This window comes from Molossus molossus, unplaced genomic scaffold (genome assembly GCF_014108415.1).
Source record: "Molossus molossus isolate mMolMol1 unplaced genomic scaffold, mMolMol1.p scaffold_m16_p_12, whole genome shotgun sequence".
Taxonomy (NCBI): Eukaryota; Metazoa; Chordata; class Mammalia; order Chiroptera; family Molossidae; genus Molossus; species Molossus molossus.
Genome location: NW_023425347.1, coordinates 93,970,207 through 94,232,625, shown reverse-complemented (window position 1 = coordinate 94,232,625; position 262,419 = coordinate 93,970,207). Strand labels below are relative to the sequence as shown.

At 51.4% G+C, this 262,419-nt stretch overlaps 8 protein-coding genes and 1 long non-coding RNA gene across 25 annotated transcripts; 4 read left to right on the top strand and 5 right to left on the bottom strand.

The window, feature by feature from the left end:
- Window positions 1–6,685: 6,685 nt before the first annotated feature.
- SZRD1 (SUZ RNA binding domain containing 1) lies at window positions 6,686–33,209 on the top strand. Of its 5 annotated transcripts, none has more exons than XM_036256532.1 (4): window positions 6,686–6,905; window positions 27,518–27,567; window positions 29,335–29,586; window positions 30,848–33,209. In XM_036256532.1, the coding sequence occupies exons 1-4, from the start codon at window positions 6,855–6,857 to the stop codon at window positions 30,948–30,950; spliced, it is 456 nt and encodes a 151-aa protein (XP_036112425.1). In that variant the 5' UTR covers window positions 6,686–6,854; the 3' UTR covers window positions 30,951–33,209. The 5 variants fall into 5 exon arrangements, with proteins under 5 accessions (XP_036112425.1, XP_036112424.1, XP_036112428.1 ...); XM_036256531.1 differs by having other exon boundaries at window positions 29,332–29,586; XM_036256535.1 differs by lacking the exon at window positions 27,518–27,567 and having other exon boundaries at window positions 6,690–6,905.
- Window positions 33,210–34,744: 1,535 nt separating this feature from the next.
- SPATA21 (spermatogenesis associated 21) lies at window positions 34,745–68,359 on the bottom strand. The gene is made up of 13 exons (XM_036257009.1): window positions 68,252–68,359; window positions 66,746–66,897; window positions 64,625–64,841; window positions 60,456–60,736; window positions 60,014–60,062; window positions 55,070–55,521; window positions 54,597–54,685; window positions 51,941–52,078; window positions 49,758–49,829; window positions 49,526–49,643; window positions 36,344–36,519; window positions 35,328–35,505; window positions 34,745–34,802 (listed from the first exon to the last, which is right to left on the bottom strand). The coding sequence occupies exons 1-13, from the start codon at window positions 68,357–68,359 to the stop codon at window positions 34,745–34,747; spliced, it is 2,088 nt and encodes a 695-aa protein (XP_036112902.1).
- On the top strand, window positions 42,108–44,444 carry LOC118626954. Its single transcript, XR_004958982.1, has 3 exons — window positions 42,108–42,218; window positions 43,990–44,260; window positions 44,357–44,444. It is a non-coding gene; the product is annotated as an uncharacterized LOC118626954 (long non-coding RNA).
- An 11,564-nt stretch (window positions 68,360–79,923) lies between the features above and the next one.
- Window positions 79,924–93,180, top strand: NECAP2 (NECAP endocytosis associated 2). The gene is made up of 8 exons (XM_036255987.1): window positions 79,924–80,054; window positions 82,456–82,556; window positions 85,086–85,190; window positions 85,276–85,357; window positions 86,298–86,406; window positions 88,751–88,928; window positions 92,095–92,197; window positions 92,999–93,180. Exons 1-8 carry the CDS (start codon window positions 79,963–79,965, stop codon window positions 93,045–93,047), a joined length of 819 nt encoding a protein of 272 aa, XP_036111880.1. The 5' UTR covers window positions 79,924–79,962; the 3' UTR covers window positions 93,048–93,180.
- A 13,985-nt stretch (window positions 93,181–107,165) lies between these two features.
- CROCC (ciliary rootlet coiled-coil, rootletin) lies at window positions 107,166–146,282 on the top strand. Of its 7 annotated transcripts, none has more exons than XM_036255633.1 (37): window positions 107,166–107,293; window positions 107,817–107,958; window positions 109,155–109,297; window positions 114,210–114,395; window positions 114,491–114,574; window positions 114,643–114,704; window positions 114,787–114,952; window positions 115,778–115,884; window positions 118,585–118,821; window positions 119,258–119,354; window positions 120,004–120,087; window positions 120,466–120,699; window positions 121,327–121,526; window positions 122,641–122,823; window positions 123,925–124,069; window positions 124,735–124,881; window positions 125,283–125,513; window positions 126,431–126,624; window positions 126,901–127,028; window positions 128,113–128,282; window positions 129,856–130,035; window positions 130,664–130,798; window positions 131,130–131,273; window positions 131,703–131,941; window positions 132,423–132,582; window positions 134,646–134,813; window positions 136,012–136,384; window positions 139,662–139,831; window positions 139,941–140,061; window positions 140,310–140,500; window positions 141,578–141,793; window positions 142,453–142,677; window positions 143,107–143,256; window positions 143,609–143,809; window positions 144,014–144,145; window positions 144,834–145,010; window positions 145,697–146,282. In XM_036255633.1, the coding sequence occupies exons 1-37, from the start codon at window positions 107,234–107,236 to the stop codon at window positions 145,781–145,783; spliced, it is 6,069 nt and encodes a 2,022-aa protein (XP_036111526.1). In that variant the 5' UTR covers window positions 107,166–107,233; the 3' UTR covers window positions 145,784–146,282. The 7 variants fall into 7 exon arrangements, with proteins under 7 accessions (XP_036111526.1, XP_036111528.1, XP_036111527.1 ...); XM_036255635.1 differs by having other exon boundaries at window positions 109,155–109,309; window positions 140,337–140,500; XM_036255634.1 differs by having other exon boundaries at window positions 109,155–109,309; window positions 144,834–144,989.
- Window positions 146,283–147,330: 1,048 nt separating this feature from the next.
- MFAP2 (microfibril associated protein 2) lies at window positions 147,331–152,778 on the bottom strand. Of its 3 annotated transcripts, none has more exons than XM_036256945.1 (9): window positions 152,736–152,778; window positions 150,493–150,567; window positions 149,419–149,508; window positions 149,217–149,243; window positions 149,055–149,141; window positions 148,896–148,940; window positions 148,153–148,240; window positions 147,936–148,009; window positions 147,331–147,760 (listed from the first exon to the last, which is right to left on the bottom strand). In XM_036256945.1, the coding sequence occupies exons 2-9, from the start codon at window positions 150,527–150,529 to the stop codon at window positions 147,657–147,659; spliced, it is 552 nt and encodes a 183-aa protein (XP_036112838.1). In that variant the 5' UTR covers window positions 150,530–150,567; window positions 152,736–152,778; the 3' UTR covers window positions 147,331–147,656. The 3 variants fall into 3 exon arrangements, with proteins under 3 accessions (XP_036112838.1, XP_036112841.1, XP_036112839.1); XM_036256948.1 differs by having other exon boundaries at window positions 149,419–149,505; XM_036256946.1 differs by lacking the exon at window positions 152,736–152,778 and adding an exon at window positions 151,143–151,164.
- Window positions 152,779–156,673: 3,895 nt separating this feature from the next.
- ATP13A2 (ATPase cation transporting 13A2) lies at window positions 156,674–175,269 on the bottom strand. 5 transcript variants are annotated; one of them, XM_036256351.1, is made up of 29 exons: window positions 175,207–175,269; window positions 169,905–169,999; window positions 169,615–169,797; window positions 169,000–169,058; window positions 168,705–168,831; window positions 168,400–168,476; window positions 167,176–167,253; window positions 166,905–166,974; window positions 165,948–166,082; window positions 165,781–165,847; window positions 165,568–165,699; window positions 164,839–164,994; window positions 163,844–163,954; window positions 163,715–163,761; window positions 163,439–163,627; window positions 162,249–162,455; window positions 161,660–161,755; window positions 161,417–161,576; window positions 161,178–161,298; window positions 160,943–161,067; window positions 159,568–159,728; window positions 159,322–159,438; window positions 159,135–159,214; window positions 158,690–158,842; window positions 158,511–158,607; window positions 157,628–157,851; window positions 157,399–157,550; window positions 157,104–157,273; window positions 156,674–157,022 (listed from the first exon to the last, which is right to left on the bottom strand). In XM_036256351.1, the coding sequence occupies exons 1-29, from the start codon at window positions 175,214–175,216 to the stop codon at window positions 156,888–156,890; spliced, it is 3,534 nt and encodes a 1,177-aa protein (XP_036112244.1). In that variant the 5' UTR covers window positions 175,217–175,269; the 3' UTR covers window positions 156,674–156,887. The 5 variants fall into 5 exon arrangements, with proteins under 5 accessions (XP_036112244.1, XP_036112246.1, XP_036112245.1 ...); XM_036256353.1 differs by having other exon boundaries at window positions 157,104–157,199; XM_036256352.1 differs by having other exon boundaries at window positions 162,249–162,401.
- A 7,771-nt stretch (window positions 175,270–183,040) lies between these two features.
- SDHB (succinate dehydrogenase complex iron sulfur subunit B) lies at window positions 183,041–203,549 on the bottom strand. Its single transcript, XM_036256901.1, has 8 exons — window positions 203,331–203,549; window positions 195,556–195,683; window positions 192,369–192,454; window positions 188,987–189,123; window positions 188,286–188,402; window positions 185,082–185,183; window positions 183,742–183,864; window positions 183,041–183,221 (listed from the first exon to the last, which is right to left on the bottom strand). Exons 1-8 carry the CDS (start codon window positions 203,400–203,402, stop codon window positions 183,144–183,146), a joined length of 843 nt encoding a protein of 280 aa, XP_036112794.1. The 5' UTR covers window positions 203,403–203,549; the 3' UTR covers window positions 183,041–183,143.
- A 13,122-nt stretch (window positions 203,550–216,671) lies between these two features.
- LOC118626480 (protein-arginine deiminase type-2) lies at window positions 216,672–260,878 on the bottom strand. The gene is made up of 16 exons (XM_036256234.1): window positions 260,728–260,878; window positions 248,586–248,769; window positions 247,618–247,690; window positions 240,681–240,742; window positions 238,428–238,545; window positions 237,580–237,705; window positions 231,105–231,283; window positions 229,885–229,988; window positions 228,811–228,922; window positions 228,159–228,266; window positions 225,097–225,248; window positions 223,191–223,335; window positions 222,427–222,520; window positions 220,463–220,548; window positions 218,283–218,411; window positions 216,672–217,415 (listed from the first exon to the last, which is right to left on the bottom strand). The coding sequence occupies exons 1-16, from the start codon at window positions 260,817–260,819 to the stop codon at window positions 217,182–217,184; spliced, it is 1,998 nt and encodes a 665-aa protein (XP_036112127.1). The 5' UTR covers window positions 260,820–260,878; the 3' UTR covers window positions 216,672–217,181.
- Between the last annotated feature and the right edge of the window lie 1,541 nt (window positions 260,879–262,419).

Here is a 262,419-nt window from a genome sequence, read left to right as displayed (position 1 = left end):
CTGGGATTCTGTGGGTGGCAACCAGTGGTCATGTCTCTCTCACATGGATGTTTCTCTCTCTTTCTTCCTCCCTCTCCCTCCCGCTCTATCTGAAGATAAATGCAAAAGTGTTCTCGGGTGAGGATAAAAATATATATATATAGTATGTCATTAAAAGTTGTCACAAAATTTGTGACCAATCCCACCACCCACAATGTAGAGCTCAATGTTAGAAACACTGGACCAGCTATTAAGTGCTTCCTTATAAAAATGTTGGTTCCAGGGCCCATCTTAGACCTTGCCTCAGACTTTTTCTAAAGCTCCCTAGAGATTCTGATCCCAGTTAGGTTTGGAACTGCTGGATCATGTTAAACAGGTTCCAATACAGAACCACTCCACCTTGAATCTCCTAGCTCAAACACAGCAGAGATTTTGGTCTGTTTTGTTCATGACTTTATCACCTAATATAGAGACTGGCATACAGTAGGGACTCACTAAATATTTGATGAATGAAAGAATGAACTGGGAATTTGGCAATTAAGAGGGCAGGCACATGAGCACGCACACGCACACACACACACACATCTCAAATACCCGTTCTATAGCTCAACTCTTGTGCTTGTACATTTTCTCTACCACATCAGAAACAGAGAAGATGAAAAAAAGACCATGTCTCTCTCCCCATTCACCTGTGATCCTTTGTTTCTCACTTTCCAATGGGAATCTGGGTGGCTAAGTTACTAAATTTCTAAGTCAGGGGCTTCTACACAGTCTCTGTAGTGTATTCTGGCTTCCCCCAACTTTCTAATGAATGGCTAATTAGCATGAAAAAGATTGTCTTTAGTGAAACAGACCTCTCCAAAGTTTTCAACAGCTCTTCAAAGATTACAAAGGGAACCCTGAATGAGTAGCTTAGTTGGTTAGAGAATAGTCCCCACATACCCAGAGGTTGTGGGTTTGATCCCCAGTCAGGGCACTTGTGAGAATCAACCAATGAGTGCATAAATCATTGGAACAAATTGGTGTTTTTTCTCCCTCCCTTACTTTTTTGCTCTCTATCTCAAATGAATGAATAAATAAAACTGAAAAAAATATATATATTATAAAGGGAATTCAAGATCCTAGAACAGAGGTCTGCAAGCATTTTCTGTAACAGCCAGAGTGTAAATGGCTTATGGTCTCTGTTGAAACTTCAAGTTTCTCCTCATAGTTTAAAAGCAGTCATAGAGCCCTGGCCAGTTTGGCTCAGCGGTTAGAGCATTGGCCTGCGGTCCAGAGAGACCCGGGTTCGGTTCCCACTAAGGGCATGTACCTCGGTTGCAGGTTGTCCCGGCCCTGGTTGGGTTGTGTGGGTGGCAACCAGTCGATGTGTCCCTTTCACGTCGATGTTTCTCTCTCTCCTTCCCACTCTATCTGAACAAAATATGGAAAAATGTCCTCGGGTGAGGATTAAAAAATAAATAAATGAAAAAAATAAATAAATAAAAGTAGTCATAGATAATATGTAAACAAATAGGTGTGGCTATATTCTAATAACACTTTATTTGTGGACACTAAAGCGTGAATTTCACATAATTGTCATGTATTAGGGTAAGCTCCAAGGTTAGGCCAGGCTACGAAGGTAGGCTATGCTCCAAGGCTAGGCTACTATGAAAGGTAGACAATAAACAAGTAAATAAGCCACATAAAATTATAAATTGTGCCCAGCCAGTATGGCTCACTGGTTGAGTATCGACCCAAGCACCAAGAGGTTGCCAGTTCGATTCCCAGTCAGGGCACATGCCCAGGTTGTGGCCTGATCCCCAGTGGGGGGCATGCAGGAGGCAGCTAATCAATACTCTTTCTCATAGATGTTTCTTTCTCTCTCTCAAATCAGTAAAGAAAAAAATTATAAATTGTGATAAGCATAAAAGTACTATTATTAAAGAAAAATTAATGTCACAGTTGATGTTTAATTATGCATTCATATGTGCCAAACACTGCTAAGCAGTTGCCATTACTTTGCAGATGCTAAAACTGAGGCACAGAAGGATTAAGTAGCTCAACCCACATCACAAATAGGGTTTGAACCCAGGTGGTCTCACTCCAAAGTTTATGCTCTTAAATTCTATACAATGTTGCTTCTGACAAACAGGAGGAGATAAGATTTAAGTCAGTTTATATATGGTGTAGAATATCAGGAGGAAAACTGAATATTACCTACTATGCAGTGAAGATCTGGAGGCAGAAAGGGTATGTTATGAACATATGTTTTATAATAATCTTTCTGCAGGATGAAGGCCTATTGGGACATAATTGGAAAGGAGGAGACAAGGGAGGAGGCTAGGATGAAAGGGGTGGCTGTCATTTCACTAAAAACTATAAACCAAAAGTTTTCCTCCAGAGTTCATCCCAATAATAAATTACTGAAATTCACTTCTTATTTATGTACTTATTTAGGATAAGTAAGCTATGCACACAGAATAACATTCAAAAAGGTACAAAAGATTAATAACAGAAATTAAGACCTGTCTGGTGTGGCTCAGCTGGCTGAGCATCATCACATGCCCCAAAGGGTCATCTGTTCAATTCCCAGTCAGGACACATGCCCAGGTCACAGGTTTGATCCCCAGTTGAGGTGCATGTAGGAGGCAGCTGATGGATGTGTGTATCTCTCTCTCTCTTCCTCTCTCTAAAAAAAAAAAAAAAAAATCAGTAAAACATTTTATTTATTATTACTGTTAAATATTGGGGGTTTTTTTTAGAGCGAGGGAGGGAAAAGGAGAAAGAGAAAATGATTGATAGGTTGCCTCCTGCATGCCCCCTTCCCCGGGATCAAGCCTAAAACCTGGGTATGTACCCTGACCAGGAATCGAACTGTCAACTTTTTAGTGCACAGGATGACGCCCAACCAACCAAGCCACGCTGGTCAAGGCAATAAAAAAACATATCTAAAAAAAAAAAAAATTAAGTCCATTCTTCCAGTCCCCTACCTACCTGGTAAACATTTTTCCTCTACTGAGGTGACTACTGTTACAAGGTCCTGATATCTTTCCAGACATGCATACACAAGCACACATATTACACATATCAATAAATAAACCTAAAGTAGCAGCAAACTATACACAATGCTCTGCACCTTGCTTTTTTCTTTTTTAACTATAGTCCTTCAAGTTCACTTGATGTCAACATATTTAGAACCATCTAAGTTTTGTTAACAAATTACATTCTATTCCTTTGTATGGAGATATTATATATCTTTAAAACAAATCTTCTAGTGATGGACATTTAATTTGTTTCCATTCTGTTGTTATTATAAACAAAGTAGCAATGAATACACTTGTACTTTTGTTATGCATATAAGCAAATGTATCTACAGAAAAATTTACTAGCCCTGGCCGGTTTGGCTCAGCGGTTAGAGCTTCAGCCTGCGGTCCAGAGAGACCCAGGTTTGGCTCCCGCTAAGGGCATGTGCCTCAGTTGCAGTTTGTCCCCAACCCTGGTTGGGTCATGTGGGAGGCAGCCACTCGATGTGTCCCTTTCACATCGATGTTTCTCTCTCTCTCTCTCTTCCTCTCTCTCCCTCCCACTCTATCTGAACAAAGAATGGAAAAATGTCCTCAGGTGAGGATTAAAAAAAAGAAAGAAAGAAAAATTTACTAGAAATGCCATTACTGGGTCAAAAGGCACATGCATTTTAAATATTGGTAAGTTGCCATTTATTTTTTAACACACTGTCCACATAGCCTTAGTTTATACATCACATGGAAACTGTTCTCAGTATGGGCTTTTCTCTTACATTCCCATCACATATCAGAGTGTTTTATGTGGTATATCTGTTCTGAGTGCAAGTCTCTAATTTCCAAACATGAATGATGTATCACACACATTTCATAAGAAAAAGAAGCCCATGCTTTAGGTCTTTGCCACTGTCACAATTGGGGGGGGGGCTTCCCCTCTCAGAAAGAAACCACCACTTCCTCAATTTTGAAGCTTATTTAGTCCCATTCCCTCATTCTACAGAAGAAGAAGGGACTTTCCCAAGGTCACAGGGGGCCTATATGATTAATTAGGGTTGTCCTCTAGATTGCTCATTTGGTGAAATAAAGGCTATTTCCTTTGTAGCATCCTCAGATCATCTCCAAGATCTCTTATCTTTCTGGTCTCCTAGAAAATTCAGTCCCAGGAATGTCCAACTGTTAAGGCTCATTGCCAAATATAACAAAATTGTAAGAAACTATCTCCCTCTGCTGGTAACATTCTATAAGGACAAACACCGAAAACTGCGAGTCAGCTACATTTAGGAAAGACTAATCATGCCTCAAGAGTGAGACTTAAGTGACATCTGATAGACAGTTTCCACCACCTTGTCTTCACCAAGGTTCGATCAGGATAATTCACTTAAAATAATGGTTTATAGGAGAATGTATTCAAAGTAAATATAGTTCCAGAGAGTGAAAAAAAACAAGTCCTTTATCTTTGGGGAAGTTGGTCAGGCTGTTAATAGTATTAGTTGTATTTTAGACCAAGAATTTGAGCTGCTAGTGGAATATACATGCGGAGATGCCAATAAGAAGTCTGTATCAATCAGAAACATCAGGTCATTTCAGGGCTGGAAATCAAATTTGGGATTCTTCAGAATGCTATTTTAGAGACAGGAAATCGTGAAACCAGAGAATTAGTAAGCATGTCACTTTAACTTCTAACTGAAGACTAGTAACATTTAACACATGACTGCACTTTATAATAATAATAATCATTAAGAATACAAATTGCAAAATTTCACAACAGGAAGCTGTTCCTTCAGAAAGATTAATAACATGCTAAAAACATATCCCAATTCAGATAATTTTATTATAACAGCCAAATGCAACACAGCTGAATGGCATGTTTTTAACACTGAGAGGCCCACAAAAATATATCAGTGAGTATAAATACATATGATACTGGCCTTTCCCCCTGCTGTTGTGATTTGAGAAAGAAAGCATGATGCCCTGGCCAGTTTGGCTCAGCGGTAGAGCGTTGGCCCATGGACCAGAGTTGAGGGTGTAATTCCGATCAAGGGCACGTACCTTGATTGCAATTCGTTCCCAGCCCTGGTTGGGTCATGCGGGAAGCAGCCAGTTGAAGTGTCCCTCTCATGTCAATGTTTCTCTCTTTCCCCCTTTCTATCCCTCTCTCTCTCCCTCCCACTCTATCTGAAGATAGATAGAAAAATATCCTCAGGTAAGTATTAGAAAAAAAAGAAAGCACGATCACAGATGTGAGAATTATAAATCTTACGGCAGACAAGACACTTCCATAATAACAGTAGGCAGCCTTTAGAACTCTTACTATGGGTCAAGCACTATTTTAAGCTTTTCAGCATCATAACTCGTTAACCCTAAATCTATTTCTCAAGAAGCTACTACTACTATGATCTTTTTAAAAAAATACTTGGGACCCTGCCCAGTTTGGCTCAGCGGTTGAGCATCAGCCTGCGGACCAGAGAGTCCCGGGTTTGGTTTCCACTAGGGGCATGTACCACCAAAAAAAAAACAACAATAACTTGGGGAAACCAAGGCACATAAACCTTAAATAACTTGTATAAGACCACACAGCTGTTCAAGTTGGAAGTGTTCAAAGTTGAACTTTAATATCCAAGGTCTCCACTTCTATACTGGAGAAAAACAAATCAAAACACTGTTTAGGAAGATTAATAAATTCGTTTTTAAAGTAATGTTAATGTACATATCTGGCATTAAAGGCTCAGAAGAACTTTAGTAGTTGTGGTTGTCTAGCTCAGATAGAACATTACCAACTAATAGTAATGTTTCTACCTCGTGGTAGAAGATGTAATTGTTACCAGATGCTTGAAATACTGCTTTATGAGCAGGAAATACTGTAATAATTTTCACCTTATCAGATAGAAATAATAAAATGTTTTATGCATTAGTAAATGTTTTTCATTCTTTGTTGAGGTATAAAAATATTTTCAGCCCTGGAGGGTGTGCTCAGTGGTTAGAGCGTCAGCCCATATACCAAAGGGTCTGCCAGGTTCTTGGGTTGCAGGTTCAATCCCCCACCCCAGTGGTGGGAGGCAGCCAATTGATGTGTCTCTCTCACATGTATGTTTCTCTGTCTCTTTCTCTCTTTCTCCACCCCCTTGCTTGGTTCCTTCCTTCCACTCTCTCTAAAAATCAATGGAAAAAATATCCTTTGGTGAGGATTAACAACAACAGCCCCGGCCGGCTTGGCTCAGGGATTAGAGCTTCGGCACGTGGACCAGAGAGTACTGGGTTTGGTTCCTACTAAGGGCACGCACCCCAGTTGCAGTTTATCGCTGCGGGAGTTGGGGTAGTGTGGGTGGCAGCCATTCCATGTGTCTCACATCGATGTTTCTCTCTCTCTTCTTCCGTCTCTCCCTCCCACTCTATCTGAAGATAAATGCAAAAATGTCCTCAGGTGAGGATAAAAAAATATAGACAGATAGATGTTTTTGTCCTTGGGTGAGGATAAAAAAATATAGACAGATAGATGTTTTTCAAACTTTTGAAAAAACCACCTGCACTTTATAAAAACTGCGAATCACTTTAAAACTTTTTTCCCAGTAGTTGCCTGCCCTTAGAAAAGATGGTTCCAAAGATCACATTCCCATACTCAAACAACGATTCACAAGGACTTCCATTCAGCAAAACGCGTCGCCCTTAAGAAAAATGGCAACACCCTAATTTCCCCGCCCTCTTCCAAGATGGTTTCCCCAACAATCTTGGGCCCTAGCCGGGCGCCTTTTCCGGCCTTGGCAGGGGGCGGGGTCCATTGAGTAAAGAGCCTTGCGTGCCGGCGCCCGCGACGGGGGCACGTATCAGGGCGCAGGCGCAGGGAGGGGGTTGGGAGGAGGGAGAGCGGCGAGTAAGATGGAAGATGAGGAGGTCGCTGAGAGCTGGGAGGAGGCGGCAGACAGCGGGGTAAGGAGGAGCCGCCGCCCCGGGGCTGGGCCGGGCGGGACCTGGCGTGAGGGAAGCCTCCAGGGAGTGGGTCTGAGGATAGTTATCCCCAAGGAAAGGCCCCACACGCCGGGCAGGAGATGGTGGAGAGGCCCCCGGTCTCTTGAGTGCTGTGAAGGCCTCTTAAAGGGGCCGCGTTCCATTTCTCCCTCCACCTTTGCCCGGTGCGCCTCCTTTCATCGCCCGATATGCGCGTCACCCGGGGTGCCCACCCGCCACCCAAGGCCTCTTTTCATGACCCCCGCGCCCGCTCGTTCGCCCCGGGCCCCTTTGACCCTTCCTTTCCCGTCGGACTCTCTCGCCCGAGGCACCATTTTAAAGTTCATGTGCTGTGAGGAGGAGCGACGCACCGTGTGTGTCGTGGGGGGCGGGCAGGAGTGGTCGGTGCGCAGACCCAGGCGGCATGCCGGGCTCCGGATAAGGGCAGGAAGGGAAACAGTCGTCTCTGGGCGCCTATTAAAATCCTCCACCGCTTTGCGCTGTCTGCCGCGGTGGGCGAGTGTGGGTTGTCTTTTTTTTCTTTCAGTTTTACTCCGAGAGCCCGTTGCTGGCCGGTCTCCCCGGGGACCCAGCCAGAAAGACCGTCAGCCCAGCGGGCAGCCCTTCTCCCCGGGGATCTCCAATGATCTGAGCCCGGAGGGAGGATCTCGGAGTGTGCTCGCCGGGGTTGAGAGGGGAGGGGTGCGATATACAGGATAAAGTAGCCGCATTCCAGGGAGAGGAGGGGGAAATGGACTGTTCGTCTTGCTTTGGGGAGTTTTCATTTGCCTCCAGAAGCTGTAGGAAAAGAGTTCGTCCCAAGCCGAACAGCCTATTCGATTAGTTTCGTGATTAATTTGGGTTTTTCAGAGTTTGTGGTTTCGACGGTGACCCTTGTGCAGATGGGGCGATGTCTTTTTGGTCTCTCCATGTTTGTGTCTGTTAAAGTGCTGGCTCGAGTGACATCTGCCTTAAAGGTTTAATTGTTGAGAGTAGGGTGCGGAGAGCCCAGTTGTACAGGGGCTGGGTTTTCTTCTCCAAGCCCCTTTCAGGGTGCTTGTCAACTCTGGAAGAGGCCAAGAAATTGACCCTGGCATCAGTGGGTGTATTTCTATAGGAATGTTGAAACTTGGCTTCCAAGTTGTTTCTGGTGGTTCAGCATTTCTCTCAGGTGTTTGTTTTTCCTCTTAGCATGATTGAGGATTTGAAGAATTAATTCGTTCAAAAGTTCCTGTGGGCCGACCATTTTCCTTAGATTTTGTCTTGAGTTAGGAGAGCAGTTGAAAGATTTTATAGGGAGCAACAGGTGTCATCTAGGTATTATTCAATCAACAAACATTTTTGAGTGTCTGCTATGTGCTAGGCAGTGTGTGTGCTGAGCAGTGACTTTGTGGCAGAGAATGCAAAATTTCCAGTAGAGGCGTCTGTTGCCTACCACTAATATGAGTGAATCATTTAGACACCCCCATGCCCGCCCTCTGCAAAAAAACTTGGCCTACATTTTTTACGTGACTCAAATGATAAATTTCTTGAACAACTTAACCTTTCTTTGTTTTTCCTCACCTATTTTGAAGGGACATGAATTTCTCATATTATGGAAATAAGAAAATGGAAAACAAAAATGAGTGTAGGATTCATCAGAGGTTTGGGATCATTTTAGTTTTTCAGAATGGGTAAGTTGTTTAGAGATTAGCCAGCCCAGTACTGCATTTTATAGCTAAATAAACCCCAGAGATGTAAGGTTTAACTTAGAAATTTCTGATGATTGTCCAGTATTTTTTCTACTATCCTTTACTTTAGTAAAACACTTTAAAAGTTCTAGGTACAGAGATGGAATCCAAACCTTGCATCATTGAGCAGTAACTGCCAAAGTGCAAGATCCCTTATATTATATTTAATTGAGACACTGAAATAGTCTGTAAAGGCACTATCCCTTTTCTTTTTCTTTTTTATTTAATTTATTGATTTTAGAGAGAGAGAAAAACAACAACATCGATTTATTGCTCCACTTATTTATGCATTCATTGGTTGATTTTTGTATGTGCCCTGACCGGAGATCACTCCCACAACCTTGGCCTGTGGGGATGATGCTTTAACCAACTGAGCTACTATACCAGGGCCCATTATCCTCCTTTTATTTTATTAAATTTTTTTTCTTTATTGTTTTTAGAGAGAGAGGAAGGGAGAGAGAGAGAAACATCGATGAGAGAGAACATCGATTGGCCACTTCCTGCATGCCCCCACTGGGGATTGGGCCCACAATCTGGGCATGTGCCCTGACGGAAATTGAACCAGTGACCTCTTGGTGCATGGGTCGATGCTCAACCACTGAGCCACACTGGCCCGACTATCCTCCTTTTACAAACAAGTAAACTGAATTTAAGGAGTAACCTGTCTTGCTCAAGGTCACACAGGCCATGAGTGGGGAAGAGCTGGTTTTGTCTCTAGCATTTTGCTGCCTCCCTTTACCTGGGGACCCGTGGAAGACTTAGGAGTTGGGCATTAACTTTCATTTTTAAATTTTGTTTATTGATTTTAGAGAGAGGAAGGAAGAGGGAGAGAGAGATAAAAACATCAATGAGAGAGGACATTGGGGCCACCTCCTGCATGCCCCCCACTGGGGATTGTGCCCACAACCTGGGCATATGCCCTGACCAGAAATTGAACTGGTGACCTATTGTTGTATGGGTCAGTGCTCAACTACTGAGCCACACCAGCCAGGCTAACTTTCATTTTTAATATGTTTACCTCAGGCTTATATTGAAGGCTCTCTTGAATTTGAAAATTCATAAAGGGTCTTGTAAATATGCACTTTTGAAGGAAAGGAGCCAAGGATACGGGGTGAAGATCTGTGTCCACATCACTAGGAATTCAACTGGCTGTACATGTCTTTCAGATGTAGCCAGTTGCATGTTTAATTCGTAGCTTCAGGCCCTGGCTGATTAGGCTCAGCGGTTAGAGTCTCTACCTGTAGACCAAAGGGTTGAGGACTCGATTCTTGGGCAAGGGCATGCAACTGGGTTGCAGGTTTGATCCCTGGCCAGCCCCGGTAGTACAGGAGGCATTCGATGTGTCTTTCTCACATCGATGTTTCTCTCTCCTCCTTTCTCCCTCCCTCACTTTCACTCTATCTATAAAACCAATAAAAAAATATTCTCAAGTGAGGATTAACAAAACAAAAAACAAAATAATAAGTTTTAACTTCAGGTTACCCTACCTTCCAACCAATGTATGGTAATAAGCATTAAGTTACATCCCCCTTGAAAACAAAACAAAGCAAAACCTGAGTCCTGGCCAGAGTGGTTCACTTGGTTGGGCATGATCCCAGGCACTGAAAGGTTGCAGATTAGAATCCTGATCAGGGCACATGCCCTGGTTTCGGCTTGATCCCCAGCAAGGGGCATGCAGGAGGCAGCTGATCAATGTTCTACTCTCACATCGATGTTTCTCTCCTTTTCTCTACCTCTCAGTCTAAAAATCAATTAAAAAACAAAACAAAACCCAAATGGCAAGAAGGCTAACAAATGGGGGGAGAGAGAGAAAGAGAAACATCTATTGGTTGCCTCCCATGCCAACTGAGGATCAAACTGGCAACCTTTTGGTGTGCAAGACAAGGCTCCAACCAACTGAGCCACCCAGTTAGGGCTGTTGACTAATTTTTTTTTTGGTACATGTCCCTAGTGGGAACTGAACCTGGGACTCTCTGGTCCACAGGCCGATGCTCCAACCGCTGAGCCAAACCAGCCAGGGCTGTTGACTAATTCTTAAAGTGAACATTCAAACTTTATGTAATCCGAGGCAGTTACAACCTTTGAAAGTAGAGGCTTTTGGTGATCCCTGTCCTTCACAAAAAAATGTTGACATCACGCTAGAATCTTTCTCTTATTTGTCAGTACATCTGAGGTCATTGTTTCCTGCATATCTTCAGAATACTCAGTACAGTCCTATTGTGTCATTCTGGGAAGACTGACTTTGAGAAGCACCTCAAATAATCTGTAAATAGGCAAGTTTTTTTGCTTTTAGTTAGTATGGTGAATGCTTATCTAATATGTAATTGTCCCTTTACCTGTTTCCCCATGGAGTTACATACCAGTCAAAGAAAAATTTGAGAAATATAACTTGCCCTGGCCGGTTTGGCTCAGCGGTTAGAGCGTCGGCCTGCGGTCCAGAGAGACCCGGGTTCGGTTCCCGCTAAGGTCACGTACCTCGTTTGCAGTTTGTCCCCGGCCCTGGTCTGTTGTGCGGGTGGCAGCCACTCGATGTGTCCCTTTCACGTCAATGTTTCTCTCTCTCTCTCTCTCTGTTCCTCTCTCTCCCTCCCACTCTACCTGAACAAAAAATGGAAAAATGTCCTCGGGTGAGGATAAAAAAAAAAAAAGAGAGAGAGAGAAATATAACTTATATTTCACCAAGGAAATTCTTCTTTAAAAAATATACTGCCTTTGCCCTGGCCGGTTTTGCCCAGTGGTTAGAGCATCGGCCTGCGGTCCAGAGAGACCCAAGTTCGGTTCCCGCTAAGGACACGTACCTTGGTCGCAGTTTGTCCCCAGCCCTGGTTGAGTTGTGCAGGAGGCAGCCACTCAGTGTGTCCCTTTCATGTCGATGTTTCTCTTTCTCGCTTTCTCTCCCTCTCTTTCCCTCCCACTCTATTTGAACGAAAAATGGAAAAATGTCCTCGGGTGAGGATAAAAAAAAAAAGTGTGTGTGTGTAATGAAATAAAAATATGAAATTGGGGGAAATGAAAATATGAAATTGAGTTAATGTTATTCAAATTCTAAATTGTGTCCTTTGTCTTAAGCACATCTCAAGGGACAAATAGAGCATTTTGTAATTGGAAGACATCTTTGTGCCTTCCCTTCGCCCCCCCAATCATATCAACAGTTTGCTCAGTTTCTATTGGTTTGAGGCTTTGTATTCTTTAGTTGTTTCCTAGTCCATCTTGTTGGTAATGAGCTAACCCAGTCCTAGGGGAAGGCAAATAGTACATAAATGAAATTGGACTGGTAGTTAGTATAAAGCATTGGCAACCCTTCTAATTTCTTTGCATCTCAAAAGTTGCCTTTTATTCTTTTTCACAAGGGCAAGTCATGTAGCAATTGGAAGATAATGCATCTTAAGTAAGTTAAAGGATGACCAGTCTTTTGGGCTAAGAATTAAAATTTACTGTCAGCCTTCATTGAGCCACTCATCTGAATATTACCTCATCAATGATGGTGGGTGGTGTATACGCCTATAGAGAAGTGTTAGTAAACATTGAATACTTACTGTGTACCAGGCATTTGGACACAGTCCGTTGGAGGAGTCAGATAGGTAAGACAGCACTTTCTTGAAAGAGGCATAGATGGGGTACCATGGCTGGGATCAGAGACACTTGCAGAGAAGGTGATGCCTAAATTAAGATTCAAAAAACCAGTTGAATTAAGCAGTAGTAAGTTTGAGAGGGACAGATAGAGTGTAGAGCCAATGCCCACATGGGCAAGGAGATAGTGAGAGAAAAGAGTCCAGCATTGGGAGAGCTACAGTGTTTTCTTCTGGCTGGAGGGTAGGGGGTTGGCAGGACTAAGTGGAGAGAGACAAGGCCAAAGAGGTGTGCAGGGGCCAGATTGGGAAGGACCTCTTTGTACTTGGTTATGGGGAGTTGAAGTTTTTTCCTGAAAACAGAGGAAAGCTTTGAAGGCTTTTTTTTTTTTTGGTAAAGCAGAGTAGTGATATCATTAGATTTTAATTTAGGAGATAAGAACTTTGATTTACTTCTCTTTCTCTGGGGAGAGGCCATTCTCCCTGAAACGTGGCTGCAACCTCTCTTAGGAATCTTGAGCACTACCTGTAACAGCTGTCATTATGGAATGTGTACAGTGGCTGTGGGTAGTGGACAAATGACAGTTATTTCAGGACTACTTGGTGCTGATTTTTTAAAAGATATCTGTTTTTACTGAAATTTTTTTAGAGAGAGAGGAAGGGAGAGGGAAATAGAAACATCGATGTGAGAGAGAAGCACCGGTTGGCTGCATCCTGCATGGCCCCTACTGGGTATCAAGCCCACAGCCTGGGCTTGTGCCCTGACTGGAAATCGAAGTGGGACCTCTCAGTCCATGGGCCGATGCTCAATCCACTGAGCCACACTGGCGGGACAAGTGCTGATTTCTTTATGTCTGTCTTTATAGTAAAGAAGGCATGTAAGATTTGTGGTATCAGAAAGCACAAATCCTGAAGGAACCATTTCTAAGCTATTTCTGGTCCTTTGGGGAAGATTGAGTGCTAGGGACTGCAGAATCCTTAGAGGAGGCTTTCTATAAAGCAGTTAGACATGATTGTGCTAAGCAGTCTGTCCCTGAAACTCTGGGAAAAGATGTTTTACTGTGGCTTCAAAGAAAAGAGGATAATGAACTTTTCATTAGTAACTTCTCAGCTCTTTTCATTGAGGCAGCAAAAGGGGGCTGGGTAGTCCCCAGCATGCTCTGACTGTTCAAGAGAGCTGCCATAGTTGCTGTGGGTTGGACATTTGGGCAATCACAGGCCTTCTTGCTTTTCCTTCCATAATAGGAGAGAACTTAGTGTATTGTTGTAAAACTTGTGGTAAGATTTTGTCAGGACAACTACAGACATGCTGGTTTCCTAGGAGAAGATTGAGTTTAGCTACTTATATCTGTGGCCACAGTATAGAATGAAATGATTTTTTAAAAAGTAGTAACCTTGCCCTGGCCAGATTAGCTCAGCGGTTGGAGCATTGGCTTGAGGACCAGAGAGTCCCGGGTTCAGTTCCCGCTAGGGGCACATACCAAAATAAATGAATGAATGAATGAATGAATGACCAACCAACCATAGAGATTTCTCTTCCCAAGTGTTTCTAACTCTGCTAACCTCTGCCAAGCATGTTTCCCTTTAACATCCAGTTCTAGGCAGGATGTTGATGGAAAGATAAAGGTTAAAAACAACCACCACAGCCCTGGCTGGTTTGGCTCAGCAGTTGGAGCATCGGCCTGCGGACCAGAGTCCGGGGTTTGGTGCGGGTTCCGTGCCCGCTAGGGGCACGTACAAAACAAAACAAAACAAAACAAAACAAAACCCAACCACCACAAATGTTGCTAATTGCCACAATTAGCAACAAATCCCAGTAGTGGTCCTTGTGTAGAAGGTAAAGAATCTTATCACTGAGGGTAGGACATTTCAAAAAGTTCCTCACTCTTCTCTTCCCCACTCCCAAGACTCTTTCCCTTACAAAATGATCACAGGAAATAAGTCATTCTTTTCTAAAAAGAATAATAAGTATGTACTGTTAAAATTGCATCCTTCAGGGGCATGATCCTTAGATGTACAGGGCAGTTATGACTCGAGCCTGGAAAAGTCAGGACTGCCATCACTCTTCACTGACCTAGAGGGCCAAATTCCCATCCCTCATGCTCTGGCCTTGTTGGCTTAAAAAGCATTTGTGACCCTCCAGCTGTCAGTTGCTTCTGCTACCTAGTCATATATCTCACTGATAACGGACACTGTCCTTATACCTGCAATCTCCCAAATTCTACAGGCCGGCCCTTTTTTAGATAGCATCTCGAGGGCTCACTATAGGCCAAGTAGAATGCATTTTTACATTCATTATTCCAGTCAGTCTCAGCCTAATGGGGTGTAGAGTTTAGGAGAGGAAATCACATGATATATTCCAACCCTGATTGTTGGCATCAGTCAGGGACCTTTTTGGATAGTTTTGTTTATTTGTTTGTTTTTAGAGAGTGTCTTGCTTTATTCTCATGTACTCTGGCATAAAATCATAAGAAATCAGGGGCTGCTTCAGAAATAGGCTTATATTCATTTATCTCAGTGTGATGAATAAGAAGAATTACAATTGAGCAAAATTCTTAGCCATCTGGACAGTTTGTTTATCTTTGCTTCTCAGCAGATAATTAACTAGTTAAGTGCTTTAGTATGCTTAGTTGCTAGTTCCTTTGAAGTATTGTTATTTGTTTTTCCTAGAATTGACCCCTCCCCCCTTCTGTAGCCTGGCTGGCTGATGAGCTGATAAATTTTGTGTCTCTTGAGGAACTTGAACTCAAGAGATAATAGGACAATGCTGCTGTTAGTTGTAATACTAAGAACAGTGACTGTAAGTGAGATGCTGGTTGAAGTCTTGATCATAGATGGGAGATAATTATTAACATCTGGCTGGTAGAAAGAAACAATATAATTTTTGCTTAGATCTCTTGAGATGATTTAACTCCTCAGCTATCTTAGGATCTCTGTATCTGTAGTTGCATATTGGCAGCCCTTGGGTATTGGACCTAAAGAGTTTGGCGACTGCACTTTGTTTTTTAAATATTGAATACCTTTACCTGGGTCACAGTTGCTCTCTTCTCCACAGCACACCCCTCCCCCCCACTATCTGTTACCTATAGTATTCTGTTCTGGGGGCATTGTTTGCTGCCCCTGTTGAGTGCCTTTGATGACTGTGCCCATGGGTGTTTGAATAAAACCTGGGGGTGGGGAGAAGGTATGGTGACTTTGTTCCATCCCCCAAAGTCTGTATGTCTGTTTCCTTTGCGAGATGAGCCTTGCTGTCTTCATTATACAAAAGGTAGCAAGAAAGGATAAGTCACCTCTGCCGGTCAGTAACCCACTTTCTCCATCCATGGCAATAGAAATCAGATGACTAGGCTCAGGGTGCAAGTGTCAGGTCTCATAGTTGGACAAATCACTCAGCTTCATTTATTCATTTGTAAAATTGGATTAATCTGCCTTGCCTGGTGTTGAGAGTTTTTTGTTTTTGTTTTGTTTTGTTTTGTACGTGCCCCTAGCGGGAACCGAACCAGGGACTCTCTGGTCCGCAGGCCGAAGCTCTAACCGCTGAGCCAAACTGGCCAGTGCTGGTGTTGAGAGTTAAATAAAGCCTCATGTAAAAGCAGATGTTGGAGCCGAGAGTGCTGCTGCCCTGAGTGTGAGGGACATTGTTCCCTTGCTCTCCAGCCACTGACAGTCTGGCCCCTGTTCAGTTAGGGTACAAAGTTCTAAAGATTGGCTAAGGGGTCTCCTTCATGCTCTGCTGAGGACTAATATACTGTTTCCTTCAAGAGTTGAATTACTTAATGTGTGACAACCAAAAAGGGGAAAACAGTAATAAACTTAAAGAAAGGGTAACCCCATTAGACTTTACCCTCTGTTTTATTCTAAGGGTAGGGTTCACCACCCATTACTCCCATCCCTGCCTGCACTTCTTTAAGGTCAGGTTGGCTGTATGTATTCCCTCCCCCCCATGGAGACTCTTTGAAGAGGCACTCAAAGCAGAACAATACATTGTCTCAAAATGGCAGTTACAGAGTTTCTAAGGCCCTCTAATCTGGATATATCCAAATTGCTAGGCTTGTTTTCTGCTGAAGAATTACTTTCTTGCGGCTAATTTGGTTTTTAAAGGATCATTATGGTTGCTGTGTGTAAAATAAACTGTAGGGACAAGAGTGGAACCACAGAGACTGAATAGGGTGCTATTGTAAGTGCCTGTTCAAAGGCTGTTGGTAATTTGGACCAGGGTGGTCACAGCAGCAAAAAGTGTTGAGAAAATTCAGGATGCATTTTGAAAGTAGAACCAAGATCTGATGTGGAGTGTGAAAGAGGCATCAAAGATGATGGACTCCAAAGGCTTTTGACTGAGCTGCTAGAAGACTGGAATCACTGAGATGGGGTGGGCAGAGGGAATGTGAGAAGAGCAGGCTTGGGTGAGTGGGTGAAATCAAGAGTTTGGTTTGGGACATGATAGGTTGAGGTACCTTTTAAAATCCAATTGGGAATGTTGAGTTGGCAGTTGCATATCAATGTTTATAAAGCTGTAGAAGTGGATGAGATCACTTAGTAAGTCAACATAGCTATAGAAGTGGAGAGGTGCAAACTTTCCAACCTTAAGAGATCAGGAGAGGAAAAGGAACCTATCCTCTTGTAGGAGAAATAAATTGTGACGCAGTGTGAGAAGGAACAACCATGGAGTTGGAAGGAGACTAGGACAGTGGTGTTTGGGAGGCCAAGTAAAGAAATGCTTGGTGGTGGTGGTGGGGGGGGGGAATCAGGAGGATGGTGTAAAAGGGGGGAAAGGAGAAACATCTGTAACAAAGATAAATTAATTAAAATAAAAAAAAATGCTTTGAGGGAGGATCATTGAGAATTGCTGAATGCTGCTGAGAGATTGAGTAAAATGAAGATTTGGAATTTACCATTGACTTTGGCAGCAAGGTCATGGTGACCTTGACAAGAACAGTTTCAGTGGAATAGTGGGACTCAGAGAGCTAGATTGAAGTGAGGTGGTGAATGTAAGGCTTGAGCCAAACATGGCACTGGGTCATTGTTTTTGTTGGTTGGCTAGTTGCTGTTATGCCAGCATTACAAGTAAGATTCATCAGAATAGGTTTTTCACATCAATAAACAACATGCCCTGCCCTGGTCAGTGTGGCTTAGTTGGTTAGGCATCATCCTGAGCACTGGTGGGGTTGGGGGGTTGCACATGCCCAGGTTGCTGGATCCCAGGTAGGGAGTATGCAGGAGGCTGCTAATCAATGTTTCACTCTCACATTGAAGTCTCTCTCTCTCTTTCTCTCTCCCTTCTCTCTCTAAACATCAATTTTTAAAAATATATTTAAAACAAAACAAGACAAAACATGCCTTTGGGTCCTTAAGGTGCTCAGTTGCTAGTTGCTGAAAGATTAAATGTATAGCAGATGTAGCTCTATACATCTTAGTTTAGATCTAGAGCAGTGTTGTCCAACAGAAGTACTATGTGAGCCATATATCTAATTAAACTTTTTCTGGAAGCCACGTTTAAAAAGTATGAAGAGCCCTGGCCAGTTTGGCTCAGCGGTTAGAGCCTTGGCCTGCGGTCCAGAGAGACCCGGGTTCGGTTCCCACAAAGGGGACAAACTGCAACGTACCTCGGTTGCAGTTTGTCCCCGGCCCTGGTTGGTTGTGTGGGTGGCAGCCACTCGATGTGTCCCTTTCACATTGATGTTTCTCTCTCTCTCCCTCCCATTCTATCTGAACAAAAAATGGAAAAATGTGCTCGGGTGAGGATAAAAAAACAAAAACAAAAAGTGTGAAGAGCCCAGCCAGTGTGGCTCATGGTTGAGCATTGACCAATGCATTGAGAAGTCTCTGGTTTGCCCTGACCAGTTTTGCTCAGTGGTTAGAGTGTTGGCTCGCAGTCCAGAGAGACCCGGGTTCAGTTCCTGCTAGGGGCACGTACCTTGATTGCAGTTTGTCCCCGGCCCTGGCTGGGTCATGTAGGTGGCAATCACTCGATGTGTCCCTTTCACGTCGATGTCTCTCTCTCTCTCTCCTTCCCACTCTATCTGAACAAAAAATGGAAAAATGTCCGTCCTCAGGTGAGGATCAAAAAAAAAAAGTCTCTGGTTTGATTCCCGGTCAGGGCACATACCAGGGTTGTGGGTTTGATCCCTGGTTGGGGGGGCGTGCAGGAGACATCTGATCGATGTTGATGCTTCTCTCTCTCACCGATGTTTCTTTCTTTTAAAAATATTTTCCTGGCCCTGGCCAGTTTGGGTCAGCGGTTAGAGCGTTAGTCTGCGGTCCACAGAGACCCGGATTCGGTTCCCGCGAAGGGCATGTACCTTGGCTGCAGTTTGTCCCCGGCCCTGGTTGGGTCTTGCGAGTGGCGGCCACTTGATGTGTCCCTTTCACATTGATGTTTCTCTCTCTTCCTCTCCCTCCCGCTCTATCTGAATAAGAAATGGAAAAATGTCCTCGGGTGAGGATTAAAATTAAATAATTAAATAAATAAATAAATAAAAATATTTTCTCGCCCGGCTGGTGTGGCTCAGTGGTTGAGTGTTGACCCATGCACTAAGAGGTCGCTGGTTCAATTCCCAGTCAGGGCACATGCCCAGGTTGTGGGCCAAAACCCCAGTGGGGGGCATGCAGGAGGCAGCCAATCAGTGTTCTCTCTCATCAATGTTTCTGTCTTCTTTCTTCTCTCTCTAAAATCAATAAAGAAAAAAAAAATAAATAAATATTTTCCTTTTTTGCCCTAGCCAGTTTGGCTCAGCGGTTAGAGCATCAGCCTGTGGACCAGAAAGTCCCGGGTTCCTGCTAGTGCACGTACCTCAGTTGCGGTTTGTCCCTGGTCCCGGCTGGGTTTGTGTGGGTGGCAGCCACTCGAGGTGTCTCTCTCACATTGATGTTTCATTCTCTCTTCCTCCCTCTCTCCCTCCTGCTCTATCTAAAGATAAATGCAAAAATGTCCTTGGGTGAAGATTAAAAAAAAAATTCCTTTTTTTTAATAATATGTTTTTATTGACTTTTTTTTTTTTAAAGAGAGAGAGAAACATCGATGTGAGAAAGATACATCGATTGGCTACCTCCAACCCCCCCCTACTGGGGATTGAACCCACAACCTTGGCATGTGCCCTGACCAGGAATCTAACTGGGACTCTCAGTCCATGGGACGACGCTCAATTCACTGAGCCATATCAGCCAGGGTCTCATCAGTATTTCTGTCTCTCTCTCCCTCTCCCTCTCTAAAAAAAATCAATAAAAACCTTAAAAAAAAATATTTATATATATATATACACACACACACACACACACACACACATATATACATATATATAAAGAAACAGGTGAAATTAATTATAATTTTTCAATTATAGTTGACAGTATGACTTTCTGTTAACTTCAGGTGTACAGCATAGTGATTAGACATTGATATAGTTTATGAAGTGATCCCCCATTAAGTCTAGTACCCACCTGGCACCATACATAATTAATAGAATATTATTGATTAATTCCCTATGCTATACTTTATATCCCCATGATTATTTTATGTTTAACCAATTTGTACTACTAAATCCCTTCACCTTTTTCATTCAGTCCCCAGCCTCCCTAATTTTAATATTTTTAGTTAACCTAATATATCCAAAATGGTATGGCAACATGTAATAAATATTGAAAATATGTTAATAAACTATTTTACAGTCTTTTGTACTAAGTCTGGGCAATCTGTGCATCTGGTACTTATAGCACATCTCAGTTTGGACAGGCACGTGTCAAGTGCTCGCCAGCTATATATATGCCATTGCCACTGTACTGGGTGGTATAGCTGGAGAGTGTGCCCAAAGGATTTCCTTTTCCTGGGCAGGTGCAGAGAGAACTAGAAAGCTGTAGTGGACTTGGGAAAGAAAGCAGGATGTGGTTTTTCCTTACAAACAAGAATTGTTTTGTCTTTACCACATACCACCCCAAAGCCCTTCATGGTTTTCTGGTGCCCCTGACTTAATCAAATTTGTATCTTGCTGGCCATAGGAATTACAGTGATACCTCGGTTCTCGAACACCTCGGTTTTCGACCAAATGGAGATTCGAGAAACTTTTGTCTCGGAATCCGAACAAATATTTGGAACTCGAACTTCTGAGATGAGCCGAGTTGAGCCGAATGGCGTTCCTTCGGCCCAGCGCGCCTTGCTTGCGTCATCAGTGTGAGTGCAGAGAGAGAGTCACGCTTTGTGGAGTCACGCTTTCCTATTGGTTTCATTGCTTCGGTTCTCGAACAATTCGGTTCTCGACCGTCCTCCTGGAACGAATTATGTTCGAGAACCGAGGTATCACTGTACAACTAATTTTCTGTAGCAACTTTTTGAATAGTATTGATACTAACTAGTAAAGATTATTGCTGACAGCAGCTAAAGTATTCTCAGATGGTTTTCTAGACCTAGATTCACTGTAGGATAACTTTCTGATTTGAATCTCTTTGTTTAGGAAGTATTTTATTTTGAGTCCCCTGTTTTCTTCTCTTTTTCCTTCTTCTATTCCTGTTTTCATCCTCTTCCTCCCCAGCTTTTTTTAAAATGCCCATTTTTTCTCTTTTTGAAATTCTTGTCCTTCAAGTCCCTGCAGCTTTCCCTGACTTGTCATAGCAGGATTGCTCCCTCCATTCTTCTATCCAGAACACTGTTCATGCAACTAATATAGCAACTTTGATTCAGTATCTATCTCCTCATCAGCAAGGATGACCTTATTTGCCTCTAGGTCTCTAGCATCTAGCAATTCCACTTTATAGTAGGTCTCCCATAAATGCTGTCTGCAACATTTTCTGTCACAGTGAAGCAAAAGGAAAATGGCTTTTGAGATACATTAACAAAGTATAGACTTCCTTAAAGAGGGAATTTTATAACTATATCCTGTGCCCTCCAGTAGCCCACTTAATTAAAGAGGAGTGTTTTTTTCTTGCTGTGGGAGTAACAGAGAAAGGAGGAATATTTTGTAGGAAATGGAACCTTCAAACAAACTAACTCGATTCTACATTAAAAAGGCAGTTGATGAATTCATGACCTAGGTGTGCCTCCATAGATCTCTCAGCTTATGAATTCTTCTTTTGATTTACCCAATCATGTTTGCTCAGGAGTTGAGTTAATTCTTTGAACCTGATGGTGATCTTGAAGCATCATTATAGAATCAAACCTGGAGTGATGTGACTGGGTGCTTCCCTCCCTGGAGTTAGCCAGGGGAGGTAGAATAAGCAGGAGCACTGGAGATGGCCAGCCCTATCTGTCAGGACACTGTCATAACACTGATGTAGAGAAACAAGGCAGGGATGAAACATAGAATTAAACGAATCAGTATGAAAGTTGTTTGAAAAGTCTCTATGGATTGTACATCTGGACTTGAAAATAGCCAGTGATGCCCTTTAAATGTACAGAGACCTTTGTATCTGGTAGTTTTAGACCAACTTTTGCAGGTTCTGTGAATTCTTTTGCTTTATTTCTAAGTGAAATTGGGGCCCTTATGGGAGGAGCCTGAATCCCATCCAGATGTGCATATGGGAGACATGGGCACCTTGCTGGGGAGACTGAACTCTTGTCAGGAGAATGGATACTGTCTCTATGGTGGAGTTTAGAGCCAGAGTGTTGGAAATTATTTCCACATTTTCCCACTGCTTCACAGGATCTCCTCTTTGATTTTTTTTTCTAAAATGATGGCATTGTGTTGATCAGAACCTGTCAGGCTCTGGTGCTGAGAGGAATCCTTGTTCTCCTCTGAGTTCCTGTCTCTTCTTCAGAACAGCCCCTACTTCCCTAGATGTGTGCTTCCCAATTTGGGAGAGCTGGGCAAGGCCAGATGAGCCTGTGGTTCACAGAGAGCACAAGACCATTTACCATTGCTTGAGTTTGAGAGGAAAATCAGAAAATGTCATCTTCTGACATGCAAACTGACAAAGGGGGGCAAATTATCTGAGAAGAGTAACACAGTAACTGTTGCTGATAAAAAGAGGTTATTTTCTGACTCAGTGGCTGCCTCCCAGACTTCCATTTACTACGAGATGACTTGGATTCTTAGGAGTTTGTTAGTTGCATTCGTGACCAGAGGATTCTGGTTATCTGAGAGGGAGGGTTACAGTGGTAGAGCAGGACATTTCTCTCCTTTGGCACCAGTGGGGAGGCCCTGGGGCACAGGCAGCAGCAGGTTAAGCTCCCACTCCCACCACCATAGTGTAATAGGTGCAGATTTGGGTTTGTTCACTCTCTCTCTTGTGAATTTGGCTAGTTTGAATCGGTCCCCCAGGGCTTCATCACTCCTGGGTGAACTGAAAAAATCTGTTTCTTGAACGTTGAGGTCTGGACAGAAGAGCTGTAATGGTGCTGTGCTTGCTGTACTTTGCACCAAGGCCTTTTTATTTCTCTCTGCCTTTCTTGGTCTCCTCTCCCCTTCTCACCTTTTTTCCTTCCTCATCCACCTCTTGCTGTTACAGGAATGACCCTGTCATTGTAATCTGCCTGCTTTTGCAGATATATTCCTATCCTCCTTTGTTCCTTTTGAAGATTGTGGCAGTTATAAATTAGGCTATTTGAGGTGTCCCCACCCTGCTCTTCCCCTCATATGCTTCCATCCCCTAACTTTCTGCCAGAGACTCACACAAGCATCATCACTGCAAGGTTAAGGGCATCAGCAGCCAGTGAAGCTGTGCTTCTTCCTCAGATGAGTTGAATTTGCAGATGTTGACATCTGATTTCATTCACCTTGTGGTTGTGGCCTCTCCTTTACCTCCCACATGGGACCAGCCTGTCCAAAACCATCTTGCTCCCCACTGTGGTTCTTCATCCTGCCTCCTCTCTTTCCTTCTGGTTTCACTTCTCTAAGATCAAGAAGTGTGTAACTTATTTTTGTAGAGGTATAGTCCCACAGGGCAAGTGGTACCTGTGCTTGGTAACAACAGATCTTTTCTTTTTTAAATTTATTTGATTAATTAATTAATTTTTGTTACAGATGTTTCTCCCCCCCCCCACACTGATTCCCCCTACCCCTCCCTCCCTGCCCTGTCCCCAGCTTTGTTGTCCATGTCCATTGTTCATGCATACATGCATATAAGTTCTCTGGTTTATCTCTCCCCTACCACCCCCTCTTCTGGGGATTGTCAGTCTGTACCCCACTTCCACATCTCTGGGACTACCCCGTTCCTCAGACTGTTATGGTCATTATATTCCACAAATAAGTACATATTGGTCTGACTGGTGCCAGATGAACTTCTTGGTCCTCTTCTTGACAATCTTGGGTTTCACAAGGGGTCCGAGCGCAGCCATAGTGCTGAGTAGAAGATTGCTGCCAACTCCCCAGATCTTTTCTTTAGCGTTTGACCCAAAGAAAGGAAACCACCTCACTTATCAGAGCACAGACCATTATTTTCTTGAGTCTGCTCAGTGCCACTTGGCAAAAAATAAAAGGCTTCCCAGGAAAAGCCACAGGAAATCAAACATTTTTAGCACCTTGCCTCTGGTGTGCTTATGCTCTAACACTTGCCTTGTGTCCTGTGACCCTCAGAGCAGAGTCAGCGAGTGATGAGCTATGGGTTTCTTTCACTAGCCATGGAGGTTGGGCTTCTAACACAGGAGGAGCCTTGGACCTTGGGCCAGGGCTCCGTGCATCCCTGTAAAAAGAGAAGGTGGGGGGAAGGGGCAGGGAGGGAAGGGGGAGGGGGGAACCACTGGGGGAAAAAAGGAGAATCATTTGTAACAAAAATTAATCAATAAAAAAAAATAATAATAATAATAAAAAAAAAAAAGAGAAGGTGCCCTTACATGACAGGATTCCTTGTTGTTGCCCACATCTAGATGCTTTCTCACAGAACATTGAGGACTGTTTAATTCCATTTGACTGTTAGATGTTCAGAGGAGACGGATATTCTCCTTGTAGTGTACCCTGTAGGAAAGTTTCAACTTGGTCCAGCTCTTCAGAGAATGAGTCCGAGAGCAGATTGATTGCAAATCCTTGTCCAAATAGAGAATGGACTGACTCATGATACCTGGATAGACTCCAGAGCGAGATGCAGTGCCATCTCCAGCTGCTGGCAGAGCGCTCCCTCTCCTGCTTGGACGGTCTGAACACGCCGTGTCCAGTGGCATCTGGAGATGACCAGCGTCAGCTTTCCACTGAAGCTGTTGGGCTTATACCCCACTCTCTAATCTGATGAAAGATTTCCTCCTCAGCTGTGATAAGCTGTCCTGTCTGATGTAATAGAGTTTGATGAGTGTATTAGTTTTGGGAGTGCCAGGGGGCAGTGAAGAATTCAGGGGAGAGGAGGGAGAGAGGACCAGTGGCCTTGCCAGCATTTCCCAGGGGTTTGAGCATATCTGAGTATGCGGCAGCACAGCGTAGGGTCTCCAGAGGCTTAGTTCTGGGCTGCTTCTACGATGTACTCATCTGATCTTGGGTAAGTTCCTTAACGTCCCTGAGCCACATTACCCTCATCTGACAGAGAAAAATCAAAGACACCTTGTCTATCAAACAGAGTTGATGTGGGCAGAAAATGAGTGTTTAGGAAAGTGTATGTTAACCATAAAGCATTATTTTGACATAAGGCATATTTTTAAAGCCAGTAGTTTTATATTACATGCCAAGTATGCTAGTCATTTTCTAGTTTGGGGACAGAAGCACATTTACTCAGACATGGTCCATATGCCCTCTTGAAGGGCTTTTCTCCACTCAGGCTCCATTTCCGGACCGGGCAGATTTCCTGTCTTCCCTAAAGCCCTGGAGAAAAGGAAGCAATTTGCTCTCCTGAGAGGAAACTTGGATGAGACCCCTCAAATTCATCTAATGAAGTGGATATTTTACCACAATTTAAAAAAAAAATCAACTAATGTATTAATTAGGCCCATTTGTCTTATTTGGCCCTCACAGTGATATGAAAGAAAGAGTTCACGTAATAAAGTTGAAAAACTTAGAGCTTTCCCATAAAAATCTTTAATTAGGTTTTTCCTAAGATAGCAGGACACGTGCTCTTTGGTCCCTTTGTAGCCCTTTCCCCACGGTGCTCACTGCATATGGAGTTTGGTCACTTGCCTGGCCTATGGAGGCATTTGGGATTGACCCTGTTTGAAGGGATCTAAATCCCACAGATGATAAACTTTGCATTTTTGATGGAGGAACTTGAATAGGCAGTCTCGTTTTTAGATTGGAGCAAAATGATACATTGTGGAATTTTAAAACCGTAAGTTACTTGTGGAAAGCCTTGAAACGCCCTTAAAAGGTAATGGACATTAGACTAACATGAGACAGAGTATTTACTCAGGAAGTGACACTGGTATTAATAAATAAATAAAAACCTTAGGGAAATTACAGTTCTGACAGATTATGCTATGGGCATAGATTTTCTTTGAGTGTCTGTAACAGTTTACAGAAAACATCCAGGTCATTCCCTGACTCTAGGTACCCATTTTCCATTCTGTTGTTAAAACAGTCATTGGGTGCCAACTTGTGTTACAAATTTGAGTAAGAGGTTTTATTCTAGACGCAGGGGTGGGGAACGTCCGGCCTGAGGGCCCTATCAGGCCTGCGAAATTAATACCAGCTAACATCACATGCCTCACCAAATTAGCCTGACCAAATATAGCAGTCTAATTTTTAAGTTGATAATTTTATATGGCCCATGAATGGTATTATACATATCCAAATGGCCCTTGGCAGAAAAAAGGTTCCTCACCCCTCTGAGGTTTCCTAGCCAGAGAATTCATGGTGCTCTCAGAATGTAGTCTGTTGTGCTTGCCTAAATACATTTTGAATCTTTCATAAAATAAAATATTTTAAACATAACTCAGCACCAATCAGAATGAGTATCATCTGACTGGATTTAAGTCTAGGTTCATAGTGTTCTTAGGAGACAAAAATAAGGACACTGTAAAGATAAAAAGCAAAAGAGAAACACATGTTCTAGGGAATACTAACCAAAAGAAAACTGACACCACTTTATTAATATTAAAAAATAGATTTTTTAATTGATTTTTTTTTTAGACACACACACACATCGATTTTTTGGTTCCACTTATTTATGCATTCATTGGTTGATTCTTGTATGTGCCCTGACCAAGGATCAAACCTGCAACCTTAACATACCAGGTTGATGGTCTAACCAACTGAGCTGGCCTGCCAGGTCCTAAACAATGGATTTTAAGGCAAATAACGATTACTTAACAGTATCCTTGGCCTCTATCTAATAGATGCTAGTAGTACCTCCCTTCAGTAGTGACAACCAAAAATGTCTCCAGACATTGCCAAATGTCCCCTGGTGGGAAAAATCAACCCAGGTTAAGAACCATTGTTACAAATCTTCTCTCCAGAGAAATACATACTTTTGCATACAATTTCTCCCCTCTCCATTATCTAGATGGTCTTGCCCTCACCAAGGATGGTTGAACTGGGGCGCTTTTGTAAGAAAAAGCAGTGGGATAGCCGTGGAGCCCGGACATGTGGTCTGTGCTCTTTCCACAGCTTCCCCTTGTCTAGTGTATGGACTTGCGCATGAGTGTGTGCATGGAGTTCCTGGGACTGAGGGCCTGAGGGCTGAGACTGCCATTAGTTCCGCAGACTTTGGACTTCTGTTTTGTTCTAGGCTTTTTGCTAGGTGCTAATTACAGAGAGTTCATCAAATCCATGACAGTAAAAAAAAAGAAAATAAAAAAAAAAAGATTATAAAATGTGATACATGTGGTCATGAAGGAGTGAAAAAGGGAGAGTTTATCTCTAGGGAGCAGGTGATTAACTATATGGGATCAGAGAAGACTCCACAAAGGAGAGGTGGACAGCCAGGCTGGGTTTTACAGGATAAATGGGAGTTTGCAAGGGGGAGGACACTGCAAGCAGGTGGGCCAGCACCCTAGGTTCTGGGTGTTAGTAAGAGCTCAGTGGTATAAAACAGGAACAAAAGATAAAAGGTATGGATGAGGTGTGCTTAGGAACTTGGACTTGATCGGGCAAGTAGTTGAAGTATTTTAAGTGGGGAAGTGACACAATCAGATTTGTGTTTAGAATGTTGATTTGATTGGCTCTATGAAGGACAGCTGGTAGTCCAGGAGACTAGTAGGAGGCTATACAAAGAACCCAGATGAATGATGAGGTCTAGCACTATCACCGCGGCTGTTGGGATGGAGGGAGATGAACTCGCAGGGAGTCAGGTCCCCAAACCCCAGAGTTTAGTAAAGGGAGGTTCATATCCAATACCTCGAAGGACACAGTCATATTTCTGGCCAGAGAAGACACTACCCTTAGCTCTTAAAATAAAGACATAAGTTTTTATTTGAGAGAGATTTTTTCCACTTTTTATATACATTTTTTTCCTCTAGGAAATAGACAGACGGTTGGAAAAAAAACTGAAGATCACACAAAAGGAGAGGTAAGGCTGCTGTCTGGTCTGAGGGCTGGGCAGTCAGTGGTGTTCTCCAGCTGGCTGTTAGGGTTAGCAGGTCAGGCTCCTGGGCAGTGAATCCTTCCCTCAAGGACATGGTGGCTTGCGGTTTGGGGATTGAGGCTGGAGTGTTGCACTTGCCTCCTACCTGGAGTGGGCACCCTGTGTAAGGTAGTTTGATGGAAGTGGGGAGGTGACAAGTCAGAAGACTTGGGTTTTAGGCCTGGCTCTGCTCCCAATTGCTCTGATGTTTGGGACAAGTGGTTCCCCCCATCTGGACATCAGTTTTTTTTCTCTGTAATAAAAGGAGGTTGGACAGATGATTTCACTGGGCCTTCTGTGACTTGGTGGCTTAGGGCATTATGGGGGTATCCTGGAAGAAAAGTCTCAGAAATTCTTAGACCTTGAAGGATAGCTTTATTCCCCACCTACAAAGCAGAGAAAGTGGGTTTCCAAAGCAGGAGAAAGTTGACTTCAGCAGTCTGTCTTTGGGCTTAGGTAACCTGTCAGCTTCCCTCAGGAGCAAGTGACAGGAAGGAGGAAGAGAAGGCCTCTCTGGACTTGCCTAATAGGCTACACAGACATTCCTCAGGGAACTCTGGGGTGTCCTGCTTGCCCAATAGCTTTCCTGGCTCCCTTCCTCTTTGATCAGATTGCTAGCTCCTTGTCTGTCTGCTCATCTCAGCATCTACACTAACACCTGGTACAGTACCCTTGCCGTTGCCATCCCTGTCCCGCTCAGGACTAGTTTTAGTTCCCCTGACAGCACCTGGGTTCCTCCAGTGCCTACCCCTCCTGACATCCAGGGATCTGTAAACAGCCCCCTATGGGCTCTTTTGTCCTGAAGAGAAGCTAGTTGACTGCTCTGGGAGGGTCTTTGTGGCTGTTAAGGGGTGGTCATTCCTGCTTGGATCCTTTTTCTCCTGTGGCTTTTGTTTCTTTTCCTTCCTATGTTGTTTTCCACCTCTCCTTGTGGACACATCGCCTGATGTGCACATCCACCAGCCTTGGACAATGCTTCTCCTTTGAGCACTGCCAAGCACTGTTTCTAGGATCGTCCTTCACCCCAACCCCGCCGCGTCCAGCATACCAGAGAGCCCTGGTGAGGGAGGTGTCTCTGCTCAGAAGCTCTTCTGAAGAGGTGATCCAGTTGTTTGGTGTAGCTTGTCTTTGGGAGACACAGATCACTTACCAGAAGGCTGAGGCAGTTTGGTAAATCCTGTCTTGGTGCCAGGCAGGGATGGCGGAGCGGGCTCCTTGGTAGTCTTTGGTTTGAGCACTCGTGGTGGAAGACCTTGCTGGGAGTAAACACTTTGTTGACCCCCAAGCTAAGGGGCTCCCACCACACCAACCTGTTACACTCTGATCTGTGTAGGGAAGCTGGGATTTTAAAGGAAGTCATTGGATTCTGGACATGAAATGTTTTGCCACAGGGGCCAAATAGTGTTTGATGTGATTGTGATGAACATGGGAGTAGAAGTCCCAGAAAATGAGATGGTGTTCCAGCCCCCTTTGCCTGGGGTTAGGTCTGAGGAGCAGACCTGTGGACTGTGTGAGCTTATGGTAAGGTTGCTCTTTTGAGAAACCCTTCTTGAGGAGTGAGAATTCTGCTAATCTGGTCAGAGACCAGAGAGTAATGAATAGAAATAGGAGGTGTAGGAGGAGGAAAGTGATGAAGGGTGGGTGTGGGACATGGATGGGGTCTCTTCAGTCAAGGGTAGGAGTTGTGAAGCTGTGTTTGCTCTTTGTCAGCAGGAAATCCAAATCTCCTCCCAAAGTGCCCATTGTGATTCAGGACGATAGCCTTCCCACCGGCCCCCCCCCACAGATCCGCATCCTCAAGAGGCCCACCAGCAACGGTGTGGTCAGCAGCCCCAACTCCACCAGCAGGCCAGCCCTTCCTGTCAAGTCCCTAGCACAGCGGGAGGCAGAGTACGCAGAAGCCCGGAAGCGGATCCTGGGCAGCGCCAGCCCTGAGGAGGAACAAGAGAAACCCATCCTCGACAGGTGAGTGTAGCTGACAGGGCTGACTGTTGTCTGTCCCATCAGGCCACCTTGAGGAGGAGGTGGGAGAGGAGGAGGAGAGTAGCCTGGCTGCACGTAGAGTAGTGAGAAGCAGGCCGAATCAGGGTTGGGACCATTGCAGCTCCAGCTGTCCGCCTGGCCTACTGGGCCAGTTCATTGTGCTGCACCAGCCAATGCACTTTTCTGGAAGATTTGAGGAGGTCCTGGTTTGCTGGAAGACACCAGGGGGCAGTGTGGCATGGAAATTTAAAGGTGTGGACTTAGAATCTGCTAGATAAGAGTTGAAGCCCACCCCTGCCACTTCTACTTAATTTAGAGCTGCTTAACTTCTCTGTGTCTTCATAGACTAATCTGAAAAATGGAATAATGATAGTACCTGTCTCATCAAGTTGTGGTGCAATTAAATGAGCGCAGGTTTCTGGGAACCCTGCCTGACACAATGGAAAGTGCCCAGTTCAGTGTGTAAATGTTATCTTCTGGTTCTCATAATAGCCCACTGATGTTTTTGTGAATTTTATAAATTCTTTTTTATTCCTGGTATTTTTATCTCCACAGTTCTAGAGGTTGTGTTTAAATTTGTCACCTTCTGATAGAGCAGTATTGGTTCAAACAACCTCTTTCTATCTTTGAGAGACCTGCTTGGGCTTGATATTCTGGCACTTGAACTAATCTGTGTACCTTCTTTCTATCCCTTTATTATTTTGTGAGTTCTTCATTATCTCTCCTCTAACCATTCACTTGGCAGAGAAGAAAAAGTCCATTTCCTTTAGTCTTCCGTAGTAATAGGAGTCAACCATTCACCACATGATTTGGAGAGGAGCAGGAGGGAAGCAATGGCAGGTGCTGAGCCACTTTACTGAGCTCTGGGTTAGGAGTCTTACCTTGGCCCAACACTCTGCAAAGTCTATGCTCATGGTTCTGCGAACGATATGCTGTCCGTGGTCACTGCCTCTGGGCAGCTTGGGTCCTTGAGGCCCCCCTGCCTCCAGATGAATGATGGTGAGCCAGACGAGGGGAAGAGTGCTGCAGGTACTAGAGGTGGACATGGGCCATCCGACACATATAGGAGCTTTCTATCCTGGAGGTGCTCTAAGTCTGCTTGCCAAAGAAGCAGGCTCAGGGAGCCAGAGTTGGCTGATAGCCACTGTGACTTCTGTCCCAGCTACAAGGGTGGTTAGTTTTAAGATTTGGGGACCTCTTTGAAATATTTTTTCAAGCCTCCCTCTGATCTTCTTCCCTTCAGGCCAACCAGGATCTCCCAACCTGAAGACAGCAGGCAGCCCAATAATGTGATCAGGCAGCCTTTGGGTCCTGATGGGTCACAAGGCTTCAAACAGCGCAGATAAATGTGGGCAAGAAAGAATGCCACCGCTGCCGCCATCACCACCTCCTGGGTCGTCCGCCACGGGTTGCACTGCCATGGCAGACAGCTGGACTTGAGCAGAGGGAAGGACCTGATTTACTTGCACTGTGATCCCCTTTGCTCCGCCCACTGTGACCTTGAACCCCATGCACTGTGACCTCCTCCTTTCCCCCCCTTCCCACTGTGATTGGCATGTCTACAAGGGCTGTCCCAAGTCAATGGAAAGGGAAAGGGTGGGGGTTAGGGGACTTAAGAGTAGAGAGTCAGACAGTGCCACTTGGCCACTTGGGGTAAAGCCAGTGCCAGCAATAACAGTTTATCATGCTCATTAATTTGGGACTTCAAAACAAATGAGAACTCCTGTCCACCCACCCCCAAGTGCATGTCTTCATCACTTAAAAGCAAGTTCCATTTGAAAAATATCCTTTCTTTTTTTTTTCCTTCCTATTTTTGTTTGTTTATACAGATATCTGATTTGCAAGAAAAAGTGCATGGGAGGGGTTTTAGCAGTTTAATGAATTTTTAATTAAGAAAGGGTAGTTTGTTAGTCTACTTAAAAATGTTTCTGGGAAATTCACTAGGAACATTAACCAATAGGTTTTTGGTGAGCTTAGCTTCTGTATTCCTACTGCCGCCCAGAAAAGGGGCAGGGCTCTGTAGCCCCCAGGACAGATGAGCACCCCATGCCTATACCTCCCTCCCCACAGCTAAGTCCCAGAGCATCATGGCCCTACCTGGAGACTGGGCTAGTTCTATAGGCTCAGAGAGCCTGGGGAGGGTTCAACCCCACCTCTAGTATTTTGGGAGATAGGGAAAGTGGACAGACTTTCCCTTCCCATTCCCCTCAGGGTGGTTCCCTACCAGCCAGGCTTGCTACTTCTGGAAGAAAGCGGGGAGTGAGACTGCACTCCTGAGCTTGGAAGTAAATGATGCGAGGCTTGCTCAGTATGTTGCTGGCAGCACAAGGAAAGCTAGGAGAGTCTGGCTCCAGGTATCAGCCTCCTGCCTAGTGTGGTTAGAAGGTGTCTGTGGAGTGCCATCTCTATTGATGGCATCAACTTGGTAATTATACCTGGTACATTTCCTTTGTGAAATCACTACCTTGAAAGCAGACCATTCTGAACACATATGGGAAAAGACAAGCTGTGCATTGCAAAGATTGGTGATGACAGACTGGTTCCCCCATAGATCTAGGCTTCCCTTCACCCTTTTTTCCAGAGCAAGAGCCTGGAATGAAAGCAGTTTCCTCTCTGTCCCTGGAGTCTAGAGATTTGCTTTGGCTCCTGGAGGTGGAAGAGACTAAGAGGGCAGCTGCCTAGAGCAGCTCTGTGTGTGTACAATCTGGCTCCTCTCAGGCTTTCTCTGGTCTCTTCTGTTGCACTGCGCCTTATTCCTCAGCCAGCCAGCCAGCCAGCCAGCCAGCCCCCCCACTCAGTGGATGAGTTTTGGAGTGGTGGGTGTGACGTTTTTGTGATTAGGGCAGCTTGTGGTGGCCAAGGTGGCAAGCTAAGTTTTGGAGGCTCACTCCACCTTTAGTTCATCTAGCTCTTGGCCTTGCCCTGTGGGAATGTAGGCCAGGCTCAGCAAGCCATGTGCCACTACATATTCCCCTTTGAAGGAAGGGCCAGCTGCCAGTTGAATCAGCAACTAGACCATAGCACAGTCTTGTGACCTGTGTGGAGCCAGGAGATTGTCTGTGAGCAGAGCTGGAACAGAGAGCTTCAGTCAGGAACCTACAGGGTGTTGAATTGGGCCCATAGACTATTGTGATGGGGAATTACCTTCAGGCGTGGGCAAGGGAAACGGTTGGCTGTTGTCTTTATAGTTCCACTGCCCTGCCAGGTTTCCTCATTCTAAATGTAGTGTCCATCCCTCATGTAATAGTGGTTTCTGGCCCAAAATGAGATTGTCCTTTCAGTTGGAGAAGGGTATAGAGGTAGGCCAGGTGGAAAGGCCAGAAGTGCTGATTGCCCAGCCACTGGGACAACCTGTTCTTGCCTCCCCCTCCCCTAATGGAGCCAGAGGGAAGACTAGCTGATGGGTGTCTGTGGACTGAAGATATAGTAGGGACTGGTGCTCCCACCTCCCTCTGGCCAAAGATGGGGCTCTGCCCGCTGTGTGCCTGTCACCACCCACTAGTAGTCATATCCTTGGCTTCCCAGATGGAGAGGCAGCAAATTTTTTTTAAAAAGAAATGAAAACAGGAAACTATTGTGTTGGGGGAGGTGGGAGGGGAGACGGGAGAACGGTTTGGTGTGCGTGTGTGCGTGTGTGTGCGTGTGTGTCTGTCAGGTGTGGGTTGTTTTTTTTTTTTTTGGTAGTTGTCTGTAACTTTTCCTGAAGTGCATTTTTTTTTTTAAACTTTTTTAAGTAAGCTGCAGGCTTTGGCTTAGAAAACCCCCGGTGGGTCGGGGGCAGAGACCTGAGGCTGCTGCCCCTTTATCTGCCTTCATGGTACTGTCCCCTTCCCCCAGCTCCTTCCTGACCCCATGAGCCAGGCCTCCGACCTTCCAGCTAACTGCTTCCCATGAGCCACTACTCTTGTCAGCCTATAACCAAAGGAGCTGGGGGTCTGGGCCTGGTGACCAACCCTTCTCAGCCCACTCAATCAGGGTGCTCCCCACCTGCAGGCAGGAGGCAACACCCTATCTGCTACCATCAGCCCCTTCCAGAGCCCACTGCCCCACCCTGCCCTGTCCAGCCCAGCCATACCCTGCTCTGCCCCATCTGGGGATGCTCTGCTCAGGGATGGGCTGGTAGGGCTGCCCCAGCTTCCCTGCTAAGCAGAGACTGTGGAAACCTCTGGGGTCCTATTTTCTGGCATGTGATTCCAAGGGTGCACATGGGCCCTTTGGGTGTCTGAACAGAAGGGCATGGGAGGGAGGGCCGCACCCCTGCAGTCCTGCTCTGCTGGTCTAGCGGGCAGCTGCCCACCCCACCCCGCACCGCGGGCTCCTGAGTCGGCAGATTAAGCATTTTATAAATTGTATTTTAAATACATGTTTTAAACTTGTCAGAGCCTTGTCCTCATTTCAGTCCCTGGCCTCCTAACTTCTTGCTGTGGCTGCTTATTTAACCACTGGGAGCTACCTCTGCTCAGTCCCAGGGAGGGGCTCTTTCTCTTTGTTAGAGAAGTAGGCCTGGGGTGGTGTGTATGTTGGGGGGCAAGGACTCACACCCTTAGGCTCCAAGGGAAGGGGACCCGTAGGTCCTGGGGCTCTGTTGGTAAGAGCATAGATGAGGCCCTTCCTGCTCTTCCAGGGGGTCTGCCCCTTTCACGGGTCAGGATCTCTCCCAGGTATTTCCCTTATGTTCACCACTCCCTTTGAGCAAGTAGAGAGAATTCCTGCCCTTGTGTGGCTCCTAGTCCAAAAGGAAAAACTCCTCTGAGAAGAAGCCCAGCTTAGTTCTTTGAGAGTGCTCAGAAGATCAGACTGCACCCAGGGCCACCTCTAGCCAGAACTCTGACCCTGGGCAGGGTTTTGAGGTATATCTTGTTTCAGGGGTTCCCAAACCTAAGGGAGGCTGGGCCCTGTGCTCTGAGAGCCCAGTGGAGGGGTAAAAACCCAAGTGGAGGGGTCTTCCCTGGCACCAGGATCTCAAGGAAGCAGGTGAGTGCCCAGAGGGCAGGGGCCCCAGCACCAGGCACAAAGGCTGAGGTTCTTGGTGTTTATTGGCTTACCAAGCCACAAAAGCAAAATCCAGCAGTGGTCCCTGCCTGATGACCTGTCTGTCTGCAGGTCCTGAACAGCTGTCCAGTGTCAGGACTCTGCAGGGTCAGTGGTTTCGAGCCGGCACAGAGCTTGGCCACTTTCGGCTGTCAGAGCTGTGTTCCCTAGGGAGAGAGGTGGGAGAGAAGGGTGGGAGGAAACGAGGAATTGCCCTGTGCCCAAGGGGAGAGGAATCCTCCTTCGGGAAGCTAGCGGTCGGGCTCTGGGGCCTGATTCCAAGTCCAGTGTTCTTTTATCCCCAGATTGCTGCAGGGGAAGCTTTCTTCTACCCAGATGCTAAGTCTGTTTTCTGCTACTCCTAACATGGAACCAGACTTGGGCAAAGGACTTGAGTGTTAAAACTCCTGATGAGAAAGGCAGGTAGTGCCAGCCTAAGAGAAAGACGGCATGTACCACTGAGTCCTGGGCACAGGAAGTCTTAAGTAAGTACCCTGATTATGAATAGTCTACTTGGTGCAAAATCCTTCAACAAAGGTTAGTTCCCCCCCTTCTCCTCTTTCTTCCTTGGAACAACAGTCTCCTGGGCATCATTTCTCAGAAGGATGGATTCTCAGGTTATAGGCCAAGGGCCTAGTAAGGAAGGTAGGTGGATGGGTTTGGGCTGGGGCCCCTACCTTTTGGGCACTCACCTGCTTCCTTGCGATCCTGATTGTAAGAAGAGGCTATGGATGTCAGAGCTCGGGCTGGTGGGGGTGCACTGGTACAGCATGTAGTGGCTGCTATGCTTCCGGCTGACCATCTTCTTGTCCAGCTTTGGGCAGAGTGGGATGCAGGGCACTTGGGCGTAGGGGCTCTGCAGATTGGCAGCTGGCGAGGGAGGAGGAGGCAGGAGAGGGAGATGTTTGAGAATACACCCAACCTTGGGAGGCAGGCAGGCCCAAGTGAAATCCTGGGTTTGCCACATAATGAGCTGGGTGGATTTGGGCAAATTAGTTCTCCAAACCTCTATATGAGCTGGAGATGATAGTAGTACCCACCTCACAGTGGATGAGGATCAAAGGGATAGTATGTGCAAAGCACTTAGCTAAATGCTGAGCACAGCCTATAGGCTAGTAACAGCTTTAAAAAGATGTCTTTTGTGATAGGTCCTGGCAGAGTCTGGCAGGCACACTCTAGACTCTGGAAAGCTTAGACCATCACTTGTCACACAGTAGGAATCTAATGTATGGTAACTACTATCACCTCACCCAGTGAAAAGAGCACAGGTTTTGGAGTCAGATCTGGGTATAAACTCTCTGACATGCTGGCTGTGGGGCCCGGGGCAAGTTCCTTAAACTTACCCAGTTTCAGTTATCTGTAAAGTGGGGTATATATGTGATTATGGGGATTAAATTGTAGTAAATCTGCAAAGGCCTAGCACAGTGAGTGACTACAGTGGTCCCTCAATCAGTGATGAGTTGTGAGTGCTGATAACCCTCCATTCTCTGTCCTGGCTCTTGAGACCAACCTGTGGTCAGGGCTAAGGCCCTGGGAGGAGTCCATGCGGAAGGCCTTTGTCAGAGGGCTGGAGATGGGGCATTGATTATCAGCCATTGACTGATGGACACAGTTAGCCCTGAAGGGGAAAACCATGTCTCTCAGCTTGGTTCTGGCTTAGCTGTGTCCAGGGAAAGAGCAGAGTCCCCACTGTGCCCAGGGCCCTCACCATAGTTCTGCTGCTTCAGCCGGCTCAGGATCCTGAGGACCCTTCGTTCTGGGACTTCCAAGGTGTCTGCCTGCTGTGGGTTGTAGGAAAGCTTCTTCCGGGACCGCAGCTGGCCTATGGCCGATTCCATCTCTCGAGCCTTATAGGTACCTTCCTTCAGCTTCTTCTGGTAATAGCTGGGGATGCAGTGCCCACAAAGCTCAGCTTGGCCGTGTTTAATTCACCCTCTTCTTCCCTCACTCTTCCTGGGTGCCTGTTCTGTCTGGCCAGCTCTGGAGCAGGGACACTGGCCCGGGAGTTGGGAGACCTGGGTTTTAGTCCCAGTTCTGCCATTAACTTCCTGTGACCATGAGCAAGTCATTGCTCTGCTTTAAGCCCCAGTCACAGTCACCCCTATGTAAAATGGGGGAAATGGTTATCTCATCTCTGTCACTGCAAGTCACTTGACTTCTCTGAGCTTCAGGTGTCCCCTGGGTGAAATGGATCAAAAAGTCCACCTTATAGGTTAAATAACAATGCCCGTCAAGCACTCAGCAAAGTATGTTGCCCATGGAAAGAGCTTGGTAATGTTACCTTTGATTTCTGTCACTGATATTTTTACTTAGTTGTTCAAGTGTTTTATAAGCCAGATGTGCAATTAACTCCTCGTCTTCCAGATCTCAGCTTAAGGGCTATCTCCTCCAGAATTTCTCTCCGCCCACAGACTAGCTAGGCTCCCAGCCGGCTAGGCTTCCAATAACCTGTACTTATTCCATCGTAACCCACAGCCCACTTTATTTTAACGCATCACTACTTGCCTTTTCTCCACTAGACTGCAGCACCAGTCATTCATTCAACAAATATTCATGGAGTGTTTAGTGTGTACTGGCCACTCATTTAAGTATTTGGGAAAGAATGGTACAGGGTATTTATTCATACAGGGTCCCTTATCATAGTCTCTCGGCCCATCCTTTCACTCTGTCCACTGCCACAGCAACCACTTCCACAAGGGCTTCCACCAGCTTTGCTCAGGCACAAGCTGACATGGTCTCGCCTAAGGCTTGAGCCCCTTGCTTCCTGACCCAAGCTTCTCTGATCCATGTGAAGCCCAGAAATGCAGGGGAATTAAACACTCGTAGGGGGCCCCCTTTGACCAAAGGAGCCAGCAGCTGAAGTATACAGGCTTCTTTCTCTTTCTTCCTCCGAGTTCTGATCCACCATTCATAGTCTCTTCAAGAAGATCCTCTGGGTGGTTGACTCAGTAGCACATCCTTGTACTGGCTCCTCCTCCTCTGCTGTTCATGTCCCTTCCCCACTCCCATTCCCCGGAATAACTTTCTAAGTCAGCTACCTAGGCACATTTCTAGTGGGAGAGGTAGACCATAAACAAATAAAACATACCATGTCAATAGTCATGGGTGCTCTAAGGCAAAAGCAAAGCTAGGTAGGGGGTAGTGGTGAGGGGCTATTTTGTTCACACCTGTCATCAAAAGTCTTGGAGGTGATGGCATTTGAGCAGAATGAAGGGGAGGGGGAGTAAGCCAAATGGATATCTGGAGGGAGTGATGTGTGAGAAGACCAGGAGGTTGCAAAGAGCTTGTTGACCTCTAGGAATAGCAAGGAGGCCAGAGTGGCTAGAGCCTAGTGTGTGAGGGCAGCAAGGTGGCAGAGCCAGACAACCTGGCCTTTGTAGGCAGTGGTGTTGGGAAACTCTTAGGGCTTAAGCTGATGGATGGTTCTGCTAGGGCCTTTGCCTATTCTTGGGATCTGGAATTTTTGGGGTTTGTTGGGCTTCATACACAGAAAGTAGAAAATAAGAGCCTCACATAGAGGTTGGATCTAGACCCCCTATATAAAACTAGGACCTAAAAAGGCAATGCACTGAGTATAAAGATGGACTAGAAAATAACTTCACCCACAGGGGCCAGTAGACATGAGCAGTGTGTGCACAACTTTCTCAGCCACAATTTTAAAGGAAATTGCTTGCTTCCCACCTCCTCTCTTTCCCCTTCCTGTGAGCTTGAATTCAGGTGTGTTGCTGGTAACTAGGCTTAGGATTGACCTAGGGAATGGTGGAACATTAAGTTGGAAAGAAACTGGGTGTTTGGGGGGACTTTGTCGTCCTGCCTGCTTCTTCCAGACTGTTAATATAAGAGAGGAATAAACTATCTTGTTTGAACTCTAGTACATTGGGTCTATTCCTTAACTAAGACACCTAGAATTCTATACCCAGCTAACCTATTCAGTAAGTTTGAGGGTAAAAAATACTTCTACAGACTTAAAAAAAAAAAAATCTCAAAATTTTCACCTCCCACACATCCTTTCTCAAGAAGCTACTGAAGAACGAACATTCTTCAAAAATAAAGGGCATAGTTCTGGCCGGTTTGGCTCAGTGGAGCATCGGCTTATAGACTGAAGGGCTGTGGGTTTGATTCTCAGTCAAGGGCACATACCTGGGTTGCAGGTTCAACCCCCAGCCCCATTTGGGGTCATGCAGGAGGCAACCAATCGATATGTCTCTCTCACATCAATGTTTCTCTCCCCCTCTCCCTCCCCCCTACCTTCCAGTCTTCCTAAAAATAAATGGAAAAATATCCTCAGGTGAGGATTAAAAACAACAACATAAAAGGGCATTAAAAAAAGAAAAGAAAAGGAAGATACACATACAGAACACAGGATCTAACACAGGAGAGAGGCGAAGATAAAGGGAGATCAACAATGGCAGTGCAACTGCCACGTAGGATAGTTTAGATTTGCTCTCTATAGCTTAAACGACAGAATTTTGAGGACTGGCATTTCTATACTTGTTGAATTACTACTGACTTTCTAACCCCAAAAAGCTACTTGGAAAACATGCTCCTCTTTAGGAAACAAACAAGAAAGAGTAAGATATCCAGCAAACAGAATCCTCATTAGAGGAAAGGAAGAAAGAATTCTAGGATAACAACACACTCCCAAAGTAGTCATTCTGCAGTAGGCCTATAAAGATATTAATTCTAAACAAAAAGAATGGAGTTATTTAGAACATGCCCCCATCTAAGATAAACACTAGGAAGATTCAGAAATTATCAATGAATACAAAACAAACAAACAAAAAAAGGCATTAGCCCATTTTAGGAAATAAAAAAAAAAGGAAATGAAATCATAGTATATAAAATGCACAGCTATGAACAGTTGCATAACCATAATAATAAAAACCCCACATATTTAGTAAAAAATGATGAATATATTGGAATGGGAAGGGGGAAGCTAAGGGGATAGTGTATTAGCTAAATCCTTACATCATAGGAAGACATTAGATACTAGTCTAAAAATTACTAACCAAAATATAGTAGTATATGCATATTTTTTTTAAAGTGAGGAGGGAGCCCAGCTGGTGTGGCTCAGTGGATTGAGCATCATCCACTGGACTGAAAGGTCCTAGTTCCATTCACAGTCAGGGCACATGCCTTGGTTTCGGACTCAATCCCCAGTTGGGGGCGTGCAGGAGGCAGCCAATGGATGTTTCTTTCTCACATTAATGTTTCTATCTCCTTCCCTCTCTAAAAAAAAAATCAATAAAAACTTTTTTTTTAATCCTCACCCAAGGATATTTTTTCATTTAGCTTCAGATAGAGCGGGGGGGGGGGGGGGACATTGATGTGAGAAAAGACACATCAATTGGTTGCTCTAACCACTGAACAAACCGGCCAAGGCCAATAAAAACATTTTTAAAAAATGTTTTAGAAGTAAGGGGAGTCAAAAGTGCTTGCCATTGGAAGGAAGACTTCAAGGAGTGGGAAGTGTGTCATATCCGTTGAATGCTAAGCAAAAGGAAATTGGTATAGCCATATTCATATTTTAAAAACTAGAAAGGACAGAAAGCATTACTAGAGACTAAATGATCACTATATAATGATAAAATGTTCAATTCATCAGGGAATATAAAATTCTAAACATGAAATAAATGTAAAGCAAAACCTGATATAACTACAAGGAGAAAGAATTTCATCATCACAATAATGTTAATAAATAACTATTCCACTCTGCCATTGTAGCATCAAAGAATCCATAGATGATATGTAAATGAATGGGTGTGGCTGTGCTCTGATGAAAGTTTATAAAAGCAGAGCAGGCTATATGTGGCCTGCAGCTCAGTTTGCCAGCCCCTGCCTACTATAGACCTTCTCTGAGACTCAAATCCACAGGAGAAACAGCATTTGAAGTTGTCTTCCCAGGTTAGAGGACTTATGAAAAACCTGGACTTTTCACAATTATACCCTAATAAAGTAAAAAATTAAGCCTACACAAATTCATGATGATCAGCTGCCTACAAGAACAAAAATGAACACTTACCAAAGTGTTTCTAAACCATATCACCCAAAATGTCCAGGATGTAATAAAAAATCATGAGACCTGTAAACAAACAGGAAAATGTGACTCATAGTAAGGGGGATGGGGGGGACTCATAAAAAACAACCCTGAGCCCTGGCCAGTTTGGCTCAGCAGTAGAGTGTCGGCCTGCGGACCAGAGAGACCTGGGTTCGGTTCCCGCTAAGGGCATGTGCCTCGGCTGCAGTTGGTCCCCGGTCCTGGTTGGTCGTGTGGGTGTTGGCCACTTGATGTGTCCCTTTCACGTCGATGTTTCTCTCTCTCTCTCTCTCTCCCCCACTCTATCTGAACAAAAAATGGAAAAATGTCCTCGGGTGAGGATCAAAACAAAACAAAACAAAAAAACAACCCTGAAATTGCCCAGATGTTGGATTTAGACAACAGCATTTAAGGAGCTATTAAAAATATGTTCAGATAATTGAAAGAAAATGTGATATTAATGAATGAACAGAAACAAACTATAAACATGAAACAAATGGAAATTCAAGAACAGAAAAGTATAACTAAAATGAAAAAGTCATTGAATGGGGTTAACAGCAGATTAAAGATAGCAGAAAAAGGAATTAGTAAACTTGAGGATAAATAGAAATCATCCAATTTGAAGAATAAGGGGGAAAAAAAAGATGAACAGAATTCTGTGTCTGGCCATGATGGAGCAACTAATACTGAACTTGTCTTAATGCTATAAATAATTAGATACATGAACAAAATATATGAAACTCTTGTCAGATATTGGACAACAAGTAGCACAAGATTGTGATCCCTGAGAGGAGAGAAATCAATGAGGTGAGCCTTATGATCTCCCTAGAATTTTTTCTGGAGGTACTTTGTGGACCGCAGTGCGGGAAGTAGTAAACCAGAACGGAGTTTAGGAAGATGGGATTAGTGTATCAAAATACCAAAGACACTGCAGCTATGCAGAGTTACAAAATATGCATGGGGTACTCTAATGTGTGAACCACCATTTCAGACTGCTCTTTCTAAGACGCAGCCGCCCTCGAGAGTCAGTCCCTGCCTTGCTTTCTCTCACCTTCATGTAATATTCCTTCCATCCCCTCCTTAATTTCAAATGCATAAATTGTTATTCTGCAGAGTGTGAGATCTTGCTCCCTGGTACATATAATCAGTTTGGCTCAAATAAATTCTTACAAAAATTCTCTAGTTTGGATGTTCTTATGTCAACATAAAAGCACTAGAAACTGTATAAAATTCCTAGATATCTGATATGACTTGGTATAATGTTATCAGTCATAATTCCAGTTATCTTAAAATGCTGTATATCACAAAAATAATCAAATAACCCTGTTAATTGCATATAAGTGAATTCTCATCAGATCTTTAACCATGGCCATTTTCAGTCTTTTCTAATTCACAGTTACTGTTTTATTCTGATTCCTCTCTGAAAGCTTTTGCAATCAACTAAAGGTAAAAATACTTCATCTTCAAGGACATTTATGCAAAAGACTCTGATGAGTACTCTGGATTATAGGTCTGTGATAACTTTAACATCATACCACTGAACTGGGTAAGAATTTCCAGAATTCTGATGAAAAAAGTGATGGAGTCCTAAAACTGCTAACTCAAGATAAGCAGAACAAAAATCAGTTATAACAGTTTGGTCAAATTATACCTTTGTAAACAATATTAAAACAACATTTTCTTACCTGATCCCTCTAAAATTCAAAACTCGAATACTTTTATTTTCATAAGTATTTTCTTTTCTTTATTGATTTTTTTTTAAAGCGAGAAGAAGGGAGAGGGAGAGAGAGATAGAAACATCCATAAGAGAGACTATCATTTGGCCACCTCTCGCATGTCCCCCACTGGGGATCAGGCCACAACCTGGGCATGTGCCCTGACCGGAAATCAAACTGGCGACCTCTTGGTGCATGGGTCGATGTTCAACCACTGAGCCACACTGGCCGGGCTTCCATAAGTATTTTTATTTTCATATCAATGTAGTTACTTACATCAATTTAATAAGAATCTATTCTCCTTGTTACAGGATATAATTTAAAATATTGATTATGTTACCAAGACTTTGACACTAATGTCATATTTGAAAATGATAAATATAGGTCAAATATGAACAGACAGTTTAAAGGACTAAAGTTGACTTTATGGAGACACTGCTTAGAAAGCCCTCTTAAGCCTGGCTGGTGTGGCTCAGTGATTGGGCATTGATCCATGTACCAAGAGGTTGCCGGTTCAATTCCCGGTCAGGGCATATGCCCAGGTTTTGGGCCAGATCCTCAGTGGGGGGCGTTCAGGAGGCAGCCAGTCTGTGTTCTCTCTCATCGATTTTTCTCTCTCTCTCTCCCTCTCTCTGTAAAATCAGTAATAATTAAGAAAGAAAGAAAGCCCTCTTAAGATACTGGCCTGGTACCTGAATATCAGAGTTCCAGGTCTTACGGTGTGCAACATAGTGATTCAGTATTTGTATTCCTTACAATGTGATCACCACAATAAGTCTAGTAACCGTCTGTCACCATGCAAAGTTATTACGATAATATTGACTATTTTCCCTATGTTGTACATTACATCCTGTTTTGTTTTGTTTTTTAATCACTGGAGGTTTGTACCTTTTTTTTTATTTTTAATCCTCACCTGAGGACTTTTTTTTTTTTTTCATTTATCTTCAGATAGAGTGGGAGGGAGAGAGGGAGAAAGAGAGAGAGAGAAACATCAACGTGAGAGAGACACATCGAGTGGTTGCCACTTGCATGACCCCAGCCAGGGCCGGGAACAAACTGCAACCGAGGTACGTGCCCTTAGCAGGAACCAGACCTGGGACTTTCTGGCCTGTGGGCCAACGCTCTAACCGCTGAGCCAAACCGGCCAGGGCAGGTTTGGACCTCTTATTTTCTTCACACTTTTTTCCCAGAGGGGAGCTCTGGCAATGCTCATGGCAAGTTTCTGCCTTGACTCCGTAGCCTCGAGAGGCTTTGAAAAGTCCAATCTGAGATTCCTCATGAAAAGTTGCAGCAAAAACAGACCTTAAAAGAGCCTATATGATCAATCACTGTTTTTGCTACACTTATAAAGTCAAACCAAGTTTAATGAGACTAGACTTATTTTTACAAACAAATTACTCTCTGATTACCTTTGATAAAATTGGAGGTGACTATAGAAGAAAAAAATTCTATGTTTCAATAAAAACAATAACACGTTTGTGAGTTGTTGAACGGTGCCATGTTCACTGACTTTGAGCTGCTTGTCCCCTTTATAAACTGACTTCTGCCATTTTATACACTTTGTCAGTAATTAACATTTCCGATTTTTCTCCCACCCTGCAGACTTGGCAACGTGCTAAAAACTAGGACTGCCTCTTTCTCAAAGCCCTACAAGCTAAAGCTGAATGAAAATATAAACTTTGCCCCAAAATATCACAACCGATCATATATAGACAATCTTTGTGCCTGCAGCTGTATGGGCCACTCTAAAATTCACTGGACTACTCAGTCACTCTGTGCCATCACCAAAGACATTCCAGCTGCAAGCCAGGAACTTGATCAGATTGCCACAGCCCGTCCTCACTCTACCATCTAAAGATGCTTTGAGCCCCAGGTATAAAAATCTTGTTGACCCACTGCCCTCTAGACTCAAAAACTGAGCCTACAGTTTGCACTCACCATTAACCTCTGTTTCTCTTTTGTCTCAAAGAAATGGCCCTCATGAAATGCCTGATTACTCACACAGGCCTCACTTGGGTGGTGCCCGGCTCCCATATACACCAACGCCTCGGCAGGTGAGCCACAAGTCTAACTGAACTGACCTGTTCTCAGGACTAACGAGAGAATGATCCACTGAAATATGGGACAGTGTGCTCAGATTTGTCCTTTCCTGCTTGTTCCCATCTATATTTTCCTCCCCCTCTAGCAGAGCTTTTAACTCGAATTTCTCTCCACAGCCGCCAGCTAAACTTTTAATATGTGAAACTGCTAAGTTTCAGATGGCGGGGACAAAGGAGTTCAGGACATGTCACCCCCAAAATAGGCTACTTTGGTGTATTGATTATTTTGAGTTAAAATAATAATCACTTGAAAAACAGCAGATGAAAAAAGGGCACACTGACCTTCCTTTTTCTTTCTGAAAGCCGGAGAAAATAGTTCTGCCCTCCCCGTGCCAAGAGGAAGGAACATTCTTGTCACAAGAGACAGGGAGTCTTGGCTAAGAGAACTCTGTGCAAACAGACCTTGTTAACATAGTTTGCTTTCCTTTGCTCTGCCCATACATTTTAGTGACTTTTCCACAGTTGTCCTTTGTTCAACTGAGTATATAAGCACGTAGTTCTAGTCACTTCTTGGAGTCTTTATTGTTCTTATGAGGGTGCCCAGGTATGTGTAAATAAAATTCATATGCTTTTCTCCTGTTAATCTGTCTCCTGCCAGTCTCAATGGGTAATTCTAGGAGGGTAAAGGGTGAAGGAAGGTTGGTTATTTTCCCCAAAATGAAGTGAGCCCATCACTTCGATAAAAACTGACACAGCATTTTTGTTGCTGTTGATAAAATCAAAACTTTCACATAAAAGTTAGAGTTTTGGAAAACTTGGACCCATTATCACAAGCATCTACAATGCTCATACACAGCACAGTTTATAGCAGCAGAAATTAATGAACTTTAGCCATTCATGATACTTCTAGTACTTCAAGACTTTCCTGATATTAGTGGTAATGGTAATAATTAAACATATAATATCTATATAATTATAATGAGATATATCAACATTTGGAAGATACACAGTATTTTCCAAATGACCAATGCATGTTACAGAAGCATTCATGGGGAAAGATCCATTCAAACTACAAGGCAGACCAATAGATTTTTATTTAAAAGAGTCCAAAACTTCATTGCTGTGCTTTCAGATTCCATATTGCAAGCAACCTTTAAGACACTGCCACTTGTCAAATTTGGTATAGTATCAAAGAAAAATGTACACATGATATGTGGTTATTAAATGCAAATACTACTGAAACGCTCCCTCTCCAATTACATATATGTGTGAGGCCAGATTTATTTGCATATTTCAAACAAAACAACGTATTGCAACTGATTGAATGCAGAAGCAGATATGAGAATTCCACCCTCTTCTTTTATGCCAGACATTAAGAGATTTGCAATATTATAAAACTGTGTCATTCTTCTCATCTATTTTGTTTTGTTTTGGAAAATAGTTATTTTTTTATGAAAATTTTTTTAAATGTTTTTTATGTTAACATGTAATGGAGTTATTGTTAAATAAATGAATAGGTATTTTTAAAATGTCTCAGTTTAAGTTCAAATATAGAAAATATTGACAGAGTTTCCTTGGTGTCCTCAATCATTTTTAAGAGTGTAAAGGGATCGTGAGACCAAAACATATGAAAACTCTTGCTCTGGAGAAACTCTTGCCTGTGTGTCCCAGGACACATAAACAGATATTCAGACTGTTTCTGCCATAGTTGGAAACCAAACATAGTCCTAACCTCTGTCTGCAGAACGAACAAATATATTGTGATATAGCCATACTGCCTAACAGTAAGTAGCAGTGAAAATGATGATGATCTACAGCTCTGCACAAGAACATGAATGAATCACAAAAGCATGACATTGAGGAGAGCCTGGGCCGGGTAGCTCAGTTGGTTAGAGCATCGTCCAGATACGCCATGGTTGTGGGTTTGATCCCTGGTCAGAGCACAGACACGAATCAGCCAATGAGTGCATAAATAAGTGGAACAACAAATGTTTCTCCCCCCACCCCCCCCGCCTCTCTCTCTGAAGTCAATTAAAAAAGAAAACATTGCCCTGGCCAGTTTGGCTCAGCGGTTAGAGCGTCGGCCTGCGGTCCGGAGAGACCCGGGTTCGGTTCCCGCTAAGGGCACGTACTTCGGTTGCAGTTTGTCCCCGGCCCTGGTTGGTCGTGCGGGTGGCAGCCACTCGATGTGTCCCTTCACGTCGATGTTTCTCTCTCTCTCTCCCTTCCTCTCTCTCCCTCCCACTCTATCTGTACAAAAAAATGGAAAAAATATCCTCGGGTGAGGATTAAAAAAAAAAAAAAAAAAAAAGAAAACATTGAGAAAAAGCAGGTAACAGAAGACGTACAGTATGAGTCCACGCATATAAAATTAAAAAATATTCAGGAATACAAACAAATGTGAGTTTAAAATTTTTTTTTAAATCCTCACTCGAGGACACTTTTGCATTTATCTTCAGATAGAGAGAGAGAAAGAGAGAGAGAAACATCAATGTGAGAGAGACACATCGATTGGTTGCCACCCATACAACCCCAACCGGGGCTGGGGACTAACCGCAACCGAGGTACATGCCCTTAGCAGGACTCTCTGGTCCGCGGGCTGACGCTCTAACTGCTGAGCCAAATCGGCCAGGGCAACAAATGTGAGTTTTAAAAAAGCGCTCCACTATATACCCACCAGAATGAATGAAGTGAAGACTGACTACCGAAATTGCATAAGACATGGAGCAACTGGAACTCTCTCAAGTAAAAACACTTATTCTTTAACCTAATAATTCTACTTCTGGGTATTTATCCAAGAAAATAAAAATATATGTCCACAAGAAGACTTGCACAAAAATGATAAAAGCAGCTTTGTTTATTATAACCCCAAACTGGGAGCAGCCCAGAATCCATCAATAAAAGAAGGGATGAACGAACTGTGGTCCACTCATACAGCAAAGGACTATCGATGCCCACAACAGCGTGGGTGAATCTCAGAACAATTGTGCCAAGTAAGAGAAACTAGGCAGAAAAGACTACATACTGTATGTTTCCACTTATATGAAGTCACAACACAGGCAAAACCAATCTGTGATGGAAAAAATTCGAGGAGGGCTTGCCTCTGGAGCGGTGGGTTCAGGGACCAACAGGGAAGGGTCATGAGGGCATTTCTGCAATGATGGTAAACTTCTATAAGTCTTGAGAGGGGTTCAGGTTATTGGGGTGTGGGCATCTATTGAGACACACAGTGATGATTTCTGCATTTCACTGAAGGCAAATTACACCTCGAAACAAAAAGCTCTGAGCAAATATTGACCTTTAGTTAATGTTATGTATACTGAAGCATTTGCAGTGATTCTCAACCTGTGGGTCACGACCCCTTTGGGGGGGTCAAACGACCCTTTTACAGGGGTTGCCTAAGACATAACAGTAGTAAAATTACAGTTATGAAGTAGCAACGAAAATAATTTTATGTTGGGGGTCAGTCACCACAACATGAGGAACTGTATTAAAGGGTTGTGGTATTAGGAAGGTTGAGAACCACTGATTTAGAGGGAAATGACTAATTTATTTTGAGATGAAAAAAAAAAACAACCCATATGGCCTGGCCAGTGTGGCTTAGTGAACTGAGAGGTCCCAGTTCCATTCCCTGTCAGGGCACATGCCCAGGTTGCAGGCTCATCCCCAGTAGGGGGCGTGCAGGAGGCGGCCGATCCTTGTTTCTCACATTGATGTTTTTATCTCTCGCTCCCTCCTCTCTCTCTAAAAAAATCAATAAAGACATATTTAAAAAAGAACCCCAGTATGGACTGATGAATACATGGAGGGGTGGATCGATAGAAGGTAAAACAAGTGTGGCAAACAGCAGTGGTAGAACCGAGATGGTGGGTGTCTGTGTTGTTCACTGTACAATTCTTTTAACTTGGCTGTATGTTTGACATTTTCAGTAAACAATGAGGGGAAAAATAAGCAGGGACTTTTTAAAACAAAAAGCAAGGGAATAATGGTTAGTTTGTTTTTGGGGGGAAAGTTTTGTGATTGGGGTGGGGCACGTGGGAGCTTCAAGGTTATTGGAAATAATCTACTTTTAAACTGGGGAAATGATTTATTGCTTTTAAGTAGATACATTAATGTTCTTCAGTGTTACAGATATTTAGAGCGAGGTGTAGCTGCTGGGAGGAGCGTAGTTCTCGTCTTTGGGGGTGCTAGGTTGATGTTGCTGGAGCAGTCTGCAGTCACTCTCCCCTCCCCCACCCCGTGTAAAAAAGGTCTGATCTGTGGTAGGAAAAAAACAATGCAACTTACTGAGCGGCAGGGACAAGCCTCTGTGATAGACAGGCCTCCTGGGCATTCTGCCCTCACCCTTTGCTTCTAGCTCTCCATGATGTTGTTGTGTGTAGCCATCTCTCCCCCAGTGAAACCACTAACCACCCATTGGCCCACCCTGGAAACAAAGGGAGGCTTCCATCTCTGTTTCTGGCCCCCGGCAGGCTCCATCACATCCATTCCTATATAGGCACTGTACGAAAAATTTCTCTCGCTGCTGAGGTTGCTAAACTAAGAGGGTATGAGTATGGGACGCCACTTGCCATCCTTCCCACTCTGGGAAGAGCCTGGCTGAGCTCGAAGCCAATGCAAAGAGATGAGCAGGAGAGCGAAAACCACCTTAATGGCCTAGCCGGTGTGGCTCAGTGGTTGAGCATCGACCCAGGGACCAAGAGGCTGCGGGTTCGATTTTCCAGCCAGGGCACATACCTGGACTGTGGGCTCAGTCCCCAGTATGTGGTGTGCAGGAAGCAACCAATCAGTGTTTCTCTCTCACATTGATGTTTCTCTCTCTCTCTCTAAATAATCAATAAAACATATTTTTTAAAAAACATAAAGCAAACAAACAAAAACGCCGCAATGGTATCTGGTCTCCTGGACCCATCCATTCCTGAGGCCCTGAGCAGTCATGTGAGCCAATACATTCTTCTTTTACTTAAGCCAGTTTTATTTGGGTTTCTTTCACTTGTTACTAAGAGGCTTCTAACTATCAAAAGTCCTCAGCTGCCAAAACGCTAGGTGCTATTTCTGTGTCCCCAGCCCTCCTCCTCCCAACAGCCAACCCTGCTTACTTGGTGATCTCCTCTAAGGCTGCCTCAGGTAAGGCGAGCATCTCCACCAGCAGGGACAGGATCTCAAAGAGCAGAGTGTGGGGATTTGGGGGAGCCATGTCCGTCTGGACATTCTGTTCTGGGGACATGGGATGGTGGTTGCCATTACCATTTGGTAGCCCTGGGTGCTCCCCACCCCAATCCACCTGTTCCCTCCCCTGGCTCTGACTGCCCTGGGTTCATCCCTGCTCACCCACGGAGCAGAAGAAGCGCTTGGTGTCTGTCATTACAGCCAAGAAGTCTTTGAAGCCCACACGACCATCTCCTGTGGAGGCCAGAAGAATATGGGGTGGGCAGGGGCCTTCCAGAGCAGGTCCCGGCATTGCGACCCAGGCGTGATCGTTATTATTTACTCATTGGGTTTGATCATAAAAGTAATGTATTGTCAATACAGAAAGCATGGTGCACACAGGAAAGTAAAAGGCGAAAATTAAAATCTGGGTTAGAATCTTCTGTAATTTGAGTCCTAGAGGCAGTATTCTGGGTTCATATCCCAGGTCCACCACTTACTATTCATGTGACCTTAGCACCACTAAACCTAGTGTTCCCATCTATAGGGTGAGGGTAACCATAATACCCATTTCATGGGAGATAAAATGAGGAGGCAAAGGGCTTAGAACAGCCCATGCACATGATACATGCTCACTAAATGTCAGCAACTATTATTACTGTGGCCTAGTCACTGCCTGAGAATACATATGTACACACAGATTTCCACTTTGGCCTTCAGGGCCCTGCTACACCTGTCTGTTCAACCTGTCTCCAACTCATCTAGTGCCAAGTTCCTCCGGCACTAACCTGCTCTCCTAACGGGCCACGTTCTCTATTCAGAATCTTTGAACATGCTGCTTCCTCCTAGAGTTTTCTCCACCACCCTCCAACTCCTTCACTTAATACTTGCCCTTGACCATCCCTCAGAGAAGTCAGACCATCCCAGGTCAGATCCCCATCAAACACTCATAAAAACCTCTGTACTTCAACCACATACTCAAGAGATCTGGAATTTAATGGAGGTTCTGGGAGGCAGCAACTGGGCCTGTTTTGTTCTGCACTGTGTCCTCCTGGCTTAAGACAGGTAGGTCTTAGCAAATGTTCTCTGAACTACCTGACAAATGAGTGAATATCTCTAATTCTTAAAACCACCCTCTGAGGGTGCTCAGTACTCTTATCCCCATGTCACCGATGAGGCCTGAGGCCGAGGGTCATGTTCGAGCAGAGCTGGGGTCAATTCCTGGCTTGTGTGTGAAGATTCGCATTTGTGCAGTGATGGAGGAAGCAGTGGTCAGGAGCCCAGGCCCTCAGCCCCACTGCCCTTCATGCCCTGTGTCTAGCCAGCCAAACCATGTGTAATACTAGCAGCTAATGTTTCTGGACACATTCTGTGCACCAGATGTTTGCTCAATGCTTTGCCTGGATTATCCCACTAAATAGTTTCAGCTGCACAGTGAGATGGGTACTGCCATCAGCTTCATTGTACAGATGGGGAAACTGAGGGTTGGTGAACTTCAGTGACTCATCCAAGGCCATACAGTTGGTAACATGAGTGACCAAGACACAAGGGGAATGTTGATGCAGCACACACGAGAGCCTAAAAGGAAGGGATCTCAGATCACGTACATCGTGGGGTCAGGAGGCAGGTCTTGGTCATCTCCGAGTCACCAGAACCTAGCACTAAGCAGTTGCTCAGAGAGTATTAACTCAGGGCTAGGACAAGCTATATAATTTGTGAGGTCCAGTGCAAAATGAAAATGCAGGAAACATTATTAAGAATTTTCTAGACTGGCCCTGACCAGGTAACTCGGGTGCTTAGAGTGTGGTCCCAATATGCCAAGGTTGTGGGTTCAATCCCCAGTCAGGGCACATACAAGAATCAACCAATGGCCCTGGCTGGTTTGACTCAGTGGTTAGAGCGTCGGCCTGCGGACCAATGAATCGCGGGTTCGATTCTGGCCAAGGGCACCTACCTCGGTTGCAATTCATCCCTGGCCCTGGTTGGGATTGTGTGGGAGGCAGCCATTCGATGTCCCTTTCATGTCGATGTCTGTCTGTCTGTCTGTCTTTCTCTTTCTCTCTCTCTCTTGTCCTCTCTCTCCCTCCCACTCTATCTGAACAAAAAAATGGAAAAATGTCCTCAGGTGAGAATAAAAAAAAGAACTAATGAATGCATGAATGGTGGAACAACAAACCAATGTTCCTCTCTCTCTCCCTCTCTCCCTTCCTTTCTCTAAAATCAATAAATAAAAATTAAAAGAAAATTCTAGACTGCAACAGCAGAGCATTAAACCAAGGGCCCTTTAAACACAGAGTCCAGTGCACCATCTCACTGCCTGTGAGGCTGGCCCAGCCTGGGACTCAGAGCGAAGCCCCCTCACTCACCATCAATGTCCGCGCTCATCAGGGCATCCTCCATCTGGGCTGGTGTCAGGGAGATGCCCACAAGGAGCAGGACGTTCTCCAGGCTGCGTGCATCCACCTCACCATGGCCATTGAAGATCTCAAAGTAACTGTGGAAGGCTGGGGCGGGCAGGGCAGTTACATGAGGGGAGGACATTTCTTGTTTCCATCATTCATCTCATCTCCAGCTACCCTCTTGCCCAGTGTTCGCTCCTAGCACGGCTGGGTGGAGGGACAAAGGAGCTAAAAGCATGAAAGTGGAGGCTATGGTCCCACTGACTTCCTCCACTCTCTATACAAGGTCAGGCCGAGGGCTCAGCTGGTGCGGCAGAAGCTAAGCCAACTAGCAACCTTCACTTTGCACCAGGAGTACCCCTCTACGTGCCAGGCTCTGTGCTAAGCTGTTTATAGCCATGATCTCATTCAATTCTCACGACAACCTTATAAGAGTAGAATGCTTGTTCCTTTTATAAAGTTGGGGAAACGGGCTCAGAGTTTAGGTGGCCAAACAGGTCTTTCTGACTCTCAGTCTGCACCTTGAATTTGGTGCTCTGTGGTCCCTTGTCTGCATAGACATGGCTTCTAGGATAGCTGCAGTTGTCTGGACCTGAGCAGAGGACCAGGAAGGATGCCAAGAAAGCCCCAGAGCAGTGCCAGTTGGTACCGAAGCCATGTCCTGGTCATAACATGTGGTGTCTGGTTTCTCAGCCCACAGCAAAATGCGGCTTAGAATCAGCAGAGCTAATGAGATGACTGGCTCTGGGGTGCTGTTATGGGCTGAATTGTGTTCCCCTTCCCCAAATGCGTATGTTGAAGCTTTAACCCCCAGTGCTTTAGAATATGGCTGTATTTGTAGACAGGGACTCTTTTTTTTTTTTTTTTTTTTTAAATGTTTTTATTGATTTTTAGAGAGAGGAGGGAGAGAGAGAGGAAAAAACATCAATGTGAGAAACATCAATCAGCTGCCTCCTGCACGCCTCCTACTGGGGATCGAGCCGGCAACCCGGGCATGTGCCCTGACCAGGAATCAAACCTGGACTTCTCAGTCCATGGGATGATGCTCAATCCACTGAGCCACACTAGCCGGGCTGGAGGGAGGGTCTTTAAAGAGGTGCTTAAGCTAAAAGGAGGCCACTAGGGTTGGCCCTAATCCAATCTAACTGGTGTCCTTATAAGAGGAGGAAATTTGGACACACAAAGAGACACCAGGAATGTGTTCACACACTGGAAAGACCATGTGGGGACACAGGGAGAAGGTGGCCTCCTGCAAGCCAGGGAGAGAGACCTCAGGACGAACCAAACCTGCCGACACCTTGATCTGAGACTTCAGCCTCCAGAGCTATGAGAAAATACATTTTAAGCCCCCCAGTTTGTGGTACTTGGTTAGGGCAGACCAAGCAAACTGGGGCAGTTGCCATGGGCAAGTCATTCCCCTTCTCTTGAGCCTCGATTTTCTTATCTATAAGATGGGCATAACAGTGCCCCCTCCAAGAGCGGCTGCATTAATTCAGTGCCTGGCACCTAACAGACTCTCTCAGTCTGTAAGCCTCTGATACACAGAACTGAAATGTGGGGAGGAGATGGGGCTAGGACTTGGGTTGTGGTGATGTGCTGTGAGCAGCCAAACTGAAAAAGGAAGAAACAGAACAACTCTCAGAAGCAAATCCCATCATCCGAGATGTATGCCAGTTTGGACCCCCAGAGCAGCGTAGCCAGCTCTTTCCTCACCAGCTAGGGCTGAGGGTTGTGCTGGGAACCCTGGTCTCCAAGCCAACGAGGCATGTTGTCCATGAACTCTACTCAAGGCGGGGCAGAGCGCGCTATACTCACTCGGTAAAGCCCATCCAACAACGGCTACAGGGCTTTAATGCTGGAAGGAGTAGCTTGAAGGATGGGGTCAGAGGGAGCCAGAGGGCACATTCGGAAAAGGCGGAAGAAGGGGCTACTGTGGCCAGAGGCCCCAGACTTTGGGGAGGAGTGAAGGGTGGAGAATGATGCACACCCCCTCTTTCAGGGCCAGGGCGAGATGGGGCCAGGCTGGCCGTGTGCACGGACTGCCGAGCAGGCCGTCGCCGGAGCCCATGGAAAGTAGCGACCACTCCCCCTCGCAGTTTGGGTAAGTGGAGTCACAGAGCCCAGCCCCAAGGACGACGGAGAGCAAAGAGCACAGGGCCTCACCCAGGGTAGGTGTTCCGAACTTTTACATTTTGGGGTGGGGGCGGGAGGGGGCGGAACCGGACCGGTGGAGGGCAGGCGGGGCCCTGGAGCCCTGCCTCTGATCCAGGCTGCTTCTACAGAGGACCGAGAGCGGGCTCGGGTGGGGAGCGGTAGAAATGGCTCTGAAACCTACAACTTGCTTCTATCACTCAGCGAGGTGACTGTGGACTGGAGAAGCATGCTGGACCCCAAGCAAGAGGACCCGGCATGAGTTCTGGCCCCCCACCCAGCAGTGTGTGAGCTTGAGCCAACCTCCTACCCTGAACAGCCCCCAGCCAGGTAGTCCCCTGGGTCCACGACACGGGGCTGGGGTGGGCACAGGGCAACCGTCTGATCTGTAAACCACCCCCTACCGCAGGTCTGTGAACCCCAAAAGACTGAGGGTCCTGCCAACCTGAGGGCTTCCCTGGCCAGGCCTCACCTTCCTCCTGCTTCAGGGTGAGGTGCTCCTCGGCCCGCTCCTCCCAGTTCTGATACAGGTTCAGGAGGCAGCGTTCTTCCAGCTGCAGCCTGCAGGACACAAGTGCCCAAGGTGCCCAGGAGCTCCTGCCACGGCTGCACCCAAAGCTCGGGGAGGCCCGGGGAGCGGGGGCACGGATGCGCATGGGCAGGGCCCTGGGGAAGGCTTCGAGAGGTCAGGCGAGGCTGAGTGACCCAGAGCAGGAACGAGGCAGAGGTGGGGGACACGAGAAAAGACGCCGTTGTGGGGAGTTAAGAGAAAAAGGGTCAAGATGGGAAAGGAGACCTAGATATGGGGGCACAGAACTGGCGGAGAGGATGGAATGAGGAGAAATGGAGAGCAGGACACAAGAGGAAACAGACAGGGGGCAGTGACAGGGACAAGGGTCTGGGAGACAGTCTGATCCTGGACACCCTTTTTGGGGTGGCTCCTACCGTGTCTTGGGGTGGCTCAGGCCTCTCTCGCCGCTCTGGTTCCAGAGTACTGTCTTTCTCCAGCCCCGGTCCGGGGCGGGCACTGGCAGGACGGTGACAGGTACAGAGGCTGGGGCAGGGACTCCCACAGGGGCAGGGATTGGCCCAGGGGCCGGTGACCGGGCCCAGGGTGGAGTCATGGCAGGGGCCGAGGCAGGGGTCTGAGGCAGGCTTGAGACTGAGGTGCCAACTGGGGCTGAGATGGGCACAGGGGTCAGGGTCCTGGGGTACTTCCGGTTTGGCAGGGCCCGGACCTTAGTGGCCCTCCGATGCATGGCCTCCTCTTCCTCCACCTCCAGCAAGCACTTTATGAAGCCCTGACAGGTGTTCCCAAGGTTCTGGGTCACTGTGGGCCCCTGAGGCTGCTTCAGGGCACAGTCCAGCTCCCTTCTCTCTTCAGTGTCCCTCACCTCCTGGGGACAGGACAGAGGGAGGGAATCGTGGCCTCCAGCCAGCCAGACTGTCTCACAGTTCCTTCATGCCACCCACTCTCCAGGGACCCTCACACTGCTCCTTCCTCTCGGCTTCTGGAGGCCGTCCCCCAAACCTCACGTGCACCCCACTAGGCTCCCACCCCGTGTGCTCCCCTGCACTTGACTTGGGCGCTGCCACCTCCCAGCTCTCAGCTGTGGTCCTGAGTTACTCGGGGTCCCACCGCTCATTTGTTTCCCTCACTGCAGTCAGCACGGCGGCCTGACCAGAGGTACGCTTCCTCAGAGCAGGGCCCTTGCTACCTCTTTTTTTTTTTTCAATCCTCACCCAAGGATATTTTTTCCATTGATTTTCTTTTTTAGACAGTGGAAAGGAGAGAAGGAGGAAGGGAGGGAGAGAGAGAAATATCAATTGGTTGCCTCCTACATGTGTCCCAACTGGGGTCAGGAATCGAATCCACAACCCATTGGTGTGTGGGACGATGCTCTAACCACTGAGCAACGCTGGCCAGGGCTTGGCCACCTCTTTTATGCGTATCTACCTAGCACTCAGCATATGGTAGGCACTCGGTACATTCCCACTCACCGGTCAGCAGTCTTGCATCTGTCCCTCCCATTACAGGGATGGCTGTGCTTAGTCCACCTCCAACCAGGCCGTGGCCAGCAGGCTCCAGCCCAGCCTTTTCTCCCTAAGATGCAGCTGTAGCCACACACCCTCTTCCCAAGGCATCAGTTCTACCTCCCCACCAGACCGCTCCCATCAGCATGTAAGCACGCCATGTCATCTTCCTTCTTTACATTTTTTTCTTTATTGATTTTAGAGAGGGAGGAAGGGAGAGGCAGAGAGAGATAGAAACATCGATGAGAGAGAACATCGATTGGCTGCTTCCTACATGCCCCCACTGGGGATCGGGCCCTCAACCTGGGCATGTGTCCTGACCGGATATTAAACTGGTGATCTCTTTTTTTTTTTTTTTTAATCCTTACCCGAGGACATTTTTGCATTTATCTTCAGACAGAGTGGGAGGGAGAAAGGGGGGGAAGAGAGAGAGAGAGAGAAACATGGATGTGAAAGAGACACATCGACGGGTTGCCACCCACACAACCCCAACCAGGGCCGGGGACAAACTGCAACCAAGGTACATGCCCCTAGCGGGAACCGAACCCGGGTCTCTCTGGTCTGTGGGCCAACACTCTAACCGCTGAGCCAAACCGGCCAGGGCTCATCTTCCTTCTTTAAAAGAAAAATACTCACCTGACATTGCAAACCCCTCCCACTACTTCCCGGTTCTCCGCTCTTCTTTTAGAGCAAAAGTCCTTGAAAGACTTGACTGTCCTCCATCTCCACTGTCGTCCTGTCTCCAATCAGGCCTCTGCCCACCACTCCCCAGAGCTGTTTTTGCAAGGCCACGGTCAGGTCTCTGCGCTCCCCGGAGTCCAGCCCTCAGCAGTGATGGCCACAGAGGACCGGCTTTCCTCTCTGGGCTCCACTCTCACTGGCTGCTCCTCCCTGGCCTCCTGTGGCTCTTCCTCGCTCTTGCATTTCTAAATTCTGTGTGTGGGGACCCAGGGATTTGTCCTCAGACTCCTGCCCGTGCTGTGTTCGCTCTCTCCTAGAGGTTATCTCCATTTTTCTGACATTTGCGTCTCTAATCCTGACTCCTCTGTCCTCCCTAACTCCAGATGTCCTCCTTGACATTTCTTCTTGGGTGTCTGGAACATGACCAAAGCAGCCCTTTAGGTTCCTCCCATCTGTTCCTTCCCCAACGTCATCACCTCGGTCAAGGACACCACCTGTTGCTTGGGCCCCAGACCTGGAGGCTTCTTTGATTCTTCTTTCTCCTACTTTTCCACCATGCAGCCCATCAGCAAGTCCTGCTCGTACATCCCCAGTCTCTGCTGCGACCACCCGGCTCAGATCATACCATCTCTTGTCCAGTGCATTGCCACTGTCTCTGCCCCTGACCCCACCCACGTCCATTATCCACCCAGCTGCTACATCAGTGTTTCCAAATTACATCTGCTCATCTCATTCTCTTGCCTAAAACTCTTCAATGACTTAGTGTAGAATTAGAATTCATTCCAGCCCTGGCCGGTTTGGCTCAGCAGTTAGAGCATCAGCCCACGAACCAATGAGTTGCAGGTTTGATTCCTGTCAAGGGCATGTACCTTGGCTGCAGTTTGTCCCCGGCCCTGGTTGGGGTCATGTGGGAGGCAGCCACTTGATGTGTCCCTTTCACGTCAATGTTTCTCCCTCCCTCCCTCCCTCCCTCCCTCCCTCCCTCCCTCACACTGTATCTGAACAAAAATGGAAAAATGTCCTCGGGTGAGGATAAAAAAAAAAAAAGAATTCATTCCAAACCCTCACCCTGGACTTTAAGGCTCTGGGTAATCTGCCACCACCGTGCCTCTGGCTTCAGTCCCATCCTCTCCCACCCTAGCTTCCTTCCCCAACTCTGGCCTTCCTGCTGGACTTGACCTTGATGAGCTCATGTCCATCCAGGCCTTGCCACTGCTGCTGGCTCTGCCCAGAATGTTCTCTCAGGTCTGCGCATGGCTTCGTCCTTTCTGTCACTTGGGCCTCGACTCAAATGTTGCCTTCTGGACTGCTGAGCACTCCATCAGAGAATCCGTCATCCCCTCCAAAGCCTCCCCTTGTCCCGCCTGACCTGCATCACTGCTGTCTACAGAGAAACTAGTTATTGGTTCACGTGACAGTGGTCTCTGCCCCAGCTAGATTATAAGCTCCATCCAACTGGCCTGGAGTGGTCAGTGTCATGACTGGCGCATCGTCCTCAGTAAATGTGTGTTCACCAGGCTCTGATTATGCCCCTGTTCTCAGTGCCACCTGAGAAGCGACCTAATGTGAAAAGAGCCCCTAGCACAGAGTGATTGTAGTTGAGAATTCTGCAGCCCAGTAGGGAGACCCTACTTTCCCCTGCCAGACGCCTTTGATTGTTTTCCTGAATTAAGGGTAAATGCTCAATTTCTCTCAGGCACCAAACCAACAAACTTCAAAAGCAGTTCTGGAACTTCTACCACTGTGGTGATGGAGGTCACAGGTCGGGGCCCCAGGTGGCAGCCATGAGCTCAGTCTGTCATCCCTTTTCCCATGGCCCTCCGGGCTGCCAAAGTCCAGGGCCTGTGGCCCCATCTCAGATCCAGATTCTGAGCCCCAGGAGGGTAGGGGTCTGTCTCAGAACCTCCTCGGTTATTCCAGAACCCAGCACTGAGCTTGGCTCCTGGCAGGCGCTCAGCTTAAGAGAAGGATGATGCCGAGGTCCCAGCATCTCTCCTTGATGCTTTTCAGCACCTGCACGTCTGGATTCCTCCCTCTGCCTTCCCTGACTCACCTGACACCACAGGTCTGCACACGCTGCTGGACTGACCTCTGTGTAGTTCCTCTTCTGCCAGTGCCCTGCTACTCCTGAGACTACAGTGACCTATGACCTTCAGATCATCGTCCATCCACCCATACAACTCATACTTACAGTCAGTAACTGGAGGGGCGTATGGGCCAAGGGAGGTGTTTGTATTTGGTTTGTAATATTGTAGATACTGACCCATGTTTGTGTGCTGATGGGACTGATCCCGTAGACATGGAGAAATTTATCATAAGGGAGAGAGGGGATAAAGGATGGGATCTAATGAATAAGTGCGGAACCAGCAGTTGATGGGGGCAGGGACCTGTCTTTATGGCTCCTGTTGTAACCAAATGAAGGCAGGGCGGGTGGAGTAACCTGAGGCTTCTCCCCTTTCAATGACGCACGAAGCCAGATCAGCCCAGATGCATGGCATGTACAGTGCTGTTATGAAATGACATCCTGGAGCGGAGGGGGAGGGTGGCCTGGCCGGGGAACAGCAGAGGATGGCCAGGAGCTTCTGACATCAGTGGTCATTACTGGAGAGTGAAACTCATCAACAGGACCCGGTTGTTCTCCAGTCGTGTTGAACTCATGTGCAGGCGGAGGGTAAGCGGGAGGCTGGGTTTAGCCAGGGTTAGGGTTTGGCCAGTGAATAGAGCAGAGAGAGGCCGGGGCAGGTGATGACTGTGCATTCACAGGCTGCCCAGTCAAATAAAAAAAACTAGGAAGTGGCAGAGCTGGTGGAGGGGGGTTGGGAGCCTCCCAGAGGATCAGGGAAGCTTTGGGTTGTATGCTGTGATCGAGAACAAATGGGTGGAAAAAATCCATGCTGGTGTGAAAAAAGCCACGACATGACCAGGGGTGAACCCAAGGGCTCCAGAGTGCAAGAGCATCCTTGACCCTCACCCAAGACCACACACATGCACACACATATGCATATCTGCGAACACATATGTACATGCATGCACATGCGTGTACATACAAAACACACAGGCACACACTCATACTTTCCCCAGTTTGACTCCCAATATTGTCCCATTTCTGCCTCTGTCCCCTTTCTCCTCAGGATCCCCCCCACCTCTCCCCATCCCCACTCTGGATCTACTTACTGGTGGAGGAACAGGCCCTGGTGCTGGATTGGTCTCCACAGCCTTGACCCTAAACAAAGGAGAAAGCCCCATGGGGGAGGGGCTCAGCTCAAGGCTTGTCCCTTGCACCCACCTTCTCTCAGCCCCCAGGACACTCGAGTCCACCACCCCAGCCTCCTCACCCTGGCCTTTTCATCTCAGAGGGGCTCCTCATCCCCTCGCACCCCCATGTGGGGCTGGCCCTTAAAGAGCAGGCCCATGGAACAAAGAATTCTGTTGTTGCAGCTATCATACAGATGGGGAAACTGAGGTCTAGAGAGGAATGACATGCCCAGGGTCCTCCATCAGGTCAGGAGTAGATGATATAGATATATTATCTATATCACCTCACCTGTAACTCAGCAGAAAAGCGATCTAGTTGGGTCAGGGAGTGGGGTGGGGGTGACGTCAGAGGATGGCTTACCCTTCTTGGGGTGTGTAAGGTCCTGGCGTGGATGGCAGGAAGGACTTGTCAGTCTTTTCCTCTGGAGTTGTTGTGGGCAGTAGGGGCATTGCTTCCTGGGAACGGTCTTTATCTCCCCCTGGGCCAGGCCCTGGCAGGGCACCCTGTGGCCTAATGTGTGAGGTGCCTGCCTCCTTGGGGGGCTTGTCTTCCATGTGCTGTCCACAACTGTCCAGGGTGAAGGAAGGCTCTGTTGTCTGCACTATATCTGACTCATTTGCTGCCTGGTGACCTGGGGTGGGCTGATGCTCCGGGTGCTGCTGATGACAAGGACAGCAAAATGGGGAGCCCCATCCTGGCTCCCCAGTGAACCGCAGCACTCTCCTGGAGACCAGCTATCACGCAAGCATCATCTTACTGGGCAAGCCCAGCACCGCTAGGAGTTAGCACAGGCTGGCTGCCCCATCCTCAGGGATGAGGACGTTGAGGCCCAGTGGAGGCGTGCAGGCCTTAATAATCCTGCTTCTCTGTGGAGGCAGAATGGGAGCCAGGGACAGTGAGATGATCCTCTGTAAATGGGATTTCCCAGGGGCTATTTCAAAGAATAAGAATCTTTCATGGCACACCCTAAAATGATTTTTACACTAACTGATTTCAAGACTTACTTTAAAGCTATTATAATTAAGATAGTGTGGTGTTGGGAATACAATTTAGGTTGCTACCTGGATCTGTGTCTCCTGGGATGCAGCTCCTTTCGCTCAAATAAATGCTATATCTATATCTATATCTATATCTATATCTATATCTATATCTATATCTATATCTATATCTATATCTATATCATCTATATCTATATCCATATCCATATCTATATCATCTATATCTATATCTTTATCTATATCATCTATATCTATATCTATATTATCTATATCTATATCTATATCATCTATATCTATATCATCTATATCTATATCTATATATCTATATCTGTGTGTGTGTGTATTCTTTTTTAATCCTTACCCAAGGATAGTCTTCCATTTATTTATTTATTTTTTCAGATAGAGTGTGGAGGGAGGGAGGGAAAGACAAAGAAACATCAATGTGAGAGAGACACATCAACTGGTTGCCTCCCCCACGACCTGGACCAGGGCCAGGGATCAAATCCACAACTGAGCCACGCGCCTTTGACCGGGAATCAAACCCATGATGCTCTAACTGCTGAGACAAACCAGGCCATATGCCTTTTATATTTAAAAAAAGACAATGTGGCCTGGCCGGTGTGGCTCAGTGGTTGTGTCGACTCATGTACCAAGAGGTCGCTGGTTCAATTCCCAGTCAGGGCACATGCCCAGATTGTGGGCCCAATCGCCTGGGGGTCATGCAGGAGGCAGTCAATCGATGTTTCTATCTCTCTCTCTCTCCCTCTCCCTCTTTCTTCCTTTCTCTCTAAAATCAATAAAGAAAAAAATAAAATAAAAAATTTAAAAGACAGTGTAGTGTTGGAATAAGGATGGATAAATATATGAATGGAACAAAATGGAAAGTTGGGAAATAGACTCATACTTACGAGGTCAACTGTCAACTGATTTTCAACAAAGGTGAAAATTCAGCAGAAAAGGTGCCGGAATGGTGCATTCGGCAAATGGTGCTGGAATGACTACACAGCCATGTGCAAAAAAAGAACCTCGAGCCAAATTCACCACTTACCAAATCAGCTCAAGACGGATCATTAACCTAAGTGGTAAACCTAAAACTATAAAACTTATTGAAGAAAACATAGGACAAAATCCTATGTGACCGTGGGTAAGTAAAGATCTCGAAGAAAGAACACCAAAAACACCAGCCATAAAGAAAAAATAGATAAATTAATCCACCAAAATTAAGAACTTCTGTTCCTTGAAAGTCACTGTTAAAAAGAATGGAGCCCTGGCCGGTGTGGCTCAGTTGGTCCCGTGCACCAAAGGGTCGTAGGTTCAATTTCCAGTTAGGGTACATACCCTGGTTGTGGGTTCAATCCCCAGTCAGATCATGTACAGGAGGCAACCAACTGATATTTCCCTCTCACATTGATGTTTTTCTCTCTCTCCCTATTCCTTCCTCTCTCTAAAATCAATTTAAAAATAAGTAAAAAGAATGGAAAAGACAGCTCACAGATTGGGAGAAAACCATTGTGAATTACATACATGATAGAGGATTTGTATTCAGAATATATAAGCACTCTTGAAGCTCGCCCTGGCCGGTTTTGCTCAGCAGTTAGAGCATCAGCCTATAGACCAATGAGTCACGGGTTCGATTCCGGTCAAGGGCATGTTCCTCAGTTGCAATTCGTCCCCGGCCCTGATTGGGGTCGTGCGGGAGAGAACCAGTCAATGTGTCCCTCTCATGTTGATGTTTCTCTCTCTCTCCCTCCCACTCTATCTGAACAAAAATGGAAAAATATCCTCGGGTAAGGATTAAAAAATAATAAGAAAAAGAACTCTCAAAGCTCAATAATAAGAATTCTGACAACCCACTTTTTTTTTTTATCCTCACCCGAGGCCACTTTTTCATTCTTTGTTCAGATAGAGCAGGAGGGAGAGAGAGAGAGAGAGAAACATCGATGTGAAAGGGACACATCGAGTGGCTGCCACCCGCACGACCAACCAGGGCCGGGGACAAACTGCAACCGAGGTACATGCCCTTAGTGGGAACCGAACCCGGGTCTCTCCAGACCGCAGGCCGACGCCCTAACCGCTGAGCCAAACCAGCCAGGGCAACCCACTTTTTTTTAAAAGGGCAGAAAGTGAAAAGACAATCCATAGAGTGGAAGAAAAAATTAATAAGTCATATATCTGATCAGAGTCTAGCATCCAGAATATATAAAAGATGCTAACAATTCAACAAAGTGACCAATCCAATTAAAATAATTGGCAAAGCATTTCTTTTTTTTTTTTTATCCTCACCTGAGGACATTTTTTTTTTCATTTAACTTCAGATAGAGCAGGAAAGAGAGAGAGAAACATTGACGTGAGAGAGACACATCGAGTGATTGCCACCCACACAACCCCAACCAGGGCCAGGGACAAATTGCAACCGAGGTACACACCCTTAGCAGGAACCGAACCTGGGTCTCTCTGGACCGCAGGCTGATGCTCTAACCGCTGAGCCAATCCAGCCAGGGCTGGCAGTTTCTTAATAAGTTCAACATACATATACAATACGATCCATTCCATGTATTTGCCTCAGTGAAATGAACAGGCCATGTGGACATGAATGTTTCATTGGTAATAGCCAAAAAGTGGGAACAAACTAAATGTCCATCAATGGACACTTGGGATGAAGAAACTGTGATACATCCATACAGTGGAATGTTACTCAGCAACAAAAAGAATCAAGTATCGATCCACACAATAACACAGATTATCTCCAAATAATCTCCAAATACTCTTGCTGAGTCAAAGAAGCCAAACAGAAAGAATGAATACCGAATGCTTCCATTTATGTTCAATTCTAGGAAACACCAACAAATCTATAGCTATAGAACACAGGTCAGTGAATGCCTGGGAATGGCGGTAGCAGGGGGCAGTGGATGACAAAGGGGCATGAAGAAACTTTTTGGGGGTGATGGATATGATTATTTTCTTGATTGTGATGGTTTCGTGGGTATATATATATACATATATTCTAGAACATCAAATTGTACATTTAAAGTATGTGCAAGTATATGTCAATTATACCTCACTGAAGCTGTTTAAAAACACAAAATCTTAAAATAAACACAAGTAGAAAGAGGTATTTTGACGTCAAATAAGTTTGGAAACGGCACCATACTCTAACCATCTCTTACAAGGTCCCACAAGGCTAAGACAGCTTCTAGGATAGCCTGGCATGAAGAAACCTGTTTGAGCTTTGTTAAACCCAGCATGTCCCACTTTTAATTGTATGCAGAACCCCGCCTACCTGCTTCCTACCTCCAGCACCCATTAACTTACCACAGGGCCACCCTGGAAACAAGTCTTAAAGGCTTGCTGTGGACAATCAAGACCATCCAGAATATATCAGTGACCCACACAGACTGTGTGCTTGACCTCTCCAGGGCACAGAGAGAAGCAGACACAATGCACCAGAATAGGGGTGGGGATGGGGGCTCTTTTATCTCCCTATGGGTCAGTCATTCCGTGCCTTCCTGCCCAGTTCTCTGCAGACATTACCTGACGCCTCTTGGGGGCCTGATCCTCCACTGTGCCTGGGTTCTGATGTCTCTCTTGCAGGTCCTCGATCTTCCCCGAGCCCTGCTGCTGCAGCCCTTCAGATGCTGCAGGGACCCGGGAAGGCAGCACTCCCAGCTCATTGCCTGGCTTGACCTGGTCCTGGCCTACTTGCAGCTCCTCAGGCCCTTCCTGGGGGGCCCAAGATGACAGCTTCTCCCTGGGAGCACAAAGGGACACCTCAGCTCCTGGACTGGGGCATAGTTTTATATTCTCATTCTTTGTAGTTCCCAGAGCACCGGTGCAGGACCAGTCATACCATAGGTGCATACTTAATGCCTGGGAGAAAAAATGAAGGACTGACATGAATTCCCCAAAGCATAAACACTTTGAGGTCAATGTCTAGGGAAGTGAGGGCTTAATATTCTTATTATTTATTATTTTTAAGAAAAATCAGAGAGAACTGGAAGTCAGAGAGGTTGAGAGATGGGATGGAGCCTAGGGTCATAAAGCTAAAGTTGAAAGCTCAGGATTTGAATCTGTGTCAATGGATGTCACTTTAATACCCCAGAGTGGTTCCTCCAGGCTTCTTCCTATGGATATACATACACGTTTGTAATGAGGATTTATTTAATTACCGTCTTCAGATAACTGCATAATCTTACATAATTGAAATTATATTGCAGTCTGGCCAGTGTGGTTCAGTGGACTGAGCATTGTCCCATGGACTGAGAGGTCCCGGTTTGATTCCCGGTCAGGGCACACACCCGGGTTGCGGGATTGATCCCCAGTAGGAGGTGTGCAGGAGGCAGCCAATGGATGTTTCTCTCTCACATTGATGATTCTCTCTCTCTCTCCCTAAAAAAAAAATCAATAAAAACATATTAAGCCCTGGCCGGTTTGGCTCAGCAGTTAGAGCATCGGCCTGTGGACCAATGAGTTGCAGGCTTGATTCTGGTCAAGGGCACGTACCTTGGTTGCGATCTGTCCCCGGCCCTGGTTGGGGTTGTGTGAGAGGCAACCAGTCAATGTGTCCCTCTCACGTTGACGTTTCTCTCTTTCTCCCTCTCTCTTCCTCCTTCCCACTCTATCTGAAGATAATTAGAAAAATATCCTCAGGTGAGAATTAAAAAAAAAAAAGCATTAAAAAAATTATATTGCATCTACAGCTTTCAGTTGTTTTTCATTTAACATTATGTCAATTTCCCCCATGACAAAAATCTTTCATAAACATGCCTTTTAATGAAAGCCTAAAACTCCCATCTTTTATATATAATCATAATTTACTTAACTGTTCCTCTATTTGGGGCATTTAGGGTACATGGGCCATTTCCAACCTTTTAGTGTTTAAAATTATGTGGCCATGAAAATTTTTCTGCATAAAAGTTTGCCCAAATCTCCAGTGCTTTCCTTAAGGCACATTTCTGGAAATGGCGGAACGCATAGATGGTTATGTGTCAGTTTAAACAAATTGCCAAGTTGTTTAAGCAGATATGTTGAAATTATTTATATTTCTGCCAGCATGGTGTACAGTGTATGTCTCAGGAGACTCAAACCTGATTTTGATGGAGTCCCCTAACTTTTCATGTACAAGAGATATTTTAGAAGTTTTTGGTTATAATCAAATTTAAACAATAAGATAAGCAGGCTTTTCTGTTTCTGTTTCCCAAGTCTTTCACTTTGCCTTTCTCTAGCTCCCTCTTGACTTTCTCTTTTTAAAAAGAATATATTCTCATTGCAGACAAATTTAAAATATATATACAATATTTATAAAATAACAATAATTCCATGGAAACGTATGTTTCTGTGCCTCTCGGCCTCTCTTTTGTTCATTCTTCTATTAATTCAGTGAATACATATTTATTGAGCATCTACTATGCACCAGGCACAGCCCCCGAGGAATTTGAGGCTGAACAAAACATATCAGAAGCTTGTGGTCCAATAGGGGGCTCAGACAAAGGCTAACCAAATATTTAGTGTGATTTGTGCAATGAAGGAGAAGTTCAGGTTCTGTGACTGGGAAGGTCCACCTTGGTCTGGGAGTACTCCCTCCTCTCTCTCCCCACTCCAGGTGGATCACAGAGGCTTCTCCCAGATCCGCTCTCTGGGAAGCCCCCAGCTCACCCTGGGTCTGCCAGATGATCCTGTTCTTGGGTCCTGAGCTCCGGAGGCCCCTTCTCAGATGCTTCTCTGTGTCCAGGCCTCTTCTCTGGCCTTTCTGAGGCCGGTGAGGGCTCCTTCCCACTGCCCATTTCTGTAGCATCTGGAAACACGGCCTGGAACAAAGATGCTTTTGCTGCCAGCTCTTTCTGGAGGGATACCCCCCACTCCCTGGGCGTCATCCTGGCCTCACAGACAGGGAGAATCTGGACGTACCCGAGGGGTGTGTTGGAGAGAGGCAGGGAGGAGACAAGAGGCAAGGAGAGAGGCTGGGGTTCACAGCCAGCCCAGCTGATAGGTGGTTGGTCAGCACTCATGGCTCTGACATAAACCTGGGGTCCAGGGTAGTACCTGAGCCAAGGGTCTCCTGCTGAGGATGGCTTGACAGAGAACCCCGGGGGACTTGAAGACCTTAGGAGGTCCAAGAGAGGCTGTCACAGTTTCCACTATTTCAGAGCTCAGGCTTAGGATGCGGGCTGGGGAGGGGCATGGACGGAAGCCTCCGGCAGTAGTCAGGAGAATAAAGGTTATAAGGAAATTGGAGGTCACAGAGGCACCTAGTGAATAACTAGGCTATTGTAGTTTTGCTCCTGCAGCATCTCTGATAACAGAAGCCAGCATTCCTTTTATGGGAACTTTCCTTCTCTCTCTCTCTTTTTATCCTCACCCAGGGACATTTTTCCATTTTTGTTCAGATAGAGTGGGAGGGAGGGAGGAAGGGAGGAAGAGAGAGAGAGAGAAAGAGAGAGAGAGAGAAACATCGACGTGAAAGGGACACATCGAGTGGATGTCTCCCACACAACCCCAACCGGAGCCGGGGAAAAACTGCAACCAAGGTACGTGCCTTAGCAGGAACCGAACCCGGGTCTCTCTGGACCGCAGGCCGACGCTCTAACCGCTGAGCCAAACTGGCCAGGGCACCTTTCCTTCTCTACTCCGCCAGTGGGGCTCAGTGGAGCCAACTATGGGCTGAGTACCACCTCTGGCTCCATTATACCGAGATCCAGGCCACTTTGCCCTGCCATGGTGATTGGTTCAGAGATAAGCACATGAACATAATCTGGGCCAATGACAGTGATACCAGACTCTGTTCAGCGATTGCAAAGAAGCTCTCTTCTCATTGGGGATGCTAAGTCATAAGATGTAAGTTAGGAAGATGCAAGCCTGGAGTGGTCAGGGCAATCCTTGTCATCTTGCAGGGAGAGCCTGCCTAGGAGTGGCACAGAGGAAGGCGGGGCCAAGAGACACTCGTTTAGCACCTTGATCCAACCATACCTGAAGTCTACTGGTAGATTTGTCAGTTACCCAGGCTGATGTGTTCTCCTTCCTGGATACTCCAGCTTGAATTGGGTTTTGCGTCACTTATAACTGAGTCTTAATTAAAACAGTTGGAGAGGAAGCCTGGGCAAGGGAAGGGAACAGTGATGTCCTTGGAGTGGAGAGGTCAGAAAATGAGGTACAAATCCTTACCTGGTTCATTCCTAATACTGCAGGCTCAACACCAGCACTCTTTCTGACAGTTTTTAGGCCAGGACTTGGCTGGGCCCCTAGAGACTTGATCCTACCCTCTGTGTACATCTGGGCGTTTCTGTTGTCCACTGTGCCAAGGTTAACAAGGGTACCACAAGGGAAACAATTAAACTTCTGCCAAGCCCATTATCTAACCACGTCTCCAGCAGTCTACATAGAGCCTATAAGAGAGGGATCCTGGCTCAGGGGAAGAGGCAGGGCCAGGCCTGGAACTGGAGGGGTACACAGCAAAACCAGAACTAACCACATGCAACTCACCCACCTATCTTTCCTAATTCTCATCATGAATCTGAGGGAAAGGAGGTTCTAGGAAGCAAATGACTTGTCCAAGGTCCAACACTGACTAGGTCAAAGAGCAGTAATTGAACTATGGCCTGTTGGATCCCCAAGCCTGTGCACTTTCTCCTACAGCAGCATTTCCTAATGGGTATTCTTTTGAATATGAGTTGCACAAGGTATACTACAAGAAAAGGTTCTTGCAGGCCAAATGTGTTGGAGTGTGCTGAGTTAAAATTAAACAGGCTCTGTCCTGCAGGACTTCTCTGAGCCTTTAATATACTAGCACACATTTTAAAGAGCACCCAAGAACATCACGGTTGCTGCTGCTATAGATGAAAATTCCAAGTACTTGGAACTAAGGAACAGGAGTTGGGGACATCTGTCTGTGGGGGACCCTAAGGTCTCCAATGGCAATATGTAGTTCATCAAAGCACCCCCACCTGGCCCTGGACACATCCCTTTCTAAAGCTATTCTGAGTGTCTCTCCATCTAACTTCATCTTCTACCATACCGCTCTCCCCTACACAAACATTCTGCTTCCATCTGGGCAGACTCCTGAGATCCTAATGCCCCAGACCCCCAGCCTCTGTGCCCACCTCCTACTTCTCTGTCTCTCCAACACCCCCACCCCATTCTTCAAGCTCCCACCTGTTTGCCGGGCTTCTGACCACCTCAGCCCTCTCTCCAGCCTCTGAATTCCTTTGAGGCAACATCAACACCATTTCTATGTGTATATCACGGACCCCTTTTCACAGTTCACTAGATTCCAGGGGTTAAATCCTACCCCCAGTGAGACCATGTGACCTTGAAACTCTTGAGGGGATTCTTCTACTTTAAATCACGGCAGGCCAGCCAATATCCATGGAGGAACCTTCTATTTGCTGGCCATGTTTGCAAATGATATTTTCCTAACTACACTGTGAGGTCAGTGGGTTCTAGATAAGGAAACCGAGACTCAGAGTAGCCCAGGGTCTTGTCCAATACCAATGGCTGGCCTCAGAGCATCTGGATTCAAACCCAGGCCCACGTGACTCCAAGACTTATCCCACCATGTTATCTTGCCTCAAAGGCTTACGCCCAGGCAATCAACAGTTGCTTAAAGGACAGGAGCCCAGGCCCTGCTAGGCACAGTACCAGGCCCTGAAGATATACTAGGTGTGCTGGTGGCTTGCACATTTTTTACCAGAGGCATGGGGAGAAGCCCCTCAGAGCTGCTGACCAAAATCCCCCCTCCCTCCTCCTTTCCTCCCAACCTTGTCTGCCCTCCAGTCCTTCCTCTGATTAGGCTTGCACCCCACACAGTGCAAACAAGACCTCCCATCCCAGGCGACCCCGCACCCCAGGTGGCAGCTCCAGTATCCCAAAGGCCCTAGGCTCTCACTCCGCATGAAGAAGTCAGCACTGTGACCAAATCCCTCCGTCTTCCCTTGGAACTCCTGCCTCTCTACCATTAGAGTTCCCAAGATTCCTGCCCAAGGGGTGGATGGCCCATCTGGGGAAAACCTCCCCCCCAGGCTCTTCAAACACGCCCCCCATTGTTTACTCACCTCAGAAAGGGTAGTCTCGGCCTCGGAATTCTCAGGCCCCAATATTCCACAAGCTAATGTTTTAAGTGGGCAGAGGCTCCAGAAGGCGTCCAGTCCCCTCTTGTCCCTATCGGGAGCTTAGAAAGTGAGAATCTGGACAAGAAGGGGAAGCCCCCAACCCTAGCAGAAAGGCATGAGATCTGAGGACAGAATTGAGGGAGGCTGGATGGCAAATACAGATTGTGACTCCATTCAGGGCACTTGGTGCCTTTTTTAAAAAAGCTATATTGAGTCCAAGCGGGTTTTGCTCAGCGGTTAGAACGTCAGCCTGCGGACCAGAGAGACCCGGGTTCGGTTCCCGCTAAGGGCACATACCTAGGTTGCAGTTTGTACCCGGCTCTGGTTGGGGTCGTGTGGGTGGCAGCCACTCGATGATTCTCTCTCTTCCTCCCTCTCCCTCCAGCTCTATCTGAAGATAAATGCAAATAACAAACAAACAAACAAACAACAACAAAAAACCAAACAAACAAAAAACCAAACCAAACAAAAAACAGCTATATTGCCCAGCCGGTGTGGCTCAGTGGTTGAGCGTCAACCCATGCAAAAAGGTCGCTGGTTCGATTCCCAGTCAGGGCACATGCCCAGGTTGTGGGCCAAATCCCCAGTAGGGGGCATGCAGTGGGCGGCCAGTTGATGTTCTCTCTCATCGATGTTTCTATCTCTCTCTCTCTAATTAATAAAGAAAAAAACTTTAAAAAAAACCCAGCTATATTGAGATTTAATTCACATACTATACAACTCACTCATTTAAAGTGTACAGTTCAGCCCTGGCCGGTTTGGCTCAGCGATTAGAGCGTCAGCCTGCGGTTCAGAGAGACCCGGGTTCAGTTCCCGCTAAGGGCATGTACCTTGGCTGCAGTTTGTCCCCGGCCCCGGTTGGGTCGTGTGGGTGGCGGCCACTCGATGTGTCCCTTTCACATCGATGTTTCTCTCTCTTCCTCTCTCTCCTTCCCGCTCTATCTGAGTGAAAAATGGAAAAATGTCCTCAGGTGAGGATTAAAAAAATAAAAAAATAAAAAATAAATAAAGTGTACAGTTCAGCCCTGGCCGGTTTGGCTCAGCAGTTAGAGCATTGGCCTATGGTCTAGAGAGACCCAGGTTCGGTTCCTGCTAAGGGCGCGTACCTCGGTTGTGGTTTGTCCCCAGCCCTGGTTGGGTTGTGTGGATGGCAGCCACTCGATGTGTCTCTCTCACGTCAATGTTTCTCTCTCTCTCTGCCTCCCACTCTATCTGAGCAAAAAAAATGAAAAAATGTCCTCGGGTGAGGATAAAAAAAAAAAAAAAGTGTACAGTTCAGTGAACTTTAGTATATTCACAGAATTGTGCAATCATCATCCTTGGGACACTTTTGTCACCCCAAAAAGAAAGCCCACATCCCTTACCTCAACCAAGCCATCACCTCAACCCTCGCACTCCACCCCCACCACAATAAGTCTAGTAAACCATCTGTCATCATAAGAAATTATTACAGTAACATTGACTATTCTCCCTCTGCTGTACATTACATCCATACAACTTTTTTTTAAATAACTGGATGTTTGTATCTCCTATTTCCCTTCACCCTTTTCACCCATTCCCCCCACCCCCTTCTCTGGCAACCATCAGTTTGTTCTCTGTATCTATGAATCTGTTTCTGTTTTGTTGTTTTCACTTGTTTTGTTTTTTAGATTCCATAGAGCGACTTTGTTCGTTTTCAATATCATTTTGGTATCGAGTACCCTTTTATAAGTGTTTTCCCCATCTGAGAATTGGGGGAACTTCTCTTAAAAATGTCTATGACGGTAGGGAAATACAACAGAGGTTGTATAAGTGACCTATAATGTGTATTTCTAGAGGCCACCAAGGAAAGCTGCTCACATCAAACCCCCACCTTGGCCCTGTACCTACCAAAAAGCAGCCGGAAGAATCACAGCGAGATTTTACACCCCTGCGCACCTCCTCACACGTGGGATGGGCTCTGTCGGAGCCTACACTGCCTGTTGGGCTGAACTGAATTCATTTGGTAAACACTGTAGTTAGCCTGTGGGTGGATGGTAGGTCGTTATTCTCAGCAGCAGAGGTTTAGGGACACATTTCAGGAATGTCTCGCCATATGTTTGGGGTTTGAGAACAGGCAAGGGACGCTCTAACCTCCTCCAACCAGAGGAAGTGCGGTTTCCCTGGGCTTGTTAGTGTCAGTGGCCTCCATTACACAATGAGGATAACAATCCTTGCACTGCCTACCTCACAGGGATTATTGTGTCAAGATAACCTCTTCCAGAGCCTTCCTTGACTGCCCCCAGGCTGAATGGTCTCTTCTCTGTCCCCTCAGCCCCCTGAGAGTTTCCCCATCCTAGCACTTTCCATTCAGCATTGCAGTTGAATTTTCCTCTGTCTCCTCTGGTCTTTGAGTTCCATGAAGGCAAAAGCAGGGGGAGCCACAGAGATGAAGCATCTGGTAGGTGCTCAATGTTCGTCTTTGTTACACTGAACCGAACGGAAAGTGCTCTGAACACACTGTAAGATCTGGCTACCTCTGGCACAGTGATCATTCTCTTAGCGGTTCATGAGAGGAAGGTTTCCTGCCTGTTGCAGCCACATGGCAAGGCCCCAAACAGTCACCGTGGGCCACCTTCACATGCCTTGGCTTCGGGAGTGGAAGTGATGGAACTTGGTTCTGATGGTCGTCATTGTCCCAAAGTTCAGCTCTTAAGAGCTGAACCTAGTCCTGGCTGGTTTGGCTCAGCACTTAGAGCATCGGCTCGCAGACCGGAGAGTCCTGGATTCGGTTCCCGCTAAGGGCACGTACTTTGGTTGCAGTTTCTCCCCAGCCCTGATTGGGGTCGTTTGGGTGGTTGCCAGTTGATGTGTTGCTCTCACACTGATGTTTCTCTCTCTCTCTTCCTCCCTCTATCCCTTCCGTTCTATCTGAAGATAAATGCAAAAGTGTCCTCGGGTGAGGATTGAAAAAAAAAGAGAGAGCTGGACCTAGATGTTCTCACAGTTGGAAGTTTCTCTGACTCACTGGGTCCAGGTGCTTTACTGCTGGGATCTCCTATTGTTCCCTGTGTTGTCTGGCACACACTGGTGCAAGGAGCTGGAGTATGAAAGAGAAAACATGGTGGCCCAGTCCCAAATTGTCACTTGGCTTTGGGATGCAGCCATCTGAATACATACATATGTGCACACTCATATACTCATTCAATCACTAAGCACTTACTCTGAGCCAGGCCTTGAATACAGTGGTCCACAGGTAACATGCACAGGGTTCTATATCCAAGAAGCTCACAGTCTAGTGGAAAAGCAGATGTCAACAGGATGGTGAGAATGGGAAGGGATAAGATTGTCCATGTAGGAGTGTGCCCTCCTCTCCCCTCCCATAGTTCTCCCCCTCCCCATTTTAAGGGGAGCTCTGTCGTTGCTACTCCAGGACATTAAGAAAATGAGAAAATGAGAGACAGCCCAGCCAGTGTGGTTCAGTGGTTGAGCATCAACCCATGCACCAAGAGGTCACTGGTTCCATTCCAGGTCAGGGCCCAGGCCCAGGTTGTGGTTCAAGTCCCCAGTGGGGGACATGCAGGGTGTGGCTAGTCAATATTCTCTCTCATTAGTCTTTCTTTCTCTCTCTCCCTTCCTCTCTCTCTAAAAATCAATAAAGAAAAAAAAAGTTTTTTTTTAAAGAAAATGAGAGGCAGGACCAAAGAACTAGAAGGAAGAAATCTCATTGTCTGTGTCATTTCTCGATTTCTTCTTTGCTGTGGAGAATCAGGGTAATGAGCAAATTTAAAATTAGAAGTCAGTTCACACAAAGAAAAGTTAACTTCACACCCTCCAGGATGGCTGGTATCAAAGAAAATGGAAAATAACAAGTTTTGGCGAGGATGAGGAAAATGGAAACCATTGTTCGCTGCTGGTGGGAATGTAAAATGGTGCAGACTCTATGGAAAAGAGTTTGGCGGTTTCTCAAAAAGCTACACATAGAAATACCATATGGCCCAGCAAGTCCACTTCTAGATATATACTCAAGAGAACTGAAAACAAGGACTCAAACAGGTATTTGTACACCAATGTTCACAGCAGTGTTATTCACAGTAGTCAAGGTGGAAACAACCCAAATGTCCATCAACAGGTGAATGGATAAACAAAATGTGGTGTATCCATACAAGGGAATACCATTCAGACGTTAAAAGGAATGAAATTTGATATATGCTATGGCATGGATGAACTTTGAAAACATTACACAAAGTGAAATGTGCCAGGCACAAAGGACAAATACTGTAGGTTTCCACTTATATGAGGTATCTAGTTTTATTTTTTTAAACTTATCTTTATTGCTGAATGTATTACAGATGTTCCTCCTTTTTCTCCTATTGACCCCCTCCTCCCCACTCCTGCCCCGTCCTGCCTTTCCCCACACTGTTGTCTGTGTCCATTGGTTATGCATATAAGTTCTTTGGTTTATGTCTTGCCACCCCCCACCTCCCTTTCCTTTGAGGTTTGTCAGTATAACAACTAATTTGGACTTCTTAATCTCTTCACCTTTTTCACCCATTCCCCCAACCCCCCTCCCATCTGGCAACCAACAAAATGTTCTCTGTATCTATGAGAATGTTTCTGTTCTGCCCGTTCATTTGTTTGTAGATTCAATTGTCAATAGATACGTATTCATTGCCATTTTGTTTGTTTGTATATTTTATCTTTTTCTTCAAGAAGACCCTTCAACATTTCATATAATAATGGTTTGGTGGTGATGAACTCCTTTAACTTTTTCTTGTCTGGGAAAGTCTTTATATGGCCATTGATTCTAAATGACAGCTTTGCAGGATAGAGTAATCTTGGTTGTAGGTTCTTGTTTTTCATCACTCTGATATTCCTTGCCACTCCTTTCTGGCCTGCAAAGTTTCTTTTGAGAAGTCAGCTGACAGTCTTATGGGAACTCCCTTGTAGGTAACTAACTGCTTTTCTCTTGCTGCTTTTAAGATTCCCTCTTTGTCTTGAACCTTTTGCATTTTGATGATGACGTGTCTTGGTGTGGGCCTCTTGGGGTTCATCTTGTTTGGGGCCCTTTGTGCTTCCCGGACTTGTATGTCTGTTTCCTTCACCAAGTTAGAGAAGTTTTCTGTGATTATTGTTTCAAACAGGTTTTCTATTTCTTGTTCTCTCTCTTCTCCTTCTGGTACCCCCAAGATGCAAATGTTGGTACGTTTGAAGTTCTCCCAGAGGCTCCTTACACTATCCTCATTTTTTTGGATTCTTTTTTCTTTTTGCTGTTCTGATTGGGTGATTTTGCTTCCTTATATTCCAAATTAATGGTTTGCTTCTTGGCTTTGCCTACTCTACTATTGAATCTGTGTCAATTATTCTTTATTTCAGTTAGTGCCTCCTTCATTTCTGACTGTGCATCCTTCATTTCTGACTAGTCCTTTTTTATGTTCTTGAGGCCCTCACTAAGTTCACTGAGGTTCTCACTAAGTTCATTGAGCATCCTTATAAGCAGTGTTTTGAACTCAGCATCTGTTAGGTTGCTTATCTCCATTTCGCTTAGTTCTTTTCCTGGAGTTTTGTTCTGTTCTTTCATTTGGGACATGTTTTTTTGTCTCCTCATTTTGGCTGCCTCCCTATGTTTGTCTCTATGTATTAGGTAGAGTTGCTATGTCTCCTGTACTTCCTAGGGTGGCCTGTTGTAGTAGGTGTCCTGTAGGGTCCAGTGGCACAGCCTTCCTGATCACCTAGCTGGGCCCTTGAGGTGCACCCCTCATGTGGACTTTACACCCTTCTGTTGTAATTGAGTCTTGATCGCTGTTGGCACATCAATGAGAGGGTTTTACACAGGCTGATCAGCTGCAAGGACTGGCTATACCCACTATCCACTGACCTCTGACTACCTTGGAGGATCAGCTGTGTAGGGGCCCACCACACAGAGCAAGACTGACTTCAGCAGGGCTCTGGTACCCAGTGAGTCCATTACTTGAGTGTGTCACTTGTGGAGGTTGTTTGGTGGTGGTGCTTCACAGTGTTCTAAAGTTGTCCACTGGGTGTGCTGGCTCTGAGGCAAGGTCAGCCACTGCCTGTGTTCTACCCGGGGCCACCAGGTATAAGCTACAAAGTGATCTGCAGATGGCTGCTTCTTGTGCTGGGCTTGGAGGTGCCCAGGAAAAGCCAAGTTGTGACTCAAGGCTGGCTGCTTCTAGTGCCAGGGCTGGGGCTACTTAACGAGAGGTATGGGGCTAGCTGAAACCAGATGTTGCTTGTTTGAAAGAATTTAGGAAAACCTGAAGCAAGATCCAAGACAGGCCAATCCTATGGTAAAGCAACTGGCAACAGCTTGGGTGGGCCTGAAAGTTGGATGGGGCGGGGCATCAGGGAATCACCAGTGTGAGCCAAGTTGCTGGAGTCCCAGATATGGCAGCTGTCTGCTGCCCCAGGGAAGGGCTCACCAAAGGAACAAAGGCCTCTGACAACACATCTATTCAGGAGAAAGCTACTTCTCCAGCCCTCTCCCCAATGCCAAACAACTCAGTTCTTACCTATATGTCTCTGGTGTCTTTCGAGCTGCCTCCCCCATGCTGGAGCCTGGAAGGTGCAAGTTGGAGTAAGTCCTTGCGCGGGCCCTTTAAGAAATTGCCTGGGGCTCCAGCAGCCTCATCCTCCCTTAGCCTCAGTTCCCACTGGTTTTTCCAGCCAGAAGTTATGGGGACTTCTCTTCCTGGCACTGGAACCCTGAGTGGGGCGCCTGGTGTGGGACGGGGACCCCTCAGTCCTCAGGGAGGACCTTCCCAGCTGAGGTATGCTTCTAACTTTTTTCCACCACACGTGGGTGTGGGACTCCGCCCCTCCTACCAGTCTGGATGTGGCTGCTTCTTTAATTTCATAGTTGTAGGACTTGCACTCAGCTTGATTTCAGGCAGTTTTGAATGATGGTTGTTCTGTAGTGTAGTTGTAACTCTGATGTGGTTGTGGGAGGACTCGATGCCACGTTCACCTACGCCGCCATCTTGACCGGAAGTCTGCTCTAATGAGGTATCTAAAATGGGTAAAATCACAAAGTAGAACAGAGGTATAGAGGTTATCAGGGGCTGGAAGAAGTGGGAAATGGGTATAGAGTTTCTGATTGGGATGATGAAAAGTTCTGGAAATAGTGGTGATAGTTATACAATGTTGTGGATGTACTTTCACTGAATTGTACACTTAAAATGGTCAAAATGGTAACATTTGTTATATATATTTTACCACAATAAAAATTTTTAAGAGGCTAGATCGTGCCTATAACAAAGAGCTTATACAGAGTGAGTAGAGGGAGGAGAAGGTGCGAAGGGGTGGAGAAAGTTTGGGAGTATTCAGTGAATCAGAGATTCGGGATCAGCTATACTCCACATTGGACCTGGCACATTGTAAGCACTCAATAAATATTTGTGGAATGAATGAGAGAATGGCAGAGGAGGAGAAGGGATTTTGAGAATCTGACTGTAGTTAGACCTTGTACCTCCTATAACATTCTGTGAGCAATCCAAGTTAAGACTGGGATTCTTTTTTTTTTTTTATCCTCACCCAAGGACATTTTTAAGGACATTTTTCCATTTTTTGTTCAGATAGAGTGGGAGGGAGAGAGAGGAAGAGAGAGAGAAACATCAATGTGAAAGGGACACATCAAGTGGCTGCCACCGGACGGCCGACCAGGGCCGGGGACAAACTGCAACCGAGGTACGCGCCCTTAGTGGGAACTGAACCTGGGTCTCTCTGGACCGCAGGCCGACGCTCTAACCGCTGAGCCAAACCAGCCAGGGCAAGACTGGGATTCTTTTTTAATTACTTATGGTAACCTTAAAAGTAAAACAGCCAGTTATTTTTACCAGCAAAAAATGGGTTTAACTCTGGCCAGTTTGGCTTAACGGTTAGTGTCAGCCCTAGAACCAAAGGGTCTCAGATTCAATTCTGGACAAGGGCACATACCTGGGTTGTACTTCAATCTCTGGCCAATTGGGGTCCTTTGGGAGGCAGCCAATCTATGTGTCTCTCTCACATCAATGCCTCTCTCTGTCTGTCCCTCCCTCCCTTCCACTCTCTGAAAAAATCAATGGAAAAATATCCTTGGGTGAGGATTAAGAACAACAACAAAAAAGAGTTTATTTAGGACAAACATGCTACAGCAAAAAACTATAGGCAAGCCAGGCCAGTGTGGCTCAGTGGCTGAGCGTCAACCCATGCACCAACAGGTCGTCGGTTCCATTCCTGGTCAGGGCACATGCCCAGGTTGTGGGCCAAATCCCCAGGGTGGGGGGCATGCAGGAGGTGGCCAATCAATGTTCTGTCTCATGGATGTTTCTATCTCCCTCTCCCTTTCCCTTCCTCTCTCTCTAAAAATCAATAAAGAAAAAAAAATTAAAAAACAAACAAAAACTATAGGCAAGTCCAGCAAACAAGATAAGAATCTTACTTTCCAGGAAAAAAAGGAGGAAGTTGCTTTGACAGAAAGTCCAATAGAGGAAAGTGAGCGTTTAGGTGATGATGGCTTCTCATTGGCTCGATTGCAAGGGTTACCATCGGCTGGCTTGTTGCTAGGCAAGGAGAAAAATCTTCCTTCCCCTACTGAGAGAGTAGAGACCTTTGTTGGGAATGCAAGGTAGTTTTTTCCTGTTGCGATCCATAATTGAGGTGGAACGGCAGTGCATGAGAGCCTCTTCTTCTGGCTTCCTGTTACGCAAAGAGCTGAGGTGCGAGAAAACCGCAGGATATTGTTTGTGGATTCCAAAGGAATAACTCCGAGGACTGGCTGCGAAAGACATGGGCTTAATTAGAATTTATGTGCGTACGACTGCCGGCGGACCAATAAAATTTCCCGTGAAGTCCCCATTCAGCCAGCAGACAGGCCACACCTGGGGCAGCCAGAGGGTGCTATTGTTTTACTGCAACCCAGGCTTTCCCAGTACAAGGTTTTACAGAGCACAGAAAACAAAGCAAAACAGGGCACGGGGCGGGGGACATGTACGCAAGCTGTGTAAGAGCAAAACACTAGCTGTTTACAATCCAGGCTCACACCTAGAAGCGGTTTCTCTCTGGCCTTCCTTTGACTGAAGCTGGCCAGGCTCCCAAGGTCTCCCGTCCACTCACTGATGGCCTTCACTCCATTCCCACAGGGCGGGAGGGGGAGTTGGAGCATGGGAAGAAGCTCCTGTCCCCATTTACCATGCACTGCCTGGCTCTGCTTTAAATGGAGTTTCTTTATTCAGTGTCAGACTTATTTTACTAAACTGTTCTTCTTTGCATACAAATCTGTGGAGTCTAGGCCACGGCAGGCCCTGGGCACATGGGGGGTTAGGATAAGGGTGGCCCGGTAGGGGCATCCCATTGAGCACGGTAGGTCAGGTAAGGATTTCTCTAGGAGAGGCCTCAGTCCAGCGACGAGGGGGAGGAGGCGGCGGCCAAGGCTGAGAGTTTCGGGGGAGCTGTGTAAGTCGCTACAGCTTTGAATCTCAGCCAACTGGGCCCGAGGTAAGTGTTGAGACAATAAGGATGACCCCAAACCGGACAACGGTGGAGTCTGTATTGACGTTTTCTCTGCGTCCCAGGAGGCCTTGTGGGAGGGGAAGTCCCCAGAGAACCCCGGCTCGGCTCCAGCGCACTTCGGGTCCCCCCGCCGCAGGTCGTGAGCCAGGGCTTCCAGCAGAGGACGCGCGATGAGACGCTGAGGACGGCGAGCCGCCGCTCTAGCCTGACCCCGCTCTAGCCTGACTTGGGTCATAGAGTCGCGCCGCTTCCGGCCTCCGGGTAGGGAAGGAGCCGGAAGTCTGGTGGGCAGTGGGCGTCGAGATGGAGGAGGCCGAGTACGAGTCGGTGCTGTGTGTCAAGCCGGAGGTCCACGTCTACCGCATCCCGCCGAGGGCCACCAACCGTGGCTACAGGTGACCGCCCCCCGCCGGGCCAGGCTAACCCCGACAACCCCTTCCCCGCCGCCCGACACGCCCACAGTGGGAGCGGAGGACAGCCCCGGCCAGTTTAGGGACAAGGGGGGATGTTTGGGTGATGCTGCGGCCTCCGAGGGCTGGTGGCCAGAGCCGGGAAGGGAGCCCAGGCTTTCGGCCGTCTCGGACCGACGCACGGGGCTCCCAGTGGCGGGGCTGGCGTTAAAGCCTTGTCTCGCGCTTGGGGACTCGGTGGGCTTCCAGGGGCCCTAAAAGTGGTCGGGAGTAGTGGTGTCGCAAACCTTTTTCTCCAAAGTTAACTGATGGCCTTGAAGGGATCCTTTTAAAGCCCTAAGGGGGAGGGGACCTGTCACTGGCGGAAATCCCAGAGGGGAAGGAAGGGAGCCCAGTACTGGCCAAAAGGACCCCTCCCGGTCCAGCTCCCTTGGCGTGAACTTCAGGCTTTCTCGCAGCCGGTGGCGGTTGGGAGGAATCCGTCCGCACTCCACTGGTGAAATGTCCCTGAGACGAATGAACATAACATTTAGTATCTGGAAGGGAACTGCCCCACGGGAAGGGTTTGGGGTGGGGGTGGGAGGTTGAAAGGGACTTCTTTCACTGTATACCTTTTTGTACTGTTTGCATTGTGTTACCATGTGTATATATTACCAATCAAAAGAAGAAAAAATATTAAAAAGACAAAAAGATGTACCTGATACAGACAACCTGGCCTATGGCTATTTTGTGCCACTGGTGGGGGGGTGTTCTTGAAGGCAATGTTTGTTCAAGTTACTTGCAAATACAGAAGTCAGGATTGTCAGCACAGCAAGAAGGATGGAATGCTGGCAGGTCTGGCTTCTTGTTAACTTCCAATTGTGTCCACACAGGCTCATAGCTGATTTGGTAGTGAACAGATATTTTATGGACCACCTATTACACCCATGACATAATTTAAAAATAGAATGAAAGCAACAATAGTAACTAACAAAAACACATTTGCTTTCTATCATCAAACTGGAGATGATGGGCCACCAAATCGGGTGGTCATCGACCTCTCTCCCCTTCAGGAGGATAGGTTTGGCCCCTTTTGGACCCCCAGAAAAGGAGGATATCAAGTGTCAGCGCTGGTTGATTTGGCACAAAGGAAACTGTCGGCCCTTGCACTTCAACTTCAGAGCTCTGGGAGCATGAATCTAAGGCCTGTTGCGCCCAGTAAGAGGAACTGAAACTGAGTCTGCTGACTTGTGAATGGAGAGCCTGCATTTGTGTGGCCTTCCAGACAACCTGTGTCCGCACTTTTAAGTCCTGGCATATGCTTAGGGACTTCCAAGGAAAATGTGGAATTACCCAAGGTTCTTGCTATTTGGGGATTTTGCTGAGCTGCTTCTTAGAATTAAAATATGAACTTGCGCCCAGCCAGTGTGGCTTAATGGTTGAATGTCGACCTATGCACCAAGAGGTCGCAGGTTCGGTTCCCAGTCAGGGCACATGCCTGGGTGGTGAGCTCAATCTCCAGTGGAGGGTTGTTTGGGAGGTGGCCTGTCAGTGTTGATGCTTCTCTCTCCTCGATGTTTCTACCTCTCTCTCCCTCTCCCCTCCTCTCTCTCTCTTAAAAAAAAAAAGAAAAAAAAAAAAAGAATCAATAAAAACATTTAAAAAATTAAAATGTGACCTTGCTGCTTTATAAGAGCCAAAAGAGGCCATTGCAATAGATCCATGGTTTCCTGCATTTCTTTGTGCCTAGGATGCCTTTGAGAACATGTTTCAACACCCATTCACTTTTCTCAAGAAACATGATGTGTGCTCTTGCTCTCCTTTTCTCTACTAATGATTGCTTCCTTCTCTGCTCCTCCAAGTTGGTCTCAGTAATCCCAAGTGGTCACTCTGACCACTACTGCCTAGCAGTGTCCTAAACAAACCTGCCTCAGAGCTACTTCCTCTACAGAAAGAAAACTGGAGTCTTACTGGAGAGAAGATCTCTATAATCTGGGGCTGGGGTCAGCAAACTACGACCCACTGCATTTTTGTACAGCTCACAAGCTAAGACTGGTTTTTACATTTTTAAAAGGTTGGGGGAATTTTTAAAGACTATTTCATGATGTGAAAATTATATGAAATTCAGATTTCGATGTTTACCAAGTTTCACCGAAATACAGCCACACTCAGACCATTCGGTTACAACCCTTAAAGCAACAGTATGCTTATGTACTGTGTATGACTGTTCTCACTGTTAAGTGGCAGAGCGAATAGTTGTGACAGAGATTGTGACACTTTTTAGAGAAAGCTTGCCAACCTCTGGTCCAGAGCAAGCAGCTCATGTGCCCTACCCCTCCCCACCTGCAGCATTGGAATAATGGAGTGGGAGCCTCTGCCAGAGACTCAGTGGTTTTTGTCCCCTTAGGGCTGCGGAGTGGCAGCTGGACCAGCCATCATGGAGTGGCCGGCTGCGGATCACTGCAAAAGGGCAGGTGGCCTACATCAAGCTGGAGGACAGGACCTCAGGTAAAGGCAAGGGAGGCCTGCTTGGGGCTGAGGTGCCATGCCTCACATTCTGTTTGGCCCACAGCCTGGGCCTGATCAGGCCACTCGGGTCATGGGAACCTGTACTAGAAATTGAAGACCCCAGTGTACCTTTAAGCCTTCTCCATTTTCCCACCTTTAGTTGTAGTAACCACTGTTCATAAATACTAAAGGGAGTATTTCTTGCCAAGTACCTGTTCTTTTTGGGGGTCCTTAAGAAAATATTTTGGAGCCCAAGGAGAGGAGACCTACAGGTTGGTCCAAGCCCCAGCGGTTGCCTTGAGACAAACTGAGTGAAGACACCCAGCCCTCGGGCTGCTGAGCGCCGGCTCTCAGGAATTCTGTTTATCAGCTAAATGGTAACTCCCCAGGCTGACCACACCTACCAACAGAAAGAGCTAAAAACTGCCTCCTTAGCTCTTTCTGTGGTGAGAGAACGAGCCAAGCTGGACGGTGTTGGGGTCAGCTGGCAAATGTCACTTTAGGGGAAATCTCTGGAAGTCCTGTGCCACCAGTGCCTCTGGGTGGGCTGTGGAGGGCAGCACGGCCTACAATAGCCCAGCCCCCAGAGCAGGGTTCGAGGGCCCGCTGGATGAAGTGCCTTGGCATTCGGTCATCTATTTTTCTAATATGTAGAAATTTTCCTTTGTGGAGTGGAACAAAGTGCAAAGATTCCTAGGCAAATGAATGCTCCGAACTGTGTCATTGGTGTCTGAGCTGGGGGGCCTTGGGGGAGACCCAGGACCTCTGAAGCCTTGGCCTCCTTTTTGTTGAAATAGGGATTCCTACTTCACCAAGTGGTTGGAAACCCATCCAATTGCTTTGTGAACTGCAAGGTGACCCAAAGCATTGATTTGTTCTGGAGCAAATCATTGGGGTTGTCAGGGTAAATATTGTCTGCAGAGGAGTTAGAAGAGACAGCTGCCATGGCTAGGTCAGAAAACTCTGGCTCTGAGATTCTCTGGGATGCCCCAGAAGGTATCACAAGGGAATGGCAACACCTATTCTCCGGGGCCCTTGGGAACTGACTTTAATGTGACCCCCTAGTGTAATAGCCACTGCTCAGGGCTGAGCCACAACCAGGATGCTCTTAGCTTGGGATCATGCCCATTGGATCAGTTTGACTCTCACTTTGCAATCACTCTAGGCCAGGATTCCCAGTCTCAGCGCTAGTGACATTTGGGGCCAGGTGAGTGTTGCAGGCTATCAAGTCAAATTTAAGATGTTTACTAACATCCCTGGCCCTACCTACTAGATGCCAGTAGTCTCTCTATCCCCCAAGTTGTGACAACTAAAAATGTCTCCAGACATTGGCAGATGTCCCTTAGGGAAGCAGGGAGTAAAAGCATCCCTGATCGAAAACCATTGCTCCAGGTTGAAGACATCCAGATGAGTCCCAGATCCCCAAGTACCAAACTAGAGGAGCAAAGAAAGTAACAAGAACCTATGGACTCTAGGTCGACTGATTCTTTTTTTTTCTTTTTTTTTTCTTTATCCTCAACCGAGGACATTTTACCATTTTTTGTACAGATAGAGTGGGAGGGAGAGAGAAGAAGGGAGAGAGAGTGAGAAACGTCGACGTGAAGGGACACATCGAGTGGCTGCCACCCACATGACCAACCAGGGCCGGGGACAAACTGCAACCGAAGTACGTGCCCTTAGCGGGAACCGAACCCGGGTCTCTCCGGACCGCAGGCTGACGCTCTAACCGCTGAGCCAAACTGGCCAGGGCTAGGTCGACTGATTCTGATTCAGCTCAACCTTGGTTGCAGTCATCTCTAAACCACAGGTTTCAGTAGAAAATATTTGGTTAAGTGCTTAAAGCACCAACAAAGATCAGCACACGGGGAATTGATGCCAGTCATCAATGCTCACAAAGGGTGTGTGTTGCACGCCCCCTGGAGAGCCCTAGTTGAAAAGGGGCTGTGTTTGACAAGGGCCCTTTAAAAAACTGATCACTGTTGGTTTGTCTCTGAGATTAAATCAGCCTGCTTCAGATTCTTCTATGGGTGCAAAAACGTTTCTCCCTCCTCTCAACTGGGTTCACCGGCTCCTCTACATTCTTGCCTCAGTACCAGGTCTTTTCTGAAGGTATGATATGCCTGGACCAGGCCCGCTTGCTCCAGGGCTCTCGGGGTGCAGGCAGGTCATGCAAGTAGGTGAGACAGATGATTCGAATGGATGGCCAGCACCTCCAGCCCATTGTTCTCATGTGGGTATGGAGGCCCAGCATTTTTACAGCTTTTGGTTTTAAGAGAAGCCAGAAATTGGATTATTTTATGTATAATTTGATTTTAAAGTGTTTGGCAGATAAATGAAAAATATTAAAACTAAGCCACTTGTGACTTAAACCTTTTGTTGGTTATATTCCTGTCTTTCCATCAGCCAAAATGGATTTGATTTGAATCCCAGAGTAAGGTTTGCCTGTCTCCCTCACAGGAAAAAGACCCCAGTAGTATAGAAACCTCAGGCTGGAGTGGGCTCAGAGCTCACCCTAACTTGTGCTTTCAGGGGAGCTCTTTGCTCAGGCCCCAGTGGATCAGTTTCCTGGCACAGCTGTGGAGAGCGTGACGGATTCCAGCAGGTACTTCGTTATCCGCATCGAAGATGGAAATGGTACGCAAGGGTCCTGGTGCCTCCTCCTCGCAAGAAAGGTTTCTCTGCCTCTGCAAAGTGGGATTGATCATGTGTTGTCCTCTAGGACGACGGGCGTTTATTGGACTTGGCTTTGGGGACCGAGGTGATGCCTTTGACTTCAATGTTGCATTGCAGGATCATTTCAAGTGAGTGGTTCTGCACACACTTGCTCGTGCCTCCTCCTTTCTTTCCTTGGACAGAATGATTTCCCAGGTTAGGATACCCACGTGGTGGTGTGTGGTTTGTCTTCCAGCAGAAGGGACAGGACGGCCTCTCTGCATTCTGCCAGGCCTCCCCTCTGCTTCGAAGTCAGTCCTTTTCCTGGGGTCCATCTCTGCCACCCCAATCATCTGGCTCGGACTTTGAGGGGTCACCTTTCTTCCCTTACCAGCCCCAGAGCAGCCGGAGTCCTTGTCAGGCTCCTGTGGCTTTCTGGGCCTGTTCCTGTGATATAAGTGGTGCTTGGATTCCCAGGGCACCCACAGATGCCCTGGTGGTCCTTTGGCTGGAAAGACTGCTCCCTGCCATCTGCAGGCCTCCACCCTGGCTTCTAGCAGATGGGGAATGTGTGGCCGCTCACATGGAGGCCTCTCTGGTTCTTCCACGTGCTGGTGCCCTTGCCCCGGGTGGTTACTGGATGGGTGTTTTATGGAAGGTGGGGGACCTTTGTGTTGCTGTCTCTTTCCTGGCATCTGTCTCGTCTCACCACCTACTTTATGAGCCCTGAGGTGCGGGGTACGGGTGGAGTCCTTACCTTAGTTCGCATGCCAAGCGCTGGGAAGTAGAGGGCCAAGTTCTCTAATGAAGACCCCTACATAGGTGGTCTCATTGAATTTTCACAGCAGGCTTTAAGACATATAGACTGGTCAACTCATTTTGCTGATGTGGAAACTGATATGCGTGCTGCTACTTAAATATCACAGGCGGGATTTGAATTCAGGCCTAACTCCCAGTCCTGCTCCTGCAGCACCTGCAGCACCTGCTGCAATAAGAGCCTCGTCCTGAACTGATGGCAAGTAGTAGTAAAGTGAGTGTGTGAATGCAGGGCAGATGGACTCTTCCACACTTTTGTCTTCCTCTCCCCAGGTGGGTGAAACAGCAGTGCGAATTTGCAAAACAAGCCCAGAACCCAGACCAAGGCCCCAAATTGGACCTAGGCCTCAAGGAGGGCCAGACCATCAAGCTCAACATTGCGGTGAGTCCCACCCTTCCTGTGTTGGCTATGATCAGATGCTACCTGTGGCCACCACACCAAGCCCAGCCCAGAGCCCATTGCTTTTTCTCACAATTCAGTTCCATCAGTTCAGCAGATGTTTACTGAGCAGCTGCCTGGTGCCAGGTACTACACGGCAGGTGAATGAGAGGGCTCTGCTGTCCTCTCAGAGTTGAGCTGAGGTGGACAAGTCCAGATGTGATTACAACATGGCAGGAGAGGCTCTGTGACCTAGGGATGTCCTCAGTGCCATGAGTTCCTAGAAGAAAGGCATGTAGTCCAGAGTTAGGTGACTCAAGGAAGGCTTCCTGGAAGAAGCGACCTGTAAAAAAGGGAGCAAAGGTCAAGGGTGGCTCAGGCAGAGGGAACAGCATGTGCAAAGCCTTTGAGTCACTTGTTGCCAGAGTGGCGATTTTATCCTGGCTGTTAGGGTGGGGGTTGGTGTGCCTATTCCAACTGCGTCTTGGCCTTGCACCTTGAGTTAAGGAAGCTTTGGGGGTGCTGTGGTCAGGAAGGCATCAAGATGGGCACAGGGAGTCATGGGCACCGTCTGCTGGTAATATCCTGGCTCCCTGTGTCTTTGCCCTGAGTTGTCCTGCATCTGGCTTTTCCCCCTTAGTTGCTGTTGAGAAGAGGGAAAGATTGAACTGGCTAGGTTGCCAAGACTTGGCCATGATCTTCTATAGGGTTGGAGTTGGAATGATTTGGGAGAACCAAGGATCAAATGGATTTGATTTTGAAGAAACTTTTTGTAACCCTAAAATAATGCTCTTTCTTTTTACTTACTATCTCTTTCTGCTTCATGCTAGTGATGATTTGGGACCTTGAAGTTGGCCATCTGAAAATGCCAACTTAAGAGAAAATGCAGGTCAAATCCAGTGGACTGGTTGGGATGTGAGTCTTTCTCTTGCTGGGAGGAAACTAACCTTTACTGAGCAGCTGTATGCCAGGTAGTGTTTTCAGGCACTTTCTTATATGAATTAAACATTCTCCCTTTTACAGGCCAGGAAATTGAGGCTTGGAGAGGTTACAGGACTTGCTCAGGGTCGTAAAGCTAGAAACAGTTTGAGCTCTGTAAGGGCTTTTGACTTGGGGCAGTGGTCCTTGCATTTGATGAAGCTTTTCCTCTCCTGCTGATCCAGGTCGTCTTCATCTTTGTAACTCATGCCAGTTTCTGGCTCATGCTTGGTTCTCAGGTTTTTGTTTTTTGTTTTAAATGTTTTATCGAGTATGATACGCATACAGAAAAGTGCACAAATGATAAATACAAGACTCGGTGAATTTTTTTTTTTTATCCTCACCCAAGGATATTTTTACATTTATCTTCAGACAGAGTGGGAGGGGGAGATAAGGGGATGAACTGCAACCGAGGCACGTGCCCCTGGCCGGAATCGAACCCGGGATTCCCCAGTCCATAGGCCAATGCTCCAACTGCTGAGCCAAATCAGCCAGGGTACTCAGTGAATTTTTAAAAACTGAATTTACCCACACAGACCAGCCCCCAGATCAAGAAGCAGGTTATCAGCACCTGGAAGCCCCTGTCTGCCCCCCCCTGGTAGCTACCTACCTCGAGTAACCACTGTCCTGACTGAAGACCTTGATTTTGTTTTCAACTTCTATTAATTCAGTCATACACTGTACTCTTTTGTGTGTGACTTCTCTCTTTCACTGATGCCGTATTTGTGAGAGCCTCCACACTGTTGCACGTGGTTTGTTCATTCTCATTGTGGCATGTCCCGTTGTGAGAATGTGCCCAGTGATTGACCCATTTGACTGATGGTGGACATTTGGGTAGTTTCCAGTTTGGGGCTTACAAGTAGCACTGCTGAGAGGGTTCGAGTGCATGTCTTTCGGTGCACAGATTGTGCTTTGCTGTTGGGGCTGTACCTGGGAGGGGAATTACAGGGCCATCAGTTCAGATGTCCAGCTTTACACAGTTTTTCAAAGGCATTTCCCCACCTGCCACTTCATGGGCAGTGTGTGCGTGTCCTGGTTGCTCCGTGCCCTCGTCAGCACTTGATGTTCTATGTTTTAGCCATTCCAGTGGGTATGTAATGGTGTATCATGGTAGGTTTGATTTGCCTTTCCCTGATGATTAATCAATTGGAGTGCTGGGTTTTAAAATGAAACGTGTTTGTGATAGCTTTAGAATTGTGACACATTGTGTACATCTCGTAACAATGAAGGCGCTGGATGGGTCTTGACCATCTGTTGGTTATATACATGTCTGGGACCTGGGGGTCACCTTGGCCCTCCTTGTGGGGTGTTTTGATAGCAGTTGGGCTGCAGCAGAACTGACTGGCTCACATTCCTCTCCTCTCTTTAGAACATGAAGAAGAAGGAAGGAGCAGCTGGGACTTCCCGAGCCCGGCCTGCCAGCACAGGAGGACTGAGCCTACTGCCCCCGCCCCCAGGGGGGAAATCCTCCACCCTGATTCCTCCCCCTGGGGAACGGTTGTCTGTAGGGGGGTCCCTCATCCAGCCAACAGGTGCTTCCGGTTCAGGTCAGTGCTTGGGGATGACTGTACTTGTTGCTAAATCTGTCCCTGTGAGTTCCTCTTCCCAGCCAGCTGGGGCCCATGGCTTTCCCTCCTTTGCTCGTTGATCTGTCATTTAGTATCTGTATGTGACCAACTGGAAGGTGAGCACAGCAAAGCTGATCCTGCCACACTGGGTAAAGGGTTCCTCTGCTCCCCTGATACCACCACTTCCCCTTCAGGGCATCTGTCCTCCTGATGGGCAGGGACTTCAGCTCATTTGTTGTCATCACGTGGGTTCCTGGTTCTCAGAGGCTGCTCAGTGGGTATTGAGTGAGTGGGTGATGGAGACAGTCTGTGCTCATAGGGCACTCATATCTAGTAGGAGGCAGGAATCATGGGCACAGAGACTGGAGACCAGACTCACTACTAGCATCAAGATCGGGGGAGGCTTCACCCTGATTCCTCCCCCTGGGGGTGGCATTGAACTGGGCCCTAAGGAAGGAGATTGGAGCAGGGAACACTTGGGATTCCAGATGGAGAGAAGACTGAATAGGGCTCAGACTTTTTTTTTTTAAATCATCACCCGAGGACATTTTTCCATTTTTTGTTCAGGTAAAGTGGGAGGAAGAGAGAGAAACATCGACGTGAGAGGGACACATTGAGTGGTTGCCACCCACACAACCCCAACCAGGGCCAGGGACAACTGCAACCAAGGTACATGCCCTTAGCGGGAACCGAACCCGGGTCTCTCCGGACCACAGGCTGATGCTCTAACTGCTGAGCCAAACCTTTTAAACACCTGGCAGGGCTCAGACTTTTAAACACCTGGTGTATTGAGGGAGACGGATGCAGCATAAAAATTCAAGGTGAGTGGGGAGAAATTAAATTGGAGATTCAGTTTGGAGCAACCCTTCGGTAAGGCCATCAGGGTGCTGATAAGCTGAGAGGCAGCTCCCCCAGCAGGCTGTGTGGTGCTTGTTCCGGGATGTAAGGAATGCTTTCTGGAGACCCTGAATTCCAGAAGTTAGTAGCTAGTGCTGGCCTCCCCACTCTGCCTTCCCAGCCCAGCTTGATGCCCCTGGCCTGCCCCAGGCTGGGTGATTGTTACCAGCCTACTTTCTCCACACAGTGCTCACCAGCTTGGGGACAAGATCCAGGCAGGAAGCTTGCTTTCTTTCCATTTCAGGCTTGTGGACATTGGCTCCCCTAACTGGAGGTCAGGCTCCACACTTCAGCCCTGTGGGGAACACCCAGGCCCAGGGGAGTGGCTGGCGCCTCTGCCCCAGGAATTATTCTTTTTTTTTTTTAAATTTTTTTATTTTCAATCCTCACCCGAGGACATTTTCCCATTTTTTGTTCAGATAGAGTGGGAGCGAGAGAGGGACAGAGAGAGAAACATCGACATGAAAGGGACACATCGAGTGGCTGCCACCCGCACGACCCAACCAGGGTCGGGGACAAACTGCAACTGAGGTACGCGCCCTTAGCGGGAACCGAACCCGGGTCTCTCTGGACCACAGTCCAATGTTTTAACTGCTGAGCCAAACCGGCCAGGGCCCAGGAATTACTCTTTCAGCGTTGGTCCTCAGTGAGGTCACAGGACACCTGCCTGGGCATTGGTTGGGGCAAGGCCAGGAATCTGTGTTCTTAATGTTATTTGTGTGCACATTAAGGTGTGAGAGCCAGTCTTAGGCTTTCCCTTGGTTGCTGGTACATTTTTTTTTTTTTGATATCTTGTTCAGATAGAGTGGGAGGGAGAGAGAGAGAGAGAGAAACATCGACGTGAAAGCGACACATCGAGTGGTTGCCACCCACACGACCCAACCAGGGCCGGGGACAAACTGCAACCAAGGTACGTGCCCTTAGCGGGAACCGAACCCGGGTCTCTCCGGACCGCAGGCCGACGCTCCAACCGCTGAGCCAAACCGGCCAGGGCATGCTGGTACATTTTTAACAGATAATATGGATAACCTGCTGTGTACCAGGTAACATTTTAGACCCTGGGGATACTAACACCAAGTCCCTGCTCTCAGGGGCTTATGTGCTAACGTGAAAGAAAGGCAGTTAGCATGTCTACAAATTAAACGGATAATAAGAGTCATGACTAGCTGACATACATTGAGCGTTTCCTGTATGCTCCAAAACCAGCCTGGCTGAGTTCAAAGTCTAGCAGACCAGTAGTGTGACGGTTAGAAAAGTGCCTCTTCTCTCTGCTTCAGCTTTCTCATCTGTAGGGTGGGGTAGAAATGATGCCAGCAGCATAGGTCTCTTGTAGGGCTCAAGTGTGATAATCAATGTATAGCCTTATGAACATCGTAAGGGCTCACGTTTGTTAGCTCTCATTAATATTGTCATCACTGTCGTCATTATGTGCTGGGCCTGTTCTGAGCATTCAGTATAAATTGTTTAATCCTCAGACATGCCTGTGAAGTAGTCACTGTTCTTGTCGCCATTTTAGACATAAGGCAGCTGAGAGTTAGTGACTTGCATAAAGTCACCCAGCTGGTCCTGGTGTCTTCCCCCAGGCACTGTGGCGAGGTTCTGTTGAGATAAGGGCACTTGAGGGCTTGAGTTTTATCTGGTCTCCCAGCCCAGAGCAGATTAGAAGTAACACACTGGTGGGAAGGCAGGGGATGGCAGGCCCAGGGACAGTGGGACTTCGGAAGGGATGGTTGGCAGCACTGTCCAGGGAGGTGCCCGAAAGCACAAAAGCAGGCACTGAGGCCGCGTCATGCCACCCACCTCAGTGAAGAGGTGCGCAGAGAGCCGCTTCTGTGGCCCCTTTTCTGGACGGCTCTCCCGGCCCCTGCCAGTCTGGCTCCCAGGACTTAGCCCACGCCTGACACGGAATTTTCTTAGCTGGGTGATCCCGACACCGGACTGAGGGCGTTATATGAAGATGGCCTTGCCGTTTGGGCGGGCATTTCCCATTCAAGGATCCAGGGCAGGAGATGGTACATTTTAAACAGCTTTTCAACATAAACCGTTAAAAACAGTGTCGCCTTCAGATATGCATGATAGATGACGTTTGACCCGCCCTCCCTGGCACCTTTCTGCTCCACCTTGTATGTGGCAGCTGGGGGGTGGTTTGTTGCCCGAAAGCAGACCTAAAATTAGGAGGCTGATTTCAGGATCACTGAGACAACCAAAAAGATCTCTGCCCCTGTCTCCTTCTCTTCCTACCCATCAGACTCGGGGACATCAGTAGGAGGCGCCACTGTGTCCTGGCCGCAGTCCACACCTGCCACTACTGCCACAGCCGACATCTGGGGAGACTTCACAAAATCCACAGGGTGAGGACAGTCACACTCTGTGTGTTGGGACTCGGGCCAGGGCTGATTCTCTGAAAACCTGGGATTGCTCCAAGTGCCGTCCTCCTGAAGTTCGGAGCAGCAGCTCTGACTCGGACATTTTCGGGCGGGACACAGCCCCAGAGCACCTGCTTGGATCTCTCTGTGAAGGCTTTTTGTTGCTCTCCATGCTGGGTGGCCTGGGGCCGGCCACCTTGTGCAACTCTTTCTGGTCTTTAAACTACCTCATCGAGTGCTTTGCCTTGTCCCTGGTGCTTCTTTCTCCCACCTCCTGCCCCCAGCTACTCCAGAATACTGGACTGAGAGTTAACCTGGGTTCCAGCCTTGGCCCATCCTTATGGACCTCTGAGGCAAGGTCCCTTGCCTTCTCTGACCCCATAAATGTCAAGCCTTTACCTGGGGTCAGGGTGAAAAGATGCTAAAATCCTACCACACCATTGTTTATATGGACAGGCTCTAGGACAGGAACAAGCACACATTTTCTGTGAAGGAACAGATAGCGGATAGCTTAGATAGACTTTGCAGGCCATGTGTTCCACTCTTCCGGCCCCATAGCAGCCATAGACAGTATGCAAATGAATGGGTATGGCTGTGTACAAATAAAACTTTATAAAATAAAGGGGGTTAGATTTGGTCCCTGAGCTATAGTTTACTGACCTCTGCTCTAGAATATCCAGGGATTGGCTTCTTGGAGCTCTTTTTGTCCAGAGAGAATCCGCCTTTGATCTGTTTTGTATTTTCAAACATCTAATCCCTCCCACCCCTCCCTGTCTTCCCTTTCAGGGCGACTTCCAGCCAGGCTCAGCCAGGCACAGGCTGGGTGCAGTTCTGACCGGAGCACGGCGCCTCTTATCCTCACACAGCTTCTGGGAAGGAACTGCCTCACCTGGGCCACGGGAAGGGGGACGAAGCACTCCTGGCCAGCCTCTCTTTGGAGCATGACTCTCCTGTCCTCCTTGCCGACTCCCTTGACAGACCGAGCATATTAGACAGTAAATCGTCACACCATGTCGCCCTGTTTCCTGGGACTCGTGTGCAACCAGAACGCAGGAGAAGAAAAGCTCCAGGATCCCCATCCCTGTCTGTCCTCTTGACGTGAGAGACACTCCGCGGCTTCTCCTGTCACGATGACCTGTAATAAACACAAGCCCCCCAAAGCAAGAGAAGGGCTTGAGTGTGCTGCCTAGATTCACATCAGCCCTTCTCAGGGATTGCAGGTGTCCCGGGCTCACTCCGCACCGGGCGCTTCTGCACCCCATTGGCCGCAGCCCTTCCCTCGAGGCACCTTCGGAGCAGGGCTTCCTTCTGATTTCCAGCCGGTCTCTAGGCTGCAGCTGGAGCAGACAATCAGAAGGGAAACGGAGTATTAACCACCTTTCTAAAAATTTTAATATCTGCTTTGCTCATGTGCTGACCTGCACTAACTTGTTATCTTTGCAAAAGGACCGTTCCTGCAGTGTGCCCCAGCAAGAGCCTCTGCAGGCCTCCCGCGGGCCGCCCCGGGCTGCTCTGGGCTGCGGGCGGCGGCGTTCCTCCGCCAAGTGGCCTGGTTCCCGTGGCTTGCAGGCCAGGGGGCAGTGCAGGGCTGAGGCGGTGCTGGGAGCCAGGTAGAGCATTTGGGCAGGAAAGTGGAAGATGTTCTTGGAGGTCCCTGGGGGTTCAGCCTTCCTGTGCTCTGGCAGCTCCGTGGGTTCACGGGCCCGCCGTACAGTTCCTGGTGGACTGGAGTTTTCTTGGTTTCTGAAGGGCCTTGTTGCAGACAAGCTTTTACTTCCTTTTCTCCATGGACTGGACTGGACAAGGGCTCTGACTGAACTCTAGGGTGGCCTATATTGCTGGTTTATAAGAAACAGTTTTATCTGAGCACACCTCTAAAACTGCTTTTATCAACATACTTTACCTCTTAATTGAAAGATTTCTTTTTTGAAGGGTCAAGATAATGAACTGAAAAAAGTATTGGCCGTTTTGTGGGACCAGATTTCTAAGATAAAAAAATAAATATTTTTACTTCTCAATGTATGTCAAAGACAAATGTGTTTTTGGCAGCATGGCCCCTAATCCTTCCAGGATGCTACAGCTAACTCAACAACCACTTCTCACCACTGGTCATGTGTATTACTTATTTATTTAGGAGGGGAGAGAAACATCACTGTGAGAAACATCGATCAGCTGCCTCCTGCATACCCCTTACTGGGAGTCGAACCCACAACCTGGGCATGTGCCCTGACCGGGAATTGAACCAGGACCTCTCAGTCCATGGGACAATGCCCAGTCCACAGCCACACCAGCCGGGCATGTGAACAGATTTAAAGTCTGGCCAGGGTGTCAGATTGGCCAAAATGAGAGCATTTGTTCCTGTTGCCCTAAGGTGACCAGTAGCTTCTCTCCTGGGCATCTAGAAAAGTAGTCTTTTGCCATCCTGGGACACTCTGGTCTCCTTGCCTTCTAATGCGGGAAGGGGCCCTGCCCCAAGACCTCCCTAAATACTAACGGTATACAGGTACATGGAAGCCAAAAAATAAAATTGTAAAAGGCCACAGCATTTCTGCCTGCGGGTTCTGTAAGAAAGGTGTAGCTTTTATTTTTGATTATGGAAATAGCCACTCATATAGGAGGACGAGGAAAATTAGAATTGAGAATCCTCGTGCCTGTTGAGTAAGGATAAGGAACTTGCATGAAAGGAGTCTCAGGAGGAGAAAGTCTTTGTCCATTTCCCATTACTTCCCATCTTTCTAAGTGCTTGGAGGCTGAGAATGAGGAAGTTTAGACCTAGAGGAACCCTTTCTTCACTAGAAGTATGTACCACCGAAGGTGAGCACTGGAGTTCTGGAGGCAGAGCTGGGCTTTGGGTCTAGGCTGTCTCCTGGTTAGATGTGTGACCATCCCTTAACCAGAGTGTCACTCAGATGAGGCAGATAAAGTGCTAGCAGGTGCCCATACCATAATGTGATCTTAAATCACCTTTACATAGAATCAGGTAACATACCCAGTACCATTACTCTTGATGGTGGTGATGAGGCAGCTGAGGGGAAACAGTTATCAAGAAGCAAACCTTGCCCGGCTGGTGTGGCTCAGTGGTTGAGCCTTGACCCATGAACCAAGAGGTCACCGATTCGATTCCCGGTCATAGCACACACCCAGGTTGTGGGCCCAATTCCCAGTGGGGGGCTTGCAGGAGGTGGCCAGTCAATGTTCTCATTGATGTTTCTATCTCTCCCTCTTCCTCTCAAATCAATAAAGAATCAATCAATCAATCAATCAAACCTGAAAAGCACCTTAAGGAGTATGTGGGGGGCAAGGGACAGTGTGGGGCTCTCCATCACCAAATGGAATCCCAAACGAAAAAAAGTGCTGCTACCAGACCAGGATCCTCAGGAAACACCCCCAACCAAATCCAGCATTTCTTCTGTGATACTCCTGATGGCAGTTTCCAAGTCTGTGAGCGCGATTGGCTAAAATGGTGCTAGGAGGTGGCATTGGTTTGAGGGTTATAAGGCCTGAACTATTCTCTTTATGGTGGGAAGATTTGGATACGATGGCAGACAGAAGTGTCCCCCACCATCCCCACCTCCTGGTGTTCACACCCTTGTGTAATCTTTGAGTGTAAGCTAGACCTGGGACTTCTAACCAATAGAATAAGGCGAAGATGACAAGATAATTGCCTCCATGACTACATAAGATTGCAACATCCGTCTTTGTCAGCAACACTTGACTTGGCTGTTCTTTAAAGAAGCCAGCTGCCATTTTGTGTGAGCAGCCTAGTTCTCTGGCCTGCAGGCCGACGCTTTGACCGCTGAGCCAAACAGGCCTGGGTGAGCATCCTAGTTCTAAGGTCAAGGTGACAAGAACAGGCCAACAGCCAACCAGAAGCTGAAGCTCTTAGTCCAGCTGTGGGCAAGGAACTGAACGCTGCCCAAACCACGTGAGTTTGAAACTGATCTTTCCCCACTCGATCCTTCAGATGAGCCCCAACATCTTGATTGCAACTGTGCAGTGAATCCAGCTGAGCTGTGCCCAGTATCAAGCCATAGAAACAGATAGAAAATGAGTTGTCTTGGCTGCTAAATGTGTGATAATACTGTTCTGCAGCAGTAAGTAACTGATAATGAGAGGTGAGTGAAGGGCATAGGAGGTAGAAGTCAGTGTGAGAAAGGGATCTGGACAGATTTAGTGGCTGTATGGCCTTGGGGGGGGGGGGGTCACTTAACATGCTCACTTGGGCCTTCCTTTCCCCTTTATGTTGATAGTAGCTGTTATGTTATGCTGACTCTTTGCGAGGCCCTGTTCTGTGCACTTAACATAAACTCATTTCATCATCCCAACAGCCCTGCGAGGTAGGTACTCATCCCAATTTTACAAATGATGAGACTGAGAAACAGTGAGATTATATAATTTTCCCAAAGTCATATCTAAGTGGCAGAGGGTGGGATTGGAACCCAGGCCATCTGGCTCCAGCACCTATGCTGCTAATCACATTGATTTACTTGAGTGGTGCTGCCCACAGGGCTGGCACATTGGATCTGCTTAATACATGGAAGTTCCGATTCCCTCCACATGGATTAAGAAAGCCATAATAGCCCGGCCGGTGTGGCTCAGTGGTTGAGCGTCGACCCATGCACCAAGAGGTCGCTGGTTTGAGTACTGATCAGGGCACATGCTCCGGTTGTGGGCCTGATCCTCAGTGGGGGACATACAGGAGGCGGCCAATCATTCTCTCTCATTGATATTTCTATCTCTCCTCCCTTTCTCTCTCTCTAAAATCAATAAAGAAAAAAAAATTTAAAAGAAATCCATAATATGGCAAGTATTGAATGATAGGCCAAGGGGGGCTTTATTCCACGGGTCAGTGATTTTTAACTTTGTCATATTATTGTACACATAAACTAATTACTACATCTGCAATACTTTCAACAACAACAACAACAAAAAATTCTGCGGCACACTGCCCTGGCCGGGTAGCTCAGTTGGTTGGAGTGTCATCCCAAAACACCAAGGTTGCAGATTCAATCTCCAGTCAGGGCACATACAAGAATCAACCAATGAATATATACAGAAGTAGAGCAACAAATCAATGTTTCATTCTCTCTCTCTAAAAACCAATCAATAAAACGAAATTCTAGGACACACCAAAAAATACACTGTGTGCCAATCTGACAAAAATAAAATAGGTATGATTTTGATTCATTCACACCAGATGGCTATTGTGTTAGCTGTTGTCATTTTTTATTTGACAGTCTAAGGGGAAAGAGGTCAGTGCCCCTAAATAGTCAGGTATTGCATGTTTCAAAAATTCTGGCAGCACACCAGTTGCAAATCACTGCCCTAGGTGATTGGAAGCCACTGAAGTGCATCATGGGCACACAGCAGGTGCTTAATAGCTGTTGACTGAGCTGGAAGTGACAGGAGGATACCATGCTCTGTGGGCAGAAGGCCAGTTGTTCCTCACTGCAGCTCAAGAGTGCAGACAGATACGTCAATGTTTTCTTCCTAATTACTGATGTAACGTAGGTATGAAAACAGAAAAATGCACAGACTATTAACAATCATCTGTAATGTCCTAGCAAAAGACTGGAAATAGCCTGTATGTTGACATTCGTTTTCTACTGCTGTGTAGCCGTCACCCCTGAACTCAGAAGCTTAAAACAACACATTATTGTCTCTCGGTTTCTGTAGGCCCAGAAGCTGGGTGCAGCTCAGCTGGGTGCTCTGTCTCCCCATGTCTCAGAGGCTGCAGTCAAGGTTTGAGCTGACTGAGGGGTCCATTCCTCGATGGCTGTTGGACAGAGGTCACTCAGTTTCTTGCCACGTGGCCTCTCCGTAATTCACAACTTGGCAGTGAGCTGCATCAAAGTGAGCAAGCGAGAGTACCAGCAAGACGGCCGTCATAGTCTTAATCCGAGGCAGGACATCCCATCACCTCGGCTAGATTCTACTGGGAAGAAGCAAGTCTCAGGTCCCACCCACACTTGGAGGGGAGGGGATGACACAAGGGTATACATACCAGGAGACCGGATCATCCAGGGTCATCTTAGATGTCTACTTATGTATTAGTTTCTTAGGGCTGACACAGTAAATTACCACACACTGGGCAGCTTAAAACAACAGAAATGTATTCTCTCCCAGCTCTGGAGGCCAGAAGTCTGAAATCAAGACGTCAGCAAGGGCCATGCTCCTCCCAAAGGCTCGTCCAGCTTTGGTGGCCCCAAGTATTCCTCGGCTTAGCTCCAATCTCTGCCTCTGTCTCCACATGGCCTTCTCTGTGTCTCTGTGTGTCCTCTCCTCTTCTTGTAAGGACACCTTGCATTGGATTTAGGGCCCACCCCTGAATTCAGGTGGAACCTAAAAGATTTCTTCGCAAAATCCTAACTAATTACATCTGCAAAGGTCCGTTTTCCAAATGAGGTCACGTTCCCAGGTATTGAGGGTTAGGATTTGAACATATCTTTTGTGGGGACACCATATGACTTACTACGGTCCACCTGCTACAATGTCCATTAGCAAGGGATGAGTTATTTAGAGAGAAATTTAGGTACATCGTACAGTGGAATATTAGATCCCTGGGGGAAACAAAAAAATGAAAAGGCTCTTTATATGTTGATAAGGAATGGTTGCTAAACTATATCTAGGACAGGCAGCAAGGTACAGAATAAAGTGTAGATACAATATGCTCTCTTTTGCATAAAAATGGGAGGAGAAAAGTACCTTATGTCCATAAAATATCTCTGGGTGATTAGGAGACAGGGATGGGAGAGATACTTCTTCTTTCTATATTGTATTAATTCAAACCATGTAAATGTACCTACCATCTTTCAAAGAATGAAAGAAAATCTATAAGGTCATCTGTGCCCTGGACGGTTCTGCTCAGTGGTTAGAGCGGTAAGAGAGTCTGCCTGTGGACCAAAGGGTCGGTTGCAGGTTCAATTCCTGGTCAAGGGCACGTACCTGCGTTGCAGGTTTGATCCCCAGCCCGGACGGGTAGTGTGGGAGGCAGCTGATCAACGTTTCCCTCTCACATCGATGTTTCTATCTCTCTCCCTTCCTCTCTCTCTAAAAAAATCAATAAAAGTATATTAAATAAATAAATATACAATTTTAGTGTCTTATCTTTTCTCCATATCTGTATATAAGAAATATTTTATTTTTCTTTTACAAATATGAGCTTGTTCTGTCCCAGTGTTCTGAAACCTTAAGACATCTCTTGTAACCATTTCTCCAGTCACTGAATGTCCTCTGCAATGACTTCACAGTATTCCATTAAATGAACAGCCCAGGACTTATATGTGAAAATGCCCCACTGCCAGACACTTCAGTCTTTCTGATTTTGTGCTGTTAAAGCTAGACATTATAGAAAGACTTTGCAAGTTAGCCTGAAGATATCCATCGAATGCAATGAACTGGAGCGCCCAAACTCTCAGCCTCCTGGTTAATGGGGACTGATGGTGGGCAGAGTCCAACCTGGTTTAGCATGGGATTAGGCAGGCGCTTGGCCCTAGCAACCTGGGGGAGGTAACTCTGTCACTTGTTTCCCAGTTACCTGAGTTGCGGATTTAGAACCTCTGCAGTGAGCAGGTGAGCACCCAGCACAGCTCCCTTCTGGAGGTTCTGATGGTTGGTCCTGGGCTTGCTGGACTGGGCACCACCTAGTTATGGGGCAGGCTGACTGGCAGCAGCAGCCCTGGGGATTTAAATGACCATAGGGCAGGCTGAGCTGAGCCGCTGAATCAGCAGGGGACCCAGCCTCAGCACAGAGAAAGGAGCCAGAGGCCTCCTGAGGACACTGGTGAAAATATCTGCCTCCCTGCTGGAGGTTCCCTGGGCTTCAGAGGTAAGAGGGTCAAGGAGAGAGGAGCTGTGTCTGCTGCCCTCCCCAAACCGCACGTGATACAGCATGATGTATAAGGAAGAGCATGGCTTGGCAGCCACTGGACCTCCTGTTGTGTGTCCTTGGGCAAGTGACCACCTCTCAGTCTCTTCTCACCTGTAAGATGGAAAGAATCCTGGAACCTCCTTTGCAGCCTAGGTCTTGCTTCACAGAAGTGTGCAGAGGGACTGAGGACAGAATGGGAAAATATAAGAGGAAGCAGCCAACACAGTGTGGTACAGGGCCAGTCCAGGCTGCCTGTGAGGTGCAGGGACTATTTACCAAGGAAGACCTGTAGGAGAAGGGCTGGGTAGCCTCAGGCATCAGGCAGGTCTCCCGGAGGGAAGGGCCAGAATGGATTCCCGGTGCTACGAAGAACACTCTGGAATGAGGGCTCTGCGGGGACAGACAGGGTCAGAAGTGGACTGGTGAGGTCACTAGCCCGTCAGGGCTTGGGTAGGGACCCAGCAGGTCTGGGAACACCAAACAGGGTGACACAGACCTGGACCATGCTGGGGCACCTGGAGGCCGGTGGAGCTTACTGGTAGAGGTCAGTCAGCCCTTCCTAGGCTGGGCCAGGAACACCTCAGGGAAACTGTGCCCTTCCCCTCCTAACGTCGCACCCCTGCACCCCTCCGTACCCCAAGTCCCAGGGCTTGACCACATCCCCCTTGAGGAGCAGCTGTCAGGCCTGGCCCAGGCCACAGCTTCGCCTGCACCATCCCTAGGTCACAGAGCCCAAAGGGCACATTGGCAGTCCCCAGTGCGGTTTCTCACGTAAAAAGCAAGCTCCTCTTTGACAAAGATGAACTCCCACTCACCCCCTCCCACAATGGGGAAAGGCAGAACCATCGGCCACACGCCTGCTACGCTTCTTTCTGGGTATTTACTGTTTCCAAATATAAAATCATAAAACTCAACATGCTTTTTCAAACAAAGCACACCCCTCCCTCAGCCCTAGAGATTCAGACCAACCTACCACTTTGAAATGGATGATTTGCTTTCAAAAACAGAGGAAGGGTTACCCTGGCTGGTTTGGCTCAGCGGTTAGAGCGTCAGCCTGCAGTCCAGAGAGACCTAGGTTCGGTTCCTACTAGGGGCATGTACCTCTGTTGCAGTTTGTCCCCCGCCATGGTTGGTCGTATGAGTGGCAGCCACTCAATGTGTCCCTTTCACGTCGATGTTTCTCTCTCTCTTCCTCTCTCTCCCTCCCACTCTATCTGAACGAAAAATAGAAAAAAAATGTCCTTGGGTGAGGATTAAAAAAACAAAACAAAAAAAACCTCAGACTTTAAAAAAAAAACCCACAAAAAACAGAGGGAGGCAAGTGGAGCCTAATGTATCCTTACAATAGAAATGACATCAATGTTCAGTTCTCCAACACAAGGTTTCCGCTTCGGTTTTATACCATCCCAGTTGGGGGAGGCCCATGAGCTTGTAAGAAGGAATGGACAGCAGATGGGGTTCCACCATTTCACAAACTGAGGCCAGAGGACCTTATCTAGGGTTGCTGGACAATCAGGAAAACAAAGACATTCTCCCTACAGGTCAAGTCATGAAAGCCTCGGTATTGCTACACCGGCTCCGAGGAGGTAGGCGGGAATGTTCCCTCAGGCTGGTTGGGCAATGGATTGAGGCCAGAGCTTAGTTGAAGGCCTTTTAAGGCCAGAAAGCAGGAGCCGAGTCCGCAATAGGACTATGCAGGGGCTCGGGGTTCCGATTCTGCTCTGCCACCTTGCAGCTGCGAGACCTTGCACGACTTGCTTAATCTGCAGTTTCCCGTTTGTGCAAAAGGAGCTAATAATCCCCGTTTGCTGGGTCGTCCGAAGCAGTAAATGCGATGAAGAAGAGCCCTCAACCAGGGCCCGTCCGACGTAAACGTTCTATAGACAGACGCGCAGCACGCCTACCGCGGCCCCGCCCCGCCCCGCCCCGGGGCGTGCCCTTCGCTCTGGGGACGCGGGGAGGTGGGCGGGTCGCGAGCGGGCCCCGCCCCCCGGCCCCGCCCGGCCGGACCCGCTCAGACACCGCGGCAGCGGCGGCGGCCGCGACGCGCGAAGGTAGGAGGCCGACGTTGCGCGCTCCCGCGGGCCGGAGTCTCGGGCACGCGGGGTGCGCTCCGGCGAGAGGAGGCGGCGGGCCGCGCGGGCGGGGTGCGAGGCTGACGTTGCCGCGCGCCGAGGGCGGGAAGGCGAGCGCGCGCAGGGGCGGGCTTGAGCCGCGTCCCGAGCCCTGGAGGCGCTCGCTGTACCCCCGCCGCTGCCCGGTCCGGCTGCCGGAGCGCGCGCCCGCGGGCTCTGCGGACATCCTGCCGCGTCCTGTTCCAGCCCTGCCCGGTCTCGCGGGCCGGGGTGGGCGGGAAGAGGCAGGGGCCTGCTCGGGCTCAGCGGCCTGCAGGCGCCCAACGAGCACCCCTCCGCTCCGGGCTTCTCCTCGCGCTACGGGGCAGAGCTGCGGTAGGAGCCCCTTCCCAGGGGTCGCCAGACACAGCAGATCCCTTCCTGCGGCTTCCTGTGGGCCGGGCACCTGTGGGATGTCATTTCACCTTCAGTGCAACCCTAGGAATCAAACGTGCTCCACTTTAGGGATGAGGAAATTGAGGCCCAGAGCGGGCAATTGTGTGGCCCGAAATGGCACAGCCTGTGCGGGGATTTGGGCCCTCCTCTCCGTGGGCTTCTCAGTGCCAGTCTCTGTGTGGTCATTTTGCACTGGCTCCCTCCCGCGATTTTTATGCAGACCCAAGAGGGCAGTGCTCCGGGCCGATTTCCGACCCTCGGGTGGTCAGTATTCCCAGCTCCCGTTGAAGCCAGGACTTGTCTGGACGAATGGGACACTGCGGGAGGGTTCCGTGAGAGTACCTTCTGTCAGTTCTCCACAGAGATTTCCTGTTTTCCTTAGCTTAGCTCACAGCAGGTGCTTAATAAATAAACCAGGAGCAGACCAGAGGTTAAGGTAGACTGGGTTCCTCAGCCAGGAGCAAGGTTCAGGAAAGACCTCGGGAGGCAGAACCCCCAGATCCTGGGGGTTTCTCTGACTCAGCTCTTCCTCTCTGGCCTTTCTCTCAAGCCCTGGGGATGGGCACCCCTCCTGGAGACCAGGCACCCCTCCCCCCAGGAGTCCTGTATGGGAGGCACTGCTCAGATTTTGCCCTGAACTGGGATGCAGCAGGTGCTGGATATGCACGGAAGTGCTTTCCAGATCCTAGGCTGTGGGCAACATCACCTGTGGCCAAGACTTGCCACGTGTGATCCTGCCAAAGCCCAGGGGATTGTTTCTTTTGCATTTTTTTCATTTCGTTCCCTATATTGTTATTTGTCTCTTAGCATTCATTTGCTCCCTCAGCAGCTGTTCAAGGAGCTTTGGGCCTTAGGCACTGTGGAAACTGCCGTGAATGAGGCCAGTTTGGTCCCTGCCCCTGGAGAAAGCAGACAACATATGTACTGGTGAAAACAGTGAATGACCACTGGCAGGGACTGCTTTAGCTGGGAGGTCAGGGTTTGCTCTCTCAGGTGACATTTTTGAGCCAACATTTGGTTGACAAGCAGGATTCAGCCATGAAAGGAAGGGGGAAGAGCATTCCAGGCAGTGTAAAGGCCCTGAGGTGGGAGCCTGTCTGGTGTGTTTGAGAATCAAGAAAGCCCCCCAGGGCTGGAGTGGGACTAGCCAGGGGGAGAGAGGGAGATGATATCGGAAAGGCCAGATCAGGCAGGCCTTGTTTGCTGTGGCAGGACTGTGAATTTTATTTTGAGTGTGATAGGAGGCATTTGGATTGGAGGAGGGGGGTTGAGCAGAAGTGGGAATGTGATCTCGACTTGTGAGAATAGACTAGGGGACAAGAGGGCAAGCAGGGAGATCTGTGAGGAGCCATCTCAGCGGTCTAAGCAAGAGATGGCTTATATAATACACACCAGAGACCTAGGCTGGTGCCTGGCACATAGCAAGCACTACACATGATAGGTAACCATTGCCGCTTTTGTTTAGAACTTTGGAACCACGCATGCCTGGGTCTTACCTGTTGTTCCAGCCCTTCACGGATGGGTGACTTTGAGCAAGTTTTTTAACTTCACTGAGCCTTAGTGTTGTCATCTGTAAAGTGGGCAGAACAGGATCACATCACAGGCCTGCCAAGAAGGTTAAAACAGATAAGGTATAGATGCAAAATTTTGGGCTCAGGGCCTGGCTCACGGTTGGCTCAGTATTTTTGTTATAATTTCTAGTCAGCAATTGGAGAATAAAGAAGGGGTAAGTGGGCAAGAGCAGCTGGTATGTGTGAAACTCATAGTAATCTTTGAGGAACTTTTTGGCTAGCTCCTGCCTCTAGACCTGCAAATAAGGGCTGAGGGTCTACTGTGTACCAGGCACAAGGTTCTAATTTGGGTACTGGAAAGACAATAATACTAGTGATAGTAACGATAACACGGATCATAGCCAACATTTATCCAGTGGTGTGTAGTGATTAAGATAATACTAGCTGATAGTGAAACCCCAAAAATCTCTAAAAGAAATCTCTAACAAGTTTATTTCTTGTTCATGAAAAGTCCTGTTGGTTGTTTGGCAGGTAGCTTTCTACATGATGACCCAGACCCCTTCCAGCTTGTGGCTCTGGAGGTTTTGTTTTGTTTTAATATGTTTTTATTGATTTTAGAGCAAGAGGAAGGGAGAAACATCTATTGGCTGGCTCCTGCATGCCCCCTACTGGGGATCGAGCGGCAACCCAGGCATGTGCCCTGACTGGAATTGAACCAGCAACCTCTCAGTGCACAGGATAACACTCGACCAACTGAGCCACACCCGCCAGGGCCATCCTGGGAGGTTTCTTTGGGCTCATGATTGGCTCAGTATTTTTGTTATAATTTCTAGTCAGCAATTGGAGAATAAAGAAGGGATAAGTGGCAAGAGCAGCTGGTATGTCTGTAGTGGCACACATTCTTTCTGCCCTAATTATACTGGTCAGAGCTTGATCACATGGCCATGTCCGAACTACAATCAAGTCTGGGAATGGCTGATAGTCATTATCCTAAGAAGAACGGGAAATGTTTTTTGGTGAATACCATATTGAGGCACACAGCTAAGCATGAACCATCTTATTTAATCCCCATGATAGAAACGGGCACTGTTAATATCCCCTTTTGCAGATAAGGAAACTGAGGCTCAGAGAGTCAAAGTCACTGGCTCAGGGTCTTGCATCTGGGGGGAAGCATAGCCAAGATTGGCATCCCGACAGTCAGACAGTGAAGCGAAAACATCCAGCCCTCTCCTATGAGGAATTCCATCCTTGTTTTGAGAATTGGGTGAAGCCACAAGCGTTGGAGAAGTGTACACACACACAAGGTTTAGATGTGACTTCTTAGGGTTTATAGAACCCAGTAGGACTCTAGAGGAGAACTTTGTGGACAGAGCCAAGGGTTGGCATCACCAGTGCCCAGGGGTTCGGCACCCTGCTCTTTTCCTCCCATCCCTTAGGGCACTGGCTAGAGGAAGGTGCCGAATAATTCAGTTCAGTTCACCAAGCACATCAGGGGCCCCCTCTCTGCCAAGCTGGGCAAGCAAGGTGGAGATCCTGGCCTAGATGTGTTTGTGGCCCACCTGCTGCTCTGGTTATGGGTGTGCAGCCTGTAGAAGTGTTTCTTGGGGCTGTCAAGAGGGGGGGAAAAAGGGAGTCCCAGGTTTTGTAGTGGCAACACTCTGCCTGTGGCAGGATTTAGTTTTGCCTAAATCCGACCTTGGTTGCCATGGCAACTTGGTGGCACTTATCTTTTTGGCCTGGTGTGCCCTGTCCTCTGGTTTTCCATCTGCAGAACAGATTTCCTAGTTGGAGTGAGGGGTCCAGGCTGGACTGCTGTGCAGTTAGGCAGCACCTGCTGTATTCCTGGGTCTGACCCGGATGCAGTGGCAGAGGCTTGGCGTGCAGACACCTGGGCCTTGCCCCGGGGCACTACTGGGAGGCTACCTGGCCTAAGAGGAATGAGTTACGGGCTTACCACCTTGAATAAGTAAGAGCCCCACCTCCCTGAGCCTTGATTTTCTCATCTGGAAATGGGTTGAGAAGAGGATTTAATGAGATAAAGCGAATATGCCTCCGATGGGACACGGCACTTGGAGCAGAGGGCGCCCTGAGACAGGGGGGGGGGGGGCCTAGATGTAGCAGGAGCCCGGACCTTTATGTGACCGCAGATCGGACCCTGACTCCGGAGCAGTGAGCCTAACCTACAGGCCGAACAGCCTCCTTGCCACAGGGAGAGAACAGTGGGAGGTGGTGGGTGGGTGGCTGAGCCCCAGAGCCTTGGGGTACAGGGGCTGGACATTTCAGGTTTCTAAATGAACAAAGTCATGCTCACTGAGTCACATGCTCTGCGCGCGCACAGGATATTTCGTTAATCCTCCAGACAATTCCACAAGATGGGTGCGATGTTATCCACATTTTACACTAGGAAGTTGTGGGGCACACAGCAGGGGGTGGGGGTGGGGAGTGGGGATTGAGTTCCAGCCTGGTCTGGGTGACTCCACAGCCTGTGTTGTCGCCCCTGCACTGATGTGGGAGAAGCCACCTAGCACCCTGTAAATACAGGGGTGGGCAGAAGTAGACTTGTTCATATGGAAAATCATACAATAATGAATAAATAATAATACAAGAATAAACTCTTTCTTGTACTCACAACTGTAAAGCTACTTTTGCCCACCCCTTTACATCTTAGACAAAGTCTCTAAGACTGTGGCCTTTCCTGTCTTCTGGATGCTGACCTCCGTGCCCTGAGCCTGGAGGGCTCTAGGACCCAGTACTTGGTGGTGGGGGGGAGGAGGGGGTAGAGAGAGAAAAGAAAGAGAGTGCATGTGTGTGTGTAGTCCTTTCCTCCTGGCCCCTCTCCTCTCTCCCCTCCCCCCCTTTTCCCTTTCCTTTCTCCCCCACTCCTTCCCCTCTATACTCCCCTCCCCCTCTACAGCCTGCATCTTCCCTCTGTTCCCCTCTGCCTCGCTTCCCTCCCCTCTTCTGCTTTCCCCTCCCCCTCCCTCAGCGCCTCCCACCCCTGTGGTCACCTTGGGGCACTGGATCTAAGCCTAATCTGCCTAGTGCTCAACACAGCAGTCTGGCTGTGGGGTGGGCTGGGTGGACTAAGCTAGTCTGGGGCCCTGGAGAGGGGAGCCCACAGCCTTCCCCCATGAGCTTGGGGCTGAAGGGATCGTTGGAGGCCCAGCTGGCACTGGAGACTGTTATCCAGGTGGGTCCTGAGGGCTTTGCTTCCCCATCCAGTGTCTCTGGAAGGAGTGGGTGAGGAGTGGGTGCATCTCGGGATCCAGTGGTGGGAGAGGTGTGGTGGTGAGGTGCACAGGGGCCCCAGTTTGCAGCTCCCAGCCCTACTCGACTCCAGGTAGAGGGGTATGCAGGACTCAACTGCTGTGGCTCCTTATCCCTGCGCCCTGCAGAGGGTGGGGTCCCTCTGCCCAGATTTTAGGGTTGGGGTGACCTCTGCTGGCACAGATCCTCACCCACCAGGTCGGAGCTGGCTTAGAGCCCCCAGTACTCTGTGCTGCTGCTGTGGGGTTCTGTTCTCTGCCCCTCGAGGGGCCCTCCTTTCCCGGCAGGAGACACACAGGAGTGTCCTTCCACCGGGCGTGTTTTGCGATCCTAGCACCCAGGCTTCCCTCCATGTGAGGGATTTCCTGATGGTCTGCTGGGCACCCACATCTTGGGTGACAGACCTTTGCCCCGGTTCCCCTCAGACCCTTTCTCTTTCCCCACAGACACTGGCGAGCAGTGTCCTGGGGCCAGGCCAGGAGACCAGCCTGAGTACGCAGGACCTGGCCCAGGACAGTCAGCCTGTCCACCTGCCTGCCCTCATCAGGGAGATTGTCACCCGACACTTCTCCAAGCCAGAGAGCCCAGGTACCACCCCTCTCTCTCCCCTGCACAGACGCTGCCCACATCTCACCTCTCCTCACGTCCCTGCTCAGTAGTCCTGATGACAGTGATTGCAGCTTCCAGTCTCTTCTCTGGGAGGCAGGTGCAACCCTATGATGGAAGGACCTGTTTGACAGATGAGGAAATGGAGGCTTAGAGGTGTAATTTGCCCAGATTGTTCCCCATGTATTTTTGCTAGAACGCAGGACTAAGTAAGCATCCCCTCCTTGCTGCAAAGACTTAAACCCCAAATGCCATATTCTCTCCCAGGGAAGGTGTGAGCTGGCTGGACCCGAGATTATAGGGGGAGGGTAGTTCAGCTTACCTCAGGGCTTTGCAGAAGTCCAAGGGGTGGTACTGTGCATCCCCCCTCCCCCCACAGGAAGGCTGATGGCCTGATCCTCTTGGTTGGCAGCACTCACCACAGAATATGTGGTTTGAGAGTCCGGGAGGGGCGTACTCAGTTATGGCTGGAGTGTTTGCAGCTCTCCCCGGTGGTGTTTCTGGTGTTCCTGCCATGGTCCTTGTCCAACCTCAGCCTTCTTGGGAGACCAGGGTTGTTGGGGCCCCTGGGAGCCAGAGACAGGGACTTAGAGAGCCTTCACCCAGGCCGGAAGAGCCTAGAGGCCCATGGTATGTGTCTCGTTCTACCAGGTGGAAGGGGATTCCTTTTCCCTCTGGCCTTTTTTCCTCTTCTTCCTCCTCCTCCTCACAACCTGACCTACACTATCTTGAACCCTGGTCTCAGAAGTTACATGAAGCCCTTCCCTTAAGTCAGGCTTTCCTGCTCTCCTAGCAGGGTCTGGTTACTGTTCCACCCATTTTACAGATCAACAAAACTGAGGTCCAGAGAACAGTAGTAACTGGAGAAGGAAGGAGCTAAAATCTGGGGCCTAGTCTCCCAATTTCTACTGAGCCTCCTTCCTATACCTCCTGGGCCTGCTGGGGCCATGCTTCAGCTATGATTGTGTCCATTCTAAGTCTAGCCCCAGGCCCGTTGCTTGGCCCACCTTCTTGTTCTGCTTTGTTTGTGCAGCCTGGTGCTACATCCACTCCTACCCAGGCTCCTCCTGGGTCCTGATCTATCTTCCTGCCTCCTCTGATGGGTAGGGCACCTGAAAGGGGAGGATGTCCCCTGGCCCCAGGTGGAAGCCAATCATGTACCTGCTGTCTCTCTCCAGCCCCGCTGTCGGCCACAGAGATGACATCAATGCTGTCGCTGCAGGAAGAGAACCAGCTGCTGCAGCAGGAGCTGTCCCGCGTGGAGGACCTGCTGGCCCAGAGCCGTGCGGAGCGCGATGAGCTGGCCATCAAGTACAACGCGGTCAGCGAGAGGGTGGGTGCTGCCCTGGGGCTGAGAGCTGGGCCAGCGGCTCCCCTGCTGCGAGGCCAGGGAGATGGCTAGGGTAGGCCTGCACACCGTGCAAAAGGTGGGCCTGGACTTAGGCTGGCCTGGGTTCGAACTGTAGCTCTGCCAACTTGAGCAAATCACTCCGCTCTCGGAATCTGTTTTCTGTGGTGGGGATGGTAACATGAAGTGGAGTTTTGAAGAACCAATGAGCTAATGGAATAAAGTGCCTAGCACCAGGAGTATTTCATTCCTGTCTGTGCCAGGCCTGCTTGGGGGTGGGGGAACACAGAGAATAAGACCCCTAGGGTCCTTGCCACCCCTTGAGTCTCTGGGCATCTCCCCGTGCTTCCATTTCCATGGGCCCTGGGGTTCACCCAACAGTGGCTGGGCTCTGGGGCAGACTGGGGTAGGCACAGGCAGCCACAGATCTGCTGCCACTCCCCATGAGGGTGAGACCCAGCCATGGAAGCGAAGCTGGGCCAGCCACCAAGTCCAGACGGAGTCACATCCCCTAGAACCTGTGCTGCAGGCTTGCGGGAGTCCCAGGGGTACAGGTAGTTCTCTGTACACTCCTCTTTGGAACTCCAGGCTCGTCGGAGGTGACCCTGGGGAGTTGATGGTGGCTGAAAGCTGGTGGAAGAGTTGCATAAGGGAAGGAGAATGTGAGCAGTTGGGAGATGTGTGCATATTAATAGCAGTCGTAATAGGAGCTACCATTTACTGAGGACCTACTATTTGCCAGACAGGCGCTGGGTGCTTTACATTTTTTTTTATCCTCATCCAAGGACATTTTTGCATTTATCTTCAGATAGAGCAGGAGGGAAAAAGGGAAGAAGAGAGAGAGAGAGAGAAACATCGATGTGAGAGAGAGACATCAACTGGTTGCCACCCACACAAGCCCAATCGGGGCCAGGGACAAACTGCAACCAATGTACGTACCCTTAGCAGGAAGGGAACCTGGGTCTCTCTGGTCTGCAGGCCAACGCTCTAACCACTGAGCCAAACCGGCCAGGGCTGTGTGCTTTACATTTAATGCACCAAGGTTGGGACCACTGTGATGCTCTTTTAACAGAGGAGATAATAGAGGATCAGAGAGGGAAAGTACTGTGCTTGGGGGTCACACAGCCAATCAAGGCTAGTCTCTCAACTTCCAGCCCAGGGCTCTGTGTTTCAGGTTTGTTTCTTGGGTATGGAAAGAGACAATTGGGCTGGGAGTTTCAGGGGGGAAACTGGGAGGACCTCAGACATGACACTCTGATGTTGCAAATGGGAGACTGAAGTTGGCCCAGGGTCCCCTGTGTGGTACCTGTTCATTCAGGGGCTTGCATACCCTTGCTGGGAAGGGGGCTATGCATTTGAGTGGGGTTGTAAGCTGTGCCTGTGTCCTGGTATCTGCCCACCTGGACAAGCCCCTGACTTGTTGGGACTTGCAGAGGAGCAGGGTGGGGAGCCAGCAGTGGCCCCCCGCACGGGGGACAGCTCAGAGCGGGTTTTCCCAGGGTTTGCAGGGGTGGAGGGCCGCCTGGCTGGAGTTCTACATTGTCAGTGGTGACGGGGCCCTGGCACAATGCCAGGCTCACGGGGGCTGCCTCTTAAATGCCAGCTTCTGACTAACAATGAACCCGGCACTGTCCCCCTCTGGCTGGAAGGAGAAGGGAAGAAGAGGTGGTGGGTGACAGGTCCTTTTTCTGCTAGGACACAGCTGCTGGGGCTGGGGCCTCAACATGGGATAGGGGGTCTGTGTTAAGTCTAGAAAATTCCATCATGTGTCCAGGGAGGCCCCTGAGTAACTTGTAGAGTGAGCCCCGTGCTTGCTTGAGAGTCCTGTCTGAGATGGTGTCAGTACAGCCCCACCTGGAGGCAGGGAGTGGATGAGAATGACCTCCGGGCCTTTCCTGGGTGGGGCGGGTCCACAGAGAACATTGGCGCCTGGAGATCACCTTATTGCAGATGGAGACACGGGCCCAGAGATGGGTGTGGTAGGCCCAAGGGCAGCAGTGGAGCTGGGATGAGACCCCTGGTCTGGGCTCTGAGGTCCTGTGGAACTGTCTCTCCCTGCTGCCCACTTGTCCCCGTTTTGCAGGTGGCAGGGCCTGCCCCTGTGGCCATAACTGTTGTATGTGCGCTAGGTTGGGGGCAGTCAGCAAAGTTGGGTTCTGACTTCTTTTTTATTGTTCATATAGAGTAGGAGGGAGAGAGAGGAAGAGAGAGAAACATCGACGTGAAAGGGACACATCGAGTGGCTGCCACCCACACAACCCAACTAGGGCAGGGGACAAACTGCAACTGTGGTACATGCCCTTAGCAGGAACCGAACCCCCGTCTCTGTAGACCACAGGCTGATGCTCTAACCGCTGAGCCAAACCGGCCAGGGCGGGTTCTGACTTTTTAAACCCCACAGCATGCCTGGGAAAAGAGTGGATGCGAGATTGGGATTTATGTCTTGTTGATTGCATGCAGGGAAAATGAGGCAGGGGCTCCCCGAAGCCACCTCCAAGTTCAGGGGGAGGCCCTCAGGGTCCCTGTGGAGCCCTCTCCCATTCTTCCTGTCCCTGAGGAGCAGGTGTTGGGTGAAGCAGCTAGGATGGGAAGGAGGGAGTGGCCACGCCCCTGGGCTCCACAGGATGGACCCCCTGGGCTCCCTGTGTCCATGGCAACCTGGACAGAGTGACTCAAATAATAACGGTTCTAGGGCAGCAGTTGCTAGGGGAGACTGTAAACTTCTTTTATCCCTGGCTTGGTGACACCATCCTTTCCTTTTGAATTATAAGCAGCATTGAAAGGCTGTTTTGTGAGGGGTGAAGTCCATGGAAAGGGGTGAGGTATGGCTGGGAGTGACCCAGGCCTGGCTCTGAGCTCTGGGAAGCAGGTGGAGTACCCCATGACTGCTGGAACCCCTGTAAATCACAGAAGCAAACAGCACCTGTCCAAACACCTGTGTAAAACACACACAGCACAGGCCACAGTCAGACCCTGCACACACACACATGCACAAAATGCACCAGGTGGAAAAAAACTCCATGCAGCTGAAGCTGCACCTGCAGGCAGATGCCACACAGTCCCTCCCAGGTGCAGTCACAGCACCGTGATTTATCCATCCTGGGACAACATTGCGCATCGTCTCACATCTTGTGGACGCACACAGCCAAAGGTACGCACAGGTGCACAATGCGTGGAGTTGACGACATGCACCCCACAGACACACGCTCCAGCTCACCCACTTAGGGTTGTGCTCACAGACCTACAAACACATGAACACGTGGATACACACAGCCTGCACCACGGTGTAGACCTGTGATCGCAGACGCCACCTCTCTCTGGTCCCGTAAAGGCCCAGACACAGAGACACACAGGGGCCCAGGTGGAGACAAATGACAGAACGCTCCCACTCATCCCCATGAGGTACCCCTGCAGCGATGCATGACACACAGCATTTCAGTGCCACCGCCAGACACAGAGGTGGACACTGCCCGTCACCTGACTAGATGGACTTCTTGCAGACACTGGTCATGAGCCTGCAGCCCACCCTTCAGACAAAGACCTCCTGCGTACTACCTCCTCCCACACCTTCAGATCATGTTATTCCCCCATCTTGAGGTGAAGCCCCAAGCAGCCTCCACCAGCCCCTCCCTGTGGGTGGCTCCAGTGGCTCCAATCACCCTGCCCTAGCGCTGTCCCTGGGGAGTGAGGTGGGAGGGAGAGATGAAGTTGTTTTCAGTTTTCTCAGTGGCTCATTGAGCATCTCCTGGGAGTGCTGGATCAGCGCAGGGAACGACTGGAGGGAACCTGCCCCTGCCCCTAACCTGGCCTGGCCCATTGTTAGTATGCGTGAGAGGAGCAGTCTTTGCCCTTGGCTTCCTGGGTGGGCGTGTGAATGCCCTGCCTGGGCGGTGGATGGTGAGTGTGAGCTGGTGTCAGAGTCTGCTGGGCTGGGCTGGCATCCTGTTGGCTTTCCCTGGGCACTGTTAACTCCTCTGTTAGCCCCACTCATCCTCAGTTGCTTTCCCAACAGGTGGTGAAGGCTGAGGGGCCCCCTGGGACCAGCAGGTGCCTAAGGAGGCTAGGGGGTTCCACAGCTATCGGAGCAGCCAGAGCCAGGCAGGCATCCTTCCTGTGCCCACAGGGTCTGATGATGAAGGGGCTGCAGGCCGTCGGGGGGTGAAGGAAGGGCGCCGACAGCAGAGGCTTCCCATGAGGTCAGGGAGAGGTGGGAGCCTGAGGCTGGGCTGGGGCTCAGGGCATTAATATTAGAACATTCATGTGCACCTCTTGCAAATCAGCTCTTCACACATAGGGAGTGGGGCAGGCGGAAGGGTTCATCTGTGTCACGCTGGGGACGTTTGACACTGTCTGTGTGCCTTATGTGTGTGCACATCTCTAAGCTCAATATGCATGCATGTGTTGCTGCCTCTGTTTCAATGTATTCACATGTGCTTATGCCATTAATTCATGATCTCAATGAACATGCCACTAACACTGTTCTAGGTCTAAGATATAACGGGAAACAAAAATCCAGGCTTTCCTGAGCTCAGTTGGGTTCAGGGTGGGGAGACATGGCATGGATCTAGTGATCATCAACCACAGTGGGGTTAGCTGTTTTGGAAGAGGCTCACGGTGCACCCAGGGCCCCTAAGGTTTATCTCCAGGTACATCTTTGTGTTTTGTTTGCACACGTTTGTGGCCCACCTGAATGTGTCCATGCATGCTCCATCTGTGTGTCCATGCACGGCTGCATTAGCCAGTGCATACATGCATTGCATCCTGGGTTTGTCCCAATGTGCCTGCAAGGCATTGTGGGTCTGGGCCCAGCCTGGTACCCCCTGCAGAGGCCTGTGTCTGCCTTCCCTGGAGGCCCAGGACTCTCACCCAGGGCCCTTCCCTGCAGCTGGAGCAGGCTGTGCGACTGGAGTCTGGGGAGCTGGAAACGCAGGAGCCCAGGGGGCTGGCACGGCAGAGCGTGGAGCTGCGGAGGCAGCTGCAGGAGGAGCAGGCCTCCTACCGGCGAAAGCTGCAGGCCTACCAGGAGGGCCAGCAGCGGCAAGCCCAGCTTGTACAGCGGCTGCAGGCCAAGGTCAGGGCTGCCCACTGTTGCTCCTGCCTACCCATGTGCTCACTTGGCCTTGCCCCTACCTCCTGGGCTAACCACTGCTCGCCACCCATCCCCAGATTCTCCAGTACAAGAAGAAGTGCTCAGAGCTGGAGCAGCAGCTATTGGAGAGATCCACAGAGCTGGAGCGGCAGCGGCTGAGGGTGGGTGCCAGGGCAGGGCAGGCCCTTTCCTCCACGTGCCCAACCTGATGCCCACTTCTCCCACCCAGGACACAGAGCACAGCCGAGACCTGGAGAGTGCCCTCATCCGCCTGGAGGAGGAGCAGCAGAGGTGGGGCACAGCAGGGAAAGGGCATGGCTGGCAGGGCCGTCTTCTCCAGCCATGCGCCATGGTCCCTCTCTGTCCCACCCAGGAGTGGCAGCCTGGCCCAGGTGAATGCTATGCTCCGAGAGCAGCTGGACCAGGCAAGCTCAGCCAATCAGGCTCTGAGTGAGGACATACGCAAGGTGACGAGTGACTGGACACGCAGTCGCAAGGAGCTGGAGCAGCGGGAGGCAGCGTGGAGGCGTGAGGAGGAGGTGGGCATGGGGGTGCTGGGAGGCCAGTGGGGCTTCATGGGTCCAGCCTGACCTGAGGGGAAGGCCTTTGTATAGTGGTGAGGACTCAGACTTTGCGAGGAGGAGGGGGAGGGCCCTGCTGGCCAGGGGAGCCCTTTAGGAGAGGTAAATAGTTGTCATAATAGTAGTTGGCCTTGATTAGCATGTACCATGTGCCAGATGTTCATTTTCTTCCCTACGTTCCATAATAACCAAATGTGGCAGGTGTGATCATCTTCATTTTATTTTTTATCCTCACCCGAGGACGTTTTTTCTTTTTCTTTTGTTCAGATAGAGTGGGAGGAGAGAGAGGAATAGAGAGAGAGAGAGAGGGAAACATCGACGTGAAAGGGACACATCGAGTGGTTGCCACCTGCACCACCCAACCAGGGCCAGGGGAAACTGCAACTGAGGCACATGTCCCTAGCGGGAACCGAACCCAGGTCTCTCCGGACTGCAGGCCAACGCTCTAACCGCTGAGCCAAACCGGCCAGGGCTGATCGTCCTTTTTAAAGAGAGGTTAAGTAACCTGCCCAGTCAGGAGGCTGGGTTGCAAACCTAGGTGCCAGCACTTTCTGCCCTTTCTCACTGCCTCTTGCCGCTGGTAGAGGCATTGAAACCCATTTCCCTGGGCCAGAGGGAGGCTAGGAAGTGTGAGGGGCACAGTTTCCATGCAGCCCTGTGTGCAGGTGCAGACCTGGCCCACAGGAAGACCCCCTCCCTGGGCAGCAGTGCCTCCCAGGATGGTCAGAGCTGGGGAGGAAGCGGGGGCCTCCCAAGCCCTCACTCAGCCTGCCTTCCCCCCAGTCCTTCAACGCCTACTTCAGCAACGAGCACAGCCGCCTGCTCCTCCTGTGGAAGCAGGTCGTGGGGGTCCGGCGGCTGGTCAGCGAGGTGAAGATGTCCACCGAGAGGTAAGGCCTGGCTGGTGGGGGGCGTGGCTTGGGGAAATGTACAGCAGCTCGGGCCGACCCCCCTTTTTTATTTTTTATTTTTTTATTAATTTATTTTTGTTACAGATGTTTCTCCTTTTACCCCCATTGACACCCTCCTCCTGATCCTGCCCTACCTCACCCCCGCCCCGCCCCCAGCATTGTCGTCTGTGTCCATTGGTTACACTTACATGCCTATAAATTCTTTGGTTTATCTCTTCCCTCCCCCCGGACTCCCTCTTCTGAGGTTTGTCATTCTGTACCCTACTTCTATATCTCTGGGTCTGTGTTGTTCATCAGCTTGTTTTGTTCATTATATTCCACAAATAAGTAACATCATGTGGTATTTGCCTTTCTCTGATTGGCTTGTTTCGCTTAGGATAGTACTTTCCAGGTCCCTTCATGTCGTCTCAAAGGATAAGAGATATTTCTTTTTCTTTTTATATATATATAAATTTGTCCCCACTTTACCGATTTTAGAGAAAGAGAAACATCCATGAGAGAGAACATCGACTGACCGCCTCCTGCATGCCCCCCACTGAGGACCGGGCCCACAACCTGGGCATGTGCCCTGACCAGGAATCAATCTGGTGACCTCTTGGTGCGTGGGTCAACGCTCAACCACTGAGCCACACCCGCCAGATAAGAGATCTTTCTTTCTTACAGCTGCATAGTACTCCATTGTGTATATGTACCACAGCTTTTTTATTCATTCGTCTACTGATGGACACTTGGGCTGTTTCCAGATCTTAGCTATTGTAAATAGTGCTGCTACAAACATGGGGGTACATATATTCTTTCTGATTGGTGTTTCAGGCTTCTTAGGGTATATTCCTAGAAGTGGGATCACTGGGTCAAATGGCAGTTCAATTTTTAATTTTTTGAGGTAACACCATAGTGTTTTCCATAGTGGCTGCACCAGTCTGCATTCCCACCAGCAGTGTACTAGAGTCCCCTTTTCTCCACACTGTTGCCAGCACTTGTTGTTTGATGATTTGTTGATGGCAGCCATTCTGACAGGTGTGAGGTGATACCTCATAGTTGTTTTAATTTGCATCTCTCTCATGATTAGTGACGTTGAGCATTTTTTCATACGTCTCTTGGCCATTTGTATGTCCTGTTTTGAGAGGTGTCTCTTTAGGTCCTCTGACCATTTTTAAATTGGGTTCTTTGTCTTCCTTTTGTTGAGTTGTTCTATTTTTTTTTTTTCTTTATTGATTTTTAGAGATAGAGGAAGGGAGAGAGATAGAAACATCAATGAGAGAGAACATCGATTGGCTGCCTCCTGCATGCCTGCACGGGGGATTTGGCCCACAACCTGGGCATGCGTCCTGACCAGGAATCGAACCGGTAACCTCTTGATGCATGGGTTGATGCTCAACCACTGAGCCACACTGGCTGGGCTGCTCTATTTTTAATTAGCATTTAAAATGTTAATATTTTACTTTTTAAAACAAATGATTTTAGAGAGAGGAGGTGGGGAGAGAGAGAGAGAGAAATATCGATCGGTTGCCTCCTGCACATGCCCCGACTAGAGATCTAACCCGAAACCTGAGCATGTGCCCTGACTAGGAATCAAACCCGTCACCTATTGGTGTATGCAATGATGTTCCAACTAACTGAGCCACTCTGGCCAGGGCCTGATATTTTACTTTTGAATAACTCATATATTCACAAGATTAAAATTTCAAAAGGATGTTTGATGAAAAGGCCCCCTTCCACCTCTGGCCTCAGATATTCCTCTTCCCTCCTGGGGGCAAGCAGTATGACCTCACTTTCCTAAATGACCTTCCAGGCTTATTTTATAGAAGCAAATACAGCAGATCACACACTCACACACACACTCTTTTATATACTCTTGGTAGAATTTTATCTTTCTTGAAGTTCTTGAAGATACTTTCTTCACTTTAGTTATAACTGAGCAATAAGTGGGAGTGTTCCATTTCAAGCTCTGAAGAGCTTCCTCATTCCTTTTTCTCGGCTACAGAGTATTCCACAGAATGGATGTATCATGATTTATTTAAGAGCAGTCCCCTTTTTATTTATTATTATTATTTTTTAAGTTTATGATCATTTTATTTATTTTTACATGTGTTTTTATTGATTTTTTTTTTTTTTTAGAGAGAGGAAGGGAGAAGTAGAGATAGAAACATTGATGTGAGAGAGAAACATGGATCTGCTGCCTCCTGCACACCCCCTACTGGGGATCAAGCCAGAAACCTGGGCATGTGCCCTGACCAGTAATCGAACTGGTGACTTCTTGGTGCATGGGTTGATGCTCAACCACTGAGCCACACTGGCTGGGCAAGAGTAGTCCCTTTTGATGGCCATTTAGGTTGCCACCAGTATTTCTTACCTGAGCAATGCTGCAGTGGATTGATCTTATACACAAGTTATTTCCCATGTGTTGGGCACCTCTGTAGGATGAATTCTTAGAAGTGGAGTGGGTGGGTCAAAGAGCGGATCCATTAGTAGTTTTCAGAGCTCTTCTTAAGTGCCCTCAGCTATGGTTACCCTCCCACCAGCAGTGTGGGGGTGGGTCTGTTTCTCCACAGCACCACTCAGTGTGCATTGTGACTTTTCCCCCCAATCCGATAGTGACAAATGGCATCCCAGTGTAGTTTTAATTGACACTTGAGAGCCCACCCCCATCCCATCCATGTCATGTGTTCTCTCCACCAGAGACCTGCTGCAGCTAGGAGGGGAGCTGGCCCGGACCTCACGAGCCGTCCAGGAAGCAGGCCTGGGGCTGAGTGCGGGCCTGCGGCTGGCCGAGAGCCGGGCCGAGGCAGCCCTGGAGAAGCAGGCGCTACTGCAGGTCCAGCTGGAGGAGCAGCTGCGGGACAAGGTGCTCCAGGAGGAGGGCTTGGCCCAGCTGCAGATGCAAAGCAACCTGGACAAGGCCGACCTCAGTGCCAGGTGGGTGTCTGGAAGGTACCACGTGAGGCAGGGGAGGAGGGGGTCTGTTCACTGGGGACAGGCCTTTCCTCTGCTTGAACTCAGCCAGTCTTCCCAGGCACCCTGTTTGGCAGAGTGGGAGACTCCAGAGGGCTCTTACCCAGGGCACATCACAAGCAGTTCAACCTCTGATGCCAACTTTGCTCTCAGCTCCTGCAACCTAGACAAGTCCCAGAGTGCTTTCCCAGGAGACAAAGTGGGTGACGACCTCATTCCCATTTACAGATGAGAAGTCTGAGGCCCAGAGAGAAGTGACTTGCTCAGGGTCATACAACTAGAGAGGCGAACTTAGGGTCTCTGCCTCAGGTTTGGGGAAACGTGCAGGACACAGAGCTGAAGGGTTTGAGGACAAGCTGGGGCGGGTCTTCCATTCACCTCCGTTGCCCCCCACCTCCAGAGTGACAGAGCTGGCCCTGACGGTGGAGCGCCTTCAGAACCAGAACCTGGAGAAGGATCGGCTCAACAAGGCCCTCACTGAGAAGCTGGAGGCCCTGGTGAGATGCCACTGCCCTGGAGATGTGGCAGGGCGGGATGGCACTGGCTAGATCCCAGGACACAGGTTGAGGGCCAGGCTGCTAGGGCCACCCTGGAGCATCCCGCTCAGACTGTTTCAACTCTCATTAACCAAGTACCTTGTGTGTGCCAGGCTTAGTGTGAGCACCTTTCTCTCTCTTATCCCATTTCATCCTCTCAGCAGCCCCGTAGCATGATCCCCATTATACAGATGAGAAACCCGAGGCCCCAGGGGAATGCTTGTCCAGAGGCTCAGAGCCAGTAAGTTGGGAGTCAGGACGTGAGCTCATGCCTGTAACCTGCTAGCCCAGGGCTCTTTCTCTTGGAACTCGGCTGCTTCCTCACTGGAGGGACACCCCTCAAGGGTACTGCCTGGTCTGGTTACCCTTCTGTGGGGGGCCAGGCCCGGTGCTGTGACCAGCTCTTCCCCAATAGACTGACCTGAGGGGGGACACTGTACTTCCCTGGGCCTACTCCGTTCAGGGCACTTGGGGGAGGTTACCACGTGGCTGGACTATGGTCACAGCCTTTGAGCTCTCTGATGGTAGGGGGCCCGGGGGGAGACACATGGGATTCAGATTGGGGCACAGACCCGTACCTCCTTTCCTTGTCTCTTCAACACCACTCCAGGAATCCCTGCAGCTCCAGGAGCAGGCGGCCCTGGAGACAGAGGAGGGAGAGGGGCTGCAGCAGACCTTGAGGGACCTGGCACAGGTGTGAGGTGGGAGGGAGCCCTGAGCAGGGCAAAGCCAGGCAGTCCCGGGCCACCGCATCCTCTGGTGGCCTTGAGCTGAACTGCAAGTGGTTGGGGAACCTGGGGACCCTGCCTGGGAGAGGTTAAGGCCCATCTGTGAGAAAAGCTGAATGGTGTCTTCGCAATACACGGGAGGCCTTACCTGGCGGGCGGGCTGAGGCCCGTGAGCTAGTGGAAGTAGACTCAGGAAGACTTGTTGGAAGGGAGCTTAGGATGTGCTGCAGATTTGGGGATGAAGCTGGACACAGGACCCCTGCGGCCCCACTGCCCCACCTGGGCTTCTTTGCCCAGCTAACCTTGCGGCCGCCCTCCTCCTGCCTCCCTACCCAACCCCTCAGGCCGTTCTGTCGGACATGGAGAGCGGTGTCCAGCTAAGCGGCTCCGAAAACACCGCGGATGCGTCCGAAGGCAGTCTGCGGGGACTCTCGGGCCCCCGGACTCCGTCCCCGTCGCGGCGCTCCTCGCCTGGCCGTGGCCGCTCCCCGCGCCGAGGCCCGTCCCCAGCCTGCTCAGACTCCTCCATGCTCGCCCTCATCCACTCCGCCCTGCACAAGCGCCAGCTACAGGTCCAGGTAGGAAGGGGCCTGAGCGTGGCAGGGCCTTGGGCAGCCCAGGGGCGGAGCCAGTGTTATGGGGGCGGAGCCCGAGCATCTCAGGGTGGAGTCGGAACCCTGAGAGAGGGTAACGGAGGCAGGATCTTTGGAGGTGGCTGAGAGCTCGGGTAGAATGTGAGCCCAGAGTGGAAGAGGCTTGGGCAGAGCCTGGGGAGGGAGGAGCCTGTTATAGAAAGGGAGATGAGGTTCCTTAGCTAGGAAAAAGGCCTGGGAGGAGGAGTCAGCCTGGGATGAGAGGAGCCTGGGGATAGAGTCAGAACTAGGATGCGAAGGGGAGGAGCTCTGGGGTAATCAGAACCCCAGAGAGGGAGTGTGCTGGGAGGTTTGTATGGCATCCTGAGGGCTTAGATCCGGTTTGTTGGGCACCTCAAGGAGATGGAGGCTCAGAGCCCTGGCCGAGGGCTGAAAGGTGGTGAAGACACAGTAAAGGGGAGTAGAAGCCTAGTCTGGGGGTTTAGCCCCACTCTCCTGCCTCAGGCCTCGGCCACAGAGTGGGCTGCTGTACATCCCTGGAACCAGCGGAGAGTAGCAGAGGGCCCTGAGGCTTCCTAGGCTCCCCCGGATTCAGTGGTTCCCATACCACAGGACATGCGTGGGCGCTACGAGGCCAGCCAGGACCTCCTGGGTACACTGCGGAAGCAGCTTAGTGACAGCGAGGGTGAGCGCCGTGCCCTGGAGGAACAGCTGCAGCGTCTGCGGGACAAGGCTGATGGGGCCACCCAGGCTCAGGAGGATGCCCAGCGAGAGGCCCAGCGTCTGCGGAGTGCCATCGACCTCCTGAGCAGGTGCCTGGGAGGTCAGAAGTGGGGGCCCCGGAGAATAAATCAGTGTCTGGGCCCAATGCCAGCCCAAGCCTGTAAGCGTGTGGATTCGCACCAGTATGGTCATAACTAGCCATGTGTGCGTTCCCTAGCATGAGGTAGCAGACATTTGCTGTACACCTACTGTGTGCCAGGCTCATTGCCAAGCATTCACACGTATCACCTCCAATTAGTCCTCCTGCCTTACTCGCGCAGTTCAGAACCCTTACTGTGCTGAGGTTGAGAGGCTTGTCCAAGTTCCCACAGCGGTGTGGCCGGGTATGGGACTTGGAACTGAGAGCAAGACCACTGCTTCCCATGCCTTGGAAGGAGAAGGGCTTCTCATATTGTATTCACAGTGAACACCTCATTTTGCATTCTGCTGTTTTCACTGAATATCATGCTGTACGTTTTCCCCACCTACTGCCAGCATTCGTATCTAGTATGCTAAAGGGTGGCTACTTCAAGTGACCAGGTGGGACAGTGAAGGACATGACAGCCGTCGGCCCTAAGCCTGGGCTGGAAACCCTAGCTGGCTCAGAAGGAGGCTCCCCCTCCCTTGCTTGTGGCTGCTGGAGTTGGGGAAATGGCAGCGCTCTGCAAACGTCAGAGTTCCCAGTTGCTGCCGCCACCCGCCTGCGCTGGTACCATGTGCTGCTGGCCGGTGCAGCAGGAAGCTGCGAGGTCCGGATAGACCCAGCTCCACTGGGCCTCCCAGAAGTGGGGCGCGGTGGGGCGGGGGGAGCTGTAGGGGCATTTACTGGTCATGTGGACTAGCAAGCTAGCAGCAAAATCGCCCACATGTCCCAGGAGCCTAACGTCTTCCACCTGGTGGCATACTGGGAGATAATGCCACTGGGCCCCCAAGTGGGCAGTTTGAGGGAGAAAGAAAGCCAGGTTCCCTTTGCTAGAAAGAGTCAGTTTCAAGGAGATGTAGATGAAATGAGTTGGCCATGGGCATGGTCAGGGAAGGCTTCCTGGAGGCAGGTGCCTTAGAGGACAGAGGATGTGGCTCTCATGTAGGACAGCGGCACAGCTGTCTTCCCCGCTGGGAACAGCCCCTGCATCCCCTTCAGCTCCCGTACCCCTGGTCCTGCAGGGAGAAGGACGGCCTGGCCCACAGCCTGCAGGCGGCCCAGCAGCAGGCGGAAGAGCTGCAGCAGGAGCGGGAGAAACTACAGGTGACCCAGGAGGAGCTGCGGCGCCAGCGGGACCAGCTGGAGGAAGAGCGGGAGGACACTGTGCAGGACCGTGCGCGTGCACGCAGGGAGCTGGAGCGGAGGTGAGGAGCTTCCGGCCTCCCCCCCAGGGCCACTTCCTGACAGTGTCCTTGGGGGCTGGAGAGCACCTGCTGTGTCCTGGGCCTCCTGCTGTCTTGAGAAGTCCCCTCTGATGCAGGGTCTTCTCATCAGTCCTGTTTCGGGAAACAGGCCCAGGAAGGTATAGTCACTTACCTGGGATCTGAGATGTGGTAGGAGGTAGAGTATGGACGATCATAACAACAATATTAAGATAACAGTAGTAATATTAACATTATTTTTTAAAATTAAAGTTACAGTAATAACATTAATACTAATATTGCTAAGTGCTAGAAATCATTTTAAGCAATTAGGTCATCTTATTTAACCCTCATGATAACTCTATGATACAGGAGCTATTATTAGCCCCATTTTATGGATGGTGATACTAAGGCACAGAGAGGTCATGTAACTTCCTTAAGGTCCCAGCTAGGTAGTAAAAGAGCCAGGATTTGAACCCAAGCATTTTGCCCGTTACTCTGAAGAGTTCATTTCTTAACCACTACACTGTTTACTCCTCTGAGACGTAAGTCACAATGATACCCAGTATATCGTGGACAATGCTCTTGTTTCTAAAGGCCCCGGGGAGCTATGTCAGGACTAGTTTCAATACTTCATGTATCCATAAGTAAGTCATGTATCCTTTGTCTTTTTCTTTTTTTAATATTTTTACTCATATTTTGGGAGAGAGAGAGAAACATCAATGTGAGAGAAACATTGATCGGCTGCCTCCTGCACATCCCCTACTGGGGACCGAGCCCGCAACTTGGGCATGTGCCCTGACTGGGAATCAAACTAGGACCTCTCAGTCCATGAGATGTCGTTCAAACTGAGCCACACTGGCCGGACAAGTTATGTATACTTATAACAACTTCACAAGGCAGTGGTACCCATTCTGTGGATGTGAAAACTGAGGCCCAGAGTCATAGAGCCAAAAGGCGGTAGACCTGGCTGTCTTTGTGGTGAGGCTTTTGCACCCAGGGCTCCTGCCTCAGACCTGACCCCCAGCCTGCTCCAGATTTCCTGGCTGCAGGAGACTCAGGCAGGGAAGTGACACGGGACATCCCCCGCCTTCTGTCCCACAGTGTTAGACAACTAGAGCAGCTGGAAGTGAAGCGCTCGGGGCTGGCGAAGGAGCTGGTGGAGGTGAAGGAGGCGCTGAGCTGTGCCACGCTGCAGCGGGACATGCTGCAGGCTGAGAAGGCCGAGGTGGCCGAGGCGCTGACCAAGGTGTGTCCCTGTTTGCCGCACCGCCACAAACCTACCTCTCCCCTAGGCCCCAGACCTTTTCACTCCGGCCACAGACTGACCCCTGTTTCAGGCTGACCTCTGACCCTGGTCACAGACATCCCTTCCATCTGGACTCAGGCAAGCCTTTGACCCAGGCTATAAACGGACCTCTGATCCCAGACATAGGTGAATTCACCTCTATTAGTGGCCATATCTCCACTTTTCCAGATGTTCCTGGGGGAGGGCCTGTGGTCTAGGCCATCAGGCCCCATCTCTGGACACAAGCCTGGGGTCTGGGAGAGTGGGGACACAGTCCTTGGCGAATGCCTGCCCTGCTGCCTGTGGTCTGGGCCCTGAGCAGTGCCACCCCCAGGCCCCCCTGGGGAACCCTCTGGCCCTGCTCTGCACAGCTCTGTGGTGTGCAGCTTCTTCTCAGTGGCTTCCTAGGCAGTAGGCCTTTTGCAGTGACTTTCTGTCTCATCTTGTGTCTCCCTTGTCCCTCTACCCCGTCTCTGAGGGTCTTGTCTTTGTGTCTCTTGTTTTTCCCCACCCTCTAGCCTCTCCCCATCTCTCCATGTCCCTGCACATCTTTTCCCATCTCTTCCTGTCTCTCTCCCTCTCTCCCTCCCTGACCGTCTCTGGCCGCCCTGTTCTTGACCCTGCAGGCTGAGGCTGGCCGCATGGACCTCGAGCTCTCAATGACTAAGCTGAGGGTGGAGGAGGCCTCTTTGCGGGACTCCTTGTCCAAGCTGAGCGCCCTCAACGAGAGCCTTGCCCAGGACAAGCTGGGTCTGAACCACCTCGTCGCCCAGGTATGCCGTGTGCCAGTGGGCCCACCTTGGCTCCCCACTCAGAGACCCCACTGGGCGTCCCAGGCCCAGCCTTGGCCCATGTCCTGCCTCACTGTTCATCTCCCTGCTCACCTCTGTCCCTGTGCCTGTCTTGCTCCCTGCCTCTTCTGTCTCTGTCCTGTCTCTGACTCAGTCTGTCTGGCCTTGCTTTCGTGGTCTGAGTGAAAAGAAGTTCCACGGGCCCTTCTCCCCTCTCCCCAGTGTCCACATGCCCAAGGGCACTGCCCCCCGCCCAAGGGAGTCTCCCCTGGACTGTGTGATAGGTGGGTGGGTGGTGCCTGATCCTGGGTGGGACCCCCTTCCCCAGTTGGAGGGGCTGGGCTGATCCGCTCATCACCTCCATCCTCCCTGGGCCCTCACAGCTGGAGGAGGAAAAGGCAGCCCTGCTGGGCCAGCAGCGGCGAGTGGAACAGGAGGCCACCTTGGCGAGGGAGGAGCAGGAGCGGCTGGAACAGCTGCGGCTGGAGCAGGAGGTGGATCGACAGGGTCTGGAGGGCTCCTTGCGAGTGGCAGAGCAGGCCCGAGAGGCCCTGGAGCACCAGGTCCCCACACTGCGCCAGGAGCGCTGCCGGCTGCAGGAGCAGCTGGCTCAGGTGGGTGACAAGGAGGATGGGGAGCAGGTGGGGCAAGGGTTCTAGGCTCCCAGCCTCCTGCACCCTGTCTTGGAGTAACTCGCAGGCTCAGGAGCCTGAATCTGGGTTTAAGTTCAACCCCCCTCTGCCAGCTGGGCCTTTGGGCAGGCTACTCAGCCTCCCCGTGCCTCAGTCGCCTCATCTGTATTGTGGGGCTAATTGTTCTTATTGCAAAGGGTTCATCCGAAGAGGACACCTGTAAGCGCTTGGCAGCCGAATCACCACTCAGTACAATTACTGATACGATAATAGAGAATTTTAGAATTGGAATCTGAGACTTGTTGGGACATTGTAGCTGGAAAGGACCTTTGGGTTTTAGGGAACCAGGGACCTTTATATAATGTCTGTCCTGGAGGGCTGTGTTCCTGGGAGGGGCCTCTATAGTATGGGCCATGGGTACAGGGAGCAGGGTTCCATGTTCCCATTCTGAGGCCTGCAAAGCAACACTCGTTTGGTCTATTTTATATACTCAGCTTCTCTGGGCATTTGGGGGTACAGAAAGAGTTCTGTGATGACCCTAACTGAGTGAGGAGCCTCATTGTATTGAAGGTTTAGAAAAGTCTGTGATTTGCCCTGGCCAGTTTTGCTCAATGGTTGGAGTGTCGGCCTGTGGACCAGAGTGTCCCAGGTTCGGTTCCTGCTAGGGGCGCATACCAATAAAATAAAATAAAATAAAATAAATTCTTTAAAAAAATAAAAGAAAGACAAGTCTGTGATTCGTCCAAGTACACACAGCACATCAGGGCGGAGACTGGGCTTGAACTCGGGTCTCCTGCTTGTTGGGCCAGGGCTGGGTCAGGCCCAGGGCAGGGGTGCCACATGAGGAGCAGGCTGGGGGACTCGGAGGGCTGTGCTCACAGCACCTGGGTGGGTGCCAGCTCTCCCGGCAGCTGAGCGGGCGGGAGCATGAGCTGGAACAGGCACGGCGGGAGACGCAACGGCAGGTGGAGGCGCTGGAGCGGACCACGCGAGAGAAGGAGGCGCTGGTCAAGGAGCGGGCGGGCCTGGCGGTGCAGCTGGCGGCAGTGGAGCGGGAAGGCCGGACCCTGTTGGAGGAATCCACACGCCTGCGGTAAGGCTTTGGGCCCTGCCCAGCCATCTCGGGGTGGGGGTGGGGTCTGCCTGGAGCCTCTCTGTCACCACCCCACACCCTGGCATTGCCCATAGTTACTGGGGAGCCAGGCTTGCCAACTCATCCTAGCTGTGGCTCAGGCTTCCCCAGGGACCATGGGACCGGCTGGGCAGGTAGGCTGGCACCTGGCCCTCGGCTGGCCACGCCCTGAGATCCGCAGTGTCCTGGGGCCTGGGAGGCTGAGGCCTAAGGCCTGAGGGATTGTATGTGCTGCAGCTTGGAGAAGGAAGCCCTGGAGAGCAGCCTGTTTGAGGTGCAGCGGCAGCTGGCCCAGCTTGAGGCCCGGCGGGAGCAGCTGGAAGCTGATGGGCAGGCCCTGCTGCTGGCCAAGGAGACCCTGACTGGTATGGGGAGCCAGGGAGTGGGCCCAGACTAACCTGTCAAATTCTGGAGTCTCACAGAAGTTGGGAGCACTGGCTTTGGAGTCTGGCGGACCTGGATTCCAATCCTGCTGCCGCCACTGAGATCGGAGCTTCTCCAGCAAGCCCCTTCCCTCTCCAGCCACAGACTCCTCCTGACAGTTAGAGGCGGTACTGCCCGCCTTCTTAGGCTGTTGCCAGGGTCGGGTGAGGCAAGCAGGTGAGGCCTTGGCACAGGGCCTGGCTCAGCCAATGGTACTTGCTGCTTACTGTCATCAGGACACTAGAGTTCTGAGTTCTCTGTGGAGCCATCGCTGCTTTTCTGAGCGACTCTTGACCCCGGCTTCTCTCTACACGCCCCACCCAGTCTCTGAACTCAGGTTCTTCTCACTCCGCGGACATTTACTAAACACCTCCTTGGGCCAGGAAAATTAATTTCCCTGTCCATGTCCACTCGAACCAGGTAGAAAGGGGGAGGGAAATGCTGACAGAGTCTCAGGAGATGGCCTTTAGATTGTCCACAGTGGGGGTACCCCCACCACGATCACCTCCATTAGTGCTGACAGCTAGCAACCCACCAAGAATGCCTGTGGCAATTAGAAATGAAAGGAGGTGCCTCGTGGAAAGCTGTGCAGCTTTGGGAAATTACCTAACTCCTCTGAGCCTCCATATCCCCATCTGGAAATTAGGGATGAGGTAAGCTGCCTTAGCGTGTTACAGGCTGATGAGATTAGATCTATCGAGTGTGCAGCCAGGTGCCTGACCCATAGGAAGCAACCAGTCACAGGGTTGCTATCCTCCCCATTTGTGGGAGCCTCCTCGTCAGTCATTTCATCCCTTTGATGCCATTCCAGGGAGAGAGGGGGACAGGGCCAGTGGGCTCAGGCAGCAGATGGGGAAACTGAGGCCAGCAGGGTGAGAAGCTTCTTGAAGGGAACCCAGCTTAGGTACCAGGTGGGCCCTCTTTCCTCTGGGATTTTGCCTACATGGCTCACCTGGCCTGAGTCTGCTGGCCCACGGAGAGGTTCTGACCCAAGCCTGTCCCTTCCCCACCATCCCTCCTGTGCAGGGGAACTGGCAGGACTGCGGCAGCAGATGACAGCTGCAGAGGAGAAGGCGGCTCTGGACAAGGAGCTGCTGGCCCAGAAGCTGGTGCAGGCTGAGCGGGAGGCCCAGGCCTCTCTGCGGGAGCAGCGGGCAGCCCATGAGGAGGACTTGCAGCGACTCCAGCGAGAGAAGGTCGGGGCAGCTGGGTCAGGGTGGGTGGGGCTCCCAGCCACCGTCTCCTCCGGCGAGTCATTCTTCTCGCTCTGCCTTGGTCTCCTCCTCTGTGAAATGGAACTTTATCTCTGTTCCGGTGACCCTGGGGGCAGCCGGCAGGAAACACTGGGGATGCCTTATCAAACAAACAGATTTCGAGGCCCCAAATCTGGTTCAGCCCTAGTGATCCTGATTCAGGAAAACACTTTCATTTGTAAAAAATGCTGTTTGCATATGAAGGATCACTCTAGGACCTGAACACATAGAAAGGTGACGAACCAGGTCACTAGAAGACTTAACAGAACTATCTAAGGACACTGGCTCTGGAGTTATATTGCCCGGGTTTGGATCAGATCTAGGCCACTTATTGGTTATGTTACCCATGGTCTCTGTGACTTCATTTCCCCATCTGTAACAATGGGGATAAGGATAGTATAGAGTATTATGAGGATATATAGGGTATCTAATCCATATAAAGGGCTTAGTATAGTGACTGGGTATTTGTAAATGCTTCACAAATGCTGCTCGCTATCATTATGGTACTAGGAGAGGCCTCAGGATGGACAGGGCTGCCTCTTGTTAGAGGTTCAGGTTGGCGCTGCATGACTCCAGGGGGCCATTCACTCTGTAGTCTTCGACTTGGGTAGATAGTATCACACTTCTCCAGCAGGTGGCAGTGAAGCGTTTGAAGTTTCACAAAAGTATGGCACTGCCCTGAGACCCTAAGTAGAACATTCTTTTTTTATTTTGGTATGTGCCCCTAGCAGGAACCGAACCCGGGACTCTCTGGTCCTCAGGCTGATGCTCCAACCGCTGAGCCAAACCAAACCGGCCAGGGCGGTGTTCTTTACCTATGGGTTCTACCCACCCATTCCTGAGAGCAAACTCCTGTGCAGTCCTTTCTCTCCCTGCCCCACCTGACTTGGCCTCTTAATGTCACCAGATCTGTACTCTTTCCTTCTACTCTGCTACCCCCGTTCATTCCTCACAGCCAGCCCACCTCCCCTAGACCCCCTCCCACAATCCTGGTCCCTCTTTCTCAGTTCCTGAACAACCCCCAGTCTAAAATGGAGATTACTCCTTATCACTCTGGTTTAAGGTTCTCTGTTGCCCCGACTGTCCTGAGAGTCAGGCCCACCCCTCTCTGCAGCCCACAAGGCCCGGGGTGGCCTGGTTGCTGCCTATGGCTCTGGCCCCATTGCTCACCACGCCCTCCTCATAGTCCAAGCTCCAGTGACCCTTAAACATTATGAGTTCCCTGTATGTCATGTTTTCTCCTGAGGCTGTTCTCTGGCCTGAGGTTCTTTTGTTTTCCCTCTTTTCTTGGCTCACTGCTGCTCTTCCCTCCAGGAAACATTCTCTGACCCCAAGACGAGGGCTGCTGCTCCTACGGGCTCGCACAACCCTGGAGTGTCCCTGCCACAGCTTGTCATCCACCCCACCTTGTAGTTTCCCGGTCACCTGTCTCTCAGGGTCTGGGGTACAGGTGACCCTTGCTGCCCTGAGTTTGGCCCAGCCTTGTGGGTCACATGTGCTTGGGCCTGACCCCCAGGAGGCGGCATGGCGGGAGCTGGAGGCAGAACGGGCCCAGCTGCAGGGCCAGCTGCAGCGGGAGCGGGAGGAGCTGCTGGCCCGGCTGGAGGCCGAGAAGGAGGAGCTGAGTGAGGAGATCGCTGCCCTGCAGCAGGAGCGTGACGAGGGCCTCCTCCTGGCTGAGAGTGAGAAGCAGCAGGTTCGTGAGCCCTTGTGTGGCCCCCACTGCTGCCAAGGGGCCCGGGTTCTGGGGCCGGTTCCCGCTCAGCCACCCAGCAGGTAGGAGCTGGGAGTTCGTAAGCCATGCCTGGTACACAGTGGGAGCTTCCCATCTCCTCCCGCCCCAGGCTGTGCATGGCATCCGCGTGACCACCCTCTGAGCATTTGCCGCAGTGCCCACATGCATCAGCTGACCCTCCTCAAAAAGAACCAACTCCCCACTTTCCCACAGCCTCATGGAGACAGGGCAGACTGCGCCTTGCTCTTCTCTGCACCAGCGTGTCACCTGGGCGAGTCACTTTACCCCTTTGAGCTTCAGTTTCCTCATCTGTGAAGTGGGAACGATGAAGGGCCCTGCTTCAGGGTTGTTGTAGCAAGTTAGTGAGATATAAGTTGTGTCCGTGTCCAGAGTTACTGTTACTCTTGTACCCTTTTCTGGGGGTTCAGGAGGGGTGAACCTGTACCTCTGTCCTGGGTCCACTTGTGGTGGCCCAGTCACGCCCCCAAGTCCACCGTGGGCACATTTCCCAGGGCAGGGTGGGGGAAAGCCTGAGCATGCCCCCAAGACCAGCTAACCCCGCAGGCCCTCTGCTCCCTGCCTCTGCCAGGCCCTGTCACTAAAGGAGTCTGAGAAGACGGCGCTGTCGGAGAAATTGATGGGGACACAGCACAGCCTTACTGCCATCTCCCTGGAGATGGAGCGACAAAAGCGAGATGCTCAGAGCCGGCAGGAGCAGGACCGGGTAGGTGGGCCTCTGAGCTGGGAGACATGGCCCTGCTGGAGGAGCCCCCTGTCTGAGGGGGAGGCATGACTGTACCCTGGGGAAGCCTCCAGGCTGTGTGGGCAGCTTCACCTCTGAACCCCTAGTGAACCCCCTAGTCTGAGGGAGAGACGAGCTACGTGGCCAGCACTCTCTAGGCATCAAAAGGGATCACAGAGGGTCTGGCGAGCCAGCAGGAGGGGCCGTGTTTGAGGCTGGAGGTGGACCATTCAGCCGGCCCAGTTGGGAGCACTGAGGTGGGGTGGGGCTTGAGGAGGGCGCACAGCACCTCTGAGGAGCCCATCTGTCCTAGAGCACCGTGAACGCCCTGACGTCCGAGCTGCGGGACCTGCGGGCCCAGCTTGAGGAGACCGCCATGGCCCATGCTCAGGAGGTGAAGAGGCTGCAGGAGCAGGCCCGAGACCTGGGCAGGCAGCGGGAGTCCTGCGTGCGCGAGGTGAGCTGTCCACCCCACACCCTTCTGAGCAGGGCCCCCTACGTGCTGCTGGGGCCTGGCTCGGTGGGGCCCAGAAAAATGTAAGGCCCATTCCTGCACTCAAGGATGAATGAACGGCCGACCGAGAAAGGAGGCAGCAGGTGTTTATTACGGACTGTTACATACATGGGGGACTGGGGCCACTCAAGGAGGGACTGGTGGTCCCTGCCCTCTTGGTGTCCCTAGGACGATCCTGATGGATTATTTCAGACCAAAACACCGCTGAATCTAGGTTGCTTTGCCTGAATCATAACTCACACCTGTGGTCTGAGTCTGCAGAGCAACGGGGCAAGTGCCCCAATGCCAGGGACATGGGGGTGGGCTGGTTTCTACCGATGCCCAGCTTGAGTGGGGCCTGACGCTGGTCCAGTGACAGCCCGCCGTCCACAGGCAGAAGAGCTTCGGACTCAGCTGCGCCTGCTGGAGGATGCCCGCGACGGCTTGCGGCGGGAGCTGCTGGAGGCCCAGCGCAAGGCACGAGAGAGCCAGGATGGCCTGGAGGCCCAGCGGCAGGAGGCGGGCGAGCTGCGGCGCAGCCTGGGCGAGGGTGCCAAGGAGCGGGAGGCCCTGCGGCGGTCCAACGAGGAGCTGCGGGCTGCCGTGAAGAAGGCCGAGAGCAAGAGGATCAGGTGTGGGGACAGGAGAAACCAGCCCGGAGGCCTGTCTTTAGCACTGAATTTTGTCCCTGCAAGCTAACTTCACCCCCAAGGTTCAGGGGAAGTGGCACAGGTGGGGAGTCTCTGCCCTTGAACCAAGCTTGGCACCTGGGTAGGTTTAGGTGATTTTCCTACCTGAAGGAAGAGGAAAGTGGCAACAGGCAGGGTTGGGTCCAGACTCTGACCCCACCTGGTGGCATCTCTCTGGAGACTAGTGTGTGTTGCCTACCCGAGTCACTGGTCTACCTCTCCCAGCTGAGGGCCTGGGCCCAGCCCTGGAAGGGCCAGCTCAGGATGGGGCCACATGGGCAAGCAGTACTTGGGGTACCTTCAGACCAAGAGCCAGACGGACCCATTCCAGAATTTACAGGAAGGGACTTTTGTCTAGAACCACACACTATACTCTTCCCAGGACCTGGGGCTGCCTCTGACCTTTGCCCCCTGCCCTTTTCAGCCTGAAGCTTGCCAATGAGGACAAGGAGCAGAAATTGGCACTCCTCGAAGAGGCTCGGGTGGCCATGGGCAAGGAGGCCGGCGACCTGCGGGCCGGGCTGCAGGAGGTGGAGCGCTCACGGCTGGAAGCTCGGAGGGAGCTGCAGGAGCTCCGGCGGCAGGTACCCTCTGCGGCTGCACCTTCCCCGGCGCTTGCTGTGTGCCCTCGGGCCAGTAGCACCCGTCTGGAGCCGGGGGGCTCAAACTATCACAAGGCTTTTTAACTAACCTTGATCTTAATGGGTGGGCTCTGGGGCGTCCTCGAACCCCTGAAACTACAAATGTGGTGTGTGCACGCATGCGTGGGCACACATACTTTTGTGTACATACTCACATCTCTCCAAGGAGAGGGTCTGGAGCTCTGTCCAGTTCTCAGGAATCTCTGAAGAAGAGGTGCAGGTCCTGTGAGCTAGACCGGGAGCTGGAACTCTTTCTTGTAAAGAGCCCAGTGGTTGATATTTTCAGCTTTATGGGTCCTACGGTCTCTGTTGCTGGGCCCTGTGGTTACAGTGAGAGCGTGGTCCTAGACATACATCCATGAGTGGGAGTGGGACCCATTAAAACTTTGTGTGGACCCTGAGATTTGGATTTTTTATAATTTTCATGTGTCCAAATACTGTTCCTTTTCTAAAATTATTATTAATTTTATTTTTGTTTTTTGATCCTCAGCCGAGGATATTCTTCTGTTTATCTTCAGACAGAGTGGAAGGAAGAGAGAGGGGGAGAGAGAAACATCGACATGAGAGGGACACAGCGACTGGTTGCCTCCCTCACAACCCTGACCAGGGCCAGGTACAAACTGCAACCGAGCTACGTGCCCTTGACCGGAATCAAACCCTCGACTCTGGTCTGCAGGCTGACGCTCTAAACGCTGAGCCAAACCGTCCAGGGCTTTATTAATTTTAGAGAGAGAGGAAGGGAGAGAGAGATAGAAACATTGATGAGAGAGAACATCGATTGGCTGCCTCCTGCATGCCCCCTACTGGGGATGTGCCATGACTGGGAATCGAACCAGCGACCTCTTGGTGCATGGGTCAGTGCTCAACCACTTAGCTACACTGGCCGGGCTAAATACTGCTCCTTCTTAAATTTTCTTTCAACCATTTAAAAGTGAACTATTTCCAACCGTTTAAAACCAAAACCGTAGAAACCATCCTTAGCCCAAGGCCTTTCAGAAGTAGGCAGCTGGTGGAATTTGGCCTGTACTTTGGTGGCCCATGAACTAGTTGATCTCCAAACTCATCAACAAGAGCAAGCATTTAATAAGTGCCTTCTGTATACTGGGCACTGCCCTGGGCACTGTGGGCTCAGGCATTCCCACTCTGGAAGACTCTCAAAATTAGAAGCGGACCCATTTGGTCCCTAGGCTCTCCCTTCCTCAGAGATACCACGGCCTGAATACAAATCTTTTCCACCTCCCACCACAGTCCCCTCTACTCAGGCTCTTCCTGTTGGGCTGAGATCCTGGAAACCCAGGAGTCCCTGACGTCTGTTCTGGGCTCTTGCTGGGTGCTCTGCATGCCTCAGCATGCCCTCCACTCCCCTCGCTTCAGCTCTGTGGGATAGGTGGGCCTTAATCGGGACTTAGAACACACTTGAGCATTCCACTTATCTACGATCAAATCCCAGTCTGCTGTGTGGGGGCTGTGTGACTTTGAGCAAGTCACTTCACTTCTCTGAGCTTCAGTTTTCTCATCGTTTAAGTAGATATAATGTCAGTGCCTACCCCGTATAGAGTTGTGTGACGATTAAACGAGTTCATACGAGTGAAGTGCTTAGAACAGGCTGGACACATGTGAGCACTCACAGTAGTTCGGCATTGACAGGTGAAAGGTGGTTCTTGCTTGCAGAACGCCTTGGGGCTCAGCACTCCCTCCCCCACTTCCCACGAGAGATAGTTATGATTAGGTGGTAAACTGAGTCATTGGTACCCAGGTGCCTGGCATGGCTCAAACTCGGTGGATGTATCTGGGGCCAGCTCCCAGTGGATTGGGCTGGTATTCAAGGTACATGTCCCTAGAGCAGTGCGTCCTGAGTGCCCCCTGTGCCAGGCCTGGACGGGTCAGGGTAAAGGGGCAGAGCTGAATAGGATGCTACTGGAACTTTGAGCGCTCGCCATGGGCCAGATGGGGCTGTGGGTGCTGAGAACAGGTCCTAGGTCCGACCTGTGTCCCCTCTCTCACAGATGAAGATGCTGGACAGTGAGAACGCCCGGCTGGGCCGGGAGCTGATGGAGCTGCAGGGCCGCCTGGCACTAGGCGAGCGGGCAGAGAAGGAGGGCCGAAGGGAGGCCCTGGGCCTCCGACAGAAGCTGCTGAAGGGAGAGGCTAGCCTGGAGGCCTTGCGACAGGAGGTAACCGAGTGGGTGGCAGGCTGCCCGGAGCGGGAGGGTCTCAGGAGGCAGTCCTGAGCTGCTCTGTGCCTCTCTCCTCCCTCCCTTCTGGGAGAAGCAGGCAGGACTCTAATGCTGGAGTCATTCTGAGAGACCACTACCTAGCACTTATCCCTGTCCCTATTTCTTGATGATCTCCCCCAGGTATAGTAATAATAACAACTGCAAGAACTGTGTAGAAAAGTGGGAGTGGGGTAGGGGAGCTTTGTAGATATGACCTTGTTTGATTCTCCCAGCAGCCTCATGAGGTAGGTATAGTTAGCCCCGTATTACAGAGAGAACCAGACGCTGAGGCTCAGAGTTAAGGGATCTACCTAAGGTCACACACATGTAGGTCTGTCTGAATGCAAAGTCTCTACTCTGTCTTTTCTGTCAGTTTCACTACATTGAATCTACTGTGTGACCTTGACTAAATCACTCAACCTCTCTGTGCTTCAGAGCACATATGGGATGGGGGCTAGCACAGCGGTGGAGGTATACAGATCCTAGCGTCCAGGTGGTGCTCAGTAGCAGTGAAACCGATGGCTGGGAGACGTTGACACATCTTATTCTCTGCACCAGAGAGCTGGGTGTGTGTGTGTGTGTGTGTGTGTGTGTGTGAGAGAGAGAGACAGAGTGAGAGAGAGAAAGATCATGAACTACATCAGTAAATAATTTTTTAGTACCTGCCCCCACTGTGTGATTTATTGATAGCATGCACACTGAGTAGTGGTGAAGAGAACAGCCCTTGTAGCCAGAGTGCCTGGCTTTGAATCCTAGCTCTCAGCTTACTAGTTTTTGGCCTTGAGCAAGTTACATAACTGCTCTGTGCCTCAGTTTCCTCATTTGTAGGACAGAGATGATTCATAGTGGTAGAGTTGATACATTTTGGAAAGTACTTAGTGCCTGGCATTGATAAGTACTGTCTACACATTAGCTGGTAATTTATTACTAATAAACCGTGTGCACTAGAAGGCATATACACAGAAGGAAGAGATAAATTCTAATAGTTCCCTCCCATACCCGTGGATGGACCTCTCCTGCATGGATGGAGACCACTAAAGGAACAGGTGTCGTGCACCGCAGCTTTGGGTGGGTGGGCTCTTATCTGGGCCTGGGGGGCTTCAGGTTGGGAGGCGGCCTTGCTGACCCTCATCTTCGGGCTTCACCCCTGCCCCAGCTCCAGGGAGCCCAGCGCAAGCTGCAGGAGCAAGAGGGCGAGTTCCGGACCCGAGAACGAGGCCTGCAAGGCAACCTGGAGGAGGCTCGCAGCGCGGAGAAGCAGCAGCTGGACCAGGCCCGCAGCCTGGAGCTGAAGCTGGAGGCAGCGCGCGCTGAGGCTGCGGAGCTGGGGCTGCGGCTGAGCGCGACCGAGGGCCGAGCCCAAGGCCTGGAGGCCGAGCTGGCCCGGGTGGAGGCACAGCGGCGCGCAGCCGAGGCCCAGCTGGGCGGCCTGCGATCGGCCCTGCGCCGGGGCTTGGGTCTCGGCCGCACACCCAGCCCTGCCCCACGGAGGGTGCTCGGCTCTCCAGGCCGCAGCCCACCCACCGGAGGTGAGCTAAGCTCCAGAGCCCGGTGGGTAAGGAGAGTGGGGGCGGGTCTCGAGGAGTCCTCACCTCCCACGACTAATTACCCAAAAGCCAGCCCTTGGCCGGGCCACCCCTGCTTTGATTACTAGCCTTAAACTCCGCCCCCTTGGCTAGTCCCTGACTCCTGGTGGAGAACCGCCCATCTGGGCGCACCCCTCCCCTTACTGGCACTTTACATCTGTTTGACGCTGGATCTGGGCTCCACTTCCTTCCCTGAGGCTCCTTCCCTTTGCCATCGATGGAGACTCCCTAAGTCACTTCTTTTTAAAGGGCTGGAGGTCACCCCTTCTTGATGACCCTAACTCCTCTGAGTCTTTGAGCCCTCACCCTCTCTCCATCAGCACCCCATCCTCTATGTCTTTCACTCCTACCTCCGTAGCCCTCCATATCAGGCCTGAGACCTTGACATCTCCCTCAGACAGGTGTACACTCAACCAAGACCCCTTCCAGGAACTCCTCCCGAAATCCTACCAGCTTCACCTCCCAAAGCCCAGTGGGTGATGCTGGGAAAATCAGACCTGTGCTTCAGGGGGTGTGAGCACCCCTTTAGAAAGCATTCATCTTGTCTCAGCCTCGCACAGTCTCATCTTGATTCCCAGGGCCTAGAATAGAACCGGTGGAATCTTAGCACTGTGGGAAATGCACTATGGGATATGGATTCATTCATTGCCTTTTCAAATCCACAGATTTAGCACCAGGATCACATGCGTTATCTCACTTTCTCAGTATTTACTAAGCACCTACTATGTGCCAAATACAATCTAAGCACCAGGGTTGGAGCAGTTAACAAAACTGACAAGCATTTCTACTTATGGCATTTGTAGCCTAGGCAGGAGAGTAGCAGACAAGCCCTGGCCGATTTGGCTCAGCGGTTGGAGCGTCAGCCTGCGGACCAGAGAGTCCGGGGTTCTGTTCCCTCTAGGGGCACATACCCCCCCAAAAAAGAGTAGCACACAAGAAATGTGTTGTAGAAATGAAATACAGAATGTTTGGGGTTGCAGTGAGGGCTGGAAAATAGGTGAAAAATAAGGCACACTGCTGGTGAGAATGTAAAATGGTGCAGCCACTGTGGAAACAGTTTGGCCATTCCTCAAAAAGCTAAACTTAGAATTATCATATGACCCAACAATTCCACCCCTAGGTATATACCGCAAAGAACTGAAAACAGGATCTCGAACAGATACTTGTACACCAGTGTTCATAGCATCATTGTTCACAATAGCCAAAAGGTGGAAACAACCAGTGTCCATAGATGAGTAGATAAACAAAAATGTGGTATATCCATACAAAGGAATAGTACTCAGCCTTAAAAAGGAAGGGCATTCTGACACATGCTACAACATGGGTGAACCTTGACAATCTTGTGCTAAGTGAAATCAGCCAGTCACAAAAGAACAAATATAGTACAATTCCACTTACATAAAATATCTAGAATAGACAAATTCATAGAAAACAGAAAGTAGATTAGAGGTTATGAGGGCCTGCAGGGAGGAAGGAATTGAGAGTAATTGCTTAATGGACACAGTTTCTGTCTGGGTGTATTAGTTTTCTGGGGCTTCTCTAACAAAGTACCATAAATAGTGTCTTAAACAACAGAAATTTATGTCTCACGGTTCTGGAGGCCAGAGTCAGACATCAAGGTGTGGGCAGGGCATACGCCCTCTGAAGGTACGAGGGGAGGCTCTGTTCCAGGCCTCCTAGCTTCTGAGAGCTCTTTGGCTTATGTCAGCGTAACTCCAGTCTTCACGTGGCCTTCCCCTCGAGTGTATGTCCAAATCCCCCCTTCACAAGAGCACTAATCATTGGAGTAAGGCCCGCCCTACTCTAGTAAGGCCCCATCTTAGCTAATGACATCTGCAGTGACCCTATTAACAGACAAGGTCACATTCTGAGGTACTGGCAGTTAGAAAGTCAACATAAGAATTGTGGGGAGACACAATTCAACCCATAATAAGAGCAGTGGAAAAGATTTGGAAATAAATAGTGGTGATGGTTGCATGACAGTGTGAAGATAATTAATGCCACTAAATAGTATACTTAAAGGTGATTAGAAAGGCATATTTTGTAGATGTTATCACAATACATTTTTTAAAAAGAAAAGGGCAGGGGCTAGGGGTATTGGGGAGGTAGGGAGACCCTCACTGTGGAGGTGGTAGCTAAGGGAAGAATGGGAGAAGAGACAGGACAAGTGGAAGGACCTGAGGGCCAGGACTTCTGTCCTGTGAACACAGGTGGCAGAGCAGGTGGAGTGTAGGGAGCAAGATGGGAGGCGAGGGAGGTGAGAACATGGGGACAAAGGACCTGCTCAAGTAGGCCTTGCAAGTCACCACAAAGTGATGGCTAGTCCTCTGAGAGGACTGAGACCCTGGAGACAAAGGGCAAATGTCCTGCTGTGGGTCCTTTGGTTGCTGACAGAGTTGGGAAACTTGGCAGATGCTGGAGGAAGCCAGCAGGCTGTACCCCAGCCTGCAGTTCCGATGTTGACCTCTAGACGCCGTCCTGTCTCATTCGGTCCCTCGCATTTCTGTAGGCTGTCCTCTTCCTAGCTCGGAGACCAGCAAAGCAGTGCACCCCTTTGAGGCCACCCCGCCCGAGAAGGGGGAACTGGGCCTACCTCTCAGGGAGTGACTGTGAGGATGAAAGGTGATGTAGGGAAAGCACTGGCTCAGTGCCAGCGTTCAGTACAGGGAGATGTCAAGGCGATGGAGTGTTCACCTTGGCCTGGACCCTGGGGACTCAGCCATCAAGGTGCTTGTGGTCTGGGTGGGAGCAGACATCGGAGCTCCACCAGGGTGGGATGAGCTCACCCCAACACAGTCTGGGTCAGGGAGGCCTCTGGGGAGTGATCTTTCTATTTAGACATAAAAAAATGGGCCAGGCAAAGAGAAGTTGTGGGGAGAGAAGGGAACAGTCTGTATGGAGGCACTAGTGCTGGAAGAGGGAATATTCTAGAACGTGGAGCTGAGAGCGATGGGGAGTGGCCAGCCTGCAAAGGGTGAGAGGCTCACGCTGGGGTGAGCAACAGGGCCTATAAGTGATGACACTGAGGTTGGGCTTAACCCGGAGGGCTGTGGGGGCTGGTGGAGGGTGAAGGAGGGCGCAGGGACCCCATCTGTGCTGTGGGAAGCCCAGGTGGGCTGCTGGGCGCCGGGGTGGGAGAGATGCGTCAAGAGCCTGTGGGCACCATCCTGGCAGGAGAGGCCAGTGGCTCCTGCATTCCTGAGCAGGTCTCCTCCTTTAGGAAGTGGGGACGGGCCCAGCAGCCCCAGCCCCTTGGAACGAAGCCCTGGGTCTGAGCCACCATCCCCAGGACCTGCTACCTCACCGATGTCTCCAGACCTGGACCCAGAGGCTGTGCGGGGCGCCCTCCGGGATTTCCTGCAAGAGCTGCGGAGCGCCCAGAGAGAACGGGTGAGGCTGGTGTGAGGGGCTGCACAGGGACTCGGGGCCGAGGGCCCTGTGAGTGGCTGCAGGTTGTCAGAGCAGGGGTCTTCCCTTTCCCTGCATCTTGGGGCTGCAGGATGAGCTTCGGGCCCAGATGAGTGCCCTGAGTCGCCAGCTGGTTGAGATGGAGGCTGAGAGGGACAGCGCAACCTCACGGGCAAGGCAGCTGCAGAAGGCGGTGGCCCAGAGTGAGGAAGGTGAGTCTGACCCCCTGGACCCTTGGTTTGCTCCCATGCTCTTAGCAGCGGCTGTGGGATTGCCCTGATTGGCTCCTGCACCCCCCTGAGTTGGGGTTGTCTCCTCTGGGGAGCCCTCCCTGGTCAGCTCCACCACATTTCCAGACTTACAGACCCTCCAGGACTCAGAGAGGCAGGTCCCGTGGTGGGTGGAGGGCAGGCCGGGCATTCTGTGGCCTGGTTCAGGCATCTGGGCTGTGCCTGGCCAGGCCTCACGCCTGGGGTGGGGGCCACAGCCCGGCGCAGCGTGGAAGGGCGGCTGAGCGGGGCCCAGGCGGAGCTGGCGCTGCAGGAGGAGAGCGTTCGACGCAGCGAGCGGGAGCGCCGGGCTGCCCTGGACCAGGTGGTCGCTCTGGAGAGGAGTCTGCAGGCCACAGAGAGTGAGCTCCGAGCCAGCCAGGTGGGCAGGAGCTGAGGGCCTGCGGGGCGAGGGGGGATCTGCGTGCCGGGTAGATGTTTGTGAGTCCCACTGCACACACGCTTCTGCTCTCTCTGCGGGGTCTCAGCACCCACTGCGGTGAGCAGCCTGGGACTTTCTCCAAAAGCACATTCACTGCCCACGATCTTGTTCTGTGCTGAGATCACTAGGCTGTGGAAGAAAGAGCTGGGTATTTAACTCGACAGACCTGGGTTCCAGCCTGGCTTTGTTGCTTATTAGCCTGCCCGAATCTCATTCCTCAGCTGTAGAGGGGGGAGGCCGGTAATTGTTTCACAGAGACAGTGCCCACGAGCTTCACACACAGGCCGTACTCAGGGGACCTCTGTTTCCTTCGTCTCTCTAGAGCCACATGAACGGTGTTCTGGGGTTTTTGTGTGTTTGGTGGACATGTGTGTCTGTGTGTGTGTGTCTGGGGCAGGAAGCACAGGCCCTGGTGGTGACAGACCCAGCTGCTGAAGGCTTGAGCCCTTCTCACAGCCACAGCCCCTCCCTCCTGCCTTTCCTCCCCTGGCCCTCCGTGAAGGCCTCCCCAGCCCACCCCTTGCCTCTGGCTCTAGGCCGAGCTTAAGCTGGTTGTTGTGTCTGCAGCTCCAGCTCTGGCCTGGGGCCCAGCCGCAGGAGCTGCAGGAGGAGGCCAGGAACAAAGCTGGGCAGGAGCCAGTCTGGGGCTGCCGGGTGAAGACTGGCAGGGTTGGGGCTCTGAGCAGGGCGGGAGAGGGGCCAGGCCTGGGGGGGCAGTTGTAAAGACACCCCCTAGACCTGTTCTGTCTCCAGGATGATGACAGGGCTGGAAGAACCCCAGTCTGTCTTCCTGTCCTGTCCCCACTCCTTCAGCCTCCTTCATGGACTAAACTCATTTTGGGGAAGAAAGAGCATCATCCCCTAAAACCTGGTGGGGCCCAGGGCTCTTGCCCGACTCAACTCAAGTCACACATGCAGCTGCTGGGCTGCTCCCCACTTTCTGCAAAAGGTCCTGAGGGATGCAAGAGATGTGGGGTGGGCTGGACATCTGGATCCTGAGCCCTCCCCCGCCCGCAGGAGAAGATCAGCAAGATGAAGGCCAACGAGGTGAAGCTGGAGAGCGACAAGCGGCGCCTGAAGGAGGTGCTGGACGCCTCTGAGAGCCGCACCATCAAGCTTGAGCTGCAGCGGCGCTCCCTCGAGGGGGAGCTACAGCGCAGCCGCCTGGGCCTGAGTGACCGCGAGGCCCAGGCCCAGGTCCTGCAGGATCAGGTGGATACCCTGCAGAGACAGGTGGGTCTCCTCCCCACTTGCAGGCTCCTCATCTGCACTCCCAGTGCCAGGTGCTTCGCAGGCACTATGTAACCCTCCCAGCACCCAGTGCGGTGTTATCATCGTCCTCATTTCACAGATGGGTGAACGGAGGCTCAGGGGGGTCATCGCCCAAGATCATGTAGCCAAGAAGAGGCAGAGCCAAAATTAGAATGTAGGACGGGTTGATGACAGAGTCTGCATTCATGGGAAGCATGCTGGACAAGTTAGAGAAGTAGATGTCACTCGTTTCCTGTTTTGCCTTGGCTGCCAGGAAGCTCATCTCTAACTGGACTGTTCAGTAATTCTGCCAACCTGCACAATCACCTACCAAAGTCAAGAACACAGTTCCAGGGTTGTGGTAGATACTCTCTCCTCTGGAGCAGGGAGGACAGGGGAGTGAGCGCAGGGAGACCACAGGGTCGGAGACAACCAGGTTGAGGTGCTCTGGCGGAGGGTAGTTGACGAGCAGTGGAACTACCAGGGGCCCAGGTGGCAGCAGGCTGAGCCAGTAGGAGCGCATGGGAACAATGAGTGTCGTGATGAAGGCCTAGAGAGAGGAAGGGCTGGGTCGGGTTGGACCTTTCTTCTGGAGGCCACAGTGAGAACAGAGCTACCTCACGACTCGTCTTCCCTGCCAGGTGGCAGACAGTGAGGCGAAGGCAGGGACTCTGCAGCTGACAGTGGAGCGGCTGAATGGGGCCCTGGCCAAGGTGGAGGAGAGCGAGGGGGCCCTGCGTGACAAGGTGCAGGGGCTGACAGAGGCCCTGGCCCAGAACAGTACCAGCCTCACCAGCACCCAGGACAAGAATCTGCAACTGCAGAAGGCCCTGACGGCCTGTGAACACGACCGCCAAGTGCTCCAGGTATGAGGATTCCAGGGTCTGGCTGGGGATGGACCCAGTAAGAGTTAGTTAACCTATAGGGCAGGCTTCGAGGTGTCTGGTAGAGAGCCAGCCAATGGGGCAGTCAGTTGGAAAACTGAAGGGACCAATCAATGAGAGGGAAGGGTGGGCCTAATAAGAGTATCAGCCAGTGAGAGGAGGCTGGGGGGATAAGAGAACAGCCTACTCGTACAGGCTTGGAGGGACCTAGATGCAGGGTTAACGGGGAGAAATTTGGGGTCTGAGGGGTCCCCGTCTTATATAGGTCAGTGGATAGGCTGTGGGCCAGTCCTGCAGTCTGGCTCACCCTCCAGGTGAGATGACCACCTGTTTTATGGGCTGTGAAACTGGCCTGAGATATAGAGTAGAGGGTGTGCCCCCCGCCTGGCACCATCAGCCCCTGTCCCCCAGGAACGGCTGGAGGCCGCTCGGCAGGCGCTGTCCGAGGCCCGGAAGCAGAGCAGCTCCCTGGGCGAGCAGCTGCAGGTGATGCGGGGCGAGATGGCGGACCTGGAGCTGCAGCGGGCAGAGGCTGAGGGCCAGCTGCAACAGCTGCAGGAGGTGAGGGCCAGGGCGGACCCCTCTGTCCCCGGGATGCTGAGGCCCCTGAGGATGGGGTGGAGACCTTCCCATCTATCTCAACCTCATTCCAAACCCAGGTCCAGCCTCCTGGGAGGAGGAACCCCCTTAACCCACAAGCCCAGGAATGAAGCATGGTGCCCCCATTATAGAGATGGAGAAACTGAGGCCCAGAGAAGAGAACTGTCTGGCCTCAGGTGACAGTTTCCTGGTGTGGGCTTCACAGTCGCCCTGCCAAGCTAGTGGGCACAGCACGGTGCCATTGTCCTCCCCGAGCTTCAGGCGCCCACTCTGAGGCCCAGAGGGATCAGGGACTTGCTGGCTTGTGCTGCAGGTGCTGCGGCAGCGTCAAGAGGCCGAGGCTACGGCCCTGCACACGGTCCAGAAGCTGCAGGACGAGCGGCGGCTGCTGCAGGAGCGCCTGAGCGGCCTGCAGCGCGCTCTGGCTCAGCTGGAGGCCGAGAAGCGGGAGGCGGAGCGGTCTGCCCTGCGGCTGGAGAAGGACCGGGTGGCCCTCAAGAGGACGCTGGACAAGGTGGGCTGCTCACCAGGGCCCGCCCTCACTTGCTTTAGGTCCTAGCTATGGTTGGTCCCAGCAGCATGTCGCTAGGGTCTGGGGGCTTTGGGTCCTCCTGGTCCCTGGTCCTGCTGCCTCTAACCTACCACCCCTGCCGGAGCCCCCTTCCCGGACCTCCCTCTGTCCCGGGCACCCTGCTCCCCTCCGGCTCTCCCCACCCAGGTAGAGCGGGAGAAGCTTCGCAGCCATGAGGACACAGTGCGGCTTAGTGCAGAGAAGGGCCGCCTGGACCGCACGCTCACTGGGGCGGAGCTGGAGCTGGCCGAGGCCCAGAGGCAGATCCAGCTGCTGGAGGTCCCGCCACTGCCCACCCAGCCCGCCACACCCCTTCTCTCCCTAACCCACCCCCACCCCCACCCCAGCCTCAGTGTCAGGCTGGCCCAGGAGGTGCTGCTAGCTCAGCCAGCCCAGAGCCCACAACGCATGAGCCCTAGGGCTCAGAGTGAGGGCCCAGAGGGAGGGGTCCTCCCCAGTGCTGAGAGAAAAGAGATGCTAACGTCCGGCTAGCACCTGAGTCTGTGTGTTCATGTGTCGTGGACATGTAGAGTGGGCATGGGTGTATTCTGGTGGTTGAATCTTCTGCACAGATGTGGCAAGCCTGAGTATTAAGAATGGGTTATATCTGTGTGCGTCTGTACAGATGTTTTCGTGTATATAGGAGTATTGGACCTTGGCACATGTGTACACACAAGTATTTAACATGCTTTTGTGCCTGTATGCATATGTGCTTGTTTCAGCACATTGTGTGTGTGTGTGTGTGTGTGTGTGTGTCTGAGTGTGGGTCATAGGTACCCTAATCCCAGGCCAAGAGGGCTGGGGGCTCGGGAACAAACAAGGATCTCAGGGGTCTCTCCAGCATCCCCTGCCTGCACAGGCTTTGCCCCAAGGGGCCTTCAGGCTCCTGCCCTGGGGGTGCCTGATCTGACACACAAACACACACCCCACCCCCTGCCAGACTCCCCACGAGCAGCCTCTCCTGCAGGCCCAGGTGGTGGTGCTGGAGCAGGACCATAGCCCAGCCCGGCTGGAGGCGGAGGAGCAGCAGCTGGAGCTACAGCAGGAGGTGGAGCGGCTGCGCAGCGCCCAGGTGCAGACGGAACGCACCCTGGAGGCTCGGGAGCGGGCCCACCAGCAGCGGGTGCGTGGGCTGGAGGAGCAGGTACTGGGCCTGACGGGGCTCCGGCCCCTCCCCGGGGGCTGCAGAGCCAGCAGGCCCCCTCTCTTGGGAAGCTGGACCAGCATGGAAGTGAGAGGCTGGAGAAGGAAGGGGAGGGGGAGGGCCGGGTGTGACCCTTTGGGTCTAAACCGTCTGTGGCATCAAAAACTGAAATGGTCCGCTGGTGTCAACCATGGCTGAACACGGGCTTCAGTGATGTCACTGGAACTCAGTCCCCTTGCCATGGCTCTGCTGTCCCTGGCTCTGGGCAGGCTCTCTCCGTGAGCGGCGCAGGTGGCCTCAGCAGCTCCAGCCGCGGGTTATCCCAACCACCCTTGCTCCCAGGGGGGCGGGGGGTCTTTTTTCTGAGGGCAACTGCAAGAGTCCCAGGGATGCTGCTCCGCTGACCAGCTTCAATCCCAGCCCCTCCTCCCTGGCCTGACGGTGTTACAGGGCAAGGCGGTTTGGTAAGCCAGGCCTGAGCGATGAAAGTGGGGATGAGGTGGCCCCCCAAGAGATGCTGAGCAGTCGGGACACCTGACTATCCCATGGAACAGAATGAAAAGGAAAGAAAACACCCTGGTTCTTAATGAGACCTGTTTTTCCCGGGGTCTCAGCTGCAGTCACCCCCCTTTCTCTAAAATCAGGCTGAATACCTGGGCTGGCTCTACCTTCTCTTTCATCCGCAGGTGTCCACACTGAAGGGACAGTTGCAGCAGGAGCTTCGAAGGAGCTCAGCATCCTTCTCCCCTGCCTCCAGGCCCCCAGAGATATGAGCCCCTTCCTGGCTGGTAGCTGGGGCCGGAGAGGGGCCTTCTCTCTAGCACAGTCCCCTCAAAAGCCTGGGCCTGTCAGGGCCGCCGGAGAGCTGACATGGGGTGTGAGGCGGGGTGGCAGTTCCGAGGTGGACACTCCAGTGCCAGGCCAGACCCAGCAGTGGCTTCCAGCGTTATCAGAGCCACTGGCCACCTGTGGGCCCACCTCAGCCCAGGCCCCTCCCCCGAGGAGCCACTCCAGACTGAGCCTGAGTGGCTGAGCCGAAGCTGGGGCTCAGGGAGCCCTCTTGTCTGGCTGGCCCTGGAGCATGGGCTCCTGGGAAGGAGGAAGGGTCCCAGGCCTAGGGCAGGGGTCAGATCTTCCCAGAGATCTGCCTTAGTTCAGAATGTGTCAGAAAATTTCTTAGCGGTCAGAGTCCCTGTATTTTTATACCTTTTTATAATGTTAATTGTTCAGAACTGTTTGTGTTTTTTATAACAAGACCTCATTTTCTAAAAACGGTTTTGTACAAATGTGTCCCTTTACTATCAATGTGCTTGGTCGATGGGAGGGGAGACAGGTAGGGCCAGGGGCAAGAGGGAGGGGGTGCCCCAGCGAGGGGCTCAGGGAGGGGGAGCTTCGGGAAGGCCTGTGGAACTCACCGATCTCAGGATGTCCAGTGCCACCCACCCTGTTTAACAGATGGGGCTGTTGAGGCTTGGAGCTGTGACCCAACCTGTGCGCTTGACTCTAGCCGGAGCTTTCTCATCCCTATCGCTGGCCCAACCCTCTGGAGAGCGACAGGCCTTCGGGGCAGCGTGGTGAACACGTGCACGCCTGGGAGTGGACACGGGGTCTTGGCCTGGCCCCGCTGAGTGAGCTCGGGCAAAGGTGCTTAACCTGTTGGAGCCTCCGCTTGTGGATCCATAAATGGGAACCCGCCCCCCGGCTGGTTATGAGCAAGTGCCCGTGGACGGTGTTCAGTCCGTGTCTCCGAGAAGCTGCCCCCACTTTGGAATCAGCAGAGCAGGTGCTGCTCAGCTCTGCCACTTCTGGCCGTGGACCCTGGGGGTCACTTAGGCCTCTGGGCTCAGCCTCCGTCCGTACGCCAAGCAGGCCTGTTTGGAGGTTAGATGGGACTCGCTGAGCAGGCGTGCGGAGCCGGCCGCGTGCTGGCCAGAGGGGATCCCGGCGTGCCCTGCGTCTGCCCCCTGAACCGCACCGGGTCTCTGTCCACCTCCCGCGACCTGCCTCCTAGCCTTCCACACCCAGGGTTCCCGAACCTTCTCCTATGATTAGCCCTGGGGCAGCTGTGGTGGCCCACCTTTCTGGCAGGTCAGCTGGGCAGTGGGTGGGGAGGCAGGGCTGGGACAGCAGAGGCAAAGCCGCAGGTCGCCTGCACAGTCCCTTCTCAAGGGGCCAGGGAGCTCTCAGTCCAGGCCGTGCCGGAGGCACCTGGCCACCCCCTTTGTGTTCTCTGAAAAGTGACTGAATCTTTTGTAAAAACTTATTTTTAATTTTGTATAAAACAGAGGTGGTCTATGCCCGGGCGCTGTAGGAAATCCAAGCAGACCAGCTGGGGTGAGGGGCACAGCCTACCTCAGGGGTGGGGGACTATCCTCAGAGGGGCTGAGAAGGCATGTCAGAGGCCCAGGTCCCACTGAGAGGCCCAGGATGCCCCCCACCTGGGGGCGAAGGGTGGGTTGTGGGGAGCTCCCACTGTGCCTCAGGGGTGGCCAGTCTGGGGAGGGCCTGAGACAACCCCCTGGGCCGCAGTCCACTAACTTCTTAACAGAATGAAAGGAACGTCGGGCCGGGAAGGAAAGCACCAGGTCAAGCAGGACCCGAGGGCCCCGGATCTGAGGAGGGGCGGGCTGGGGTGCCATCTGCACCCTAGCAGCCCCCGCAGCTCCTAGCACAGGAGGTCGCCACAGATTGGCACAGGCCACTGCTGGCCATCACACCACACTTGGAGAACTTGTCCCGACACAGGTCAGCTGTTGGGGGCAGAAAGGTGGGGTCAGGGTGGGGCTGAGTGATGGGAACTGCTCCCCACTCTGATTTCAGGATCCCCTGGAAGTAGTCCCCGCATATAAGGTGTTTAATAAACCTCAGGTGGCTGGGTAATGAGTAGCAAGGGCAGGGAGAGGTCTGGGGATGGAGGCTTCCTACCTCGGAGGAGCTCCTCATGGGCACAGACTGTGCGGACACAGATCTCCTTATTGATGACGTACATTCGGCGGAGGCTGGGGGACGAGGCCAGAGGAGGGGTCAGCGCCCCCTCACCCAGCCCCACGGGGACCCAGGCCAGGGCTCAACCAGAGTGGAGCTCCACTTCAGGGTTCATTATGTTTCCTGAAATCCCGCCCCGCGCCCCGCCCGCACTCACCTGTAGAAGCAGACCTCGTTGAGACACTGTTTGCAGGGCTTGTGTATGGAGTAGAGGCGGGTGCACGGGTACTGCTCCTCGCGGCAGTCTGGGTGACAGGTGGGGTCAGACTGGGGGCTGCAACTTAGCGCCCAGAACTGGGAGGGGGTAGCCCTCAACCTTGCCCACCAGAGACTGGCTCTCATCTCAGGGTCTAGGTATATCCCGCACGATCTGGCCCACACACGCCCAACTCACGCACACTCCGCTCTGGTTGTTGGACCTGAGGCTATCCAATTGTATACAATGTATTTATATGTAGCAAGTCCACACCCACACACACTGTCACAGAAGTCCACACCCACCTCACAGGAGCACACTACCACACTGAGCTTAGGAGGGTCAGACGGGGATCCTCACAGTCTGGCTCGCAGGCTCTTGGCTGGCGCAGCGGGGCCTGCGGAGCCAGCCTGGACTTCCTGCAGTCTTCACCAGCCTGCCAGAGCTCTAGGCTGGCAGGAAGGCCCCGCACGCTCCTGCCCCTCCCCAGTGTCTGGAGCAGAGGTCCTCTCCAGCCAGGCCCTAGGCCCCAGGCCCTGGAGTTGGTGGCCCAAAGCAGGGACGCATATGCAAGCCCCGCACCCCACCACCTACCCAGGCAAGAGCACAAAGCCTGGTGATCTCTGTTCTACCAGCATCCCACCCCATTTCGCCCCAACTTCGGGGGCCACGCCTGTGCCTCCAACTGTCAAGAGAGCTCTTACCAAGAGGCCCAGGCTCTGTGGGCTCCGTCTCTGTGTTTCCTGGCTCTGGTGTTGGGAGAGGGGCAGGCAGAGATCACTGAGAGAGGTCTGCTCAGGGCAGAGTGAGATCTCTCCCACCCCCGGCAGACACCACTCCCGGGGCTGACGGGCTTCGCCTACCGAAGGTGGGGGCTGGGATGACTTCCTGTTGGACTTGCTGCTGAGACTGGAACTGGAACTGTCCCTCAGAGGGCCGAGGAGTGGCCTCTGCAACAGGACATGATAAGGGGTCTGCTCCCCCACCCAGATGCCCACCGTCCTATTCAGCACCATCCTCTTTACCTTGGTAATCATAGTAGTCCGGGTTGTCTGAAAACAAAGATGAATTGATGAGGGTCAGGCCAGCTCCCAGCCCCGGAGCAAAACAGGTCACAACTGAGCCAGGGGCCCCCATCCACCCCCCACCCGGACTTCCATCACTAACCCCATCAGGAACCTGGCTGAGCCTTGATGACATGGCGGGGGTGGGGGTGGGGGGCCTTACCAATCTGGTCGCTGTAATGGGTGTACTGGACGTGGTCTGGGAACGGCGGCAGTGGGCCCAGGTCATACTGCCCCTGAGCCAGCAGGCCTGCTGTGGGGAAGCAAAGCATGAGGGGTGCCCCACAGGGACAGAGGGGCCCCAAGGCATTTCTCGGGAGGGTAAGCAGAGGTCAGGTAGGCATGTAAGACCTAAGATCCTACAACCAGGCTCTTAGACCTTCAGTATCTAAACTCCTTCCTCACCCATTTTGGCCCTTACGCTCCCTGGTCCTGTGTCACCTCACTGACCTCATCCTGCCCATCTCTCTCACGCTGGCCCCCTGGAACTCAACACTCTCCTGCCTGCCCCAGGGCCTTTGCATTTGCCTCTTGCTAGTCCTGTGATCCTGGTCACCTCCTTCAGGTCTCAAATAAAAGTTGAGCTCTGCTAAGAGGCTCTTGCTGGCCCACTCACCCTCTTGTCTATTTCCATCGCAGCACTAAGCACAGTCTGACATTTATCTACTTGATCATACAGCCCTCCCTTCCCTAGGCCGGCAGCACCACGAGGGCAGGCACTTGTCTGCCTGGTTCATCACTGTACTCCCAGGGCCTAACCCAGGGCCTGGCACATGGTAGGTGCTCAACAAAGAGCTGTTCAATGAATGCATGATAGACCGGCCAGGGCCTTCTGATCCCCACGGATAACTTCTCACTTGACCAATAGGGACCCCTCTTAAGGTCAAGATGGTATAGGATGGTTGAACCCCAAATGGCTCTAGACTCCCTGCCTTGGGTACCCACAACTCCCACGAATTAGCTCCTGGGGGGGTCAGGAAGTAAGAGGAAAAGCATGGACTCCTGCTGCCCGGTGTGAACCCACTCTGCCTGCTGCTGTGGGCAGTGGGGGAAGGGCCCAGGAAATGCCCTTCCTTTGGGAGGGGTTGGCCCGTCCAGTCTGTGGTGCAAGGGGCAAGGGCCCTGGGACCCTGGGAGCTGAGTTCTGGCCACAGGGCACAACAAAGATTCACTGCCATCTCCAAACCTCACTCGCACCCACGTAAGGGGAACCCCCTCATCTCCAGGAGCCACTCACCAGGCAGGAACAGCAGGAAGAGGTAGGCAGCTCTCATGGCTACTGAGTGAGGCGGGTGGGTTGGTGTCAGGACAGCTGGAGAAGAGGAGGGGGCCAACTGCATCCCAGGCCCACTACCCAGGGCTGCCGAACCCACCTCTGCTCCCCGGAATTCAGCAGGGAGAACGAGACCCTCGGAATAGAAGCCAGTCACGTGGAGGGCCCAGAGTCTGGAGGGGAAACTACTTTGGAGGGAAAGACCTCCAACTTGGCTCCAGGGCTGATCTGGACAAATGGACAGAACCTACCCTGCCTTGCTCAGTAAGGGGACGTTTCTAACCCCACCTCCATCCCCAGCCCTGACCTTGCTCTCCTTGCCCACTATCACGCCCACCTTCTGGTTCAGCACCTCCCCAGGAGTCTGAGGCACTGATCATACGAATTCCTGACCCCGGGGCCCATCCCTGGTACCTCAGTCCTGTCCAGCCAACATCACAGCCCACCACTTGCTCCCAGTTAGCCCCTGGGCCCCGAGCACCGCGCTCAGCGGAGCCACATGCGTGCACGGGCCCCAGGGGCCCCTAAGGCCGCCAGGCCTGAGCAGGGCTCCCACCCCCAGAAGATTCCTCTCCTGCCAGGCCTCCCAAGACCTGGCTGCGTGTCAGACTCACGAGACTGTGGTCTGTCTGTCTGCAGCAGCAGGAAACACTTAGGGCGGAGTCTGAGGAGGGTTTCCCTGGCTCCTAAAAGGGCAGCACTGGAGGAGAAGACCATGATGTCACCCAGTGTCGGAGTGTTGAACCCCTTGACACCGACAAGTGTGTGTGATTTGGGGGGACAGAGCAGTAATCCATAGCTTCCACCAGGCTTTCTGAAGTTTAAGAATCCCTGGATGAGTGCAGCCTCGTCTTTGGCCCCACAGTGGATTTGGCAGGGTCTACATGTCCCCACGTCCAGTCCCAGCTCAGTGGGGGGCAGCCCTAGCAGGTCAGTCTCCTGGCTGGGAGAGGGCCCACGGGCTTCTTTCTCCAGGAGGGCCCCCTTCCTGCCACAGCAAAGGGAGTCCTTCCAGACAGTTAACCAGAAACCTAACTTTGCCATATTCCCCCCCCCCGTGGGGGGGGTCTAGGGAAAGGGGAAGAAAAGGGGCAGAAGTGGGCATCTTGCCCCCCTTCTCCCCAATCCTGAGACTTCTGTGACGCCCTGTCCATCTGTGCAGTCAGCATCTCTGTCCCCTGCTTAGCTCTCCTGCAGTCCGATGAGGAAACTAAGGTGGAGGGGGTGGCGGCGCAGACTCAGGACTCACGCTGCCCCAGGGGCGGGGGACGTCTGGCACCCAGGTCCCCGTTCTGAAAAACCCTCAGCTTCCTCCTGGTAAGGGATCTCCTTCCTTGCAACTCCCTGCAGGGCTGCACTGCCCTTCCTTGTCCCCGGGCTGGTGGCCGCAGGCTCACTGGAGCTGTCACCACTCCGGGGCAGGCCCTGAGTCGGGCCTACGGCGCCTTAAGAGGTGTACGTCTGTCCCCGCAGCCCCTCCTTGGCCTTTCTGCCCCCTGCATGGAGTTTTCCTCCCCAGAGGGTCTGGCACCCAGGCCCAGGCTTGTTGGGGAAAAGGGCCCCCAGGACAAGGGGTGTGCTGTGGGGAGCAGAGTCTGTGGGAGTAATGAATCGCTCCAGCGGACATCAAGCGCTTCTGGACCATGGATTTGGGGAGTGTGGCGGGCAGCAGGACCTGCCTGGGAGGCTGCCCACCCCTCTGCGTTCCTCGGAGGGGGACACGCCGGCCTGCCCAGAGCCTCCTGCCCAGCTCCCTCGAGGGAGGCTCTGCCCGCGCCGGGGCCAGGCTGGGGTCCGGCTGGAGGAAACCAGATGTTGCAGCCGCACAGCTGGGAACAATCAGCAGCGGCGCGCACTCCAGTCTCTGATCTCCCTTTGTCTCTCCGCGTCCCGGGGCTCCCGCCGCCACCCGCACCCCACCCGCCACATTCCAACTCCCAGGGAGAACAAAAGCCGCCCCCACCCTGACGCCCCCACTTCTGGCTCCCCTCAAACTCGGGCTCCCCTCCCTTCCCATCTCGGGTCCTCCCCGCAAAGCGAACCCAAACTTTCCAAGTGGCCCCTTAGCATCTGCTCAGACGGCCGGGATTCAGGGACGCCGGCGCCGCCCCCAGACCGGGACACGTAGAGCCCCGCACCGCACCCCTGCCCGCGCCCGGGTCCCTCGAGCGCGCCCGGCCGAGTCCCGCAGCCAGGCCCGCGCCTACCTGGCCCGGTCACTCCGCCGCCCGCTCCGAGTCCGCCCGCCGGAACCGCCCCTTGGCCCGCTGAGAGCCCCCCTCCGGGCCCCCGACGGCCGGCGTCCGCCTTTCAGCCCCGGATCCGCTGGGTCCTAACGCGAGAGCCGCGCCCGGGCCGCCGCGCCCTGGGGTCCTCAAGCCGCTTCTGGGGCGGACCTGCGGAGGGGAGGGGCGCCCGGAGCCGCCGGCCGTCTGGGCAGCACTCACACTGTGCAGAACGCGCTCTCCTCGTGTCCCCACCACGTCTGGCCGCGTCGCTGGTGAGGTGGGCCCGGTACCCCATTTTACAGAGGAAACCAAGGCTCATAAAGGCGATTCCCCCAGACCCACCCCGCGGAGCGTGAGCGCTGGGCTCCCCTCTGGCGTCTGGAGCTTCCAGGACACCCTCCCTGGCCTGGTTTTCCTCCTGCCTCTCTGGCCGTGCTTTCTGGGTCTTGTTAATCGTCCCGGGCTGGTGGCTTCCCTAACCAGCATTTCTTCCAGCCCACTGGCTCAGCCTACGAGGCCTGGCCCCGCGAATGTCCCCCCAAGGCATATCAGATTCAACAAGGAATCAACTGCAAATTTAGAACCTCCTGGCCCTCCCCCAGCGCTGGCCCCGGAAGGTGTTCCCGCTCAGGGAGGGGCCCCTCCATCTTTCCATTACCCAGGCTTCTGCTGACAGCCCCGCATCCAGTACAGCTCCCAGACTCACTTTCTGCCTCCAAATACCTTTTGAATCTGTCCACTGCCCCCGTGGCGGGTGGAAGCCACCACCATCTCTTGCCTGGACTCTGCAACAACCTCCAATCTGGGCCTTCCCGGATTGGCCCTGCCCTCCCCTGCCGGCCTCAGACCCTGGCCCCTGGTCCCTCAGACGCTCCCCTTTCCCCCATGGTACCTAGGATCAAGGCTAAGCTTCCCTGTGGCCCCCAACAGCCCTACCCTTTATCCTGGTCTGGCTCTGCCTCTTCGTTCCCTGCTTGGTTCCCCTCTGGCCACTGACCTTTTGGCGGTCGCTCACTGAATTCCTTTCTCTGCTGTCACAGGGCCTTTGCTCAGGCTTTTCTTCCCGGAACATCGGTGAGGTCCACCTCCTGGTTACAGAGCAAACCCCCCCTTCCTCAGAAGAGCCTTCCCTTTCTCCCCGACATGCTCCGAAGCACCTTGTTTACTGCGCACAGCGGTCATGCTGCCTCGGGTCTGAGGGACTGTTCGGTGAGCCTGTCAACCACATGAAGACAGGGACAAAGTCTGTTTTTGCTCATCCTCAGTTTTTGCTCATCAGGCACAGTGCCAGGCTCAGCAGCTCTTCAGTGAGCATTTGGGGACTGAATGAGTGAAAGTACACTCGATTCTTGGAAAGACCGGCGGGGTGGAAGTTGCAGGTCCCCTTCCTCTGGGGCAGCCTCCGTCCTGCCTAGTCAAGGGAGCTTGGGCCCCAGGGGCCCCAGCTGGGAGGAGGAGGTTGGGATGCCCCTTGATTCGGGTCCTCACCATCAGATCTCCCCCGTCGTGCTCCCCACAGCTGCCTACCCGTTAGATTCGGAATCCTTTCAGACAGGGATGAACCACAGCAGTCCCCCCTTATCTGTGGTTTTGCTTTCCACAGTTTCAGTTACCCATGGAACACTGCAGTCTGAAAGTATTAAATAGAAAATTCCAGAAATGAGCAATTTGTAAGTTTTCAATTGCGTGCTGTTCTGAGTAGCGTGATGAAATCTCCAACCACCTCACCCCGTCCAGCCTCATGTGAATCATCTCTTTGTCCGTGGTGTCCACGCTGCATGTGTCCTCTGCCCGGTAGTCCCTCAGCCGCCGTCTGTCATCAGGTCCACTGTCACGGTGTCACAGTGCCTGTGTTCAAGTCGCCCTTGTTTTATTTAATGTCACCTTCATGTAATCTTTATTACAGTATATTGTTATAACTGTCTGGTTTATTAGTTGTATTGTTAATCTCTCACTGTGCCTAATTTGTAAGTTACATGTTATGATAAGTACGCAGAGGGAAGAACAGCATGCACAGGGTTTGGTACTATCCGCGGTTTCCGGCACCCACTTGAACGTATCCCGTGGACAGAGGGACGGCTGTGTGTCCATGCATCGTTTGTTCCTCAGTGCTGGTTGTTGAACGGATGAGTATCTGCCACCTCCTTCTCCAGTGTCTTATCACTTTTGGCACCTGGAGTGCTATGGTCCCTGGGGGCCAGCCCAGCCCTCTCTCAGCCCTTCGCTGCTAGCAAGTGCGATCCCATTAGGGTAGGACAGGAAATGGCCTGGCAGAGATCCTGCCCCCTACTGGTTTTTTTTTTTTTATCCTCACTGAGGATATTTTTCCATTGAGAGGGTGGAAGAAAGGGCAGGGGGCGGGAAGAGAGGCAGAGACACATTGATTGGTTGCCTCCCTCCCGAGCTACGACCTATGGGGTCAGGGAATGAACCTGCAACCCAGGTACATGCCTTTGACCGGGAATCGAACCAGTGACCCTTAGGTGCATGGGCCAATGCTCTAACCACTGAACCACACTGGCCAGGGCCTGCCCCGCACTCTTGACAAAAGGGGGAAACTGAGGCCCCAAAGCTGCCTACTGCAGTGTCCTGGCTTTCAGATCCTCTCTGCTGCCTCTGTCCACTCCCCAAGCAGAGGAGGTGGCCATTGGGGGAGGGGCGGGTGTGGGTGCTCCTTGGAGATCTGCTCCTTTCTAAGTCTCTCACCAGGTACAAGCTGCTCACAGGCCAAGCCTGTATGCTGTCCACACTGCAGCCCGTGTGCCTGGCACATGACTGCCCAGTAAATGCTTGAATAATCGGCTCACACCGAGGGACTCACACCCAGGCCTCTCAGTGTGTCCTCTGACCTCCCCTTGAATAGCAAATGCCCCCTGCACTGCTGCTGGCTGGTCACTCAGTACCTAGTGTGGGTCTGCGGATGTGCCTGAGGTTACGAGTTACCTTTTCACACCCACGGTCCCCTCATCTCAACATTTACTGAGTTCCGACGGGCAGGATGGGGGCGATGCCAGGCCTTCCAGTAATGAGGCAGGAGTCAGCCTGCTGCCTGCCCCACCTTGCCCAGCATGGACGGGCCGGTCAGCTGAGCTGCATCTCCGGAGTAGGGCCTGACACCCCTGCCCTTCCCTGGGCGGGGAGGTGTGGGCTGAGCCTGGATTTTCGCCCGAGGAGGGAACTGGACCTCAAACACCCCCCAGGAAGTGGGGGTGGGGGAGGGAGAAGGGAGCTGCCCCATTAAATGTCTCCCAGGCGCTGGCACTTGTCTGTGGCGAGTCTTTTGTCTTTCTGCCCCCCAGAAGGTAAGAAGGTTAAGAGAGTGAATGCTGGAGCCCTGGACGGTATGGCTCAGTGGATAGAGCGTCAGCCCATGTACTGAAGGGTCTCAGGTTGTAGGTTCGATCCCTGGCCCTGGTCGGGGCTCAGTGGGGAGGCGACCAATTGATGTGGATGTGTCCTTCTCATGTTGATGCTTCTCTCTCCCTCCCTCCCTTCCACTCTATCCAAAAATCAATGGAAAAGTATCCTAGGGTGAGGATTAATAAAAAACAGAGAGTGGATGCTGAAGTCAAAGCAGTCTGGCCCCACCTCTGACACCCTGTGTGACCTCTACACCCCAGTTCCTGGATCAGCCACCCGGGGACAGCAGTCTTCAGCCACCGTGAAGATTAATGACAATGCTCCAAAAGGCTTCACGGGCGCCAGGCACAAGCTCAGCCACAGGCCACCCAGAAATACCACTCTCAGGTGAAGAAATGGAGGCCCCGAGGGGGTGCCTACTGCGATGGGGAAACCAGGGGCACCAGGAACAGACGGGTGGGCACCCGGCTCAGCATGTACCAGGCAGGAAACAGGCACAGCCCAGCCAGGAAAATAGTGACTTTAATCGCTACAGGAGCAGCAGCTCGGAGGGGGTTGGTGGCTGCTGTCTCCGAAGAGGGACGGGTGTCTGGGCCGACAGTATCAGCATTTCCGGGCAGGGAGGGGGCAGGGCGGCGGGGCTGGGCAGCCGTGGGCGGGAGTGTCCACTGCCGACCCCGGGGCTGCAGTGGGAGTGGTGTGTCTATCGACGGGCCCCGTCGGTGGATCAGAGGCAGGGAGACCAGTGTCCTGCGGGCCAGACGGGGTGCACTACCGCCCGGGCCCGGTGAGCGGCGGCCAGGGCTGCTCAGCCAGCTCCCGCTCCAGCTGCTTGAACCGCTTCTTGGAGGCCCTCTTGGGCCGCAGCCACCGCAGGCAGCCTGGGAGGCACTGGTCCAGCACGCTCTGCGGACAGCAGAGCAGAGCAGTGCCGGGCCGCTGGGGCGAGCCCCACCCGAGCCCCTCCAACCCCGCGGGCGGCCCCACCTCCAGCATGAGGGCGCCCACGACGTTGAGGGCGACCATGCCCAGCAGCAGCAGCTTGAAGCGGGTGTCGGCGATGCTCCTCAGTGCCAGCGGCCCCTGCAGGAGGCCAGGGACCAGGAGGAGGCCCCCCAAGATGGAGCCCAAGAGCGCCAGGGCCACCAGGAAGGGCACTGGGGGTGGGGAGTCTGTCAGGCCAGGGATCCCCCACACTCACACACCAGCCCGGTGGGACTCCCCACAGGCACCAGCCCCCACCCCACCCCCGCGCCCACCCCCACCTCCCACGCAGCAGCACCGTTGGTGTACAGTGGCCGGCGAAAGGGCGCCCCCTTGGACACGGCTGCAGCCAGGACGAGGTACTGGAAGCTGGACAGCAAGAAGACCACTGTGTTCTCGTAGTTGGGCAGGTTGTCTGGTGCGGGCACTGTCTTGTTCAGAGGCACGAACCTGAGGACCAGGGGTCAGGGGATGAGCGTGCAGAGGACAGGGCAGGGGTGGGATCTGGGGGTGGGCTCCCTACTCACCAGGGCTGGGCCACAGTCAGGAAGTAGCCCCCCAGCTGCACGCCAGCCACCAGGGCCACCTGCAGCAGCAGGCTGCTCAGCACGGGCACGCTGAGCAGGGCCCCTGGCGGCCGAGCCTGCCCCAGCACCAGCGCCGGCCCCGTGCGGCTCATGAGCACGGCCACTGTGGTGGTGATGGCCAGGTCGATGGCCAAGAACTGCATGTCACCCAGGTTGGTGTTGATCTGCAGGCAGGGAGGAAGGGCGGGAGGAAAGGTAGCCCCTAGTCTGACGGGAGGCAGCAGCCCACCCTTAGGGGCTCCTCTCCTGGTCTCAGGGAGGCCTCATCTGATGGGGCAGGCAGGTCCCCCACCCGCAGGAAGTCCCAGCCTGAGGAGCCCCTAGGATAATGGAGGACACAGGTCCTGCCACAGGAGGCCCCAGGCTTCCGTGGACACAGGAAGAGTCTAGAACACCAAGATCTTCACTGCCGCATGGTTTCACCTGCTCCCGTGGGCTTGGCATGTGCTCAGAGGAGAGGGGGTGGAGCCCCCTAATGGGGAGACAGGTGGTCCAAGAGAAAGGGCCTTGGCTCTGTCCCACTCCCGCCTCCGCCTCCTTCGCCCGGCCTGGGGTCTGCCTCAGTGCCCCTCGCAGATGGGGAGCTCCCGCAGGACAGGGACACGAGCAGAACCACTCTCCAGCTCCCAAGGACCTGCGCGCTCTGGGCTTTCACCATCTCATACTCGCCAGGCCACCGAGGCTCGGGGCTCCCCCAAGCCGCACATCCCGGAAGTGGCAGAGCAGGCTCTGAGACCACTCTATCCACAACCTGCTGGGCTCCTGACCACACCGCTGAGTGTCGCTCCCCGGGGCCCTGCGCGGGAGCGCCGCAGACACCCACCGTGTAGAGGATCAGGACGGAGATGAACTGCGTCAGGCTGTACAGGGCCATGTACTTGAAGACGCTGAAGGACGTGTCGAGGGAACAGCGGCCTTCCCTGGGGAGCAGGGTACGGACATTAGGGTGCCCAGGCTGGCTGATGGGCCAGCCCTCGCCCACGGGCCCCCGCGCTGCCTCACCTGATGACCATGGGCACACACTCAATGCTGGCCATGCTCGAGGTGAAGGGCGCGACCACCGAGGCCTCGGCCTGGGAGAGCGAGATGCCCACGTCCGCCGCCTTCAGGGCCCCGCAGTCATTGGCGCCGTCCCCGCACATGCCCACACAGTACCTGACATGGGGACAGGCGTGGCCCAAACTCGCAAGCTGGTTCTGGGCCTGCAAAGTGCCTCATCTGTGAAGGAACCCCACCCATCTCACGGGCTGGCTGGCAGAACACGGACTGGCTGGGTGCCTACTGCCCAGATCGTGCCTGGTGCACGGCTGGTGCTGGGTAAATGGTGCAATTACGACGTCAGCACGAGCCCCAGGAAAGCCGCGTGGGTCTCTGAGGCCGTGGCTCACACCCGAGGCTGGAGGCAGGGCTCATGGCCCGCACATCCCGCAGGCCCACACGCACTCACTGAAGCTTCTGCAGCTCACACACCAGCTCGGTCTTCTGCTCAGGAGCCATGCGGGCGAAGACGGTGCCCTGGACCAGGACCTGGGAGACGACGGGGCGGTCTGAGGCGGCCACAGCATGGGAGTGGAGGAGCCAAGAGGAGGAGCAGAGCAGGGGAGGTGTGGGGCAGGGAGGCGGGGCAGCCCTACCTTGGGCAGTAGCTTGGGGAAGTGCTGCACAAGGACACCGAAGGTGGACCCACTGAGGGCCAGGTGGCTGCATCGGGGGTCCGGCTCCACGGTGTAGCTTGCGACCTGATCAGGATCCTAGGGGCCCGAGCAGCTCAGCTCAGCTCAGCTCCCCCTGCCCACCCCGGATTGCTGAGGCCTGGATCAGCTGACACAGGGGTGGGATCACCAGTGGGGTGTGTGGCAGGAACTCTGGGTCACCCTCACCTTAGCCCCGTTCATGGCCACAGAGGGCTCCGCGGGCAGAAGCTCGAGCGAGGCAGGTTGGCCCCGCTCTGGGGGGGTGGCGTGGAGAATGACCAGCCGCTCCCGGGGGCCCACCATGCCGCAGCGCTGGGCCACTGTGACTGCTGTCTGCAGGTTGTCCCCTGGAGGGTGTGGGGCAAGGTCAGGGCCCAGCTGCTACCCAGGGGGCCATCCTCACTCACCCTGACACTTCAGAGATGGGAAAATTGCCCTGGCTGGTGTGGCTCAGTTGGCTGAGTACGTCCCCGTGCACCAAAAGGTGGTCAGTTTGATTCCTGGTCAGGGCACGGGCCCAGGTTTCGGGTTTGGTCCCAGACTGGGTGCATATGAGAGGCAACTGATCTATGTTTCTCTCTCATGTCAATGTTTTTCTCTCTCCTTCTCCCTTCTTCTCTCTAAAATCAATAAAAACAGCCCTGGCAGGTCTGGCTCAGCGGTTAGAGCGTCGGCCTGCGGTCCAGAGAGACCTGGGTTCGGTTCCCGCTAAGGGCTTGTACCTTGGTTGCAGTTTGTCCCGGCCCTGGGTCATGTGGGTGGCAGCCACTCGATATGTCCCTTTCACGTCGATATTTCTCTCTCTCTCTCTCCCTCCCACTCTATCTGAACAAAATACGGAAAAATGTCCTCGGGTGAGGATTAAAAAAAAAAAAATCAAAAACATATTTTTAAAAAAGATGGGAGAATTGAGGCTGGACAGAATCTGTCATTTATGACTGGCTGAAAGAGCTCAGGCAGGTTACCAGTGGGTTTTCTCGTCTATAAAATCAGGCATCAGAGGTCTTGGAACTGGGAACCTGGGTTTGAGCTCCACATATACTACTTGGTGCTGCGGAACTTGGCTGGAGTGTATGTGGTGGGGGAGGGGAGGAGGACAAGGAGGAAACAGGCCTATTGAGCTCCTCCATGTCACAGAAACTCTGCGGCTGGTGTCATTTCCCCCGTTTCTCAGAGGAAACCAGACCTTGGAGAGGTCACCGAGCAGTGAGTAGTCAGGCTAAGCCCAGGCTACCCCACCACCCCTGGGCTCTTTGGAAGTCACTCTACTCCTCTGAGCCTCACCCTCCTCGTCTGTCAGACCACTTGGGAGGGATACTGTAAAGACCCATGACATTGCCCTGGCCGGTTTGGCTCAGCTGTTGGGGCGTCAGCCTGCGGACAGAGTCCTGGGTTTGGTTCCCACACCCCCCCACCAAAAAAAGTAAAAAAAAAAAAAAGATCCACAACATGTCTGACAAGGACCTGGCCCAAAGCAGGGCCTGAAGAGCTGTCCCGGCAGAGCCACGAGGTCCTTCTGTGTTCCCAGGAAGGGGTGTCCTGCCCTAGGCCCTGCTGGTACCTGTCACCATGACCGTGCGGACGCGGGCCCTCCGCAGGGCCTGGATGACCGGCGTAGTCTGTGGCTTCAGCAGATTCCTCAGGACCAACAGCCCCAGGAGGCTCAGCTCCTGCTCCACAGTGCCCCTGGAGGGGGGTCAGAGGCCACAGTGAACACGGCCCCTCTCCCAACTCCGGGCTCTGCCTACACTCAGGTCTCCCGTGCCCATGCCTGAGGCGTGGTTTCCAGGGCCCACCTGGCCAGCTGCTGAGCTGCCTGCAGGCTGGGGGGGATGGGCAGCGGCTTGCCGGCGAGGGCCACGACACGGTAGCCAGCGGCTGTGTAGCTCTGTAGCATCTGGGCGAAGTCGGTGGGCACTGCCAGGCGGAGGCAGATGTCACTGGGACAAGAAGGTGGACGCAGGGACAGAGGCTGGGTGCCCACCCCAATCTGTGCCAAGGCTGACCAGTGGATTCTGGGGCCTGTTCCCTTCACCTGTCTTGGGGTTGCAGAGGCCTGCCACCAGCTCAGGGGAGCCCTTGACATAGGCCTCAGGCTGAGTGGCCCCTGGCCAGGCCACCACCACGTTCATGCGCTGCAGGGATGACGAGAAGGGGAAGCGGCCGAGGATGCTGACTGGCACCGGGGGCTCCTCCTGCAGGGTTGGAGGGGCAGCTGAGGGGCTGACCATGGAGCCCTCCCCTCCCACCCCACAGGCACACCACACCCTCAGCTCACCATGCCCTGCAGTTGGGGCTCCTGGACTGGAGGTCTCATCACTGCTAAGACCTGGGTCCCGAATGCTGAGTCTGCAGCTGGTCCCTCCTCCAGGACCTGGGACACAAGCAGAGACGGTTGGCATCAGAAGGCCTGGGTGCTGGCTTGGCCTGGGGCAGCCAATCCTTGGCCCATGGAGAAAGGCAGCAGGAGAGATTCAAGTTAGACTTATAAAAGACTTCTTTAATGCGAGACCAGATAGAACAGAAGAATGTGGGCTTTGGGGTCAGGTGGACCCAAGTTCAAACTCTGGCTTTGCCACTCAAAAGCTGGGTGACCTTAGACAAGTTATTGCAAATCTCCCCGAGCCTCAGTTTCCTCCCTTGAAGCAGGTTTGAAGCTTCCTTCCTGGGGCCATAAGGAGGAGCCCGTGAAGCAGAGATGTACAACAGAGTGCTGGCACATGGCTGCCAAGCACAGGGCCTTGGCCACTGTCGCACCGAGTGGGCACAACAGAAACCACCCTGGAAATCCTAGAGTGAAGACCAGGTGGGCTCAGTTAGGGCCCAGCTGCCCAGAGGCAGGGGGCTGACCTGCGTGACCTCCTCACCCAGCCAGTAGATTCCACCATCTTGAGGTCCATAGGGTCGCCCACTGGGGAGTCCTGGAGCCGGTTGAGGGTGTGGCAGGTGGCCAGTGCTCGGAGCAGGGGCCCCATGGGCAGGCGGCGGGGCTCTGGGACCAGTGGCAGGAAGGCCTGCCCCTGCAGGGGCACCACACCCATCACATCCAAGCCATCCTCAGTGAGGGTGCCTGTCTGCAGGGGGCAAGGGGCAGGCCGGTGATGAGGCCTGGGATGAGCTGTGCCCTGCTGGGTTGGGCGCCCACACCCCAGGCCAGGTGGGTCCCACTGAACCCAGGAGCCAGAAGAGGTCCTCTCTGGTCTCCAGGCCTTTGTAATTCGGGTCCCTCTGCCAACAGGCCCTCCCCAACCCTGCTGTTTCTTTGGCATCATTTCCTCCAGCAAGTCATCCATAACCCTATAGTGGGGTCAGACTGTCCTGGCTTTGGGCTCCCACCCATAGCCTCTTTGCTACCCCATGAGGTGGTCACTGTAGTATTAGGGAGAAGGTCTGGTCACGCACCACGCTCAATGTCATTGTTGAGTGAGTGAGTGAGTGAGTGAAAGAGAGAATGCCTGTACTCCTCACCCTCTCCACCTGTGACCCGGCTGGCTCCTTTGTCAGCCGGGGGACTCTGCATCTGGTCAGGCCTCACCTTTCCAGCCGAAGCTCTCCACGGCCCTCTCTGCCGTCACGGCAGCATCTCACCCTCCCAGCGGCTGCTCCGAGGGGCCACTGGCCCCTTCCCAACCCCCGCACCCATCCCCGTCCTGCCATATCTCTGTGGTTCACCCCTCACTGAGGTCACCCAGGGACCTGCTCAGAAAAGCGCCCCCTGACTGCCCTTCTCTAAGGGGGAGATGAGTGACCCCATCATGTACCCCATTTGATTCCCTCCTAAGACCCACCAGCCCTGGAGGCTGTCTGCGCTGGGGGCTGGCACACACTCACACATCCATGTCCATCTCTGAGGGTCACTGACGGGTCCCCAGTAGTACTGGGCACACAGCAGGCCCTCAGTGGCTCCGAACAACTGAATTGATAATTCCAGACATTTTATCTGCCAGACCATGAGCCTCACAGGGGTGGGAGCGGGGGGGCGGGGGGGCGGTTTCTGAGTGTTTCCACCCAGGCCAGGGCCCGTGCCCGGCCCTCGCCAGCCCGGCCCAGGCCCCACCTTGTCAAAGCACAGCAGCTGCAGCTTGCCCCCCAGGTTGATGCGCAGCGGGTGGATGCAGAAGATGCCCTGGCTCCGCAGCCGGCCCTGGGCGTAGAGCGTGCACACGGTCATGGCGGCTGGCAGGGCGGGCGGCACCACCACTGTCACCAGGTCCAGAGCCCGGATCACAATCTCGTCCACAGGCACCTGGCAGGGGGCGCCGTGAGTGCCAAGGGTCAGGCTGAATGGGCCCTGGGTCCTCCTGGCAGCCCCCACCCAGTCCCCGGGGCTTACCCGGTTTCGGTGGAGGATGAAGATGCTGTAGACGGTGCCGAGGAGAGCTGCGGAGACAGCAAGGGCCTCAGCGGGATTGAGGATGGGACCTTGGGGACCACGGCAGAGTGGCGTACAGGGTGCACTCACCCAGGACAGACAGGGCAGCCACAAACTTCATGCTGTCTTTGTAGAACTTGAAGTTGACAGGTCGGGGATGCAGGATGGAGCTCACCAGACCCCCTTTAGCCGTGCAGAACCCTGTGAGGAGACAGGGAAACTGAGGCAGGGACACTTAAGGTCAAGATGGGTTTCTCCAACCCCTAACCCACCCCACTTGCACTTCTGGGGTTGTAAGACACAATGCTCCAGGGTTAAGAATCACCTGGTTTGGGGTCACACGTGACAGCCTACAGGCTGTCTCCAGCCCTGCGGAGTTTGGTGAAAACTCAGTAAGTCAGACCTGGTGACATGGGTCCCATTCCCACGTGGCAAGGCCCTGCTGAAGCTGAACAGCAGTCCCCCCTTATCTGAGGGGACATGTTCCGAGACCCCAGTGGGTGCCTGAAACCGGGGGTAGTGAGGAACCTGATACTGTTTTCCCAGAAGTGCACACCTTTTCGCTCAAAGGAAGCAATACGGCTTCGCTGTCACATCCGAACTGCCAGCGTCACTACTTGTGCTTTGGGGCCATTATTAAGTGAAATGAGGGTGACCCGAACACAAGCACTGCGATACCTCGAGAGTCGATGTGATGACCGCACTGGCTAAGTGACTGCTCGGGGGGTAGAACACGAGGCGAGACTATGCTGGGCAAAGGGATGGGCCACGTCTCCAGTGGGACAGAGGGGTGGCGTGCCACAGAGAATTGATCATGCCACTCAGAGCAGTGTGCAACTTAAAACTAAAGAATTGTCTGTTTCTGAAGTTCTCCATTTGAGATTTTCAGACCGTGGCCGCCTGCAGGTCACTGGAACCACGGGCAGGGGCTCCTGCACAGCACCGCGCCCTTGCTAGGAGGTGGGCTCTGTCCTGCCTGGCACATCCCTGCCCACACCAGACACCCCCAAGCTGGGCAGTGGCAGAGACAGGTCCTGCCCTGTCCCGTGCCACCCAGCACCCCTCCCCACTGCCTTTACTCCTACCTGTTCGGGTCACCACTGCCAGGACGTGGGGCCCTACGAAGGCCCGGGCCTGCAAGACGAGGGTCCCGCAGAAGAGTGTGTGCCGCCGGTGGGTCTCCGGGCTGTAGGGCGCTGGCCCCTCCGGCAGGGCCGTCTTCAGCACTGGGACGCTCTCCCCTGGCAGGGGTGTGGTGTGAGGCCCACGAGGGCCTCCGGGACCCTCCCTCCCACCAACAAGACCAAGAGCTTCGCATGAAACTGTCTCTCTTCAGCAATGGTTTTTGGGAAAAACAACTGCTCCCAATTTACAGAGAGAGACACAGAGGCTCAGGAAGGGCAAAGACGTCAAAACACACTGAGACAGCCCTGGAGGGGCGTGTGCCAGCCCCCAGCCCCAGGCACCGCTCGGGGGTCAGGGTGTGTGTGTGCAGGCGTGCAGCGGGGAGCAGAGGCTGGGGGAAGACCTGCTTCTGTTGGAATCGTTTTATAATAAGCTGTATTATTTTTATAATTCAAACCAATAAGATACTGAACGAGGGCCTTAAGCACCGTAAAGCCTGAGCCTGCCGCCGGGCACAGCAGCGACGTCTGAGGGCCCGAGGGGTGCGGAAGCCAGGGCTGTTAGCTGAGCGCAAGAGGAAAAGAAAAGGCAGTTCTGATGCAAGGCTGAGGGGCTCGGGCGGGTGCGCATGCGGGTGCAGGCGGGAAATGCAGGAGGCTGGGGTGGGGCAGCCAGGGGCTTGGGCTGACCTGTCAGAGAGCTCTCGTTGACCATGCACTCGCCGGCCACCAGGGCGGCGTCGCAAGGCATCAGCCCGCCCTCCGCACGCAGCACCAGGCAGTCTCCAGGCACCAACTTGCTGGAGTCGATCCATTCCTCCTCTGCGGGCGGGCAGGCGAGTGGAGGCCTCGGCATGGCCCGGGCCCCCTGGCCCCCCCAGCCCCCCCTTCCCTAGCTCTCACCTCCCCCAGGCCGGCACACGCACACCCGCACCGACAGTTTGACCATGTCCCTCAGGGTCTGGCTTTGCTGTGAGCAGGGGGACAAGCAGGCAGTGGATGGGTGAGGCCCCGTGGCAGGATGGGGGATGGGGGACCCACCTGCCCCCCGCCCACCTCACCCCGCCCACCTTTCTAGTCTTGTACAGCGACAGGCAGATGGAGACGGAGGAGACGAGGAAGATGCACAGGGCGTACCAGTAGTAGTGGTCAGCCAGCCACAGCCCGATGCTGAAGGCCTGGAACCCATAGTAGGGGTTCAGTGCCTGGGGGAGGGTGGGAGGCAGTGTCAGGCCCTTGGTTCCCAGGGCAACCCAGCCACAGGGGCAGAGTGCCCTGCAGCGGCCACAGGACTGCAGCCAAGCCCTTCTCCTGGTCAGTCCTACCTAGGGGTCCCTCGACCCTCAGCTTCTTCCCCATTCTAAAGAGGACATGGGCGTTCACATGCCAGGTCCCCGAGAGGCACTTCCTCTAAGTGTCACAGAGATGATCACAGTTCCACCAGGTGGCTGCTACCACTGGCTCCATTTTACACAAGAGGAAACCGGGGCACAGGAGGGTTAAACCACTTGCCCTAAAAGCACACAGTTCCCAAGCGGCTGACTAGGGTGTACATCGACCAGACTCCAAGATCCGCTGCCTTTCACAGGGTCTGTCCCGGGTCACAGTGCTGGGCTGGTAACAGTGTGCTCCAGTGTGTCAGGGTCACTGGCTTCCCGTTGTCCCTGTGTGGCCATGGCCATACCCCGTCCCCCCTCCGAGGCTGGGGTTCTTATATGTGAACAGTCCCCACTCCTGGGGCTGTGGGGAAGAGGATCGTGCACCAAAGGGCCTGGAATCCGGAGCACAGCTCGGCACAGAGAAGCCCAGGCTGTGCGGGTTCGCCTCTTGGCCTCTAGTCCCCAGTCTGGACCAGACCCTCCGATTCCTCACTCCGAGCAGCTGGGGCGGGGTCTGAGAAGACTGTGCTGTGGGGGAGGGGCAGCGAGTCTGGTCTGCCACTGAAAAGTGGCCCAGAGAAAGCGAGCCCCTGGCCAAGGTAACACAGTCCAGGCCAGAGCTGGGACGCAGCCCAGGGACAGCCGTACCTCGTCTACCAGCAGCTGGGGATAGGACTTGACCGGTACACTGATCACGTTGGGGCCGTAGATGGCCTCCCTGTGAGAGAGAAGGGGCACAGACAGCAGGCGAGGGGGGTTGTGGCAGCTGGACTCTCCGAAGGTGACAGAGTCCCCCATTTTACAGCTGGGGAAACCAAGGCCCAGAGAAGGCAGGTGACTGGAATAAGGCAACAGTGGGGGAGGGGTGAGACAGGCGCCCCCAGCTCTCAGGGCACCTCTGGCGCAGGGCAGCACACACCTCACAGTTTGGTCCTGGAGGCCGAGGCCGGAGCGGGAGCGGTGGATGTCGTCACATGTGCGGCCCTGGTCCAGTGAGCTGGGAAGGGTGGGAGGGGCACTTGTGTAAGTGACGGGCTGAGCTCTGCACTCCCCACCTCTGTAGCCCACTTCTGCCACACTGAGCCCCTAGGAAAAGCAGCCTCGCTAACGTTAGGCTTTAACTTTCTCCTTTGGTTCCTCTGACGGCCCAAACCATCTCAGCAAGGAAAAGGAACACGGGAGATGATGATGATACCCAGCAGTGACAACAGCAATGATGGTGCCTTAGGTAAGTCACTTAACCTCTCTGTGCCTCGGTTTTCTCAGCTGCAACATGGGAATGGTGACAGCACTGTCCTCATAGGGCTACGGGCGGATCAAATGGAGTCAGCCATGCAAAGTGCTTGGACAGCGCCTGGCACTCACTAAGCAGCAATTTTTGCTGCTCTTCTTGCACAGCAGAGGCTGCTGGTGCCAGCCCCACCCCCTGGCACTCACCCCTGCACGATGCAGAGCTTAGGGCAGACCTCTGTCTGCCTGAGGGCTTCTCCCGGGCGCGGGAGCTCGCTCTGTCCAACAGGCGCAAAAGAGTTCATGTCCCGGGGAGCAGCCCACAGCCAACAATGGCAGGCGGTGATGGACAGGTAGCCCCGCCTCCTCACTCTGTGGGTGAGGGCACCCCGAGGTGTGTGCTCTACACGGGCCCAAAGAGACCCCCGAGGAGACTGATCCGAGTGTCCACAATAACCACTCGGCTGGCGGCCTGCCTGTCCCTTCCCGTTTCCTGGGATCGCCTCCAGGCAAACTCTCTGCACCCGAATCCCGTCTCAGGGCCTGCTCCGTGGGGCTCAAACGCAGATGTGTTGCGAGTTTACCAAGCACTGAGTAGATGCAGAGCCAGGACCAGACCCCAAAGACGGTCTGCGCCCAGTGCCTGCTGGATCACAGTGGTGTCCCCCCGCGGACAGGAGCTGTGCTGAGCTGCACACGCCGCTCATGTACTTCACCCCTGAAATAAGCCCAGGAGGCAGGGGTTCTCTCCACGCCCTGTTTACAGACAGCCCAGAGGCCAGACAGGCTCAGTGACATGCCCCCGACTGCAGGGGCCGAGGCCCAGAGCTGGGAGGGAGCCCAGGCCGGGCCCTCCCTGCCACGGGCTCAGCCAGCACAGCACTGCAGAAGGCGGCGTGAGCCACGCCCCTACCTGACTTGGCAGAAGGCTTGCTGGGCCTCTATCCAGACGTAGCGGTGGCCCCGGAAGAGGTAGTACCGCAGCACCCGCTGCTGGGGGAGAGGACAGGCTGGAGCGAGGAGTCTGGGAGGTGTGCTCGTGAGGGGTGGGGCAGGGACCAGTGTCACAGGAGAGGAGTGTGAAGGTGGTCAGCAGCCCGGACATTTGGGACACTAGAACTAAAGGTGCCTGGAGACCATGAAGTCCACCCCCACCCGCTTCTGTACAAAGAGTGAAAGCAAGGCCCGGAGAAGGGCAAAGACTGGTCCAGAACCCACCTGCCCGCGCACTGTCTCTTCATTCCTGTGGAGCTGGGCGGTGTCCTTCCACGCACCCTCTGGTACCGCCCCCACAGCAGCCTGGCTCCGGCCGTCCTCCGCCTGGGCCTGTGGGGGCAGCTCCAGGCTGGGGAGGGGGGTGTGGGTTACTGTAGAGCTCTGGGAGCTGCCCAGCCCCTCCCCAGACCCCAGAAACATCCTCCCTCCCTGGGATGGAAGGCACTGGGGTCACGTCCTTTGTGGGTGGGGGGCCGGGGACAGAGGCTTCTGGGAAGGGGTGAGGAGGCTGCCTTACCTGCCCTCGCTGATGGCCTCAGTCTGTACCTGGACAGTGTAGAGCTGCCACGAACTATCCTGGAACATGGAGGTGTGGACTCAGTCCTGGAGAGACCCTCCCTCGCCAGGCCCCTCCCCACAGCCAGGTGGCTCCTGCTGCAGGAAGCAGGGATCAAGAGTGTAGACGAGCTCTGGCTGGTTTGGCTCAGCGGTTAGAGCGTCGGCCTGCGGTCCAGAGACCCGGGTTCGGTTCCCGCTAAGGGCACATACCTCGGTTGTGGTTTGTCCCCGGCCCTGGTTGGGTTGTGTGGGTGGCAACCACTCGATGTGTCTCTCTCACGTCGATGTTTCTCTCTCTCTCTCTCTCTCTCTCTCCCTCTCCCTCCTACTCTATCTGAACAAAAACTGGAAAAACGTCCTTGGGTGAGGATAAAAAAAGAGTGTAGATGACCTCCTCAGGGACCACCCATCCCACCCCTCCCACCCACTGCTCAGGGAAAGCTGAGGTCCAGGGAGAACACGCCGTGCGAGGTCCCACGGAAAGTCGGCGGCCAGGCTGGGCTGCGAAGCCTCCACCACCCTGACCCAACGGCACCTTTCTCCAGCTCCAGGCTGCCCCTGCTTGGCCTCTCACCTCTTTGTCTCTTATTTCGATGACGAGTGTTTCGGCGCGGGCCAGGCTGCACGGCCGGAACCGCAGCCACACCCCCCACGCCGGCTTCCAGCGGAAGAGCAGCAAAGGGATCCCTGCCGTCATCCAGACCACGACGTGATAGCCTATAACCCTCCATGGACTCCCACAGTAGCCGCTGAGCCTCTGTGGACGCAGGGGAGAGACGGGTGGGTGGGTGGGGCTGCGGGCGGACGCCAGGGGTCTGGTGGGCTGTGGTGTCGGTCCCGCCTGCCCCTCCCCTGCCCACATACCACGGATGAAACTGAGGAGCGGAGGGGATCTAGAGATGGCTCTATCGTCAGGGTCCCATAACTGGCGGCCGTGCTGCCCACCAGAGGGCTGCTGTCTGTGGACGGGAAGAAAAAAGGTCAGTTGGGGGCCGGGGATTCCTCTTTCTCTTATTCCTTTAAACATATAATAAGCACCGTCATTTATAAGCTGGTGTGACAGAGCCACAGCTCCGGGCTTCCTGGGCCTGACATCCGGCTGGTCTGCTGGTTCTCACTCACAGTGTCTTGTTTCCTGTGTCCGGTGACTTCTGACTGGGTGTGGGCCCGCAATGGGGGCCGGGAGAGCACCCTGAGCTTCCGCAGTGCTCACAACCGCTTTCCCACCCGGTCCCCACCCTGAGGGTGGGTCAGCTGCTCATCTTCCAGCGCAGCACAGGCCTGGCAGCACGGAAATGCTTCAACGTCCAGTCTGCCTGATACCATGTCAGGCCTGCCTGAGGGCGGCCCCTCTCCAAAGGTGCAAGGGAGGGGCAGGAGGAACCCCCCACTGCGGGTGGGCCAGAGGGGGGTGAGCTGAGCAAGCCCCAGACTGTGGAGAGGAGCTGCTGATGCCAGGGCCCAGCTGAAGAGTTACCAGGGTTCCTTCTGTAGGAAGTCCCTACGATCACCCCCATGTACAGACGGGTAAACTGAGGCTCAGGGAAAAGGCTGTTGCAGAAATTCTTTTTTCTCTTGCCTCCCCTCTTGTGAAACTGTGGTCCTAGCAGGGCAGGCAGACAGTGGGGGTTCTGGGGCCCTGAAAGGGGTGGGGCTCACTGCTCCCACCCTTGGGCAGCCTCTGATGGGGGTTCCTCTAACTGTGATCCCTGGGTCACTTGAGCACCTGCCAGACAGAAAGGTGCCCAGGCCTCTCCCCAGAGAGCCTCTGGAAAAGCCCCCTAAGGGGGTGAGAGAGTTGGGCGGGGGGCAGCCTGCCTGACCTAAGTTTCCACCCCACCAGCCCAGGGTGTCCCAGGCACCTGCCACTGTCACAACATCCCAGTCCCTCAGCTGCTCTGTCCCCAAACACGGGCTTCTGCAGCCTCCGGAGCCGCCAGCAAGCTCCCCGGAGGGCCTGCTTCGAGCAAGCTCTGCCCGTGGCCGTTTCACGTGGTTAACACAGTGACCCTCCCTGAGGCACCATGATGATCCCTGGTGTACAGGAGAAAACGAGGCTCTGAGAGGCTGAATCACTTGCCCAAGATCACACCGGTACGCGGCCGTGCAGGGACGCCAGCCCAGGGAGGCCGACTCCAGGGCGGGTTGCAATCTCTCTGCTTTACCGCCTGTGGATTGGGGCCCTGTGTCCCCCTCAGACCAGGGAGCCTGTCTCCTATCCCAGCCCCCACACCTTGCCTCATGATGGTGGTAATAATTACTGTGGTAATAACCATAATAAGAGCAGCCAACATCCATTAAGCACTTCCCAGGTGACAAGAGCCCTCTCAGCCTCTACACAAATGAACTCATGTAACCCTCCAGCAACACGATGAGGGGACTCATTTTTCATATTATGCAAATAAGGGAGCTGAGGCTTAGACACCCCGGTAAATGGTGAAGCCAGAAACTCAAAGCCCAGATCCTGTGCTTCTGGGGCCCATGGGGGCACTTTCAGAGAACAGGGCACATGCCCTGCACCTCCTGAAGCCTCTCACCGGATGACTCAAAAACCAAATGAGCCCAAGCCCCACCTACAGCCACGACTCCTCCGTCCGCTCAGGAGACTCTGAAGTCAAATGGAGCCACCAGCTCCAGGAGGACACACACACACACACACACACACAGCCTATAGCCCCAACCATTGGGCTCTGGCCAGGAGTCTTCAAGGCCAGAGGGGCAGGAGGCCCTTCTTCCCTGGGGCTCACAGAGCACCCAGCCTTGGGTCCTCTGGGGCCGTTCCTTCAATCTCTAGGGCTGGCCAAGTCCAGCTTGTGAGTGAGGCTGTTGAGGCTTCACTTCCTTCCTTTCCTGAGCACAGCCCACAGCCGGACGGCTAGGCCCCTCTGCTCTCTGGGGTAGCCCGGGAGGAACTCAGGCCGGCTCCTGGCCTGAGGGGCAGAGGCGCAGGCAGACCTTCAGGACCACTGACAGTCTGTCTGGCAAGATGGGTCCTCAGGTCCTTGGCCACCAACAAGCCACGACCCTTTTCTTGTCCCACTTCAAACGGCCTCCGCCCCAGTTGCTCCTGGAGTCCTTCTGGTCTTTTGTGCCAGAGCCCCTCACCAGCCCTGGAGGCCAGCTCTCCAAGTGGGGCGGGCAGTTTCTCATGCCTTACAGCTGTGCTCTGGGTGCCTCTGGTTGAAGGCGAAAGAGCACCTCGGGTCATAAGGGGCTGACGCAGCCCCGGCCCTGCTCCGAGGGCTTTACATCTGTTAATTCTTTCATTGCCATGAAGCAGGTCCTAAGTTTATCCCTATTTTAGAAATTAGGAAACTGAGGCCCAGAGAGGTGCCGTAAGTGCACAGCAAGTGGTGGGCCTGGAATCTAGGCCGTGTGACTCTAGGTCCATGCTCTTCATCCAGGGCCCCGCCATCACTGCCGTCGTCTCCACAGTAATCGTGCTGCCGGCTCTCTTCCAAGCAAGTTGTGTTTGTGTGGTTGTTTGTTTTTGTTTTGTTTTATGCAAGGCAAGTGCCTTAGCCTCTCTGGGCTTCCACTTCCCAAATCTAGGATCATAACCCTGAAGCAGCTGGCACAGGAGGAAGTGTGCGCCACCTGGAGTGTCTGAGGTTCCAGAAGCCGGGGCTTGTACAAACTGGTGGCTGCTGGCTCCCCAGCCAGGGAGGCGCGGCTCTGCTCTGACCCATTTCTCAGGCCCCCTTCCACTTTCCTGTCACATGGCCTGAAAACTCACAGCTGTGCCACTGTTCCCACGTGCACCCAACAGCTTCTCCCAGTGCCTTAAAACCCTCGGGCGGACAGCTCGCTGGGGATGGGAAAGAAGCCTGCTGCATGCTGGGCCGACCCCAGCCAGCACTCTGCTGATCTGATCTAATCCTGCAACAATCCTGCACCTTCTCCTCTTTTACAACTGAGAAAACCGAGCCTCAGAGAGGCAGTTGGCCCAACGACTTGTCTCGCAGCTGGAAAGAGCCTGTCTTACTCCAAAGTCCTCTCTGCCCATTTCACCCAGATCCACCAATACCCATCACAACATCAGGCTTGCTCAGGTGTCGTGGGCCATCCTGCTCATAGTGCCTGACACATGGCTGGGGCTCAGGAAGCACTTACTGGATGAATGAATAAATGCTTGCACATCTCACTGACAAAACAGCACGAGTGATGGTGCTAGGCATCACTGTGTCCGTCTCCTGCCTCCGGGTCAGTCCGCTGGGGGGTGCAGGGGTGCGAGCCCCTTCTTGAAGGCCCTGCCAGTGACCACCTTGTGCCACCCTCATTTTCTCACTTCCCCCAGGATCTATCGCACCCCAGTTGTTGTCTTTTTATGTGGATGTTCTCCCAGTCAACCTTGGCAAGAAGAAAGGGAGAGAAGCTTGAAGGAGGAAGTCACATCTGAGAAAAACTATAGTCTCCTGGCAAGGTCAAGCCCAGGGCACTTTCTCCTATCGGAAGCTTATTTATCTCCAGTCACATCTCAGTCTCCCCAGGGATGTCACAAAAAGGGCAGGGAAGTGTCTGATCTCTCCGTGCCACCAGCTCAGGTCAGCCCAGAGCAGGACATGCAGGCTGTGCAGGACAAGAACATGATGACTGCATTGCTCCTCTGAATAAAAGCAACAGATCTCCATGCATAACCCTCTGAGAGAGGGGCTGTTATCCCCATTTTACAGCTGAGGAAACTGAGAAACAAAGCCTTGAAGTCCCTTGCCCAGGGTCATACAGCTTGAAAGGGGAGAAGCTGGAAATGAGTGGGTCTGAAGGAACACATGCCTCACAGCCACCCCATGAAAACCATGGATTAGGATCCCCATTTGAAATGAGGCACAGCCCAGTTGGTGTGGCTCAGTGGTTGAGCGTCGTCCCACGCACCAAGAGGTCGCAGGTTCGATTCCCGGTCAGGGCACATGCCCAGGTTGTGGGCCAAATTCCCAGTGGGGGGCATGCAGGAGGCGGCCAATCGATGTTCTCTCTCATTGATATTTCTGTTTCTCTCTCCCTCTCCTTCCTCTCTCTCTCAAATCAATAAAGAAAAAATAAAATGAGGCACAAACAGGTTGATTAACACGTCCAAAGCTACACAGTTTTGCGTGCCTGAGATTAGACTCAACTCGGCATGACTCCACAGCCCTGAGGCAATGTTAGGGGCACTGCAGAACAGAGGGTCTGGAGTCAAAGCCACGCAGGAAACTGTTTTCTGTGGAAGCCCGGCTCCCTGCTGGTGGCCTGGCAGCTGCCTCTTCCCTCCCTGAGGTTCCCCTGTGGCCAAAGACTCCTCTTCTCTGCCAGGCTAGGAGGGTGAAGGACAATCTGCCAGTAGCACCCTGATCCCTGGATCTGGAGTCCAGGGGCCATCTTTCCTCAGTCTTTCCCCTCCCTCACTGTGGGTGCACTCTAGACTTTGGGGGTCTGAATTGAGCGGCAGTTGGGGAAAGAGAGACCTGAACGGAGGAGCCTGCAGCTGCAGAGAGGATGCTCAAGCCTTGGTGGGCCCTTTGCTGAGGTCTGGAGTCTGAGTGACTCCCACGGAGATGAGATCCTCCTGGTTGTAAAAGGTCCACTGGCCCCATTCTCAGCAGGTAGGACTTACATAGATTCTGGAAACATGGGCCTGGGAACCTGCCATGGGTAACAAGGAAGGTGTGGTCCTGGGGCGTGGGTGTTGATAGGCTTCCTCCCGGGCCGAGGCGGAGGATGGGGGTGGCGTTCTGTGCCTCAGGGCACTTAGACCCAGGGACTCAGGAGCCCTGGCCACTCCAACCTCATTCATCATTTCAACCAAGAGGAAAAACTGCTCAGAGGTCGCAGGTGCTGCGGCCTCCACGCCTCTATCCCCACCTGGACGTCCGTCACACTCGCAGGATCTAGTCCAGTGGGAGCGGGGCATTTCCCGGCTCCCGGCCACCGCGGACCCCCAGTTACCCCAGCACCGGCACCGGGGCTTCCTCTCCCAGGGCTGCGGGAGGGCGGGGAGGGTGCGGCTCTGCGCGCGCCATTCCCGGGCTCCCGGCCTGTCTGGGAAGGGTCCCAGGGCTGACTACCTTTGACAAGGGAGGGGACGGGCGCGGGGACGCCCACGGGGCCGCTCCCCTGGCTCGAGACGCCGCGGCGGGGTGTCGCCCCACAACACCTGAGACGACGGGCGGCCCGGGGACCGCGCACTCACCTGCGCTCATGCTGGTTCCTCGCGCTCATCGCCGGCCCCGGCGCTGCGGCCCGTGGCCTGGGCCTGGGCGTCGCGATGCCCCGCGGCGGGGGCGCGAGGCGAAGTGCAGGGGCGCGGCGGGCGGCTTGGGCACTTGCAGCAGTCGAGCCTGGGAAGGTACCGCAGTCGGGTCTTGAGCGCCTGCAGGCCCCGCCCCAGCCACTGCGGCCGCACGTCGGGCCGCCGCGCCGCCAGGGCTGCCGGGACTTGTAGTTTCAGCCGCCTCCGGCGCACGCGCAGAGGCAGAGACGCGACAGCCCTGAGCCGCGCCCGCGCGCCCACGGGCCCACGTAGGGGGACTCTCAGGGAATCAGATAGGGGGACTCTCAGGGAATCAGATAGGACAGCCCTCAGACACACACTCAGAGAAAACGTTAGACACGTACACAACACCCCCACACTTTATACCAATTCACAACAGCAGGGGTGTGACCCTTAAGACAAACTGACACGCCCGGCATGGTGTGGCTCAGTGGTTGAGCCCGGACCCATGCACCAGGAGGTCCCCGGTTGGATTCCTGATCAGGGCACATGCCCAGGTTGTGGGCCCTAACCCCAGTGGGGGGCATGCAGGAGGCAGCCGATTGTTGTTTTCTCCCATCGATGTTTCTATCTCCCTCTCCTTCTCCCTTCCACTCTCTCTAAAATCAATAAAGAAAAACAAACAAACAAACAAAAAGACATACTGACACAATAACTCTCAAACACATAGACTCCCAAGGCACAGAGACAACACACAGATTCACACAGGTGACACTGGCATACACAGTGGTGTGACACTAAGAAACACAGATATAGCAACCCCCATCCGCCCACCACACACGGCAACTTGGAGCCCCAGATGATCACAGTGGTTATAGACTATGCATGTTGGTTCAAGTTGGTCTCAGGCTCTTCTAGGCTGTGTGAGCTTGGGCCAGTCAGTAAACCTCTCTAGGCTTCATTTCTATTTCTTTTTCTTTTTTTTTGGGGGGGGGGGGGCTCATTTCTTAACCTATAGGGTGTTGATGACATTAGTAATGCCTTATATAAGGATCACTTGAGAAAAAGCATGCAAAGCATTTGGGACAGTGCCTGGCACAGTTTAGTATATGTCAAAGCAGGAAGATACACCTGCCCAGAGCCACATGGTCAGATATGCCTCACAGAGAAATGTGTGGACCCAGGGAGATTGCAGTGATGCCCAGGAGGCCTCTAAAATGCCAGAGAAATAGCAAAGACATAATCCATAACCCAGAAGCCTCACAGCATGACCCACAGACACACCTGCACAGGTGGGATGCATGGCAGCCCCTGAAAGGCACCAGAGACCTCATACTTATATGTAGCATTCATCTTGTTGTGTCAGGCTTAGACATGGTATTTTGACCCTGGGGTCAGTGGCCTCTGGACTAAGGACCTCCAAAGGTGGAGGGTGGATCAGAGACCCCAGGCTCTGGGGCAAACCAGGGATGGATCAGGTTAGGGCCAAGGATAGGACTGGGCCGAATCCATTGTCATTCATCCAGTATGAATTTCTGGAGTGCTGGGCACTGTTCTAGGAGATGGGAATGAGAAGGTGAACAAGACACATGGGGGCAGCCAAAGGCAAGAGAGGAGAACTTCCACACTAACCTCCTGCAGAAAGAGCTGGAAGGAGACAGAGCTGTGACGGAGAGTAATGATGGGGACAGACTGCAGAACGGGAAGCAGGGAAGTCCTTGACTGTACTTGCTACACACCAAGGACTCAGTAAATACATTTGGTAAAGGAGTAAATGACAGGACTTGCTGATGGATGGGGCGTGGAGGTATAGGAATGTGTGGAATCAAAGACGCCCCCCAGGGTTTTGGCCTGAGTAGCCTAAGGACAGCAGAGCCATTTATTGAGCTGGGGCCTGCTGCTGGTGGAGCAGGTTGACCACCAGAATGGGGTAGTCTGCACTGACCCCACTCAGTTCCGGTGAGAAGACCTGTTTCATCTGCAGATGACATTTCTAGTGGGAGCAGACTACTTACCTTCTCAGGGTCCCCATTTCCTCGCCCAGGGTTTAGCCCAATCCCTGGCAGACCACTTATTTAACCAGAGGAATCCAGGAACCCCCCCCCCCCCCCCCCATGGCAGGCTAGATGGCTGGGCTTAGAAAAATGGCTTGCTCAGATGGCCTTGTCTAGAGGCAGTGAGGTACAGTGGCAAGGGGCTGGGCTCTGGCACCAGAGACCTGGGTCTGGGTGAGCATCGGTTGCTTTCCAGCTGTGTGAGCTTGAAAGCGTCCCTTTCCCTCTCTGAATCTCTCTCCTCATTGGTAAGATGAAAGCTGCTGAGAGGATGAAATGACATGGCAGGTGCTTGAGAGAGTCAGTTACTTTCTTTAGATCCTGGTGCTGGATTAGAAGCTTCAAAAAAGAGGGGCCTTGGGGACTGCATTGCAAGACCTCATTCTTCATATTGTTAAGGCTGCCTGGTATTGAAAAGGCTCCAACCTCTGAGCCCTCCGGGAAGGACCTGCCCTCGGCCCAGCACCTAGACGGGGCAAGAGGCCAGAGGAAGCTTCCTTCCAAACCACAGCGGATGTGGGAGGCCCGGCTATTTATCCAAGTTTACCTTTAGGGAAGTGGCTTCCCTGTGTGGTCATTGGGCGGTCTGCGGGCTGGGCTCCTGGCAACTCTGGGCCAGGACTGATGGGGAGCTTTCCTTCCGGGGCAGCTGCTCTCTCTGAGGGTCCACAGGAAGAACTTAGTATGCCTGGCAAAAGGCTTGAGAAGACACTAATTTGGATGGTTTATTCTAGAGCATGGCCTCACTTCTCTGTTTTTTAAGATCTCACTAGATTTTGCAACAAAAGGGATTTTCTAACCTAGTGACAAACCCCATGACAAGATTCTGGCTGTCTAGACACAGAGTGGAGTTTCAGCAGTTCGTCTTGGAGTTTCCTGGGCAAGGAGGAGAAGGGGCAGGAGAGAAACGGGGGTCAGTTGGTGGCACTTCCTCCCTGCATTGGACCGTCTGTGCAACGTGAGAGCTGAAAAACAAGCATCATTAGCCTTGCACAGGAAGAGCATGCTCTGAACAGGACCTCTCTAACTGGCCAGGCATGCCACACATATACCAAACTGTCAAGTCCAGAGGGCTGGGAATGCATCACCTTTGTCATCCCTGCAGCCTCCCAAAGAGGGCCTTCCACGAGGTGGGCATTAGAGACAAACCGGTTCTATTGCGTTTAGGGAGCATTTACTCTACTGTTAAGTTACATGCTTGTCACATTTTTGGGGGGGAAATTGATATATGTTAAGTATTTATTTATTTAAACACATTTTCAGCTTTATTGAGGTATAATTGACAGAACTGTAAGCTATTTAAAGTGCGTGGCATCGCCCAACTGGTGTGGCTCAGTGGATTGAACATCGTCCTGTGGACTCAGGTCCCGGTTCAATTCCTGGTCAGGGCACATGCCTGGGTTTCGGGTTTGATCCCCAGTAGGGGGCGTGCAGGAGGCAGCCGGTCTATGTTTCTGTCTCACATCAATGTTTCTATCTCTCTCTCTAAAAAAAAAAAAAAAAAAAATCAATAAAAACATATTTAAAAAAAATCATCATGCCATACACTTTTTGTTTTTATTGATTTTTTTGAGAGAAACATTTAAAAAATCAATTAAAAAAAAAGTGTTTTTTTAAATATGTTTTTGTTAACATCGATGTGAGAGAGAAACATTGATCGGCTGCCTCCTGCATGCTCCCTGTTGGGGTTTGAACCTGAAACCCAGCCATGTGCCCTGACTGGGAATCGAACTGGGACTCGAATCGGGACCTCTCAGTCCATAGGATGACACTCAGTCCACTGAGCCACACCAGCCAGGCAAGATGATTTGATCACACTGTGAAAGGATTTCCCCTCCTTGAGTTAACATGTCCATCACCCACATATTTACCTTTTTGTTTTGTTTTGTTTTATGAGAATTCATATTTATTCTTTAAAAATTTTTTAAAAAATTCATTTGAGAGAGAGATATATATATCTGTAGTTCCACTTATTTATGCAGTCATTGGTTGATTCTTGTATGTGCCCTGACCAGGGATCAAACCCACAACCTTGGTGTATCAGGAGGATGCTCCAACCAACTGAGCTACCCAGCCAGGGCCACATTTATTTTTTAAATATATTTTCATTGATTATTAGAAGGAGAGGAAGGGAGAGGGAGAGAGAGCTAGAAACATCGATGAGAGAGAACATCGACTGGCCGCCTCCTGCATGCCCCCCACTGGGGATCGGGCCCACAACCCGGGCATGTGCCCTGACCAGGAATCGAACCAGCGACCTCTTGGTGCATGGGTCCACGCTCAACCACTGAGCCACACCGGCCAGACCCGCATCCATTCTTATTTAGACTACGACCACAATTCTGAGAGGTGAATGTTGTTAATTCCCATTTTGTGGGAAAACAGGCACAGAGGTTCAGTAACTTGCCCGAAGGCTGGTTAAGAAGAGATGTCCGGCTTTAGTCAGAGAAACTCAAAGCAGCCCACGATGTTACTCTGTGCGTGAAGGTAGATCGTCTGCACACGGTCAGGACACAGAAGTAGCATCAAGGATTAAATGCTGCCCTTCTCTGGTCAGGTCCGCAGTTTTCTCAGGAAAGGCGTCATGCCTGCCGAAATGCCGCATCTGCCTGCAGTCCACTGAAAGCAAATACGCAGTAAGTTCAACTCTCAGTTGATAAGATACTCCAGTTTAGCTGGGGTTTAAGTAGAGTGACAGTGAACTACAGTTACAGATTTGACACCCGATGGAGGTGATTTGAAGTGGTAACTCCCCGCTACACCCTGCCCCTTGTCCGTCCTGGCGTCGCAGAACTCCTCTCTACAAGCCATTAAGTTATTCATGAGAAAAACCCAGCTTTCGCTACAGATCCAGAGATTAGAAGCAAAGTCACATTTTTCACGAATCCAAGGATCGTGACCTTCTCAAGGCTGACAGAGGTCAATAAGGTGCAGCATGGGGTCTGCCTGATGTTTTTTCAGTTCTCCTCTGAATTTTAAGCTTCAACACCAGGGGACTGTATACTGAGTGGTCTTACCGAGATGGTCGAGAATCCTGAGATGCTGTACTTAAGGGCAAAGACCTTGTTTTCTAAAATTCTAATAAAATGCTTGTTCCTTTTTTCTTAGTGACCGTGGCTCCTTTGTGGCAGGGAACAAACCTTGTTCACCTCTGGGGATGCTGGAGACTAGGGCTTTTGAATCTCCCCTTTAAAAAGCCAGAAATGGCCCAGCCGGTGTGGCTCACTGGCTGAGTGTTGACCCAGGCACCAAGAGGCCGCTGGTTCAATTCCCTGTCAGGGCACATGCCCAGGTTGTGGGCCCGATCCCTAGTGGGGGGCATATAGGAGGCGGCCATTCAATCTCTCTCATCGATGTTTCTATCTCTCTCTCCTTCTCCCTTCCTTTCTCTCTAAAATCAATTAAAAAAATATATATATATGTTAAAAAATAAGTAAAAAGGCAGAAAGGCAGCCAACACCAGCTTGTTGGGCTACACCACCCTGAAGCCACCTGATCTGCAAAGCTAACAGCCAGACATGGTCATTAGGTTCATTCTCAGCGAGTCTGCCTCACGACATAAGCAGCCTGTTTCCTGGATGAGCTCACTGCTGCAACTTATTATCATTATTATTATTTATCCTCACTTGAGGACAATTCTGCATTTACCTTCAGATAGAGTGGGAGAGGGGGAGAAGAGAGAGAGAGAGAAACATTGATGTGAGAGAGACACATCAAGTGGCTGCCATCCACACGACCCCAACCAGGGCTGGGACAAACCACAGCCGAGGTACGTGCCCTTAGCAGGAACCAAACCCAGGCCTCTCTGGTCCGTGGGCTGACGCTCTAACTGCTGAGCCAAACTGGCCAGGGCTCACTGCTTTAATTTAAAAAGTAGCCTTGGGATATTCCTGAGTGCAAATAGGGTCTATCCGATGTGAAATAGCAGGGGACACGGTTAAATAAGTTATGGCGCATCTACACCACAGAGCACTGCACCAGTGGTTAAAAAAGCTCAGGTAGAAAATACATTTTATACACACACATCCATCAGTGGATAAAGAAAATGTGATACGTACATTCCCTGGAATACTAGTCAGTCTTAAAAATCCACATATGCATGTCCAAACTTGTGGAGAATTAAAAAAAAAAAATTCAAGGTGGCCTGTGGACTGGCGAGTCCTGGGTTCCGTTCCCACTAAGGGCACGCACCTCGATTGCAGTTTGTCCCCGGCCCTGGTTGGGGTCTTGTGGGTGGCAGCCAGTCAAGTGTCTGTCTCACGTCGATGTTTCTCTCTCTCTTCACCCCTCTCTCCCTCCCACTCTATCTGAAGATAAATGCAAAAATGTCCTCGGGTGAGGATAAAAAAAATTTTTGAGGCAAACAGAAGATATGCCTGGAAGCCAGATCTCAACTGACAGATAAATGCTTCGGAGAATGGTTGGCAGTTTCTTCTCTGCATGAGATTAAGGAGGAATGCACAATTACTTGGTGGGAAGAGCAAAATGGGCACCCAATTACACGATAGGTCAGAGTGTGTGCTCCCCAGAGGGTGGTCACGCTTCAGGAGGGGTCTGAAAGGGGCATTTCAAACATGTGACCTTGGAAGCACAGAAACAATGGTCAGGGCTTGCTCAGGGCAAAGACAATTACATGCCCCGGGCGTGACTATCCACCACGATCCATCGGGAGGAATTAATGATCACATCTCGTGAGGAATTGATCAGATCAGCTGTGAGGTTACCTTTCCGTCCACAAAGGGCATCCTGACACATGCTACAATGGGAACGAACCTTGAGAACTTTATGCTGACTGAAAACAAGTGCCACAAGAAGTCATATACTGCATGATTGCACTGAAGTGAGGCAGTCGTCACAGAAACAGAAAGTGGAATGGCGGTTGCCAGGGGCTAGGGGAGGGGACATGCTGAATGGGGACAGTTTCCATTTCGCAAGATGAAGGGTTCTGGAGACGGGTGGTGGTGATGATTGCACAATAATGTAAATGGACTAATACCACTGAACTATACACTTAAAATGGTTAAGATGGTAAGTTTTATGTTTTACAATGAACTAATGGAAAGTTAGAAAGCTGCTAACATTGTCTAGTACTGTTTTTGAAGAAAACACTTGCATGCATGTCACCCGTGTAATGACATAAGGGCATGCGGGACTTGGGGAGCTGGGGGTGCTTCCACTTTGACACACTTCTGCGCTGCTGTTTCAAGGAGTGCTGTTTCCCTAGTGTCAGCCGAGGCGGCAGTGGTGGGAACGCATGCTTGCGGTGAGGCCCCTTGAGGCCATTTTGGACTAACTCGAGTTCCTGGCTGATCTGGTCCTGCTCCGTGCTGCAGGAACCTCAGACCTTGCCTCAGTGAGATAAGAGAGACTTACTAAGATCTGGTCTGAAATAATTCTGATACTGAAAGTAGAAACTGGGATGCTGTGCAAAAAGCTACCATTTACTGAGCACTCAGGGTAAGTGCCAGGAGGGTGAGTAGGCACAACTCCCATTTCACAGAGTAGCAGAGAAGGAACAGCCCAAGGTTGTCCAGCAGTGAGTGGCAAAGCTGGGAACGAGCCCCAGGTCCCGCATGACCTCAGCTTCATGCTTGCACCCCGTCCCCCACCCCGCCCCACCCCCAGTTCTGGAGCCCTGACTCCCTCAAGGACAAGGACTCCTCTGTCTGGCACCTTCGCAGATCTCTGCAGTGAGTAAAAGGAACAGGCTTTCTTTCTTTTTTTGTTAATAAAGTATAACATTTATTTATTTGTTGACATTTTTATTATACATGCTGTATTCATGGAAAATCGAGACCCTGAAGGAACTCAAATTAGATATAAATTATGAGCTGCTTTCAAGTCACATTAGCATCAGAACGGTTAAGCTGAAGCTTTCTTTTCCTTGTAGGTTGCCATCATTTTCTTGATTTCAGCAATAGCTTTCCCTGGATTCAGCCCCTTGAAAAAAGAGAAGAGAATCAATACCAAATGATAGTGAAACTGAATGGAGGACGTCCATGACCTCGGGCGGAACTCCTCCCTAGCCGGTGCCCTGTCCAAGCAAAGTGAACGCAAGTCAGGCCCTGAACACCCAGGGGCCCGGGCTAAGAGCTCTCTTCCGTCTCCACTTCCAGACGTTCATGACGGTTCTCTCTCTGGCAAGGGCCCCGTCTTGTTTTATTCCTGCCCAGGGCGGAGCCATGTCCTCTGCTCACAGATATCTAAGACAGAATGCTTCTCCTGTGACTACAGCTGGTGTCAAAATTAGCCAGACATCTCTGAAGGCTTTCCGCATTACCATGACCTTAACTCATCAGAGAGCAGCACATACAAGCTCTCAAGGGCAGAGGAAGAAGCCGTGGTCCCTCTCCTGCACCAATGACCAAGCTGGCTCTCTGCCAACTGCCTCTCCATGAGCACAGGCTACTCCTGTCCCTGAAGTTCTGGGGCAGAGCTGAGGGCCGCCAGCCCTGCGTACCTTGGGACAGGTCCTTGTGCAGTTCATGATGGTGTGGCAGCGATACAGAGAGAACGGGTCCTGCAGCTTGGCCAGGCGCTCCTCCGTGAAGTCGTCTCTGGAGTCGATCATCCAGCGATAGGCCTGGGAACCAGGACGGATTAGCGGAGCTGTCAATGGGCCAGAGCAGCCCTCGGGTTCAACTCAAAGCTCCAGGAGGGCAGAGAAAGGGCATTCTTCAGCTTTGGTGCCCTGTCTCCACACTCTTTAATTCTTGCCATCTTCTAAGGAAAGGCTCTGAACTCGTTTGGAATTCCTCTTGATTAATAATCCCTACAAACCTTTGAATCACAAGGCACCTGGCACCCTGGTGCTTAAGTATATGCGACCGGCATCGTCTTCTAACAGTTAGGTTGCTCAGTAGCTTCCTGCCCAGATCACCAATCAGTGAAGGCAGGGGCTCTGTCATAGACTCTTCATGTCTTCACAGCACCTGCCCGCTATCTGAGTAAACCGATGACTTAACAGCCCTGTCTAGAGATAATCTTTGCTTCACTTACAGATTCTTTTAGTTACTGTATCCTTCCCGGAAGCCTGACACCAGCCAGCTGGGAACTGACTAACCTCCTAATCAGTGGGCTTGCTCCCAGGGTTACTGGGGGGACTTCCACCACTCCGACCATGCGGGGCGCTGGCTCCAGGGCCAACTATCCATGCACCTCATTATCAATCTCCACCATGGCTGTGAATCAATACTGCTACATGGTTACGTAACCACGTAACTTCTTTTGTGGGAAAGTGAGACATGAGAAGTTGTTTTCGTGAGTTGCTGAAGTGTGTGGAAAGTTTTCTGGGAACAAAAACAGTGACTTTCTTTGCAGTGAACTATTCGTACAGTGAAAGGCAATGAAAAGCAATGCTCCTTTCTCTTCTAAGCAACCCCTAAACCCAGGCTCCTATAGCCTGGAAACAATTTCCACCTGCCCTGCTCGCATGTGAAAAATCCTGGGGGGGCAGGGGGAGGAGTCATGACAGATGCAGTCTGGGAAAGCAAGCAAATGGGCCGGTAAGAGCCAGCTGCACAGGAAATACATTTTAAATACCTAAAAGGCATGGTTTCCGACCAGCATGGTACCACCCAGGGCAGGACCCTTGCCACACCGAGAAAAGGTATTTTGCAGATGAAGCCCTAGATGTACTGAAAGCCAAGTGAAAATGCAATCTATGACCTGTTTAGAATGGATGCAAATGAAGGAAGCCACCGCCCCCCAGAATGTCTGGTTTCTAACAACACATTGCGCGCGGGGGTTTCTGGATGCTTGACTTTCCATTTCTCTTAAAGCAATTACGGAAGGCGTTACCTGCATAAGGACGGCGGGTCCCAAATACTTGTCTCCATTCCACCAGTAGCTGGGGCAGCTGGTGCTGCAGCAGGCACAGAGGATGCACTCATACAGCCCGTCCTGCGCGGGGAGAGAAGGGCGGTCAGGACCACGTGACTGTAGAGCCTGGCGCGTCCTTAGTTCGCTAAATGTGGTGTCTGGGCTCAGAGCATGAACCAGAGCCTACACACATGTGAGTTTTCTTGGCAAAATCCTAGGAGTGGTTTGCAGAGATTTACTGGAGTCATAAAAAAGAGCTTGGAATTAAAATGTAAACATCTGCTGGATCAAAGACCAGAGTTTTACAGTCCAATACACTGTACTTATATTTTAACCAATAACCCTTCTCTTATCTAAAGAAAATAAATGAACAAAAACATGAAAAACAACCAAACCCCCCAACAAAATGTATCACCAAGAACGTGTCTAGGAGACACTACAAGGCCCAGGTGCGGAGGCCTCTAGTGGTCGACACCAGCCTCCGCCTGGCTCAGCACAGGAGACCTCGGGTTTTCAATGGGAACCAACAGCATCCTAAATAACCACCGACCTGCACTGACCACTGTGTGCTCTATCGGCTTCACCTCCTCTGACTATCACAGCAATCTTACTAGATTTCCATTTTATAGGTAAGAAACTGGGGCTCAGGGAGGTTAGGTCATTTCCCCAGGGTCACACAGCTGCAAGGAGCGGAGCTGGGATGGGACCCCAGGCAGTCTGACTCCGGAAGCCCTGCTCCTTAATGCCTGCCACACTGACTTTATCTGCCCAACCAGTTCCACCACACTGCACTTCCAGATTTGGGGAACAGAAACTGATTAAAAGCAGCGAAACAGGAGGGCACGCTGCCAGGTGAAGTGACAGCTGATGACAGATGGTTGGTCATGACTATAACCAGGAGTCTTCAAAAAAATCTGTGTTCTGTTCAGGCAGCTGGTAAGAGTGTAAACTGGTCCTACTGGTCTAGAAAGCATAAGGTAACAGGTTTAAGAGTCTTAATTACAGTCATATTCTTTAGTCTACTTTTGGAAAAATCTAACAAGAATTCAGAATTTCTTGGATAGAACTTGAAGGGTAAAGATGTTTATCTAGCCTTAAGTGTAACACAAAGAATCAGAAATACTCACTGTTCATCAACAGTGGGAATGTGAAAGAACACACAATGCACACACCGGAAGTAGCAGAAAGTCAAGTGTGAGCTAATGCTTATGAAAAACCTTTAACAGGGGAAGATGCTCACAATAATATAAAGGAAAAAAGTGGACACAAAAGCATCTTTACATTTTGACCTCAGCTACATAAAAATGTAATGTAATAAATGTAAGAAGAAAGGTAGTTGTCAGCAGAAGTTATCTTTGGGTGGTGGAATCGGATTATTTAAAAATTAGTTTTCTGTATTTTTCTAATTATCTACAATGAGCATAATGGCTTTTGTATTTATTTATTTATTTATTTATTTATTTATTTATTTATTTTCCTCACCCGAGGACATTTTTCCATTTTTTGCACAGATAGAGTGGGAGAGAGAGAGAGGAAGAGAGAGAGAGAGAGAAACATCGACGTGAAAGAGACACATCGAGTGGCTGCCATCCGCACGACCAACCAGGGCCGGGGACAAACTGCAACCGAGGTACATGCCCTTAGCGGGAACCGAACCCGGGTCTCTCCGGACCGCAGGCCGATGCTCTAACTGCTGAGCCAAACCGGCCAGGGTTTGTTTTTATTTTTTCAACCCTCATCCGAGGAGATATATATAAATATATATATATATATTTAATTGGTTTGAGAGAGGAAGGAGGAAGGGAGGGAAGGAGAGAGAGAAACATCAACTGGTTGCCTCCCTTCTGCGCCCTGACCGAGGATTGAACCTGCAACCTGAGTATGTGTCCTGATTGGGAATCTAACCCACAACCTTTTGGTGTATGGGATAATGCTCCAACCAACTGAGCCACTCAGCCAGGGCAAGCATGATGGCTTTTAAAATCATGAAAGAGTTATGTTCAGCATATTAATTTAAGAAAGTGAAAAATGCTAAGTAAGCAAATGTTTGGTATTTAAACGAATAAATTTTGATTATCCAGAAAACATGCTCAGGGAAACCCTTCATTCCCTAATAACGCCACATCAAGGAGGTGTTTATGAGCTACAAGCTACCCGAGAAGGAGATGACTAATTGGGCCAGAGTGGCCAGTTCCAACCCGGACCCTGGGATGTATCAGACTCCTTGGAGGTTAGGAGCGGGGGCTGCTCTGACTCATGTCACTGTGCTGACCCTCATCGTCTCCATGTCGGAGCTGGGCAGTCTGAGTGGGACTTTCCTTTTAGGGCTAAACATTCCCTAAGACCTAAGAGGTAGAATTCATTTATTCATTCATACAGCTGATTTATTGATAAACTAACACGGGTCAGGGTCTTGGGATCCAGGAGTAGGAGAGTCCCTATGGTGTGCTGTCTGCTAACGGACGGGGATGTAAAGGACTCTCTTGGGGTCAGTGCCACGTTGGAGGAGCACTCGAAGTGGTGACCGTCAGACAGCACCTGTCCTTGGCCCCACACAGGCCCGTGCTGGGATCCATCTCCATTTGGTCCCCTGCCCACTTCTTCCTCTCCACAAGGACACTAAATGTGCAGGGGCTGAGCGTGCAAACGAGACACTTAGAGGAGGTAAAAGCAGTACAAGAGGAGACGAAAAGCTTGACCGTAACCTCTTCCCTCCCGAAGACCCAGCCTGCACACAGGAGCGCAACTCCGACAGTGAGAGGGCGCCACCAGGCGTGCGGTGTCAGGAAAGGACGTCGCGGGTTCAGTCCCAGCTCACCCATTACCTCTTTCGTTCCCACCTCAAAACAGTGGTGAAGGGCGACTCTGACTCAGTGTCAACTTTTACAGAGGGGCAACCCCACACTGGTTTCTTTAACAGACAGACACCTGCCACGTGGTGACCACCTGTGTCGCGTGGCTGCAGGGCACAGGCATTCCTGCTCCTCGGTCTGTTCCCACCGGCCCTGAGAGGACGGTGTCCAGCCCTTGGATCGGTGCTTCTGAAGCTGCTTCCAGAATACACTAAATGTCTGCATCACCTTACGCCGCTAGCCCCGCCCCCTGCCTTTTCAGGACACGCTTCCTGGCAAACATCTTTGCAATGAAATGCCTCAAATCAAGACAATAAATGGGGACAATGACCAGTTTCTCCCGATCTTCTATGGACTGCAGATACTGTTGTTTGCCTTCTTGGGATTCGTCCTTCTTCTTCAAATAAGGCTCAATGGATTTGTACTGAGCATAGAAGTTGCTCAAATCCTGAGGTGGAGAGGAAAAAGAAAAGGGTCAGAGTCCACCATTACTCTTTAGCTTTCTCTTTACCCCACTTCTCAGCCTACTTTTCTGCCCTGACAGACCGAGTCAGATCTCTTCCTCTGGCAGGGATACATGTAAAGATCCAGAAAGGAGAAATGCTCACAGTGTTCGAGTGCGGTCAGGAAATCTCTGCTTCCCCCTGGGGAAACCTAATCCCACTTGCCCTTGAAAAGACCATCATTGAAGGTGGTCAAGTACAGGGAATTAGAAACAAAAGTAAAATATGTAACAACCCTTGTTTCCCAATTGGAATTTTCCACATGAACTCTTTGTAGTTATGGCCAAATTCTTCATTTCTGGGACTGTTCCAATTTTGTGCCCTGTTCTTCCCAAAAAAATCGTCACCAAATGAGCCGCTGGAAGATCTTCCAGGCGTGTTTATCTTCCACATTCAAACTGCTGATTTACACTCAGACAGGAAAACGCCTGCCCGAAAGAACTAACAGCATAACCCAAACACACCTCTCCCCTTCCCCCTGCAAAAAACTGGGGGGTGGGGGGAGGGAAGGAGGGATGCAGAAACTCACAGGAACAAGATCCTTTATCACATACATATGTGGAAGAGGGTAGATTTTTGAGACTTTGTTGAGGTTGGTGTCAATCCTTCGGGTACAAGCGAGAGTGTTGCCTCCATTGATGTTCATTGCACAAGAGCCACAGATACCTGAGAGACAGAAACACCGACACCTCCTTACCATTTCAGAGGCCGCCAGCTTCACATCCTTCATTCTGGACCGCCGCCAGCTGTTCTGCCTTCGGCAGCAGTGCTTAAGTCAACACACTGCTGGCAGAGGACCTGAGCCTTCGCTTCTTTTCCTGCTTCTTATCTAGAATGTAGATCTAACGCTGTGGTTCCTAAAGCATTTTGTGACCATAAGGCAACCTGAAGTTGGATGGCACTGAGGACAGAAGGAACCTGGGATCCAGCTGGCATCACGGAGTTCCCAACACCAGTCCTAGCTCCACGATTCATGTATTTTGGGAGAAAAACCAGCCTCAGTTTTTCATAAAGCCGCTGTCCCTGGCCTTATGGCCGATCTCTGATCTCAGAAGCCACTGTTATTTAAACTCATACCCTAATGATACAATACCCAGAACCAAATCAATGCTGTCTTGGTCATCATCTTAAGGCTAAGGCTGGACACTGTTATCCAGAGGCAGCTCTTATTCTACTGCCTCTGCAAAACAAGCAGCACAGTGGTTCCCTAGGGATACGAAACCTACCAAAGCTGCCTGAGCACTGACTTTCCGAGGAGAAGAATGAACTAATGTGAAACCAAAACAAAGCAAACTAAGCAACAATAAGGTACTGACCAAGGGACTCTGAAATGATAACTTTCTCAGCTTGGACTTATTCATTGTGTACGAAAATTTCTTAGGTATTTCAGAGTTTAAAAATGACTACGCAATTTAAACCCCTGGTACAACTTCTCTGAAGCTGTATTATTTCTCATCCGAGGATATTTTTCCAATGAATTTTTGGATAGAGTCGGAGGGAGGGAGGAAGGGAGAGAGAGAAACATTGACGTGAGAGAGACACACTGATTGACTGCCTCCCGCACAATCCCAACCAGGGCCAGGGGTCGAACCTGTAACTCAGGTACTTGGCCCTTCACTGGGAATCGAACCTGTGACCCTCTGGTCCAAGGGCCAACACTCTAACTGCTGAAGCCAAACTGGCCAGGGCTGAAGCTGGATTTTTAAAAATTTTATTTATTTATTTATTTATTTATTTTTATCCTCATCCAAGGACATTTTTCCATTTTTTGTTCAGATAGAGTGGGAGGGAGAGAGAGAGAGAAACATTGATGTGAAAAGGGACACATTGAGTGGCTGTCTCCCGCATGACCCAACCAGGGCCGGGGACAAACTGCAACCGAGGTACATGCCCTTAGCAGGAACCGAACCCAGGTCTCTCTGGACTGCAGGCCGACGCTCTAACTGCTGAGCCAAACCGGCCAGGGCTAAAGCTGTATTTTGATCACTCGCCTGGAGAAATGTGACTACTCGTGAGACTTGCACTGGGTTATCACCATTCTAAGACCCTACTCTCTCCCTCTAATCTTAATAAGAGCAGACGAGAACACACAGATCTCTTCTATTCCTAATGTCTTAAGCGAATACTCAAGAGATTAAATATTATCAATATATTTATGTATGCCTGGTATTCAACTGGAGCAGTGTATTTTTGTAAAAAATGGTATACAACTTAAAAAACAAATCCAATGAATCTTCTCTTAAAAAGGCTCTCCTGGAAAATCTCTTAACCAGAAATAAAGGAGTAAAAAGGAGTGGCAATTAATATCATTCTGTCTCATATATTTTAGTCCAGCCGCGGTGGGGGGGGGGGTGGTTACTGAAAAGCATCTGTATTTCCTGTTGCCAGGATTTATGTGGGGAAGGTTGGTGTTTAATTACAGCAGAATGTTCCCCAAACAGCAGGACTCAGCCAAACTATCATGTCTGTCAGCATTTGCTACATTAAATCCAATCCTTAAGATTAGCTGAATCAAAACAGATGTCTTAGAAATAGGACTTTAAATGCTTGAAATGCACAGCAGAACAAACATAAAATGCGACAGGCCAATATTTATAGTGACTTTTCCTTTTTGGAAGGTTATTTTAGGAAGGAAGTTCAATCCCGGCCCTTGGTCTTGGCTCAAGCTGCGCTGTTTTGGTTTTATCCCAGGTTTTCCAAGCGACCAGACTGTACTGCCTGAAAACACAGTTCTGGAATCTGACAACTCTGGCTGACTCCTGGTCCCCCAACTCACTATCTACGCGTCCTTTTGGAAGTCCCTTAACCTCCGCAGGCCTCAGTTTCTTCATCTGTACACTGAGTGTAAATAATAAAGTGCCGGTCTACCTCAGGTCAAGTGCACAGACAGAGCTCGGCACACAGACTGTGCTCCGCAGCCATCAGGGGCAGCCGGCCTTCATGGCACCCCTGCATGACTTATGTCACATATGAGTACCACTTGAATGATTATTTAGGAGTTGTTTTTTTTTTTATCCTCACCCAAGGACATTTTTCTATTTTTTTGTTCAGATAGAGTGGGAGGAAGAGAGAGAGACACACACACACACAAACATCAACGTGAAAGGGACACATCGAGTGGCTGCCACCCGCATGACCCCAACCGGGGCCGGGGACAAACTGCAACCAAAGTACATGCCCTTAGTGGGAACCAAACCTGGGTCTCTCTGGACTGCAGGCCAACACTCTAACCACTGAGCCAAACCGGCCAGGGCAATTTTTAGGAGTTCTCTTGAAATCCAATCATTTTTACTTAAATTCATATTTAAAAAATATCCATATCACTGCTACATTGTCATAGTAATGATATTTTTCTAGTATGTAAACAAATACATAGCTATTAAAGTAAACAATGCTGGCTTGCACATTGCCGAAAACAGGTCCCGTGACACCAGCAGCACACTGTGGGACTCGCTCCCCCCATCCAGAACCTTCCTACTGAGCATCTGCTCTGTGCACGTGTAATGCTGGGAGCTGGAGGGGCACATACGCCTCCCTGCTGGACAAATGCTAAGTGTGCGTGAGCACCAGCTAGACTCTCCACTGCCCCTAACACACGGGCTCAGCAGAGCAGGGTGGCCAGCTGGCGGACACGAGCCAGTCCTTGGAGGCAGCAGCTCTCAGGGACCACGCGATGCGGCAACCATGTGACAGAGAGCTCCTGAAGGGACGCAAACTCAGAAACCAGAACTTGTGCCACAGTTAACATGTCCGACGCGCTCACCCAAGAAAAGGAAGTGCGGTGCACAGCAAGGCCACCTGGCAGAGCCCTGCAGCTTTCTCCCGGCACTTCCGGCACGCTGGCCAGCCCGAGCCTCTGATGGGAACCAGAACGTAGGTGTCCAGGACCTAACAGGGAAGAAAGTGCTCACCTTCTCTGCAAGATCTTCGGAAGGTCAAGGTAGAATCCATTTCATTCTTAATCTTGATTAAAGCATCCAATACCATAGGACCACATCTGACCAAAACCAAAGCAACAAAAAAACCCAGTTGTATTTATGTGAAGTTTAGTCTCCCTACACTTTTATCATAATGTGACGAGATACCTGCCGATATTCGCTGCTTTTAATATCCATCTGGGCTTCTCAGGGCATATTCAGAATTTCCCCCCGAGATTTTTTTTGGCATTCTCACACATGTATTTTTTTAAATCGATTTTTTTAGAGATAGAAACATCGATGTGACAGAGAAACACCAATCGGCTGCCTCCTGCATGCCCCCTACTGGGAATTGGGAACCAGAAACCTGGGCATGTGCTCTGACCGGGCATCGAACTGGGCCCTCTCAGTCCATGGGACGATGCTCAGTCCACTGAGCCACCCCAGCCGGGCTTTCTCACACATTTTGAGTACTGCTGAGTTCTATTTTGGTGATCACAATAAATATACATTTCTAGGAAATGGAAAGCTCAAGAAGTAGAAAAATATTTAGGTTAGAAAACAACTTCCACATCTTGGCAGTTTTGTTTTTTCTAAAGCTCCCTGTAAAACCTTTTCAAATAGTTTATTTCAAATTAAAAATTTTGAGAATCCAGACAATAAGTAGCTTTAGATGGTTTGTTAGTAATAATAAAGCATACCTCCAACAGAAAACACGGTACAGAGAAAAGAAATCACCCGCAGTCCCCTAATCCAAAGCACCGAGTGCTCCACGCAGGTGGGGGCAGTGATGGGGTGTAAGGTGTAAACACTGAGTGTGGGCCTGGCATCTGAGCCTGGTCTGAACTCTCGGACACTTACTAGGTTACAGGCAAATCACTTCATCAGCTACTCATCTATAAAGCACAGCGAGCAACACCTACATCTCACAGGACTGTGGCCGGGGAAGGAGCTGACGCAATGAGAACCCTGCCTGCCACATACATTCAGTTTAACAACGATCATCCTCATGCAGAGGCTGGGATTCTACGAACATGGCTTCCTGTCTCTGAGCCTCAGTTTTTTTAAATCTGTAAAACGGAGTTAATATTGTATCACAAGATTATAATGAAGCTTAAATAAAAACACACAAGTTTTATGTTGAGTACACAGAAGTGCTCAACAAATCTTATTTCCTGGTTGCCACCCAATTCCTCCCAGTATTTTTCTATGCATGGGATTTAAAAAATATGCCCCCTGCCCAAATATCCTTTAGCATGGTCTGTACATATTTTTCCACAGCTTTATAGAGATAAAACTGACAAATAACATCGTGTAAATTTAAGGTGTATGGTGTGATAATTTGATGTATGTATACATTGTGGAATTATTAGCACAATAAGGTTAGTTAACACATTTGCATGATCCGTATTTCTTTTTTTTTTTTTTTAATCCTCACCCGAGGACATTTTTCCATTTTTTGTTCAGGTAGAGTGAGAGGGAGAGAGAGGAACATCGATGCGAAAGGGACACATCGAGTGGCTGCCACCCGCACAACCGACCAGGGCCGGGGACAAACTGCAACCGAGGTACGTGCCCTTAGCGGGAACCGAACCCGGGTCTCTTAGGACCGCAGGCCGACGCTCTAACCGCTGAGCCAAACCGGCCAGGGCGCATGATCCGTATTTCTATCAGCAACATGCAAACACCCTTTTCACTGTACCTTTGCCAACACTGGGAAATATAAACTGTAAAAACCTCTGCTGCCCTGGCTGTTTTGGCTCAGCGGTTAAAGCGTCGGCCCAAGGACCAGAGGGTTGCAGGTTCAGTTCCCAGTCAAGGGCACATACTTGGGTTGCAGGTTAGATACCTGACCCTGGTAGGGGTTGTGCAAGAGGCAACCAACTGATGTGCCTTTCTCACAATGATATTTCTCTCTCTCTCTCTCTCTCCCCCTCCACCCCTTCCATTCTCTCTCAAAATCAATGGAAAAAATATCCTTGGGTGAGGATTAACAAAAACAAAACAAAAACCTCTACTAGTTTCAGAATGGAGATATTATTGTCCGTGTTTGGAGATCTTCGAATACTAACTACAACTGTTGAGTATTTGTCACAAATACATTAATTTTTCTTCACTCACCAATTATTCATTGCAAGTCTCCTCTGTGCCAGGTTCTGTTCTAGGTGCTGGAGATACACCAGAGAACAAAACAGATGAAAATTCCTGCCCCATGGAGGGTTCACTCTAGTGGACTCAGTCTGTGCATGTTCTTTGACTCTGTCTACTGAGTCCTAGGAAAATTTTTTTTAAAGATCTGAGCTTATCATCTTATAAAGGGAAAACTCTTCTGTTTTTCTCTGCTCTACTATTATTCGCTCCCCATACTTCACTTCTAGTCACCAAACATGTGAGTGTTTCCCCATACTAAGCAGTTCTGCAACACCAGCCCACAGTGTAACTCAGTATCACCATTCCAGCCAGGTTTATGGTGTTTATCATCATATAATACACAGGTCCAGATACGAGGTTAACATGGAAACATTCAGTATCCTAAAATTGATGTGTTAAATGACTTCAAATACCATGCATAAAGCCGACTCTACCATGATTCCTAGAAACTGGTCACACTTTGATTTGGGGGCAGAAAAAGAATTTTATAAGTTATTCTTCTTGCCCTGGCTGGTTTGGCTCAGTGGTTAGAGCGTCAGCCTGTGAACTGGGGAGTACTGGGTTCGATTCCCGTTAAGGGCACGTACCTCGGTTATAGTTTATCCCTGGCCCCAGTTGGGGTTGTGTGGGTGGCAACCAATCGATGTGTCTCTTTCACGTCAATATTTCTCTCTCTCTCTCTCTCTCCCTCTTCCTCCTTGCCTCCTGCTCTATCTGAAGATAAATGCAAAAATATCCTCGGGTGAGGATAAAAAAAAAAAGTTTTTCTTCTTGGTATTATCTTTTTGAATTACGCATCTACCTCATTCTTGTTTTTTTTATTTATCTATTATTATTCTTGCCTTTTCTTTGTTTTTCTATTTTTGATTCTTTTTTCTTCTTCTTCTTCTTGTTTTAAAAAGAGGTAATACATTCCAGAGCCACTGGATGATCTGTTTTAAACCTTCCAGGTGTGTGAAAAGCGTGTCCCTGGATCAGATAAGAGCTCACCTTCATTTATCAAATACCCAGCATTCACCAAGATACTCACTTATTCAAATCAATCTCATAAGTTTGCATATGAGGTTTATCTCCAGTTTTGTCTGGATCCCAGCGGTAGATGGCAAATTTCTTGATTCGGGGAGCAGCGGCTGCAGCTGTCTGCACCCCTCGGCAGGGCTGAAATTTAAAAAGTTCACAAGAAGGAAAAAAAATTATTTAAAATGCAAGATAAATCCTCTACTTAGCTGCATTGTAAACTGCAATATGGATACAAACCCACACATTACTGACATAGTCTTCTTGGGAAAGACAGTCATCCAGTATTCAATAAATACGAAGCATCTATCATATCCCAGACATGCCAATTCATACTCATTTTTATTTATTTATTTATTTATTTATTTATTTATTTATTTATTTATTTATTTATTTATTTTTATCCTCACCCGAGGACATTTTTCCATTTTTTGTTCAAGTAGAGTGGGAGGGAGAGAGAGGAACTGAGAGAGAGAAACATCGACGTGAAGGGACACATCGAGTGGCTGCCACCCGCACGACCAACCAGGGCCGGGGACAAACTGCAACCGAGGTATGTGCCCTTATCGGGAACCGAACCCGGGTCTCTCCAGACCGCAGGCCGACGCTCTAACCGCTGAGCCAAACCAGCCAGGGCTCGTACTCATTTTTAAAGCCACTATTTATTATTGCCAGGTACTGTATAAATGCTTTATATGAAGTACGCCACTGAATCTGCATTTTAAATATAAGAAAAACGAGTCTCAGAGGCCAAGTTATGAGCCCATGATTACAGAGTTGGTGAGTGGAGCCAGAATTAGAATCCAGATTTGTCTGTCTGTCTGACTCCAGAACCCATGTTCCTAAACACCGTAGCATTGTATTTATTTGTGAATATTCTCCCGTCTCTTCTTGATGCTGTCTTCTCTTCATGTCCTAAACTCCTCGAGAGCATGTGTATTAGTGTTCTCCAGAGAAACAGAACAGTGTATACATATATATGGACATATACAGATGCGCTCAGCAAGCTGGAAGACCCAGGAGAGCCAATGATGCAAATCCAGTCCGAGCCTGAGGCCTGTGAACCAGGGGAGTGGGTGATCCAGTTCTAGTCCAAAGGCCATCAGGCGTAAGGCCCTGGAAAGTTGATGTTCCAGTCTGAGTCCAAAGACAGAAAAAAAACGCAATGTCGCAGTTTGACAGCAGCTAGACAGGAGGAATTCCCTCTCATTTGAAGTGAGTAAGAGGGAATTTGTTCTAGTCAGCTCTTCAACTGATTGGATAAGGGTCACTCACATTAGGGCAGGCAATCTGCATCACTATTTTTCGATGTAATTGTTAAACTCATCCAAACACACCCTCACAGAAACACTCAGAATAATTTTCACCAACTATCTGGGCACCCCATGGCCCAGTCAAGCTGACACATAAGATGAACCATCACAGCATGGGACAGGATACGTTTTACATTTCCCAGCGTACACGGTCCAGGCCTTTGCATACAGCCGCTCAATTCATGAACAGGAAAGATTGAAAAGAACAAAATCTGAGCAGTATACTAATGTAAAAATGTGCTTTATTTTGCCCCGGCCAGTTTGGCTCAGCGGTTGGAGCGTTGGCCCACAGACCGAGAGTCCCGGGCTCGGTTCCCGCTAGGGGCACGTATCTCGGTTACAGTTTGTCCCTGGCCCTGGTTGGGGTTGTGTGGGTGTTGGCCACTCGATGTGTCTCTCTCACGTTGATGTTTTGCTCTCTTTCTTCCTCCCTTTCTCCCTCTCACTCTATCTGAAGATAGATGGAAAAAAAAAAAAAAATGTCCTTGGATGAGGATCAAAAAAAAAAAGTGCTTATTTTATTTTATCCTCACCCGAGGACATTTTTCCATTTTTTGTTCAGGTAGAGTGGGAGGGAGAGGAAGAGAGAGAGAGAGAGAAACATCGACGTGAAAGGGACACATTGAGTGGCTGCCACCCGCACGACCAACCAGGGGGACAAACCGCAACCAAGGTACGCGCCCCTAGCAGGAACCGAACCCGGGTCTCTCGAGACCGCAGGCCGATGCTCTAACCACTGAGCCAAACCGGCCAGGGCGCTTATTTTATTTAAAAAAACTTTTTTTTTCCCTTTATTGATTTTAGAGACAGAGGAAAGGAGAAGGAGAGAGATGGAAACATCGATGAGAGAGAACATCGATTGGCCACCCCTGCATGCTCCCCCCCTGGGGATTGGGCCCACAACCTGGGTATGTGCCCTGACCAGGAATTGGACCGGCGACCTCTTGGTGCAGGGGTCAACGTTCAACTGCTGAGCCACACTGGCCGGGCAAAAAGTGCTTATTTTAAATGTGTCTTAAAAGGCTCAACAGTGCAACCTGTATTAAGTCATTAAAAATAAAACAAAACACCTCAAGCCAGCTAAGCCATTCCCATCCCATAGTCCTTGCAGCCCTTTTTCATTTAGGCAGAGACCACACCAACTCCTCTAAGCTTCTACTCTGGTGACGGGAAGGGGGATCCTATCAGTCCAAATAGCAATTATAAGTTGAACCCTCAATTAAAAGAAAATAATGTTTTTATTGATTTTTTTGGAGAGAGAGAGCGAGAAACATCAATGTGAGAAAGAAACACTGATTGGCTGCCTCCTGAACACCCCCCACTGGGGATCAAGCCCGCAACCCAGGCATGTGCCCTGACTGGGAATCAAATTGGGACCTCTCAGTCCATGGGATGATGCTCAGTCCACTGAGCCACACCAGCCAGGCTGAATCCTCAATTTTTACATAGAAGAATTCAGACTATATTCCAGGCGAGCTAATTCTCTTATAAACTGTTAAAGAAAGTAAAAACTGTCAAGATTAATGGCGTAAGAAAATAATGGTGTTTGTTATTTGCTGGCTAAAAGGACCCCAAATTAAGTGAAGCTGAAAATATAAAATATCAGCTCTCAGTATGAAAGAAAACGTATGAAGAAAATAAAAGTAGAGCAGAAGACGAAAGCTGTATTTTACCTTATTACCAGGAGGGCTAAGATCATTAACAAAAGGAAAGTTGTTTTTACAAATGAACATTGTCCATGAGGGAATCCATTTTGTAAGCCCACAGGAACATTGGGCTAGCACCACCTTGTGGTATTTAAGAGGAAGTGACAAAGATTCCTGAAGAGAGCTCCAGCATCCTTTTGCTTGCTTAGTGCCCCCGAATCATTTTATTTTGGTGAGATTGCATGAGTTTCATTACATACAGTCATACACCACTTAATGACGGGGTACATCCTGAGAAATGCATGGTTAGGTTACTCCATATTTGTGCGAACGTCAGAGGCACTTATATCAACTCAGAGGGCACAGCCCACTACACAGCCAGCTCTAAGGTACAGCCTACTGCTCCTAGGCCACAAGCCTGTACATGTGACTATACTGAATACTGTAGGCACTGTAACAATGGTATTTGTGTACCCAAACATTTCTAAACAGAGAAAAGGCACAGTAAAAATAGAGCATAAGAGAAAATCACGGTGCACCGTGCAGGGCGCTGACCGTGACTGGGCTGCAGGACTGGACGTTGCTGAGTGTGGTGAGCGGGTGTGAAGCCCTGGGGAGCACTGGACACCCTGCAGACCCTGTAACACTGTCCCACGAGCCCCCGCCTCCTTCCAAAGGGTCAGAGAGAGAACATAGAGCCATCGACGCTGCCCCGTGACTGGGGACGTGGACTGGACTGGTGGAACGTGGAGGAGAAACTGCTGGGTGAGACGGAGACCACCGTCACAGTGGCTGTCAGGAGGGAGTGGACGGTGCCCGGGTCAGCAGGGATGAAATCAAGGCGGAAGGATAAGGGACTCAGGGACTGCCAAGGTCATGTGGTTTGGCTAGCGCCCCTGGGAGCAGTGGTCAGATCAGGGAACTGTGTGGAGACGTTCAGAAAAAAAGAGGGTGTTCACATGAGGGTGGAACCGAGGGCTCAGTACTTGGACTTTGGAAATGTGTTTTTGGTTCCATGAGCCTTTCTGGCATAAAAGGCTCTCTCTGGAAGGGAGCTGGTGGAAGACATGAACTTAGCTGTGCTCTGCACCATTACAACCTGACAGTGCTTCCAACGACCAGGACGGGCTGGCCCACACGGCCAGAGAAACGTTGACCGAGCGGCAGAGGCACCAGTCACTTGCTGAGGTGGCTCCCGTGGGCCTGTGTCCTTGTCCAGGACCCAGGTCCTCAACCCAGAAGTCACTGCAGTGTCTCTGAAGCCACCGGCCGGGCCTGGGAGGCTGCAGCGCCCTCTGAACATGTAGCGGGGGGTCGAGTCCCTCTGCATGGAAATAGCCAGGGGCTGACGAACAGGGTGGGTCTGTGCACTCAGAACCGAGGTGCTGTGAGCGAGGGGATCCATCGCCACGCCCCACAGATCCTCTCCCGTCAGAGAACAAGCCTCCTGAACCACATCTCCTTCCATTTCTTTTTCTGTTTTTTTTAAAAAAAGAAAAATGTTTTCACTGATTCTTTAGAGAGAGAGAGAGAGAGAGAGAGAGAGAGAGAGAGAGAGAGAAACATCGATGTGGGGGAGAAACACCACCGACTGGGTGCCTCCTGCACGCCCCCTACTGGGGATTGAGCCTGAAACCCTAGGCATGTGCCCTGACTGGGAATCAAACTGGGACCTCTCAGTCCATAGGATGATGCTCAATCCACTGAGCCACACTGACAAGGTCTCCTTCCATTTCTTACAAGAAATTCAGTTCCATTATAATCTCACGGGACCGCTATTATACATGCGATGTGTGGGCACATGACTAATTTAATGAATTTTGATAAAGTGGTGTAAATTCTACAATTGTGATAGAACATTTCTATCCAAAAAGTCCTTTATGTTCCTTTACAATTAGTGCCTCTCCTTAACCCTTGCAACTGATCTGCTTTCTATCACTACAGATTTATGTAAAATTTATAGAATTTAATATAAATGCATTCAGAGAGTACATCTGTGTCTAGATTCTTTCACTTAACATAATGCTTCTGATTCATTCATGCTGTTGGGTATATCCAGTTTGCTGCCTTTATAAAAAGTTAAAAATTTCAAGTAACTGTAGAATCACATGAATGTATAAGAATTAATACTGAGCCTGGCTGGTGTGGCTGAGTGGTTGAGTATCAACCCATGTACCAAGAGGTCACCGGTTCGATTCACAGTCAGGGCACATGCCCAGGTTGTGGGCCTGATCCCCAGTGGGGGCATCCAGGAGGCAGCCAATCGATGTTCTCTCTCACTGATGTTTCTATCTCTCTCTAAAATCAATCTACAAAACTAATGACTACACAGGCTGAGTGTACCTTGGAAAATATTACCTTTCTAGCTTAGAATTTAAAGAAGGAAGCAAGATAATCAACAACTGGACTGAACCAATTTGAGGAGGATGAGGAGAGTGAACTGTGATTCATGCTGAAGGCTGCTTGTTATTCCTTTATTCTTTAAAGGGCAGGCTTGGAACTAGAAAGAGCGGATTTGGAGGAAGGAAAGAAAGGTGTGGAAATGGAGAGGAGGAAGGCAAGGTGGTCTGTATAAGCCTGAGTAAAATAGAAGATGTAGCCTTGTTTCTGAAATGTGTGGCCAGGTTCAAATCCAAGCTCTACCACTTAGTAGCTATGTATTCTTTTTTTTTTCAATTTATTGATTTTAGAGAAAGAAAAGAAGAGGGAGAGGGTGGAGGATGGGAGGGGGGGGGGAGATTGACTTGCTGTTCCACCTATCCATGCACTCATCAGTTGATTCCCGTATGTACCCCGATCAGAGATTGAACCTGAAACCCTGGTGCACAGGGAGGACGCTCCAACCAACTGAGCTACCCAGCCAGGGCCGGTAGGTGTGTGTTCTTTGGTAAATTAGTTAACCGCCCACTCCATTTCCTCTTTTGTAAAAGGGTGGGGATTATTAAAATCCCTTGTATTATTAAAATCTACCTCGTAAGATTAACTGGCAGGGTATTGACAACATTATCAGTTTTTATATTATTCTGATTGGCACACAGACATCCTAAGCCCTGCCAGTGCTAGGAGCACGTGCCCTAAAGGAGTTCAGAGTCTAGATGAAGAAATAAGTTAATCACTTACTGGCAGAACTGTCGTTCAGTGGTGCAGACTAATGCAGAAAAGGAATTCAGACAAGAAATCCTGCTGTGTCCTAGAGTCTTAGGAACCTGAGGATTACCCACAGGTGACACATCAAATTCACTACTAAATTCTTTTGCAGTGGCTTTTGTGGACATAAATGCACATTCCTTCAAGGGGATGGGGGTAGGGACTCTTCTACTTATCTGCCCTCAGGAGGCCCTACAATGGCCTCACCTGGAATTACAACCATGACCAAGACACCAGCCTGAGGCTCCAGCAGGCAGTCCTCTTCCCTATTTCCCCTTTTCAGAAAGACTATAACATGAACTTGTCCAAGTTCACCTACAGCATTTGTAAACAGCCGGCATTAGAAGACAGGCCATATGTACCGTGTTATGCAGCCGAAGTAGGTCCTCACAAGTGAGGGATATTCTCATGTAAGTGCAAGAAAGGCAGAGGAACTAATGTATTTTGAACATCTACCATGGGCCCAGATCTGTGCTAGGAACTGCTCCCATATTAAGTAAAAAAACAACAACAAAAAAACAAAACTAGGTTCAGATCCTGGATCTACCAGTTCCTGGCCATGATATTTTGAGCAAGTAAAAAATTTCCTCTGTGAAGCCTGTTTTCATCTTGGATTTTAGAGAGAGAGGAAGGGAGAGGAGAGAGAGAGAGAGAAAAACATCAACCAGAGAGAACACTGGCTGCCTCCTGCATGCCCCCCTCTGGGGATCAGGCCCACAACCTGGGCATGTGTCCCGATCAGGAATCGAACTGGCGACCTCTGGGTCCATGGGTCGATGCTCAACCACTGGGCCACACCGACGGGCAGTCTCAGTTTTCAAATCTCTCAAAAGGAGGTAAGAACGCCTGCTCGCCCCCCTTCCTGGGGTTGTTAGGAGCCCCAGGAGGTCACGGACTTGATAAGGACTGGGAAATTCTCAGTCCCTTGTGTGTGCAATGGCCGCTCCCCTTCCCCTTCTGAATACTCCCTTTTAGAACGCAGGCCAGGGGCTGGGGAAGCCTGCCACTGCACACTGGACACATGGTCAGGGCAGTGCCAGGCGCTGTACCTGTGCGATCCATGCCCGAACCTGCTGAGGCCGGTCCTGTCGGCCTTTACAGACGGACCCAGAGGATGCTGCTGCTGCAAGGAGCCGCGTCTTCCCGCAGCCCCAGTAGGAAAGGGCTCAGATCCCCCGGGGGCTGGACGTGCCAACATCTCTCCCTTCCCCGTTCTGTCCCCAAGAGTTCACTTGCCCTTTCCTTACCAGTCCCGGGCCAGTCCCTCTTTCCTGAGCCCTCCACCTTGCATCCTGCAGGAGTGACCTCCCGGCCCGGTCCCCACCCCTCCTCCGGTGACAGGAAAAGGACTTGGGGCCCCAATGTTTGGAATCGAGTGCCACTTCCACCTGTCAGTCACTTGCCATGTGACCTTGGGCAGTTCAAGGCCCCCTCTGAACTTCGTTTTCTTTTTCTCTGAAGTCTAACAATCGTCCTCGCCCTCGACAACTCGCAGGCTGCGACCAGGCGCAGAAGGATGACAGGGATGCTCCAGGCCAAACACGAGACTGCGCAGCAGGGAGAGGTCCTCCCCCTCCCTGCGGCCTGCCCGGTGCCCCCTCCCCCTCCTCTGCGGCCTCCTCAGCCCCTGGCCGTCCCCGCGACCTCCGTGCCTGCCCTCTCCCTGCGACCCCGGAGCTCACCTGCAGGCAGGCTCCGCCAAGGGCTGTGGCCGGGAACCCGCGCCTCAAGGACACTCTGGCCGCGGCCGCCATCTTGGCTTCTGACGGCGAACCCCACCCCTTAACCCCGAGGTCGCTCTCCGCCGGCGTCCCGCCGAGCACCGCGGCGCCGAGCCAAGGTCCACCCAAGCGCCGCTAGTGTCGTAGGAGCCACAGAGAGGGAGGCGGCTTCCGGTTTCCCGGGTGGGAGGAGGGAAAGCCGAGAAAGCCAACGCGAGCAGGCGCAGTGGCGGAGTGCCCGGCGCATGCCCAGTTGGCCTCCCGCGTTTCTAAGGTGACCTTCCCAGAAGGGGGCGGAGTCAGAGAGGGAGGGAGGGAGAAGGGGTGGGACTAAGACCATGAAGAGGCGGTGCCATCCGATCCGAGTCACGTCCCGCGTTTAAGCCCTTTCATTCTGAAGTTTGTCAGTCCTATCACTCATCTCTGTCGCTTAGTGGCCTTAGTCTGACATTGTCAGACACAGTGCGGTTTGCCCAGGCCTGTCCAGGTTTCAGCACTGAGAGTGCAGAGTCCTGTGTCCAGAGGAATCCCTCATTCCCAGACAAATTGGGAGGGTTGGTGATTGAACTCAGGGGATTTCAAAGATGACGGACAAAGGTGTCCGTTCATTCATTCATTCATTCATTCAAATATGTATGGAGTACAGCTATGTGCCAGGTGCTGGGATGCTACAGAAAGTGAGTGAGCCAGGCACAGTTATTGTCCTCACTGGATTTACCAATAGTCAAGTAACCGGACAATTACAATATAGTCAACTCCATTCTGTAATGTAAGGGTGAGAGGGGAACCTATTCCTTGGTGACTTAGCCATTTAGCATCAGAAACCTTTTCTTGAACACCTACTGTATGTAAAACATTACCTCTGTCATCTTCCTTCATCCTGCAACAGTCTTGTGAGAGAGCTGTGCGTTTTGTCTCCATTTTAGTCATCTCGGCTGCTTTCTTCATTCAGACCCTTCTATGGGCCATCTTGACGCTTGCCTCACCTTTGGGACTTGATTACCTTGGGCAGGGTGTGGCCTTAGTCCTCCAAGTCACTTGGTTTCTTCGGTGTCCTCGGGCATTCATGTAAGTAAACTTTGCAGGTACCTGTGTTTCTCAAGAATGATATTTTTTTCCTTCTCTGCCCACTTGTTTTTGACACATGAAGGGCACGTTGTTATAGTCTTTGATTTCCACACACACTCATAGCTCATTTAGATGCTACTGGAGAAATTAAGATGACCAGACAAATTGGTTGGATAGGGCTAAGTTTCTGAAGTCTTGGGCTGGAACCCAGCTACACTGTCAAGTGGCCTCATGGAGGTGTTTAGTGCGGCTATGAGATATAGCCTAGTGCCTTGGGTCTAACCTTGAATCTTCCCCTCAAGGCTGGTGAACTTGGGTAAGTCCCTCCCCATCTCTAGCCTACAGTTTCCTTGCCTGTATCATCAAGATATTGGGTCAGCTGATTTAAGATTTCGTGATTCACGTGGGTACCTTGGGGGTGACTGTCAGGGTTGAGGTCACCTTGACTTTTTCACTGGCGCTGACCCAGCTCTGGAATAGAGCTCCTCCATGTCTGCCCCAAGCGGCCTCTTGGCTCACCCCAATTCACTGAAATCATGGGAACACCGTCACTGTCCTTCTGACTTCTCCTGGCTGAACTGTCTTCTGAGATGAAGGAAGAGTGTCCTCTCTCTCCAAGGGACATGTTTCTAGACAATTGGTCCTCTTGGCATTTTCAGGGTTCTTTCATCCCAAAGTCTGATGTCACTCCCAGATAAGTGACTACCCTTTTACTTGGGTCACCTTGGAAAAAACAGTCTGAGGCCTGCAGAATTGAGACCTTGATTTATGAAGGGGCTCTTGGTGCCAATGGGCCCACACACCCTCCAGTCACGTCATTCCTGGGCTTCATGGGGATTTGGGGAGCTCAAAGTTATGGAGGAATAAATTCCTGGACGGCTGTACCTCCGCTTTGAACTTTGGGATTCTGGAAAGGCACAGCTGCAGAAGGACTTAGAGGTTTTCATGGCCTGCTCCTGACATATTTTCCCATGGTCTCCTCGTGATAAGACTCAAGGGTTTTTGTTTGTTTGTTTCTACTTGTCTAGCTAGTGAAGTATTGCTTTCCACCAATCTGCTAGGTGCTTTAAGTTTATGCTGAACCTCATCATTTGAAAATGTGCTTATAAACAGTCTCCTTTAGTCCTCATGACAACCCTTTGGGTTGGAATAACTGTCCCCATTTTACAGACTTTCTTATGAGAAATGAGAAAGCTGAGCAATCGGGCGGGAATTTTGCTTCAGGAGCTCTTTCTTCCCTAAAAGGGCTGGGAATCACGTCCAGAATTAAAAACTAAAACCAAAAAGTGTTGCCGTTTATACAATCAACGATATTTCTAGTGCCTTGTGATTTAGGGCAGCCCAGTTGGAGTCCTTGCAGCCAGAGGGCTAAGGAGGGTTGGATTTGGGGGTGGGGGTGGGGTGGATATCGGATGATTTTATTGCCTGGGTGACTTATTTGCCTCTGAAAAAAACCCACCTTGAGCCCTGGCCAGTTTGGCTCAGTGGTTGAGTGTCAGCCTGCGGACCAGAGAGTCCTGGGTTCGGTTCCCACTAGGAGCATGTACCACCAAAAACACTTCCATTGATCTCTCAGGTGGAACTCAGGGGACTTTTTATCCAAAATTCAGGATTCATTTGCCTTCGACCAATGTGCTGTGGCTCTGCTCCATCTTTCTGCCTGACCCTTTCCCTTTGTCCAGCTGTCTCCTGAATGTCTCCACCTGGGTGTCCCAGTGGGCTCTGAAACTCAACCTGCCCCTACTGTACATATCACCCGAGGAGCGCTTAGCTTCCCTCTTGCTGGCACCACCATTTATCCGGTCTCCAAGCCAGAAACCCAGTGTGGTTCTTGACTCTTCGCCTGCCACATGCAATCGACCACCGACTCCCAGCACGGCCTCCAAGGTTTTCAGGACTGGCCCACCCACGGGCCCTTCCCATCTCATCTTTCCTTGTGATAAAACCATTTTGTTCCCCTCCTTGCTCCATGCCTTGGCTCATTCCCATGTCTTGGGTCTGGAGGGCCCTTTTCTCCTTTTCCACATGGCTAATTCCTCATCATGTAGGATTCAGCTCCAACTTTCTCTTCCCTTAAAATCATCCCTGCCCTGGCCAGTGTGGCTCAGATGGTTGGAACATTGTCCTGTGCACCAAAAGGCTGCCGGTTCGATTCCCGGTCAGGGCACATACCTAGGTTGTAGGTTTGATCCCTGGTGGGGGCATGTGTGGGAGGCAGCAGATTGATGTTTCTCTCTCTCTAAAATCAATAAACATATCCTTGGGTGAGGATTAAAAAAATACTTATAAAAAAATTTAAAGAACATTTATATATATATAAAAAATCACCCCTTTGCCAGCCTCATCAGTACATTCTCTGATCTGCTATCAATGCACATACACCCGGTTTAACAATTACCCATTTACATATCTGTCTTCCCAGGCTGTGGGCATCTTGAGGGCATGGCTTAACTTTCTTCATAGAACTTATTGCTATCTGCAAGTTTAATTTTAGTTCCTTATGAATATATATTTTTGTCTGAACCTCCTACACCAGAGGTCAAGGACTATGTCTGTCTTGTTCACTTGTGTTCCCAGAGCCTGGCACACAGCAGGTGACCAATAAATGCTCAATGAATGAATGGATTCAGGTTTGTTTTCACAGACGGCTTGGGACTTACCAAATAGTAGCAATGCATTGATGTTGGTTGGTTAAATGAAGGAATAAATAAAAACAGAGGATAGTTGTCCCTATTCCTTGTAGAAGGTAAAAGGAGAGACTGGGGGTGAGGTGAGTGGTTAGGGGAGCAGGGAGCCCAGTAGAGATTCAGGCAACTTTAATATCTGGATCAGGACTAGGGCAAAGTGAGTGGACAAAAATTTTTTTTTTTTTTTTAATCCTCACCCGAGGAATTTTTCCATTTTTTTGTACAGATAGAGTGGGAGGGAGAGAGAGGAAGAGAGAGAGAGAGAGAGAAACATCGATGTGAAGGGACACATCGAGTGGCTGCCACCCGCACGACCAACCAGGGCCGGGGACAAACTGCAACCGAAGTACGTACCCTTAGTGGGAACCGAACCCGGGTCTTTCCCGACCGCAGGCCGACGCTCTAACCGCTGAGCCAAACTGGCCAGGGCGAGTGGACAAAATTTAAGAGGGTCAAAAATCTCGGCCATTAAGATAAATCATATTTTAATGCAATATTTTAAAAAGTGAAAATGCAAAAATCCACGATGAACAAAATGTCAAAATTTTAAGTAGAGACCGTGTTCTCCAAGAAAAACCAGAGGACCGAGTCAGTCAAGGGAGCTCGGAGCCATCACCCTGGTTCCCTCTGTCCTGGTAAAGGCACTGATGGTCATCTTTACTATTATTGTTCAAGTTGCTAGTGACAGTGATGATGGGGCTGCTGCTGCTGCTGCCTGTAGCTGCCACCTTTGTAGTGCCTACCAGGCCCTCCGCAGAGCACTTTGGGTACATTTTCTCTCTCTATTATAACCCCCACGAGGTAGGGGTTTTTGTCCTTCATTCAAAGTTGAGGCAACTGAGACTCAGGAGTGTCAACAACTCCCTAAGTCAGTCACATAGCTAGGAGGTCAGCATCCTCATTTAGGGAGACCGCTGTGCTGTGGGTATGTGCCCAAGGTTTGTGGGAACACAATGGTTGCAATCGCTCTGCTCCACCTGCAGAGGGCGCCTTCACCCCATGGAACTGCCAGGGCTCCCCAACCGCCCTTTCCAACCTGCCCTTAGAACCCTCTTCCCTCTAAACTCCACCATATAATTAGACTTTCTCAAAATATTCTCTCTGAGTGGGATGGGGACAGTCATATGCTACAGGCTTCTCCAATTTTATGAGCACACTCCATGGAGCTCCTGGAGCAAAAGTCACGAGCCACCCCCACTCCAGATGGGGCTGTGTTTCACACAGCTGAAGTCAGCTCAGCTGCTGGGACTTAGCAAGTGGCCCAAGGCTTCCTGGGGACTGTCACGTTGCTGGGACTTATAGCAACACACACACACACACACACACACACACACACACACACACACACGAGATCACCCACCCTGCTAACCTCTGTGTCATTCCCATCTGCTTGCCACATCACCAGCATACTAGCAAATTAGCAGTAATTTGGTCCTCAGGATGTGTGTGGGTGTGTGCTTTGTGAACACAGTACATGATAGAACTCCCTTTCCAGCTGAATCTGATTTTTGAGCAGCTCTTTCTGTCAGAGACAGAACCGTGTAATGAAAGGCAGAAAAGGAATAGTGGAGAATATTCATCTGTAGCAGGGACCTAGCCGCTCACAGGCAACAAAGCAAATCAGAGGGATGCAGAATGGTAAGAGCAAGTTGACCTTCTAGAGAGGCAGGGAGGTGGAGTGGTTATGGGTGCAGGCCTTTAGGAGTTCAAATCCTTTTATACCAGTCATTTACTGTGTGACCTCAAGCTAGTTGCTTAACCACTCTGTGCATTATTTTCCTGTTGTGTAAAGTGGGGAGGAATTTGTATCTGTGAGGAGCTATCAATCTTTTTTTTTAAGATATGTTTTTATTGATTTTTTAGAGACAGAGAAAGGGAGAAAGAGAAAGAAACATTAATGTGAGAGAAAAACATTACTCCTGCTCGCCCCCTACTGGGGGTCAAGCCCGCAACCTGGGCATGTGCCCTGACTGGGAATTAAACCGAGACCTCTCAATCCACTGAGCCACACCAGCCGGGCTATCAATCTTTTTTTTTTTTTTTTTTTACATTTTATTTTTTATTTTTTTAATCCTCACCCGAGGATATTTTTCCATTTTTTGTTCAGATAGAGTGGGAGGGAGAGAGAGGAAGGGAGAGAGAGAGAGAGAAACATCGACGTGAAGGGACACATCGAGTGGCTGCCACCCGCACGACCAACCAGGGCCGGGGACAAACTGCAACCGAAGTACGTGCCCTTAGCGGGAACTGAACCCGGGTCTCTCTGTACCGCAGGCCAACGCTCTAACCGCTGAGCCAAACCGGCCAGGGCCGGGCTATCAATCTTAAACTGGTGTTAGGAAGCCTAGCTGGGGGAAGGAAAGGGATTAAAAGAATTGTGAGTCCGGCCAGTGAGGTCGCTGGTTCGATTTCTGGTCAGGACACATGCCCAGATTGTGGGCCAGATCCCCAGTGGGGGGGATGCAGGAGGCGGCCAGTTGATGTTCTCTCTCATCGATGTTCCTATCTCTCTCTCCCTCTTTCTTCCTCTCTCTCTAAAATCAATAAAGGAAAAAACTGTGAATTATTAGAGGGAAAAGATTATGCTAATCAGGATGGGGAGACTTCAACATAAATAAGATGCCAAGGGTTTCAGGCAGCTTTAAACAATTATTTAAAAGTACATATGTAATTAAATTCTCACTCTGTAAAAATTTCAAGCAACATAGATAAAGTTTAAATCTTCTCAGTCACACTTCCTTTCCCAGAAGTGATTACTATTGTCAGTTTCAAGGAATTGCTTCCATATCTTTTTCTTTGCATGTATATACATATGTATGTTTCTACAGAAATCCATGGCTTAGATAGATGTTCTTTTTTTTTTTTAAATACCAACATCAAGTGTTCTGTCTTGGAGTTCTTCTCTTGTTAGTACATACAGATCTATTTCATTTTATGTGCTGCAAAATATGTATGTATTTATTTAAAGATTTGTTATTGATTTTTAGAGAGAGAGGTAGGGAAGGGAGAGAGAGAGAGAGCAAAACATTGTTCGGCTGCCTCCTGCACACCCCCTACCTGGGATTGAGCCTGAAACCCAGGCATGTGCCCTGACCCAGGATTGAATTGGCGACCTTTCAGTGATGGAAGGTCCCCAACCATCTGAGCTACATTGGGCAGGGTGCTGCAAAAAAAATATTTAAATGTAGGATTGTATCACGGTTTGATCATTCTTTGGGTAGTTTTTTTTTTTTTTTTTTTGGGTTAATCCTCACCTGAGGATCTTTTCCCACTGATTTTTGAGAGAGAGACACACATCGAAATGAGCAAGACACATTGAATGGTTGCCTCCCACACACGCCTGACCAGGGAATTTAACCTGAGACCCTTCTGTGCGAGGGCTGATGCTCTAAACACGGAGCAACACAGGCCAGGACCCTCAGGTAAAACTTATCTTTACTGTTGAATGTATTACAAATGTCCCCCACTTTTCCCCCCATTGACCCTCTCCTACCCGCTCCCACCCCTCTCCTGACTTCCCCACACTGTTGTCTGTGTCCACTGGTTATGCACATATGCATATAAGTTCTTTGGTTTATCCCCTCCCCCTTTTCTTTGTACAGCTTTTTGAACCTTATTCATTTCTCCCTTTGGCAAATATTTATCAAGTGCCTACTCCATCCGTCTGCCTCTTTGCCCTCGCTGTCTGTCTCCCTGACTCAGCTGCAAGTTTCTCGGGGGCTGAGATCATGTCTCATTCCAGGGAGAACACACATCCCGGTTTGCCTAGCATGGTTCTGGATTTCACCTGCTAGCCTGGTGGAAGTATTTGTAGTGCCCCTTTCCCTGTGGTTTAGATGAAAAATTATATGATCGCTTTAGTTTTGCCTACAACAGATGCTTATAGCCAATGCTAATGGAAAAAAGAATGAATGGATATTATTTGGTTTTCATGATTTAGAGATGCCATCTCACTCGAAGCGAAAGGCTCAAGAGTGTGTACTAGGCTATGTAGAGGTCATTTCTCTCTGGGCTCACTTGCCTTTGAGGGTCTATAGGAATGTTTATAGGAACCCTTCCATCTCCAGACATCTTGCTCACAGGTATCGGGGTTTTCTTACTGTGAGATTCTAATAGGACATCTAGTATGTTAAAATAACTGGTGAAAGGTGACATTTATGAGTAAAAGAATGATGACATTGAACTTTTGTGAGGAAGTTATTTCCAAGATGAGGTCATCAAGAGCAGCGGTTTAGCAGGTGGGTTCTGGAGCCAGACCACCTGGGTGTGAATCCCGTGCTTCCTGCTGTGTAATCTTCAGCAAGTCATTTCCTCTCTGAGCCTCAGTTTCCTCATCTGTAAAGTGGGGATAACAACCTCACAGGTTTGTTGTGAAAATTAGGTGAGATGATGAATGTAAAATATTATGCTGAACCATGTGAAATCCACTCTATTGGACCATTTTGACCTTCCAAATGGCATTTCATATAGTTCAACCTGGCAGGTGCCTGGCATATGGTCAGTGTTTAAAAAATAGTGGCTATTATTATCTCACATCTGGTTGGGCTGATATGTCTGCTTCTATTGCCTGGCTGAACAGACGTTTCATTCTTTCATCCAAACGTATTTGCTGAGCACCGACAGTGTGCCAGGAATTGCCGTCAGAAGGAAACAAGACATTCCTCCTAAGGGGTGAACATGTCTCTTCAATACATCAGTTGCGCAGTAGCATGTGAATAGGGCCCTGGAATGCTGGTTAGGGACTATTCTTAGAGAGTCATCTTGGGGTGCCCATGACAGTGATAAGGTGGGCCTCCGCTTGCAGAGAGTGAGGGATGGAGGCAAAGCAGGCTTGACCTGCACTGGGCAGTTTGCTTCGTGGCCAGCTAGAGAAGACCAGCCTGTGCTTCCTCAGAGATCAGGGCTGAAGAGGAACCCAGCTGGCCAGGGGGGTGACTTCTCCCATCAGCCAGGCTGGGCCAAGGCTGCAGAGCTGAGCTTTCTGCCTGAGCATGTCCTTTTTCTGGTCATTCATCTGGAGAAGAGATTCCACAAGCTGTATTTGATGTCACTCACTATATTTAGTTACAAATAACATTGCCATCGCCCCCCTGGACTGAATGCCACTTGGGTGAGGATCCTGGTGGATAAGTCCCACCACCGGGGAGACAGAATTCATCCCTGGTTGTACTCTTGTTGGGCAGGGGGAGCACTCCACTTCCACAGGCTTTTGGCTATGCCATGGTATGGCTCCAATCTGGAAAGAAGGGGCTGGGATAATGAAGACTCAACTCCCCTCACTTGGGACCTCAAGACAACATCTTACATTAAAATGCAGAATCAAGTTTTGTCACAGGGAATAGTGAAGGGAAGGAGGCTAGAGGTGAGGGAGTTGTTTTTTCTTTCCATGGAGCCGGTGGGTTCCTATGTTGACCTGGCCAAAGGCACTCCCCTTGCTGAGAAGGAAGCCAGACCTGGTAACATAGCAGCAGCCATGGTTCAGGCAAGAGGAACTTCTGTATACCAGGGCAGAGAGGAACAGTGTTTATTTCATACTTCTCTTTTTGGTATTATAATGATAAACTTTCGTTAGTCATTGCAGTCAGACTAGCTGGATCCCGGGGATTTAAGAAGTGTGCCTATTCTATAATTGGGGCTCAGCCTGGCAGAGAGGCGTCCAATCTGGTAGCCACTTGTGGCTATTGAGCACTTGAAATCTGAGTAGTCTGAATAGAGAAGTGATATAAGTATAAAATGTACATCAGCTTTCAAAGACTTACTATTGAAGAGGAATGTAAAATATTTCATTAATATTCAAAAAGTTTTATTACATGTTGAAATGACAATACTCTGAATATATTGGGTTAAATAAAACATATTATTAAAATTAACTTCACCAGTTTTTTACTTTTTGCAATGTGGTTACTGGGAAATTTAAAATGACCCATGTGGCTTGCATGATATTTCTACTGGGGAATACTATTCTAGGAGTCTCCAGGTGACTTTTACCTGTCCCGAGGTGAGTGAGTGGTCAAATGTGAAAATACCACCAGGATGGATTTAACATATTGGCATCCCTTGGGGAGTCTCAGAAATAGGTGAGTCAGGAAAACCTATTGAAGATTGGCCTTGCTGTGGCTTGGGTCATATTAGTTGGGTATAAAAGAGAACAGTGACCTCAGAGGGCTAGGTCCATGAGTTAAGTCTGAGAGTAAGAGAACTAGTGATTTTTGTTTTGCAGTGGCCCCTTAAAATGGCTGCACCAAAACATCAGTCCAGAAACCCAAGATGGAAGTAAGGGGTCAGAAGCCCCAAGGTACATCCCAAAGAGCTTGGAAGTGGCTTCTAGGCTCCATGAGCAACTAGGTGGCTTTACTTTAGAGACTCAGGAGATTTTTCATAAAGACCCTGTTAGACCATGGTTATGTTGTATGGATTTTTATACCATGGGTTAAATCACAAATACTTATGTGTAACAATCCCATATTATGAGAACATAGTATTACCCAGAGCAGTGGACACAGTTGGTGCCCTGCCCAGATCCTTTTCTGATTCTGGGAGCTCATACCCAGCTCCTGTGACTTTGTTGCTAATAATCACAGCTGTGATCCTCTTTAGAAGATTTCCTGTGGGTTACTAGCGCCCCTGTGCCCATTCAGAGAGCCAAAGTTCTCATAGCCAATGATCGACTAGTGCAGGTGTACAAAACTCCATCTGCAGATGTAAGAATTCTGAGCTGCCACACAGAGCTCTCCAGTGAGCAGGCTGAGGCTGCACCTGAAACCACAACCTTATTTGGCTTCTTTTCTTTTCCCATCCTGCTCTCTTCACCCCTTTCCTGCTTTCTCCTAGACAAACTTCCTTAATAAATCACTGGTTCTCAAATGCTCATCTCAGGGTCTGCTTCTGGGGAACCCCACAAGAAAACACAGTCAGACTTTGTTGTGGGTATTGGTCTTTTTTTAAACTTTTTTTTTCTTTATTGATTTTTAGAGAGAGAGGAAGGGAAAAATGGAAACACGGATGAGAGAGAACATCGATTGGCAGCCTCCTGCATGCCCCCAACTGGGGATTGGGCCCACAACCTGGGCATGTGCCCCGACTGGGAATCAAACCGGTGACTTCTTGGTGCATGGGTCGACGCTCAACCACTGAGCCACATCAGCCGGCCTTGGGTATTGGTCTTGATCTTGGGTGGTGGCCATGTAATACACATCCACTGAGTGTGTGGGGGATTCCAAACCCTTGAGATACCCTTGCTAAGAGCTCTGACCCTGTGCCCAGAGGAGCAGGGGCTGTAGGAACAGAAGAGGGCCTGTGTGTGGTCTGCATCACTCCAGGCTGTGTGTGTGAAGCAGCGATGAATGTCACACTGACAGCCACATGACTTCCCCTCTGACCATTTATTTTATTGCTGTTTGACCAGGCTCTTCCCCCACATCTTTTGATCTCTATCTTAATGACACCGTTGCCTTCTTACAGAAAGTATTTCAAAATAAGGATTGAAACAGGAACTTTGTTGAGTTTTGCAACACAGAAGTGTATTCTAGGCCTACATTTATAGGAAGTGGGAGTTGAAAGAGCAATGAGTTCGTGGGGTTGGGGAAGAGGGGGTGTCCCCACCAAGGGCCGTCACACAGGTGGGCAGGCAAGATGGGGATCGGGGTCTGAGTCCTGAGCGTTCCTGAATCGTCAGGAATTACTGACTTATCGAAGGGGAGAGCTTTGGAAAAATCTATAAACACACATTGTCTCCACATGGAAGGCACTTACTTCCCCTTAAGATAGATTAGGGAAAAAATGAAAGCAAGCCTGAAAACCCACATTAACCAAACACACACACACGAGACAAACTCTAAGTCTCCAGAAAAACACCCTCAAATAGGCACTTGGTGTCTCCAGCTCTGGGGTTGGAGAGATCTGGGATTTTGTGCCCCTAAGACAGGGGCCACTGTCCCCACGGGGCAGAGCAGCTTCTGAAGGCCCTGCGGTCTGATCTGTTGGGTGGTCCTGGCCCAGCTGGACGGGAAGGAGCTCCGTTTAATGAAGACCCCCTTGCCTCTTAGTCACCAAGACAGTGACTTGCAGAAAGTTCTGTGCCCGGTGCATCTTCTGAATATAGCAGCCTGGCATTTCTAAAGAGCACATCACTGGAAGGGTAAATGCTGGCTTTTTAAATGCGAGCGTGGCATCATGGCAAGTGACTGGCTCCATGAGGCAGGGGCCACATCCAGTTTGCCACTACACACTGTATCCTCAAGACCCAGCACTGTGCCCGGCACTTAGTAGGCACACAACCAACGTTTATTGAATGACTGAAGAAAATAATCCGGGAAGAAAAGCCCTTTCTCCCACGAATACAAATTTATAATCTTTTCACTGGTTACAAGTAGGTTCATTTTAACCCTCAACATGGAATTACAATTCATTTATTCTCCTGACATCAGCTGGCCCTAGAGGAACTTTGTTTTAGTTGAGGCTGTCTTTCCAGTGGGAGCCAGGGAATTCATCTGGTTACGTCCAAACAAGAGGGTCTTCAGTGGGATAATCAATCCATCTTTTAAGCCAGCAGCTGGCCCAGAACTGGATGGTCTGGCTGGAGGCTAGACCAGGGTCTGATGTCTGGGAAGGAGGGGCTGGTCTTTAATTATATCCTGGGGGAAGAGGGTCTGAGTGATAAATAAATCTTGGTCTAAATAAATCTTGCCGGAAGGGCTGGTAACAGGAATAGGAAGTAGAGGCACCGAGAGAGGAGGGAGGTCAGGGACTGGCCCTAGAATTGAGAACCAGGCAAGAGAAGGTGGGTATGGCTGACCCCAGGGCCTTTACACACTGAGCTCTCAGGCCACAAGGATGCTGGTCAGGGGAGGAATCCCCAAGCATCTGGGAGAGCCTGTGTCCATGAGAGAGATGAGGCACAAGGAACATCTCAAAAATGAAGTCTGCTCTGATAAAATTGCTTCCAGGGAAGGTTCTAAGTGACATTATTGGACCCTCAGGGAATGGGGGCGGGGGCTAGCCAATGTGTCTACACTGCAGAGAGAAAGCCACAGGGGCTTGGAAGAAGCTGGTAAGGAATGAATAATTGGGGTTGCGACCTGGAACCCCAAGGGAAGTGAATTTGAAATGATGATGGTAGCTCAAGTCGTGTGGGCGTCCCAGGTCCCTTTCCACGCGGTCTACCTTGACCTTCAGGGCATGGCTACCAGGGGAACAGGTGAGCCCAGAACCTCCTTCCCTTCACCTTCCCTCAATTTTGGACAAGAGACTAAGGCTTCTTTGGGGAATGATTTGGGTCTATGAGGTTTTGTTCTGTTTTTCATGTCAGGGCTGTACCGATACTGGCCAAACGCCCAGCTGTTTTTCAGGAAGGACAGAGCTGAGGCTCCTGGGGGTGGCTTCAGTGGACACTGATGGCCTTCTGAGGGCGGGCAAGGCACCGATACCCCAAATCCCTCCCAGTTCCTGAAGGCTTCCCGGTGGGTCTGGACAGGCGGAGGAAGCTCTGGGGGAGAACTCAGGGAGGGAGGGAGGGAGGGAAGTGCCAGGTCCCTGTAGGGTACCCCGACAGTTGAGTGCTCCCTTTTTTCGCCACGCAGTGCCTGGCTGAAGCTCTGATTGCTGGGGCACCCACTTCAGTGATGGCCACCTCCAGCAACCTCACTGCCGGCCACACCCCGACCCCTCGCACCCAGGCTCCTTTGTTTGAAAGGTCTTGATTGATTTCGGTAACTGACCATTTGGGCAGCTTGGCTTTCCTCTTCCACGCTTTAAAACCCCACGCTTACGTTTTAAATTTGCCAACAGAGAGTGAGCAACCTTAGGCCCCAACCCTCGACCCCAATAAAAACGGAACCCCAGGCCGGTGTGCTTGCTCTCCCTCCCCGCGACCTCTCTGGGCGGCCCCAGGTGTGCTGTGTCATTTCCAGGTCCTGTAGGTAATACACTTGTTTTTCTTCCCAAAATTTCTTGATGCTTATCGCTGAGGGGCTTCTTGCAATCACAAGAACCACAGGGCCGGTCCAGCCACACGCTGGTTGTTGGTAGGCTGAGGCCGGCACACGACACCCGCTGTGGGTCAGGGCACCATGTGCCACCACTTGAAGGCGAAGGGCTTCCTGCGGACGTTGGTGCCGCAGTGGATCTCCCCCAGGAACTTGTGGTAAGCAGAAATGTCATCGATGAAGGTGCAGCAGAGGCCCAGGGGCTCCAGCAGGGCGCGCACGTGCGTCTCCAGGCAGCACTCTTCCTCAATCTGGGGCCCGAAGGGCTTGGGGATGCCCAGGTCCTTGTCCAGCACGATCATGTTCACCTGGGACAGAGGGCGGGCCAACAGCTCCTGTTTAGTGAGCACCTACTGTGCACCTGGCCCTGTTCTAAGCTCATTGGATCCTCCCAACAATCCTATGAAGTAGGTGTTGTGATTTATCCCCACTTTATTTATTTTTTTTCCTTTATTGCTTTTAGAGAGAGAGGAAATAAGAGGGAGAGATAGAAACATCGATGAGAGAGAACATGGACTAGCCACCTCCTGCATGCCCCCCACTGGGGATGGGGCCCACAGCCTGGGCATGTGCCCTGACCGGGAATCGAACTGGTGACCTCTTGGTGCATGGGTCGACGCTCAACCACTGAGCCACACCGGCCGAACTATCCCCACATTACAGACGAGGAAAATGAGGCACAGAGGGGGCTAAGCAACTCATACGTGGCAGAGCTGAAGCTCCTTATGCATGTGTATATATATGCATGTCCATGCCTGTGCACATGGCTATACATGTGTACGCTTCAGCACATGCGTGCACATGCATGTGGGTAGGTATGTGTACACATGTGTATGTGTGTGTACTTATGCATGCATCTGTGTGTGTGTTCTAACCTCTTTCTAGCTCATAGAAGACTATAACAAGAATCCCCGTCCCTAAAGGCCTTTTACGCTTGCACACCCGTTCCTACTGTCTAAGGACTGCCCAGGAGCGCAGTGAGCACGGGCATCTCCCCCCAGAGGGAACGAGGCCCAGACACGGCAAGTGCCTGGGGCGGGTGGCCGAGGCCACACAGCAGCTCAGCCAGGACTGTGGCCTAGGCGTGCTGATTGAATGGCTTCAGCCCAGAGGGGCCTTCTGGATCTGGCTGCCCTGATTGGCCCAGATGGGGTTTGGGGTCCGGAGCGCCTCACCATGTTTGGGAAGAAGGCTCTGGCCTGGCGGCCCTCGTCCATCTTGAACAGAGCAGGCAGATCGATGATGTCCTGCTCCGTCAGTCCCAGCTCCTTCTTGAGGATGTCACGGTTCCAGTCCAGGCAGCGCTGCGGGGGGGGGGGGGGGCAGGCAAGTGAGAGGACATCCCTGCCACCTTTGTGAACTCCCCTGAACCCAGGGCCCTGGCACCCCAGGGAGCCTTCCAGTGCTCATCCCGCACCCCTGCCCTCGGCAGTGCCCCCTCACCAGGGCTCAGTAGCAGCAGTAGCCAAGAGAGCGAGAGACGATCACAGCGCAGGGCTAGTAGGTGCTCAGGAAATGACCAGATGCAATGCTAAGGGCTTGCTACTCAGCATCTCACTGACTCCTCAGGCTGCTCTGCCCCGTGAGGTGAGAATAAGGGTGACTGTGTTTGACTGATAATAATAAAAGCTAACATGTGCAAGTGTCTTGAGTGCTTTACACACATTACCTATTCAAGCCTCAGCACCTTGAGGCAGACACTATTATTCTCCCCATTAGAGACGAGGGGACGGAAGACACGGAGTTTTTAGTGAGGTGCCCTAGGTCTTACTGCCAAAAGTGGGGGCCATGATTTGACTTCAGATCTACCCGATGCCAAAAAAATGACCACAGAGCAGGTATAATAAAGTCAACTTTCAAGTAGCCACTGAGGGGTTTCGTGAACTTGTTTGGGTTTCGTGAACTTGTTTGGGTTTTGTGAGTTTCGCTTCTCTGGCATCCACTCCACCCCTCCCCCTGCATTGTTGCATTGGACTGACCACACCCTCACTTTCTGCTGAGAGCTAATTAGTGGACACTAGCCTCTACCTCCTTGCCCCAGTGATTGGTTCAGGGATGGATAGGAAATCAGGTATAAGGCAATCCGTATGATAATTGGTTCAAGTAAGCACAATTATAGTGAAATGCAAGGGTTTTGTTTGATTGTTGGGGGGGCATATAAGACCTCTCTCTTTATGGATGGTGTTCTGGGTGAATGTGAGAACTGTTGTAGCTATGCTCCTACCCACGAGGGTACCTGCAGACCCAAGAAGTGCAGAGAAATGGAGCTGGAGCCCTGATCAACCTGTGCCTGAAATCCACACCATTGCCAGACTTTCCACTTATATGAGCCAATCATGCATTTTTGTTGAAATCAGTTTGAGTTTTCTCTGTGTTGTTGTTGTTGTTGTTTTTTAAACTCGGTACTTGTGGAGGAGAGACTGTTCCGTGATGTGACCACTGCTTGACCTGTGAGCTGGACTCAGAGCAGAACAAAGATTGTTTACTGCAAACCCCGGTAGAGACTGATCGTAACTGATGTTCGTCCTGACATAAATCAGCACCCCTCCCCTGCCTCCCACTGTGTGCTGGTTCCTGGAACAGGCTGTTGTCCTGACCTGGTCAAGCATGCAAAGCAATTTCCCACACCTGCCAGCATTCGGCACTAGTACCCATGACTCTTCTCCCTTACCCAGGGCCCACTTCATCTTGCAAAATTCAGGGCATACATTTATACGTGCATTTTTCTGGAGAGCAGTTCTGTCTCGTTCATCATATTTTATTTATTTATTTATTTTTTATCCTCACCCGAGGACATTTTTCCATTTTTTTTTGTTCAGGTAGAGTGGGAGGGAGAGAGAGAGAGAAACATCGATGTGAAAGGAACACATCGAGTGGCTGCCACCCGCACAACCGACCAGGGCTGGGGACAAACTGCAACTGAGGTACGCGCCCTTAGCGGGAACCGAACCCGGATCTCTCAGGACCGCAGGCCGACGCTCTAACCGCTGAGCCAAACCGGCCAGGGCTCGTTCATCATATTTTAAAGGGGCATATCTTCCCCAAATGTTAAGGGCTCTCTAGCCTTGCAGAGCCCTGGGCTCTTTTGCACTGCCTGGCATGCCTCCCTTCCCAGGTCCTCTGTCTGCTCTAGCCTCTGCGGACACTCGTCCTGTCTTTGTCACCCTTTAGCCTGCAGCTTTAGCACAGGAGTAAAGCAGGGAGCTGAACCCAGTGCTCCTTGAAGCCCTTCCCTCTGTCATGCGGCTGTGAACTCTTGGCCATTCCCTACTGAAGCCCGGAGGATGTGAGAGGTGACATTGGGCACAGCCCCGGGACCTCTGGCCCCACCCAGTGGCTGGGCCCCTGCCCTCACCTGGAAGTACTGGTTCTCCTGCACAAGGCTCTCATTGGACAGAATCTTGTTGATGGTGATGCGCTTGTTGCTCATCCCGCCCAAGCCTGTGGGGGTCAGAGGACGGAACAGTTTAGCCTTAGGTATGCCAGCTTCTGGGCTGACCGCTAGGAAGAAGGAGATGGGGCTGGGAACAGGCTGGGGCACAAGAGGGCACTGCCAGGACATACAAGCCTCCTCTGCCCGGGAAAGGCAGCACGCACTCCTTCCCCCAGGGCGGGCCGTGTCGCCTGGGCCAGGGAAGGGGTGCGGCTGCCTAGCTCTCTCCCTGGCAAGAGGGTCGGGTGGCACAATTAGCCACCTGAGTCTTATACCTGGAGCCTGCTTCTGAGGGCAAGCAGCCCTCCAGGGTGAGGATGGCAGAAGCAGGATGCCCAGAAGTATCACCTTCCTGTTTTCCAGACCCGCCGCATGCTTGGCCCAGGCCCTGGTCTGTGCCGGCATCTCCTCCCATTCCGCCGAGGCGGCCCCTGTGGTCTCTGCCCTGATGAGTAACACCTAACGCTCACTGAGCACCTACTATGTGGCGGGCACTCTTCCACACGTTTTACATGGATAACTTGGAAATCTTCTGCACAGTTCTAGGAGGTAGCTGCTAGAAGTAAAGACGAGGAAACCAAGGCACGGAGAAGTCACATGACTTGTCCGAGGTCTCAAAGCTGGTGGCACCTCCTGCTCTGGGAAGAGTCTCCGGTACATGGTACCTCCCAGTCCTGCACGTGTGAGTGGCAGACACACGGAGGCTCTCACCCTGTGCCCGAGCTGTCTCCACATCACCACCTGGGCCTGTGTGTATAAAGACAGTGGCTCCTAGAGCCAATGGGTAGCTTTGGAGCCATGTTTAATATAGAAAGAAGCCTCCAGAAAGTCAAGACTTATGCCTGCCAATCCAAGACAAAAAATAAGCCCCGTTGGTGAAGAATTGAAAAAGGACAGCGGTTTTAACTAAACTGGCCTGATCTGGCCCGGCCAGCGGTCACTACCAGGGACACGGCCTGTGCACATGGAGGGTGGCATGTGTGTAAGGATCAATCAGCCTTAGGAGGCAGATTTCTGGAAGTAGGTAGATGGAGAAACCAACCTGCAAGTGACAAATGGTAATTTGAGAAAAACAAACCGTCATGGCCTGTCCAGCCTGGCTCACTATCTCCACCTGACCCGTGCTCCCTCTTTCTTTCTATGATTAATTGAAGAGCAAACCTCGTCCCCATCTGGGTCTGTCCCAGTTCTGTGGATGTCTCAGTGACGCAGGGAGTTCCTCACTCTGGGACTGACAGTGATGGGGTTGGTTGTCTAGCAGGCCTGTTGGCTCCCACTTTCCTTCCTGTCCCTAAAATTCATCACGTGTAGCTCTCTTTCCCCTGCTCTAAAACAAGCTCCGTGGATGCAGACTGTGCATTGGTTTTGAACCATTTAAGTCTCCTCTGGGTCTGGTGCATTTATTTTTTTATTAAAAATTTTTTTTTTCTTTACTGATTTTTAGAGAGAGAGGAAAGGAGAGGGAGAGAGAGATAGAAACATCGATGAGAGAGAACATCGATTGGCCGCCTCCTGCATGCTCCCCACTGAGGATTTGGCCCACAACCTGGGCATGTGCCCGGACCAGGAATCGAACCAGTGACCTCTTAGTGCATGGGTTGACGTTCAACCACTGAGCCACACCAGCTGGGCACCTGAGGATATTTTTATCCATTGATTTTTTTTTTTTTTTAAGAGGGAGTGAAAGGGAGGGAGAGATTGAGAGAGAAATATTGATGTGAGAGAGACACTTCGATTGGTTGCCTCCTGCATTACCCTGACCAGGCTGGGGGTCAAACCTGCAGCCCAGGCACGTGCCCTTGACCAGGAATCGAACCTGTGACCCTTTGGTCCAAGGGCTGGTGCTCCAACTGCTGAGCCAAACTGGCCAGAGCATGGGCACTCACCTTTAAACATGATGGCCTCCCCATGGCCTTCCTTCTGCTTCTCCCGGAAGAGTTTGTAGCAGGCCGAGGTGCTGGCCATGAGCAACCGAAATTGCTGCAAGAGATTGACCAGGGGGACAGTGTCAGCGGAGGGGAAGTGGCCACGGAGCATGAGGGAGCCCCTGCCCTGTCTCCATATGTTTCAAGCCTCCCCCCGCCAAGTGGCAAAGGCTGCCTGGCAGGGTTTTCTAGTTTCAGAGGAATATTTTTCACCTTTCCTGCTATCGAAATTCCTCCACCTCCAGAGGGGAAGAGCTTCTTCAAATTGCCAAGAGGTCAGATCATTTGTGCAAAAATCTCAGAGTATGAAGTTCCTTTCACTTCAGAAAATGCAAGAACCTCTTTCCAGAGCCCCAGGCCCACACCCATGCTCTCTAGAGCGTTATGTCAAGCCAGTAGCCACGTGTGGTTATTGGACATTTGAACTGTGCCTAGTCTGATCTGAGATGTGCTGTTAAGAGGAAAACATGCACCAGATTTTAAAGACGTATATAAAAAAAGAATACAAAATCTACCATTAATGACTTCAATATTGGTTGTGTGTTGAAATGCTAATATTTGGGATATAATGGGTTAAAAATGTACCTGTGGCAGCGACCACATACAAACCAGCTTCAGCCTACTTCCTTCTTCCACTTCCTCTAGATCCCACCCTCTGTTGGCAAGAGCTGATATCCGAGGGTTCTCCACCATCCTAGTCACTGCAGCCTCCGGAGCCAGCTCACCTTTGTGTCCGGGATGGGGATGAAGGTCATGAACTCGTCCACGTGGCCCACGGTCAGCCAGTCCGAGTAGAGCTCCACGGGCGCCTGCACCTGCTGGGCCTGCAGGAAGTCCCGCACCACCTTGGTCATCCTGCGACCGCCGGACCTGGGGCAGGGTTGGGGAGGAGGCAGCTTTCAGCAGGTTGCCCACCATGCCTGTCTCACCAGAGGGCCTGTAGCCCAGCCTGAATCCAGGGGGGCATCAGCAGAGAGGTCATGGGGAGGAGCCTGAGCTGCAGGCTGAGAGACCCTGCTGCAGGCAGGAAGGTGTTTGAGCCGAAGGGGTAAGGACGCATTAGCTGCAGCCAGGGTCTGTGCAAAGGTCCTGGAGCCTGGTCTTCAGCCCCTGATGATGTCAGTGGGGGTGGGGAGGCCAGCTTCTGTGCTCAGTTGTCCTACCTGAACTGCTGGAGGGGGCTGGGGCACAGGCATGGTTCCAAAATCTGCCCTAGCCTTTGTGCCTCTTTGCTACATTAACTTCTACCTCACTCATTTTTAATCAATTCAAGTGACACCCCCTCCGGGGAACTCTTCCTGACTTCTAGACCCTCCAAGGTCTTCAATCTCTTCACTACCCATGGAATGTAACTGAAGGTCCTTACAGTAGACAAATTCCTCTCCGACCTGGCCCCTGACTGACTCTCCTTCCTCATCTCCTTGGTTCTGTTTGCTGCAGATACCTGCCAAGTTCGTAACCAGCTCAAGGCTTTGCCCTCACTGTTCCTTCTATTTGGAATGTTATTTCCCTCTGATCTGCCTCTTTTTCATCATCCAGCCCTCATTTCCAAAGTTATTTTCTCAAAACCACGAAAGCTAAAGTACCCTGATTTGATCTTCTTCATTGTACTTACTAGCACCCCAAAGTATCTTATTTTCTTGCTTCCATGTTTATTCTCTGTACTTCCCCCACCCCAACAGAAACTCCTCGAGAGCTGGGACTTTGTTTTGCTCACTGCTGTATCCCCAGAGCCTAGAACAATGCGTGGTACCGAGAAGGCCCTCAATAAATATCTGTCTCTAGAATCCCTCCCTGAACTCCCCACGGGGGTCAGGGACCCCTCCTTGGGTTCCTCCGGCTCCCTATCATTCTTTATGTCATTGTACATTCTCCTGTGTCATGTCTGTAATCACCAGTTCCTTGAAGGTGGGGGCTGAGCTTCCTGGCACTTGGAAAATACCTGTTCAATGGACAAGTGGCTATTGCATAGAGAAAGGACAGAAACATGGCCAAGTGGTCACTGACAGTGCCAGTGGCCATCACTAAGAAGGCAGAACATCCCATGTGGCTCAGAGGCACTTGGTGCCCTATTCCTGGCTGGTCCCATATGTGCAGGTTCCTGGCAGCCCTTTTGTTAAGTGAGGACCTATAGTACTCATTATCTCCCCAGCAGCTGCCCTGACCAAGGAAGACTCTGCCTTTCCATTGACTGGTGGGTCATCTGGGGATGGAATGAGGGTGCTGTAGACAGGCCATGGAGCCAGGGACTCGTGCTTTGGGGTAGGGCCACGTGGTCCCATGACTTGTGTATGAGCACCCTCAGGGATTTGCAGGTGTGCTCCCACCCACGCTCTCTTAGCATTCCTTCTCTGGACTCCGTCATCCCTTCCCTCGCTGGTCTATAATCTCATTATATAGCCTTGCATTTTGGGAAGGGAGTTTATGATTCAGTTTTATATTTGATCCTGATTTATGCTAAGATGTATGGGCTGACTTGGTTTTCTTTCCATGAATGTCTGTGTCTTACCAGAGAGTCACAGGAGGGATTAATTCGCCCAGCCTTTCGCTCCAGGTATGAGCAACCCAGCCACTGCGAAAGAGACAGAGCCACCCCGCCCCCGCTGCCCCCAGCCCACCCTGGCGTCTTACAGAGGAAAGCTGCTCCCGATGAGGATCCGGCCCAGGGGGTATGTCTTGCCGTTCACGGTCACTGGGGGACTGACCTCCAGGTTCCCAAAGGAATCAAGGCTGGTGACAGGCTCAAAGAGGGGTTCCCGGCTCACGTAGCCAAAATCTGGGCCCTAGGCAGGGGGCACACACCCATCATTAGTGTCCTGCAGCCAGGGGCCCTCAGCCCCAATGTAGCCACTGTCTGATGGCCACTCTTTGACCAACAATGTTTGGTCTGGCACTGTGGGCACTTAGCCTCTGGGCACATGGTCTTTTTATTCCCACCAAAGAGCAGTGCCTGGCAGGGGGAGGCTGAGTCTCTGAGCACGTTGGTGTGAGTGTGGGTATGAATGTGAGTACACAAGTGTGTGTGTGTGTGTGTATGTGCGCGTGCATGCATGCGTGCACGTGCATCTGGGTTTCTGCATGTGCCTCTATTTCCCAAACACGAAGACTTGGCAGTGACATCTGGATTAGACCTCATTTTGTGCTATGGATGACCCTCTCATCTCTTCATTTCTCCGACCCTCCGTTTCCCCTTCTGTCAAAGGGGTATTGGATTAGGTGACCTGAGGCAAGGTGGTAGATTGTATTATTGTTCCCAGAGACTTGCTCCCCCCTTCTTAGAAAGAGGATTTTGCCTCCTGAGCTACTGCCGTGTGACTTCCGGGTATCTCCCTGAGAAGGAATGTTCTTCCCTGCCCAGTGTCAGACTTGGTCGTATGACTTGCTTTGGCCAATGAAATGTGAGCAGAAGTGACACGGGCCAGTCCAGAGCCGAAGCTGTAAGATCCACTGTGCAAGCCTGTCCACTCTTTCTCCCCTTCTCATTCTAGGAGAGTGGCGTTGTCCAGACTGGGGCTGCTCGTGCAGCCTGGGCTCCAGAAAGAGGAAGGAACAAGGAGGCAGAGCTGCAGACAACCAACCAGTAGTTAACATGGGTGCAAGCAACAGATGGACCTCTGCTACCGTCAGGCATTGAGATTCGGGGGTTGTTCGTTACTGCGGCCTTACCTAGTGAAAGCTCACTGATACACACAGGAATGGCAGATATGTAACATGTGACATGCCAACCTATTCCCAAACAACCATTTTTGTTCCCTGAGCCCAGGTGTAGCCTCAGAATCCTTCTTCTTTTTTAAATCATCACCTGAGGATATTTTTCCATTGATTTTTAGATAGAATGGGAAGGAGGAAGGGAGAGAGAGAAATGTCAATGTGAGAGAGACATATTGATTAGTTGCCTCCCGCATGATACTGACCGGGGCTGGGGATCAAACCTGCAACCGAGGTACATGCCTTTGACTGGAATCGAACCTGTGATCTTTTGGTCCGCAGGCTGATGCTCTAACCTCTGAGCCAAACAGGCTAGGGCCTCAGAATCTCTCTTAGTACAGAGCTCTGTACTAAGTTGGCATAACCCCAGTGGCCCCCAGTTGACATAACCTTGGTGATCTCCTGAATTTTAAGGTTCCTTTTACAATTTTTTTGTTAAAAAAAAAAAGTGGGGACCTTCCTTGGGAACTTTCACTGGGGCCAAGACTAAGCTAGTTTGAAAAAAATTCTCATAAAAAGAAAAATGCGGAGTAGGGCTCTGGCTGGTTTGGCTCAGTGGTTAGAGTGTCATCCTGTGGACCAAAGGGTCTCACGTTCAATTTCTGATCAAGGTAACATACCTGGCTTGCAGATTCGCTCCCTGGCCCTGGTCGGGGGTTGTGCAGGAGGCAACCAACTGATGTGTCTCTCTCACATCGATGTTTCTCTCTCTCCCTCCCTCCCTTCCACTCTAGCTGAAAATCAATGGGGAAAATGTTCTCGGGTGAGGATTAACAACAACTAGAAAATGTGGAGTGGGAAGGGGTGTGGCTTATCCTGGCCCAGCTGAGAGGCTCCAGGGACAGCCGTGGCAGGTGGGGTAGATGGCTGCCGCTTAGCGCTTTCTCGCCCGAGAGCCCCAGATGGCAAGGTCTGATTTGCCGGAGGCTGGGGCAGCTGGGGCTTCACAGCATCACATAGGCGGGCAGGCACATGGCACAGAGCCAGGCTTGGCACAGGCCTCCAGGAACAATGCATCCCAGGGTTTTGGAAGCAGGCCAGCAGAACACTGAAGGCAGGTGGTGACCTGGGGACAGTGAGGGCAGGGTCTGGGAAGCCTCGGTTCTCATGCCTGCAGCGGGCCAGTTTGACGCTATCCCCCACAGTGTTAGAGGAAGTGGACAGTCCTCACCGAGGACAGTATTCAGGGCTGTGGACTGATGACTGTAACAACAGCTAATGATGAGCATTGCAGCAGGTGCAGCATGGATGTCTTTGATCTTCACAACGGTCCTATGAGATGGATACTGTTTCCATCCCCATTTTACAGATGAGCAAGCTGAGGCTTCAGGAGGTTGAATTGCTTGCCCAACGTCACACTGCTGCTAAGGGGTAGAGCAGGGACTCAAGGCCAGGTCCGCCTGACATTCCAGAGCTGTGTGGTCACACCAAGGGCTTCACCATCTCCCCATGATGAGGGGCATAGGTTAGTGAACCTGGCGAGGGGCCACCTCTGAGCAGCCCGCACGTCTTGGGGAGGGCATAAAAGGAAAGTGGAAATGGCTCTAGAACCGGGGCGGGGGGTGGGGGCAGATTGCTTTAAATAAAAACATGCACTGAAAACCACAGGTTTAATGCGTTTTGAAGTTGGAACCATGATTTTTGACAATTGCTTAACTCTAATTTTCCTCTTTGAAACTTACTTTGCTGCAGGTTGGAGGTGGGGCAGTGGCAGAAGTCAGGGCCCTGACCTGCCTTTGTCTTCCACAGTTCTCATTTCTCATTTAACAGAAAACTCTCCATTTTTTGGAAATGCATCAGTTATCAGAGCAGGAAAGGACCTCAGAGGTCACTATTCTAACTGACCCATTTCATAGGCGAGAAAACAGAGGCCCTGGGCAACAGATTAATTTGTCAAGGGTGCTGAAGGTCTCCTGACCACTCTGTCCTGTAGGGTCCCAGGATTGTGCCCCACCCCCACCCCAGGGTGGTCCTCAGCATCTCACCAGGAGCTGCTTCACTGGGAAGTCCTTCAGGTTTCCATCTCGGGGGGAGTCCAGCACCACGGGGAAGCCTTTGTGGGGGGCTTCAATGTAGCCAAACTCGATTTCATCCTGTGGGGGACACGAAGGGAAACCCTCAGGTGAGCCTAGCTGAAAATCAGCACCGCTACTGAGTACCTGCCAGCCTCCCCAATTCTCTTCCTGACAGTGAGTGATGGCCGACAGCGAGTGGTTCTTTTCCTACATATCCTTCCACGCAGTCTCTGCACGTCCCAAGCATGTGTGTATTCATATCAACCCCATTTTATAAAACACAATTGGTAACATTCTGTATACATTTTCCTGCAAGTATCACCTTAACTTGAAGCACATTCTGTATTCATAGATTGGCTTCTTTCTAGCTGTTGTATACTACTCCTATCATATGTATGGTTCCTCTGTCCCCTGTGGAAGGACGTTTGGATTGTTTTACAGGCTTTTGCTGCTTAGGCTGCAGTGAGCTGCCTCATACGTTTGTGTCTCTGAGCACACGTGCATGTATGAGCTGAGAACAGAATTCCCACCCGTGGTGCTGCGGGTGCCGGGGTATTGGTGTTAAGGCAGCTCTTCTTGCCGGAGCCCTGGGTCACGTCCCTCACAGCCTGGGCTTCCTCACCTGGATCCAGCGGTCTCCTCGGTTTATGTACTGGAAGCAGACCTTCAGTTCGCAGTTGGTTTTCTCAACCAGGTTCTTCACCTCCTTCAGGAACAAGTAATTGTCCTTCATGCTGAGACGTTTAGGGAAGAGGGGAAGGCCAGGAGAAAGGGTGAGGAGGGACGAGGGTCAGCCCACTGAGGTGGCAACAGCAGCTGGCACCTCCAGGCTGTGCTAGGTAGGTGAGGCCACATCTGTGTTCCCAGCCACCTTTGCAAAGGCTGCTGGACTCAAGGGCCAAGCACACAAGTGGCGTTTGCCAAGGTCATGAACAAACAATGAGGAGGTGGACTCTCACCCCCACCTGTCCCAAAGCCTTGTCTCTGACTCCCCAGATTTCCAAAGAGGAGCTCTTCTTAGCCTGGAAGCAGGGGATGGGCCAGGACCTCAGGGTCCTCTGGGTGTGGCCAGCGTCCACCTGCAGGTGCTTCTTTCCCCTGCTTCTCCTCTGCTATGGCTGTCTAGCACATGATAGGTGCTCGACTACAAATTGGAAGTCGGGCCGGTGTGGCTCAGTGGTTGAGCGTCGACCCCTGCACCAAGAGGTCGCCGGTTTGATTCCTGGTCAGGGCACATGCCCAGGTTGTGGGCCTGATCCCCAGTGGGGGGGCATGCAGGAGGCGGCCAATCGAGGTTCTCTCTCATCGATGTTTCTATCTCTCTCTCTCCATCTCCATTCCCCTCTTTCTAAAACCAATAAAGGAAAATAAATTTAAAAAAACCTGCTGAATGAACGAGATGAATATCCACTGCATAGGAGGTCCCCAACTCCCCAGTACGGGCCACGAGTGAGAAAACAAACGGTGAACTATTATTTGTAGAGCACAGACTCTGTGTCGAGACCTTGGACGAATCAGCTTCGTCTCATTTAATCCTCACACTGGCTCTGTGATGTTAGCATTCAGAGGACTGAAGACACAGAGAAGCTCAAGGTCACACATCTAGTCAGTGACAGAGCCAGGATCTGAACTCAGGTCTGTCTGCCCCTGAAACCCCTCCGCCACACTGCCCCTGTGCGCCGTGGCCACCGCTTACCAGCACACATACACGGACACGGGAGGCAGGATGTTGGGGGTCATGATCCACGGAGCAATCCGGAATATCACGGTGTCCGTGAAGATGGGTGTCAGCGGAATCTCCTGGGTGTGGGAGAGAAGGGGAGAGAAGTCTCGTCAGGGTACTTTTCGCTCCTGCCTTCCAAGGTGGGCGACACTGATAACCATAGTACACTTATTGAGCACATACTGTGTGCCAGGCCCTGGGGTGTTTTTACACGCACCGATTCATTTCTGCCTTCCCCCGGGGGTAGACACCCTCTAGTCCTTGTTTCACAGACCACGGAAACTGAGCCACAGTCCTACGGAACTCCTGCGTAGCTGCCCAAGGTCACGTGGTTAGTAAGTGGTAGAGCCTGGATTTGAACCCAGTGCCTGGCAGCCGAGCGCACACTTTCTGATCTTACCCCGTCCGAGTTCTCCTCCTGGTCGGCCCCCGAGGTGGCCGAGGCAGCCCTGGGCCTTCTGTTTTCACTCTGGACACCTTGCCCTTTGCTGTGCGTGAGCATTTTAACATTCTCTGGGGGAGTTGTGCTACATCCAGATTGTACGTGGTTTTGAGGGAAGGCTCGGGAACCTTGCCTGGAGCCCGAGGGGAAATGAGATACGATTCCCGGCCCCTTGCAGGAGCGGCTTGGAAAAGTAAGGGAAGCTAGCCCCTGCCTGGGCAGGGAGGACGCGGGCGGGACTGGGGGGCGCTGGCCTTTCCTGCCCAGCCCGCCCTCTGAGTCTGCGGGGCCCGCTGGGGGGCCAGTCTGGGAGACCCTGGTGGCCAGGCTGCTCCAGACACCCCTGGGAGCAGGGGAAGCCCCTCCCCACCGTGCTGTTGGCTGTGCCTGTCCCTTTTCCCACGAACTTGAGGGTGCTTTGTGAATGAGCTCTTACAAGTTCGGATGCTCACAACCACCCAGGAAGTAGGAGCTTTTGTTGGAAACCAAGGCGCAGGGGCACGGTTCACTTGTCCAGTGTCTCATGGGCTTGAACCTGGGCAGTGTGACTCCAGAGCCCGTTCTTATCAGCCTAAGACAGACGCAGCCTCCCCTGAATGCAGATGGTGGGGGCGTGTAGGTCTCCAAGCCTGGGCTCCCCTTTGGTGCTTTGAGGGGAGTGGAGCATAGCGGAGGGTCCTGGGCATGGCCCTCTGGAAGGAGCCCCCTGGCGCCCAGGGGCAGCCCCACGGTGGAGGCCCGGAGCCCTCACCTCGGTCATATACTCCAGCAGGCTGACGTGGATGGAGACCAGGCCTGGGAAGCCGTCGTCGGGGAAACGTAGGCCTTCCACGAAGAACAGCAGCTCCGCAGAGCCGCCCGTGTACTTGACCACGTGGTAGAGCTTCTGCCGGCCCAAGATGTGGATGTAACGCTGGCCGAAGAACGGGTCTGGAGGGAGGAGGACCAGTGTCAGACGCCTGCCCACCAGGGAGAGGGCAGTGGGGCGGGGTCACGCGAGGGCAGAGTCCTTCAGATGAAGAGACAAAAGCACGAGCGGAAATGCTGCCAGAGGGGCCGTGGCCTGGTCCCGGTCCCAGCACTACCGCTGGAGCGGGCGGCCTCTCTGGCTCCCGCTTCCTCGTCCATAAGGGAGCAGACTCTCCCAGGAAAGCACACGTGACGTGATGGCAGAGGGTGACTGAGCAGCGAGTGAAGCCGAGGAAAGATATTACTGTTCCTGTTTCACGGAAGAGGAGACTGAGTCTCAGAAGGGAGACACGGCTTGTTCGAGGTCACATAACCAGTAAGTGGCTGAGCGGGGACTCAAAATCATGTCCAGTTCCGAACCCCAAGCTCCCCTCCCGGTTAGAGAAATAAAACACCAATGGGCCCGTTTGCACCAAAATTCCCCTCCACGCAATGAGAGCTGTTTTGGTGAAGGCCCACGTGTGGGTGGCAGGCCGAACGTCTGGCGGCTGGGAGGGTAGCAGGTTGTCCGGCGCTCCCGCCCCTCGGGAACCTCCCAGGGTTCGCAGTGCTGGTCCTCAGCTGAGAGCAGCCGTCTCCCTCCTCGCAGGCCTTCATTTGTGTCCCTTCTGGGAGTTGTGCCCAGATGCCTCAGAGACCAAGCCAGGGGCTCTGTCTGGAGCTCTGCAGCCCCCGTCCTTCCCCATCACAGCCTTTATAAATGGACATGATCTCAGTGTTTCCTCGTTGGCCCCGAGAAGCTGTCACCCTTGTGGGGCAGAGATGGGTCCAGCCAGTCTGGCACATGGTGCAATAAATGTCTACTGAACCAATGAACCAATGGCTCCCAACCCACTCCCCGCAGGAGAATTTTTAGGCCAATTCAGAGCACAGGTATTGAACTATTACTCTGTGATGAGCATGGGCAAGGGCTTTGGGGGAGACAGAGATGCGACATCTCTGTTTAAGAGCAGGGCTCAGCTGATGAGAGAGAGCAGAGGTGGAAGCATCATAACAGAGCTATGGGGTGAGAGACCCCCCGGGTTACTGGGGTGGGGAGGGCAGGGGGGAGGCAGAGGAGGGCCGTCTTTGAGACGTCCTTGGGGGCAGCAGAGGTGGGGTGCAGTGAGGAGGGGAGATACTTGCACTGGCAAAGGCATGGAGGTAGGACCCTACGCAGTTCCAGAAGGAGCTTCTTTATACCCTGCAGAGCTGGAAGGGCAGAATCAGGCTCAGCTTAGTACCGTTGTCAACAACAACAGTAATGGTTAATGACCAGTTTGCCCAAGGGTTCGAACATGTAACCAGAATAGTCCTGGCACAAACGGAGTGGTTGATGAAAACTTGCAACATGGCCTGGCCGGTGTGGCTCGGTGGATTGAGTGTCGTCCCATGAACTGAGAAGTCTCCATTCGATTCCTGATCAGGGCACATGCCCAGGTTTCAGGCTTAATCCCCAGTAGGGGGCGTGCCGGAGGCAGTAAATCGAAGTTTCTCACATTGATGTTTCTATTTTTCTCTCCCTTCCTCTCTCTCTAAAAATCAATAAAAACATTTTTCAAAAGACCCCAAAACTTCCATAATGAAGGAGGAACCACCGAAGCCAAGGCTGAGGATAGCTCCTCACATAGGCCAATGTGCTCAACCAGACCCTGCTCCTATAGGGTGGGACAAGTGTAGGTTTACAGCTGTTCGTATGGAAAATAAGACAATCTTGAATAAGTAATAACACAAGAATAAACTCAGTGTCTCGTGTGCACACAACTGTGAACCTACGTTTGCATCTCTCACTGAAGGTGGTCACCCGCACGGTTATGGCTTCCACAGTCAGAGAGACCCGGGCTCACATACCACTCTGGCTCTGTAGGCTGTGAAGCCCCAGGGCATTCACTCAACCTCCCCCAGCCTCGGTTTATTCATCTGTTAAGTGGAGGATAGTAATACCTGTGCCACAGGGTCCCTGAAAGATAGAATGACGCAGCATCAGTGACTTTGGTAGCCTTGGTAACCATGGGTAAGATCGGTAACACAGCTGGGACCCGTTGCTGTTACTACTCTGAGAGCCGGTGAATGAGTCGGCACACCCCTTACTGTAAAGCTCATGAACGGAGGCTTGGATGGGCCCAAGAATGAGGCATAAAGGCTCAGGCACTGAATGTCCTAAGGAGCTCATCACGGCCCGGTGCAGAGGGCGAAGCCCCTCTCATCCAGAAATGACAGCACGTGCCCTGTGTCCTGATCACTCAGTAGATCCAGATGGATCTGCATAATTAAAAACTACCCCCTGCCCTGCCGGTGGATGGAGAGGTCCCAGTTCCATTCCTGGTCAGGGCACATGCCCAGGTTGTAGGCTCGATCCCCAGTAGGGGGCATGAAGGAGGCAGCTGATTGATGTTTCTCTCTCATATCAATGTTTCTATCTCTCCCCCTTCCTCTCTCTCTCTAAAAAAAAATTAATAAAAAAATATATTTTTTAAAAAGTTCCAAAGCTTTGGTGGGGGCAGGGGCTCCACCAGGGCCTGGGGAGGACAGGGGCCTGGCCAGGTGAGCTGGGTCATGTGGAAGGACATGATTTTGCCCATCTGGCAGTTTATGTGGGTCTCTGGCAGTTTGAGCCAGCTCCAGGCAGATCAATTCCTTGGCAGAAACAATTCAGTCACTGTCCCAAGGAGACTCCTTCCCTTGTCCCCCATTCCCAGCTGGGTATAGGCCCGCCTGGGCATGGCTAGCTCTCCCTGCAGGAACCAACAATGCCCCTTTATTGAGCGGCCCACACGCCTCGAGCTGGGCCCGCCAGCCACCCTGACCTCTCCTTAGCCCCAGGCACTGGCCTGCCGGGCGCGTGGTATGGTTTGGCACAAGTCTTCTGGTCACTTTGGAGACATTCCACCTCCCAAGGAGACTCCTTAATAGGACAGTGTGATCCACTGTCCTGGTGTGCCCGGACTAAGGGGATTCCCGGGGTAAGGGACTTTCAGTGCTAAACCCAGGAAGGTCCTAGGCAAACAGACAGGCTGGTCCCTGTATCCTTGTAGGAAGAGGTCAGGCCCCAACTCTGGGACCCTGGAGCAGAAGCTGGGGCTGGATCAGAGACACCTGGGTCTTCCTCCCAGCATTGGAGACGTCTGTCTAATGATTATATTAATAGTCATCATAATCCCAACACCTAGAGAGAGTGTTCCCTAGACTGGCTCCCTCCCAGAGTCCCTTGGCCTCCAGTCCTGTCCTCTGCGGTGGACTGAGGTGGGCACTCAAGAAGTTAACATTTTTAAGCTTTAGTTATAGAGTTAATAGGCTTGGTAACTGATGCACATAGAAAGCGATTGTTCCAGGGACTGGAATGCATGACTGGACCTGCCCTGACTGCAGGAGACCTGTAAGCAATTTGACCTTTGTGTCCCAGGAGGACAGCAAGTGACCAAGGCCGTGTCTGGACTATTGTGCCCCAGGGAGAGAATGTCCTCTGCCCAGGAAGCAGATAACGAATCACAGGTCACCAGGGGAAGGGATGCTCGGAAGATCATCGGACGGCAGCTTTTATCTGAGTAACTTTTCTCCCTGAGTGCCAAACCCCTTACCTATACTTTTCTTCTCCTTATAAAAAGGGTCACCTTGAGGTAGATGTAAGGCGGTCTTTTTTTTGTTTGTTTTAAACCTCTCCCAAGGATATTTTTCCATTTATCTTCAGATGCAGTGGGAGAGAGAGAAACATCAATGTGAGAGAGATACATCAACCAGCTGTTTCCACATGACCCTGACGAGGGCTGAGGACCAAACCACAACTGAGGCATGTGCCCTTGACCGCAACTGAACCCCAAACTCTTTGGTCCATGAGCCGATGCTCTAACCACTGAGCCAAACCAGCCAAGGCACAAGATGGTCTTTTTTTAATCCTTACCCGAGGACATTTTTTGCATTTATCTTCAGATAGAGCGGGAGGGAGAGAGGGAGGAAGAGAGAGAGAAACATCAACGTGAGAGAGACACATCGGGTGGTTGCCACCCACATGACCCCAGCCAGGGCCGGGGACAAACTGCAACCAAGGTACGTGCCCTTAGCGGGAACTGAACCCGGGCCTCTCCGGTCCGCGGGTCAACACTCTAACCGCTGAGCCAAACTGGCCAGAGCAAGATGGTCTTTTTAGAGCACATAACCCACTGTCTTCTCACATTGCTGGCCGTCTGAATAAAGTGTCTACCAAGGTTCAATCTTTGTCTCTACTTATTGGTCTGGCAGTGACAGATAGCAGGTGACACATGAAATTCCTGGAACACAACACATTCTCACCCATAGGTGTACTCGGATTCTGACACAACCCCAAAATGTTTGCACAGGAGCAAAGGGAGAAGAGAGAACTCTTTGTCCTGACACCGTGCAATCACCCAGGGTTCAACATTCTGTGGGAAACGCCTATTCTGGGATCATCGCTGCATCAGTCACGCGCCCCCCGCAGGACAGCAGCCAGGATAACACAGGCTGGGGACCTGTGTCCGAAGCGTCCAAAGCGTTTGCACCAGTGATTCCTCTTTTCCTCGTCTGCTCAGGACCCGGCTCAGATGGCAAGTGAGGGGGAGGGACGTGATTACGAGGCCAGACCTCAGTTCACACCCATCAATGCAAAGGACTCCTGAACATCCAGGGGTCACTATGAGCAAAGGGTCACACGGCACGACTCAATGTCATGGTCGAGAAGCCCAGCGGAAGGTCCTGCTTGTGCCCCTCCAGCCCCTGCGGCAGCCCCATCCCCCGTGGCAACCCTGGCCTGGATGGGGGTAAATATCAACACGTCCGGCCCCGGCCCCCTGGGGCTGTGGAGCCTGCCTGACTCTGGGGACTTTCCAACCTGCACGAGGTCGCTGCCTGAGCCCAGGGTGGATCAGAAGGAGGACTGGCTTCAGGTGGCAGCTGTCCATTGCTGTCCTGGCTAAATCGCTCCTTGAGGTGAGGGTCCAGGGCCCCGGTGACCAACTCCTCATGGTGACTGCCTTGGCTGTGGTGGGCTAGTCCAGAGGTGGGCCCCAGAGCTGGGCACCCATGGAAAATTGCAAAGCTAACTATTGCTTAGAGAGCATTTTAACACATAAATCAGATCCTGACAGTCTCTTGCTTAAAGCCCTCTAATGGCTTTCCACTGCCCTCAATAAAGCTAAGCCGTCTCTGCATGCTTGGCCCCTGCCCAGTCCGTTGACTCTGACGCCTGCACACCCCTTCGATCTGGTCTTCCTTCTGCTCCTCCAAGCTGGTTCCGCCCTGTTTTGTACAGACCGTTCTCTATGCTTGGAACTCTCTTCCCTCAGCTCACAAATGGCTGCTTCCTTCTCACTGTTTGGGTTTCCGCTCAAATGCCACCTGCTTAGGCTAGTGGTGCCTTACCTGTACCCGCCAGTCCCTGCTATGTGGTCTGTGTCCTTTCCTCCAATGGTGCTACTTACTATGTCTCCCTCACCAGACCGCCACCTCCCCAGGGCAGGGTGTGGCCTCAGAGTTCACTGAGGGGACCCCAGCGCTGAGAACAGCACCTTGGCACTGAGTCAGAGCAGGTGGCTCCGTGGTGGGAGCATGTCCCCTGCACAGGGGGTCCCAGGACGCCCACCGCATCAGGGGCTCTTTATTTATTTTTATTATTATTATTGTTTTTTAATCCTTACCCGAGGACATTTTTGGCATTTATCTTCAGACAAAGCAGGAGGGAGAGAGGGAGGAAGAGAGAGAGAGAAACATCGATGTGAGAGAGACACATCGATGGGTTGCCACCCACACGACCCCAACCAGGGCCGGGGACAAATTGCAACCGAGGTACATGCCCCTAGCGGGAACCGAACCCGGGACTCTCCGGTCTGCGGGCCAACCCTCCAACCACTGAGCCAAACCGGCCAGGGCCGTGAGGGGCTCTTTACAAGTCAGAGGCAGTTCTCAGACCCAGGAAGTCTCAAAGTCTCAGATGGGCAAAAACACCCGGGGGGGGTGGGGTGCTACATGAACCCGCGTCACCACCGACTCCCTTGAGAGAGGAGAGATCTGGCCCGTGAGGCCTCCTGGCCTCCCAGGACAACGATGCCTGTGACTAGTAACGTAACCAAGTAATCGTGTCTGTTACTCAGAGGTCCAGTCACTCAGAGGCCAGTCCCGCCTCTCTCCAGCACCTGCACCTACCGGGTCACGACTGCGAAGGGGAGGGGCCTGCGGAGCCTTCGAGGGCGCAGCTGGGCCCCAGTGGGGGCAGCTTGGTGAGCACTGAATGGACCAGAACGGCTGGAGGCCTGGGTGGGGTCACTCACTCTCCACGTAGAACACGCCCACTTTGTCCGAGTCCGACATGGAAATGTAGAGGACGATCTCGTATCCCGCGGGGAGGCGGTCCGGGCCCTTGGTCCGCAGGACCATCTGGGACATGTCCTTGAGGTCTGGTGGATGAGGGCATACAGGGAGGTTACAATGAAGAGACTGCAGGCTAGAGTGTCGGCTTACAGATGTAGACTGGGGTTACTTTATGATCAGGACAAAGAGAACCCCACACGTGTGTGTTGGAAACTGTAGAAAAACACCGAAACTGGTCGTCATCTCTAAATCCACAGATGACCAATAACCTTTTGGTAATTTCCTTCTGGTCCTTTTCTATGTATGTGCATCTTCTTTAAAAACATGATTCCAATAAAACTATATTAATAATTTCGTCTTCTGTATTATTTAAAATCCTCACCCGAGGATATTTCTCCATTTATTTTCAGACAGAGTGGGAGGGAGAGAGGGAGGAAGAGAGGGAGGGAGAGAGAGAGAGAGAGAGAGAGAGAGAGAGAGAGAGAGAGAAACATCGATGTGAGGGAGACACATCCATTGGTTGCCTCCTGCACGACCCTGACCAAGGCTGGTGACTGAACCACAACCGAGGCACGTGCCCTTGACCGGAATCAATCCCAAGACTCTGGTCCGTGGACTGATGCTCTAACCGCTGAGCCAAATTGGCCAGGGCTTGTCTTCTGTTTTTAGCAAGAGTGGATATTTGAGTCCACCATCCCCAGGAGACCTGAGGTCACTCCAGCCTCACCCTCAGCCCAGCCCAGGACTTAGCATGAGTGTTCCCATTGTCCCTCCCTACCCACAACCCCAAGTGTGAATCTGCCGGTACCGTCCTTGCTGTAGACCTTCTCGTCCCTGCAGTCCTCCTTGGACAACCAGGGCGTCTCTCGATCACAGTTCACCAGCAGGATGGCCCCCTGGCCCTCGGGGCCCCAGGTCCAGGATGCCTGCATTGGCAGAGAGAGAGGTCAGTCCCCTTTTCTACCTTCCGGCAGATGTTCCCAGCCCCAAACCTCACAGGACACTGAGAGACCCCCAGAAGGAGAATAAAGAGCAGCCACCACCCATTGGGTAGCTGTGACCTGGCAAACTGGAATCCCATGTCTGATGCCAGAGACAGTCTGTGTAGGCACCAAAGGCAAGTTCAGGAGGGGCATGGATGGTGGCAGAGACAGAGACTGGAAGGCGGAGGAGGCATTCATGAGCCTGATGTCTGGTGTGCCTGTGCCTGGGGACCAAGGGCCGCCAGAGAAATGGGCAGACAGACCTTCTAAGACAGGCTCTGAAGCCCCCGGAGGGGCTCAGGGAAGACACCTAGATGGACAGACACCCAACTGTTTGCAGACACTAAGTGCTCCGAATGGGAACTGCAAAGCGATCCATTTTCTACACTGTAGCCAGAGTGGTTTAGAACAAATTCCAGCCAGATCAGGTTTGTTGCTTTCGTCCCTATCAGGGGCTCTCTGCTGACTTAGGATAAAGTCACAGTGGCCTGCAAAGCCCGGGGAGACCTGCCCACCTCTCCGTCTGTTCCCCTCATCCTCCTTCTCGCTCACTCCGCTCCCTGACACTGGCTGCTTGACTGCTCCCCAAAGACACCCAGCTCTCAGGTCTTCGCCTGCACGTGTCCCTCTGCCTGGAACGCTGTCCTGTCGCCCTTGACCTGACCATCGCCACTGTGACTTCAACGTCACAGCAAAAGTGTCCCATTTCTCCGGAAAGGCTTTGTGATTCTCCAGGCCAGAGCAGCTTGCCTGGGTTAACGCTTATGACATTGCACATGTTCTTTTGGGGGTGGATTTAGGATAAACAGTCACCTAAGACACTATTTAATGTGGGTTCTCCCCTCCCACTGGACTGTGGGCTCCCTGAGGGCAGGACCTATGTCCCCAGGGCCTGACCCGGTCTTGGAATATAAAAGATGCTCAACAAATATGTATAAAATGATGTCAAATATGAACTGTCGCTGGCCCCCAGGAGAAAGTCTGGTTAAGCTCAGGCCCAGGAGGACTGTATGACTTCAACAGGCTGCAGAGTCCTAAGCGCGAGGTGGATGCATCAGAGGCTCCCTGGAGTCTATTGTCATGTGGCTTGGTCACCAACACAGCAAATGCATGTGTGAGGCTGACTCAGCTGCCTTGGGAAGGCAGGACCAGGGTAGAGCCCCACAGAGGATGCTGGGAGAAGGCTTCCCCAACAGGCCTGAGGCTCCCTTAGCAGCATGCAGGGAACCTGGGGCCAGCTGCTAGTCCCCAGCTGCTAGTCCCCAGGCTCCTTACTGGCGCATTTATTTAACTGTTTTAAATTATCCATGAATGTATAAATTAAACCGGCCTTTAGATTACTATGGAAACTAATTAGAGGATGTAACAGCAAAACCAACGAGCTTAAACACTGGGTGGAGGCGAAAGTAAGGAGCAGAATGAGGTTGAGAACACAGTGCTGTTTGCAAAGTTAAAGACACACACGCACCGACCAGACCACAGACTTTGCAAGAATGGTAGGAACAGAAAGAGACACAGTAAGCCCATTAAAACGGTCCTTCGTGGGGGAGCAGGCTAGGAATGGGGAATGTGGGATAAAAGAGAATGAGTGAGTGAATGAGTAAACAAATAAAACAGGAGAAGGGTTGCGCATGCAACACTAAAGATCACGTGTCCTGAACAGGGGGGTGGGTAAGGCAGCCCTTCTGCTTCTGGTGGTCTCTCCCACTCAGATTTAAAAGAGAAAGAAAAAGAAAAAAAAAAGGGGTGTGTGTGCAAATAATAACAGCAAATACTTTGGCGGCACTTCGTCTGTGGCAGGACATTTATTTTTTCCAACAGGTCTATGAACTGGGGTCCCCATCCTGCGGGTGGGGAAACTGAGACTTGGCGACCTGCTTTGTAGTGGTTCCCCTGCGGAGCTTGGCTCCTCTGTGGGCTGACACGGGCACTGAGGGTCTGAAGACCTGTCTGGGGGCTCAGTCTCCTCCTCTGGGCTGAGCTGCCTGTGCTGCCGGGACGACCCTGGCTGTTCTCAGGACCCAGCCTGGGGCTCTGCCCTGGCAGCCCCCCGTTAGTCTGCCCTGGGAGCTAGGTACCTTTTTCGGATTGTTCTTCTCGATCACGCCGTCCCGATCCGCATCCACATCCAGGGAGATCTCTGGGGACAGACACACAGGGGAGAGCTTGAGCCTGCCAGATGGGAGGTGGGGGGCAGGGCAAGAGGAAGACCTGTGGGATTAGGGTGTGGCTCACCCTCTGCTTGGTCCTCGGGAGGAGAAGGCCTTGCTGAGGTCATCTCATCCCCCCCCCCCCCCGCCTCAACACCCCACTGCCTGATGAGAACACGGGCAGAGGCTGCAGACCGAGGTGCTGTCAGTTAGGTCTGGATCGCCCACCACTTCCTGGGTCCTCAGTCAATGCTGGGTGGTGGGTGAGATGAGCTCACTGTACAGATCTGGGGCTCTTGGTTCAGAGAGGCCGAATGCCTGCCCAGGGTCACACAGCTGGCATTTGCGGAACCGGGGCACATACTGTGGTTGGAGCTCTTATTTTGAAAACTGTCCTAGGCCCCCACTGCCTTTCCCAGCCTGTCCAGGGCATGTGTACACATGCGTGTTTGAGCATGTGTCTCTCTCCCAGAATCCTCAGTGGTCTAGATCCCACCTCTAGTGTCCGAGGGTTTTACTTTGGGTAGGAAACTGGGTCTCCAGCCCCTCTCGATCTGAGTGTGCCCACGAGGCCAGGCTGTCAGACAGAGGACCCAGGGTGGGGTCCCTGTTTATGCTTTCTCTTGAAGAAGGGACCTTTGGTCTAGCTGAATTCGGCCTGCCGTGGGGACAGGCTTCATGGAAACTATGTGGGGCAGTGAAATGAATCCAAGATGCAGCATCAGGCAGTGCTGGGTTCGAGCCCTGGTTCTCCGCTTATAAGCTGTGTGTGACTTTGGGCAGGTTAGACAGCTTCTCTGATCTTTACCTGCAAAATGGGGCCCTCTCCAGTTAGAGGAGTTGCACTAATTGTAATAGAAGGCACTTCGAACACTTTGAGTCGGCTACTTCTGTGTTGAGGGGGTCACTCTGTGCACTGTAGGACGTTTAGCAGTATCCCTGGTCTCTACCCCTTGGGTGCCAGTAACATCCCCCAGCCGTGACAACCAAAATGTCTTCAATATTGCTAAATGTCCCTGGGAGGCAAAATGACCCCCTTCATCAGAGACTAACAGGGCAGGGCAGGGAATTGTTGGGAAGGTGACGTGAGCATCACACAGACTGAGATGAGCCGGATCCAGACTCAGGAACTGCCCAGAGGGCTCGGCCTCATGCTGGGCATGACTTGGACTGAGATGGGACTTGGGTGGGAATGAATGAATTCCTGGTAAGTCCCCTTGGCAAGCATGCCCTCTCCCTGGCCTGGGTGGGAAGGAGGGGGTCCTGGCTCAGGAAGGGCACTGATGTCACCCCTCCTCGGGTGGCTTACCCCGAGTCGGGACATTATGTTCATCTTCCCTTTGCTCATAGTCTGATTCCCTCCCACCCATGAATGTGGCTTTTCTGGGCTGAGAAGGAGGATGGGCGAGTGGAGGCTTTAACGGCACCCAGTCCTTGGGAGAGGCGACACTCCAGTGTCCCCACGTCTGCAGCCCTACTGTCCGTTAGACACTGTCAGGCACAATTATATACACTCCGGCCACTGGTCCCGTTCCCTCAGCAAGTCACCTGTGAACATCTGCTGTGTCCCAGGCACCACTGTGGTTCAGAGCCCGCGTGGGGGGCCCTGGGCACAGTGCCTGCTCACAAGGAATCCCCGTTCTGTGAGATAAATAGTCGTGTTCCCATTTTAGAGGTGAGCAAACCCAGCCTCAGAGATGCCCCCTGTGGGAAAACAGGGCTGTCATCTGGGAGGCTGGGGCAGCGGCAGGATTTAGGAAGGAACCGGGCGAGGTAGAACCACCTGCTGCTGCTGAAGAGGCCGCAGGCTCTGGTGGAGGAACTGGATCGCTTTGGGCTCCCAGACCTTCACAGACTTTCCAGCTGAACTGCCCCCCTCCCCCCAGGCTCCTCCCTGGGACCCAGCCACGGACTCGCCTCCTTAAGGAGTCGCTCTCTGCTTTTTAAGATAATCATCTCTCCGGTGTGCACAGTTCGCACTGCCAGCGGCGGGCACTTCCGTGCACGTTCTTCCCTCCCTCATGCCTGGGGGAGGGAGTTATCCCGACCTGGCCACCCTGCCATACAGCTGAGGAAACTGAGGCACCTAGCAGGGTAGTGGCCAGGAAGTCCCCAGAGAGCGCACAGCCAGGTGTCCCACTCGGGCCTCTGACTCCAGACCTCTGCCCTCGGCTGACTCGGGCTGACCTCCGCCCTGGACTGCGCCCAACAGCCCCGGCCACATTCAAACATCTAACACTGGCTGCCTTGAAGGTCACCCCAGAGGAGCTGGCCACATCCCCACCTTGGCAGCCCTGCAGGGTGGCACCACTTTGTGGCTCCTTTGATGTGTCCCTGAAAGCAGTGGGTCACAGGAGATAAAGGCTAACGCACTTCCTTGTGCTGTACTTTATTATGATTTCTTTAAAAAAAAAATTTTTATCCTCCCCTGAGGACATTTTTGCATTCATCTTCAGATAGAGCAGGAGTGAGAGAGGGAGGAAGAGAGAGAGAGAAACATCAACGTGAGAGAGACACATCGAGTGGCTGCCACCCACACGACCCCAACTGGGGCCGGGAACAAACTGCAACCGAGGTACGTGCCCTTAGCAGGCACCGAACCCGGGCCTCTCTGGTCCGCGGGCTGATGCGCTAACTGCTGAGCCAAACCAGCCAGGGTCATTATGATTTCTTAAATTTGAAAATTTTATGAATACTTGTATATCATCCACAAGAAATTGAATAGTACCATAGAGCTTCTAAAGAAGCACAGCAGTACCCAGCTGGTGTGGCTCAGTGGTTGAGCGCTGACCCATGCACCAAGAGGTTCCGGTCGATTCCCGGTCAGGGCACATGCCCAGGTTGTGGGCCAGATCCCTAGTGGGGGGCATGCAGGAGGCGGCCGATCGATATTCTCTCTCATCGATGTTTCTCTCTCTCCCTCTCCCTTCCTCTCTCTCTAAAATCAATTAAAAAAAAAAAAAGAAAGAAAGAAACACAGCAGTCCCCCGGCAGGCCCGTCCCCTCACCTGCCTGAACAATCTCCATAACGCTAAATACCACGCTTATCGCTCTCTCTTGATTTATGAAACGCGGGTAGGTTTCACTGGCTTCCTGTTACGCAACGCAGGCGTTACATAATGGGGCTCCTATATCACCCACCTTCTAACCTCCCCCAGTGCTGCACTTTTCCGTCTTATGACCCATGAGCTGTCTCCAAAGTTAACTGAAATGGCCTCCTCCCCCCTCCTCCCTCTCTCGGGTCCCCGCCCCCCCACTCGAAGCTGTAAGCCATCCTTGGGGGACTTCTCCCTTCAAAGTTTCTCCCAATGTCCAATTTCACTAGATTCCAGGGGGATGATCCTTGCCGGGCTGGAGGGCAGGGCTGGCATGACCTGTCCAGAGCTCTGCCCTCCGGGATGGCTGTGCCTCTTGGGGAGGAGGGGCGGACATCTGTTTCAGGGCCCCTGGGCTCTAGACACATCCCAGAGGCCCGGAGTCCTACCTCAGCTCCTGGGAATAGCCCCAAGGTGTCAGGTGGCGCCTGGGGTGTGGGGCAGATTAATGAGAAATGCCAAATTGAGTTCAAGGCAGTCTGCCTGAGTGAGAATCTAGACGCTGAAGTCTCAGCTTTGACTCAAAGCCACAAGCATTTGGCAGGCTCTGGAGCCATGGACAGTGACGGGGTGCCTGGCTTTCTTGCCTTACTGGGCAGCCTGGGGCGAGGTGGGGAAGAAGGTCTCTGTCCCTCACAGCCATCCTAGGCTCTGGGTAGGGGGCACAAGGAATGCGGTCCTCAGGTTGATGCTAAAAGTTCCCAAATCTCATATAGGTGTACTGCTCCCCTTGCCGGGACCACAGCAAAGAGGCTGAGACTCTGGACTTCCCTCCTCCCACCTCCACTTTTCCCCTTAACAGGAGGGTTTTGCAAATCAGCCCTAACTGGAGTCTTGAAGGCCCTCAGGGATCAATGAGCTCACTGCCCCCCCCCCTTTTTTTTAACCCCCACCAGAAGATATGTTCATTGATTTTAGAGAGAAAGACAGGAACATCGAGAGAGAAACATTGCTTTGAGAGAGACACATTGACTGGTTGCCTCTCCTATATGCCCTGACCAGGAATCCAACCCAAAACCTAGGTATGTGTCCCGACCAGGAATCAAACCTGCAACCTTTTGGAGCACGGGATGATGCTCCAACCAATTGAGCCACACTGGCCAGGGCTCAAACCCCTCACTTTATAGCTGGAAAAATACGATGTCTAGAGGGGGTGGGCAACTTGTCGAAGTCACACAGCAGGTCCATCAGGTAGGACCTGATGTGGCCAAGGGCACCATGGCTTTGTTCCCAAATCCCAAGAGGAAGACTGAGGACAGAAAGGTTCTTCAGCGTCCCCCAGGCAGAGAGAAGACGCAGCTGTCCAAGAGGAAGGGAGGAAAGAAAAGAGAGCATCGCCTGAGCACCTCCTCCATGCCAGGCTCTTTGCACACTCCATCCTATGAGCCCATTTTGCAGGTAAGGAAACTGAGGCCCAGAGGGGTGATGGTCATACTGTGGTGCTGGGGGGCAGAGCCAATACTTAGACTTATTTCTGTCTACTCTGAAGCCAGGGTTCTTTCTGTTCAGTGTGGGCTAGGACAGAACTAGGGAGGGACGGACTCAGACACGTCCTCAGGGGACAGCCCCACCATCTTGGGACGTGCAGATATTCCAGATAACTGATGACACATTATGAATGTCTTTTTTGGGGCCAAGCATCAAAGATGTCAGTCTTATTTGTTTATTTTTGGGGGTGTGTGTGGGGGGGAAGAAGGTGGACATTTTACTGGCCTATGGAACCTAAATATCTGGACCCTGTGGCAGTCATGGGAATAAGGGCTCTGGGAAAACACCTGAACGTCAGGAGGATGAGCCTGGCCATTCACCACGGGCACGTTTGGGATCTCCCGGGGTTCAGCACAGCTTTGCCATCTTCTAGGGGAGAGGGACAGTCCGTCCCTGCCCCCTCCGAGGGCGTCATTTGCTGTCTACCCCAAGTCTGACTTGCTTCGGTGGAAGTTGCATTAAGCCTGAGTCAGCCTCTGGGATCACCCTCGATGCCCAGGCCTCCGGCCGCCGCCCTTCCTTCTCAAGTCCTCAGGTGTCCTGTCTCTGCAGGATTAGGTTTCCTCAGGGACAGTCACCCGAGACAACCTGGGGGCTATGCCTGCATCGGAGGGCCACACCCGTGCAGCCCCCAGCTGCACATTTCCATCTCCCAAGGCCCCCTGAGGTTGTCCTGAGGACCCTACTCCAGGCTGGGTACCCCCTCAGTGTGGAAGAGGGGACAGGGTGGCCAGGGACCAAGCCCTTTGGGAGTAAGCCGAGAAGCAGAAGAGTGTTGCTGTCGAGCCGATTCGAGCAGTTCAAAGTGCAGGGCGGGGAAGGAGGGGCTGGCTTGGGAACTAGCTGTTTCTTTGGGGGGAGGGGAGGTAGTTTCAAGACCCAAAGAGAAGATGAGATAACTGAAATGACTTGTCTCACAAAGCACTTTCTAGGTATGTGGCCTCAGGCACATTTTTGTTTATTTTCCTTTTTATGTGCCTTGGTATTCTCATCTGTAAAATGGGGACAACAGTAGTGTCTGTGCTTGGAACAGTGGTAAGAATAGACTAAGGTCATGACAGTAAGACATCTAGTACTGGAGCCTGGCATACTGTAGGTGCTTAATACTTGTGAGGTGTCTCTCCTCCTCCTCTTCCTCAAAGCACCCAGCATGGTCCTGAACACAGAGCAGGTGTTCGATCAGTAGAAGACACTAGTGTGATTCTTTTTTTTTTTTTATCCTCACCCGAGGACATTTTTCCATTTTTTTTGTTCAGGTAGAGTGGGGGGGGTGGGGGAGAGAGGAACAGAGAGAGAGAGAGAAACATCGATGTGAAAGGAACACATCGAGTGGCTGCCACCCGCACAACCGACCAGGGCCGGGGACAAACTGCAACCGAGGTACGCGCCCTTAGCGGGAACCGAACCTGGGCCTCTCAGGACCGCAGGCCGACACTCTAACCGCTGAGCCAAACCGGCCAGGGCACTAGTGTGATTCTTAAAGCACTCAGCATGAAGCCAACACTCAACAACCTAGTTCCTTCCTCCTACCATGTTAACTAAGGCTGGACGAGCAAACCATCCTCTGAAATACACTCGCATTATATGGTTAACATTAAAACAACAACAACATACAATTAACACCTTGACTGCAGAAGAGTTGAATGAGTGAAGGTTCAGAAGACCACGTCTCTGGGCCTTGCTGAGCCAGGCTGGGCTCCACCCAGGGCCGGGGATTGCCGTGCATGGAACAAAACCTGGGAGGGGAATACTCCTGAATTCGGAACTCAGTCTGCCACCGAGTGGCTGTGTGACTATGAATGAGTTCATGAACCTCTCTGGGCATCACTGCCCTCATGAGTTAAATGAAGGCTTGACCGACGTGAGTTAAGGACCCTGGCTGCATCTCTGGGTCCAGGGAGGGTAAGGGGGTAGCTAGGATGGTCAAGGATAGCACAGGCTTTGTGGGCAGACCACTCAAACTCTTCTCCAGGCTGCAGGGGAGAGGTGGGAGAGGGACGGACTTTGCTCCTTCTTCTCTGTGATCTACAGAGCCTGGGATGGGACCCTGACATCGGGTGAGTTGCTGGCAGACCAGGGCACACCTCCTCCTGCAGAACACCCCCACCCTAGCGGAAAAGGGCCTGGGCACCTATGACATCACTCCTTGGTCTTGCATTATTCAGAGGAAGCTCCGAGTGCCAGGTGTGCAGCATTGAAAACAGCCCAAGTGCTGCCGAGAAGGGTGACAATGCCAGGCCCTGGGGGACGAAGGCACCCAGGCCATATCTGTATCAACTCACCAATGGCTGTAAGGAAGAGCCCAGCCTGGTCGATGGGGGTGTTCCCTTCCTGCTCATAGTAGTTGACAATGACCTTGGTAGGAGGGCGTGCAGTGGGAGGGAGAGAAGAGCAGAGATTATTATCACAGGCAGGAAAAGCTACAGTAACAACCTTCCCTGCCTTTCACAACCTGTCAAGCCAGCTTCTTCCAAACATCTGAACCCTCTCCTCCAGGAAGCACTCCTGGGTTGGTGGGCTGCTTCCCCCAGATGATCAAACTAGATGGGGGGCTCCCATCCTCTCAGAGTGCATCTAGGGTGCTGACTGCCTACCTGTGCCCCCTTGTATATTCTGCTGCTTGCGGGGTCCCCGCATCCACAACCACCGGACAGGGCTGAGGCTGTTTTTTTTGGCTAAGGCCCAGCCTCCATCACTCCCCTGGGCACATGAAGTTCGTAATTAGAGAACCCAATAAGGAGAGTCTGGTCTTGGCTTTACCAGCTGGGCAAATCACTTTGCTGCGGGGGCACCCGGCACCCCGTTTTATACATGATCCCAATGATTCTACCACTCCATCATTCAGCAGCCCCCGTTTTAACCTTTCACGAAGCCGGTATTCCCTGTTCTAGCACCGAGCTGTCCCAGACAACAGCCACGAGGCGCAGGTGGCTATTGGCCACTTCAAATGTAGCCCGTCGGAACTGAGACATGCTCTGAGTGTGACATGCACCCCAGATTTCGATTTGATATAAACAAAAGAGTGTAAGCAATCTCATTGATGTTATGTCGATATCATGTCAAAATGATATTTTGATATATGTAGTTAAGTAAAATACATGATTAAAATTAAGTCCACCTGTTTCTTTTTTCTCTTTTAAAGTGACACACGGGGCTGCCTCCAGTTTCTATGGGACAGCTCTGGTCTGGCCTGTCGATCCCAGCACGGCCCCGGCCCCCCGGCCCAGGGGTGGACCTCCCGAGCCGGTACCTTGTCGCTGCTGGCCTCCGTGCTCGCCTGGCTCATGGTGAGCCGCAGCGTGGTGCTGGGCGAGAGAGGCCAGCGCTGCTTGCCGTTGGCGGCCACCTCCTCGGCCTGCCCATCACGTACCACCTCCACCCGCACGTGCTCCGAGTGCTTCAGGCTGAAGGTCTCGGCCCCAGCTGGGGCTGCACTGTAGGGAGAGAGGAGAGCAGGTTATAAGCATCCCCTGGGTCAGGTGGGACAAGGAGATTCAGGAGGAGGTCCCTGGAGGCTGCAAGCTCTCTCCTGGGTTGTCTGGCCTGGGGGACTCCACAGGACCCAGCTATACGCCAATCACCTGGCGGTGAAGAGGGCGCTTGTTAAAAATACAGATCCCTGGGCCAATCTTGTACCCATGGAGTCCGAATGTTTGAGGGCGGGGCCTGGGAATCTGAATATTCAGCAAGCTTCTTGGTGCTTCTGATGGACAGCCAGCTTTGGGGGCTACATGACACTGTTGGGGGGCGATGACTGAGGCCCCGGGGACGAATGTATTCACTTCAAAGGCAGCACTAAGCCAAGGCCCCGTCTCCCACCCCCCATCTGGTATGTGAGCGGGAGGCCCGGAGAACTCAGGTGAAGGCCAGGAGGTGGTCATCACAAGGCTGGGTCTGCACAGGGGTGGAGCCTGGAACTGGGGTCCTCAAGGGACAGGGGTGGGCTGGCTCTGTCACGAAGATCCCTCCTTCTAGCCACAGCTTTCAGAGCTCGGAATCCCCCCGAGAGTCATTCCTTGGGGTTCCAGAGTGGCTTTTTATTGGGAGGGAAAAACTTTTGGGATTCTTGAAAAACCAGTAAGACTCCAGGGCAGGAAATGAACAGGTTTGACCCAGTGGCCATGGACCGAATGTTTGTGTTCCCCCCAAATTCACATGTTGAAGCCCTAACCCCCAATGTGATTGTATTTGAAGACAGGGCATTTCGAAAATACTGTTAAATGAAGTCATGAGAGTGAGGCCCTAATCTGATAGGATCGGCCGCTTTATAAGAAGAGGAAGAGCCTGGCGGGTGTGGCTCAGTGGACTGAGTCCTCCCGTGGACGGAGAGGCTCCGGTTTGATTCCTGGTCAGGCACGTGCCAGGGTCGCGGGCTCCATCCCCATAAGGGGGAGTGCAGGAGGCAGCTGACTGATGTATCTCTCGCACATCGATGTTTCTCTCTCTCTCTTTCTCTTTAAAAAAAAAAAAGAATAAAAACACATTTTTGAAAAAAGAAGAGGAAGAGAGGGCGCGCTCTCTCCGCGCCGAGGAAGGCCGCACGAGCACGCGGGGAGAAGGCCAAGCCCGCGAGAGGCCACCGGAACCTGAGCATGCTGGCACCCCGACCTCAGACCTCCGGCACCAGGACCATGAGGAACACAGTTCTGCTTTAAACCACCCGCCACGGCATTTTGTAACAGCATCTCAGGCTGCCCGAGACACTGGCTTACGGGAGGTAACAGGAAGGACCGAGACTAGGGGAGAAAGGTGTCCGAGGCCAGTGGTTCTGCTACATCCAGCTTAGGGTCTGAAGGTTCCCAAAGGCCGAAGAGGCTCAGAGGGGTCTAGGTGGGACTCTCATGGGATTGGGGGCTAAGACATCGGTACCAGTGTCTGCCTCAGGGGCACATCTTTTGAGGGCCTGGTGCTCCTGGGTCAGTTCTCCACTGTGGCCGGGCAGCTGAATCCTCAGGGTGCCACTGAAACCCTCAGGGTCTAAGCCTACAGCTTGGCGGATCCCATCCCCGGAGAGTCTGGCTGGCAGGACTGAGGTGTGGCTGGGGCACCGAAGATGTGAACAGTGGCCAGGGCGGAAGGAGAGGCTTAGACCAATGGCTCTCCCAGCTCAGCAGCAGCAGCATGACCCGGAGGGCTTGTCAAACCACTGATGCCTGGGCCCCTCCTCAGAGTTTCAGATTCAGCAGGTCTGGGGCGGGGTGCAGGGGCTGAGAATTCGCATTTCTACCATATTTCCAGGAACTGTGGTGCCGCTGGCCCAGAGGCCACAGTTGGAGAACCCCTGGTCCAGATGCTCGGCCGTGCTGTCTGGTGGTTAGCGCCCTGGGGTGCCCGAGGCTGGGAGTGTGAATCTGTACAGGCTACCATGCAAGGTCTGTCTGACCCTGGCCCCGGACCACAGGGGCTCCTGGCAGAGCCCACTGGTCTTGGGCACTGGCGGGAGAGTGGGCAGCGCTCCGGCAGCTCATGCTCATTGCTGGGAAAGGCGCTCCACGAAGAAGGCCAAGGCCACTGGAGCTCTCGTCTGGCCGCCCCCTTCTGAATTCCTCAGCCTGTCATGGGAGCACTGGGCTGATCTGAGGCTGGACACCTGTTGCCCGCGGCCTGCTGCCCTGTCTGCATTCGTCATCGGGAGAAACAGAGTCTAAGCAACAACCCTGGATTGGGGAGCTTGTGCAGATGTGGGTTCAAGCCCCATTTGCTACTGACTTGCTAAGGGGGCCGTGGGTGTGGAGCTGAGCAGGACAGTGAGCCTTTCTGAAGCACCAGGCAGCATTTCCCAGGGAGGTGTGGGCACACATGTGGGAGGCCTTTAGGTGGCATGTAGATGAACACTTTAAAAGATGTATTATTTATGAAATGTGTTCTCTTTTTTTTTATCCTCACCCGAGGACATTTTTGCATTTATCTTCAGATAGAGCGGGAGGGAGAGAGGGAAGAAGAGAGAGAGAGAAACATCGATGTGAGAGAGACACATCGAGTGGTTGCCACCCACATGACCCCATCAGAGGCCAGGGACAAACTGCAACCGAGGTACACGCCCTTAGCGGGAACCGAACCCGGGACTCTCTGGTCCGTGGGCCGACGCTCTAACCGCTGAGCCAAACCGACCAGGACGAAATGTGTTATCTTTTTATGGCAATTGATAAAGGCTTGCCATTATGGTAATAATATAAGCTGTAAAACAAAGTTAGAAGAGAAACGTGAGTTGATTTAAAGACAAATGTTAATTGTCCTATGGGTGAAATATGGTTTTGGTACAAATCACGAAAGCTTGGGCGATCGTGGGTTCAGTTCTGGGAAACATTCCTTTCGTCCAGCTTTGACTGTCAACTTGCCTCGCTTGTCCTCGCTGTGTTTCATCAAGTGCCAAATGAGTGGCTGGGACCAGGAAGGAGGTGGCTGGAGTCTGGAGAGCGCAGAGGGGGCGGGCTCCAGGCCAAGGGGTGGGGAGGAAGTTCTGAGAAGCTGGGGCTCTCTCTGCTGTATATCCACCTCAACCAGAGCCACTGTTATTTCATCTGGTTTTATATACTGAGTCTCTGCATAGAATTCTATTGAGAAAAAAGTGCTTTACAAACTCCCAGGGCAGGGTGAGGGTGTAGGACAGACTCTGACGATAACGCTGTAAGTGATGCTTCCCCCGCCACTGGCCAGGGGGAAACTGGAGGAGGCCCCAGAGGCTCAGGGGGTTAACGCCTGGTCCACACTAAAGCCCCAGAGCCCCACACCCTTCTACTACCCAGCACCGCCCCGCTTGGAGCTGAGCAAACAGCTATTCTTGGAGCGGCCCTGGCAGAAGCAACAAAGGCTCCCATTGTCTCAAGCGGATCCTGTTGGCTCCCTCCCGCCCCAGGAAGAACCCCTCAGAATCCCCGGAAGAAACCCACGAGCCAGGGGCTGTGGGCACCTCTGTTATCCTATTGAGGGCAAGAGGGTGAGGGTGTTGGAGGTGGCTGTGACCTGCTCATGCAGACAAAGCGAAGATAAAGATAGTGTGGACCGAAGGACAGGTTCCTAGGACCCCATCTGCTCTGCCCACCAGTGTCCCAGCACCCAGCACATAGCCATACTCAATATATGCTTTGGGAATAAATGAATGAATAAAGCCACCCTTGTTGGCTTCCCAAACTCTATTACTGGAGTGACTGAGAAAACAAGGTATCAGATCACTGGCCTGCTTGAAACTGTGCAGGGTTCCTCAGTGCCCACCCACACGACAGAATCCAGTCTTGGGCCTGGAGTTCTCTCGGTGGCCTTTAACCACCGAGTCTTAACTGGACTCTCCAGCTTCATTTCCTGCAACCCCTTCCAACCTCTCAGCTCCCGCATGGCTCCATCTCACCGTGCAGTTTGCACATGCTGTTCCTTCTGCCTACAATACTTTCCCCCGACTTCTCTGCATGGCAACTGTCTGTCCCTACTTGAAGATGCAACGCAGCTGATTTGTCCCTGTGTTTATTTTCCCTTGTGGCAGTTCTCTCCTTGGAGGTAGGGGCTGTCTTTTCTTTTTTAAATTTTTATTTATTGATTGATTTTAGGGAGAGAGGAAGGGAGAGGGAGAGAGGGAGAAACACCAATGAGAGAGAACATCGATTGTCTGCTTCCTGCATGCCCCCCACTGGGGATTGGACCCACAACCTGGGCATGTGCCCTGACCGGGAATCGAACCGGTGACCTCTTGGTGCATGGGTCGATGCTCAACCACTGAGCCACACTGGCCGGGTGGAGCTGTCTTTTGTTGTTGTTGTTGTTTTGGCACCTGGCCTACTGTAGGCACACAGTAAATATAAATATTTGCTGCAGGAAGGGCTGGAAGAGGAGGGCTTGCTCATGCCATTAGTCATTCACTCCACGTGTATTTATTGAGCGCTTACTATGTGCCAGGCACAGTTCTAGGTGCTGGGAGTAGATTGACAAAAAACATTGCCTAGGCTCCTGGAGCATATCTTCTCATGGAGGAGAAGGACTTTCAATGTATCACACGATTAATTGTGTGGTTACAGCTGTAGTAACTTCTATAAAGGAGAGCTATGGTGTGCCATGGGGCCCTGATCGGGGAGTCAAGGAAGGGCTCCTGGAGGAAGTGGCATCTGAGCTAAGATCTACACTTGCCACTCTGAAGGACAGGCGAGAATGAATTAGACCAGAGTTTCTTAAATTTGAGCATGTATCAGCATCACCTGGACGGCCTGTTAAGCTATAGGTTGGTGGCCTGAGAAACTATTTCTTTTCCCCCCAACTTTACTGAGGAACAATTGACCAATATAATTGAGAAGGAGAAGAGGCATTTCTAACAAGCTCCCGGGAGACGCTGATGCCGCTGGTCTGGGGGCCGGGGGTTGAGAACCCCTGACTTGGACAAAGTGAGGACAGGAAGCAGAGATCGCCAGACAGCAAGGACAACCGGGGTGAGGGGGTGAGGTGGGTGTTCGCCCAGCATGTTGGAGAAACCGGAGGGAGGTGTGGTTGGAGTCTGCGAGTGGGGGGAGGGGAGGGTGGACGAGAGGGCCAGACCAGGCGAGGAGCTGGCCTTTCTCCTGAGAGCATGGACGCTCAAAGCAGGGCGGGCGTGGTCGTTCTGCGCTGCAGACCACGGATGAGCCAGGGTGCAGGGTGGGGGATGAATTTCAGGAGAGCAAGACTGGGAGGGGGTACCACCCAGAAGGTGACTGGAGCTGCCCGGGTGAATGATGATGGTGGTCTGGACCAGGTGGTGGCTGTGGGGATGGAGAGAAATGGCCGGTCGGTTGGAAAGCAGCGTCAGACGTAGAAGAGGCACGTTCACTGAGCCCAACCCAAGGGAATTCTGGGCTTTGTGACGATGTCTGCCTAGCCTCACGCTGCCCAGCGTCTGTGGCCTTCACCCAGTCCGTGGGGAGGGTCACCAGTGTGGCCTTGCAGGGCTGGGGAGGCTCACTCAGCCCCAGACTCGGGCATGACATCCTCGCTGGCATCTGGCTCTCTCGGCTTGTCCACCTGCCCTGAGCCTCATTAACACCACCAGGGGCTCAGCTGCAGTGACCCCAGCTCCTGGCAGCCTGCGCATGGCATCCTGTCCTGAGGTCTTTGCAGGAGTCTGCGGGGGGTTGTGGGTGCCAGCCTGGCATGCAACCCCAGTCGAGCACCCTCAAGGCGAGGGACGGGGAGGGAGGCAAGGCCTCAGCGCTGGCCTGGTGGCTGGATTTGGGAGGTGTGTGGCTGCTCTAGACAGGGATTAGTGGAGGTAACCATGACGTCTGCCTTCGGCCTCTTTCTCTAACTGGTAACCTCAGCGGCCTCTCTAATATTAGGCACTGGGGCCTCCAGCTACCCCGGGTCCTCTCCTTAGGGCAGAAACAATGTAATCCATGGTTACGCTCTCCCCAGACGCCTTCGAGACTCCTCACTGCCTCCAGAACGGAGTCCATCGCCTGAGCCTGGCTTTCAAATCCTGGTCTAAGCTTACTGACGCGCTAGCCTTGGCTCCCAGGTCACTTAAACTCTGCCCTTTCAGCACCGATGTGCCCCAACTTTCCTGCTGGGTACCTTCACTCCTGTGTCACATGTCCTGGTCACACTGCGAACCCCTGTCCATTTTTCATCTCAGTGTCCACCTCTTCCAGGAAGTCTTCCCTGATCCCATCAGTCAGGGCTCATTTTCCCCTCCCTTTGCTGGTGGCTCAAACAACACTTAACAATGTTGTTCAACATTTCTCTCCCATGAGCATTATGAACTCTCTGGGGCCATATCTCACTATTATTTGTTTTAATAAGATGTAACAAACCCAATACTAACTCACAATAACTAATCATGAGTATTTATTAGGTGCCAGGCACTGTTCCAAGTCCTTGGCCCACCGGATCTCAGTCCATTCTTTCGATAACCCTGTATTAATGCCATCCCGTTTCACAGATGAGCATGTCGATGCCCACAGAGGGCAAATGCTTGCTCCAAGTCTCAGGGACAGTCACTGTAGAGGGTGAGGTGAGCTCCGGGCCTGGCTGCTCCCTTCCTGGGAGAGGGTCTATAGGTTACAACCCTCTCAAAGGTCCTCCAGGGGGTGGACCTGCTGGGGGTGGACCTGCTGGGGGTGGACCTGCTGGGGGTGGGGTGAGTGGCAAGCCTGGCTTAGGAGGGCATCCAATGAGAACTCTTTGGAACCTCTAGAGCCCCCTACTTATTTCTCATGTGGGGGTCAGAGGCCCAGAAAGGGGGCAGCAAAGGCTGGCTTCCGGTGCTGGGCTCTCGGGTGAAAGACTGGGAGGCAAAATTCCTGGGCACAGGGTCTGGTGGCGGGCAGGAGAGAGCTGCCTCTAAAAGCCGGCCTCCCCCAGAGTGTAACAGGTGTGCCTGCCCACGGGGGTGGGCACTGGGGCGAGCCCCTGCCACCGCGCTCCCATCATGACTCAGGGCCCCGGGGGTAGGAAGCTAAGGCTCTCGGGAACCCCAGTGGTGCAGGAGGCTGTGGGCTCAAACCACGCGGTGCCTGGTTCTCCCTAGAACCTCAGCACTGAGAATTAGCTCGAAACCTGAGCCCTGGAGCTGCTCCTGGCAGGGCCTCCTGTTCAGGGTTGAGCGCTCTGGGTGCCGTTCTGATTTATGGGGCCACCTGACCTGGCCCGATCCCTCCTACCATCATTCTCTCAGGAGCAAGTGCCGCTCTGGCCAAGCTCGGCCGCACGCCCTTGACCTTCCACTGGCCCATCCAACGGCGCCTGTCCCCTGAGGCTGGGGGTAAAGAGCTCAGCCCGATGACAGGCCAGTCCACACGCATCACAGGCCACACATCATTCATTCATTCACTCAACCAAGAAGTCGTCCATTGACTCGAGGGCCGGAGGGGCACGCGGACTAGGGAGGCAGTGAGCATGGACAGGGACTCACCTACAGCCCCGGTCCCCAGAGGAGCCCGGCTGGCAGTGTGTCAGGGGCCTGGGCTCTGCACTGCCACCACCTGTCAGCTGTGTCACCTTGGACAAATGTTCCTTACCTCAGTTTCCCTGACTGTAAAAGGGGGCCAATAATAGAACCTAACTCATTAAGTTGTCAAGTTTAAACACACGCAAATGACTAGATACGCATCAGATGAATATGCAAGGTGCTGAGAAGGCTGCCTGATTCAAAAGAGGGGTTGAATATTAAGTAAATAATAAGATCTGCAAAACAAACAAACAAACAGCAGTGAGGCACAGAGTCTGGGGCTTGGGAAGGGCGACATCTGAGCTGAGACCTGATGGATGGACGTCAGGCTTGTAGAGGTCTGGGGGATAGCGCGCAGGCAGAGGGACCAGCACCGGCCAGGGCCCTGAGGTGGGCATGAGCTTGGCACACTCAAGGGCTAATAGCATCCCGAAGTCGATGTGGCCAGAGTGGAGTTTGTGCCGGGAGTTGGCAGGAGAAAAATCAGTGGGGTGGGCCGTGGTGCTCTGTGGGAAGGGGAGACCATAGCATCCCAAGTCCCCATCGCTTCAGACTGGATCGTAGACCCTCCCTGGCCTTCGTCCTAAGCATCCTTTCTAAAACACTCACACCAACCGAGACAGAGGGAGAGAGTCTGGGAGTGAGTCAAGAGAAGGGGAGGGGGACACGATACACATCAGCACTGCTGCTGGCTCCCCAGGATTTTCCTGTGCCGGTGTCTAGGGACTTCTGCCTGACACCCTCTTCCTATCTTCTGCCAGAGAGTGGGGGGCAAGGCCCTGCTGAGAAAAGTGACTGTCAGCCTCTGCCTTGGAGTTCCCTGGGGAAGGGGGCGGAGTTCATCCCCACCTCCTACCCCGTGGGCTCACCATGAGCTCATAGGGACCAGGAGACTGCCCTACGCGGGCCAGAGACAACTGTAACAGCATCTGCTCCTGCAGGCCTCGGGGTACGGATCCTGGCCTCTCTCCACCGGGGACAAGGGGATCCTGTCCAATCGGGAACTCGCACCCCTGGACAGATGCCTAAGCTGAGGGAAGGACGGAAGAAGCTGTCTCCCCGCCGATTTGTGGGTCAGTGGGAGAGTCAGGCTGTGTGTGATCACTCGTCATTTTCCTCCAAGGCTGCCCTTTCTCCAATCTCTGCAGACCCCACGGGTGTCCCTGGCTCCAGAGGGGAGGTGAAACCAACCTGGGACACCACCCACCTCGTGCCCCCTCTCCAACTTCAAGCCACAGTGAGATGGGGACCCAGGCCGGTCCCAGTGAAGAAGGGACTGCTAGGTGAAGAGACCCGGGGAGACTGTGTGGACAAGGCGTGTGCGTGCCAGACCGAGGTGAACGCACAGGAGAGTGGAAGGAAGCAGCTGGTATTTTTAACAACGATCTCAACGTAAATCTCTAGGAAAAATGTCACCTTCCTGTCTGTGCCTCTACTCACAGCTCGCCAGGGAGTAGTGTCAGAATGTGGCAGGGCCAGGGTATCCATCCCCAAAGGGCCAGTTTCGCTGGGAGAAGACAGGTGGACCATAGGGTCTGTGGGGATGAGGAAGGTGAGGTCCCTGCTGTGTCTGCATTTCGGGAAGGGGGCGTCCAGGGCCCTGGGGAAAGGGGGCAGGTGCTAAGGCCTCTTCACTCACCTCTGTGACTCAGAAGGAGTGAGGGGTCAAGATACCAGCCCCTGACTAACTGGGCCCAGGCCTTGTCTCTTCAGAGACCCCGGGGGGTATAACATGTAGGGGCCTTGAGTCAGGACCTGTCTGGATCAGGAAGGACGCAGTGGGAAATGGAGAGTTGAATGGAGGTGGGTGACCTCTCTGGGGATCATGGCCCAGGTGGGTGTGGAAGAGACACGGGCTGAGAGGGTCATCCAGTTCAACCTGCTAGTTTTAGGGTCACACAGGATAGCTTGGAGGTTAAGAGTATGAGTTCTGAGTCAGACAAAACTGGACCTGCGTCTTATGTCCCTTTGAGCCTCACTCTTCTCATCTATAGAATGGGTCGATCCCAGCAGGAAGATAGGTTCATAAGCGCTCACTGATGTCCCCTGGTATTATTGACGCGGACAGGAGCTCCTACCACCACAGACACAGGAGTGACAATAGAAATAGCCCGTCTCCACTCCAGAAGGGGCTTCCTTCGACTAGCCCAGTGGTTCTCAACTGGAGGTGATTTTGTCCACCTGCCAAGGGACTGCTGGCATTATCTGGAGACATTTCTGGTTGTCACACTGGGAGACTACCACTGGCGTGTTGGGGTTAGAAGCCAGGGATGCTGCTAAACATCCTGCAATGCACAGGACGGCCCCTGCAACAAAGAATTAATTATCGGGCACACAGTGTGATAGTGCCAAGGATGAGAAACCCTGCTGGAAGCCTGCACTGTGCAGTTCAGTGCCACTAGCGACAGGTGGCTACGGTGCATGTGACATGCGGTTAGTCCGCACTGAGATGTGTTGTAAATGTAAAATGCACACTGAATTTCAAAAACTTAATATGAAAAAGAGGATGTAAACTACCCAATAAGGAATTGCTATATGGGCTATGCATTGAAATGCTAATATTTTAGATACATTGGGTTAAATAAAATCTATTACTAAAATGAGTTTCACCTGTTTATTTTAACCTGAAAAGCGTGGCCACTGGAAACTTAAAGTGACACGTCCTGTGCGGGCTGGCATTCTATTTCTGCTGGCCAGTGCTGGGCTAGACTGCTTCTCTCGGGGGTGGAGAAACGCAGGCGGGAGGTGTGGGTCATTGTGGCGGTGACTGGTTTCTTGAGAAAGGACAAAGGGGATTGTCACAACTCTACCCCCTGCTAGAGGGAGAGGAGTCCACACCTCCCACCCTCCCTGCCCCCAATTGGGCTGGGCCTCTCTCTGCCAGGACAGAGGGAGCGCAGGGGGCTTGAGCATGCCCCGCTTCTTCACTCCCCACCCCCACTGGAGGTACCCTGCCAGACTTCCAGGCTGCACCCAGTGAATAAACAGGCGGGTATGGTGACAGCAGAGGCTTAGAGACTTGATCATCCTGGCTCCCGGCCAGCTCCCTGGCAGTGCCCAGTTTAGGATCGAGGGTGAGAAAAGAAGAGGAGCTCACCCAGGCCACCGATGACTGGACCACACACCACTGCTGTGTTATGACCCTCAGAAACCACCCCTGAGATTTGCATGTGGGACATCCGAGGCCAGGGGCAGATCAGTGGAGAGGGCTCCTGGCCTGCAGTGACCGAGCCCTTTGCCCTCGGGGAAGGAGCCTGGGGATTGATGGCATCCTCATGGCCAGTCCTGCTGAGGAGGTGGCAGGAGACTGGCAGGGAGTGTTGCCAGGGCCACTGGAAGGGGACAGAGAGAATGGGTTGGGGAGGGTGTGTGGGAAAGCACAGGGATGGGATGTGGTGGGGGCCTGAGAGGCAGGGTGCTCCAGGTGACAATGATTTGGGAGCAACAAGCCACATTGGCACCTCCAGCTCAGCTAGAGGCACAGAGAAGTTAGGGAACCCACCTTAGTGCATGCTCCCCCCTTTCAGCACAGAGCCCTTCCACCCTGGCGATGGGGAACATTTCACATTCTTGGAATAGAAGGCTGCGTGATCCTGTGGTGGACTCTCCACGCTTCACTTATACCAGACGCGCTTCCTAAGGCCCAGCCCGCACCCTACAGGGAGATGGGTCACTGCACTTGGCTGCTTGCTGGAGGTCGGGGTAGTGGTGCGGGAGCCCCCCCTCACGTCCTGCTGTCTCAGAAATCCTGCACCTCATCAAGTTCATGGACAGAGAAGGGTGGGGGAACAAGGTCCTGAATAAGGGGCACTCTTTTGACAAAGATCCCACCTCCCCACCCTCAGCCAGGTGGTACAGGTCTCTCTGACCCCAGGGTGAAGTTAAGGGAAGGCATTTGGGGACAAGGAGCTCACCGCCAGTGTCTGCAGGACAGGCCACCACCAACATCCCCCACAGGGCGAAATCGGAGCCTGAGCAACCCCCAGGGCCAGATTCCACACCAGGGCAGCTCCCCAGCAAATCCCCGAGGGCGCTCAGCTGATCTGGGAGTGGGGTGAGGGGCTGGGAGGAGGTGGGGGGTGAGCCAGGAGGGTCTGAGGGAAAGGGAGGGAAGGGAGAAGGGCGGTTCTGAGAAGAGAGTGGGGAAGTGAAAGGGGAGAGGATGGTGGAGAAGCTGAGGGGGTGCTGAGGTCGCCCTGGGTGTCGGAGAACGCCCAAGACTGGGGTGCAGGGGGGGTTTGGCAAAGAGGCAGTGAGGGAGCTGTGTTAGGGTGTCTGAGAGGGTCTCAAGATTTCGGGGACGCTGACACATGGTTTGGGGCTGTCAAGTTTCTGGGTGAGGTTCTCAGGATTTCTGGGCGCGGGATGAAGGGCATCTCGGGCTGGAGCAAGGCTGTCTGCATCCCCGAGTCCCGGGAGGGTCTCGGGATATCTGGGGCCGACATCTGCGAGCCCGGGATCCGGGTGGCCGACAAGGGGGCCCGCTCACCTGTAGACGTCGGTCCCGAGGTGCGTGCCCAGCACGTACACCGCCTCGACGCGGCTCCCGTACTGCAGCCGCACCGTCCGCTCGCGCAGCATCTTCGTGGCAGTGCCGGGCCGGGGCCGGTCCTCGCGCAGGGCCGCCTGCAGCACCTGTCCAGGTGAACCCGCTTCAGCCGCCGGCGGGGGCCGCAGCCCCGCGCACCCTTATTCGGCCGCCGGTGGGCGGGGCGTGGGCGGGGCGGCCTGCCGGCTCCTCTCGTAATAGGCTGAGGGCCTGTCAGTCAAATATGACCGCGCCCTCAACTCTTCCGCGTCCCCCTGTGGTCGCGATGAGATCAGCAGAGGACAATTGTCTTTCCGTGGTGGACTTATTTGTTCAACACACTTCGAGTGGGCTCCCAACTGCTGGGCGCCAGGATGCAGGACCAGTACCCCCGCCCCCCACGCCCTGTGGGGTAGATAATGCAAATGCGGAGATGCCACAGGGGCGAGGACAGGAGGTGGTGGGAGCTCAGAGGGAGTGGGTGCTCTAATCTAGCCTGGGGTCCGGGACCTGAGCCTTTTTAAAGCGGCGTTTGCAAAGTAGGGAAGGGAAGGGAGGGAGCTAGCTGCCTGAGCAGAGATGCAGGAAGTCAGATACAGCATCACACCCCCTCCACCCCCCAACAACCAGATCAGGGAGAACGGGGAATAGGAACCCAGAAGCCTACGGGGCCACAAGGCCAAGCCAAGGCATTGGTGGGTGGGCAAGGGGAGCTTGGCCTGGATTCCTCAGTGAGGTGTGGTCAGGTATGGAAGTAAAAGAGGCCATTCTGGCTGCCATGGATGGAGGTGCCCCTTAGGAGGGTCAATGAAGACCCCAGCTGGTGCTGCATGAGAGGGCTGGAGAGAAAGGGGTTGCTCTGACCAGTGTTTGTGAGCTGAAACACGGATGTTCTGGTGGAGGGACAGTGGGGGGGGGGGGAAGGGCACCATTCTGGCTGGGCCACTGGGCAAAGGAGGGTGCCAGAGGGTGCCACTGCAGACATCAGTTTGTGTCTTGTAGAGGCTGGGGTGCAGGGCAACATCCATTTGGGGCCTGAACCAGCCTCCACCCCTACCCCAGACCCTTCCAGCTCTGAAGCCAAGCCAGAGCCTGTTCAGATAATTCAGCCACTGTGAGTAAGTAGTCCTTCCTGGGGCCAGGAACTGAGGTGGGGGTGTGTGAAACAGCAGAGGCTATGAGAGGGAAGGGGCAGTGTGGAGGGGATGAATGTTTCAGAAGGTCTGCTGGGGGGATGGGGCCCCTGAAGGGTCGAGGCTCAGAGAGTGAAGAGCTGAGACACACCCCTGGGGCCAGCCTCCTCCAGCGGCCCAAGTTAGGAGATGATGAAGAGCCCAGCTGCTCCTGGGTGGCCAGGATCTCGGAGGAATGTGGGTGGGGAAGGGGAGAAGCCTGAATTGGGCAAGGGGGGCATGGGGCCCAAGAGGCACACAGACCCAGGGAGATGCTGGTAACTTCTGATTGGCTCCTGGTTGCGGTGGAGTGCATCATCCAATGAGGAGACAGCTAGCTGGTGTCACCTGTCAAAGAGGAAAAAGACTGGTGCAGCTCAGAGCTGACTGTGAGGCCCCTGAGATGGGCTCCTGTCTGGGCACCCCTCTGCTAGGAGTTACTTTTGAGCTCCTACTAGATACTGGGTATATGCCAGGGATC

Excerpts from the sequence above, each read along its gene's own strand:
- SZRD1 (XM_036256531.1), top strand. The coding sequence starts at position 6,855 with ATGGAAGATGAGGAGGTCGCTGAGAGCTGGGAGGAGGCGGCAGACAGC. Across the intron at positions 27,568-29,331 it reads AAGATCACACAAAAGGAGAG|CAGGAAATCCAAATCTCCTC; the intron begins GTAAGGCTGCTG and ends GCTCTTTGTCAG. Across the intron at positions 29,587-30,847 it reads GAGAAACCCATCCTCGACAG|GCCAACCAGGATCTCCCAAC; the intron begins GTGAGTGTAGCT and ends TCTTCCCTTCAG.
- SPATA21 (XM_036257009.1), bottom strand. The coding sequence starts at position 68,359 with ATGTACACAGAGGGTAGGATCAAGTCTCTAGGGGCCCAGCCAAGTCCT. Across the intron at positions 49,830-51,940 it reads GATGAGCGCGGACATTGATG|GAGATGGTCGTGTGGGCTTC; the intron begins GTGAGTGAGGGG and ends TGGCCTCCACAG. Across the intron at positions 35,506-36,343 it reads GCTGAAGCAGCAGAACTATG|CTGCCAATCTGCAGAGCCCC; the intron begins GTGAGGGCCCTG and ends CTCCCTCGCCAG.
- NECAP2 (XM_036255987.1), top strand. The coding sequence starts at position 79,963 with ATGGAGGAGGCCGAGTACGAGTCGGTGCTGTGTGTCAAGCCGGAGGTC. Across the intron at positions 80,055-82,455 it reads GCCACCAACCGTGGCTACAG|GGCTGCGGAGTGGCAGCTGG; the intron begins GTGACCGCCCCC and ends TTGTCCCCTTAG. Across the intron at positions 88,929-92,094 it reads AACAGGTGCTTCCGGTTCAG|ACTCGGGGACATCAGTAGGA; the intron begins GTCAGTGCTTGG and ends CCTACCCATCAG.
- CROCC (XM_036255632.1), top strand. The coding sequence starts at position 107,234 with ATGAGCTTGGGGCTGAAGGGATCGTTGGAGGCCCAGCTGGCACTGGAG. Across the intron at positions 127,029-128,112 it reads GGCCAAGGAGACCCTGACTG|GGGAACTGGCAGGACTGCGG; the intron begins GTATGGGGAGCC and ends CCTCCTGTGCAG. Across the intron at positions 140,062-140,309 it reads GGTGGCCCAGAGTGAGGAAG|GCCTCACGCCTGGGGTGGGG; the intron begins GTGAGTCTGACC and ends GTGCCTGGCCAG.
- MFAP2 (XM_036256945.1), bottom strand. The coding sequence starts at position 150,529 with ATGAGAGCTGCCTACCTCTTCCTGCTGTTCCTGCCTG. Across the intron at positions 149,142-149,216 it reads GGACTACTATGATTACCAAG|AGGCCACTCCTCGGCCCTCT; the intron begins GTAAAGAGGATG and ends GTCCTGTTGCAG. Across the intron at positions 147,761-147,935 it reads CCATGAGGAGCTCCTCCGAG|CTGACCTGTGTCGGGACAAG; the intron begins GTAGGAAGCCTC and ends TGCCCCCAACAG.
- ATP13A2 (XM_036256351.1), bottom strand. Across the intron at positions 161,299-161,416 it reads CCTCTGCAACCCCAAGACAG|TGCCCACCGACTTCGCCCAG; the intron begins GTGAAGGGAACA and ends TCCGCCTGGCAG. Across the intron at positions 161,068-161,177 it reads GCAGCTCAGCAGCTGGCCAG|GGGCACTGTGGAGCAGGAGC; the intron begins GTGGGCCCTGGA and ends ACCCCCCTCCAG.
- SDHB (XM_036256901.1), bottom strand. The coding sequence starts at position 203,402 with ATGGCGGCCGCGGCCAGAGTGTCCTTGAGGCGCGGGTTCCCGGCCACA. Across the intron at positions 185,184-188,285 it reads TAGAAGATCGGGAGAAACTG|GACGGGCTGTATGAGTGCAT; the intron begins GTCATTGTCCCC and ends CTCCCCGCGCAG. Across the intron at positions 183,222-183,741 it reads GCACAAGGACCTGTCCCAAG|GGGCTGAATCCAGGGAAAGC; the intron begins GTACGCAGGGCT and ends TCTTTTTTCAAG.
- LOC118626480 (XM_036256234.1), bottom strand. The coding sequence starts at position 260,819 with ATGCTGCGCGAGCGGACGGTGCGGCTGCAGTACGGGAGCCGCGTCGAG. Across the intron at positions 228,267-228,810 it reads GAGGAGACCGCTGGATCCAG|GATGAAATCGAGTTTGGCTA; the intron begins GTGAGGAAGCCC and ends TGTCCCCCACAG. Across the intron at positions 222,521-223,190 it reads TCCCCATCCCGGACACAAAG|CAATTTCGGTTGCTCATGGC; the intron begins GTGAGCTGGCTC and ends AATCTCTTGCAG.